General features: G+C 26.0%; 8 protein-coding genes across 15 annotated transcripts; 5 read left to right on the forward strand and 3 right to left on the reverse strand.

Annotated features, from left to right (window-relative positions):
- Nucleotides 1-552: 552 nt before the first annotated feature.
- LOC132919868 (adipokinetic hormone/corazonin-related peptide receptor variant I-like) lies at nucleotides 553-85896 on the forward strand. Of its 3 annotated transcripts, none has more exons than XM_060981764.1 (8): nucleotides 553-942; nucleotides 24760-25319; nucleotides 26772-26920; nucleotides 30901-31006; nucleotides 31362-31575; nucleotides 32795-32918; nucleotides 51795-51939; nucleotides 85499-85896. In XM_060981764.1, exons 2-8 carry the CDS (start codon nucleotides 25005-25007, stop codon nucleotides 85715-85717), a joined length of 1272 nt encoding a protein of 423 aa, XP_060837747.1. In that variant the 5' UTR covers nucleotides 553-942; nucleotides 24760-25004; the 3' UTR covers nucleotides 85718-85896. The 3 variants fall into 3 exon arrangements, with proteins under 3 accessions (XP_060837747.1, XP_060837749.1, XP_060837748.1); XM_060981766.1 differs by lacking the exon at nucleotides 85499-85896 and adding an exon at nucleotides 53715-55379 and having other exon boundaries at nucleotides 554-942; XM_060981765.1 differs by lacking the exon at nucleotides 553-942 and adding an exon at nucleotides 15091-15514.
- Nucleotides 85897-89377: 3481 nt separating this feature from the next.
- Nucleotides 89378-94243, forward strand: LOC132919869 (odorant receptor 4-like). Its single transcript, XM_060981767.1, has 2 exons — nucleotides 89378-90012; nucleotides 93013-94243. The coding sequence occupies exons 1-2, from the start codon at nucleotides 89476-89478 to the stop codon at nucleotides 93676-93678; spliced, it is 1203 nt and encodes a 400-aa protein (XP_060837750.1). The 5' UTR covers nucleotides 89378-89475; the 3' UTR covers nucleotides 93679-94243.
- Nucleotides 94244-106027: 11784 nt separating this feature from the next.
- Nucleotides 106028-113828, forward strand: LOC132921387 (ionotropic receptor 75a-like). Its single transcript, XM_060984387.1, has 9 exons — nucleotides 106028-106191; nucleotides 106267-106439; nucleotides 109322-109645; nucleotides 111542-111708; nucleotides 111870-112040; nucleotides 112188-112405; nucleotides 112770-112981; nucleotides 113113-113384; nucleotides 113472-113828. The coding sequence occupies exons 1-9, from the start codon at nucleotides 106029-106031 to the stop codon at nucleotides 113719-113721; spliced, it is 1950 nt and encodes a 649-aa protein (XP_060840370.1). The 5' UTR covers nucleotide 106028; the 3' UTR covers nucleotides 113722-113828.
- A 2483-nt stretch (nucleotides 113829-116311) lies between these two features.
- LOC132921720 (DNA repair protein RAD50) lies at nucleotides 116312-126437 on the reverse strand. Its single transcript, XM_060984892.1, has 22 exons — nucleotides 126204-126437; nucleotides 124318-124545; nucleotides 124099-124230; nucleotides 123617-123732; nucleotides 123443-123555; nucleotides 121977-122319; nucleotides 121458-121654; nucleotides 121151-121395; nucleotides 120947-121086; nucleotides 120745-120870; nucleotides 120586-120679; nucleotides 120291-120500; nucleotides 119597-119734; nucleotides 119366-119517; nucleotides 118719-119295; nucleotides 118450-118656; nucleotides 117590-117763; nucleotides 117199-117523; nucleotides 117032-117120; nucleotides 116833-116966; nucleotides 116632-116760; nucleotides 116312-116539 (listed from the first exon to the last, which is right to left on the reverse strand). Exons 2-22 carry the CDS (start codon nucleotides 124540-124542, stop codon nucleotides 116494-116496), a joined length of 3912 nt encoding a protein of 1303 aa, XP_060840875.1. The 5' UTR covers nucleotides 124543-124545; nucleotides 126204-126437; the 3' UTR covers nucleotides 116312-116493.
- Nucleotides 126438-129632: 3195 nt separating this feature from the next.
- LOC132921176 (testis-expressed protein 2) lies at nucleotides 129633-140625 on the reverse strand. Of its 5 annotated transcripts, none has more exons than XM_060984044.1 (16): nucleotides 140418-140625; nucleotides 140092-140178; nucleotides 139749-139956; nucleotides 139343-139694; nucleotides 138925-139110; nucleotides 138591-138829; nucleotides 138384-138529; nucleotides 137556-137677; nucleotides 137028-137381; nucleotides 136507-136662; nucleotides 136202-136419; nucleotides 135194-135505; nucleotides 132976-133099; nucleotides 132782-132905; nucleotides 130102-130288; nucleotides 129633-130024 (listed from the first exon to the last, which is right to left on the reverse strand). In XM_060984044.1, the coding sequence occupies exons 1-14, from the start codon at nucleotides 140452-140454 to the stop codon at nucleotides 132843-132845; spliced, it is 2604 nt and encodes an 867-aa protein (XP_060840027.1). In that variant the 5' UTR covers nucleotides 140455-140625; the 3' UTR covers nucleotides 129633-130024; nucleotides 130102-130288; nucleotides 132782-132842. The 5 variants fall into 5 exon arrangements, with proteins under 5 accessions (XP_060840027.1, XP_060840025.1, XP_060840026.1 ...); XM_060984042.1 differs by having other exon boundaries at nucleotides 130342-132905; XM_060984043.1 differs by having other exon boundaries at nucleotides 129633-129769; nucleotides 129841-130024; nucleotides 130102-132905.
- Nucleotides 140626-150130: 9505 nt separating this feature from the next.
- Nucleotides 150131-186679, reverse strand: LOC132920231 (uncharacterized). 2 transcript variants are annotated; one of them, XM_060982458.1, is made up of 4 exons: nucleotides 186374-186679; nucleotides 165748-165940; nucleotides 161235-162430; nucleotides 150131-153621 (listed from the first exon to the last, which is right to left on the reverse strand). In XM_060982458.1, the coding sequence occupies exons 2-4, from the start codon at nucleotides 165863-165865 to the stop codon at nucleotides 152785-152787; spliced, it is 2151 nt and encodes a 716-aa protein (XP_060838441.1). In that variant the 5' UTR covers nucleotides 165866-165940; nucleotides 186374-186679; the 3' UTR covers nucleotides 150131-152784. The 2 variants fall into 2 exon arrangements, with proteins under 2 accessions (XP_060838441.1, XP_060838442.1); XM_060982459.1 differs by lacking the exon at nucleotides 186374-186679 and adding an exon at nucleotides 185555-186317.
- Nucleotides 186680-207284: 20605 nt separating this feature from the next.
- Nucleotides 207285-218962, forward strand: LOC132921069 (facilitated trehalose transporter Tret1-like). Its single transcript, XM_060983899.1, has 2 exons — nucleotides 207285-207614; nucleotides 216855-218962. The coding sequence occupies exons 1-2, from the start codon at nucleotides 207551-207553 to the stop codon at nucleotides 218342-218344; spliced, it is 1554 nt and encodes a 517-aa protein (XP_060839882.1). The 5' UTR covers nucleotides 207285-207550; the 3' UTR covers nucleotides 218345-218962.
- A 12826-nt stretch (nucleotides 218963-231788) lies between these two features.
- Nucleotides 231789-233253, forward strand: LOC132922429 (uracil phosphoribosyltransferase homolog). The gene is made up of 5 exons (XM_060985941.1): nucleotides 231789-232119; nucleotides 232181-232373; nucleotides 232434-232578; nucleotides 232640-232770; nucleotides 232850-233253. The coding sequence occupies exons 1-5, from the start codon at nucleotides 232001-232003 to the stop codon at nucleotides 232922-232924; spliced, it is 663 nt and encodes a 220-aa protein (XP_060841924.1). The 5' UTR covers nucleotides 231789-232000; the 3' UTR covers nucleotides 232925-233253.
- The last annotated feature ends 211 nt before the right edge of the window (nucleotides 233254-233464 follow it).

Consider the following 233464-nt stretch of genomic DNA (forward strand, 5'->3'; position numbering starts at 1 on the left):
GCATTTACGACGATCGCCGATCAGCTGTGACTGTATAGGTATATACTGCAGCTATATACATTATAATATATACTTATTTTATACTTATATAATGTATACATTTTTTTTTTTATGTCAACGTGCCTATATATTTCGCGCGCGTCCCTTCTACGACGAGCGTCGTAGGTATACTTACTGCAAATTTATGAAAATCTTATTCATACACAGATATTCACTATATCCAGACGACATCCATGACAAATAATAAGTACAGTGCGGAATCCGTCCACCCGCGGGGCACACGGTATTGTTGTTGTTGTTGTTATTATTATTATTATTATTATTACCGTATAGCGCCGCGTATAATATGTAATATGTATATTATGTTTTTTACTATTACTATTTTTTTTTTTTTTTGTATAAATTATTATGCGATATCGAGTTGACCCGAACCCGGTTCGTCCGCGTGACCTCCAAATCAGACTGCAGCGGCCGTGGCGGCGGCAATAGCGGTAGCGATGGCGGCAACAGGCCGCGCCGGGAGATTGATATATAGTAATAATAATAATAACATTATTTTTCGTGTGGTCAGTTTCCCAGACGTCGTCGTGCGTGTACGCAACTACGCGCGTACGTACGTGTTGTACTGCCGTCTAACACGTATAGTATTGTCCGCTGTCGTCTTCGAAAGTTCCTCCGCGGCTCCACCCCTCCTCGGCGACTACCCCTCAAACAGTAATCGTAATAATAATAATAATATCGACTGTTACTATTGTATCGCGGACAGTGTGCGTGTGCGTGTATGTGTTATTGGTTGTATTGCAGTGGTGCGCGTTTAGTAATTTTTTTTTAAAATTTTTTTGTAATTTTATGTATATACGTACATAGAGGACAATTTTTTTTTACTCGCGAAACAATCAGTTCTTGCAGTCCAACTAGTCGCCATCCTTGACCGTAACACAGGTATACTATTGTCCGTCTATTTAATTCACCCATCATAATTTTAATTGTTAATAGCATATAATATACCGACTCGCGAGCACTACTATTTTCTGCCCGAAGTTGTATAACATTCTACTGCAGCGACTTTGAAACGGACTAGAATGTATAGCATATAGAAATAACGTATCAAAGGTTAAAAGCATCTATTTTTTACTCGCATTTATTGCAATTGTTTATGAAAAACATGTCCGACGAATATAAGTCTATAAAACTTTGTGCCAGCTGAGGTTTATTAAATTTCAACAATGATGTGCATCATCTATTTAACTTGTCTTAGAACTACACTGACGTACCAAATAATAAGACGACGGCATCATATTAGGTTTGTATATGCAAATATAAATAAGTTATTATACAGTTTGTGTATAATATATCGCAGTATTTAATGGTATACCACTATACCTATATGTATAAATGCATCATATGTTACGAATTATTTCAGAGTTGTAAGGTTAAATTTTAATTCAGTCTTGTATATTGTTTTATCAACATTTTTTTATATACGCACGTGTTGGTGTCTTCAGTACAGTGTTTTTGTCATAGTAAATTTTTAAATAAATAATAAAATATTTTCAATTTAGATCTTTTTTAGTTTCATAAATTGAAACTTTTAAAGAGATAATTTAATCGTATATTATATAGTATATATGTAATGTTTTATGTAGTGACGTTTCTTTTAATTAGTTTGTGTTATTTATACTAACTTTAAATATTATCATGATAACTAAAAAAAAAAATGAATATTTATAAAAATAATTGATTAATATCTGTTCGGTACATCTAAAATTAATAAACCACCTGTTATAACTTATTATAATGGCTATTATATTTGAATATAATATATTGTATCCAACTATTAAATGTAATACATAATATTATTACGATATGCCTACATGATATAGAATATAAATGGGTTGATACACACAGTGGTAGATTTAAGATTGAAATGATAGCTGGTAAAATCATAAGATGGGTTTCGTACAAAATTTACCCACGACTCGTGACATTCTTACCTTTTACAAAAACTTTTCGTTGTAATGTAACATATCTCCGTCACCGTTGGCATTTAAACATTTTTCAACTAAATGACTGTTAAATCCACCGCTATTTGTATATTTATAAGAATCTTCTTCTTTTTTTTTTAAATACACGTCAAAATGTATGGAATAATATTTTACGAATAAAACATTACAAAGATTATTTCATCATTTAAAATAGTTAACACGTGACAATATGCACACGCTGCATAATGTAATAATGATGAATTGTATACGATCGAATAATATTACTATGCTACTATAGTTATTATACGTATTACATGAATATGATTATACAGTATAGAACAATACTATAATGTTAAATTGTCTATAATTTTAAGTAACTTGAATTTTTCACGTTAGGGATATTCAATAATTATTGCTATCCAATAGAGTTTTTAAATTTTATTAAAGATTGCAGGGAATTAAGAAGTTATTACATTGTATTATCAATATTAATCGTAATTCGTGTTGTTGTTTTAAATATATTAATGCATAGAATAGTTGTTTAGTAAGCTTGTAAACATTATATCGATCAATATTATTTTAATATACCTTGTTATTATTATTTTTTTTTTAAATTTAATTATTTGCATAGCTAACGGTTTGTAATTTCCAACTTGTACATGTTTAATTACTGAATATTAACAAAATTATAAATAACTAATAACTATAATAATTCAAATAACAACAATTTATTAACTTGGGTATTTAACACACCTAATTAAATTATGTTTATGCTACGAATAAAATAACTATTAATTATGATATTGAGAAACGAGTTCCTAAATAATTCAAACGATAGCAAAAGTTTTTTAATTTAATAATATTTCATTATCTAATAATTTATTTGGGATGAGTACCACTTAAATGTGCTATACATACATGAATAATAATTTTTATTTAATTTTAACTTTATTTATAACATTAAATAAAATTGTATTATTAATATTTTGAAAAAAATGATTAATCAAGAATATGTAATTTATAGATAATTGACATTGAAATACAGTAAAAAAACTTTACAATTGATAATTGATGATTAAAAAATGAGAGTGATGAAAATCTTTGTTAATATTTTATCATTTTTAGATCATTTATACAATTTATACTTACCTCTAATTTACATTTTAGATCAAATTAATGATTATTCATAAGCACACAAAGGAATGCGGATATATGATTTAGATGGGCTACAATAAGTGATATTACGTGTATATTTTAAATCTCGAATTCAAAGATATAAAATTATAAAATAATATTATGTAACTTTTTATGCACTGTTACCAGCCCTCCATCTAAGAAAAAAATATCATTAAGTTGTAAAACCATTATACTGCTGTTAGATTAATTTCTTTATGACTTATTATTATATAAAATTAAACCTACAAGTTAAATTATTGATATAATCTGAATTTTCTGATTTGCACAAAGATACGCTTAAACTATAGTTGTGAGTTAACGTAAAACTTATATAATCAATAAGTAAATGTTATTGTTGTTGCAAAAATATACGTATGTAGGTGTGCATTTCTTTTTAAAATGTTCTGTCATATACTTGTTAGGTAGTTGTTTCTAGAGCTATTTAAATTATTATCCAGGAAAATATTGGTTATAACTTATAATAATTAATTCACATATACCACTATAACATGTGATTTTTATTTATATGTTAAAACCAGTTAAGTATAGTTAAACATTTGAAATTATTACTATAGCATATTAGCATCAGAACTAGTTTTTATGTTAATTTTTGTACATGAAAAAATTAATTGATACATATTATTCAGGTAGAAGATTAAAGGATATTAACGACAAAGATTATTTTTATCTTGTTGATATAATTCTAATACTTTTTTTTACTTAGTAAAAACTTAAAGCTCAGGACTTGGGTTATATTCTATTTAAATTATTTAATTACAAGCATTATGTGCATTTATAATTTTTTTATTTTAATAGGCTAAACTGTATTTTAAGTTATATTTACTTTTACCTTTTTTCTGAAAATATTCCGTATCAGTACAATTGCATACAATTTTATGTATTATTATTTACGTGATAATATATATTCCAATATTTAACTATTCATACTTATTTTGTGGGGATTAAATTTAAATTAGCTATATTATAGCTTTAAATAAAAATAAATAAATATATATTTATAATTATTTAAACTCATATATATATATTTATAATTAAATATTTAAATATTATAAAAGAAACAACGAAATTGAATATAGTATAAATAAATGTTAATGAAAATAATTTATCGTATATACTATACGTCTATATAGTCTATATACGTAACTTTAATCGAAATGAAAGTCAACACGGATGTTTTGTAATAAGAAAGACATTTTGGATGAATATAATACTGTTTAGTGATTCAACGTTGTAACACAATTAAATAAAAATAAATAAAAAGTGTACAAAAAAGAACGCTTTGAGTCAGATTGAGCCACTATCTTTTTAAATACCAACTGTTGACAATAAAAATTAACTTTATACAATATGTTTTATAATTAAATAGGAAAAGGAAGTCCAACAAAAAATAAACGCATTTTGTTATTATGGAACATGATGATTTTAGCTCTCAATAGATCAGGCACAATACTTTTCAGTTTATGGTTACATATTCGGACCATAAAAACGAGGTTAAAATAGTAATAATAATAAAAAAAAAATTTTTTCAAGAATAAATAATTTAGGTAATGTTAGTGTCTATATATCAACTTAAAAAAAAAAAAATATTCGTTATCGTATTACACTTGTGTTAATCATAATACCGGACTCAGCAAACTCAGCGAACTCAGATCACTAAAAAATAATTTATTTGTTGATTCTGCTTCTATTTAAAATAAACTCATTATTATTTGTGTTAATAAGCATATACAATGGCGCAGGTAATATAATATTGTTTTTAATGACCTTTACGTGTCACCAGTTAGCAGTAAATAGTAATAGATAGGTAACAATAGTCGGAAACCGGAAGGAAAGCTTAGTAGGCGCGTTGTTGAGAAAAAAATGTCTGCTGTAATTTATAATCTATGAACGATTTTTGTTTATACTTTTAAAATATATTCAGCTATTTTATTTTTGCAATATGTATTTAAATAGTTTTAATAAATCAAATAAATTTTTAGTGTATAGAATCTATACTATAGATATATTTAAACGAGTTGAACTGGTTCTGTAGAAGTGGCCTTCCAATATAAAATATTTGTCTATCAAAGAACCATTGTAATTGTTTATCTATTTAACTATTTCAATATGTTACCTATATTTTTAAATCTATTTAATGACAAGTTTATCTATCAAGTTTAATTTGGGTAACAAATTTTTTCTTTTTATATAGAAAGTTTCTTGTAGAAGTTACTTAAAAATAGTAATGATTTGATTTTTATTGTTGATATAAAAAATCTAACAACTAAATGTGGTTATAATTGAATTAAATTTTGAATTTTAACCTTTTATAAAATTAATTTTAATATTTAACAGTAAGTAAGAACAATACTACCAAATCCCTTGACAGACAATAGATTATAACTAAAAGAAATGTATACTTAAACACAATTAATCATCTTAAATTATAAATAATTATAAATAATATAACAAAACACTGATAGTGTTCTAATTAAATATTAAAACATATTATACATACTATAAAATCCATTATGTTTTTCATAGGATGTGAATTATCAAAATACCTATAATTTATTATTTGTTTATTAGAAATTTTATTATTTATTTTAAATACGTAAACTCTGAAACATGTTTTTACAATAAACAAATGTACTGTAAATATATTATGTAAATACATTGAAATTGTATTATGAAAATTTTGAATTGAAATTCATAAACATTATTCAATTTTTCTGAACTCTAAGTTTTTATTTTGAAAGATGAATATTCTATGCATAATGGCATTTAATCTTCTTTTATCATTTAAATAATTCATATTTTGGCATACGTTTTTATAGCTAAATAAACTACAAGTCTTTTAATGCGTTTTTCAATAGCTCGATAATTGAACTTTGCTCTACCATCTTACGCGTTATCAATCATTTTAGTACACATGTACGCCCACAGTTTCATTCCCGTTCTGCTTTATGCCTATTATCATACTTTTAATTAAAGCACAATCTACAAAGATTGTTATTTATTTATGGTATTTGATTTTGTTGCGTATTACATACCTAGTGAATATCATGCAAGACAGGAAACGAATAATTTTCTTTTTACTATAATAGCGGTTTTGGTATCGATTTATTTTGTTTGTATCAGTTTATTGAATGTCTCCTTGAACTATTTATAATGAGCTAATTTAGTTTTTTACTTTAGCAATGAGAAACGACATTTGCTTGTGATTCCTACCTATATTAGAATATAATACTAGAGTAACTATATTAGACTATAATAGTATCATTTATAAGAAAGTAAATGCAGTTTTTTTATAGTTGCATATTTTTTTAAATATTTAGATTTAGATACATCTATATAATGGGTAGCTTAAATTAATATCTCGTTAGTATTATCATTTATCAAAATGCATAGGTAGATTTTATTCTTAACTAAGATTATACATGATGTAGGTATGTTATAAAAATATATAAAATTAGATTATTATAAAATAAAAAGTAAATATAATAATTAGGTAAATAATAAAACATTTTATTCTTATTATTTAACTATCTATATTTTTGATAATATTATGTACAATGTACATAAATAGTATAATTTACATACTTTTATATGATGCAATCCATTACTCACCAATCATTATCATTATAATAAATAATAACACTGTAAAGAACAACAACTATTTATTAAATTACCTAGTTAATATTGTAAAATTATATGTATTGTTATTTGTTACTAAATAGGTACTAGGCATTTTATATAAGAATATAAGATAACTCATCGAACACCAAAATACATTTTTGTAGGTATATGAAAGTATGAAAAAGGTGCACCTATCGTAGGCGTAAATTGAGGGAGGGGCTTACATACATTCTTTAAAAGTTTTTCAAGAAATGTATGGTTATTTATTATAAAAAATTATAAAATGTAAAACATAATTCCTATTCATAGCCGATAGGAATGTGTTATGTGAACATTTAAGCTTTATGTATGAATTTTGTATTGTAAATTTGTAATAAAATTAAAATGATTGAGCTATACGTTAATATTTTTTAATGACAACGATAAAAAGTTATGTATTATTCGCCGTTAAATAAATAATTTTGAAGTTTTTATATAAAATTATAAAATTTATATGTAGGGGGTGCGGGGGTCGAAGCCTTTCGCGAGCCTGTCCTATGTTTATAATTTTAGCCCCCCCTTCTAACAAGGAAAATGTATGCTTATGGCACCTATTAGTTATAGGTTATTATACGTAATTTTAAAATCCAAGAGGTTCAGGGGTAGTAAGTACTATAAATTAGTAACTTATAAAATAGTTCGATAATTTCAATATTTTTTATCCACGTCAATACGTTACACACTTAGGTACATGTTACATTGTATGTTATAATACAAAACTAGGTTAAGTACATTTGAATACAAAGTATCTATTCTTATATTAAAATAAAATTGTAAAATGTATACTCTAAGCTTGGTACTTTGATAACTGTTTAGAAATTTCATTATTTAAACTATAATACATTGTTTTATGAGTTCTGAATTTGAAGGATAAATAATTATTGACAAATGAAGATATTTATTTTTATTCGTGTATTTAAACTATATAGAAAAATAACAGTACAATAATAATAGCTACTTATAAATGGTTAAACATTTTTAATTTTTAAGTTTAAAAATAATAATTCAAATGCTTAATATTATTACCTAACTAGCGTACCAGATAAGTTGTTAAAACCATTGCTCACTCTACATTAATCACTCTTGAAGCTTAGTTTATCCAAAATAAATATTTTATACTTTGCTTTAACTAAGACGAAATTTACTGCATAAATCTACAGAAAGTATAAATATTCATGGGTTGTCTTATCTTTGTTTTACGGAGAAAAAAAAATAGATTGTTAAATAAGTACTGCAGATGTTTTTGAATCAGAATTTATTTTCTACATTGTCCACGATAAATATTAATTTTAGTTTGATTTTGTGTTATAATTTATTATTTTTTTGGACAATGGTAATTCACGCCATTTCAGAACTTAAAATTTGTGCTACCTTTTTTTTTTTTTCATGTTTGAACCGATGGCGTCGTGGGAACTGCTTTCGCATTACTTCCACTGCGTCGAAAAGAAAAATTTGTGCTACCTACAAGTGGATAAAGTTCCTTAATATGTATTTTTCAACTTTCCTCTATTTAAATAATAAACCATGCCATTTTTACCATATTAAAATGGTAATTTTTAGGACCATAACTCATAAGTAATGGTGGGGTAAATTTTGCATTGTTTATCGTGTTTATTTGCCATAGAAGTAAAATATATTTTCGTAGTTCTTGTTTATACACCACTACAACACTAAAATACTTAAATGTTTTAAATAGTATATAATACTTGAAAAATAAATTGATTTGTCTCTTATAATTTTGATTATTTTTCTAATGTTGTAATTTGTATTCATTGCAAGATATCTAACGTAAGTTCAAGGCGTAAAGTGTTCTTTTATGTAATCATGATTTAGTTAGATGCATAAACCAATCTAAAGTGTAGGACTAGATTAGATTAGGTTAACCACAACTCTCAACTAATTCATATTACCTGAAATTGAAAATTTTAAGTAACTATGCTAAATAATATTATACAACATTTTAAATGTTGTTACCTATATGTAGTTTGATTACAATTTGATGATATATATTCAGGGCGTGGTTAACATATTATATAATTAGTAATTATTAATTACTATTGAGTACAATTTGTGATATTAGAAATGTCCATTTTCATGCTGTTGATAATTTATAAATTATAAAATATTTTTTTATATAAAATGCTTTTTTTTATCAATAATATAATTATATATAATTTACCATGATTTTTTTTTAAATTTTACTATAAAATATCACATATATTTATTAAACATATTTTTTTTTTACTTTGTGACAGGATAGATTTTTATTTTTTTTATTTAAGAATAGTAACAGGTAAATACATGAATTATATTTAAATAATAATGATGAATTTACAACTAAATTAATCTATTTAATCCTAATTTTTAAAGGAATGAAAAACATTTTTTGTTGATAATTCTGCTCCAAAAGTTTCAATAAGTCGTTGGATAATTTATGGGTGATTGTAAACTACGCTAGAATACCGTTTAAAAGGTAATGAAAAGGTTTAATACAGCTACTACAGTTTTATTTTGTTATCTGTAATGGGTAATGGAAACTCCGCCAGTGTTAAGGCCTTCCCATATTGACATCTGTTGCGATGACGTAGGTTGTCATTTCTAAAGTTGATATGTACAACTTAACATGATATCTTAATCAAATAACCTTAAAAATTAAAAAAAAATAATTAAAGGATAGTGTGAAAAATTTAATGATTATTACGATTATTTATTATGATTATTTAACGTAATACACATTACAATGTGTCATTGATTTGTTCAGACAATTATTATTTTTATTTTTAAGTTTTGTATTTTTATTATTTGTTGGTATATATTATGCGCATACCTAGTTATTATTTAATGTGAAATATTATTATTATATTAATATATTATAGGTTTTATTAATTTTAAACTGTTACCTGTTTTTCTTTTCTGCCGGAATTTACATGAACTCAATTTTACCTGTTTTTTTTTCTGGCAGAGTTATTTACACTAAAAAAAGGTATTATTGTGGCGGAGTTTACTTGCGCCCAGTTTTTATTCTTAATTTATAAGTCATTGTAATATACGGTGATTATTATCAGTTTGATTGGAAAGGGAATGTCACATGTCGCATATAATAAAGGTTCTTGAGAGACTTAAAGTGTATAAAAAGTTGATATAAGTACTCACAACGATTGGATGATTAACGAATGTATAGTGATTATTTAATTCGCACAAAACATGAACTATTTATTATACACTATTGTATAACACTGAAATTTACGGTCCATTCAAATTTTTAAAGGTAATTTTACATATAAAATGCAATTTTTAAATATAATAGAATATAAGAGAATATTTTAGTTATTTATAGTCGCTACAAACACATTTACATAATTTTTGACTTGAATTTGAATAAATTATGTAATATGTGAAACGATTTTGTCAAAAATTAATTAAAGTTTAATGTTTACCTTACCGTATTACTAATTTTCGATTAGTTATAGAAATATGTTATAAAATATCCTTAGAAATAGAAACTCATTACTGTGTCGGCTAATCAGAATAGTTTTTTATATACCTATCGAATTATCATTGGATTCAAAATTAACACATCTCTCACAGTAACTATAGTGACTTCCTTACTACTCATGTGACGCGGTATACTCGAAAATGAATTCTCCGACTTACTACAGTACCAGGTTACATGTAGGGAAACATGGGAAACATATAGGCAGGGCCGTCGCGATCAAAATAATAAAGAAAGTGAGATGCATGTGTCAACTCAAAAAAAATTTTCTCGCTTCACTCGACAACTATTTGTTACCTACACATTACATATATATAGTAGTCAGTAAATATATTTTAAACAATATTACAAATTCGTAAATATTTTACTATGTTCTCCACTTTACTATCTCTTATATATTGTATATATTTTGATAATATCTTCACAAGTATACTACAATAAAATATTTTCAATAACAAAATGTATAACACTGTTGTATATTTACAAAACTATTATAATTTGCCATTTGGTAACATAATATAATATTGCTTTTATTAAATGGTTGAGAAAATAAAGTAAATAATGGTTGAATAGAATAAATATATGATTTTTAATTTTCATTTGTTAGTTTCAACAGAGTATCGAGAACCATTTAAAATTATTTTCTATAAAATAGATGCATTGTGAATTCAGCTTTAGTTGTGACATTAGAATTATATCGTTTAGGAGCTAATCTTTTACGATGATGTTATATTTAACAAATATTAAATAATAATTTAAAAAATAGGTAACTGGTTTTAATTAAAACTTAACTATTTGAACATAAGTTAAATTTAATTAAAATAATAATTGAACTTAAAATTTAATTTTTCTATTTGAAAAATCAAAATTCAAATGTTTTAAATTATTTAACAAACTATATTTTAGTACTTAAATTGTATTATAGAATTTGTGTTAGACAGTTGGTAATCGGAAAATTAACATATATACCTTCATCATTATTATAAATTACAGTATACCTATTAATAAATTATTATGCCGTCATATTTGTACTTTGTAGTATTTACAAAATTATTTATAAATTGTATAAAAAAAAATTATAATTTGGCAAGTGCCAACTCAAATACTTAATGTATCAATATGCCAACTGACATATTCATATTGTACACTTGCGGAGGACACCCCCTAAAACCCCCCTCTGGGACGGCCCTGGATATAGGGAACATGTATCTATTTAATGATTCACTAAAATTTAATGAACCAATCTATCAATCACTAGCCACTAAAACATGTTTAAGGGACCATTAACTCACTAATGATTCATTAAAGTTTAGTGATGCAACATACTTAGTATGATGGGTTCCTATCAGGTGTTCCTACTTACTATTCGTAGTTTATTTTTATTTTAAGGAATTCCGTTACATAAAATTCAATTTACATGGTTGAAATGGTGTATAAATGTGTTTTGGTCGATCTTGAAGCTAGTGATTCAGAATAAATCTCTAGGGTCCTTAATATCGACTTGGGGCTGATCCCCAGGGTCTTTACTATCTAGACTCGATTGTTGACATATTTGTGGCACAGGTCATTTAGTATCAGAGCTCCATTGTAGAGTATCTCTACTTTAGAATATTAACATATAGGTATTATTTTATTTTATTTATCATGAATAACTATACGAAAATCAAGATATATGATTAAATTGTAATAGTATACATATTACATAAACATTATTATTATCATTTTTATTTATACTGTAAATATATAATACTTAAATATGATGATATTATTAACATAAAAATACGGTTGAAAATAAAAATTGTATTTAAATTATTATTTATTTATATTGATAAAAGGCAAGGTTAGCGTGTGTGATGTAAACGATTTATAACTAAGTCTATTGCACTCATAGTTCTGAAATTATAATACAATCCCATACTCAAGGATATGCACCTCGAAACCAATATTTTGAATTTCGTATTTCAAAAAGAGGGTTCATACAGAAATTAATTGGTTCACAAACAAAAAGTTGTTTATTTGTATAGGATTGCCGTGGTTTACATAACATAAAATAGTTATTATATAATGATATTTATAATTTTAAACCCATATTTCGTATTTGCTCAAATCTTCCTAATTTAATGTGTTCAAAATATGTGTAGTTTAAGTTAACGGAGTTTAAGGCAGGGTAAATCCACAGGTATTATTTGATTTGTCGCGTAAACGCTGTACAAGATCAGTTATAATTACTAAATATATCTATTATATAACAAGGCCTAGCACGAATGACCCTTAACAAATCTACAGTTTACGATCGATTTTAATAAAATTGTCGTTGATAAATCTAACTAGTTCCGTAATGTCATAGGCTACTTTTTACTTTTCCACACATAAATGTTGAATAATAATATAATTGACTAACGAAGAATTACTATTATTTTTTTTTATTATCTATTTTTTTGTCATTAGTTAGGTACAGGAAATAAAATAGTTATTAAAATTGTATATAATTTTAGACTTATAATTTATATTTGGTCTTAATAATCTAAATAACTGTGTTAAAAATCTGTGCAGTTTAAAAACGGGTAAATTTACGGACATTTAATTTGTCGCAGTCAACGCCGTGTAGGCGATTAACTAGTATAAAACATTATCATAGTATTGTTATTATTTATTTTTACATTTTATTTATTAGTATTACATGTTATCGTTATTACTAAAATATTTAGTACTGGTATACTATGATGTGTGTCCTTCAGTTATCTAGGTAATTCAAATCACTCGTCTAGTGATTTTGTTTTTATAATCACAACAGTTCTAAGAAGTTTAACTAAATACGACCTTTTATCAACGGTTATCATTTTATTTGAAAAACCGAAACATATCGTTTCAATATGTACAACGTATAGCTATAGTTTTATAATGATACACAATTATTTTGGTAGAAAAAATAATTATTCCATTTTTTAAAAAAGTATTTTTATATAATTATTTTTATTCAATAACCAAGTCATAAAGTAATATTATATTATTCGTATAATATTTTATTTTCATATTTTAATTCATCTAAATGAAAATAAGTATTGTAATTGTATTTTTTTGTTTTTCAATATGTATATTGATTAAACAAATTTAAATGTGTCATATCAAAAGAGTAAACTCAATCAATTATTCAGTTTAATTGATAAGATGTTTATCGAGCGGGCTGATTAAAGTCATCAACAGAAATAGTTTTATGTATAGTAATTAGTGGAGTAATTACTAAAGTAAATTTATTAATCACACGGTTGGTTAGGGTGGGGGTGTTGTAAAGCATACTCCGGGTCTTCTGAATGTTTATAATCCAATTATTTTGTATTCACATTAATCATTATGTATGTAGGTATAACCCCTATTTACCAGAATTCATAAATTATTTATCATTTAACAAAAATAAAGTGAGATGTATAAGTATTATTATTTTTAGATTAAGCTGTACAGCTACAGTTGGTAACTTAAATTTTCGATATTCTTAAATGAACAAAAAACATAGAAATATTAATTTGATAATCATAATGCACAACTGAAACTTATATATAATTTAAAAGCTACGGATATACGAGTATAATCATATCGAGAACTTAAGAATTTTATTAAATTGATAAGTATTAAGTATTTATAAATTGTTGAATAGTTATAGAGTATTATTTTATTTTTGTTACGTATACTTTTTACTTTAACATTATTTTTTTATGGAAACCGAAATCGTATTACCTATAAAAAACTGCGTCACAATTTTAGGAATGACAAATTTAATATTGAAAGGTTTGAAACTATACAAGTAGAATGTAGTATGGATATCATTAACCGACAACTGTATTCAACATGATACATAAAACTATATAGTATATATATATATTATACTGGCAGATCGTTTTCCCTGTCAAATCAATTACTGGTGGATTTACCCATTCTTAATCTCCGTTAAATGTAAACTACACTGCAGATTTTAACACAGTTATTTGGGTTGTTTCAACTAAATAGAAAATAAAGGTTTGAAATTATTTTCAATGATAATAACTATTTTATTTTATGTAACCTGCAATGGCAACTCTACCAAGGAAAAAATATTTGATTTTCGTGACCCAACAAATCCTTTAAGATCTGTTAGTAATTGTATATAGTTTACAATAGCTATTGGAATGTTTGCGTTATCATTCGAATTATTCATCAATTTAAAATTAAATAAAAGTAAAAACTTAAGCTTTAAATGGCTTACTTTAAGAGTCTTTACAAATAATAAACAAAGCAACTCTTATTTTTATAAAATTTACGGTAAAATCGTAATATTTTTATCTACGTGCCATCGCAATAATATAATTGATAATCGGTATACTTATAGAATATAGCTTACAACAAACGCGTATAAAATATATTTAAAAAAATATTGGTGGGTATGATAGGTATTAGGTATATAGTAGAACGCATATTTATTATTTGATATTAAACGTTGAATGTTTTACGGACTTATATTGCAGTTAAATATTCCTCCGATTGTAAATTATAATATACGACGCGTGTAATGTGTACGTGTGTATTATGTAGGTAGGTGTTGGTTTATGCCGCGCGGCAATTTAATAATGCGAATACGAAAAGAAAACAGACGATACCGCGAGCGATTAAACTCGTCGGCTGACGGATAATTTATTGCAGTGCCGGCGCGGGAGGAGAATAATATTATAAATATTCAATAGACCTGATAAAAAAAAAAAAAAAATAAAAATAAAACTAAACCACCGAATTTATATGATATTATATAACGTCGTGGACAGGCGTGCGGTACACGTATTCGTCGAGTAAGCTTCGCGGCAAACGCATGTGCAAGACAAACGGCCGCCGCCGAATCCCCGATAGTGTGCCTCTCTCTATTGGCAGCTTGATAACAGAACCGTCGGGGTACTTAAATGGAAACAGCGTCTCGAGCGAATCATCGTTCCGTTCCGCGCGCGAGTCCGTCGCTCACTCGCGCGAATTGATCGCGAGAAAAACAGCCTATCCGACCGTAAAGTATAATAACATTATCATAGGTGTATTGTATTATTATTGTTTGGAATAAAAAAAAAAAAATTAAATAATTACCGCGGCACTCGGGGAGAACGGCCGCCGGACGACGCTCGGAAAATTAATCGTATAATTACCTATTATGCGGTCGCTTTCCCGAAAGGTAGGTGGTGTATAGCGCTAATAATATAGGTACTATTAATGATATATTATACCTACCTATTATTTGCTCCATCCGTGAAAATGCGGAGATGAAAAAATATGTCCTTAAAATATATGTAACTATTTTTTAAATTGTTTTTTAGCCACTTTAAATTTCGCGTGTTAAACCGGGCCCCGAGATTTTTAAATTATATAGGTACATAATAGGTATATAAATTATGGTATTTGTAAGCTGGATGCAAATTATTTATGGTAAGAGCTATGTGAAATTATCCGGCGAGCGTAAGCCTACGTCGGGATTGATTACACTATATTATTTATATTATTTTATTAAATCTTATATAATACAACAAATACTGTGTTAGATAATAAGCACCTATATATATATGTTTTTTGTTTCAAAATAATAGCGATGTAGTCATTAAAGTACCAGCATATTAACCAATGACCTATTCGTCACATACATAAATAGCTAAGTAATATAAAAACATCGTATTATTTCCTGTTAATGAAATAAAGTATTATGTTTCTATCTATCTATATGAATAAAAGGCAATGTTTGTGTAAGCGATCCACCGCTAAGTCTTTCGCATTCATGGTTCTGAAATTAAGTATTTAAGATAATACTATACCTTAGGATGTGTACATCGAAGCCAACTATTTAAATTTTACATTTTAAAGACGGGCTCACGTAGGGATTTGTTGATTCAGGAAAAATTAATATATTTTTGTTTGCATATGGTTGCTGTTTGTTAGGTAGATAAAATAAAATAGTTATTATAATTGGATATAATTTAAGACCAGTATTTTACGTATGTATTTTGTCAAAACCACCCAAATTACCGTGTTAAAGATATGTTTAGCTTATATGTAACTAAACTCCGTTAGACAGGGTAAATCCACTGGCATTAATTAATTTGTCACGGGCAACGTTGTACAGGATCAGCGCTAGTTGTTTATATTATATAATACTATGTGTAAATTCCTTAACTTTTTATTAATATCATTTTTAATTAGTGTTATTTGATTTTAAAATCAATGGTTTTATACATTTTAATAGAATGAGTAAACTATTTTAATCATTATTGACAAAATGATAATAGATAATAAAACAAATAAAGAAAATATCTAAAATTTCAAAACTAGCCCGGTGGGTGTATTTAGTACACTCTAATATAGCTTTAGTAGTACCAATGTGTTTATTGTTTTTCTATATTATACGTACACAACAATGTATATATTATACATAATATTATACAACTGGGGTTTTATTTATAAAGTTTTCCCGCTTAGTCATCTTAATATGACTAAAAAGAAAATACACGTTTAAATATTAACAAAAATGATCAATCATTTTTATCAAAATAATGTTATTCATATAAATTTTTATAGGATTATGATTTGATGATATAATTTTAAAACAATTGTAAAATGTATGTACAATCTACAGTTAACTTCAAAATATACGAGTTAGTACCTGAGATGTAAAAATATATTATAGTATTATAGGTATAATTTAATATCGTTATAGGTCAATGTTTTGTAAATAAAATTATTATAAATATTAATATTATTATGTTTAAAGAATAAAACTAAATTAACTATATCTATTATTATTATTATTATTTAATAAACGAGTAATGTATTAAACATTAATTAAAAAACTGAAAATAATATGTGTTTGTTGTATTTATTTGTTTTTAATCGATATAAGATATTAGTATCTTCTAAGTTACCTATTATAGTAATTATGATTTATTGTTCAAACTTTAATATTGAAATTTTTTGAAATTTATTAATTTATTATACTTCAACTTTTCATTGTTATTTTATTTAAATAATAGTAATATATTTTTTTAGTTATTATTAATTAGTTTTTAAATATTACATCCCTAATATGCGTGCAAGAAAAATATTTATTATTTATTAAATTACCGGGTACAAGTAAAGTCTATGATTTTTAAAGGAGTTAAAAAGTTCTATAAACAAATTGTTGGTTCTGTATCATTGGTTAAAAATTCGACTAAATATATTATAATATAATTTTTTTATCTACTAAATTAGTTAGGTGTATATTATACATATTATGTCAATACTGTACTATTAACTAGTGAGTATAAATTTACATATCATTGGATAGAATATTTCACTTATGTTTTTATTGAAAAAATATTTAAATTATTCTTTAAAAATGATAGGTGTTATTTTTTTACTAATCTACAAATATAAAAAATACATTTTTTTGTTGATAATTTATTTTTGAGCAAGTTTAAAAAAATATTGTATTTAAAATTTGATAGAGTATTTAAGCGTTTAAAAAAAAATTCTTTGTTCAATGTGTCGGTATTATTTTTGTAACATGTACTATAATACGCAGTTGAATAAATTATCAAATAAAGTTCAAAATTAAAATAACAATAATTGCATGTCAAGTTACTGTTTCAAAATTTGAAGTCAATGAATTATTTAATGGATCAGTCTAAAAGGGATCTGACTGGACCTTTGTAATGAGAATAATGTTCATTCAGTTGAAAATTCCATGTATGAAAATTTGATTAAACTGATTGACAGAGCTAACTACAAATTGAAGGCCTTACTCAACAATAAGGCGATTTCATATTTTGAAAAAATTAGGCTGTTTTCTGAAAAAAAAATAAAAGTAAAATTCTACGTAATTCATTAGTACAACAAACGTAATATAATATCACAGATTATTTTTAATTGAATTGTTGGTAAAAGTGTACTTGTCCAAAAAATTTGAATGAAACAAATATTGCTGTGGAAACAGCTCTTGACCTTATTTTGATATAAATATTTTCCAATACTTCGTAATTTTGTACGCTTGATAAAAACTGAATTTATTTTCGATTTCATTTATTTTATCTCGATCAGTATTATAATATTTAGTTTTTGGTATGGTATTTTGAATTAATTATAATAATATAGGTAGCTGAAATTCGATTTGTTTCCAAAATAGTATTTTGGATTCATCGAGTAAACATTTCAATTTATAAAACCTGTGATACGGCCTTCAAAAAAACTAGATGTATTGAATATTTTTCATGATATCGGTATCGTATTAATTTATCGATATCATTAGTAAAACTTTTAAGATAACGTTTTATGAATTTTAAATTGTTCGAATAATATACAGTTATGCTTTATAATACATCATTATAGTCATAAGTAAATTTCAAATATGTTTGACAACATTACATGTTTTGTTACTTAAAATTATTTTAAGTACTTACTATTTTTCAGAAAAAAGTATGATATTAGGTACCTAAGTAAATAATTTTTAGTTGGATAAACTATGTTTGGAATTTATATGAATTTTAATTTACTTATATATATATTACAAGAATTTAATTTTACCTAAGGGACTATTTAAAAAGTTTTAAATTATAAAATATGATATTTGTATACTTTCACGAAAGTGCCTATTATTATAATTTAGTTTTTAGATATTATTTTGAAACAGACCATGTAGGTAACTATACATAGAGTAAACAAAATGTGCAACTATGTAATAGTTTGTTACTTATACAATTCCAAAGTGTTTAACCTAACTTTGTTGACTTTTATAATCATACAATCTACCATGTTTAGTTATTTAAATTTACCTAACATATAAAAAAAAATATTGTATTGAAAGTAGTTTGATATTTCTAAAAATAAAATTATGAAATACAATATTGTGACGAATGACTAAAAATTTATATTTCGTATAATTTGATTTATATTTTATACGTTATAAAATAATATATTCTTTTATAAATTATACTCCGATAGAATAAGAACATTTTATATTATTTTTACAAGTAAATAACACCAAGAACTTTTAGCAAATGGCTTCATATTTTTTAAAAAACAATTTTTTGTTTATTTATAATAACAACAATAAAAAAAACAAAATCATAAATATATTAATAATAAATTACTGATTTATACATTCTTAAATCAAATATATTATTTTACACGAGCAGTTTTAGTTGGTTGTAATATTACATATAGTCAAAATCTTAAAACCAAGTACTTACTTACAATTGATAGATATAGATACCACTAAATTATACAATGCGTTCATCAAAATTCAGAATATATTAATGAATTATTAGTTGTATTTTGAATTTGAACGCGATAATATTAATTTATTTGATAAAAATTTCTAAGTGAAGTTGAAGTTTTGCTCACCAAGAATTTTCAAAACTTCACAGAGTAATAGCTAATTATTTGTTATCAAATGTAAAGAAAATTAATATAAAGTTCTTTAGTACCACGAAACTATATGAAATATTTGATTCATTATTTTAATATTAAAATTAATTATTTAAAAACTAAAACATTATATTATAATATACCGAGGGAAATTGTTTTTTGTTTTATCATAAAACTAAAGCACGAAATCGCAATATTTTTCAATTATGTATATATTAAACTTTACATTTAAAACACACATGATACATTTATAAAAATATATTATAATTATGTGTACGATATTAAACGTTATCTCAAACATAGCAAGCCCCATTTCAAAATTAAATGCCTATAAATTGTTTTGTTTTTTTTTATCATAGCTTTAACACCTACCTTCTTCTCTCGACAACCTCTATTTTAAATTCATAATTGTTATTTGTACAATTTTAAATCAATTTTTATTTCGTTGCAATAGAAACGATATATTTACCGTACAATAATAATTCTTATACAGTTGTACAGATGTACCTAATAGAAAAAATATAACCTATAAATAATACTTATATTAAAACCAATATCATTAGTTAATATTTATTTTTATATTGAAGATTAGGCTTTTTATATATACAAGCTGGTTTATTTTCAATACATGGAACGACGCCACAAAGGCTGAACATCACAAGAGGTTACTAAATTAACGGCAGACTTACAATTTGGCGCCTATTAAGTCAAATCTTCTTTCGAATTATGTTATCCTTGATGTAGGCAATTGGTTTATATTATGTTTATTTGCGAACAAAATTTAGCGAGCAAACTGATTCATATTATATGTATAAAAATCGGGTTCACACAATTTTGGGACACACACATTGTATATATTACTGTATATTCTTGTATATACACAAGAAAATTATCAATGACATTATCATTTTGTATAGATTTTGCACATACGGAACATAAATATAATTTACATCTAAAATATTAATAATTATATAAATGTATAGCATATAAATTAGGTAAATATGGCTTAAAGGTTAGATAGGTAAATTAAAAAAAAATTGTGATTAGCCGTGAGTAAATAAAAAATTTAAATTATGTTAAAAGTAAATGATGAAAACGATCGAATTAAAATTTATTAAGATTTTTATGGGTATATAACTTTAGTTATTTAATTTTATTATTTTATACGAAATTTTAAATAGGTGTTGTATTTAAGAATGGAGTTTTGTATTAGTTACAATAACTTTTCGAACACCTGTTAATTTTGTCAGTGGGATAATTAAATAAATTCTTTTAATTTAATTAATTAATCGGAATCGTATAATATAATATTGTCTCATAGATAAAAAATATTATATGCAATTGTTTGCTCAGTTTAAACCCAGTTTATTTGTTGACATTGAATTAAAATATTCAACAATTTTTATGTCACAGTTAAATTTGATAATTCAATTTTTTCACTAAATACATGATTTCTTTAAAAACTTAACATCGTTTTAACGGTGGCTTAATTAATCAAGTTCACACGGAATTTATTTTCTCTGTGTCCGTATTTTTCTCACTTATCTCTCTCTTACTCTCTAACTGTGCTTTTCAACTTGATAGATTTTATTCACGTGTCTGCACCAGAGAATACTTTTTCATCTTTATTGTTATATTGAAATCTAAGGTGTTTTGTAGACGTCTCTAAGGTAGAAATTTTATGATTTGTTCCTAGTATAGTTGATGATGATAATTCAGCCTAACCATATGAAAAAAGAATAGCATTGTTATTTATTTCTTGGTTAATATAATATAGTAGGTAGCTACTTATGAGCTATATTCTTTGTGTACTGCTTAATTAATGTGTGACATTATATATCTGGAGTGCTAATATAATTAAACATTTTCTTGAGAGAGGCACAGTTAAGTGTATTAATTATTAAAAAATCTTTTGAAGTGGTAAAAGTAAACCAACTAAACTCAAAATAGAAATAAAATCATTCTATAGTGCTTTGAAGTTATTAACATTTTTTTGACAGAGACTTATTAACAGAATCATTGTTCACAATTTTCCGAATGTTCATGTCCTTATCTCTTGAATACACACGCGTTCGACAATAGGTTTTGTGACGGGTAGAGGGCTGAAATCTGTTGGTGAAGATATATGTCTTCAGGGAGAAATAATATCCATTGGGAGAAACAAACGATTTAATTTATTTTTGCTCGGCTTAGGAAACAAAGAAGATGACGAAGATGTCAATACGTTCCATTTTGACATGTTATTACATATACCATTGACATATTGTTTTAAATATAACATTATAGCATAATTATTTTGTCTGAAATATCACACGATGCCAACTTCTGAAAATGTTAACAGGTGCCATACGTATGTACCTATACAATACGACGGTCGACATAGAACTGAGTGTAGGTATTACATATATTAATTATATCTTTGTAAAGAATAAAATAGGCAGTGTTAAACACACTACAGATAGAGTATGTTTTAATATTATATGCTTTATAATATCCTTTATAACTTTGTCATATAGTTATTAAAAATAAATCGCATACTTGTATGCTGTATAGCATAAAGGTAATATGCTCTTTCCGTTAATGTTAAGATCAATACTAATACAAATTTATTTACAATTTTTTATCCTTTATTTTTTGATTTATTGTTGTAATTAATATTATTTCTTGCATGTGTTTAACATTATTTGTACACATTTATAATAATAATGCTCCAACATTAGTTTCTATTTTACTTATTTGAGTATTGGGCAGAGAGATTGCTATAGAAATAGAATTACTATTATATATATATAAAAAAATATATATATACAACTATTATTAAACTTAGTATAAACTATGCTTTTGATTTATTAAATTATTATATTATTATGAAACAGAAATATACAAATGTGCTAAATTATAAGGTAGGTAGGTAGTGGGTTGTATGTGTATGACAAATTATAATATTATATCATTCATTGTTTGAAGAAATTATGATACTATTTAGTTTTGATTTACTTTTAATTATCTACTATAATATACTCATTGTATAAACATTTAAAATTAAAACTATGCATTTATTTTTTTATTTTAGTAATACCACTGACCATTTTTTTTAAAAATAACCAGCTGCAGTGGCCATCAGAATAAGAGATTTACATTTTATATGTATTTATATTATATGAATTATTTAAAAATTGATTTAATGTAGTTAACAAATGCACATATCAAATTCTGTAAACGACTTATGGATAGTTATACGATATAAAAATTTGTCCAGTAAATTGGCGCTAACAATGAATTTTAAATAGTAACGGGGATAGAGTACGGTTCTTACTTAATTGAGCGATTTGGCCTGTGATTCTGAAAGTAAAGAATTTTCTCTTTCTTATTACTGACTTATGATAATGTATAACTGTAGTAGGTATTATGTATATGCTCTACTTAATAGCTTATGTATTGATATTAAAACAACTTGAATATATATTGTGACACAAACATTTCCAAAATTATTGAAATTAATAATTAGTATCTACCAACATTTTATCTATACGTTTTATGCTCACTGAGGAAAATAAAATAATACCATATGTTTGCGATAAGACATTTGTTTTAAAAGGGCTACATTACGTTATAAAGTATATATTATCGCACATAACTAATCATTAATGTTGTGACATTTTTCTGTTCTTCAAACGTAAAAATTGTCTGTAGAACTACCTGTTAATGGAAATTTTTCAGTATTTGATCATTGTAATGAATTGGATTGAATGTTACAAACAATAATAGATGGAAGTGAGAAATTAGAAAATTGAAATGCTTACTAACTAAATTATCGCATTGTAACTTACTCGATAAATGTGGCATAAATTATAACAAATTAAATAGTTTTTTAAAGATAAAGTCGTTAATACCAGTTTATCAAGCCGACTTATTTTGATTGGACATGCAATTGGAGCAAATTAAAATTGAATTTTCGTGATGATTTATTGTATTTCCATTAACAGACGGTGGATCATTAATTTTAAAAGAATTGTGAAACACGCTGTTGGATTTGTAATAGTAAACGAGAGTATATTTTTTTTCTTGTAACTGAAGTTGACGAATTTCGATTTTGCTTGTAAGTAAAACATTACAGACGTTTTTTTGTGTTTATATTGACAGAACTTAGTTGGTAATAATTAAAGCAATACTGTAGACTGTAGAGAAATAAAGATTATAAAGAAAATTAGCTTTTTGATAAATTATTATAATATATTGCGAAGTTAATGCAACAGAAAAATGTTCAACGAGTATAAATTATAAAAGGATTTATAACTCTGTTTTCAAATGTAGTAAAAAGATTTAAATTTTAAATTGTAAAATCAATGTTATTTTCATTATGCTAAAATATGATTCGTTAAAATATTTTTGGATAATTTTTGATTTTTAATTTGCAAATAAATCATACAAGTTTAGTTTCTAGAAATAATATAGTATTGTTTATATATATTATTTAATATTATTAGTTCGTGCATCGTTTGTACATAATAATTTATTACTATATAATTATATAAATTAAATAAAACGTTAAGACGATGCTTATAATATTTATGATATTATAATATAAGTGCATTAGTGCATACCAATTTTGATATTTTCATATTAAATTCATATTTTTATCTTTTACATGTATTAAATTTCACGGATATTCGTAATTCAGAAGTTTGATAATAACCAATATTTTACGACATACTAATAGGGTAAAAAATTTTATAGATATTAGACACCATCGAAAAATGTAAGTGGCACAATATCGTATTTGATGTCTAACTCGTTGGATATTCGTATACATTTAAACACTTTGTCAAAAACGTGTTTTTGTTCAACTATGTAAATATTTTTTCAAACTAAGCTTTAAACTAATTTTCATCATTGTCATTTGTCAACGTCGTCTAACCAAGATTTATGGATATTTGGGAGAATACATGTTATATCATTAGAACATGTGTTTATATTATATTGTTATTCAAGTATAATTAACGAGAAATCGTAATCTATATTTTACAGATAATGGATTGAACGCAGTGAACTAATTTTGTGGAACATTCAATGACGACAGTTGAGGTCTGTTAGTGTGTACGCGTGCGCGCGCGTATGTGTGTGTGTCGTTTGTTCGTGTCGCGTGTGTAGAATCAGTTTGGACGTGATCCCTACGCTCGGGAGCAACATTATACCGTCGCCGATTGCAGCTGCCAGCGTCGCCACTGCGATCACTGTCGCCACTGTCGCAACCGCCGTCACCGACGTTTGCCATGGAAGTGATGGACTCGGACGCAAACACCGTGTTGCACTCGGTCACCAAGGGCGTGCACGCCGGTCCGCCACCTGTGGTCACCTGGCCTGGCATGGACAACGTGACGAACGCGTCCATGTTCGACGAGTCGAATCTCCCGTATGACATGAAATTCAACGAGGGCCACGTGGTCGCCATAGTCACTTACAGTATACTCATGGTCGTCTCGGCCATAGGCAACATCACGGTGCTGACGATCATCCTGAAACGCAGGCGCAAGGCTGGCACGAGGATACACGCGATGCTCATGCACCTGGCCATCGCCGATTTGTTGGTAAGACACCGCTAGCAATCCATCGGTAATCCGCGGGTTTTTTTGTTTCCGTTATATTATTTTAAGCCTTTAAGGTATTAAAATCTACTCTCCCACTCGCCTTTCACAGAATTCGTAAGAAGTTTAATTACTTATTAAAACGCTGTTTTATCATTTATTTTAATTTTAAAGGTTGCATGTTATCGAGAGAGTAACATTTAAATTTATTGTTTGACAAAATTAACCAAAATTATACGATAAGAATATTGACACAATTCCTTAAGCTTAATACGTTTAAAATACATGTTATTTATTAATGAGAAGAACTTGAAATACTATTGACTAACAAGAGTTTGGTATACTCATGTGGATATTTAAAATTATCAACCATCTGTTTTATTTGTCTTACAGTTAAATATAAGACTATAAATTATAATACCCAGAAGAAAATCTTTTCCTTATTGAAAAGATAGTTTTTCATCACCCAAAAATCAAGAAGAATTGTTACATATTACATAATATCCACATTTACGTAATATTGTGAATTGTGATTATGCATAATATTTATGTATTGAGAATATATTTTGTAGAAATAAAATGTTGAAAGTAAATTCTATATAATAAAATAAATTTTTAATACATTTCTATGACAATAATTTCAAGCAGAATTAATCTAATAATAAAATATCGAAATAAGTATTTAGTTGATCAAGAGATTATTTTTATATTTAACTACATAGTTAAGTAATTCAAAATAATAATATTTATACTGCATAAAAAAACATATTCGTTTTTAAATATTTCGGAGTGCATTTATTTTAAAACTTGTAATAAAATATTATGTAATACTATTTACACTGAATTATGTCCGTGTTATCATAATGTTTAACATTAAAAGTACTGTATAACATTCTCATAAATAACCATAAGTACTTAATTAATTCGTAAATTTATAATAAAATAATAAACATTTAGACAATTGATAATATTATTCAAATATGTATATAATTATTAAAATTAATTCAATTAATTCTTGTTACCATGAAAAAAAATTATTTTGTAAAATACATTTATATTTGCTTTTTTGCTTTTTGAATTATTATAAATTAATATAACAAACTATAAAATAATGGCCAAAACTAAATAAATCATACATAACTCAATATAAATATTAAATATATAAACTATTAAGATATATGATAAAAAAGTACAAAATATAGGTTTTATTTATTAAAAATAAATCATATATAATATATTATATTTGTTTAATATTTTTGTATTTCATTTGCACTCATGGCGAAATTATTATAGTATAACAAATAATTGAAATTTATTTTATGTAGTTTTAATTACAAAATACTATTCTTTATACTTTTTTTATACACATACTTGTTCATTTTTATAATGTATAATGTGTTTAAAAAATATAATTAAAATAATTTGTATGCATGTTTTATTTTTTTTTATTTTTAGGTAACTTTCTTGATGATGCCATTGGAAATAACGTGGGCATGGACTGTGCAATGGGTTCTCGGTGATCCACTTTGCCGTATCATGTCATTTTTCCGAATATTTGGATTGTATCTTTCCAGTTTCATATTGATTTGTATCAGCGTTGATAGGTATGTAGCTTTTTTTAGTTTCAATACGTTTATACTTTGTTGTAGTTAGACATGTCTAATAGTACTAAGCATAATAGTACTCGAGTTAAATATTGCAATATATGTTTATTATATTTCATGTTCTTGGGTCTTAAACTATACAATTTATTTAGTATGTGTACAATACACGGTAAGGAAATTCTAAAGCTAACTCCGAAGCATATAAGTTATGCACATCTCATAAAAGATTAATATACTTCAAATTTAAAAAAATTGTTTAATTGTCCAAAAAAATAATATTAGAATACATGCATCGGAATGTACGGACCATAAGTTAGATAATAAGCCCAGTCTCAGTCTAGTACTTCAAAGCCATGTCTTAAAATTTTCTTAAGATTAGGTTGATGAAAAATTGTATATTTGGATATTCCATTCGCATTTTAAATGTTTTCAAAAGTTATGTTATTATTAATGCCATTATGATTAATGCAATGTGCGTTCATCATCAATAACAGTTATCTGATTCAATACCACCACTTTCTTCTTTGAAGTTTAATATAAAAACAGAAATCTATTATGAAGTCTTTCTTGACTTCATTTTTCATTTTCAAGTGGCCACTGTTTTAAGCAGAAATTTCAAATATTTTTGTTTCTTTGATTTCATAAATTATGTTATTATAATTATGAAACAAAAAATAAATATTTATTTTGAAGCAATTTTTAAAAAAAATACCTAAGAACATTTTATTAACAAAACAATAAACATTTCATTATTTACTTATTTATTTTGTAAATTTAATGGACGAAAGTTAAAGGGAAAATATGATTAAAAACAATTGACAATAATTAAAAAGAACTAAACAATGATAGGTTAATAATACAAAATTATAATTATTTACTTGTATACAAGTACATATGGATCTCTACTATTAAATAATTTAGTCTCTAGATGTTTATAATTACATATTAACTATATTTATAATACATTTAAATAGTTTAAAAAATGTGTATATATTTAATATACTCATTAAATATTGTATCTTAAAAACATTATATTTGTTGTTTTTCTTTAAATTATATTATAAATCATAGTGAAGATAAATTTTGAATATTCCATATTGTTTTGTTCGCTTTTAAATTAATATTTATAAATATTATTTTCTAATATTAAATTATATAATACTGTTGAATGTATATTTTTTATTTAATTATTAATATAATTAGTATATTATATTATTATCTACAAATAGTAAACAATCAATAATACAATTATTACTAATTATCCTAAAATGTTGCAAATCACAATTTTTGTTGTTAAATAATTGCGTAGATTAAATAATGCCTTTTTATCTAGTTTTATTTATTACGCCTGCATCTGAGTTCCGTCCCAAATATAATAGAGATGGGTAAGTGGATAACACTCTGCTGTACATTAAGTGTCGAGTGGTTACTGTAATGGATGTGTTAAATTTGAATTCAATGATATATCATTGTCTACGAAAAACAATTTTGAGCGCAGACGGTTTATCAGCCTATATCACTAAGTACGTTTCATGATAATAAATTATGTTTTTTTTGATATTGATTTTAAAATATTTTACTTTATTATTAGTAATAGGTTCATTTTTTTTTATAAAGAATTAAAAAACAATATCAATTACTAGAAATGTATTCAAAAATAATGTAAAGTTTGCATAAAAATCGGTCAGAATATAAGATGACAAAATGTATTAAATTGTATATAATATAATAAAGTTTTGATAATTAGGTAGGTATGTACAGGTATTTAAAATATTTAATAAAGACAATAGAAAAACAGTTTTTACATCAGGAAAAAAAATTAATTGTTTTCAAAAAATAAACCACAGCACGTTATAAAAATGAATAAAATAATTTAAAGCATCAAAAATCCAATAATAAATTAAAAGGATAATTGATGATATTTGTAAAAAACAGCAAAAATATATTCATAAAGAACTTTCTAATCATGGTATTAAGACTATTACATACTGATTTTTTTTATTTATTCATAATTATTAATTACTATGAATTTATGAATATTTTTATAAATGATTAAATTATGAATTTATGAATATTTTTATAAATGATTAAATTATGAACATGTATACTAATATTTTATTTAACCAACTTTTTATTAGAGACAGGACTAGTATATTTATACATTTTTTTTTTTTTAATCAGGATGGAATTAATAAAAAAAAGGTTCTTGGGATGGAACTTGGATGCCATTAAAAAAATGTACTAGTGCGTATAATTAGAAAGAGTTTTGACCACATCGATTTGTAAATATTTATTGACAGGCTTTTTTTTATCATTTATGTAATACCATTTAAAATATGACAGTCAATCAATAATTATAAATGATCACTTTTTAATTTTTATTAATTACAGTACTTTAAGTAGGTATAAAACATAAATTATGAGTTTATTAACCAAGCTAGTTTCGGATCTTCCATGGAAGTATTAATATTGGAGTTAATAGGTGTGAGGAATTAGACACGTTACATATATCTTTAACTGTCATTTAAGTGGCATCTAAAACATTGCATACTATTAGTTTTAAAATTAAATTTTATAGGTTTATTATAAACATTGTAGAGTAAATATTTTTTTCGTTTATGTTTTATTATAATTTAAGGTTTATATTTAAGCTATACATTTAATACGTTGTAGTTAATAACATTTAAGGGCGCCGATTTATAATATATACTTTTGTAACCTGCCTGAACCCCTAATAACATAGTTATCTTCTTTATAGTAATCATTCAATTAGTTATTAAAATATAATCTTAAGTATATGTATATATTTTTTGGCTTCAATAAAAATTACGGACATGATAAAGTAATGAAAACCATACAATATAATATGCATTAAACAGTAGGCATCAATTATTTATATAGAATACCTATATAACAAATTGTAAAGAGCATGCATTTAAAATAAAAATTCAGTAGGAACTCTAAGTAAATAATTTCAATACTATATCGTTCATTAACTGAGAAAATATATACATTTTTGAGGGAAATGTAAAATAAAACAAAATATCATCATTATATTATGAATTTTGAAATTAATTAACCTAATGACTCGTCGATTTAGTTATTAAATATTTTATTTAAAAAATACGAGTCCCTTGATGGAGTGTTTTATTTTGAACGACTTCAATCAAGTGTTGACACAAATATTAATACTGTTATAACTTATAAGTATCACATATACAAATTTCATATTCCAGAATTGGCTAGAGAAATAAATAAGTATTATGATGTAGAAGAACAATTAAAAATAGATAAATTGTCCATGCCTATACCAATCATGGGCGGATCTTATATTTTAATATAATTAATATGATGGGAAAATAAAAGTTAACAACCATAAAGCACCCAATGATTTTTTAATTAAAGAATCACGAAGTGATTAAGTATCAAGATATGTTAATTATAAATAAAACTTTACTGAAAAAAATACCGACACATTATATTGAACAACGTATAATTGAAATTGCACTACATTTTAAAACTATAGTCATGTCAGTGTATTCGACACCAGTCAATGATTTTATAGCTCTACAAATATTAATACCATCAAGAAATTATAAAGTATTGAAGTAATAAATTGTATAAAATAAATCAGTAATTAATAAATTATGATAAAAATAAACACCGGAAATAACATCTAGAGCTTCGGAAATATTGTTATACAAAAATTATAAATTGTTAAACAGTGAATTTCAATTCAAATCATACAAAACTTATATTTCTTTTCTGACCTAAATAAAAAAATAATTAATTGGAGAAATAACTAGTTGAAAAACTTTAATGTACTGAATGAAATTTAACGTTTTAAATTTAAACATGGCGAACAAAGAAAATAATTATTAACTAATGCGTTTAGTAATGTATTATTTTTTGTATCCGTAGAAATTATTATTTAGTAATTAATATTCTAATCCGTATTGTATTTTTAATATAATTTTTAGGTACTTGGCTGTTTTGCAGCCAATGCGTTTATATCAGATGGATCGCAGGGGAAAGTTAATGATTGCAGTGGCTTGGATTGCATCAGTTGTCTGTAGCTTACCGCAGGTAATTGTCGTTTAATAATTAGGTTATCGATAACGCACACGTTTGTTCATATAATTGACGTATACTTCCAATTTCCATGTATTTGTAAATATGGTATAATTTATTACATTATTTGATTTGTTGTTTAAATAGTTTTAAACAAAACGTTAATTAGTGAAAACTATTATAAATGTAAATGGACTGGGGGTTGAGAATGTTTTATTTTATTTTATATATATGAGTTAAATTCACATAATATTATCACTGATAAAATAATTGTCTACATTTATCAGATAATCTCCCGTTGAACTATGAACAAACGTTGAACATTTAACTCATTAACCAGATCAAAATGTTTGCTTTATTTACACCGTAGACTTACATATTTCACGTGGAACGACACCCTAATGCCACATGGTACGAACAGTGCGTCACTTATAACGCTTTTTCGTCCAAATTGCACGAGCTGGCTTACTTATATTTCGGCATGTTCATGATGTACTGGTTGCCTCTAATCGTTATACTATTCTGCTACGCTTCCATCATCATTGAAATATATAGAAGGTCCAGGGAATCGATTTGCGGTCAAGGTAAGTTATAGGAATAATTATAAGACACTAGTTTTGAGAGAGGTGTTTACTGGTTTTACAATAAAAGTGGATACAAATGGGTCATAATTTAAAAAAACAACATTTTTACAGTTTTTATTATGTGCCACTTTTTTATAGTTTATTTTATACATGGCATTTGAACACAAATAAGATTTATTTGAGAGTGTTTTTTGAAAACATCGATGGTTTCAAAATAATTTAAGAAATGCGAATAATTAATTCTAAACAAATATTGAACTTTTTAAAAATCATTAAATTTCTTATCCCTTTGTGTTTGTTAAATTTAAAGACATTCTTCTCAGTGGCCCATTCAGCTCCAATTATGTGTTCACATTATTTTTTTTCAAAACTTGTTATTTATAAGATTTCCGACATTTGAGCGAAAGATAATTTTTTTAGTATTACTAAGGAATTAAACATCTTATTGTATTATTTTGATTTATGATCATTTATAGTATAAATTATTCGTTTTCTGGATTTTTATTTCAGATAGTGAGCTTGTAAAATATTAAATTGAAACTTTGTACTACAGTAAAGTGTTATTAATCTAGTATAAAATTGTTTAGATAAATAAATAATAATATATAAGGGTAATTTCTCTTAAACTATTTGAAATATTCCTTATAAATGCATAAGAGTAGGTTATAAATTTAACTATAGATTATGCAAATACGGGAATTTAAATGCAAGTTTTAGTTTGTATCCTTGATAAAAAAATATAAAAAATAAGTACCTATTTTGTTTTACAATAGAACCAAATATATTGTAGATTCTTAAATTCTTGCCATAAGTTTTATTCTATATTATAATTTGTATAAACATACAAAAAATATTGGAGGTACTTTACATATATTTGATTGTTGAAGTTTTGTAGTTTGGGATAGTAAAAAAAAAAAAAAGGTTTCTAAATGAAGGAAATGCATATAACCATACAAATACAAAACAAAAATCAAATAAATTTCAGCCAGAATAGGTATATTTTATAAAGTTATGGGCAATGTGTATATATTTGTGTTGTATTATTTTTCCGGGTGAGATGGTTAAAATGGGAAAAAAGCAACATTATTCAGTTAAATTGAATCAATTTATAAATAATTTTTAACATAATTTCATCGGATTAATTTATGTAATATATATTTCTATAATCAATGATAACATACTTAAGTATTTATATTTTTTAATATCATTAATTTTGTAGGTACAGATAATGTACGCCGTCTGGGATTTTTAGGACGTGCCAAAAGTAGAACATTAAAGATGACAATCATTATTGTAATAGTGTTTGTTGTTTGTTGGACTCCCTACTACATTATGGCTATTTGGTAAGTGTTTTTTTAAAAAATTAATTTGGAAATCATATTATTTTTTTTCGTTATTAAAATAATAACGGTGATATTGTTTTAAAAACCAATTCCCGTTAAACATTTAGCGAATTTAGTTTATAATTGTTTATTGAAAAATGTATCAAAAAATTATTACGATTAACGTTTTTTATTTGTTTATTTGTTTTGAGTAAGTTCCAACGTTATGCATAATCAACTATCACTACCTGTCAAATAAAAATAATGCTGTATTCGTGTATGGTAGTGGTTTTAATACCATCGTTGATCGATACGAGTTAATAGCCTTATGTATAAATTCAATTGAATACATTACTGTATATTTGCATTAGTTTATACCTAATCATAATTTACATAGAATCGTCATGACTGTTTTATGATGAAAGAACATTTAATTGATTGGATTATTTAGAATATTATACATTAATATTATAGAGTACAAAATATATACATCAAAATAAACACCATTTCACATTCTTATATTTTTAATTTAGTGATTGATGGACATATTATTTATGTCTATAATAGGTCTTCGTTAAAAAAATAACTACTTATAAAATTAGTACAACATTTGGTTATATTCATTATCTAGATAAGACACGCTTAGAATAATATAAGTTGAATGTTGACACAGAGTAAACTAAGTGTTTATGTTAACATAAAATTATATGTATATACTATATTGCATAAAAAATTGTATCAAGTTCGATAAAAACAACAAGTCATCTCGAAAAGTAAACAAAAAAAAAATATTTGCATAATCTTAATATCAATTTAAGTTAAACTTAAAATAAAAATCAATATCATTTTGTACTTGATGTTGTAATAGTGTAATACATATTTTTATGTGAATTCAATAAAACATATGTTTAAAATAATTATTCATACGACGAATAAAAAAATGATTAAAAAAGTCTTATTAGTTTTCCATTGAAAATTTTCAATAATTAACTATTAATTTATATTTTGTTATAAATTATTATGTAATTATAATAAAATTATGGTGAATTTTTTTTAATTAAATTTGAAGTGAAAATGTTGATGTTATTCGTAAATTCATAAAAATTTAAAATTATTTGATTATTAAAAATATATAATATTTTTGATTTTTATAACTATAGTTTAAAAATGTGATGCATTGCTTATAGTTATAGGCACTTATAGCACTAAAAAACTAAAAAGTACATTTTTATCACTCTAATATGCACTTAAGAATACCAAAATAAGCCTAATAAATTGGAAAATATGCAAATTCAAATTTCAACAATTTTTTTTTTATTTTAACTTTTTTTTACAAATTAACTTTTAGATTTTTTAAATTTTACAAGTTTTTTTTATAAAATATGGTTGTAGGACTTACATTATTATTTTATACAATTAAACAAAATTTTAAGGTGGCACATTCAAAATATTGTCAAAATTATCTCTATAAATAAGGTTCCCCCTATTGTAGGTTTTTGGTAAATAAGTACTTTGCTCGACACAAACAATTTAAATATAATTGTTGTAAATAAATTAATAACAGAATGTAATGATTTTAAGTGAATTCATTTTTTTTACTTTAACAATTATATTAAAGAATTAGATGTTTTTTTATATTTTCAAATTTGAATGATCTATGGTTATTTGACAATAGAGTCTTTTATGCTAAGAATGACCGTTTAACATCAACGGACGTCATGGGTACTTAAAAATGCTAAGTCGCTACAATTTAAATTTTCAGTAAAACTATGTAAAATTCTGAATGTTTCTTCACCAATTAGAACTTTTGATATTTTTATTAACATAAAGAGACCACGATTTTTTTCCAGTACATGATTGGATTTATTTTGAATAGCTTTTCCATTGAAATCACATATTGTTTCAGAGATTTTTGATATCTTTAACTATTTTAATTGAATCTGATAATGGTACATGTTACTGTTATAATTTTTCAATTGCCGAGGTTAATTTGTCAATGTTTGACTTAATATATTATAATATGTTATAGTCTAATCTAGGTTTTATGATGTAGTTTTAAGTATATTTAATATTAACTGTATAGTTTCTATTTAAAATAAAAATACAATATAATATTCCGAAATTTTCATAATAATAAATTACCACGTTAATTCAACTTTCCCTACGAGTGAGAATTGGCTTCGGAATTAAGGTTAGGTTTGGCGCTTCCATTTTAAAAACAAGTTAACGGCTTGTCTAAAGTGCTTTTCTAAAGATATTTTTACACTTGAAATAACTTTATGTACTGCGTGAAATTTACTTCTTACTTTTTTTGCAACCCTATGCAGTCTATGTACAACACATGTTACGTGAATTATTTTCGAGTAAAGATACTTTTTTGTACTTATCCTGATTTAACAATATAAGGCGTGGAATCAAATAAAAATAAAAGTACATTGCCATGTTGGATACCAGTTTTACCATGATAAACTAACCGATCTCTCAAAAAGTTTGTTGAAAATTGTGGAATGGTTAGCTTTTTTTAATTCATCTGAATTGTGTAAGTAAAAAATGTTGATTATATAATTTTCATCAAGAATTTTAACTATTACATTTGCAATGTAATAACCTTCCGCATCGGTAGTTTTATTGATACTGATCCAATTTTTTTGTCTTTAATTGTTTTCCTAAATTTATCCACGGTCTCGTTGTAAATATCGTCTAAATATCCTTTTCACATAAATATTCACTAAGAATTTAATTTGTTATATATATTTCTATGTTTTGAATTTTCTAATTTGTTTAAAAATATGTTAGCGGAAATAAAAGTCTCACACAAATTTTTGTTAAATTAAGATTTTCTAATAATATTACTTGTCGCTGTCAATAACTGTTGTTGTTTCCGATTGAATTGATATTGATAACCGGTGAGGCCTTTGATTGATAAGTTTGTCACTTTTTACATGTGACACGTAAACTTTTGTCGGAATTAACTTTACTTTCGCAAATTTTACAAAATAGTACGTTTTTATCAATTTAACAAATATTGGAACCAAATTCATTAGAATGAGTAAGGAGCCGATTCATTAAACTTTGTTTTACTTTAGGCATTTTTTAAATCTATATAAAAATACCAGAGTATAGTCGTATAGGTAACACACTAGTTCACGATCAAACGCACATGCAACACATTTCAATTACGGAGGAAAACTAAAATCAAATCATTGTGTATGTTCACAATGCGATGATAACGCTATGACCAACATTAATACAACGAATTCGATAATTGCAGTACGTCTGACATATTTCAAAAATAACCAAATTATTGGGAACGAACGGAATTGTCAGGTGTGATCGACGATAACAACCGAATATTTTATTTTAAAATCTAAATGCATTTTTGTTTTTGTTCGCATAATCGTATTTGTATGATTTGATCTAAAATCTCTTATTTTAATACAATTTTGTAAAATCTCTTTTTATACATAAAAATACCTATAAATAGCACTTAAAACTCTTAGTTAGAAAAATATCACTAAAAACCGTAACTATGCAGAAATTGGCAAAATAAAATTTCGTATACATAGGAAGTTGAAACAAATTTGTATCCCACATTGAACATTCTAAGGTTTACCAAAAATAAATGCTTTTTATAGAACTTCTGAGCCCTGTTTATAGCTTATAAGTAGTTCTCACTAAATTTAAAAATTTAAAAACTATATTATCACAATTTTTTTCATACACATTTGAAGTTCAAAAATAAAGGATTTTAAATTTTACGTATATTATTATACTTAATGTACACAATTAAATTAACTGTATGCTATTACCTATAATAAATATAAAATTTTTAAAAATTACCTTGGGTATTACTATATTTAAAATAAATTACTACGACAGCAGTATTTCAATATCTATCTATTTATCTTTCTATATAAATATAATAAAATATACATATTGTGTTATATAGGCTGACATATCGTCCTACTTTAAAATTGTTTTTCATAATATGCAATGATATATCACATCCACCTATTAAATGATGAGGTACTCTCACATGTACTGTAAAGCAATGGTTACTTATTTCTTTTAGAAATGAATTTAATAATCTTATTTAAACCAAACATATTACTTTAAAATGAAACATAATTTTATAAGAATTACAATAGTTCCTAGCAGTGGTTTATTATTAGACTTGATATAGTTTGATAACTGAAATAAAAAAATAAGATTTTCTACTTTGATATTTAAGTGATAGGGAATGTTCAGTTCATGTACATCTAATTTAATATAATATAAGCTAAACTAAGTGAACCGTTCAAAAACATTTTATATAGCGGTAAAGTATTACTGATTGCTTATATTATAAAACTCTATCATTTATATCTGTGCGGATCTAATAAAATCTATTTAGTTATTATGGTTTAAAAATATTATTTTCAATTAATTAATAGTAGGCGCATTTATGGGAAGATGCAGATATTAGTATTCAAAGAACTGTTTTACGGTTTAATTATTGTTTATGTTATCATATGTGTAGTCATTTTGCATACACAATGCGCCGTCTTACGCAATGTGGTTCTATAGAATACTAAAATTAATTTGGTATTAGACAATAATGTATCTTCTATAAGGTATTTATTCTATTTCTGGACAGGTTAAAATGAATGAAATTATATTCAAGGATCACGTCTGTCTATTTATATTGATTAAATTAAATATGTAGGAGTACCCATGCAAACAAGCTTATTTTACGGTACATATTGTATTAATTTTATTAACAAAAATAAGAAAATATAGATATTATGGTTTTTTATTCAAATATTATTAATAGTTCGATATTCTGCCATGTTTGTAATCAATAAAATTATTTATGAATCACTGAACTAAACACTTGGTACCTAATATACGCGTATGGCGATATTTTATAGTTCACATAACATCATGAAAATTATATATAAGTATGAGCTACCATTTTTTTTCATAAGTAAATAAATAACAATATCTATGTTACTCCCGAATCAGTAAATCGCTCATTGAAAAAAATGTAGTTTATCCATATTGCTTTTATTTAGTTTATTTCGCAATCACGGTCCGAAAGAAAAACGTTACCTCTCAATATAAATTCAAAATATTTGCTTATATTTTACAAATATATTTAAATATACATTTAAAAATAAATGTAAATCGAGCATTAAATTGTACTAAATATTTAAATATACATGTTTTCATAAAATTTAAGGTTAAGTATTTGTGAGACAATTGTTCGAGAATACGAGAAAAAATAATAAGTCTACATATCATAATCAATTTGATTATTTTTTATTTTACCATTCTAAATGATACACTAACACAACCTACTATTTAACTGTTCTATTTATTTTATAATAATTATTATGAAAAAGACAGTTATTTTTCAAATTATTTATAAAAAATATAGATTGCAAAAGGGTGTTTAACACATAATGCTGCTAAATGTAGTTTGTAGTTTAAATTTAGATTTATCTTTTATTTTATTAAATCAAAATTATACATTATAAAAATACCTATAAATAGCACATTTAAAAAACTAATTAACGTTTTAATTTTGAACTTCAACCAATGTTTTGTTTTAGAAACATAATTAATAATTTAAATGGAACTAATTTAATTAATACATGAAAAATGTTTTGTTTAAATAAGTACCTATTTAAATCAGAGAGATTTGAAAGTGTTAAATAAATAATGATTATCATTAACATTATTCAGTGAACATAAAAAATAATTAGCACCAAAACATGTAATATGACGTATGGGAATTGCTGTCCTATAACGAACCGTAAATATAATTTACGATTAATAATATTAAATTACTCTTGAAACTAAATTATTATAAGTTGTTTTCCAAAATTATTTAATACGTAATATTATATACTATTCTCATACCTGTATCGATTTTTGTTTTCAAGATAATATAAAATAATTTTATTTTTTATCATTTGTCAAACCTTTTGTTAGTAAGACTGTAAATAATTATGAATAATACAAAGTAATATAATATGTACTTATTTACTAGGTACGGATTAGTATACAATATATCAAAAATTAAATGAATGTTTTTATTCGTTTTATGATTTTAAAACATGGAATAAAGGTATTTAATTTATCAATATAGAACGTTATGTAGAAGTCCATTTTATAAAAATATCATTTTAATTTTTAACTATCTATTTAATGTTAGCTTATGCATAATATTAAATTAACTATAACGATTACCACTGCGTCTTTATTTCAGTTGAAACAAATGATTTTTTTGAATATTTTCTTCCGTAATTTTACATATAATATAATAATGATTTATTTGAATACATATAATTTTTTAATTTTCCGTTATAGAAAAATGGGAATAAATAAATTATTTTATTTTATTTTTATCTGATGTTGGTGAATAATTAATCAAATTCCATCTTTATATTTGTATGTATACTGAGGCGAGTGAAAAACCTATTCTTTTAAATAATATACGAAAATATGAATTTTGGGCGAATTCAAATGACAACACACGTACTTATAAATGGAATAATATGAATAATATGGTATAGGAATGTTCATGTGGTTGACGGCACAAAAAAGTTATGGATAAAAAATAATCCCAATAAAAAACTTTTCTTAACGGTGTTTGCTCGCTAGTAAATCTATTCAGTAAGTTCAACGAACACATGCATAAACGACGTGATAATCAAAAAGTACTTTTCTATATGATTATAATACAATTTAGGTTTACACGTATGTTGTCAATTTTAAACATATAAATATATATTTTTTAATTTTATTCATATTGTAAGGTTTAAAGTTATAAATAGTTAAACGATTTATTTCATTGGAAAGGCGACTGAAAATATTTCAAATATTTAAAACCTAATTGTTTATTTTTCCTGACTATTTCATCTGATATTTCAAAGAAAATATATAATTTCTAATATCTTGAAAAATTTAAAAATATTCAGACATTTGTTTGACAGTTGCGAGATGTCGAGTGCAATTTTATATTACAATATAATATCTTATTCGAAACGTTTTGGTTATCTGAAGATAAAGTTAATAACTTTACCATACATACCATACATTTTTATTATTTTATATTATTACGATACTGTTGACATTTTTGAGAACGGTATTAAAATAAAATTTCTTTTTTAAATGCAAGTAAGTTTTTGCGTTTTTTTTTTAAATTATAAAATAACTCAACAACTTTCATGTAATATCTTTGGGATTTTGAAACTTTATTTACAAAGTAGATAAGTTTTTTTTCGAATTTCTCATAGTTACCTAGAATATTGCGTAACTTAGAAAAATAACAGTAAACTTAATTATAAATTCGTTCATAATACTTTACTATTAGTATGTACAATGTACCTAGCTGTCCTAGCTATTTTATTACAAAATGTATAGTTTTATCACTGTTTTTAACATATTATCATTAATTATTTTTATGCTAAATGAGTTTCATTCAGAATGATTTATCACATAACGATGTCTATATAGCTTAATAATATATAATTATTTATAATATTTGCGAGTTAATATAAAATAACTAGGTACTTTACATAACTTAGTTCCTTTACAATCACTGGAAATTGAAGATGTACTTAACAAGTCTGACTAAATATTTGACTTGAAAACTATTTCTTAAATTCTTAAATACCTACTCAAAAATTTATCTTTAATTAGAATATTAAATTGGATAATAAATACATTTAAAACGTTTAAAAGTAACATGAATTTAAGAAAATTACAATTTATTATATAAGCTTATTCGATATTAAATACACTTTATGATTTTTCCATACATATTTAATTTTGTTAATATTTATTTTTTTTATTTTAATTATTTCCAAAAGCATTATTTTTCATCTGTTTTGATTTTAATTTCTAAAGTATGAATAATTTTTGTATATCTCAATCAGAATGTAATTTATAATTAAAAATTATATTAAATTATATTAAAAATGATTTTAATAAAAAGTGCTTATTTTAGTATTTGTTTGTCGAATATTTATCTTTCATTTATCTAGCTATTATTGCGTTTTCTATTTAAGTATAATATTTTTGTTAAGGATATAATTCCTACATAATTAAATAATATTTAATTATTCACGGGCATGATCTCTGGTGTCTGATATGTTAAATCAGTGACATATAGATACCAAATGCGAGATTAAAAAAAGATTTTTATGTTACATTTTATAAATCACTGAGTTTTAGAGTTCAATTTAACATTTATATAAATAAGAAGTAAATATATTACATCTTTTTTACCGTTGACTTGGTAGCAGTAAAGGGAGCAAGCGATGAAACAAGATTACTTTTTCATAAATATTTATGGTGGGTTGAAAGACTATTATTAAAAATGTATTAAATTATTATTAAAAATAAAAAGTTAGGTGTTGGGGACTTCTTAATGATACAGAACAAATGTAAGATGAGTCTTTGATCTGTTTTTAAGCATACACTTATATCATAATATAAGATAAAAGCCGCAATAGTGGTTCACGCCATTACACTAACAAACAAATTACCCTAAATTAAATTTATATTATTGTCAACTTAGTCTATCTCAAGAGTTATAATTTCATAAAGCTCATATTTTAATGCCATGAGCTGTCACGTACTACAAACAGCGGTAAACGAGAGTATAATATATATTATAGCCTTATCGTTTGTGGATTGGAGCCATTATATTATCTATAATCTGTTGGATTTATATAAACAACAATGATAAATCATAATGTGAGATTTTTTAGCTATGGCATGAATTTTTCTTGTGGGTACCTACCTACGCAGTGTTGCGTTACTGATATGGTCTGATGAAAATACAATTTGAATTAGCATGCGGTACGAAAATACGATTTCAAAATAATTACAATATGCTTACAATTTCCTTCAGTCGTATTGCATACAAATCACGGGTTCTGCGCGTCATTGAATAATTTCGTTTCACTAGTATAGATGGGTTGGCCCACCGGGAAATATCCTTATGTTCTCGTGGGTATAAAGTACTAGGTCCGATTACGAGAGAAAAACCATATACATTTTTAACGTGATATCATATTATAATATTATTTTATTGCTTTCTTTGAGTTTCTATATGACGCACCTGAAATTGTTTCTCACGCCCTTACTTATCTACTCAGTATATTTTGTTATGATAAAATTCAAACGAATAACGAAAAGCGACAGCCGTTATGTGATCTGTACAGATTACGGTGGAACCTCTATTTAAATGAATTTGAAGGATTTTTTAAAAAAAAAATAGTTAAATAAAAATTTGTTTTAAAACTAATAATACTTTTTTCATTTAAAAAACTCAGCTGTTAATGTTCTAAATGTATATAAATAATAATTTATACAATATTTATGTATAATAATGGTAATAAATTAATAAAAATAAACCATTTAAAATCATATTAGGTACATGTAAATTATAATTTTTTTATTCTTTGTTGTCGAAGAACTTTCTGGTATCTTGTTAACACCTTTTGTTCCATTCTGATTATAAAAATGCTCGCACTTATTCCGATTGACGAGTGGACACTTATATACATAATAAAATGTAATACTACATTAATTATTAATTTATTTTTAGGGAAATAACAAAAAATTATTTCGTTAAATAGAAACGTTTGAATGAAAATGGTTCTATAAAATATTTGATTGTATAAAGAATTTCGTTAAAAAGAGGTTTTACTGTATATAATTTGATTGTTCAAATCTCATTTACCTGGCCTCGCACGTTGTGAATAAAAGTATAAAGCATTGTTACTATACTTGTATAGTGTATATTATTGACTAATAAGTATATATATAATAGAAGCCGCTTATTAGGAACACGGATAGTTGATACAATCGCGTTATTGAAACAAAACGTCTAGGGAGCATCAATAGAGCAGTATGTTAAAACATCGAAAATCAATCGGATTATTGAAACAATACATCGGTTATTTGAAACAATAAGGGCCAAGGTACAACTATATTATACTACTACGGTTAGGTTATCTTATCTTTACTATTATCGTTTTAGTTTAGCTTTGGCGTGTATACGTAAAGGCACGTATTTAGTTTTTCGTTTTAATAACAATGTCTAAATACCGAGGTTTAAGTTCGGGATAGAAGTGCGACTTGTTAAAGTCATACGATATGTTTCAAAAATTGGTTTACATTTTGTCCGCAGCTCGATTAAATGTCTTTCATCCCACATCGAATTTGATTTTCGAGGATCGAAACCAACATTAGAAAATGAAAGTAGTAGTCGGAAAATCAAATACTCGACACAAAAAAACAGACATCGATAGATACATATTTTAAATAACATAAACAATAATTCATTTTTTTTTATAGTAAATAAAACCAATAACTTATTATAATTAATCAGTTAATTGACATATTACATCTTGGTCTAAAAATGTTCCTAATAAGCGGATTCTACTGTATTATGTATAAATTATGGCTAACGTAATCAATCAAAAGTATCAGTTGTAGTCTATCCATAAAACATTCTACAAGTTTCAATAAAATATAAATTTGTTTTTGAAATTGATATACTTATGTCATATAATATTAAAATACTATGTAATTATTTGAAGATATCTTTTTAGAAAAAAATACCTTAAATAATTTTAAAATATGGGATGTAATAAAATGATTGAAGAAAATTATTTATCAATATTTTTCACAGTTTTTAAAATAAAATAACATATTATTATATTTTAAAGATTTTTTCCTTCTTATACTTTAAGTATTTCTAAGCTAATAGATTGGAATTTAATTATCTGTTTAAACTTATAACTTAAAAAAAATTAATAAATTTGAAAATATTCATATGTGATGCACCCAAATCCAAATTTTTTTGCCTGAGCAATAGCTAGGTACCATAGGCTAAAAAAAGGTAAAGAACCACAGCTACTCGTATATATGTACAGTGTACACACAACACGTTTTTTTTTTTATCATTAGTTAAAATAAAAGAACATTAACAATATGATCTTTTTTTTAGACACAATATTTGATTGTAATGGTTTATTGCACATTACAACATATATACAGCATATATTTATAAGTGGCGTAAAAGTATATTGTTTTCGGACATGAAACATCGATGACCGATAAAGGTCGTTAGTCACTCGAATCATAATTTATTATGTTGATGTATAATTATTATATGTGATAAGATAAGTGAAATAAGAAGGAACTGAGCTTACGCACTTGCTTAGTTCGTCTATTACTGCAAAAGTGTCTCGTGATGTTGGTAATATTATACTATTAATAATGCGATATAATAGTACGAGACGACGTGTGCTCGGGTGATAATGTTTCAAATGCGTTTGTCCACGAGTTGCTCGTGTTATATTCGTGGCATTACGAAGAAAACATCGTAATAACATATTATTAATATTATTACTATTATTGTTGTTCTTGTCGTTATCATATTATTTTAACGTCGCGCTGAATGGTTTTTACGATTTCCGCGCCCTTCCACCCGACGCGAAACGTCAACGTGGACCAATAACCCTGCTGGCTCTCGTCCATTTCCTTAATTTCCACTCCCCTATTCCCATCTTTGAATCGATCTTTGCTCCAAAGATACACGTGGTAGTTCACCTTTCGCGAAAGACTGTTTCATATTATAATAGTCGTTTTGTCTCAACGATTGCTCGAAACACGCGTAATATAGAGCACGTACAAGTATAATATATTATATTGTATTTTTTTTTTATGATGTGACGTGACGTGCAGTAAGGAAAAGTACATGTTTTATGTGTGGTTTTTATACATTAATATGATCATTTTTGTGTTTTTTTTTTTTTTTTTATAAAAATCATTTTTGTGTTGAAAACGAGCTATATTCATCATATTATTAGAGAAACAACAAACTTAATATAAAATAATACACGGATGTCGTTAAATTTAATGCGTACACTTTTTTACGGTGTTAAGTAAAAAAAAAAAAATGTTGCTACATAGATACCGTGAATTAACTCGATTTGGCCAGAGATTGTAAAACATCAAAAACAAGAGAATCGTTAATTTCATCAAACAGTGAATTTATTACGTTATTGATTTTTTTTTTTTATAGGTATATTAATTTTTCAACTGGGTGATTAGGTGTTTATGTTAATCGTCAATAAATAATATGTCAATATAATCGATTCATTACAAACAAATTTTGAACCTAACGACCATAATATAATTTGTTATTAATGCATAGTATGTCAAATCGTTAATTAATTAACAATCAGCATGTAAAATTATAGAAGTACCTTGCGAATAGCCCGAAAATGCGAAAACTTAAAACTCAGGTTTTCTGAGACTTAATCGTTCCTAATAATATAGATGATTATAAATTATAATGCATATCAATTTGTAAAATGTTTATATATGGTCATATTATAATAATATATTAATGAATCTCCAATAAATTGAAAGATATCCATTTAGTTTTTGGTCTTTGAAATTGGATGAACGGTAAATACCACAATGAAATATAATGTATAATATAATGTTTTTATAGTAGATAATATGTCTACGTACACGAAAACGTTTCAAAAAAATTTAAAGTTATTCTACAGCAATTTAAAATTCCAAAGATTCATAGGCACATTTTATTTATAGTTATTTAAAGTTCAAATTTTGATAAAATCGGATATTTAAACGAAAATTAACGATATTTTCTAATATTTTAGTTATTTTTTAGTTATTAAAAAACTTAATCGGAGAGACTTGAAACTTTTGGCCGTTACATATTATATTATTTTCTAAAATAAGAAACATTTAAAATATTTAGACTAAAATTAGTCCATTTTATCTGTACAGCGATTTCAGCGAAGTCGGTTGATACTACGCTACACATTTGTTTTCATTTCATTTATAAACACACCCATTACTGTCACTTACGTAATAACGAGATAGTTTAATATTTGATTTTGGTACGGCTTTTATGGGTTATAAATACACTTAGTGCGAAACTTTATAACCGCGGCTAAAGATACATATTATATATTGTGTATTACATGAGCATACTCATATGGCTGTATTACAATTATATAATCTACATCCACGCTTAAAACCAATAATAACAAATAAAGGGACATCGTTAACCCTAATAGGTATGCCTGTAGGGTACACTAATAATTAGAGCAATATAAATTGGTCTACGTAGATAGTAATAATATGATCAAATAAATGCGATTGAGATACATCATTTAGAGAAGAACGTATATGAGATTTGTTAAACATATATATATATATATATATACTCGTATATATATTAAAATAAAACCCTCTCTAATCTAACGACACCGTTAATGACAAATAACTAATATGTAATAAATAATAATGTTAATATTATATTTATATGTATACTTTTTTTTCTCGTGGTATCGCTTCATGGGGTTAAACGGTTTGCACAATACGTACGCCTAATGTTTATGTATACTGAAATAATAATCATTAAAAAGGCACACTTAACCTAGATTTTACATACTTAGGCTGTATAAATTAATATAAATTATATAACAATAATATTAATATTAATAATAATAATAATTTTTTTACTATGAAAATAAATTATAATTTCAAAAAGTGTTTTGTTTATATACGTTAGGTGACGCCAAAGCGGTGAAAATTAATTTTTAGATAAGTTAATATATACAAATATAAACCTGTATACAAATTATAAATATATAATAATTGTGATTAATAGTAACAAGTAAAATATTTCTTTCAAAGACGCTTATTATATCATTTTTAATATATAACATAAATCTATTAAAGATTTTTTATTTATATATTTTATTTTTCATTAAAAAGCGCAATTACAATTTTATACATTAATGTTTGTACATTAAGTAATTTTTATAAAAGTTTAAAATAACGGAAAATTACAGAGTAGAAAGGTACGCAGTAGTACCATATCCGACTAAAGATTTATTGAAATAATCAATATTTTGTACAGAGTTACTGGTGGACCAATATTGACACAATATTGTTGGTAAATATTAAACATATACTCTGTTTTGGTATGTTTTGTATAAAAGGGATTTAAAGTTTGATAGCTCATTGGGTTGATTTCAAACTGTATGTTTTTTTCGTATTTAATGAAAATCTAACAGATTTCAGTATTGTATACAAACATTTAAATTTAATTTGCAAAAATCGCTATTCTAATGTTTATGCATTAAAATAATAGATCGTAGATCGAGAACGAAGAGCTCTATAAACATAACATCGAATGCTTAGAAATTTAATTAAATTATTTTGGACTATAATTATATATATATATATCTTTTTTGTCTTTTTTACTAGAAAACGTAACACGGAAACTTCTTTTCTTTGGTATATTATTATTATTTATATGGTATGCGAGCTTAAACCATTCAATATTTATTTTTCTACGCACGTTTTGTTAACAAGATCATTGCATTAAGAATGACAGCTATTTCCTGTCTGACATTTGAAATAATACTCGATTTTCATTCTTAACGAGAGATAATAATAGTAACCACCAGATTCAATAATGTCGTACGACGTCCTCTATCACATAAGCGTGCAATTTCTGAAAGGTACAGATGACAAATTCCGATGTGGTTATTTCGCAGTTGTCTAATGTTGTTGTTTTCAAGGATTTTTTTATGAGTACATGAAAATAGGTACCTCTATAATAACATTAATAAATATAGTTTACACTTTTGACAACGATCGCGCGTTCAATAAATTGCTACCCCGTGGAGAGTGATGATGTTGGTAAGTAGGATAATGCCCAGTGGGGGCACCTTTTCTTAACTCAACCCTCTAATCAATTTGTTTTTGTTTTTATTTTTATTGACACGGCCTTGTTAACGAAGTATTTTTTACGGTTACAACATTCACCTCGTTTATAATATAAAAATTTACTTTAAAAACAAAAGTTTGTGTTCCAAGAGTTGACTTTAATCTAAATTTAAACGATGAATCAATGTGGCTTATTACACATTTATTAAACTGAAAATCAATTATAATGTAAATACCGTCCTTAATAAAAATGCCAACAATGGCAATTAAAATCATGTCAATAAACGAATATCAACTAATAATTGTGTATTTTAATATTGATGTTAAGCTAATATAAAACATTGCAATCTGGTCATAAATAACTTAAAAACATTCTAGGCTATGGAACTTTGCTCATTAAATATTTAGTTATTCTTTTCGTCCAAAATGTTTTTGTTATGCTAAAATATTTTTTATATGAATTAAAATAACTTATCAGTCATAACAATTTGGACGAAAAAAATAACTTTAAACATTATGTTTACATTATATATCAACTATCTAAATACTAGTGGCTAATGGCTATGTTCATCAATTATATTACAAATTACAAATAGAAATTAGAAATTTATTGTAATAAAATATGATACTTAAAATAAATTATTTTTTAAAGACTTGATACTATAATTTATTTAATATTAATGCACTATATAAACGTGTCTACATAAAAATAAGAATGCCATTTAGATTGATAATTATTTCAAAACAAATTATACACTTTCAACGCCGATGACGCGTATACGCGTCAACAGGGTTTATTCCACTGGGCCAGTGACGCGTTTACGCGTCAGTAACATGTACGTTTGTATCCGCCATAATTTTATCGATTTTATTTTAATAAACTCTGAAATGTACACTGGCTGAAGACAATAAACTCTAAATTTAAATCTATAATTGGTTTGAGTTTTCTTTATTTTTAGATTCGCGTTATCGAATCATCGCGTCACGGTATGAACAACGTGGCGTTGCGGTATAACCTACGAAATCATGGGCGGCGTTGAAAGTGTTCATTTAATTATTGAAAAATTACACATAGTCACATGATGTTCATAAATGTTTAAATATTATAGTATACCAATATAATAGATGAATTCCAATTTACAGATTACCTGTGCTGTAACATTTAATAAAAAAAATATATGAGATACACATTTCATTCAAAACATTTAAATTATCTACATGGATTTATTTTTTCATATAACATTATATATGTATGTATATATATTTTTAAAAAATGATAAATTTCGAGTATTAGATCGAAAAATAATATTTGTGATATTCTGATATTTTAATGTATAAGGTATCAAATTTAAACATATATTATACATTTTTTACTTAAATTCGTCATAATTTTTTTTATGCAGTTAATTAATTATGTTTTTTTAGATGTAAATAGGTATTTTGTTTAAATTAATTTTTTAAATCGAATCATATTATTTAGTGGTATTTACCAAGCAATAAGTAAAATTTTGAATTTATTTTATTATTATTTTTTTTTTTACAACTACAACTACTAAGATTTACAAAATTATAAATTTATCTTACAAAATAATAATTATTTTTCTTACTGAAGTGTAAATCTAATAATATGTTTGAATAATGTTGCACGTGTTAACTTTATTGAATAAGGAAATGATCTTCTTTGATTTATTCTTTTGTGTGTTCAAGGATTTGGTTAAGCTGTTTGGAATTTTTAGATTAGATTTGACTTTTGTATTAAGTATTTTCTGCATAATATCGAATATATTGGAATTTTTAGTGTATATTTTATTATATTTTTTGAGTGCATAAGTGATAAATGCATATATATGTCATAGATTTTCAGTGAATTCAATTCACAGTTTTGGTGGTAAACTTAAAATATAAGAAAAAAAAATATATAAAAACGATACAGACATACAGTTAATACTATAGTTATATGTAGTTTTACATCGAATCGTGATCAATGTATTACAGTACTTATCTAAATAATGGTATCTGTAATAGTATTAATAATAGAAATTTCAAAAATTTAAAAAAAAAAAAAATGTTTATCTATGGCATATACGACATGCTATTTATTTTAAATTTGATTTTGCCAAGACCAAATGATGTGCGCTATAAATTACATCAAGAACATTGTGTTTTTATAATAAATGTTGCTTTACACACTGTAGTAACTTGTACATATAGTTATAAGAGCTTTATGTACTTTTACTATACATCGTTTCTTTAGTCATTGGCTTGTGGCTTGTATGTTTATAAATATTTATCAAATCATTATCGTCAGTACGGTGTAACTCTGATGAAGTATGGACAATAGTATTTGTCATTAGTATTTGTCATTTGATGACGTATGGATAATGTAGTTTACACACTGCAATCCAGCAATACAATACAAAAAGAGAATTGAAAATAAAAATGTAAAAGCAAGTCAAACTCAAATTCAGTAATAAATATTAAATAATAATAGTTGTTGAGTACGAAAACGGATTGTAATTATAAATTTATAATTTATCAGTTACTTTGTACAGTTATAGAATTTGACAATTTAATTGTTATTATAAACACCTGCAGTAATATTATTCAAAGATTCTTTCAAATTTAAACACGTATTTTCTAGAAAAGTATTATATTTTTATAACAAAATTTAAAATCATAAAAAACAATTTTTTTTTTAACCAGAATAAATATGAAATTGCGTATAATCCATGTTTTACTCGTACTTATAACTAATTAAATTTTAATTCGAAATTCGATTTTTACTTTGAAATTCTCAGTAAGATACATTGCTATATATTCACAACTTAATACTTTTTCTGAAAAATGAGTGTTTACCTTCAAAAGAATTACCTTGTATTATATTGAATTACCTTTTGTACACATTTTGTGTATGATAAGGCAAAATAAAAAAAATAAATAACGAATGTTTTTACGAATTCCACATATTTTTTTAGATTAATTCAATATTTTTAAATATTATCTTGGAAAATTATTTCAAAGATGTTCAGAAAATAAGATTTTGTATTGTGATTAACACTTCAGTTCTAACGGAAGTCAATATACTCTACAGAAAAGAAAACAGCACATACTTAATTGTTTTTTCTTCATCTGTATTCATAGCTTTGCTAAGTCTTGTAAACCAAGATTTGTGCTTGGCATCCTTAAAATTCAAAAATCCTGTCTAACTTCAACTATTTTTTTTTTTTTTTTGATTTTATAACTTAAAATTATTTAACTATGTTTATGTGATATAAAAAAATCTACTTATGGATACTTTATTGATATTAATTTTTTTTTTTTTTATTAATGTAGGTGTAATATTAAATAATTTTATTTGACTTCCTTTTAAACTCCTTTGTATTATTATAAAAACAAGATTAACCTTTATTTATTTATAACGGAGATTTACTTTAGAAGCGAATATTAGAAAAATATACAAATTATTTTTATTATTATATTTTAAAAATAAAACTCTTGATTAAATCTTATTTAAATTTCTTCTTTGATGTTAGTACAACATAAATAATACACCTACCGTTATCTTTGAACTCCTATCACAAACATATTGACATATTTACAATTTTACAGGACATTTTTATTAAGTCATCACTAATATAGAAAATTAAAGATTCGTTATCATTCTACTAACAAAAGCCGTTGTCATATCGTTATAATTATATGAAAATTCACTAAAAATAACACAGTGTTGATTGTTTTAAATTTATCGTTCTAATTATCAAATAATTATAACTTATTATACAGCATATTATATTTATGAATGAAAAATAAGTTTAAGTATATTTTTAAGCCAGTATTATGTGTGATAATTTGAATTTGAAGTGTTATTTAATGACTATATTGAATTATTGTGTTATACTGAGTTCAAAATGTGTTTTGAAAATTTGAGAACGAGTAAAGGATTTTTATTAAAGATCCATCGTCAGTTGGTAAAAACAGATTTTAAACTCGAAAGCAAATGTTATTGTATTATTGATTAATGCGTACCTTTTTTTTTTAAATTATCTGCAATAAATATTATTATTAATTTTTATGTTTTTAATAATTGGTCGCACGACGGTTTTTGTTGCACAGGTACTGGACAGACCACAAGTCCGCACAGATGGTCGATCAGAAGGTACAGCACGCGCTCTTCATGTTTGCGTGTACCAATTCGTGTATGAACCCGATCGTATACGGAGCGTTCAATATACGTACCAGGAGGACGCTGGTGACCCAGGTGAGACCCAGTGCCAGTTTGGCGTCCACCGCATGCACCACTGAAATACGACTGCCTGCGCTTTCCATATCGGTTCGCCGGGTCGAATGACAATAATAATAATAATAATTAATAAGTAACGACTAATAACATTCCCTTGGCCGTCCATTTAACTGTCGGTCATTGTTCACATAATATTACAGTAATGTACAAAGACGTTCATAAAAAATTATTACACACACACACACCTTACAGCTATCCGTGTTATCGGTATCACGTCTTTATACTTGTACGAGTTTTCGCATGCATTATTGTTAGAAATTAAAATTAATATTACGTGTTCTCCTTTTACCATTTGTGGTGCATATTCGTAATGACCCAGCGTGCCATAGTATGATATAAGTAAAAGCCAATAAACCAATGATCTAGCTTATCCTGTATAGTTAAGTTATGGAAAAGTGTATAAATATTAAATATGCACTACAACAAACAGTATAATAAGATTGAAATTTTGTATTTTTATTTTTTATTCTATTAAATTCGTGGTTAATTATAATATTATACTTTTATATACTCGATACGTACAAATTCAATATATTATTATAACATATACGCGATTTTCCGTTTTCTACGACTAACTCGCACTCGTATCTATAGTATCTTACACCTATAATACATAATAATAAATGTGAAATTCATTTTTTTTAACGACAACTGTTTTAGTAACGTGAGGAGGCATCAAGCAACATTAAACATTAACAAATATTTCACCGAAATTCTTCAATAAAACTAAATTATGAGGAATAATATCTTAAAAAAATGTATGTTGTATAATATCATTATTTTTGGAATTTTTGAACCGATTACTTTACATTTCTTTCGGGATAAGAATACGATATAGTATGTGGTACTGGATCTCTCTCTTTCTCTACTATCAATCGATATCTTTATAGGTCTATATTATAGTATAAACATTATCGTAATATTTATTAATAATAATATTGGCAGTAGGACATTTTTTATTCATTGTGTCAATATAAATATATTTATAAGTACATATTTTTCGTATTTTTTTTTTTTTAGTTCAATCTTTTAGATTTAACAGAAATTAAGTTAATTTTATTTACGATTTATTTTCTTTTAAATTGAATCAAAGAAATTCATAAAATATTTCAAATCTAAAAATATGTTTAGGTGTATTATAATTCATATAATTCATATTTATTTTAGGTATGTAAAATTAAATACAATCTTTTAAAGCTTTTTTTTATTAATAGTTACCTATGTTAAAAAGTTTACTTATGAACTAAAACAGTTAGTGTTTAAATAGTTATTGGCATCTTCACAATTAGATAATTTTAAGTAATAACTAATAAAATATGCTATTCAAGCTATGATCATAAATCGATTTCCTTATTGAAAATATATAACTAATCAATCAAATTGACTATAAATAACTTTACATATTACAGTTTAGCCTTATTTAATTAACATAGTATAGTATGTGTTGTTTCGTTCTGTTAACCATTAAAAAAAAATTAATATCAAAATATTATACATATTTGAACTAACGATTGAATAACATTTAAATTACGCTAATATAATACTATGTTTTATATTTAATTATAAATTGCAAATACCTTCGTGTTTATCTATTGACTAACTTAATTGTTTATTTATTTACTCATTACTTTTTAAAAATTATACTTTGAACATTAAGAAAGAAATCGTTAGTTCAACTTTTTTTTAAATCATATATTATAGTAATATTTTGCTGTTATTATATATTGCACTAGGCCACAATTTCTAAAACTTCTACTGAAACCAGATTGTTGGACTTTTGAAGCCCGCCAGATGGACGGTGATGATATATATACATTTAAACTTTAATTTTTAATTTTAACCACATTTTAATAAAATATCTAGTTGTAAAACAATTTCGGTCATAATTATTATTTATTAATTATTTTAATTGGAAACACATGTAATACCAATAACATGCGCAAAAATAAATGATTTTTTAATTATGTTATATCCCATCTTTACGATAGGTACCTATGTATAAACAAGTGAACTATTTACATGTACGAGTTAATATAATATTAAACTCGATATTTGCGAACTTTTTCGGCAATAGTTACCCATACACATATATTATATATTATAATTATATAATATATAATTATTATATGTATAGATATTTAAATTTTATAACTGATACTAGTCATCTAGGTAAATATTATATGTGTACCTTTAACATATTTCATGTATCACACACATCTAAAACTTATCTACCACAGTTGAAAATTAATTAAAAAAATAAAGGAAACTAAATATTTCTTCAACATTTTTGTTTTATACAATCGCACTAGCCACAATGAGAGGGTGATTTAATTTTGTAACCACTTTTTAATACCATTCGTAATAATCGTGATTTATTATTGAATTCATTAAATTATTATCAGAACTAATGATAGAACGCCTAAGGGCATATTGAAATGTAACGATCATAATTCTGAGAAATGGCTTTTTAGATTAAATATAGCAATAAAATACAATTTGGATGGTGAGAGCACGCTGGTAGAATTGCTTTAAAGACAATCAAACAAGTAAAAAAATAACAACACACTTTTTATTGAAAAATTCAGCTCATAGCACATTAGATTGATTTGCTTCATGCCATAATTTTTCAGCTTATTTTTAAGTACATTATAATATAATAATTTAAAATCAAAATTGATACCTTTTTAGTTGTGGTAATTTTGTTCTAGATGTGTAATAATAATATATATTTTTTTAAATCAGTCAGCACAGTGGTTTTTGGGGATATCCTAATGATTTAATGTTATTAAACTAAGTAGATAGCACAATACAACTATTTCATTCCAATTTCTTTCTATTCATTTCTATTAATTTATCGCGTTTCCCCTTATCACCGTAAATTACTGTGCGCAGTCCTTCCAATAACATGTGAATAATTTTTGTAAGAGTATTTTTGTTGCTGTACTGATCAATGATGATGGCAAATAGGACAGAAATAGTTTTGTAGTTTAGCGCTTGCTTCTATGATCTAATGTAATTTATTTAATTTGATTGCATTGGCTTGATAGATATTAATGCATTTTTTTTTTTATTATTATTATTATTAAATTTTAAATAGAACATTGCATGTTTTTATTCTTAACTGTACAGATAATATTAATAATGTAAGTTAATTTTTCAAAGCATATGATTTTTAATAAAAATATTATTTATTTATAATTTGTGTTAACTAATTAAATATAATGAACATAATAGTATATTACATATAGATTGAACATAATTTGTGTTTATATAAGAGTTAAGTTGTAAGTTTTATAATTATTAGTGTTTCTATTGTGAATACACAATACAGATAAATTTATCACTAATTATTAGAATATGATTAATATTTATTAAATTTGCAATTATTATAATTAATATTAATGGCTTATTTTATTTAAATCAATGTCATTTAAACATGAAATATTTACAATTTATCCTAAATGCTTAGAATCGAAATAATTCTAATCATTGTTAATGTTTTGGTGTTTGGTAATTTTAAGATTATCCAAAAACCTAGCGTGTTCGTAGAATAATTACAAGTTCTTGATCTATGTTTAAAATTAACTTGATACTGTGTTAAACGGAAAACTTTACAAAAATATATTTTATTGGTCTTAGTGGTTTCAACTTTTAAAGTGTAATATTATATCATAATAACTTGACCTATTTTTTTCTTTTATTTAATATTATATATTAAATATAATTTAAAATATTAAATGTTTATATATATATATATATATTGGCATCAAAACCTTAAACTTAAACAAAACACCATCTGCATATTATAATGTACCTTAATATTATAAATCATAACTCATATTAAGCTAGTTTGCTTTAATGCTTTGTTTTATATTATTAGCCGTGTAGGTACCTACTTATAGTTTTATCGTTTTAATACTACCGAAAATGTTTATATTTTAATATTTTAAATTAATGTTTAAAACAACGATATGAATTGATGTTTGAAATGTGCTTAGTACAAAATATGAATTATATTTTAGTGAAGTTTTATATTCTATGGAATATTATGTCATTGTTAATTTGACAATTAGTTAGCTTATTAAAATTCTGATTGTTGATATTTTTTACTATCTTTAAAGACAATATTTTCAAATAATTTGATCTCTTATACTATTTATGAGTGTACTTTGATGGTAACATATTTTTTTAAATTAAAATCATCCTATTTTTCTGTAAAAATAAGCAGAAGATTTCTATGTTTTTAAATATTTAGTTGTATAAATAAAAATCGGATATTGGATCGAGTTGTTTCTAAATGATTAAAATTTGAATAAACTTACTCAGAAATAATGTAGGTTATGATGTTTTAAAAACTATGGTAATTATTATCAATATATTAGTAATTTATAATTGGTTTAATTTGTCTGAGTATAATTATACTTTGTAAATAAAATGTAATGAAAAACTACAGACAATATTGTTTTAAATTTAAATTATAATGAATCAATATTTTTTAAAAAATCAGCTGTTTAATAGCTTACAGTAAAAAAATTTAATTCTCTTTCAAAAATAGTAATTATATCCCCACAGAACAGCATGCTTATTGAATGAACTGTAATTAGGAATCGAGAGGCCCAGTGTAAATATAAAGTGCGGGAGTTAAAATTATAGATTAATACTGACAAAATAATAGAAAAATAATTAAATTTATTAGTACAATTTGTACAGACTTATAATTAAAATGTCAATAATTATTTGTTTAAATATATAAAAATATTATAATAAATTATCCATTTATAGACATAACAAATACTTCACTTATAATCATAAAATATAATTTGATTATGATAACGTATAATCGTTGTATTGTCAATGCTTGTTGAATTTATCAATTATCGAATTTTAAGTTAAAATAATTATACAAGGTTTCCGGTAGACTTAAGTTGATGTTTTGATTTTGTAGCGTGCATTGATTTAAAATGTTGAATATTTTGATTAATATATAATTATTTTAAATAGTGACAATGTTAAATTTAATAATTACAAAAATTTACAATATAATATATACGTATAAGAAATAACTTAAGAATTATTATCAAATGATTTTTATATAGACAAAAGTCTGCAAGTCTATCTTATAAGTCATAATAAGTGGTTATGTTAGAAATTGATAACATAATTGGGAGATGGTAAGCTGCGACAAAATTACATCTTTTCTAAAAGCCGATATGTAAACTGCGGCAAAAAAAAAATTAACATTATAAAATCGGCGAAAAAATCGATTAGATACATTATACAAGCTGTGGCAGTTAATTTTACATATATAATATTTTTATTATTATTAAATAACTACTTATTTTTTAACTATATTTAAATTTAAAATTGTTTAGCACCATTAATTGTTTGCCGTTTTGGCTAGACATGTTTATAAGTTCCATATCAACTAAAGTATTAATAATAACACATAGGTACATATGAAACATGTAAATTATATAAATATCTATATATTTTATCATATTGGTGTTTACATAGTTTCTATATATATTATGTATATAAAATAAATTGCCACATTTTGTATAATGTATCTTATCGTTTTTTTTGCAGATTGTATAATGTTAATTTTTTTCCGGCAGTTTACATATTATCCACTTTTAGAAAAGGTGTAATTTTATCACAGCTTACATACAGTCTCTGATCCATCATTACCTATCATTAATAATTTAATACATAATCAAACCGACAGTTTTCTAAAATTATTTTATTTAAAGTTAAAACAACTCAAAATCAATAACTAAACTTAAATGAATGAATAAAAAACTATTTTTTTTTAATAAAATACGGTTCATTTGATATTAAAGATATACGATATCTAAAAATATGTTGTTTTTGTATATTTTAAAAAATAAAGACATTTAAAAACAATAATCATACATGTCTATCAATAGTGAATATAGAACTAAAAATACTTAAAAACGTAAAAAAACGAAACTATTTATATATATAAACTATAACAAATATTTGAGATTATATAAAAATATATGGTTATTCATTTTTAAATAACCTACTTTACAAGCCTTCAACGGAGTTTGCCACGAAAGCTTACAATTCAAACTTAAAAAGTTTCTCCTATCTTCTTTATTCTTATTAATTAAATGATACTTAACTGATAGACACTTTCAAGTCCAATATAATATATCAACATCGGGAATTGCTAAAATTAAAGTTGGTGTTCCACCAGGCGGTATAATATCCTCCATCCTCTTTAATATTTATGGAGCTGACCAACCTACCACGCAACAAACTATCGTGGTTGATTATGCTGACGAAAACGTCATATTAATCTATAAATGAGGATTCTTTAGCTACCTCATCAAATTTACAAATTCATCTTGATCACCTGCCTGAGTGGTATGAAAAACGGCGAGTTGATAACCAAAAAAATCTATATCATACAACGTTCAAACTCAAACAAAGAATATACCCAAACATCACCCTAAATAACTTACCAATTCTACATCCGACACAGTTAGATACTTAACCTAAATAATCAGGGGCGGTGCTATACTAAGGCCAAGGTGGATAAGTGCACACCAACATTTAATTTTTTCTCCTCCATTGCTGCCCTATAATTTAATGTTAAAAATATGTAAGTAAATAAAGAAATCGTATATAATTATTAATATATAAAATAGTAATAAATTAATTTAAAGAGTTTTTAGACTTCAATTATATTATTTTAAGTTTGACTGTTATATTTAATTAAATATGCTTTTTTTGCATATTTAGAAGCAAATATACTTCATGGTGTTAATACTAACGGTACACTTTCTAAAATCTCATATATTAAATAATAAAAAGTTATGTATTGTTACATACAAATAAAAGAAAATAGGAAATTTGAAGTTTTACTGTAATACATTTGTAATAATAATAAACTTGGTATATTTTTTGATTATTTATTTAGAAATATTACATATTATACCTAAAATATTTTTAGCAATACTTTCCTGAAAATATGGTATAAACAAATTAATGGGTGATCGAGTAGTTATAGATGAATGTCCCACCAGAAAAAAATTTTGCCCGGTATCGCCCCCCCCCCCCCCACAATAAAAAATATCTGGCGCCGCCACTGTAAATAACCCACCTTCGAGCCAAAAGCCTAACTTTAAATAATCATATACGGCTCAGACCCTTTTTAATTAGAAATAAATGCTCCACTCTAAACACCAAACTACTAATCTATAAAGCTCTACTCATACCAATTTGGATGTATGGACTTCAACTATGGGGCGTGAAAAAAAAGTCTAATACTAATAGAGTTCAAATGTTCCACGCTATATCTCTCTAATTTAACTCTTCTTAATGATTTCGATATGTGAAGAATAGAAGAGGAAGCGCATATCTTTTACACACGCTTCCATAAGCAACTCCAAATGTATTCTAACCCTTCCATAAAAGTCCTTTCCATCTTACACTTTCAGGTAATCCTAATCGCAGATTAAAAAGGAAATGGTGCAGAGACCTTTTGCAAAACTTTAATATCAAATGCTTCTAAAAAGAAAAAAAATTATAATTCATAAATAAAAAACTAATCAATTAGCCAAGAGTCACTAATGTGTGGCTACTTAAATCATACCGTTCGTGTTATATATCACTCTCATAATATAAACTTATTGTGCTGATTTTGTATAGAATGACAGAATGTTTATGTTGAATAAAAAATAAAAAATGATTTTAGCAAAAACTAAATATTCCCGTTATTATTTTTTCCGTTTATTTTGAAAATTACTGAGCTTGTTACTTTTGATACTCTTAAATAGAAACACTAAATCCAATTCGTTACCGGAAATTGACCTTCAATATTGATGCGATGATTTTACTTGTGTAAGAAATGTCATCAAACATAATAAAATTGTCACTGTAAAACGAAGACAATAATAGCTCCGTACATAATCACTTCAGTAGCTCTTATTATGTCTTATATTATAATATAAATTTAAATACACAAAAATATAGTCGTTTCAATTGAAATATATGTATCGTTGCGTATATAGTCTTCACCGCAACTTTTGACGAGTATATTATACTGTATTGCACTGCAGGTATTTATTATATTAAATACATTATATTTTAATGTTGAAACTCTAAATATTATTTTTTATTTTTTATTAAATTATTTATATAATTATCACAATACGTTAGTATATGTTGAAAAAAACGTAAGTTTATAGTCGCTTTATGTGGCTCAATTATATTTCAATTATTTCATAGTAATCCCCCGGTGACCAGAGACGACATATATACGTATTATGCCCTAACATTTTATACTTGCGCCTTTTAACTTAGTCATCCGACTTGAAAGCTTTTCTTCAAGCTTATGCCGGGTTGATAAACAATCACTAAACATTTAATGAATCAATAGTGAGCTAATACAGTAGTGCTCAAACATAATTTAGTAACCTGTAATTGATCCATTAAACTTTATTAAACCATAGAATTAATCAATTTTTCATGGAACTTGGCATTAGTATTTTGAGAAATTTATTAAAAAAATTACAACGGATATGTTCTACTACAGGCATATAATGTGACAATTATGCAATATCTTTGACCTGATAAAACGTGAAAGGGCAAAAAATATAGATAATAATATATTTCTTTTTTGTTTAGAATCTAATAAAATACTTATAAATGTATATGACTAAATTCAAATTGTCAATTCAAATGTGATAAGTATTAATTTTATTTTGATAGGTAAGTCGTGTTAAAACTACTCAAAAATATATATATTGTTTTATAAACAAATTTTTAAGACTTTAAAGTTTTTAAACTTTAAAAATTGAGTTTAGTATAGACGTTTAGCTATGGTGCCTGAATAAAATGAACGAGAAACAGGTAATAATTTACTATCCTAAAAAGTAAAAATAAATATATTTTTGATCTAAAGTAAGTGCATATGTATATAACTTTATTTTATAATTATATTACATATTATAATGTTTCTTCAAAATGTATTATATGTTAAACATAGATTTATTGGACATTATAATTTAATTTAATTTTCCATGGTCACCTCTTGCCATGTATAATAAAATTCAGTAAACAATATGCACTGCACATATTGCACATAAAATATGTGCTTGAAATAAATGTAAGTAAATAAATGTAACTATTATAGAGGTATTGTATAACTTATTTTTTGTACTTAACAACATTTAATATACTGCTTAGACTCGTGCTTTTTACTCTCCTCAAAATTAATTTCTTAGTCTACATAATGTATAAAAACTATGATTTACTCAAAGATAATAGATTTAGAGCTTAGCATGATACTCTAATTATAAAAAATTGCCATGACACTAAATAATGTACAATTTACTTTTAGTAATTTTTTCTGAAAGTATTACATTATTTATACTATTAATATTCAATTATTCATATTATTATCATTTAATTATTAAAATAATTAATATTTAATATTTTATAAACTTATATCACTCAGAATTTAACGATATCTTTTTGTAAATTCCGTAAATCAATAAATATTGATAATATCTTAGAATAAAACAAAAAGGTCGTTGCGTATAGAAAATTTATAATAATTATCATCGTTATTTATATTGTGTAACTAAGTAATTTCGTCCAACTTTAAACTTAAAATGTCTATAAAAAATAATTGCATTTATATATAATTTTAGATTTTATAGTTTTAGTATAAGCTACTTATAATAAATCTTGTATTGAATTGCCAAAACTTAAATATAAAAAGAAAAGTTTTCATGAATTTATAACTATAAAATAATTTGCCATTTTTGCGATTTTGGAAAATTTCAAGGTAAAAATTTATGATCCCTATAAACAGCTCAAAAAAGGTTAAATTTATCTTTAAATCCTAGATTCAATTTTCTACCAGTAACCTCCCTTATTTTAAAAATCAAAGCTTTTTAACTGTCTCAAAAGGTGATAACAAACAGAAAAAAAACACACACATCATTGTAGAGAATCAATACTTCATTGCTCTGCTCAGAATCTAAAATCTATGAACAAAATTATGTGTCAATTTTAACTTACTTATTTATAGATACTTACTTACTACTGATTTAGAAGTGAAAATGTTTATTTACTTCTTTGTTTCTTTTCACACCGGGCAGTTGTCTATGTTTATTATTTCAGTCTATTTATGTACCGACCTAGGGCTTACATTAAGTCGGGATCGAGTATGAAGTGATTGCAAGTGATCGCGTCAGCGTTCGTGGAAGAAAAAAAAATTAGACCAAAATTGTTATGTCAAGTGTAGGTCATAGATAAAAAAAAAAAATCTTTATGGACGGGTCATCGGCCGATCTTATCACGAGAGAATTAACTGCGATTATTATGTTAGGGTACGACTTTATTTTATCTATACGAATGAACAATAAAGCTGTATTATAAATAAAATAATACATGTGTTGTGACTCTGTGCAATTTCGAGCGTAGCTCGGTTTATAATAACGAATATACAACAAATTCCGAATAACGATCTACCGATTTACGCGCTAAATATATTCTTAGCGGTGGAGGTGTATATTATTATATCACTGACACTATAATGACTTTAAAACCACAATAAAATTGTATTCAAACACATAGCATTATGCGAATGCCCCGAAGAGAGTCATCTTCTAGGCACTCGGAATAACGACGCATGCATATATTGTAATATGTATATGCACGGAATAGGTGAGTAAAATGACCCAAAACTACAATGTTCTAGTTCTGTCATTTCGTGTTCCCTAAAAAATGCCACACGCCTGCAAAAGACTAATACTATATTTATACTTGTGCCTCAAATTACCATAGAATATATAATATAGTTTTTATAATATCACTACCGTCGCGAACCATATATTATTATTATCATTGATTATAAATAAATAATAATAATAATATATCACTAGTCATTTACTAGGTAATGTTCGGGTTATCGTGAATTTGTCTGTATTGAACAGTATCGAGTTATATTATTTATCTTCTTATTATTATTATTTATTGCTTGTTGTTGGACGTTAATATTCCGAGTATACTTACCTCTGGCGCACTCGATCACCGATTGCTAATAATATTATGTAATAAATAATAATAATCACGATTCCCTACCACTATCCAATCAATTATTCAAACTTAAACTCCCCTTAAACATATCCGCTATAAAAAAAAATTTTAATCATTAATATTTATCTGTGTGTATTTGCGTGATAATGATAATAATTATAATATTATTGGTAGGTACTGTTGTGTATATCCTCAAGACTACCAAAAGTCAAAACCTATTCATATAATAGTGTATACGATTCATTTAGTTTAATATTTAAATTCAATCCCGTATGACAGATAATATGAACTAAATATTACAGCTTAATTGGTCCATATATTACAACGCTATACGGATGACGTGTCCCGACTATGAACGGGTAAAGAGATAAAAATGTGAACGATAACACTTGTTAGCTATTACTTAATTATTATTCTATGCATTTAATATCAAAGACCTAACCTAACATAAAATACATACAACTATAAAATAACGAATTATATATTATGTAAAGTTATTAAAATACGAGTCTCTATAAATGATAATAATATATCTATTTAAATGTTAAGAATACCAGTGGACATGTACTCATGTATTTTTGTTTGGTGCGTATTTACCAAGAAATAATCATGTTTAAAGCTAAGTTTATTCATATAAAACCATTTGAATTACTTATTAAAATATTCTTATCGTTTTTTACCAACTTGATCTTTAAAAGTAATAATTAATTTAAATTGATTTATCCAACTATATTAATGGATGTTGAGATGAATTTTGCACATTGAATGTAGCTACGTACCTATTGAATAATAATTATTCATTTTCTTGGAAACTACTAGATTGTACTGGGTATCTAATTAAAATGTTTGGCAAACGCTTGGAAGAATATTGTATTTTCGGAAAATTACTTAAAAGTGTTCACATTGAAAAATAATTAGATGTATAAATATTTGAAAATGAATTGTGCATTCACATTTATCACTTATTTCGTTTGTAGATTGAATTATTATATATAAATGAAAACCATTATTATACTGGTAAATGCACAATTTTTAATTTTTAATTTATATTTGCATTGTCAAACATTAACAACTATTAGTATATTTTGATTTTAAAATATTTATAGCATGTTTACCGTCTGATGTTGATACAGGTTAAATACGAATAAGCAGAATTTTAGATATATTGTACGCAGTAGTAACTTTGTTACTTATCAATATAATAAAGATAAACAAAAAGATATTCAAAATTCAATAAATGATTGCTACGAGCCATCTAGTATTTAATATACTCAAATTAATTGATTTTAAACCTCTGAAAGTTCAATCTAAACAAATTTATAAATCACAGGGCTGTATATTTTTTTGACAGCTTAATGAAATTATACACTGCAAGTACTTGCATTTTACTCCTGTAATTGATTGTGTATGATCACACATATTTTGATGTGAATGGAACATTGTAGTAAAATAACAATTTAAACGTATGGTTAAACGATTTTATTATTATATACAATACCTAGTAAACAGTCAATACGAGTAGTCGTCCAAGTCAATTTATAAAATACAATATTATGTTAGTGTGCCACATAAACTACTTTGGATTAAATTTTTTTATAGTGTACAAATCATACGTATTTGTATAAATAAAGTATAAGATGTTTGCATTATTAAAATAAAAATAAAATTATTAAAAATTATAATGGTAAAATATAAAACGGAAACAATTGTTTTCATATTTTCATTCAAATTTCATTTGATATATTATATATTGTATAAACGCATAGTTTCAACTGAACAACAGTGCACTCGATTTTAATTTAAAAGCTGTTGATGTATAATTGAAAAAAAAAACGATAAACCAATTGGTTAAAAAATTAACACAATATCTATGTCACTTATTATTACACGCAGTATAAACAACCGTCTTAATGTTTGGAAAGTTTTTGAACAATCAAGTTAACAGTTATTAGCCATGCACGTAAGACATCGCGTCCCAAGCCTAATGGATTTACAAGTGCATAGAACCAACAGTTTTAAATTGTTGTAAATATGTGTCATAAAATACTTTTTCTTAACCGGGCTCAAGTTAAATATTTCTTAAAAAGAAAAACAATTGGGATTCTTTTATGACTGATTGGTTGTAACACGTATAACATTTTTGAATAAACAATTGTTATTGTTTTCCAGCTTTTTAGAAAAAAAAATGTTCCCCTCAAAATGTCGTTTTCAAAGTATGTCTCAAAAACCTGTGACCTCAAGCTTATAATATTATCATTTAATTGTATTAACGTTGACATTCTGATAAATATGATATTTTTATTTTCAGTTAAATTTCATATTTTTTAAGAACAAAATTTAATAATCCCAGAGCTTCAATAAAGTATTTTTCACAAGATGCGAGATAATAATATAATGTTTGATGTGTTCTAAGAATGGTAAAAATAAAGTGGTGTTCATTGAGGTGAATTAAAAACCAAGAATCAAAGATTCTTTTGATATGTACTCTGTGGACGGAAGAATTAATTTTGTTTAGTTTCAATATCCCAAATACTCGTGTAATGAATCAATTATTTTTCGTATGAGATTAGGCTATGTTAAATATTTTACCATGGACAATACTAGATTTTGGTGGATACACGGAACGTAACTATAACTAAAAAATATATAGGCACAAAATTAATTTTTTTTATTCTTGAATTTGCACGCTATTACGTTATTAACTATACATAAATATTGATTAAGCTACAAATGACATAAAATATATAAAAACACAAAAAAATAACTACATATGAATATTAAATATTAAAAATAATATCAACAGTGTACAATAAGGTATATGTTTGATGGACAGAAATTCATTAGGTATGCCGATGGAAGATATGACATATGAAACCATATAATAAATTGTACCTACATTATATTCACAAATAATTCAATTTATAAGAAAAAATTCATATAATATTAACAATAAATTATGATTGATAAAAAATAATTAATAGTTAAAAATATAGGTATTTAATACAAAGATATTCCCAAGTCGATTTATACAAAATATGATACTAATTAATAACTGTTTTGTAAGATTTTATATTATAGTTGTTATATAAATATATTGGAAATAATATTTCATTTTATATTTTATTTATAATTATTTATTAGACCATATCACAAAATATAGAGTTTGAAGATCAATTTTTTTGAATAACTAACAGCATATTATTATTCACTTGATGTATTATTAGTTATATATTTAAAAAAAATATGTATTAAAAACATTTTAATTACGGAAAAAAAATGATTATATATGTTTTGTAAATAACACTTGGTGAATAATAATAATATAGTCTCAAAATCAATGCAAGGGCGGGCTTGTAAAAAATGCGCACTTAATCAAGTTTATAGTTTACACTTTATAGTTCGATTCATTTTAATGGACCTATCACGTACGGGTCGAATTAATGTTTAAGGGTCTTACATTAAACATACTAAAACGATCCAAACGGATGTTTGTGCAAACATAAATACAATTGAATTGTGTGTCAGACTGATAGACCGAAATCCTTTGAAGTTGGCAGTATGATTTAATTGTGGGGAGCGAGCTCACATTTCTTAGTTGGAGTTTCCTGTCCGCTCCCTGTTGTCGGTTTTAACTTTATTGGAAGACCCTTTTGCTAATTTGTTATGGATATCGATTTGTCACCCATTATAAGAAAAAAAAATATGATGATCGGGTTTATTTATTGGCAATAATATTCATGGACATATAATCAATAAATAATATTAGTCATCGAACAAGTATAATTAAAGCAATAATATTGTCGTATAATACTAAAGAAAGTCATGATATTTATTATTAATGACAAGAAGTTATTAAGTATTTAATCAAAATTAAATTTTTAAAAAAATTTGTAGCTATGTTTATGTTTAAATTATTTCAATTTAATACAAAAAAATAATAATAATTAAAATAAACACTATTTAAATGGTTACAACATCAAACTAGAAAATGTCAACAGAATTAACATTATTATTGCAACTAACAGTTACACAACGTTAATAGTGATCACAATTTTCAATTACTATAACATATAGAAACAAGTAAAGATTTAAATCGATATATTCTTGATTTTAGTATAATATATAGTTATAATATATTAACACCTGTGTTAATGTATTTTCGTTTTTATGTTTGTATAGCTAAATTATTTTATTTTGTTTTAAAATTATAATTATTTTTTATAATTCTTAAAATAATACACTTATACATATATAAGTTATAACTAATTAATATTAATGTTTAATTAAAATCTAATATTACTTATTATTACTGTTTTATCCAATTAATCCGTAAAAACATCCGAAATACGTGAAAAACATTATAGTAGAGGACGTGTGGTTTCCTCCGGTTGGTATAAATTCATGTCTTCTGATATTACTCACATGTTCCTTGGTTTCTTAAATTTATATCTCCTTAGATACCTATTTTGAAATAGTAGCCGTAACGGGCTTAGTTTCAGACATAACCGATTATCAGCTCATTACTCTTATTTAGGGCTTAACTCTTCTACTGTACTGTCTTGGGTTGATGGTAGTGCTTGTGATGTCTAACAAAATGTACTTTTACAATTCCCGGCTTTGTCTCAATCCAGCTAGGGCAATGTTTCTTAACCTTTGTATTATGGCAACACACTAATAAAATTTTTCATACTTTGTGATACACGATAAAAAAAATAAATAAGAATAATGATTAATGGGTAATATTAAATATTTATAATTAATTGATAATGTAAACATAAAAAGAGCATACAAACAAAGTGAGGTACGGCGCATGTTTTCAGTATAAAGTATAAAATATATACTGTACACTGTTTAAATATCGATAAACTAACGTTTATCAATTAGAATGACGATAATGATGAAATGTATTTAATGCTGATAGCTGATAATCTATTTTTATTCGTGATAGAAATTATATCAATTACGAAATACCTATTAATTTTTGTAAATAGTGTCAACAATGTTCGTACATTTTATAGTGTCATTGAATATTAGTACATCCCGCGACACGTTTGGACTTACCTGGCGACATACTGGATGAGAAACACTGAGCTAGGGACTCACTATTTTTATTACCGCCCTACACATGGCCGTAGACTCGAACAGTGGTCTTAACTTAATCTTCTTTTATCTTTAATAAAATTCAAGTATGTTATAAAACATCTTGTCCCTTCGTGTGAAATTTGAATAAAGGTTTAATAACTGGACGAGCATTTTATGTAACTTGTAAAAGACAAATTTAAACAAAGAAAGCGAAACAATAACATAATATTATATCCAAGCATAATTCTTATTTTAAAAAAATATTATTTTATATTCATTAATTACTAATAATTATTTTTAAAAATAAAGAGGTTGAATTAATAATTTATGTTTATTATGAGTTTTTTAATATAATATTTTTAAATGTTTATATTCATAAAGTTTTTGCTGTATTAATGTTGTTGAAGCTTTTATTTTAGGTAAAATTACAATATTACAAAAAAAAAAAAACTTATAAATTAATTATGTTCAAATTCTAAAAAACAAACTTCAAAACTATTAAAATTCCAATTTTTTATATGGTATATAATGACGGCTAGCAAACGAGATAGTAAGCTTTTTAAACAAAATATTAATTAAAATACTTTAATTATTTTATTATTTTCTCTCTATCTGTTTGATTATTTAATAACTTCGTAGAATTTCTTTTTATTTCATCAATATAAATATTTTACTATATAATGATTTAGTAACGAAACATGTATTTATGTCATTAAATCATTTTCAGTTAAATAATAATAATAATATAAATTATGTATTTTGACTTTAATACTTTATGAACATTTTGATTTCATTTGATCGAAAAATATGCATATCGAACTCTTTTACTTATCAAATGCACATTTAAAAGACATTTTTTGACTATTTCATGTTGTAAGTAACGAATATTGACATACCAAAATTGGTGTCATAAGATAATAAAATAAAGTTCTAACCAAATGTAATAGTGGTTATTATATTTTCAAGTCCCTACTTATAAATCACCATTTACTTTATTTCACATAAAAAGCGGCTAATGTTTACCAATCAAAAATCAAATAATTGTTATACATAATAAAAACACTAATAATTTATTGCGAATCACTAATTCGATATCGTTAAACTAATCTGTACCTACCATTTGAATAACGAACATGAATAGGATTTTATTGTTTTAAGCCATATTGTGTAGTGCATAATCTATCTAACTGGCATTATTGCTGAGCCAACAACATAATGTTCAATAATACTGTATTAATAATTTATATATTACTTTACGATGAACGAGTACAAACTGAGAAACAACAATAGTTGAGTACCTATTTTTATTTATAAATATTAAATAATATATTAATTACTTTTCTAACTTCCATATGTCTTCGGAAATTGATCAGTGCTCTTATTTAAAGTAACAAAGAGTCGTAAAGAATTATGGTAAAACATGCTAGGTTAAAAACCCGTATATTTAGTGCAAATCTGTTTATTGGAATTATTATATATCTACTTATTATAATAGCATCGATTATAGAATAGATGTCCATATAGTTTATTCTATAAACAATGATTATATAGTTATTATTAATTATTAATTATAACAGTATAAACTATAGGTAACCGTAACTATATATAACCATAACGTTTCTCAATATATCAGAAATTCATTTATATATAGGTAGGCAAGTAAAAACTATGTATTATATATTTATATATATTTTTAACTAATATTAATCATAGTTATATGGTTGTGTAATTTGACTAACTGAATATTTGTTCAAAATTATGTGTAAAAAATATAAACCATAGTATATTTATCCATTAAAAATAATTAAAGATAATTGAAACACATGACACGATATAAATATAATTGTTCATTTTAAATTGTCTTTGAGTAATTGATTCAACAGGAAGTTTTCTGTTTACGTGTAAATAAATACATATATATGTTTTTAAATAAAATAATATTATATTCTGATTATTTGTAAAACATTGAACATTTGAATATGATATTACAGTATAGAATTTATTAATTAACCCAAGCATATAGTTTTCAATACACTAATACCATATTATTCAGAACGTATATATGCGTCGAGCAACGTAATGGATGCTTTTAATGAGATTCAGTTTTTTAAATACTTATTTTCTCTGAATTATGAATTTCAAATTATAATAACTTTTTATGTATAAAAAAAAAACAGTATATTAAATTGCACAGAAAATATTCTATGAGGATTTCGATATACTTTCGATTTATTTAGTTATTAATAAATAATATTAGTAAGGTTCTTATTTTTACTATGGTATTTTATTATACACTTTTACTTGAATAAAGATACCTTTTATTTTTATTTACGGTTTTTTATTTTAAACTTTCGTAATATATTTACAATATTATTTATTATCTTCAATAAACAAACAAAGATAAATGGTTTAACAAACGTCCAAACGTGTATTTATTAAATAGTAGATACATACGCGTTTACGTTTAAAATCAATTTATTGTCAAGTTCAAACTCTTTTTAGAAAAATTTGCTTATTCCCAAACAATTTAAATATTAAATAAATTAATAACCTAAATTTATGATTGTAATTTATAATTTATATTTAATAAAATTTACAATTTTTTTTTTTAAGATAATTTGGAATAATAATAAATACTAATTCTAATTTAATTTTTATTATTTTTACAAAATTAAAACACAATTTATAAGTAAATCTGATGGTGCAAATTTATCTCGTTTAAGTAGTTAGGACTTTTGTAAAAGCTGGATATTATACAGAGTTTTAATTATTTGGTTAGTTCCATGTATCATCTTTTGAAATCTAATATTCAGTATGCATGTACGTATATTTACGTTAAATTTCAAAACGTTTATATATTTAAATTTTATATAATTATGAACCACATTTTAACAAAATATTAATTAATAAAAATACTATACCACATAGACAAAAAATATTTCACCATATCTTTTGATTAAGATCCAATCGAGTATAATATTTTGATGTTTCATAACTCTTATGTTTTTTATAAAAAGTGTTTTGATATGAAATAATGATTTTTTTTAATTCTTAATGTAATAAATCTATTTCTTCTTAAATGTAAGAATAAATAATTTTATTACAAAGTTTATTTTCTTGAATACATTTTAATTTAGTGTTTTATATTTTACATCATTTTGTTTTCCTTTAAAAACCACAATCTTATAGGTTTAAATATTATAATATCATTCATGTTTGATGTTTTGATTAGAATTCTAATAATTCTAATAGAAGATTTTTATTTTTTATAACCTCTACCTAAAATTTTTAAATTTAAATAAATTGTAAAGTTGACACAAACAAACAACTCAAATGTGGGTGTATTTATTTGAGAATGAATTAAGAGGACAACTATTGAGTTTAAATCTAGATTAAACTAAAAAAAAATTTGATTTTACTATTTGCGAATAATAAGATTAATACGAGAATAATTTTTTTTTATATTTACATTCAAAATATAACAAGATTTCAATACGAGTTAATATACTTTAATATCGAGAAGGATTTGACTATGTGGATATAGGGTTTTTTGTTTCAATGCAAAACACATGTATTTTTTAAAGTAGTATTTTGTTCATATTTTATTAAAAATAAATGCAATCATGTGGAAGTTCTTTGAAGCCTGTCGTGTTATTTTTGGCGCAGATCGCAGATATTTGGTAGACCGCTTGTGCACTCAACTGTTGGGTGGTTTTTGCTTTACCGCACAACGCGCTTTTGTTAATTATACGCAACGGTTGTCACCTATAAATATATCTTCAGTCTATAGGTACACTAGCCGCAGTTACTATTATAGATACGTAATTGAACAACGAGTATGAAGACGAACATAATATACTACGAGTACCGGAACTTTGTGTTTGCGATTTAAATGCCGACCGTATCACAGAAATATAACTAAATTATTATTATATCACTATTTATTTATTTTTATTTTTTAAACACAAATTGTTTAATCAAATTTTCTCATGTAATTTAGAAAAATACTGTTTTCAGAAAACTTAACCAATTTTTAGGAAAAAAACTTCAACGAAACTGTGGTAATAATTATGATATTATTATTATGTCGTAGGACACTAACATTCATAGATTAATGAACACATTAAGCTATACGTCTTTAAAGATAAAATATATAATTGATTTATTGATTTGATTATTTGTACAGTATAAATAATGTTGAATTTTTGAAAATTTAATATAAGGTTCCTCGTAAGATGTTATTAGTCGAGATAATAAAAATAAAAGTTGATCCTTAAATCCGCAATAGTTTTTCTCGAGCATAAAAGTTGAAATTAAAAATCGGACGAAATTACACGTTTAAACGAAGAATAACGATATAAGATATTTTGTTATAATTCAAAAACATTATTCGCGAGGACTTAAAACTTTAACGTATATACAATTACATTTTCAAATAACCTTAAATAATATTTTTGAATTATAATAAAATAACTAAAAAAGCCATTTTTTGTTTAAATAACTAATTTCATTCAAGTTAAAACTTCAATCGCTTACAAAAAAATAATTTTTATGTATATTTAATTAATATCTATTAGTAATAAAATATTATCATTACTTAAAATTAAAAAATTAAAAATTTCAAATGCATTTAAAATATTTTAAATAATCTAAATAATAAATTGTATTAAGTATCTATGATAAATCTTACATTAAGTAAAAGTGGAACAATGTACAGTTCCTACAGTAAATATTTTTAGATAATAACAAAATAATAAAAATCGGCTGAAGAAAAATAGTTTTTATACTTATTTATACATAAAAAATGATTATAATTTTACATGCAATTTTTTTTTTAGTTACCAATAAATAAATTTATAAAAAATCTTGTGTTCAAAACCTTAAGTGATAAAGTTAACATTTTATGTATTTTATAATAATTGTTATTTGCAAACAAAAATTTATCGTATATAAATCGGAAAAAAAACATAGATAAATAACCTAAAAAGAGCCTAAGTATGTTAAAAACTATATCATGCCTTTTAAATGCTAATAATATGAACTTTTGCAGAAATTTACGATAAAAAAAAAAATCGATTTTATATAAATCTAATTTTTCAAAATTCCCATTTCTCCCATAATTTTTATTTTTCTTCATTATTTTGAAAAGTCCTGAAAATATGCACTTTTGAGACCTATCAAAGTTACCTAATAAATCTAATACGCTCCACAAATCAACCTGAAAAAAAAACATACCTATACCATTGTAAAATCAATACATTTATGGCGCTCCGCTTAAAATCTAAAAAAAAAAATTATATGTTTATTATAAAAAATTATTGCTAAAAAAAATATCAAATAAATATCATGATTTCCAAATATTCTTATGATAAATTAATAATGAGTCATTACTTTTCTTATAATTTTTATTATAAAAAAAGTCGAAAATCAATTTTTCTGTTTAATGATTGCACAGGGGTCTAACTTTTTCTCTATAAATTAAATAATTCTTTAATAATTTTTAACTATGTTTTGTTTATTTATTATTGAATAAAATTAATTAACATAGATAATTGTTAAATAAATATTATTTATTATAAATTACTTATTATATTATGTACTAAGTACTTATATCATATTATGCAATTCATAAAATAAACATACACTGTATCTGTAAATATTTAATTAATATAATTTAATTAAGTATAAAAGATAAAAAATGATAGGTACACGTGAATAGGGAAATTTGTTAGGATCAAAAGAAATATATTTTTAGATATTAATAAAATATATTATAAATTGTTTTATCTCATATAAATTTAAAGTAAAAATCATATTATTTAATAATATATGATTTATATTTTAATTTGTTTAATTAATTATTTAAATATTGAATAAAATCAGGTAACCGTCTAAAAATTGAATTGAATTAATTTATAATTTAATATTTTTGCTTGAAAATTATTTGATTAAAAGTCTATTGTGCTATACATTGAAAAATTGAAAAGAAAATTTACATCTTATATTCTTAATAATTTTTGAATCTTATTATACACATTTATTTTATACTTGATGGTTGATTTGATCATCTTTATATTTCATTCATTTTATTTTATTTTACTTTATATTAACTATAGTTAAACTATTGAATGTATTTTTATTTCAAGGTACAGGTACTTGTGAAAAAGTTAGGTGAATGTCGATTTCAATTTCCCTATAAAAGAAATAATACATTAATTCTATATTACTCTATACAATTGCGTATACGTGTCCTACATGGTTAAATTTTTATGCAGAGAAAAAAAGTAAACCAAATAATCTTAAAGTTTATAAAATACAACTTTTAATTAATTTTAACTTATTAACGAATGCATGGAACCCAAGTATACTAACAGATTATACACGGAAATTATAGTATTAAACTGATAAAAAAATTCTAACTAGAGAGATTGTAAAGAAGAATACAATTTAAATCCAATTACAATGAAGGAATTAAAATACTATACGGGCAGTAATTAGAATTAATATTTGTTTATGCAAAAACAATTATCAAGCTAAATGCCCTACATATTATTTAATATAATATGGTAAAGTTATTAAAATATAGGGATGACTTCAATTATATATAATAAAATATATTAAAAATACATTATAAAGTAAAACAATAATTTGTAGAACTACAGTAGGTAATTTAATATTACTTGACAATTTTTTATAAGCTTTTGCATCATGACATTCAATTTGATGTACTAACAATAACTAAATATTAACTATACAACAACGAGTTATTGTAGAATATTGTAGAACAATAAATTGATTCAATCATTGTTAATTTCAAAGTGTAACAATGGACTTTTTGATTAATCTTGTATAAGATACAATTACCCTGGTTTAAGTTTGAGATTATGGAAACGATTTCCATGTGTATGTCACAAACAACATAATAAAGTTAACTAATTTACTGAATCTACTGATTACTACTGCTATTGAATTATATTTTACTTATCATATTTTAATTTCGATGATAATTTTTAGGAAAATAAACAAACCAGTAATTTAACAAATATCATTAACCGTTGACAACATTTAATACGAATAATTATAATACCATAATAACAGTAAAACAAAATAAATAAATCATTATTCATTAAATATAATGTAAACTTGTATTATAAGGTTTAATTTTAATTATTACAATTATTACAATCAAATTGATAAACAAAAGAATTCTGATTGTAATTTTACAATTCACATTTAAAAAGTATTTAGTTGGATACTGCAGTGTCACAACTTACTATCATGTGTGCAAGGTGTTCACCGCTCACTGGTTTTCAAGTTTTAATGGACCCATCTTTTTTTTAAATTTTATACTTTTATAGTTCATTTTAAGTATTCATTTAAGTATCTACCTAGTGTCAATTTACTGTGTCTTTATTAATTTGAGAATGGAATATTATTATCCAATATCCATAATAATAGTTATTGAAATTAGTTGATAGCTGGTTTTTTTTTTTAAGAAGCAAAAGTATTCAAATGATAAACTTGTGTTAGCGAGATTACCTAGCTATACATTTTTAATTTTAAACTGCGATTATTTTCAATATTATGGTTAATGTTACACTCACATTAATACTATATATTGATGTATTAAATATAAAATTGTTCTTATTATCATGATAATATGATAATTGAAAAAAAACAAAACAGAAGTATAAATACATTTAATTTTTAATTATTAATATTAGGCCAAACAGTTTTAAAATAAAAAAATTATTATCTTTATCTTTATATTAAATTCATGATTTTTAATAGTTTTTAGTAGCTAGAAAGATTGTAAAAAAATAGTGTTTGTCCTTTAATACTTCCCTTATTACAGGCAATAGGTGGGTAAGTTCTCACGGGATACTAAACACAAAATATTTTAGTTACAAATTATTAAAATATAAAATATGTGATATAAATCTATTTTCATAATTTATGATAGACGGACTTAAGGTGTTTTCATTTTGTGAATTAAAGATTCTTAAAGTTTAAGATAACTTTGAAACTTTTTAATTACTTAATTTCCAAATAAAAAAATAAAGTCACTTTTTAACTTTTTAATAAAAAAAATCGTATATCATATATTTATAGTTAAGAAGTTAATTAATAAAATAATGATATTGACATGGTGGTAGTTGGTTAAATACTCCTTATTATACTCTTACACACGGGTCTCCAAACATGTTGTTCCAGCACTGTTGGATAGGTATAATGAATTATTAATTTAGATTTATGAAAATATATCTATATAATCTATATATTATTAAAATCATGTTTAATAATCAGTGATGATTTCAAGTATCAACAATTAATAGACAATTAATAGTTTTTTGAATTTTTTCAACTTTGAGGAATAATGTGTTGTTAAAAGGTAACAGATATTAAGGTGTTTTCTTAGGATTATATTAAACTTCCTTAAATATTATTATTTATAAAAAAAAAAAACTTGTCATTGTAAAATTAATAGTTTCTCGTATAACCTTCAATAATAAGTAAGTAAAATATAAGTAACTATATTAATTATATAGATATGACTTACTAGGTTATTGAATCTTTGTCTTGTGTCTCAAAGCGTATGATACAGTTTTTTATCGGTATATTTTAATATTATTAAGAAATAAATTCTATGTCACAAAAATAATTATTAAACATTTTATAAATTAATAGTCTACTAATGGTCAAATATGACTTGACGATTTATGATTGGTTCATTACATTTTAGTGAATTATTAAATTAATCAATTTATATGCAACCTGGCATTAATATATGTATTTAAAGTTTTTTTGCGGATGAAGACGAGATAATCAGGAACCGAATACACATTAAAGTCGGTAATATTATTGGATTAGATATATCCAAGATATCCGATCAATAAGCCAAACTATTAGAGTTTATCACCGTCAAATTGTACTGTATATATAAATCAACATCACACATATGGCGTACTTTTATAGTACAGCAAAACCAGGGCAAAAATAATTTCAAGGCTCAATGCAAAAATTATTATGGATCCTAACAGCATAAATATCTATTTTTAGTATCTTTAAAATATTTACCTTTTACTTTTCCGATTAAATGATTCAGAATTAACTGAAGAATACTAGAAGAAGAACTAGAAGAAGAATTGTTTATCATTTGGTGAAATTAGAAAAAATATTAAAAACTTTGAATTGCGCCAACATAAAGACACAACAGCAAGTACGATATAGCATGTCTGACAATCTAGAATTAATGGAAGAGTGACCGTCTGGGAACGAGGACATTTTGACGCGGCTATTCGAGTATAAAAACGTTTTAATTACGTAATTCTTTTACATTTATATTACGAAAATATAAAAGACGTAACAATATCATTTTATCTGGATAGGAATATAATCCGATGCTATTAAAATCAATAAAAATCACTTCCATACTAATAAACTTCTACGATAATTATTATTCTTGTTAATCGAAAGCACCATGGTTTGATTTACTTTTACATAGTTATTTATTATAATACATTACAAAAAAGTAATTTATAATATTTTATAATATTATAAGCAACCTATGAAATAAGTAAAATGTTTCTATTTCAACATACTAAATATTTACAACGTAAAATAAGATCTTGATCAATACCTGTTTATTGAAAATAGTTGTATTTATGATATATATATTTGATAAGCCAAGTCCCGCACACTTAGAAAAATTTAGTGGTCAGTTTTATTCAAGGATTTACAGTTTAGAAGTACTGAAACACATTAATAAAACCACTCATGATTCGAAGGCTGGAACAAACAGCGGTTGCCATTAAATGTTTGAAAAATAGAGCGGAACCATGGAATCAACATTAACTGATTTAACTGTATTCAGTGAATTAATTACTAAATTATTAGAAGCGGCTAAAGTAATACTACTATAATATTAAATAAATTATTAATTATATAATATTATATTGTTATTTATATGCACGTAAGTGTATTAAAAAGGAACGGATCAGTCCGAGACCTTCCAGTCACGCCTTTCTCGGGCTTCGCTTACCATGTTTTGGTGATTGACAAGGTCTTATTGAATTTTAGGATGCAACACTGTCAAGTTTATCATTGAAAAAAGTAATACGACAAAAACGAAATGAAATTCCAAAGGAAATACCACTTTAGAAATACCAGACTTTATTTCAAAGTGTACACACGTTTAGCTTCAGGTAATACTGCAGAGGTATATTTTTTACTGGACGATAGTGAATCAGATGAGAATTTTATTTTAATATTTGGAAGAAAATTGTTAAAAAATTGTATACAGTTCAAAAGTTTAGTATTTAAGAAGATCGTTTAAATTTATTCAGCTATTTTCTATACCTGGTTTTGTAATATACTTACTGAAGCGTTGAGACCTGTATATGGCTATGAATCGTTGTTCAAAAACTTATCAGAGAATAATTACTAGATTGGTTTTAAAAACAATTAAGTAAGACAATTAAAAATCAAAGAAAGCGTCGATTACCTCTAATTTCACTAAATACTGGGAACGTGTATCATTGAGCCTTAAATAAAAAAAATAACTAAACCAATAATCATGCTGGAATACCGGAGTGGTCTATAGAAGAATTAACGTAGAGATAAGTGTTAATCAACAAATTTTGTGGTGTTTTATAACGTATCTTCAGAAAGTAAAATCAAGTAGAAACTATGTATTATAATGAAATAGAATGAAGAAATAGCGCTATTAGAATTAAAAATAGAAATTAATGTGGTTTAGGAGATTTAAAAAGTTGTTTAAAATTATGCGGAAAACTTTGTCATTTTTGAAAGAGACAGCCCAAAATATTTCTTTACAGTCATTTGAAAGCCCGATTTTGAGAAAAAATATGAAGCCTTAGGCCCACCAGGAACGGTCCTGCTTAAAATATAATTAATCACTTTCCTTGTTTTTAATGGTGGACATTAATGAGTTAAAAAGTTAAGTTACGTTTATAACTCATCAGAATTGCGTTTTTTTAAAGTAACATTTGAACTTAAATTTTTTTACGTTTCGATTGAATTTATTTAATTTAAGCACGACAATTAGCTATAATTACGTGGTAACATGTCACACGTTTTGACGGCAGAGTATATAATATGTATCATTTGATGAATAAAAATATATTGAAGAGTCGCCATTTCGCAGAGATCGGGAGTCCGGGACGTATATGAAATTTTTGTGCTTATTAACCGGATATCGTTTTCGGTTCACGAGCAGGCATCGTCCGTAAGGTAAATAATAAAAAAAACATATTTCCGATTCACGGCTCAAGATTAAGTCGATGTGTTCGGACGAAATTAAGAAATTGCTTTATGATAATGAAATGCCCGACGGCATAAAACCTTCACCGACATTAACAAACAAAAGGTCACCTCGCGATAAAACATCAATCACAAACGGATATCGAGAAGATACAATTATATGTGTATTTATATACATTTCGTCGGCGCGCAGAGTAGTCACCGTCATTTATAACGCCGGAAAACCTATGTCTGCCATATTATGGTGTCGCTTCAACAGCACAATGCGATTTGCCCGAACGACCATCTCGCACCCGTGTCGTCGCACACATACGCGTGTATGGTAGTCGTGAGGAAAAAAACAAACGTATACACAAATATACGTTTATATTTATCGTGCCGGCATGACGGACAGCAACGACGTAATTAATAATGAGGTTACACAATATAATTGTTATAATACGGGGAATACTGGCCGCGGCGGCGGTGGCGGTAATTTAAAACAATATCGTAGGGTACGTTACAAATGCAAACAGCAATGTGCACTTTGCGACGTCCCGCGTGCGCACTGCCGTGACGGAATTTTTCGCTCCTCCTTCGTGTAGTTAAAGCGACGTAGGAAAAGAAAGTAAAGAGATAGCGCGCACGCGAGACAGAGAGAGAGAGAGAGAGTGAGAGAGAGAAATAGAGCGAACCCTAAAAGTTCGATTAACTTAATAACTGGCCGAAATTCTCAATATAAAATGTTATTGTGTTGGTTATTGCGGGGACACAGTGGCTAGGAGAGTAGCGGAGTGGGGCATTTGTGTAAGCGCAGGTAGGTACGGTGTTATTGTCGATAGGCGGATAACTTGGCCGGCGGGGCGAGAAACGCTATCGAACTAATGTCACAAATAATACAATATATTAATATGTTTGTTATATTTTATAAAATATCGCACCCAACTCTATTCGTCTCGAACTGCTGTTACATTTCAAGTCACCTTTGGACCTTTGTATCGCGTACACGTAGTCGTTTTGTTTTACAAAGTAAGTGAACCACCGAACATGAACAACTTGAGTATTTCCAACCTACTGATTAAACTTGAACAGCAGTTTATATCGAATAGTAATCAATTGCTAAACAATTCAACATTATTAACATATTATAAACACCTGGAGGGTGTCTGAGCACTCTGAGCATTTGAAATGTGTAGATTGTAGATTTTATTGTTTTTGATAAAACGTATTCAAGTTTACGTATACATAATTTGTGTATTTAAATTGTGTAAATTTTCATTTACTGTTAAATTTTGTAAATATGCAGCACGCCACGTTGCCACTACAACTTTTATTTCAACTGAACAAGTCAACAAACAAAAATAATTAACTTAGCGTAAAACTGCTCAAATTATAACAGTAAATTAGATGTTCCTAATTTGCTTGTGTAAAAGTTCATGTTAATCCAAACGATGTGCTTGTTTTAAAGGTGTAACACGAAATATAACGACCGTTGTCACAGCTCATTTTTCTGTTTAAAATACTATAAACAAATATAAATTAAAACATCTAGGTATACGTATATATTATCTTCGTAATATTTATTTAAATATTATTTTTTAAGACTTAAATATTTACGAATACTAAAATATTGAATAGGTGTTAATTATTTTTATACATAGTGATTCATTAAGTATGATTATTCCATTTATTTTTTCAATAATATAGTTATTCAACATTTTGGAATTTTTAAATATTATACTTTTAAATTCTTCAGATTATTTTTTATTAATTAATAATAATCAATCAACATTTATAATTTACAAAAAAGGTCCAATTATAATAAATACTAGATCCTATATAATTAACCTATTTTGCATTTTTGTAAAACTATTTTTAAGGACGACCTATCCTTAGTATAACAATTTTAATAACTGAGAATATACTCGATCAAATTTTAATTCTGAAACGTCAACATTTTCAAATAAATTATTTACTAAATAATTAGTGTTAAAAGTAAAAAGAGTGTTCTCATTTGCTAAACAAAAGTTCGTATTGTCACAAGATACTCAATAAGAAGTTAAAAAAAAAATTAAGAATTAGAAAACATAGCTTTTGAGTATAATATTTAATATTGTAAGTATCAGAATTCAAATAAATGTATTACTAATGGAAAGAAATAAAGTCATGCTTAGTGAATCACCCAGATTAAGATATATTTAAATGATTAATTCAACTTAAATATACGATATATGTGTACATTAGTTTGTATAGTATCAAAACAAATAAATAAATAATAGTAAATATGTAATAATATGTAAAATAAATTACGATGTGTACGGTAAATGTTTTATCTAAAAATTAATTATCTCATTGTGAATGAATTACACGATGTTAAATTGGTGAAACTATTCTATGGAGTGTGAAAAAGTCATTTCCATTTCATGAAAATATCAATTTCACCAAGTTTCTATGGCATATAGGTACATACTTTTATCGATTTTGCTTATTGTATATTGACATACAATATATAGCTTGGTATAACTGATCTTTAATTAAGCTAAGTTCTCTTGTTCTGTTTATCTTGTTGTAACTTGAACAGTTTACATTTTTAGTTAAAAAAAAGAAAAATAACTTTTAACTTTTTTGTTTCTATATTGACTGAACTTAATGACTAAAAAATAAATAACTAATGTGACTTTGTGTTTTTAACATAACGCGTATTAGAGTATGGTAACTATTTTATTCGTAAATTATTTATAAAATAATTGTAAATAATATAATATAAGCGTGTATTTTTTTTTTTTATATATATAATTATATGAATTGTATTGCTAATGGAAATTTAATTTAGCCGTTTATTCCTAAGTACGGGTTTTTTAATACCCAATTTAACCATTTTGGATCTTTTTAAAGATGAATGTTCAAATTCTTAAGATTTTAAATAGCATTGTTATTCATAAAGCGTTTAAATTTTAACATGTGCGTTAAGTACAGAAGTCCTAAATCAGGACTAAAATATGCATTAGTAGTTTTATTACTTGGCTGTGTCTAAATATTCCAAATCATATTCAAATGATATTATATATAAATATATTTTTTAATACGAAATGACTAATGACCAAACCAATAAATGTCTTTTTTTAATTACTTGTTATTATTTATTTTTGTTAGTTCTTTGATATATTACCAAATTTGAAACTAATTTTTACTTTTAGTTAATTTATTGCAGATCAAAAATAAAATACAATTTAAACATAACTGATATAATAAAAAATAAGTAATAATCAAATATACCTACTTTTATTTTTGTTATTATTTTTTTTTTTATTAAGAAAACATTTTTATAACTGCAATATATAATATATTATGCTTTAAAACTGGCGAAGAGCTAAAATAGGCTAAAAATAAATATAAAATAATAATATTCAGATATTCAAAACTATGGTAAATAAAAATAGTATTAATAATATCCAGTAAGTGAAATGCTTTTTATCTTTAAATATTATTATACTTTTGAAAAAAAGAAATGTAAAATTCTATATTATACCAATTGGAAATTACTGACGAAAAGTGATTAAGTGTTTTGTGTAGCCATCCGCCGTATAAATGTACGTATCATATTCCAGTATTCCACTAACAAAAAAAACTATAATAATATAAAATCAATAAATGCTGTTAATATGTATATTGAATACAATTTTAACTTTAATTTAATGAGCAGTATCAATTTTAGGTACTAGAATATGGTTTAATCCACATAATTTATATAAATTAATAATTATTATGATTTTAGTTTTCATAAAAAAGTAATTAATTTTAAATAATATATATATTTTTTTATATTGCATACTTAAAATGTTATATATTTTATATATTATTAATTAGGTATTATTTTTTTTTTTGAAGTTTGTAAGACTGGTTATAATAATTATTTGTTAGGTATATCTGATTTTATTTGTAATACATAGTTCTTCAACTAGTAAATACATATTATAAATAAATATTTTGACACATAACAATATTATTGTCATACATGATGGTTTGGCACGTTATTAATAAATTAAATATTTATGTTCCATGTGTGTTTATTCAATATACATAATTGTTATTTAATTAAATGACACATTTAACGTGATATCGTTACTACAAATCCATAAAATAAAATAAATATTATAAACCATAATATACCTACTGTGAATTTCAAACATATTGACATCTATGTCCGGAATTATTAAATGTGTTGAAAAATATCACTCAAGTTTTTTTACCGTTATAGGAAACTTTATTGGAATGTATTACTTCTATAACAGTTATTCAGTGTTTGGAAAATTAGGTGGGATACAACAAGTTAAATAATAATTGTATAGATTATAATTTTTGAAGTGAAACAATAATGCTGTGTATTTCATGTGCCAAATAGTATATACTTATGATACACAGACATATGTATATTATAATTATTTTAAATTGCTAAATCTCAAATTGTAGGCTTTGATAGAATTGAATTAGTTTATAAGTTATAAACATCACGTCGCTTAATTATCCATTATATAAATGTAGTTTGTTAACCTATTTTTTAATATATTTGTATTTATAATTTATTTGATACAGTTTTACTTCAATACCTACCGCATTCTTTGCATTTTATTGGACAAGGTAGCAGTCCATATATTCGCAAGTACATAAATATCCTATAGTTAAAAATAAACTATAAAATTATTTTGAAAAGTTTATCTACTATACCAATCAGAGTAACTCGGTATAATACACCACACACAACACTAAATCAACGAAACTGTTGTAAACTAAAATAGCATTTCTATAGCATTAACACTACGATAAATATAAAGATAAAATGTGTTTTACTTGGAGAGATAAATATAAAATGTATAAAATTATTTAAAACACCTAATAAATAATACGATAGTCATAATTATGCGGATATCCCAGCCATAGCCTGTATATAGCAAAACACAAAACATTGGTAGACCGGGGCTAGTTGTCACATGGGTTGGTTGTCACAAAGTTAATAACTTTGAAACTCTATGGTATTTTAGATTTATGTTCGTTATATGGACTATACACAATGAATATATTCATTTTTATCTCGGCTATGAGCTGATTGCAGTCGTGTGACACATTTTAAGACGAAAAAGTGAAAATTACGTTTGTGAGTAATTTTTTTTTTCCGTAAATATTTTTAATGTTTTCTATTTATATATTACAGTTAAATTTATAATTATTAATTTGACAAATAACTAGCGCATTAAGTATTATTAACGTACATTTTAATTTAAAAAGCTAATTTATTATCAAATAGTAGATTAGAATTTATTGTCACAAATTAGGAAAGAATTGTTGTCAAATTTAACATTGAAAAATTGAAGTTTAATTTTAATGTTTACTATTTCAGCGGTACTTAACCTTTGTGTAATGGTGACCCAAGATATTTACCAAATTTTTCATACGACCTTTTTATAAATAATGTTCAATGGTGGTTTAAATTTTAGCCGACCCATTTAAAATTATTGGCGACCCAAAATTGTGTGGCGACCCTATGGTTAAGAACCACTGTACTATTTTATATATCTGGGACAATTGACTCAGATTATGTAACAACAAACCCCGAAGCAGAGAGGTTGTTACAAATTCCATAGTTTTAAAAAAATTTTAAAAATATGTTCTAACTTAATATTAGTGTTTGATTTTTTTTTTTAATATATTCTCAAGATAATATTTTAAATAATATGATAAACAGCACTTAAGAAAAAAAGCCTGTTTCCTCTAATCATGTTTATATTTAGATAACTAATACGCAAAATGGTTATAGACTGCATGTTAGGAGAATATTTAATTTCGCTGTTAAGGTATGGTAAGATTTTAAACTCAAATTAAGTTAATTTTACAGCTAATTCATGCACTTTGCTATAAATCCATTACTTTAGTAAAAGTGGTACTATAATATATGCATTCCTAACCGAAAAAAATTAATTATTTACGTATTATTATCCTCGTGTGGTTATAATTTCAAAACATGAATTACCTTTACAAATTACAATAGTTTTAAAATTAAAATAAAAATTTAACATTTATATGCTTGTTTACGTTTGTACAGGGTGTTGGAGAATCTGTAGCTTCGGTGAGAGTGGTCACATGGCACAAATTGACTGTGCGATCAAAAACAAATCGCAAATCTACTATTGGTAATAAATCAGCATTATTCAAATCTATTCAGAATGGTAATACGGATGGTGACATTCTGGTCAACGAGAACGTTACAGTTGCCACGACGTTGTGTAATGATAATAGCGACATTAACGACAAGAATATTTAAAGGCAAAAAAGTGATAGAACAAGCAAGTTGTAATATTATTATTCTTTTCAAAATATCAATTTGTATATTTTATAAAAATGTACATTGTACATGATAATCTGGTACAATTTGTGAACTTATTAAAATTCACTGATTACCTATTGTTCATAGATACCATATTATTCCATTCAAAAGCAACAAGAAAAATTAATAAATAAACTATTTGTGAGAATATCATCTTGGTCGTAAATATAGGTACTGTTTACGGTTACTATATTTTAAATCATGTTAGGTATACAATAATATTTATTCATTTTGAATATCTATAAACACAATACCTATTAATTGTATAAATAATTATACAATTTTATCATAATATAGTTGGTAAAAATATAGTTTATACAATTTAATGTCACATATATATATATATATATACTTTTTTGAATTATTATTATAATAATAAGTAAAATGTTCTTGACAAAATATTGATTTTTGTGTTTGACTAAGTATTTTGTTACGAAACCATTAAAGTTACAAAAACGTTTCTTTTTTTTGTGAATATAAAATAAATAAAAATTATATTATGTTAAACAAGTAATTTATAATTAATCTCCATGAGATAGTTAAAATTTAAATAATGTTGGTGTTATTTTTTATGATCAATGATCATTATACATATAAAAACAATTGTATACGCGATGAATGTAAATTGTAATATATTTTATTGTTAAATATAGTGAAAATTCAAATAATATAGTAAACGTACATTGAAGTTGATTTACAATATTAAAATCAGTTAGTATTATAATAACGTGTTTGGTATAGTGATGATGTATTTTATTTTGTAGACTCTCCATTCACATATTATTGTGTAGTATTTAGTTGTTTAGTAATTACTAATTACAAATAAGTATAGGTACGAGTATTACAGCTAGGGAGATACCAATACGATGTTTATGATATGATTGTCTGTTAGCTAATTATCATTAAATGTTATTATTTTAGATTTATCTGATTGTAAAATTATAGATTATAATATTTAGCTTGAAAATTATGGAAAATAAATTCACAAAAATTATTGGTTTAAAATATTTTAGTTGTATTTATTTATTATATTTATATTGAACCTATATTAATAAATATTAATAAAATGCAATATTTTTGTGTGCGTGCGTGCGTGCGTGCGTGCGTGCGTGCGTGCGTGTGTGTGTGTGTGTGTGTGTGTGTGTGTGTGTGTGTGTGTGTGTGTGTGTGTGTGTGTGTGTGTGTGTGTGTGTTAAGGATTACACATGTAACGCTATGGTGGATCAGCTATACTTAATAAATATATCTACTATACAGTGTGATTCTTTTATCATTAAACACTCATTATTTCAAAAAGTGTTAACTTTTTTCAATTTTTTTTTTTTCAAAATTTTTAGTTTCATGCTTTTCTAAAACTATAAAAATGTTTTAATATAAGTTATATTTAATAGTGAAAGCACTATCGACTTTTGATTTTCAAATGGTAACCTATATTTAATATGTCATACAATAGTAGAGCTATTTATTTTTCATTTAACTGTCCGTGAGTTATGGCAACTCAAATTTATGTGGTTTAAGGTTTTTAGGTGTTCGTCCTACAGATTATTACGATTGTGAGGTTGATAGTGGTTTCACTATTGAATAAAAGAATGAAAAAATAAAAACTCGTGCAGTATGAGAAAATCATGAAACAAAATATTTTGAAAAAATAATTGTAAAAAGTCAACTTTACGAAATAATGAGTGTAAAATGATAAAAGGATCATCCTGTATAACATAAAAGGCCTAAAACAAATGCCCTATAATATAAATTCAGTGTTTGTGCGATTTTCATAAAATATTCTTCAATAGATTCAGCTAGATCCATAATGTCACAGGCTACTCTTTATTTTTCAACATATATAAATATTGAATATAGCTGACTTACGAAAAACTATTTTTTTTTGTTAATTTATATATTGTAACTGATTTTATACATTGGTTACTGTAAAGAAAATAGTTATTGTGGTTGGATATAATTTTAGACAAATATTATAAATTTGGTCGAAACAACAAATAATAACTGTTAATCTTTGGAAGTATAATTTGTCTCCGACGACACCGGGTAGGATTATCTAATGTAAAATAATAGCAAAATGTAATGCTTTTTTTGTACCTACTCGTTTTATTATTAATTTTGTTTTCGGTAATTACACAAAACATGGAAATAAAACATTTTGCCATTGATGAAAAAAAGTTTTTCATAGTTGTTATTTGTTCAAATTAATAATTTATATATAACATTATGTCCTTGCGACAGCGACACAAATCGTGTCGCATGTTTATATGGGTCTTATTATTTACAATAGGTGTAAGAATAAAATATAGTTTTTGACACACCAAATATTCGATTTGAACGATTTTCTACGTAACGGTTTACGGGATATTATGTGCGTGATACAGTACAAACATTAAAAGACAAACAACTAAGACAAATAATACTTGTGGATGTATATTATTATAGATACATGAAGAATATTTTCTGGATGACCGTAGTCGATATAGTACGGCATGGACGTATGATTATATTTTATAATGACCAACAGAAAATATATAGGATATTATAACTCACATCGTCACGGAATTCGGTAGGTGTCCAGACAAACGTTTACACGGTCAACTAACTGAGCTCGTTTCGCCCACAGTGCGATTTGTATAAGGTGAATATTTGCGAACTGGTGAAGTAAGTATTGAAATACTGTTTTTGTAATTTTCAATACATTTTGAAAAAAAAATGTTTGAATTATACTCGAAATATATACTTATTTTATTATATTAAAAATACAAAAATATTAAATAAAAAAAATCATAAGTTAAATCAATTGCATAAGGTACTATGTCAAAAAAGAAAAAAAAATACAAATAAAACCTTTGCTGTTGGAAATTTAGAACATACGCAATTTTGTAACTACACCTCAGTTTTACATTCGAAACTAAATGTTCATAATAATATTATGCTATAGCTAGGTTTTAAATCTTAAGATTTGTACTGTAGAAGTGTTCTCCAAAACTATTCTTACTAAAATATATATATATATCGATTTTGTGATTTTGTGAAAGTGAACAACATATACAATCTTGTTCCATTGATGTAGATACTCAAACTTACTTTTATGCTAAATCCTTTGGGAAATATCCGTCAATATTGGATGCTGTCTCCAGTCTCCACTCAATTAAAATAAAATATTTATATTATGTATACTAAAAAAAATTCTTACCTCGAAAAATGTTAGTCTTGAATAGTTTTCACGGACAAGTAAATATTAAAAACTTTTGTTTTTTTTTTAAAAATATTTGATCTAGGAATTCCTAATGTGAAAATCCTATTCATCGTCTCATTATTTTCATTCTTCACATTTGCTTATTGTACCATTTATTGTATAGATTGTGAATTTTCATAAAACAAACGACATTAAAAAAAAAAAAACTGTATTAGTACCTATTGAAATTTAACAATACATTTCAAAAGTATATTTGAAAATTATAGGTATTTTTATGTATTATATATTAGCAATATAGCGTTTAACATTATATTATGTCACGATACATCAGGAAATGTATGTAATGTACATTGTAAATATTAAAATAATATATGCATATATATTACAGGTATCTGGTATTCAAACTCAATATCACGACTAAACATAGACGTATAATATTATATTACCTACTTAATATTTATTGCGTGGTTGGCCGTTCGTTGGCGCGATAGACGTGATGCAGCAACCCGAGCGTTTCGTTCTGACGCCGTTTCAAAAGTTTTGCATCAGATGGAGCGTGCTTTTTGACTCGTCCTCGGACCGCCTGTCCAGGATTGAAACGGTGCTCAGGTCCGTTCAATTTTCGACGATAATGATCACGTCAGGGATGACCATGACTTCGGTGCTGATCGCCGACAACAAAAAAGCGCTCGAATCATTCACGTACTTCGTGATATGCGTGTTCATGTTGGCCATCATCACGTTCGCCATCCGGACGAAACGTTTTAACCGCACCATGCTGCTAATGGTCGTCAACGAGTTCCCCAGCTACGAAAGGCCCATGCCGGATGAGCTCAAGCGCAAGATGTCGGCAATACGCACGTCGTACGGCGAATTCACAATGAAGGTAATGGCCTCGTATCTCACACTGGTCTTGTTCGAAATACCGGCCACGGCTATGGTGCCGCTGACAGCCGCCAGTCTCACCGACGTTAAGTTAGGTTCACAGAGCACGCAAATGGTGGTCCTATGGTTCCCGGGTGACACGAGTCAGGTAAATCTACTGCAAACATAAATTGTTACATATTTTTTATTCATTATTGTTTGCATATAAAAAGTATTTAAGTATTTAGTATGAATCATAACACAATTAGGTTAAAATTAGGTAATCCATTAGTATTTTTAAGGACCCCTAATTCATTGACTTAAATCTATAAATGAGTTTATATTCTAAAGTTTTTATTTTTTACAAAAACAATGTTGGGTAAATTAAGGTATTAATATCATCAAATACTTACCCATACGATGTTAAACTCGGACAAATACAATTTAATTTAGGGGAATATAAATTATTTTTATTTAGATTAAGATATACCAATGGCATAGGTGTTTAAAACAAATAATATTAAATTGTATGTAGTTTTGCCAAAAATTATCAACGAACTATTTAGGTTTTTCTATGCTTGACAATTAACTTGAATATCAAATAATAATAAAGTCAGAATTCCTTAATTTATGGATGAAATATTTAAAAAATACATTTAGCCATCATTTAAATAGTAGTAAATAAAATGTTCCAAAAACAGTTCGGCCAAGTGTATTATACTGGTTGAACATAGTAAGTTGTCGAGTTTTACATAATATATTTTTTTCATTTTGTATCAAATATCAATATCTAATACTAATACTAATATAGTACATTTTACCGTAAAAAATTTAAAAATAAATAATATATGATTGATTCATTAGTCATTACTAACTTTTTTTCTTATTATAAATATTCTAATTTCTGTTTTTTTTATATATATATAAATTCACCTAACGTTTTTCATAGATTATGTGATAGTTATTAAATCTAAAACGTAAAAATTTTAAATTTCAGGCTAAACTAAATACCATACCGTTTATACTTACACCGTTACACCTCAAAACTTATCGATGCGAAAATCATAAAATATAATACAATAAATACGCTTTTACTGTTATACGTAATTTAATTACAGTTTTATAAAGAAATAGAGTTTATCATAAAAACAAAGCGTTTTTACAATTTTTATGTTTACTAGTCTGCACTTAAACAATACTCTTCGTTAGGTACTAGGGTATAATATTTTAATTTTATTTACAACATTATTCGTTTTTAATAAATAAATACAATAAATAATCTTTTATGCATAATCCTACAATTTAACTATCTTAAATCTTAATTTTTAACTTTCAATAATTGCAATGTAATACAGTAGATTGAATTAATATAGTCCTGCGAAAATATTTATATTTTAAAATATTATTATATGATGTAAAAAATATAATAATATTTTTTAATAGTTACAAGTACCCACGAGACCACGAATAATATTCTTGAATTACAAAAAAAACTAAAGTCGTCATGCTTTGTTCAAATATCTAATTTCGTCTAAATTTGATCTAAAAACGTCTTTAAAAAAATCATCTTTTTAATATTATTAAATTACAGGGTGAACTACTTATGATAAACTTGTGTTTAATTTTCAATTCTTATCAAAAAAATTGAACAGTTTATACATTATTTCGACGAAATTCAATACAATTAAATATTCAAAAGCTTATAAATAAAAACTGTTTATGTATCTTTAATGTTTTTAAATAGCTGTAATAAAACTTTAGAGAAACTTTGTATTAAAATTTCAAGCTCTTTAACAAAGTGAACATTTTTTTTATTGACATTAATATAAAATACTAAAAAAATTTAAAAATTTAAAAATGTATTAATATCTCAAAAAGAGACACAATTATACAATGAGTAGAAAATACTAACAAACATTTAGTGAACATATTAAGCGTCTTCAGACTAAAGTTTTCTTGTTGAAAAACAAACAAAAAATCGATTTTGTAGAATCCTGATTTTGAGTAAATATTACGGTTTCTTTTTTTCCCCGATTATTTTGAAACATATAAGAAAATATTACTTTTTCTCCAAAAGTACCAAATAGATCTCATTTACAACTAGAAAGCTTCCCCTAAGTTCAAAACACTGAAAGATGATGCCAGACAGAAAAAAAACACACACATCATTGAAAAATCAATATATTCATTACATTGTCCAGTCAAAAAAAAAAAAGAAAAATACCTATAACATACGAATATACGCAACACCAGTTTTCGTCAAAATACTTATTTTTGTTAGTTTGCTGTAATTCACAAAGGAAAAAACAAATAGACTAGACAATTTCGTTGAATATTTTAGTATCTTCTGTACATAAAATAATCAAAAATATTTACTTTTTTGAGATTCTATTATTTGAGACTTTTATTAATTGTTTGTTTGTTTTTTTTTTTTTGATTTACGTCAATTCAATTTTATTTCAAGATTCATTGTATATTGACCTTACACCAATTAAAAAAATAATTTGTCATCGTTAAGCCACGTTTTTTTCAGCATTTCAAAACAAAATGTTGGTGTCATTGGTTTATATTTGTCCATTGTTCTATTTTCTAAAATATTAACAGTGGAAACTTGAAACAGTCCTTTTTTTATACACAGGTATACATAAACAATAAAATATCTTTTTCTATAGACTTTATATATACATATAATATAGAATATATTATGCATTATATTTATATATTGTGTGTTATTTTTGAAATAAGGCTATTGTTTTTATTTAAATTAATCTTTTAAAGATATTTGAAAAGTTAATAACAAAATTCAAAGCATTCACAAAGGTTTTGATATTTTTTTTCTTAATTTATTTAAAAGTACAAATATTGATTTGATAGTTTTCATAAATGTATTATTTTCGCTTCAGTTGTAAATATTTATAAACAATATCATTTAAAGTATATACTTACGTATTTCATGATGAAAGGTGATTATATCATTTTTATTTTTATTTTCAATAGTTTTATGATTACTTAAATTGAATATCAGTTTATCATTCTCAGACTTCGGTCTTCGGGTATAACAGCAAAGTGATGTGGATGCAATATTTCTTTTGAATACGGCATACCTACCAATAGTATCGATTTTTCAATTACCCGCCTCACAATACGTATAATATCATACATTTTGCAGATCGGGATGTATGCGGTTTCGTTTGTGATACAGTTTTTGATCGTCATGACCGTAAAGTTCATCATAACCGGCATCATGTGTTCGTTTACGTTTTTCGTCAGCCAAATGATATCCGAGTTCCAGATATTGTCCGCCTACATCGAACACGCGGTCGAGATCGTCGAGTACGATCAGTCCACCGACAAGACCACCGAACAGAAGCTCTTGGATCACGTGAAGAGCTGCGTGATGCTTCACCACCGGCTGATTGACTTCAAAGACCAGCTGAATGAGAGTTACGGGTACATCATACTGCTGGAGCTCATGTTCAGCACGCTCTACTTCTGTCTGTCGGCGTTCAACATGATATTCGTGGGCAACCGGTTCGTTATAGCCAAAGGTCTGCTGACGCTCTCCAACTACCTGTCCGAGCTGTTCATATTCTGCATGTACGGCAGCATGGTCGAGGACGCACACGTGGGCTTACTAAGGGCCTCGTACTCGGCGGCGTGGTACGCGCAGCCCGTGCGCTTCCGCCGGTCACTGATGATGGTCATGTCCAGGACGCAAACGTCGTTGCAGTTGACCATCGGCAAGGTGTTCATAGCCAACTTGCCACTGTTCTTGTCCGTGCTCAAGGTCTCCTATTCGGGCGTCAACGCGCTCAGGGCGGCAAACGCCAAGTAAAGTCGTTAGCTATACTGTTATTATATCGCAGAGTTGGGGAAAGGCCAACATACACACACACGCACACATAAATATTTCCGACAAAAATCGGTTTTACATTTTTATTTTTTATCCTCTCTTTACATATACGCTATATTTTACGCATTAGAACTCTGTTCATTAGATTGAATAATCTTATTTTCGTATCTCCAGCTAGTATAGAGGTTTACGCATTGAAGACAGCTGGTGATTTAAATAAGGAAAATTATAGTGTTAAAACTTTTATTTATGACCCAAGATCACATAAAATGGCAACGTCATACCCACATCATATATGCAATGCTCCACAGAATATAAAATATACGATAATACCGAGCAACCGTGTGTACCTACTACCTATATAACTTTTTGGCATATCGGTTTAAAATGTATGTCGACGCACATCACTGCATATTTAACGACCAAAAAAATACGTGTGTATGCGAACGATTAGAAAACAAAATATTTGGCGAGGAAAGAGTTTAAATATTATATCATTTTGCTCTTATTATTAGAACATAGTGAAAGAATAATCGTTATCATTCTCAATTTGAAAAATGCAATTTACCATAATTTATTATCTTAACGTACGGTAATATTTTGAGTGAGAACTTTTTGGTTTCGATTTAATTTTATTTGAATATTCTTCAACTTTCAAGTGTAGGTTTATATTATAGTAAATATTATATTCAATACACCCGCAATCTAATTCAGATGACATCGATATATTATCATTATTATGCATATCATCTTACTGCACTTATTGTGAGACGAGACAAACAAAATTAATGAAAAAATGAGAATTACAAATTTATTTATTTATTTTTTTATCAATGGTATTAACATAATATATATTATTTTATGATTTTACAAATAATGTGAAATATAATTGTAACATGATACTAAATAAAATTAATGTAATAAAATTCAATAATACGGTTTAGATGTGTTATGAGATGTTATAATGAAAATCAGCGGTGAACGTCAGGGCAATACGGTTGTATATATTTTATGAGTTTTGTGGAGTTAACCATAAAACGTAAACAAAGTATTGTTATAAGACAAGAATATTTTGGTGCCACACCGGAACACCATACAAATTACACAACTCGTCGATTATACAATTAAAATTTTTTTTTATTTCTACAATACTTATACTAAATCAAAATTTTATTAAATACTGATAATTTATTATTCTTAATCATACTCAGAGGATAATATAATCTATAGACCAAGGGGGCCAAACTTTTTATGATAAAACTCTACTAAAGTTAAAGAAAATATGTGTATATCAAAGACAGGAAAAACTTTTGTCAGCAGTCCACGGGATTTATTAGGTTACTAAATGTATAATAATACATTTTAACTAGTGGGGATCGACTTTTAAATCATATGGAATCGAACGATCGATCACGATCGACTGTTTGAGCAACCTCTGCTATAGACTATAGTTGCATATTATATAATATTATACATTATTAACAATTCCTAAAAAAAAGATAAATATTGAATGCCGAATAATAAATCCTCAATTCAAAGATGTATATTAATAAAAATTTAATAAGTTCGACAATAGCAAGCAAGATACAATTTTATAAATGATTTTTTTTAACTTTCCATCATATTATACTATTACAGTATTACATCATTTATTTATAAATTAAATATTTACAATATAAGTATATTTGTTGTTTGATGTTAGGTTGATTGTAAACAGATAAAGAGATCTTCCACTGAAGTCGCATAGGACTGACATTTCTACAACTAATTTTTAATATTTATAAATAAAAATAAGAATATAGTTAAATGTTAGACCTTAAACACATACACATGTTATCATAGAACACAATAACGATTGGACATGAAAACATTAATACATTATTTAATCTTCTTAAAAGTATAAGAACCCTTTTGTAAAATAAAACTTCTTACATTACTGACTAATAGTGAGAGTTACCATGAACTTTTAAAAAAGCACTTAGGACAATGCCTTTTGACCATATAATAGCTCTAAATTTGCAATTCGCATAGTCGTAATAATAAATTAGGATAAGTTTTTTACTGGGTTATATTTTCAACAAAGTGAAAAAAACCTCAATGTTAGGTGCTAATACAGAATAGTACTTTTTTTTGAATAATATAGTAGCCATAATAACTAATAGTCAATATGTATATCGTATATGTAATAAAAAAAATAAATTGACAAAAGCTTAGACAAATAGTATTATTTATTGAAATAAATTTATCTTGGTATTTTACGAAATATAAAATGTTCACATTGTTTTTATTAGTCCACATATTACTTACATAATATTTGATAAAAAAAAAATAATTTTGATTTTATATAAATTGCATAAAATCATAAGGAATTTTAATTCTGAGCGGAGCGATGAATGTACCTATTAATTTTATCAAGATGTGTTTTATTTTTATTATTTGTATATGAGTATACGATAAGGAGACGATAAAATGCTTCGATTTTCAAAAAAGGGGATGGTTTTGGATAATAAATAGCACCTAGCTTATATTTTAAACAGGTCAAACTTAAAAATTCACAATACTTATTTTTAAAATTGGGAAAAACAAACAAAAAAATTAAGGAAAAACGATAATTTTTACACAAATAAAATTGAGTTTCTGATGTAACTCAAAAACGAATAACTGTAGATACTTAAGATAATCACCAAATGTTTATATTAGCGTTTTTTTTTATTTACGATAAAATTTACAAAATATTTTGATTATTTTTGAGCTATTAATAGGCATAATAAATTTTAATTTTTTTTAGTTTTTTTCTTTAGATGTGGAGTAACATATAAAACCAAACTTCCCATAAGTTTTTGATTTATTAATTAAAAAATATCAAAAATCTATATTCTTAATATTTTTTTATAACTATTTGAAGTCAAGTAAATTTGTAAATTATTTTCTAGTTGGAAATTCATACAAATTTTTGTTTTATATTTAAGAACTAAGATTATGAAGTTTAATACAGGTTCTTTATTAGTTTTTCAAACTATATATGAAAAATAAATTCTACCAAAAACCAAATTAATTTTTTATTAACATTTTAAGTTTAAATGTTTACGACATTCGTTATTCACCCGTAAAATAATTATTTCTCCTAAAACAATTTTCGATATTTTATTGTATTAAAAAAAAAAACAACAACAATCGATACATAGTTAAAATATTCACAAAATGTTTATATTATCTTTCTCATTTTTCCATACATTTTTATACTTTTTTAACTCTTTTTAAGTTATTTATTTATTTTTATTTATTTATCATAGGTATGAGACATTTTATTTTTATTTTTAGTTTTGTGCTATTAATGTCGATAAAAAAATATCCGATGGGTCAAAATTCTTAAAAAAATGAATACAAGATTCCACAAAAGTTATTTTTTTATTTGTATAAAAATATTAAAAACACGTAGGCATATTTTTTTATATAGGTATGCATTTTAAGTTTTAATTTTGACGATTGTCTTGTAGTTAAAAATGCATAAAAACTTTTTCTTTTGTATCTAAATTTTGAAAATTGTATACAAAATTGACATAAGTAGTTCACAGTAAAACTATAAAATCTAAAAATATATAATGGTAGTTATTTTTCATAGACGTTTTAAATTTAAATTTAGATGAAATCACTTATTTAAACGATAAATAACGATACATTCATTATTTTGTTGTTATAAAAACATTATTCGTGGTAACTTTTATGTATTTTATTTTATTATGAATTTTACAATACGGAATAATTTTTTTTTATTGATTTTAAAATATTATCTATTTGTAAGAACTATAAATCTATTTTTACTGTTTTATGGTATTTAAAGAAAGATGTCATTACATTTTGAAATTGTGTTATAAAAGTTAATATAATATATTATATTTATATATTATGATAATATTTATAATAATTTAAATACTAATAATATAATAAATGCAATATTTTCGGAAAAAATTATATCAACCTATTATAATAGTAAAATTAAAATAAATGACTTTAATACCTATATCAAAAAAAGTATCACAAAATATACTGAGTGATTTAGACTACCACGCCATCTCCGCTCAGAATCGTTTTTTTGTGTATAATAATATAATGATATATCGTTTAATTCAAATTGAAGACACCCGCTATAATAGTGACCCACTCGATACCTATTGTACAGCAGAACGATACCCATTTTTTAAATATATTTAAGTAAATCACATTTCTGGTAGAATGATGTTATGTACTTTAAGTTTATACCTATTTAAAACTGTAAATTTAATAATGAACTAACGAACAATAAATGTTTACAAATATTCAACTTTTATGCTAGTGGTAAGTTTGAAATAGGTTACCTAAACAGTTTAATTTGATTCAGTGATTTGGATTCTGTCATTCATGTTATAAGTCAACAAACATTAAATAAACAATAACATTTACGGATTCAGTTTCCTTTCTTTTAAGAATGATTTTTTACAATATTTTGGATAACGTTGGGAAAAAGCTTATGGATGATATTATGTATAAGATAAAAGAGATTTGTTTGATTTTAAAATTGAAATTGTGTTAAATTCTCTCTACAATGTGTGGAAATAGGAAAGTTTCAGTGTAGCGTTAAAAAGGTGTGTTAAAAATAGTAGATATTGCTTTTTTGGTAGATTTTTAAAATAAAATTGATTATTATATGTCATTTTCAGTGTTATTTTGTCAAGTATTTTTTTATTAAAAATATTATTCCTGAATGTGTTGTATACTTAGCCGGGTAGAACGTAGAACATTAGGAAGAAGTAGGTTTATTAAGTTGTCTAGAAAAAGGATAAAAAATTTAAATTTTAATTAACTTTTTTTCAGAAAGATATATATTTTTTTTTAACGTGAGTACAAAATTAATGTGTATTATCAGTTTAAAGTACAATATTTATACTTAATATAATAAAGCTGAAAAGTTTGTTTGTTTGTTTGTTTGTTTGAACACGTTAATCTCTGGAACTACCAGCAGGATTTTAAAAGTTATTTTCGCATTTGATAGTCCAGTTCTTGAAGAAGGTTATATGCTATTTAACAACTCCGTATAACCCTTAGGAGTCGATTAAAAAGAAATAAATCTGAAAAAACGAAATAATAACGTTGATATACGATACGACGTGGTTGGTTGGGGCCAACAATGTCCACATTGTGAGTTAATGATGAAATAAGTTTTAAAAAGTCCTATTATAAAATGTGGTATTTTTTTTATGAGCATCGAAGTGTAATGGGACAGCTTTAAAGTTTAAAGTTATAAAAGGCAAGCCGTGTCGTATGTGAATAACGAATTGAACAACGTTTGAATTACATAAAAGCCGTCATTTTACTGGGAAACGAAATGCAAGATAATAGGTAGTATTTAAACAAAATATATTTTTATCAAAATCTAAATTGTATACATGTTTAATGAGTATGAATTGTTTTTAAAAACGTGTACTAAAGTAACAAATTATGCATTTTTTGTACTATATTACAATATTTAAATAAATAATAAAAAAACGTCCTAGATAAAGTATAAATTAAAGATGTATCAATCTATATTAATCTTAAGAAATTATTTTCATTCTATGCTTCATTTTCTGATTAATACGAATTATATTTTATTTTTAAGATATAGTTATAGAAAAAAATATACACCGTAAGGTTATTATTTCTTAATACATAACGTTGTTTTAAAAATCAAAAGATTGACTATTGATAGACTTTCTTTACAATATGCGTATATTAGCATTTTTTAATTTAAATAATTTACATAATATAGATAACATATTATTGTTAAAAAATGTAACACTGATAACATAGATTGATGTTGGCCACCCAGTGGTCTACCGGTTCCTATAATATCTGCAGTATTCAACGTATATTCTTTAAATAGTTTTTTCTTAGATTGTTTGTTCTGAAAATTTTTAATAATATACTAATACTAATACTGGTAATTATTCCTGGTTTCATAAATGTGGCGTCTGCCATTTGTTAATATAGTTAAGATTTCCTTAAAATGTTGTGTTTGCATTTTGATTTACTATATAATTAGTAACTGTTAGTGCCTTAGTTTTAACTTTTAATATGAAGTATGGACCGTCGAAAAAGGCTAAGTGGCGCTTGTTAAAAAAAAACAGTACTCGTTGAAAAATAAAAACTTACCTGCTTTTATAAATAGTTGTATGAAAATTCAAGACAGGTTTAAATCTTCAACATTAACATCTGAAGGTAAAATATTATTTTTTTTTTTATTTTTTTCATTAAATATGTGTGGGTATATAGGTATTATATTTCAAAACTAGTCACTTTCTTTTTGATTAACTAAAAGTTCGGTACTTACAATACATACAGTTTAAAATTAATTTGAAAATCTCATTTAAAATCGAATATAAAAATGAAAGATTAAATATACTGGCAATCCTAAATGTTGAAAATGGTATGACTATAAAACTTGACTATATAAATGTTATTATTGTTACCTATTAATATACTTTGATGCCAAACAAGTTCTTAAAAAATTCTAAATATTTTATTATATTTCATTATCATCAATTGTCATTGTCGATTAATATTTAAAAAAAATGATATTTTTCGGGAATGGAGTAAAAGCGGAAAAATTATGTTGCCCTAGTATGCAATTTTTTTAAGTTTGCTCCTGATTGTAAATTATTTTTATCATTTTGCGAAAGCCAAATGGTGGTTCGAGGATTTTTTTACATTACGCGTGGCTTATAAATACGTATATATACTTACGTTTTCTATGCGTAGAATATCCATAAATACATAAAAACTGCATATATGTTATGTAGTATCATTTTTCCTAACGACGGTCTTTATCAATGTATAATGGAACGATGAGAGGAAGGTTAGGACTGTAGATTTCCTTTCACGTTTTTCTCATCAGACTTGCTGTGTATGTTTAACATCCGACATATTGAGTTATCACCAATATATTTTAAACTAATACTTAGAAACAATAGAACATAAAATAGACAAAATACGCACAAAAAGTCAACAATATAATAATGCAGTATACATAAGATATGTTAAATATGCGAAAAAAATACCCTACCTCCAAAAAAATGTATAAATATGTTTCTTATTATTTATTAATATTGTAGTTTTGTTCGTATATTACTATAATATTGGTAATAGTTTTATTTAATATAGAAAAAAGAATAACCTGATGGAAAATTGCAGTTTCCAGTTTGAGATGTTATTTTATTATTGAACTGAAAAAATACTATCGGAATCTAAATAGTATTAATACAAATATATTTTCAATATTTATGGAGTTATATATTAAAATACGTAAGTCATAAAATAAAAATATTAATTTTTTTTAGAAAACACAAAATATTTACTTTTTGAACAACAGTGAAAAACTATGCAGTTTTCTGTAGAATTGACAAAATATGCATTTTAAACTTATCATTGTATATAAAAAATGGATATTTAGTTTGGTCTGCTACAAATTAAAAACATATAGAACAATATGTAACTCCTAGTGTCTAAAACTTCGGAGTCATAATTGTAACAATATAATCAACGGAGTTTCTGTTACCATTGTTGTTACATTTTTTATATTTTAAAACAAAATGTTCATAAAACATGATGCTGAAAAGAAATTTTATCTACGGATGATATATTTTTAAAACGTTAATATTTTTTTTTATTTAAATGACTAAGATTAATTTTAAAATGTATGATCTCGTTTACTATCATAATCTAACCTACTATTTTCTAAGTATTTATTTATTACATTTTATATTAAAATCGGCGGTTAGCTGAATTTATATTTTAAATGCCTATATTTTATTTAATGAATTTTTAGTACCTATAACTATCACGAACCATAATATCTAGTCCAATAGTGTATATAAATTTGAACTTATTAGATGCATCAAAACTTTAATATTCATTTGAAATTCTAATTAGTTTACACTTAAATTTAAATTCAAATTTTGAATATTTTAAAATATTCATTTGGTTTAGGTAAACTCTTTCGTTACCTATATTACATTCAAAAAATTTAATTAAAGTTTATGTTTGTTTGAATTAGTATTTTTTTTTTTTAAGTGAAACTTCTTTACCGAGTGTATAAGAAAAATATTTAGTCACGTGACCGACTATAATTGGCGCAAACGCTCGAATTTACGCCTGAATATGACGTCCTAACATACCCAAAGACTCTTCATTTTTTATGATAACTCTGAAAATAATAATTAGGATTTGTATGATTGTCGTACCTGTATTAATATACTTCTTCCATGGAACCATTTCTTAGGAAAAGTCACTTTTAAATAAAGTAGACTTATCCTTGGAAAAAAAATTTGGTTATTGTAAGTACTAATAGTATTTGGATAGTTAGTGCAATAAATATTTCAGTTGTGTCAAACAATGTGTTACTAAAATGAATTAGTTGAACAATAATTTTATAGTCAAACCAACTGACTTCATATAGTTATTGCAACTATATAAACTAGTATTTCAAATATATATAAACATATGAAATGATTGATGTACAAATATTAAACAGTTATAGCAACCATAACCCTGGCGCAACTTACTGTCCCGCCTAATTCAAAAGTTAGTAAAATGTCATATGATAAAAATTTGATTTAAATACAATTAAAAACGTATAGGCACATCGGATACCTTTTTCACATTACTCATGCGATAACTAGTTCAAAGAAGGATAGTTTGCATATTCCGTGAACAGGTAACTCGTAATTAAAGTAAGTACCTAAATGGCATATAATTAACTTGCACTTATATAGTTTCAATTAAACGATAGTCGCGAAGAAGAGTTAATCGTTTACATGTGCGGATTGTGTGATCTCGAATAATCTAAAGTACACGCTATTAAATCGAATTTCATGATTTTACATTATTCCCAATAATCGTGGTTTTTGGGTTTGTATAAATATATTATATGTTACATATATGACGTGTTTAAAAAAATTCCAGGACATAGCTGCATTATTATTACTTATAATTATTCTTGTTCTAAGTTTACAATATTGTCGTCGTCATTCGTTTGCGACCTGTGTCTTCATCTGCATCTACTTTTGTGATCTGATGTATAATTTGTATTTTTATCGTCTATAAGTATTAGTATTTTTAATCACTGTTATCAATTTAATTAATATGTTTTCTGATTATTATTATACCTGATGGCTAATGCTTATATTACTATCATGGTGCATACTGCGGTTTATAAAGATGAAATAGATTTACCTTTAGTAAATATAATATTATATTAATATTGGTAAAATGATATCTGCTATATAGATATCTATAATCTGTATTACTTATAAGTTATAATACTAGTAAGTAGTACTTACTTTATTCATAGTGGATAGTTAGTAACAAAGTTGCAGATAAACAAGTTAAATTATTTATCCTTTCCCCAGACATACGATTTATAGACATCTCATTGTAAACCAATAAATACATTTTGAAATAAAAAAAACCCTCTTCTTATTGCAAAATATATGGAGCAGTCAACCAACCGATCATAAGATGAAATAAAAACCTAAAAATCAGCGTGGAAAATGAAAAAAAAATCAAGTTAAAATTGAACATTCTAAACTCTGTTGGACAAAAGCAACCCTACCAAATGTCAATCTATCATTCCTTTCAACTACCTACCCTTAAAATCAAACATATATTTAATGAGGATATAAATATCACAGAGAAAAACATAAATAAGTCATATTATTGCTGAGAATTTAGGTCCAAACTCGACCAATGAATGGAGTAACAATGTACCATTCAATTCTTCAGGCAAACACAAATACTAGATTATCTATATACTTATATCAATAAATTATTATTTTTTATTTTATATAGTGTCTCGAAAATAACGTTGGATTTAAAACTGCTATAGTTCAAATTTATTTATGTAAAAATAACAAAAAAAACATATTGTCTTCAGAAGAGATTGAGGTTCACGCAAGAAAAATAATATCGGGCATATGCTGCCCCCCCCCTACTATAGCCCTATGATATTTCATATCTCTAAGATTCAACAAATTGCGTGGTTTGTTCTAGTAAACACCTGACTTGGTTTATTCCCTATAGGAAAAAATCACACAGTGTCAAATCGCAAGATCAAGGTTTGGTATTTAGACGTGTTCTCTACGAACTTGATAGAACAATATGTAATTGGTTGATCTTATTTAGTGATCGCGTGTAGGGCTAGTATGGGGGGGGGGCATATACCCGATATTGTTCTTCATGTTTAAACTCTTCTGAAGAGAATGATATGTTTTTTAATTTTTTTGTTATTTTTACATAAATAAATTTGTTCTATATCAGTTTCAAATCTGGCATTATTTTTTAGACACCCTTATATCATCTATATTATTATCTTGTCATAAAAAAAACAAATCTTTTTATAAGATTCATATTGTATAAAATATCTATATCTAAGGTATATCATTTGAACACTACGTGTTGATATCCTAAATATTTCAATTTGTTAAATATCGTGTATGTATATATTATATACATTTATATAATACTCGTATAAGAGTGCTAATGGCTCAGTCGCTGGAGTGAATTTTTTTTATAATCAATAATGATGTAAAAAAAAATACATTGTTAAATATTTATTTAGGCTAATGGATATTCAATAGTATTGAATTATACAACTAACAAATTTAAATAATCTAATAATATTATACTTATATTATTTAAAGTAACACATTTTACATAATTTTAGTTCATTTATTACATACATTCCTCAATGTTTGTTGAAAACTTTTTTTACTTTTAAAATTAATATTTATAAAAAAAAAAAAATTGAATTTATACGTTGAAAACAAAGTTGGATTTATTTAGTTATTTAAATACACTATTCAAACATTTTATTCAGTTGTTTAATACTTATTTCATAAACTAATACAGTAACCGAAATGAATAGCTGCATTTTTGATAATGAAACTTAAATATAAAATGAATAATCAATATTTACCCAATTTCACTGTCGTTTATGTGAAAAGTATTCAAACAAAAACCTACCCTTTGTAAAATATCAAAAGGAATGTAAAATGTACAATGGTAAAATACCAAAACATATAAACTGTAAATAAATGTTAAAATAATATTATTTATAGTGTATGAGTTATCCACTTTTATTTGATAACTATTTGTTCTTTTATTTCAGGTCAAAACATTTAGTATTTTGGTGTATATTTTTTCTATATTACAATCATATATCAATTTAGAAATTAAAACTATTCAAAATAAAATAATATAAGTTAATGTAACCATACTGCGTGTATGATACTAATTTAAGAGGTGCTAAAGAGATTTTTTTAAATATTATTTTGACAAAAAATGTATTAAAAACATATAGAATTAGAAACGCTTTAATGTATTTTCATGAACATTTTTATTTATCTCACGTCAGTAAAACTTTAGGTTGTCAAAAAATAGGTAGATACAAGCATTTCATATTTTGAAAAATATTCTCAGGTATAATTATTGTTCTATGTTTATTCTAAAATCTACAAGTCATTTTATCAAAATATTGAGAAAACGTATTTTTTAAAATCTTCAATTTAACTTAATAATCTTAAATTTCCAAGAATGATTATTTAAATGAAAATTAAATAATATGTATTATTGTCGTAACGCTTAGTATTATATTTTATTTTAATCTGCTATAAATATTAAATAACATAATATGTTGTCCCAAAGTTATACTCTTTTTACTTTTAGAAGCATCAACAGTATATTTACAAATTATTGTAATCAATAATTATTATTATATAGATATTATTACATTATAAATTACAACCAGTTTTTATGATTAATAATAATTTATAAACAGGTATACTTGTATTTTTTTTAATCATATTATAAACTAGGCACATTAATAATGTTTTGATTTAAAAATCACCCATTTATTTCAATTTGAAATTATATGTCTGAATATTTCATTGAGATTTACCATAAAATATTATAATAAAAAAATATTAATAAATTGTAATATTCACAATTAATATTCATTAATTAATTACATAAATTATGTTTTGACGTAAAAGTTGCCCACTTATTTCAATTTGACATTTCACTTTTGAATATTTTATTGAAATTTTCCATAAAATATAAAAAAAAATACATAGAAATGTTCATTAAAAATCTCTTTGATGTAATTTTCATAACAATCCTGTCAAAAGTAATTGTATAATATCACCCAAATTATATTTATACAATTTCGTTAAGTACGTTTAATGTATATGTATGTATGTATATAAAAAATACGTTTCCCTAAAACTTTTCAGAGCAGATAATATGCAAACAGTGTTGAAAACATGCATTACATAAATGTAGTATTGTTGTTTTTAGCCACGTCATGTATAATATCTGCAAGTCAAACTGACAATAATTTCGATGCAAAATATAAATTAATGGAACAATTTTTAACGACCAAAAATCTAGACACTGCTATTTTGTACACGTGTTGGTCACTGCCAGGTAATAAATAATATTTATTTGGTTATTATAATATATTGTTATAATTATCGTAGTTGATTTTCTGTCATACATTAGATCGAATAAAACATATGGAAAAATTCAATGAAAAAAAAATAGCGGTCTCATACCGCAATAAAGAAGATTTTTATGGAAATTTGAAATTGGATGAATTGTTCACAATAACACTGTACTCTCCTTTGCTAGGAATAATCGTCGATTGGTCATGTAATGATGACTTATTATTTAAGGTATAATTAATATATATTTATTTTTATAGAAATATGGAATAAAAATACTAAAAATAAAAATATGTTATTTCCGTGAACTAATAATACCTTAAGATAATACCAATACAAATTGTTTATAGTACCATAATTATATGTATAGTATATACTATATATGTATGTATTTCAACAGCCATAAAGCTTCAGTGACTTTTATTTTTATAATAGCGTAGGTATTTGGAGATATTTTTTTTTTGGTATCTAGCCAAAATAATGAAAAATAGATAGCGAAAGGAAAAATAGCAAATTAAAAATATCGAAAAAAGATTTAACAAAAATGAATTATAGCGAGAAAAAATATATTGAATGAATGGGAAAAACTATAAATAATAATATAACCATATTTCTTGTAACTATATTTTTTATTGTTTATTCTTTGAGAAGATAATGGGCTACACTGAACATGTTCACGGGGAGGGATCCGAATATTACCAGATATCAGTTAATTATAGTAATACGAGTACTTAAATGGTTAAGTGATAACTAGGGAACGGATTTAAATACTCTAAAAAACGAGAAAAATGCCTTAGAAACTACGATTTAATGCACCCATACCAGAAATTTTTTTTATAAATGCACTTAAAAAAATGCTTTTAAAATTATTTTTAACACTGAAAAAATTTGTTTAATTATATAAATATTTATTCTTAGGCATTAATTATTCGTACCATTCGTATCATTTTTTAATTCTCCAATCTTCTTTTTATCCTGAAAATTATTTCTAAAAAATTAATATACAATTTAAATAGATAGTAATTAGATACATTTATTATACTTTTACCTTGTGTTTCATAATAACACTGTATAATCAGGTATTGCTTAATTTTTATCAAATTTTATCAATTCCGATATATAAAAATGAATTTAAAATATAAAAATGTACTAAAAATGTAAAGTAAAAATGTAAAATAAAAGTTATATTTTTTTTTTTTTTTTGTATGAAATGAATTTTGTGCTTGGAAAGCAATGTTTTTGGAAATTTAGAAAAAATTGCTTTTTGCATTTAAATCCGTTCCCTACAATACTTTATTAAATTTATATTGGAATATTATATAATGTATAATGCAATATGTATTAACTATTTAAGGAGATATCACATCTGACATTATGGAAATTGATATGTTGAGCATTATTTAAAATATATTAAACAGGAAAATTTCTTTGTCAAGCAAAAAAACGTTATTAAAAAATGTATTAAAATGTATATAAATATAAATATAAAAAAATCACTCTTCGTCTGATAATGCTAATGATAATACAAATTATTTAACCTAACAATGTAAAATTTGTAATTTGTTTCTATAAAATATACAAAAATAAGTTTAAAAAAAATGTTCGACTGAAAGCGATTTATTTTATTATGTAGCACAAAATCACAGTATTCTTCAAAAACTGTAACTTATATTTCATAGCATCTTTCACAGGAAGATTACACAGTTTTTGACCTTCAATTTGTGATTCATCAAAAATATTTACCATATAATATACTATATACACATATTATAATATTTACACAGATGACTTTGTGTAAACTTATGATTTTTTCAAACTTTTTCATAAAAACTGAAATAATTGTTTTGAGTAATAAAAAAACATAATTGTTTAAATAAATTTATTTATTAATATCTATTGTTTTCCCTCGTAAAAAAGTGATGTACAATGTACATATATTACATTTTTTAAGAAATACTACACGGTAAAATTAATGTCTTTGAGGTGACATTCCCGCTTGAACTTTTAAAATCCCCTTATAAAAAGGTGTTGTGAACATACAAATATATGCACTACTCCTTTTGTGAATAAAAATAATATAAACAAATTACATTTCACTGTTTTGAATTTCGTAACAATATAAACGTGGCTTTTATTATTTTCGCTCTTTTCTCATTCACTATTTTTTTTTCACCATTACGTCCTTGAATCCTTTTTTTTAATGTAGGTAAATTTATAAAATCATTAAAAATTTAAAAGGAAAATAAAGTAAATCTTAGAATTTTAAATACTATTTCAATTCATTAGCTTCATGTAAAACGTTTATAAAACAGTTATATTCGAACAAGTTAATTTTTAAACAACTATACATATTTTTAGAGAAAACTTTTTAAGAAAATTTTTAAAGAACTGTAGTTATATAAAGACATTTAAAATTTTTAATTTTTTTAGTTTTATTTTTATAAATTTTATTGATAAAAAATGCATTCAAAAAATGTTAAATTTAAAATAAGATAATTTTTTATATAGATGTGTAATATTTAAAATTCTAGGTGCAATTTATTTGTATAGGCATTTTAAGTTAAAATTTGTCAATTCATCAAAATCTCGAAAATTTGCTAATGGTTTTGCAGTTAAAAATTATAAAATGTGTAATATTTTTAAGTAACGTTTGAAATAAGTTTCTCGTCTGTAGTTAATATTCATATCTAATATTTGAAAATTGCATACAAGGTTTTCAAAATTAAAGTTTAACGTTATAAGATATTCATGCACAAAATGATAATATATCATTAAACATTTTTATATTTTAATAATAATCAAAATTTTAATTTCTTGTATAACTTTTTCTTGTTTTTTTCTTTCAGTTAAACAGACTTATATTACGCATTTTATATTACAATGTTTTTTGATTAGACATATTTTTATTTACAATTAATAATAATTAAATTTAGTTATTGTTTATCAATAAATCAAATATTATGAATGTTCCTTCAATTATTTTAAATATTTTTATAAAAATATGTTCAATATAACTATTAAAATGAATAAAATGTAGCTACCTACTTAATAAAGTTACTAGTTTAAAAAATCGTTTAAAATAAATATTAAATATTGAAATTGTTTATGTTAAGTTTTCAGAAAGTTGGTTATGGAATTCAAGTTATCATTGGCTTATGGTGATGAGTAAAAAATCAAATAATAACATTCAAAGTTTTTTAACATCAAAAAATATAAACCTCACTATCACTAGTGAAATTTTATTAGCATATCCTAATGTGATGGATGACATTATTACTAATTGGCATATTTTTGACATTTATCGTACAGCTTTCGAACCAAGAGGAAAACTAATGATTGATGTTGTAAATAAAACTTTTGGTATATGGGGGAACCGATTATGGAAATTTGATAAAAGATCAAATTTACAAAATTTAACGTTAAATGTTGTTACTATAGTAAGTATGGCTTTAAATTTAAAAATAATTGCCTATTTTTACTTAATGAAGTTATAACTTATACAATATACTTGTACGAGAAATGAGAATATAAAAAATATTTTGTGTAATAGTTCAAATAATGTATACATCTTTTCCAGGAAAGAATACATTTAAATGTTTTATTTAAAATAACATTTATATATATTACAAATAGAATAAATATAAAATAATAAAATATTAAAATTATCGGATGAAATTAGAATAAGAAAAAAGTGAAAATAGTACTGTGAAATTACTGTCATAATATAATTATGAGCTAATTTTAGCGTGATTAAAAGGTTCGTAAGATATGTTAAGAGATATTTAACTTTAGTCGCCCAACGACGATATACCTAATAAATCCAGGTACAATTTCTACCACTGTAGATCTCTGTATTGATATTATATAATTTAATCATTTAATTTTATTAAATAAGAAATTGTTTTGTGGTTAAAATAAAATAATAATATTTTTGAGAGTAGTATAGTTTTAGATTTTTAAGATAGGTAACACATTACCATAACATAATGAATTTCAAAACTTATTAATAATCCTGGATCCAATTTTTATATAATAGAGTCAAGAAATAAGTTTTTTAGACTTCTTACGTTGGTCCAGAGTACCAGACTAGAGTAGGTACTAGACGATAAATTATTAGTAAACGAGTTATATGAATACTGAATAACATATTATTATAATTAATTTATGTTGCTAGTTACCAGTTAGCTAGTTATATACATAGAAATGTAATAACTGAAGTCTATATAATGCTATTATATGTCTAAGAAAAGTGATTATGGTACTTAAGTGCAAAGTGCCAAAGTGTTTTGATAATCTTAATTAATGTGTAAACTATCGTGACTAGAATTCTCGTAAAAAAAGACAGCAACTTTCTAAAAAAAAAATTAATATCTCATTTACACTTTCCACATTATGTTACGTTATACATTTAGAGAGCTTGAGCGAAAAACAATGTTGAGAATTAATATATACCTACTGAATATTTAATGATTAATTTCCACTTTTTTAATCAGTCAATAACTCATGTGGATTTTAAACTGTTGTAAATATTATTTATATTAATGTGTACCTACTACCTATATAGTATCTACTATTTTAATACGTTGATTGAATATCTTATTATTATAATATTGTAATAAAATGTGAATATTCAGGTACAATTTGGCTTAATATAAACAAACTATGTAATTATAATTTATAATGTAGCCATCAAAAAGAAACAAAAACGTTAGGTACGAAATTTTTATTTTATTATTATTTTGTTACCCTGAAAATAATATAATCCTAACTTACTGTTAATGTAAAGTAGGTACATTTTTCTCAACGAAATTAATGAAAGATGTAAAGTTATTTATAATATTACTACAGCACTTGAGTAAATTAATAAATTAATAAATATATACTATATTACTATACTAAAGTGTACAAAATAATGTGATTTTATAAATTGTACAATTTTAGAAAAAAAAAAATGATATACAATTTAATTAAATTAGATCGTATGCGGAGGCGTGCACGCTAGTCGGTGTATATTATAGGGTGGGTTGCTTAGTCTGTAAAATCGTGCGCTGCTAGCAGAATTTAAGTGGTTGAAAAAATTGTTTGTTAAATGTTCGAGAAACTTAATTATTGTGGTTATCTGAAAATATTTGTGAACAGCCGCAATACACACAAATCATGAAACGTTTGATATTATCCTCAAAACTTTTGATTGAAAAACTTGGATTTTGTTTATGTGCATTTTAGCAAAATTATCACAAATAGAACTGCATGTATTAATAATGGGTGTAAATTTTTCTTGTAAAGCATGAGTGAAAATCTTAAGATAATAAAGTTATATAATAATATTTTAGGGCAACCCATACGGTGCCTTGGCTAAGAAAAATGGCACGGATATTAAACCAACTAGTGAAGAACTGGTTAAATATTTAAAGACGTTTAATTTGGATCGCTTGAACTCCGTGCAAAAATTTAGCTTTGCCATAATGTATCCGTTGACGAGAATTTTACTAAATATGACGTAAAGTATTAGTACAGATATCATAATATTATGTATCCTATTATGTACTCCTCTAACCTATAATATATTGCATGTTTGCATGTATAGTATCTACAAAAATATCTTTCCTATGCATAACTGTGTATAGTACTGTACATAATATGTATATTATGTCATACTAGATTGAAAATTCAAACGACGAATTCGTGGGGTTACAAGGTTAATAACAAATGGGACGGAATAGTTGGAATGTTGATGTCCGGAGAAGCCGATTTTTCTATAAGCTTAAATGCGTTGAGGTCTGAAAGATATGATGTCGTCGATTACTCTGCTATTTCCACTTGGAAACATTTGTATGCAAAGTTACTAAACATTTTAATTAGTTTAGGATAAAATAAAAACATTAAATGTTAATTTATACGCTTTAAACTGAATTTAATAATATTGGCAATTGAATTGCTAATATGTTTTTTCTTTATTGAAAATAACTTGTTTCTCAGACCTTGTTTCATCTTCCGTCATCCACGATCGTCTACAGCGTCAACGAACATATTCTTGCGTCCGTTCGAAACAACAGTTTGGTTATCGATAATATGTATAGTGATATTGTCTGGACTTGTTTATTGTACAATCATGCATTATGAATCGAGTCAAACGTTCTCGTTGAGAGTGTTAAGTGACATCGTCCTCTTAAAGATCGGCACGTTATGTCAACAAGGTAGGTATATAATAATGTTCTTAGTGCCTACCTCCCTATTACAATTTATCATATTATTCTGTTCTTTTATCTATGAGTCTATGACTAATAACAGGCATGTATATAAACAAAATTTTCGAGGGGGCGGGGGCAAAATTTAGCAATACAAATTGTGCCGCAACATAATAAAACAATTTTTTCCTCGTAACTCGAAAATATTTTAGAGGGGTTGAACCTCCCTCCCCACTGTATACGTGCCTGATTACTAATAATGTCGATGTATTATATTGCCCGTTGCGCATATACGTAAAAGTGTATCACATTTTATGTAATCGAAATGTATTTTTAAGGTATGTTGTTTAATACGGATACGTTTTGTTTTTAGGCACTGTCATGGAACCTACGAAATTCAGCAATAGGCTAATTGTCCTTTTAATGTTTGTGTTCAGTTTGGTTACGTATCAGTTTTATTCATCGAGTATTGTCTCCGGGCTATTGCGCCCGACAGTAATGAATATCGATTCGGTTCAAAAACTTGAAGAAAGCGGATTAGACGTTGGCGTTGAAGATTTCAATATTGTTATTAAATTAATTGAAGTACGCTAAATCATAATAAATTGTACATTTGCATGTACACTCTATTGTGGTCTTGTATTGAAATGTACATTAATTATGTTGTGTATAATATACCTATTTAATATCATTATGTTGAATGCGTATGTGTAAAGGTATTCGGGGAAATTAATCCGTTTTTGAAAAAAATTATCGACAATAAAATTAAACCAAAATCAGAGTATCTATTAGCTAAAGATGGAGTAAAAAAAATTAAAAAAGGTCACTATGCGTTTTTCACCGATCCGGCGACCAGTTATTGGTTAATAAACGACATTTTCACCGAGAAGGAAAAATGCGATTTATCGGAATTGCCACTCCACAGACGTGAAACTACTGGTTACTTAGTTCAGAAAAATTCTCCATACAGAAAATTAATTAACTATGCGTAATATTATATTATTCAGTTATTGTGAAGGATATTTCAACAACGAACGATAAACAAAATTATCAACTTATGTACATTATTTTTCAGAAATGTTATTTTATTGGAAACTGGACTTGTGCAAAGAGAACTCAGTATATGGCATGCTGAAAAACCAAAATGCACCGCTGGGAAAACTACAACCGAAGAATCTTTAGTTAGCGTAGAAATTAAAGACATAGCATCACTCATAGCTTTTCTGATTATCGGGTATATTGGTTCTTTCACAATTCTAGTACTGGAAATAATTGTACATCGCCATAAAACAACAATTACAGCTTTTTTAATAAAAAATAACTGAAATACCTATTCATCTAAAATATAAAAATCGCTTTTTAAGTGTCAATTTTACGTATACTATATAGTATATACGTTTATAATTATTATGTAACCTTTATTTTTTTTTTAATGTCACAGGCAAGTGTGAACTATAAGAAATAAGTTTACATAAAACAACATAATTATTTATTATTTTGATTCTAATCTTTAGAAATTATGTTTACTATAACATATTTATTTAATATCAAATGTAAGAACATTTAATAGGTACTAGGTATTTGTGAGTTATAGATTAATTGTTATTTTTCTAAATTTATTTTAACATTTTCTTAATTTTGTCTTTCATATTTAATTATATAGCATATACAATTATTTTTACTATTATATTACTGTGTTTAGTACTGGTATGCTGGTTTTTAAATGTACTTGCGCTTTTGTACATAATATTTATTATAATTTTTTAAACATACACACCTCCTTTTCGTGACTTTACAAGATATATTTAGGTAGGTACACGCGGTACACATAATAAATTATAATATGTTAAAGAAAATGGACAAACGAAGTAAACTGCTATAAATGTGGCCCTCACGCTTATAAATTATATTCTGTGTTATTTTAATAAAAATAGTTTTACGCATAATATAATCAATGTGTTTTGTAATTATTGTAAAATCGCCAAATTTTCAAACGTTTTTAAAAGTTTGATAACTTAAACCACTATGTTTTAATAATTTATTGAAAAAAACATAAGCAATAAATATTCACCTAAAACCTTAGGTATTCGATCCAATAAAAAATTACTAAGCTGAAGCTAAAACTTCCAGTGCTTTTTTTTTGTCAAGAAAGTTTTTTTTTTTATTTCCATGCACATTGATACCAGTCTTTTTTGTATTGCACGTGAAAATGGTGGAATATTAAAAATGTCAAATTTCACTGTACTTCCTACTAGCTGTCAGTCAGTACCAGAGTATACAAGGTTATCGAATGACGATATCGGATATAAATATAATATTAAATTATGATTGAAATTTCTTTGAATAATTATAATCGTAAACCTCACGATATCTGTCACTAATATAATATAATATAATATGTTTAATGTTTATACGTATTATATAGTTAATAAATAATAATACAAAAACCGTGTACTACTACAGTACTACGGTACGGATAATAATATGACATAGGTAATACGATTAATTTAATTATTGACATCGAACTATTTCATGAAACATCCGAGTAGGATAATATTAGTAACCAATAGCCTCACGGGATACGGGATAACCCATAAGTACTAAGCTTCACACTTTGGTCTGGCATTACGTTTGTTTTACATGTTTTTCCTCCACTTATTTGAAAAATCTGATTTCTGAAATTGAGACCTTTTAACCTAAGACCTAACGCAAATCTAAGCAATTAACTAAGCTTGAGTACTTACATAGCATAAATAAATATTCATACTTGAATACATAATTAAAAAAAATTAAATTAAATCACAAATTCACCTTTTTCTAGATATTGATACCTTATTTTTAAAGAATTTTTGTAGTGAACACAGTAATAAGGGCATAGCCAAGGGGGGGGGGGGGGGGGGGGTCAGGATTCAGATCCCCCCCCCCGAAATTTTTTCTTGAAATAAGATTAAATGGGTTTAAATGCCTATTATATTTAAAACTTGTATAATAGGTATAACATATTTATACCCTAAGCCCTCCCCCCAAATATTTTTCTGGCTACGGTCTTGCACGGTAAATGTAGCCTTTTTTAATGTTGTATATAAATAAGTAATGATTCTACAGCTACAGCCCTACAGTAATCGTAATATATAATTGTTGAAGTGGTTTGAAATAATTGACACAAGCTAGGAGTTTCTGTCTACACGACTAACTACATTTTCCAAGACCTTTTTGACATCTACAATCAAGTCAATCAACCTTCTTCCAATTTCAATAAATGTTGGTTTTGAGCTGTATTCCAAGAAGCAAGGTCGTCAAACATCTCGCTTAAGTCATTGTCTAGGCTATTTGAGTCTCAGTCTCCTCATCCTGTTAAATGCGCATTTAATTCATTCACCACTATGATCAGGAATTGCATCTGAATTCTGGAGAGGTGTCCAGATTGTGGCTATAAACTGTTAAAAACCCGTTGCATACAGCGTGCAGTGTGGCTTTATCATACATAGAACGACATTGAATGTTAAACATTTAATGACATTTCTATCTATAATTTAATCTGCAAATGTTTGTAAAATTGACGAATTTTTTAAAATTCTAGCTTCAGACGTCTATAAAAAAACATTGAAAATTTACGATTAGATTTAATTTTAATTTCACTAACATCTTGAAAAAAATTTGGTATGATAGTTATAGAAAAAAAAATGTCTATAAATATCTCAAAGATTCAAAATATTTTTAAAATTGCATCACATAAAAAAAAATATTATATTAACATTTGGTAATAATCTCAAGTATTTAAAATTATTCGTTTTAGAACTACAGCAAGTTTAGCAGACATAACAGTTAGCCATATACATTTCTATCGCCACACGCAGAAGACAGTATCTGAGATAACACTTATAAGAGACAAAAAAATCAAAACTCACCATAATGTACATGGAATATTAAAACTATATTATATATTATTATACAAAAGAATGGAATAATTCCAATATTATTATAAAAATGTTGTACCTATAAATTAATTATAACTAAAAAATTGTGTTTAATTATTAAAAAAAAAATGAATAACATAATAAACATAACATTATCTTAAGTCTAATTTTCTCATCAACTTAGGGTAACAATTTTATATCTTGTTCACACACAATTGACATTCCTCTACAAAAAAAAAAAAAAATTTTAATTTAATTAAAAACTTCAAAAATTGTATATACAATTGATATGCTTAAAATTTACAAAAATAGACTTACTCATTACTTCTTTTCACCTCATAATAAGTATCAACCATATCTCTGGCAGATAATTTACGTAAAAAATTAGAATCATGAGTAATGATGAGTAATTGGAATGATTTTTGAGCGCTGCGACGTGTTATAATTCTTTATAAAAAATTATATTATTTATATTTTTATTATAACATATAATACTATATTTATTTTTATTTAACATACTCTGATAATGATTCAGCTAAGCTTTGAATATTAGATTCATCTAAATTTGTAGTAGGCTCATCTAGTGCAAGTATACCACAATTTTTACTGAAAGTTTCTGCTAATGCCATTCTTACAATTAAGCATGCCAAAACCTAATAAATATATAAAAAAAAAAAATCAGACAAATATTAAAAATAAAAAATATGTTCACTTATACTTTTTGGCCTGCACTACATCTCCCTCGCATATCCAATTCAACATCATTTTTAATCTGTACGACTCTATAATTAAAGGTTCTTCTCTTAACTAGACAATAAATATACTCAGTTTATAAAAAAATTTTCAAAATAATAATTAATAAATATTATTTAAATATATCATTACGTGTATCTGTTTGTATTGGTTTATCATCAGAAGATGTTCTTATTTGAATATAGTCAATGTCATTACCAGTATAAATATCTCTCCATAATTTTTTAATAATAGTATTAATACTTTGCATCCTTTCTTTATGAAACCGATTCATAGCCCATTCAAGAGCCTTGTTATACTTCATCAAATCTTTTTCAACGCGGCTTAATATTTCTAACTGCACTTTTTCGTGTAAATATATGTCTTCAGAATTTTTGAAATGAATAGCTTTCAACTCTTCTGTGATTTGCCTGATGATATTCTCCAGTTCTTGTTTTCTACCAAGAGATTTATTTTTCTAAAAAAATAATAGATGAGATGTTTGTCGTTGTCGATCATTCAATAGAAAACTGAATAATATTACCTCAACTAATAAACTTTCAGCTTTTTTTCTGTTAACCAATTTTTCACTGATCAAACTGCTTACATCCATAGTTCCAACATCTTCATGAAGTTTTTTTATTTTAGATAAACATTCAATTTCTTCTTTTGATTTTAGTCTTAATTTTTTGTTATTCTCCAAGTCTATTTTTTTAACCTAAAAAGAATAATTTTTAGTAAATTAATGAAACATTTTTTAATTTTAATTATTAAATACTATTTAAAATATGATAAAAAATTAATTGACATTATGATATATTATTGAAATGAAAAAAAAGTTTAAAATAATACTGGCAAATGTTAATCATGTACAACATTAGAAATGAATAAACAATAAATAAATTTATCGATTTAACTATAAGATAATAGTTTAACTTAAGCATATTAGCATGATAGAAATTAAATGTGCAGTGTAACCATTGTCATCAATTAATTGACTGCATAGACGATAATAAATACACACATTACATTATATTATGTGTTATATTCAATATTATTTCAAATACATTGGTTAATAATGCAGAAAAAAAAATTATAATTTTTTAGTAAATATTAACTATGTAAAATATGTGTATGAAAATCAATGAAATATAAATATTTTTTCTAAAATTAACAAAATATGCATTTTCAATTTTTAAACTCATCATTGTATAGCTCAGATTTCTTATTTAGTCTTCTATAAATCAAGAGCATACACAACAATAAGCAACTCTTATAACTTTAAAGCCCTAATTATATATATTGAATTGTCGTCAAAATATGGGTAATAACTTTTATAATATAGTAAATAATTTTCAGTATTTTTAATTTATGTTTAATGATAATATTAAAAATAAAACTTACCTCTTGATTGGCATTATATTCATTTATGGAATCAATTTGTTTTTGTAAAATTTTCTGTTCTTCAATATAATTCATTTTTTTTTTAGTGAGATCATCCAATAATTTATTTGTTTCCTTAATGCGCAGAGTCCATTCTTTTTTTTCATAATTATCAATTGAAGATTGCAAATTATTTATTTCTTGAATTTTTTTTTCAAGAATGATTATCTGAAAATGTTTAAATTATTATAATGAGAAAGTTTGATAACTTATGATAGGGACACAATTACTTCTCTTCTATTATTTTCAATTTGTCTGCTTTGTTGTTTTTTAGTTTGCTCAAAAGTATTTATACATGAATTCAACTTTTCTTGTATTGGTTCTATCGTTTCTCTGGCATTGTCCAATTCTAAACTTAATGTTGCTTCTAGATTCTGTAAATCTTTTAATTTATCTATTACACTCTTTTCATCTTGCATTTTACTTTTTATATTTAATTCATCACTAGTTATTTTATTTTGTTGTGTTTGTAATTTGTGTAAGGTTTCAGTATATTCATTTAATGCATGCTGTTTTTTTTCCAAAACATTGCAAATTTCATTTATAGTATTTTTTAAAGCGTTCTTTTCAGAAATTGTTTCTTGAAGATTTCTAATAGAACCAGATTCACTCATTTTTGTTGTTAAACGCTGCTCTTCTTTTAAATATCGTTTAACATCATTATCAAAACTATCAATCATTACTACATCAGATTGAATATTCTTTGCATTTGTTTCATTAGTTTCTAGTTTTCCATTTTCATCTGATAATTTAGTAAGTTCATCACGACATTTTCTCAAGTTATTACTAATAATTTCAAGTTCATTTCTAAGAAAAAAAAATTTAATTGTAAAATGTGTAAATATAATATAAAGAATATTAAATTAAATAGATTTACTGAAGTTTAGGTATTTCTGTTTGTTTCAAAACTGATATTCGAGTATAAGTAGGTCTTAATTGTTGAAGTTTTGATTGCTTTTCCAAATGTATTTCTAATTGTGTAGTTGTCATTTCTAATTCACTTGGAATTTTATGTACTCTCATATTTAACTGTAATGACAAGTTAATATTAATAAGTAAGTACACTTTAGACATCAGTCTTAAGAAGAGTTATAATTTTAAAACTAACATCATTAATCAGTTCAGTCACTTCATCAACAGAACTAAAACATCGATGACATAATGGACAATTAGGATCCTGAGCTTCCAAATTTTTTATGTACCGCCTAAAAAGATGACCAGAAGTTGATACAGAACCTTTTTGAGCCTATAAAAATAAAAATAAATATATTTTAAAATGTAACTGTTAAAATTAAAAACCAAATTAAAAATTAGTTATAACAAAACAAGCAGGTCATTTAACCATTTTATTTACCTGGGAGTAATGCAGTGTTAAAATATTTAATGAGGGGAACGTCGTTAGTTTTTTGACCAACATATTAGATAATACTCATTTAATGCTGAAAAGTTAGCTTATTAAAATATTTGGTTAAATCATATACATATTAATATATACTACACACGTGAGACTGAGGATCATCCCAAAGTTAAGCCCTACTAGCAAATAAATAATAGAAATTAAAATATTTTATACAAAAACCACATAAAACAGATAACATACATATGTATAAAACATATTGGGAATAACCAATAACCAATTTTGTTGATATTAGATAATAACTAAAGTCAAAAAAGACTAACGACACTTCTCTCGGTAAATGATCGCAATAAAAAATAAAAACTAATTGTTAATTAATGAATTCAGGTTTTAAATATAGCTTTAAACAATATAATATATCAATTAACAAATAAATTATACTTACTTGCAATTCTTCTACTTTTTCATTGACTTCTTTTAATATTGTTTCATATTCTTGACCTTGACACATATCACTTAGAGCATTCTCATCATTGGAAAGATCTATTTGTTTTGTACGCAATTTTTCTTTAGTGTGGTTATAATTTGCTTCTAATGTAGTTAACTGTTTTTGTTTTTCTGCTATACTTTTCCGATTGCATCTGATTGTCTCAGACTAAAATTTTAAAATAATTGTATTTAGTAAATGTTTTTAATTTATTTAGTTATAAATATAATATTTACTAATATAAAACACTTACTAATTTATCTAAAAATGATGTAAACTCAAATTTGAGTTTTTCCTGTGGTATAAACCCAAGTAAATCTTTTAACACACTGTTAACTTTGTTTTTACTAAACAATAACAAAATATATTTATAATTAATTTAATCTTTTAATCATTAAATACTTCAACTTACAGTATTTTGAGTTTATTCTCTATTCCAGTCTTATTCAATAGAACAGTATCAAGTTCTGCTTGTACAACACTTAATAGCTGCAACTTTTGTACTTCTTTTTCTATAATTTCAAATTGTATATTTTGTCTAAAAATATTAAAGTAGATAAATAAAAATTATGGTTACTTCAATAAGAATATTAAATATTATTAAACATATTTACTCATGTTTTTCTGCTTTTTTTTTATTTATTTCTGTTTTAACATCATCAATATTGAAAGATTCCTTGAGCCTATCTAATTTTGTTTCAATATCAAGTTTTGATTCTTGTAAAGCTGATAACTTTTCAGCTGAATGTCTTACCTTAATATTAAACATTAATCATCAAGATAATATGATTTAAAATTTACAAAACAAATGTAATTACTTGTTCAATATTTTTTTTAAACTTTTGAATTTCAGAAGTATTTTCCAAAATTTGTTTTTCTTTGATTTTAATTTCTTGATCTAGTTTTGCTTTTTCTACTCTCATTGAATCAATATTTGATTGCAATTTAGTTTCAATTTCTCTGTGTTCTTTTTGTGTAGATTCTAATTTATCATTCATAGAAATTAGACTTTTTGAAAGATTACTTATCACTTGTGAACGATTGAATTCTGTTAAGTCTGGCACTACACATACATGAATTTTAGTAAAAAATTAATTTTAAACTACAAAATAACTCAATATTCACCATTAATCTGCATTGCATTGCCTAATTCAATTATTTTTACATTTTGTTTTTGTACATTATTTTGGTTTTGTTTTTCTTCACTTTGATATCTTCCTAAATTAACTTGTTCTTTGCTTATATTTTCTTGAACTTTATTCTCATTGGTAATTGCATCATTTTTTAAACAAATAAGATTAGTTTTTTCTTTTTCTTTTTGACTGTACAAAAATAACATAAATAATTAGAAGTAATATCTTCAATGTATTGTAAATAATATAATACTAATTTAGGAATATGTGTTATAATTAGTTAGTAAATAATATTGAAATTTGTAATTAAAACAAAAAACTAAAAATTAACAAATAAAGTATGATGACATTAGTTGTAATATTTACTTAATACATATTTTATTTTAACTACACCTATAAATAGTTTCATTATTTTAATATTTAATTTAAAATATTTTTTTTAAAGTTCCACATAAGCCCAAGATTATTGAATCACTTCTTATCCAATAAATAAATATTTTAATTAACTTACAGCAAATTTTTATTAAAATTTTCTAATGCTTCATCAAGATCTGAGTCATTTTCTTTAAACTCTAGCTTGATCAATAATTTCAATTCCTTCTTAGCTAATTGAATAGAGTTCAAAGTTCCTTCAGCAGTTAATAATTTATTTTTTAAAGAAGAAAAATGTTCTTCTTTATACAAAATTTCTTTATATATCTCATCTAATGGCTCTATTTCTTTTTCTATATTGTTCATTTTTTGTTGCAATTCATCTAAACAACATTTTTTATTTTCAAGTGTAGCCCTTTTGTTACGTGCTTCTTCTCGATATGTCCAATAATGTTGTATATTATTATTGGTTGCCCTTTTATCTAAAAACATTTAATTATAAATATTAAATAGTTTCTATAATAGCATAATTTTGAAGTATAAACCAACAATCATACAGATTATTCAATAATAAACTACATGAATACAAAAGAGGAGTACAAATTGTGAAAACTATTTATGATAGCTACTACATTAGTAGTATTTTTTATGTATTATATGTAAAACAGTGATAAAAAACCTTGGTAAAAATGTGGCATACTCAAAGTTAATATAACAATGAATTCAAATATTAGTCTTATTCACCTGGCTAAAGGGTGCCTTAAATATTTATTCAATATTAAGGAGGGGGACCATAACTAAAATGTGCACTTCATTCATTTATGAGTATCACATAAACATTCAAATTTTTTTTAAACTAGTAAAACAAAGTATGATTAACTTAACACATTATGCATACCACTCAAATATGTTTTTATATTTCCATGTACACAACTACACAATTGATAAGTAATAAGTACAGTAAAACCTCGATAAGACGGAATCGCTTGGGACCATGCAATTTTTCTGTGTTAACAGGGTTTCTGTTTTACCAAAGTTCTGTCTTATCAAGGTTTCACTATATTTTCAAAACTTAATATTTTAATCAGGCACGTATATAGGGGGGGGGGGTCAAACCTCAAATTGCGCCTATGGGTAAACCTAATTCTTTGCATACTGTTTTTCATATCAGATATTTTTATCTTATTTATTTTGTCTAACATTATCGAATTATTGTCATTTGACAATACTACAGAATACGAACTGACAACTGTAATTCGAAATGTATTCTGCAATAATCAACGTATTATAAAAACATATTCATTTTATATAATATTGTTTGTGTTGGTTACTTTACAATCCTAACCTAAGTGCCAAAGTTCAAAATTATTAGTAATTACCATCACTTAGAAAATGGATTGACATATCATTGCTACTTATTGTTTTTCCAATAACGAATAAATTGTCTATTTTTTCATAAAAAATCATAAAATATATTGTATACATAATATTGTAGTTAATTTTTTTCCATCATTAATGTTTTAATTTTATAATTTTATAATAAATAAAAACCTAGCTGTAATAATCAAAAATTATTTTGCATAATTTGTGCTTTTTATATCTCACCTCCAGCAATACCCTTTATTTCTGTTTGAATTTGTTTAATGCATTTGTCATATTTTCCAACATCAAATATTGAATCAAATTTTTCTTTTACTTTCTTATCTTCATCTAAAGGCCTGTGAAAAAATGTTTAGTTTTTAATTGTTTATGCATTAACGGCAACAATTTTAAACATACCAACTAGAGTCCTCTTGATGACAAAAAACAACATCTTTTAAAATAGATTTTGAAACACCTAAATAAGTACACATAACATCATCAAGATCTGCACATTTGTGTGAAGTACTCTGACCCTAGATTTGTATGTAACATAAATAATCAATGTTAAAAATATATAGAGAATACAAACATCTTTATATTTATTTTTAATTTAAAAGCAATAGTTATTGACCATTTTTCAAAAAAAAAAAATCATCAATGTTTGTTTATTAATTTGGGAAATTAGATGGTATTTTAAGGTATATAAACATAGGTTCTCCCTAATTACTTCAAGAATAATTTATATTTACATATATTGTTCAATTTTTAATCAATAAGAATGCTTTATAAAAAATAAAAATACTCCCCTTCCAAAAAAATATATTATTATTTTTTAATATTTCTTATTAACTAGGTACTATAAAACAAGCATTGTTATTTTTTTTTTTTTATTTACTCACTTTTCTAGAAATTGTTTGATCGAGCGATTTTGTAGTGACAGTTGTTAACTTTTGAGTTGATTCCAAAGTCTTAGAAACTACCACACGAGTATCTTTAGTATCATGAAATGATAGTTTTACATTGCCTTTAACCTAAAACACACATAAATACAATGGTATTGTTAAAAAAATTATAGTAAGAAATAAAAATGAAATTCAAAAAATATATATGGTAATTACAGTTTGATGATCTGATAGTTTAGGATCCCAAACAAAACCACCTTGTTTTGTATTTCTTGGTAGATCTGAACATGTGATATATTTTAGACACTCAATTATAGTAGTTTTTCCACAACCATTTTGCCCTAAGATCAAAGTCAAGGGTCTTTGGAATTTTAAAGTTTGTTTTTCATCTGGATGATAACTTCTAATACCTTGAATTGATATTGATTCTAATGTAGACATTTTCTAAAAATAAAAACATTTTCATTTTTATTATAAATTGAATATGGTTTTTTTTCAATATTTTATATCAACATAAATAAAAAAATTCCAAAATCACAAATAATAAAATCTATTTTTTATAACTTGTTATGAAATTAAAATATAAAATATATGGAAATAATATTCTAATTTTATTTGATAATCAAAGTTAATTAACAATCTAATGTTTAAAATAATAAAACTAAAAAATTGTTCAATTCTAAATGAATTGTTTATTTATGAGTGATATGTTACAATTTTTTAGATAATGACTATAAAAACTAAAAACATGATCTGAGGCTATAGACAGATAGTTTAGATTTGAAATAATTCAAAATTGTATGTCAGTAGATCATTATACATGGCAATTCAAAAATGTACTTATTGTTTATTGCTAGAGCAGTTTTTATTATTTCTCATAAGTTTTATTTTTTTAAGCTTAACCCTATACATAAATAATCAATTTAAATCATAATTTTTAAACTAAATACAAATAAATCTCATGCTGTGTACATGGAAAACATTGCGAGTAATTTAGAAATAATTAATTTTACTATATACGGAAAATTATGGAATATAAAAAACTCAGTTTTTCATGCCTATTATATGTTGGTAGCTTAATATAATATTTTAGTGGTAAGGTATTTAGGTTAGTGGATAAACAATTTTTAAAAATTGTATGGGTTAGTATAATTTAGTTCAGTTTCACTGTAATTATGATTCAATTTTAATATCAAAGTCAGCATAATGTTCCATAACCTTATGAAATTACAATATTATCCATAAGCGTGCACATGGGAAAGGCAAAGAGGCACCTGCCTCCCCTGCAAGGTTTTCAACCCCCGAGGTTTGCCATCAAAGTATTTAATAATTTTTAAAAAATATGCATTATGCAAATAAAATACTAAAATAATGTTGTACTATTATATATAACTTTATATTTTCTAATAAGACAGCTTCAGAAATGATTATCGGTTTGTTTTATGAAAATAATAGCTGCATAACAGTGCCAAATATATAGCGTAACCTCAAACCATCTAATTACTCAACTTGATAATGCGATTTAAACATCTGAAAATGTTTATTATATTTTTTTATTTAAAAAAAGGCCAAACAGAACTGTAATATTTTTTATGTTTTAACCTGTAAAAATTGATATACATATGCCTAATATGATTGAATATAACCATATCCGTGATAGGTATACCTAATTATAATTTCAAAAATCATTGTCTAAGGCTGGAAAAAACCCAGGAGCTCCAATCTACGGCAGTATTGTCTCCACTACGAATCCTGCACACGCTTATAGTCTATAGAGCTATAGTTAATAAAACCTCTTTACATTTAAGTTATTATATAATACATATAAAATAATATATGTGTAAAAATGTAAAACATACGTTAAAATTTTATAAAAATGTGAATCTAAGGAAATATCGTACTCAAAAAAATTAATGGTTCTCATTTATAACTTATACAAAACCATTGAAATAATTTATTGATGGAAAATATTGTACAAGTTATTTAAATTAGGATGCTGGTAGAATTAAAATTGAACTAGACTAAATATAGATCAATAACAAACAAAATTAAACATAATTTCAAAAGTTACAAATCTCACATTAATTATGTTATATACTCACTACATAACAGTTTTCCAGAGAAAAGGTACAAATCTAACATCTACAATGAATTAGATTACAATGTAAAATCAGAGAACGGAGAACAGAGGTAATCCACTAGGCACTAGTCAGTTAGTAGTCACTAATCAATGACTACTCAGTACTCAGTTGTAGTTGTAGTCAAATACTGTATACGATATAGTATTTGCTATAATACATTACTCAAACGATTCAACATTCAAATCTCAGTTGCTTTGAAGTCTGAAATCATGTGTGTGAAGATAATGCCGGCAAAACTATACAGGTTATTGAGTACCTATACCATGGTTGTTACGACTGTTAAGAAACTATATTGGTCGATGTCCAAGGTACAGATTTCTATATAGGCCCTATGATTGGTCTATACATTTGGAGCGAAAATTTAAATTATTACAGACTTATTATTTATTTAATATGGTATAGAAATATAGAATTTTCAATTTTGATACTCGTGTCTTGTAATATACTAATATGATAACATACAGTTTGATATTTAACATTTTAACTACATTTCATAGCAATGGCATAATTAACTATTAAGGAGGTCTAGTGAGATGAGGACAGATCCTTTCCAGAGCCTTATTTTACTAATATATTTTTTTTTAAAGTTCCTCACAAGAAGTTAATACTTAAACCAAAAAATCTAAAAAAAATATATAAGTATAATATTGATTCATTCATATATATTAATAAGTACATTTTGTAAAAATATGTTTTCTGCATAATATATATATTACAGGCAAAAGTCGAAATCGACCAATCAGGTAAAACTCAAGAATATATTTTTATGATTCAATATTTCATTATTAAAAATTTTTAATTCTTAAAATTAACAATATACCTATTACCTATAATAGCTAGGTATCATAATAGTTTTATTATTAATTACCAGTATTCAAATTCAATCATGTTTAATTATATTTGATGAATGATATCTATATTTAAGAGTACCTACGCGTATATAAACGTATAGTACGCTACAGTTTTATTAAGGTTGATCACAACTATGTTTGGAGCATTCCTCACGGTAATGCAAAGTTTTATATATTATATAAAATATAAATTGTGTTTTACTACCTACAATAATATTTTTTGTTTATTCCTAGCTGTTATTGTATTAATTTTAATTTATAGATTACACACTTTTGTCTTTTATTAATAATATTATTGACTTTTATTTGCTAAATAAATTATCTATGTAATATAAATTATTATTATTATTATTAAATTATTTACATGTGTATTAATAATTTGTTTTTAGATACAATACGCCAACACGAAAGGGTTCAATGTTTTTTAATATTTATGATAGAGAAATTTAAGATGTAATTCAAAATAAATATATGTATAAATTATGTATAGTGTATACATTCAAAATAAAAAAACACATAATATCATCATTGTAGTTACAATATAAAATTAGACATCTTAAAAATAATAGCTATAAATTTATTAAACATCATACAAATTACAACTTTATACAATTCAATAGTTTCGAAAATTAAAATATTGATACTATATATAATAATTATAGTAAGTAACTATAGTAACGTCTTGTTATAAATTATAACTTATAATACAAATAAAATTTATTTTTGAATAACTATTCATATAGGTAGCTAAGTCTAAAATTTTCTGTATACAGTCAACGCATTTTACTCAATATATTTAATTGAATTTCTTCTAATTTATTCTACGAGCTTTAAACTAGTTAATATTATGATTTCAAGATATAGTATCATTGTTCTAAGACATTTCGACACTGTTATTGCTGCTACAGTCGATCGTCAATTATCCGATCTTTATAAATAAGTAAGGTTCTAATTCTAATAAAACACATTCAATATAACTTAAACATTTTAGATTCTGAACGGAGTGATGAATGTATTGATTTTACAATGATGTATGTTTTTTTTTTGTGTCTGTCATCACGTTTTGGAGTAGAAATAATGCTCTGACTTTAACTTCAGGCCCTCTTGGAAAATTAATGTAGTTGGTACTTTGGGGGAGGGGGGTCAAAGGTAAAAAATTTCCAGTAGTTTTCAAAAGCGTCAGGAAAAACCCTAAAAAAGTAACGGAAAAATAGGAATTTTTACGCATAATCAGTTTTTGACAAAATCGATTTGAGGGTACTCAAACCTTCATCATTTTCTAAAGCGATGGAAAATCATTATACATTTACTTTGTTAATACTCTATTTATTATAATAATCAAATAGGTACATTATTAAATATAATAAATTATATGCTAGGATTGTTGCAGGGTGTGATACTATGGTGGCTATCAGTAGACGGGGTGGTGGTCGGGTTGTCGGTGGTGCTTGAGGTGCGCTGGTCGACTGTCCACCGTGTCAGCAGAAATATTAAAACGGCCAGCAGTTTGCCACTGGGTCGTAGCTTGTGTCCCTTTTGAAGATTGCTGTGCGGTCTTCCCAGCCACGCATGTAGGGGCACGCTACCGGGTTCCGGCGTAGCTGCAGGGTTACTGTCAGCTGCCGTACTCGTGCTGCTGCTGTCGTCGCCTCTGTGCTTGCAGTTAAGATCAGCGATCAGAAACTGTCTCCGGTCTAACAGTTCCGACTGTTCCTAAGTTTTCTGTAGCATGAAGGTCGGTGGCTTGTTTGGTTAGGTCTTGTGCGCTGGCGTCGTACGTTTATTATCTATTAATAGATATTTTTTCGAATTTACTTGGAGAACCACGATATTGAACCTATTGTGCAAGGTGTCTATACTCTATAACCAACATAAACTAAATTATTGAAATTCAAAAACTTTAGGTTAAAGCGTAAAGCGTGAACATTGCCGTTTAACCGTCAGAAATGACTGAACAAAAATTCAAAATCGTATTTTGTTTGAAAATTTATAATATTATAATTGTGTTGGACCATGCTGTTTAACATTTCGTAGTTACAACATTTTGTAGCGAGATTCAAAAAAATATATATATATATATATATATATTAAGGTTTGATAAATAATTAATTAAATTTTATTTTAATTAATTTGTCAATATTTCTTGTATTTTTATTTCAATAAATAAAAAAAATACTGTGGTTATAAGACTATTTTTCTATTTATATTTTATTTAGTTCATATTTTTAAGTCTATACCTATCCAGTGGCGCAAATAGTAAAAATATTTAGAGGGGGTTCAAGCCCCAAGGAATTTTTTTTTTAATTATAATATGTTAGTACAATGTACATTAGTACATATTTTTTAGGTACGTATTTCTTCAATTCTGACTTAAGTAGTTTTAAGTATCATACATAGAACATATATTTAACATATTAAGTATTAATATTATAGTAATACAAATTTATATCTTTATAAATAAACCGATTTATTACATTAAAAAAAAAAAAATAATAATAATAATAATAATTTGTAGTTAAATAAGTAACACAATTGAACATAATATATAAATAAATAGGTAGGTATATATTTTAATGTAATTGTATACGTCTTTCAGTTTTTTCAAAAATATTTAAAATGTCTTCATTATTGATACTAATGTCATTTTCTATATTACTAAATCTATCTTGATTCATACTGCAAGTACGTAACCATGTTTTAATACGTAGCATAGTAGAAAATGATTTCTCACAGGTTGCTGTACTTACTGGAAGAGTAATAGCTACTTGAAACATTTTGAAAATACTTTACCATCGTATAATGCCAAATGCTGTTTAATTTGCTTTAAACTAAGTTTTCACCCAAAATATTTCTTAAAAATATGGCATTTTTATCTATACTGTATAGTGTAAATCCTCGATTTTTATTGACAAATTTTTTCTTAGGATACTCCTTATGAAACATATTTTAAAATCTTATTTATAATATTTATATACCTACGTATTAATTGTAATTAAAAATCTACCTACCTTTAACATTGGTTGACGAGGTTCTGTACTTAAATTTCCCAAATCAAGTTCATCATCTATATGCACATCACAGATAATATTATTATCCGTTGTATTTTCTTATTTTTTTTCATAGTTTTCATCTGCAAATGTACTTGAAGTCAAAGACGTAAGTTCCGGCACATTTAGTCGATCACAAGATTTTTACCTAAAGTAAATAAAATTTAAATTAAATCGATATAGGTAGTAGGTAGTAGGTACTTAATAACACGTCAACTCCAACACGATACACGAAAACGAATGCGGAAATCGGAATGATCAATGAAGTAATGATAAATGAAATGAACTGGTCTATTCGTTTGAAGCTATTTATAAAATAGTCTTGTTTTTCCCAATATTTGACCTACGAGACTTGTCAGTTGTCGGACACTCGGACGTCGCCGTCGCTATCGTTTTATTTTTATCCGTTTATCGGTAATACCTTACTATTCGTAATTTTTTTGATTATAACTATACAATTATTTAGACATCATAAGATATTATATAATACTAGTATTATACTTCTACTGTCTATACAGTCGTCCTAAGAAAAAACGACTAAAATAGTCTATTATAGTAATATTGTTTATTGTAATATTATTTTAGTTAATAAAAAAAATTTTCTTATTGGTGTAAGGAAAAAATATCTAATTACAGAGTAAAAAAATTTTACTAAGATTAATACACATATTATAATTTTTGAGGGGGCTTTGAGTAATTTTTTTTTTTTGGGAGAGGGGGTCTAAGCCTCCCAAAGTCCCTCCACTGTACCTATCTATTTTTTATTTTACTTAATTTGATGTATTACACAAAAAGTATAAAATAATATTAATGCATATGGTTATGATAAATAAGGTACACTTAGTTATAATTTTAGACAAAGAATATCAGCATCCGACAAAATACAATGTAGACAGATTTTATACAGTGCCCTGCCGTGGGGCGTATGCAAGTTTAGGAACCCGTTCGAGATCTTCAGTTCGTATTTACTATTTTATTTATTATTATAGTTTAATTATATTGTTTGTGTATAGATACACTTACGATATCTTTTAGAAAAATTTAAGAAAAATATTATGAATATGAACTGAAAGTCTAAAAATCTTGAACGGGTCTCTTAAATTTCATTCACCGCACGACGAGGCACTGTAAAATCCGTCTACACTGTTTTTTGTCAGATACTGATATTCTTTACCTGAAACTATAATCAATAGTATATATCATAACTATTTTCATAAACATTGTACAATCGGTTTTATATGATACACTGAATTCATAAATAAAAAATGTGAAAGTTATATATTTATTATCAATGTAATGGTAGTATGTGACATGTATGTCAAATCAAAATGTTCATGCCTATTTGAATGTTTTTAATATATCCAGATGTCGAAATATGAATTAAATTTTAAATAACCAATCACATGAATTTGTAGATCGTTCACTACTACTTCACATTTCTGCTCATGTGAGACTGACAGACTGCGGATCAATATAAAATATATAAACAGGGTGTCCCGTGAGGATTTACCCATTGAAATATCTCCTGAAATAATGGAGATGTCATAATTCTGTTTTTTTTAATAAGATTTACAGGGACAAGAGCTACAAATATTTCTTGGTTTAATTTATTTTTATGTTTTGGTAAAAAAGTTTAAAAAAATATGTTTTTTTATTTAATTATTTTCAAAAAAAATTGAAGATAGTAATTTTGTAGAGTTCATTTTTCTGTAAATATTGACATTTCAACATTTTAATTTCATTAATCTCCTGATTTTTAATATTTTTTCTAATTTCGAAAAAAACTGTGAATTATTTAATATGGTTATTGATTATGGTCTTTGCATCAAACATGGGGCTTGCGTGCTCATATGAATGGCAAACGTTTTTAGTCTTTATGGATTTAAACTTTTGTGTAGTGAAATTTATAATAATAAATAATAATAATACATATATTTACAGTAATATTTTTTGTATTTTAACATAATTTAATTAATAATTAATAATCACAGAGCTGATTTTTGACTCAAAGTATATAGACGTGCTTAAATAAATAATAATATTTTAATACAAAATACACCTTGTGAATAAAAAAAAAAAGTGTGCAATGAAATATTATAAAAGTTATAAATACTAAAATTATTCAATAATAATGAATGCATTATAATCATTAGTATAAATATAATAATATAAATAATAAATTAATAAATATCATGTAATAAACAAATTTGAAAAATAATTGTGTTGTTTTGTGTTTATTATAGGTATCTTTGATTTTAACATTCAAAATAAAACAACACACATTCTTAAAAATCTTAAAATAGAAATAGTATAGAGTAAACAGTAGGTAATTCGATTAGATATTACAGCCTTTTGGATATAGGATTTTTATCCTTTTGTTAAATATGTGCATTTCTCGCTAATCGAACTACTTTCATTAAAAAATCTTACAAAATAAATTAACAATAGGTACTTTAACAGCCAAATACTATTTAAACATTGGAAGAAGTTATAAACTAAAATAAAAACATATTAAAATGAAACATATTGGCAAAACTAAAACATTATCACAGTCATATTTTTTTAGTATATTTTTTTAATCATTGGTAACGAATGCTTACATCCACATTATAATCATATATATATTTTTTAAGAAACTTACAATTACTTTTTTCTTATTAATTAAACCCTCTGTATAATCCTTTAATATTTAAGGTTTAAAATTAATATTCACTATTCATCAATGGTATAGAAAAATCAATCATATTTGGTAGAACAATAACTTTCTGTTAACATAAAATACATACATAGATATAAATTTATATTCTAAAATGTATAAACAATAAATAGACTTACTTCAAATTCTTTAATTAAAATATTATGTAAAGCTTTAGTAAGAACATCCATGAGTGGAACATTAGTATCATTTACTTTTGGCTTAGCTTCAAAGTTTATCTGTGGACTTCCTTTGAAAGAAACCCTAAGTAAATGAAAAAAAGGAAATGTATAATTTATTAACTAAGCTATCAAATATTAAAATTAAACAATGCCATTAGTAATTAGTAATTATTATTAAAGTTATATTCATAATTAATGATATATAAGAAATGTTTTTCTAGTGATGGTTATATTCATTAATTGCATTAATTGTTATAGTAATCGCCTAATGATAAATCTTTTGGTACTTATTATAATGACTAATAAGTAAATATCAAATAGTTTAATAAATAAACTAACATTTTTATTTTAATACAATTTACTAGAATAATGAAATATTTGCTGCATCTATACATACAGTAATGGTATATCACACAGGCCGAAATTTGCGGCTCTTTCGATCTTAAGTTATGGCTCTCTAGGTCCATATGCGAAAATAGTTATTTTATTATCAAAAAAATATATACTATATATATATATATATATATTTATATATGTTACGGTTAATGATGTTAACTGTAAATGTCGTTGTTCCCGGTAAATTACGTAATTTACCTAAAAATTGGTAAATGTTGTAAATGTAGACATTCCCCGGTTATTGACGTCAATCCTCAGTTTAATTGGAGAATGATGTTCAATACATTTATAGAAAGAATTGTATTGAATTTTAAAAAAATAGTTTTGACTTAAAAATGTTGAGATTGACTAATGAAAAATTTTCAAAGCTCAAAGTCGGTACAACTGTTTGTGTCCCAATACCAGATGTTGATAGAGCTCGAGATTCTCTGCATAATTTACTTGCTGTTATTATTTTGTGTGAAGATTACATGTATAAATTGTGTAGGACAATTTTAATTTAATAATATTTATTTAATTTTAAATAAAATAAGTACCTGGATGTTTGAACCAGGTACAGAATATGGTGTGTTGAAACATAAATAAACAAGAGCTCAAATTTCCCCATACAAAGAAAACTTTCTAGAACTAGATGAAGCTATGAAAAAAAATTAAAGATAGGGAAATAACATTACACGAAGCTGCTGGACAATAAATAGCTGGTAATCAAAAGACTTCAATCGATGCAATTGCAAAACTAGTTGTGTCACTAAAAAATGTGCTTACAATGCAGCAGAAATGTTGTACAGTTCAAAATGTCATGGTAACCAAAACTGTACAAATAAATAATTTGTAATAATATGCACCTATTTTATTCATTTCAATTAACCTAACCTTTCATTAACTTCATTGAAATCAAAAATGAATCACTCGCCAACAATAAATCATTATTTAATAGTATCTATATTAAAACAATCAAGTGTATTATTTGAGATTTATCTTCATTTACCACAAGTTTTAAAGATGTACATTTGAATTTAAAATATGTGTTTTTACAACATTTACCTACATAATTGAATCATGTTGGTTAATGACTTCATTGGCCGGGGAATGACGACATTTACCAATTTTCGTCTTTCACCGTAACATATATATTATTTTACATTATATTTTTGTTGCTTTTAAGAATATGAAATATCTGCACAGGCCATCATAATCAACTAAAATTAAGTGTGTACAATACATATACGAAACCCATATTTTTATATTAATATGAACTACAAGAGAATTGTTATTTAATAAATTATCTATAACAATATTATTTTGTGTATAAATTTATTTAATTTAAATCAAAAATCAATTATGTATAAGAAAATACTAAAATATTAAGTACATTTTTAATGGATCTTTAAAAATTGGGAAATTATGTTTATTGTAACTTTTGGCACTGCTGTCTCATAAGGTTGCCGACCCCTGGTATATTATAATCTATAATATTTAATATAATACCCATTAGTCACTATTTATATACAATTAATGAGTGATAATCATTAGAAAGATAAAGTTAGTTACTTTAATTATTTTTTGAATACTAATAGTAAAATATTTCAGTCAATAGTAGAATTTAAATAATTGTAATTCTATTAAAAATCTACAAATTAACAAGCTAAGAATAATATTGAAAGTAGCTTATAAGTATAATAATCAAATAAATAACCCTTGCTATTAGCAAGTAAAATTTAACTATTATAGTTTTGACCATTTTTCTACTATTTAAAATTGTATTTAATTGATAATTTACCAAACACGATCGGTGGGCGGTGGAGGCAAATTGATTATAAGTGTCCCAACTATTTGTTTCACATCGATAACAAGAGTTAGTTCCTTCTTAGCAACATTTTCAAAAACTTTTCTAACAAATTTCAGTTCAAGAAAACCAGAAGAGCAATTTTCCATAAACCTTGTGATACGGCTTCCTTGTGGTGGAGGTGGATCATTTAAGGACTGCTGTTCAAACAATCTTTCTGCAAAATTAACATCCTCTCGTGTATGGCCTTCGTCATTTGATGTCTCACCACTATCTTCTTGATTAGAATCATACACAGCACTTCTTCTAAAATTTTTTTCAAATTATACAACATATGAAATGTACCAATAAACTATAAAAATAGTTAATACTAAAATAATGAAAGTAAAAATGATACTATCAAATTAAAATAGTAACTAGTAATTATAATACCTAAAGAATAATAAAATTATGACACTCAATTATCTCAATTTATATTTATTGTTATCATTATTTAATAACAATAGGAAGATAATTATATACATTTTTAGAAACAGAAACCATATTAACAAAGCTAACAGATAATGCTAATTAATTTCTGATAAATTAAAAAAAATAAATAAAAATGAGATGCTGAATAGACGAATAGTAATCATTTAATAAGTAGAAAGAATTATAATTATTAGAAATGAGAATAATAATGATAACTCGTGAAAGACTTATTTCATCAAATCTACTTTAAAAATATTTATTATTATTAAATATATTTTTTTGAAACTATGCTGTATAGTTGTTTTTAATATGGACATAAGAAATGCAAGAGTATGCAAGATGTAGCATCTTAACAACATAAGATGTAAGATCAAAATAATAAGATACTACTTTTCTTTTATGGTAAATGGAGATTTACATTTACCTATATTTTGTAGCTATCAGATGTTTAGTTTAAATAATTAGAAATTTCTATAATCAACTAAAACGTTAAAAATAATAAAAAAGTAATTAATTAAAACTTCTTTATACACTTCTTCTTTTTGTTGTCGAGTTTCTTCTTTTTTTAATTTCATAAGGTTAAGTTTAGTATCAACTGATGCTTGAAATGATCCATTATAAGAAATGTCAACTTCAAACCATATTCCTCGATGATCTATCCAAGGTTTTGATACACTGCGTATAGAAGGAATCTCACCCTTTCCAAAACATAAGCTCCGAATCACAAGCATATCCATTACTTTTGGTAACTATATGTAAAAAAAAAAAAACCACTAATTATATAAAAAAAAATATTAGTTTGTGGTGATCATTATTCTTAAATGAGTTTAATTTACCCTTATAGCATTTAACTTTCTTTGAAATTTGTCAGCAATCATTTCAAGTATTATAGGATTTTGTAAGTAATCAAAACATACACGGCCCAAAAGCATATTTAACCATAAATACTGTTGATCATCAGAAATTTCATTAATTTGAGCAGCAATCAAATTCTAAAAACATTTATATAGTTTAAATATGTAAACAAGGTTAGGATAAAAAAAATAAAATTAATTAATATAAAAATACAGTAAATCCCACAACGGTATTGCAGAAAAATGATCACACAAAAATAAAATAAATTATTATTAATACTAATTAGTAATTACAGTATACTCTAAATTTTTTTTTAACCAATCTTTGTTTCAATTAATTTACTGTATTTATGAAAATAGGGTGTTAGTGAGTGAAACCCCCTTAAATTTTGAATATAGTTTTTACCATAAATTATCATTGTCCATTGATTACAAGTACCAATATTATTTTGTAAATATAATAACATGTATATTATATTTTATAATATCTACTATTTTAATACCTCTTTTTTTTTTTGATCAGTCAATACTGGATAATTAGATAATTCGTAAACATTAAATAGATAACCAAGATAAGCTTTGATAAATTTGTTGTGTTCTTCTACATTTTGCTTTTTCTTATTGGTCAATTCATCAGCAGCTACCACATCAAATGCAGAAGAAAGATTTAATCGGTGAAACCATAATTCCTTTTCTGGGTCATTTCTAGCAAATAAATATATTTTATCGGAATCAGTTTTCCATTCACCATCTACTTCATTTTCTTCTTCAAAGTCATTTGATTTATCAGCATTTTTTGATGTACATGGCGCTGATTCATTTATTTTACGGTCATTTTTGGAATCAGTTTGGTTCACCTATAATTAAGTTATTAATTACTATTTATTGAATTTATTCTCCAGTAATACATTTTAAATCATATAATTAATTTTTAATAAATCATCATATTCAGATTTATTTAAAAATTAGTTTTTGTTAAAAATAAATTTATTTTAATTTGTATACAATAAAAAAATTTTTTTTATCCTTACATCAGTCTTTAATTTTTTCTTTTCATTTTGCTTATTTTCAGAATAATTAGCTTCATTTTTAAAGTCATAATCATCTTTCATATCTGATATGCCACATTCCAACATTTCCTCGTAATATGACTCTACAATGAATATAATACAAAAAACAAAATAAAAAAAATTATGTAAATGAGTATTGCTATGTTGTATATTAGGTGTCAATATTGGGATACTATTATGCATCATGGATATATTAAATTTGAATTCAATGATCTATCATTGTATCCGAAAGACAATTCTGAGCGGAGATGATCTGTCAGTCTATAAAACAAGCTATACTTAAGATATATTTTTTTAATAAGCATAACTATTCATTTTAATTAGAATTTAAAGTATCTACAAGTTACATCAAGACAAAAAACAGATTTGTGAAAAAATTACTATTTATCTTCAATTTTTTTCAGTTATAAAAAAGTATTGAGAATTTTTTACTTTTGACCCACTTAAGTTTTAACTAGATCCTCTTTACTACTAGAATTTTCCACTTTCATTATTGAAAATCAAAGTATTTATACTGCTCCAAAAGTTGATGAGTGAGAGAAAAATGCACATTATTGCTAAATTAATACATTCATCGCTCTGCTTAGAATCTAATATTCTCTTGTTTTGTTTTTTTTTTTACTCAAAAAATACTTTACTTAAGATACTTCAGTAGTTTAATATTATTTATTATTTAATTAAAAATAACTCTATAATCTTAATAAACATATTACATAATTTTTTGTTAAATTTAACTACAATATTGTATTAATGTATTAAAAATTATTATTAATGATTAAAATATATTACGAGCTTGTAATGACGGTGTAACATAATCTTTACACATCCACTCATCTGGTCCTTGAATAAATTTTCTAAATTTTAATGAGCGTCTAACACCAATTAATGAATCTGAGTTTAATTCTATACAAATAGGGTATTTTTTACTCCATTTTCTAAAAAAAAAAATACAATTATTTTCCAAAATATTTAATATATATTATAAATACTACATACCTTTTATTTACTAAATTTTGAGGTAATAAAGTAATTTTACATTTTGACAACTTGTACATGCACTCTTTAACAAACAATAATTTAGGTTTGGTTTCATTGTATAAAGATCTTTTAGGAACTTTATAATATGGATAAGACATAATAAGTATTGATCCTTTTAATCTAACATACACAGAAATTGTAAGTGAAAGTCGATAAGTTTCTGGGCGATAATCATAGAGAAATTGGTTCATCCATCCCTAAGTAATAATAGTAAACAATTTAATTTTAGTATATTTTAAAAACTTCAATCACAAATTAAAGTAAATGAATTTTGAATTTTTTTCATAATTACTTTAAACAACATCAAGCGTGGATCAAGATCATATAAACCTTTCAATGATCGTATAATAGTAGCTTCATTATCAGGAATATAATCTAAATTAGGTAGGAACTGATTTTTTCTAAAATCTTCAGTTGTAAACATTTCTAAGACATGTCTAAACTTAAATGCAATAAGACTACCAAGCATAAAAGTATTCTGAAAAATAAAAATAGCAAAGTATGTAAAATGTCTGGAGCATTGATTCTCTATAAAAATGATGACAACAAATTAAATAATTGTAATTAAAAATACACAACCTTGTATTCTCATTTATGTACATTTCTGAATATATCATTGTTTTTGGACAGAAATTATATAAATAACTATAAGGTGGATTTGGTTAACATTTGATTTGTTTCTTCATAATTATTTATTTCACTATACTTACTATATATATTGGAATAAATTTGTAGCTAACATAACATCCAGTTATACCAAACAAAATAAATATAATATATTTCATTTTATCTTTTGGTTTTAGAAGTTCATTTTCTGAGCAATCATATTTAATTACTTCTGGTGTATTTGATTTCAGCTCTAAGTCTTCTAAAGCGTCTTTTGCTGTCTCTACATTATCTACTGGTGTGTTTTTTTCTGTCATTTTTGTGTATCTGCGGCGAATACCAAACAAATGTCTATCAATAACATTATAATGAATTTGTTCTTCTTCTTCTGCTTCATCAATTTCATTAGATATTATAGAAACAGAATCATCATCTTGGCCAGAGTCATCAGTTTTCCTAACAATAAATAATATTATATATGTTTTAAATATAAAATAAAAATATCATTACTTTGACGCCATGCTTAAATCACCACCACTATCGCTCCTCCACAATCCTTCTTTAATATCTGATAGAAAACTATCAAGGCGCTTAATAGTTGTATCACAAGGTGAATATTCAGCATCTAAGCTAGTTGATCTTTTTAATCCAAATAAACCTAAATATTGAGAATTTCCAAAGGATTGTTCAGGTGTTTTTAATTGTTCATCAGTTGACCCTAATATAAATAAACAATAGTCAAAATACATAGTTTATGTTATACTGAATAGACAAAAAATAATCATTTTTAAAAAGTATATTAAAATTTGTTTAAATAATTTTGTTTACTATATCACTATGCAAGTTTAAATACCTGTTGATTGTATTTTTGTGGGAGTAGTACACAATCCTTCTACCTCTTCATCTTCTGCATTAAATCGTACCGAAAACGACATTTTCTCTAAGTTCAAAAATCACATAAATTATTTTGGAAAAACTAAAAAATTGAATGAAGCTTTAATATATGTATAGCTAAAATAAAGTAATATTATTTTGTGTACACTTAATATGTCACACACACATTATACATGTGCATAAAATATCAATGTATTTGAAAATTAAAACAATACAATTGTACGACCTTCTACAATGGAATTATGGATAATCGCTGTTACGCCAAAACAAACAATAGGTACTTACCCTTTCCCACAGTTCTTCGAGTTTTTGACAACTCCATGAAATACAACGAACGCGTTACTACATAAGGAACTTCAATAAATGGCTTTATCAACTCAAAATGTTTGATTAAGTCATCGTGAAAATTATAAAAATCATTAAATATTATAATTAGTTTTAATTTATAAAAATACAGATACTAAAAAAAGTTTCAAATCACTTATAAAAATGTATCTTATCATCATAGATCAATCGATAGACGTTGTTTTTTATCACTGATATCATTCTTATCAGTTAAGACATCAAATAACTTTCAAGTCATAGATAATATAGGTATAAACATCATTTTTAGTATTTTTTACTGATTTTTGATTTATTTAAAGTATTTTTTTTTATGTTCTATTGAGATATAAAATCCAAACTAGTGATGACTAATATTGAAGAAATAGTTTATGATTTCCTATTATTTCAAGCCAATATTTTTATCACTATTGTTACCAATATTGATCATGTTGTTAGTCATTTTGATTTATAACTTAGTCACTTAGAGTTCATTTTTACCTCATAATACTGTCGTAGAAATATAGAATGATGAGTGATGATCATTGTAGATATGTGATTAAAAACTTAAAACTGTTGACCGTGGAATGTGGAGAAGTGATAAAGATTTTCCCATGAAATTTATACAAACGATGTTTGTTTCAGCTTATGGCTTAAGTAATAAATGATATGACAATCTAATTAGTTATTTTACATTAATTGTGTAATTATAGAATAATAAATATAGTTTGATAACACATTTTACTTTTTTTCATTGTATAATGTATAATGTATATGGTACCAAACACCAGTGGTGAATCAATTTTTTTCTGTATAGCAGCGGTGCATTCCTCCATTGAATAATCTTTGATTTTGTTAATCTAGTTTCCACCATTATATTTTCATCTCCTAATTTCTCGCATACCTATTCCAGCCAACATACATTCTATAAATTGTCTGCTTTTGTTTCATGTTTTAAAATTTTAAGTGTTTTATATTCATTTCGAATATAACCTTAATTTTTGTCTGTATTTATTTACATCATGAATGGTCAATATGTCAACTACAGAGAAGTTAATGTTTAACATTACTCATGGCATTGAACCAATTATTATAAAATTCTGGATATATCATCACTTATAAAAACCTTTGTGGTAATGTTCTTATATTGCCAGTTTTGTCTTTAACTTTTGTGAAAAATGTGGTTCATTTTTTTGTGTCTTCTTTTTGAAACAAAAGCAATAAAGAACTCCGTAGCCCGTAGGTATCATGAAAGACATCTATTACAACGTCTACAACCTATAGTGTAGTTAAAAAGAAGTTATATTCTGCGAATACCTTTTTTTCTTTTTTCTTCGGTATAACCGACGACGCCACGGATTCTGCGAGTACCTATCATTAGTAGATTAGCCTACACTATTTTTTTTATAATACAATTTTCGTATCGTTTCTAATCGAGATTTTGTAACAATAATCAAAAATATATCATCATTCTCTAATAAATAATAATAAGTTATTGAATTTTCTTATTCAGATAAATTGTTTACATTTTCAATCCATTTGAGCACAAACGTTGTCTAAAGAATGAGCTTTACCCTCAACTAAATTTAAATTTCATTCAAGTTTTAACGTTCGTAAATTCCTGTTCGAACAGTAGTAGTGGTACATAACATTATAATACTGAGCACATTATTTCTAATATCGTCCAAAATGTTTGAAAAATTAACTTTTTTTGAGATTTTTCCTAGATAAAAAAAAGATTAGGTAGGTAATAAAAGTAGTGAATACTTTTTTAATTTTTTAAACAAGGTTTTTGTATTAGACAAATTAGTTTTTCATAAAAGTTGTATTTAATTACAGCGGAACCTCAATAACTCTAACCTCTATAAGTCGAATTTTCGATAACTCGAATTTTTTTTCCAGTTATCAATGTTCTACTTCCACTGCATTATTATTATTATCATTTACCTACCTACTTTTATCTTTTGACTTTTAAAAACTAAAAATTAATTAGTGCTTAGTAGTAAAATACTAGGTGTTTAGGTAGATATTCAAATTACCTTAAGTTATCTTTAGAAAAAATATTTATGTTCCAAATTAATAATCTTATTAGTGACATCCATACAGGGAAAGATCCATTCCAAGTGAATAAGGCAGTGATTAATAATTGTTTTATAAAAGAATTGTAATGAAAGGTTTAAAAAATAATATAACACACCACCAGGTTAATTATACCAAATAATAATAATTTTTTTTTTTAACAAGTTAACATTTTAATATTTATTCTAATTAATAATTATTCACAAGAACTTGAAGCTATTACGTACATTATTATATTTTATGTATTATGTAAGAAGTAAGAACACAATATGGCATTTCAAAATATTTAAAATAATTTCAAGGTAGGTATTTTACTATTGTTTATTGCCTATTATTCATACCGTGTTACTAATATTTATTGGTAAAATAAAATATTACGTATTATATTATAAATAACAACATAAATATATTATGATAAAATTAACCTAGTTATATATAGACGCTGACTGAACGTCTCCGCTTAGTATCTTAGTTATGATGTAATGTCTCAATGATAGCGATAAATTCAAATTTAACACATCACAGTGACCTATTCAATAACGAGGTATACTCCAACCATACAGAGCAACTACTTTTTTTTCATTTTTTTTTATTACTTAGTAGTTTTAAAAATATTTTTAATTTGTTAGTAAAAATAAGCTTGAAAATTCAATAGGTTGACCAATACCAAATATATTATAAAATATTTTTATAGCAATTTAAAAAAAAAATAGAAAAAAATCATATTTTTACAAAATTCATCAAAATTGTATTTATTTATTTGATACAGGATTAAGTTAATTTATTTGAAATTGAGAAAAAGTACAGTGTTAGGTCAAAAAATTGTTTTTTCTTTGTTATTTTTTTTTTTTTTGAGCGACATTGATGTTAAGATTTTGATGACGTTGCAGGATACTCAAACGTGTAATAACAATTTATTCTCATTTCTCAATTAATTAATTTTGTTATTATTCAAAATATATTGATCATAGAAACTTGAAACAGTCCTTTTATTACTTATTTCTGTAATGAATGTAATGTCGTAGTCTTGTATAATAATCGTTGGTCACACACTGTAATCACACTGATTTGGTACATTGTACATTTAAAAACTAGGTAGTGACCTGTAGTCTTAAATTAATATTTTATAATAAGACTTGTATACCTATAATTGAATTTTACGTTCTTAGTTCTTATAGAGTACAGCCAATATAGGCATTACAGCATACGTGTTATATATATTTTATCGAGTGTTAATTTATTTATCTAAATATATTTTTAAATTATATAAACGAGGTATAAGATATTACATAATGGTGAAGAGTTAATGTGGCTTATGTAAAGATAAAATATTTAGTCTTTAATTTTGAATAATTAAAGTAGTTTTGGATTATGATTAAAGTCTTGAAGAGTATTTTTTTTTAATGTTACAAATAGTCATTCCTAAAAAAAAGAATGTTACGACCACAATTCTACAAAGAATGTTGTACTGATATTAGCTAATATTTTCGGTAAACATTCCATTGTTCAATTCAACGACAAATCGAAAATGTCCCTTCGGTGTACAATAGTAAAGTTTTTCTAATATACTCGTATATATAATATATATGAGTTTATAGTGATATATTATATGTGTGTACGTATCGCATGTATGTGGTCTCTTAACGCGAAATGAGTGTCAAAAGTTTAGTAGCTCATAAAGCAGAAAAACGAGATTTTATACAAAATTAATCTTTTAGATAGGTACTTTACATGTCGAATGTCGAACCTAACCTAGAGATAATTTTCCTCACTGTTGATATACTACAGCCATCAATATATCAGTATTATTTATTAAGTGGATGTAGGTACCCACTTTTAGTTGTACGGCGTACACTATTCAACGTGCAACGCAGTAATATATAACTGTCTAAATGACAGAAATAGGGCAAGCACTAAGCGTACTGACTACTGACGTTTATAATGAAGGGTCTTTTATATAATCATAGGTACTTATATAGCCTATAGGTCTCGTATCAATTTTAACGTTGCCTCATTTAGCCATTTGTCTCATCATAGTTGTTATTTGTTTTTGATTTGTATAGAAAGAATACGATTAAAATATTATTAGAATTTAGAATTTAGATAATAGATGTTATATGTTATTATCAATAACAAACTATGCGGGAAAAATATGAAGATATACTCATACTAGGTATATAATATGATATTTTTATAAATTTAAATCTAAGTTTTGTGGCAAAAATAATTCACATATAGCCATATAGGTACGTAATGCAATTTGTAAAATTTAATTTTGAAAAACAGAGGAGTACGGAGTATGGACGTCTAGTTGTTAGACGTCACAAAATCCATTTATCGGGTAAATCTTGTCCCAGGATTGTTTTTATACATATCGACTGTAAAGGTTCTATTTTTTTTATAAACACAATATTTTCTGTTGCTTTTTACAGGCTTAAAATCTGTTTTCAAGTCTGTTTTCGGCATTCTTATAAACTGTATTCCTTAACTTATAATTTACATAATTAGATTTCTCATAGAAATTTAGTTACCTTGACGATATTTTGATTAGTGGAAATATTATATTATATAGTAAAATATAGACGTAAATTATGTCAACGACTTGAATAATTGAATATTACTAAGGCTGGGATTTTGATTTGATGTCAATTTTTTTCTTGATGTTCTAACACGTAGGTTCAAAAATAAAATATGTGTTTCAGGTGATACTGATTATTTTAATGTAGTTTTTATTTTGCATTTTTAACAAATTAAACTTTAAATGATGATTATAACAGCAAGTTATAGAATAAATAAATTAAAATCATTTTTAACGCATTTTTTTTAAAAATTTTAATGAATTTTTGAATTTTTTTAAGAGCATTTCTTATTATAATTTAGAGCATTAAAATCCCAGCCTTAATTATTATATACGTGCATGTCAACCTCGGCAACTCCACCCTTACGGAAAATTGTTTTTACAATTATTTAGTATACAAAAAAAAAATTAGTGCAACTCATTTAAAAATATGCATGCATTTGTTTTAAGGGTAAATGATAGATTTCCAAGTATAGGATCATCAATACGTGTCTGTCTTCCAAGTTCCAACCCCAATCGTATCTTTTCACCTTAAATCACATTTTTTTTGTTATTTACACAACGCAAATACTTAGCGCGTAATTGGCACACATTTGCACGACCTCTCCTGAAATCCTATATTACTTCTTCACCTATAAAATAAAAATATACATTGGACAGATGGGGTATTAATAAAATAATACTAATTATTCTATCTGTTATCTGTTTTCTTTTTTTTTTCTCTCTTAAAAACCTAATCTATAAGAAATAATTTAATGTATTGTATTGTTCATAATAAGTATGTAATCACCTAAAATCAAATTGTAAATTTACATATTATATATTATATAAAATAGTTAACTTTATACCTTCGACACAAGCTATGCTTACGGAAGGTATATAATTTTTTATTCAATAAAAAATAAAAAATATTCAATATTATTTAAAAAAAAATAAATTGCGAAAGATTATATTAGAAATATACATGTAAATCCTTTATCCTTAAAAAAATTATAAAATCCCGAGTCTATATAGGACGTAATGGTATATCTGACCTGAACTGTCTTCAAATTGTGAAATGTGTTCTTGCTAAAAAAATCGTATAGTAAAACACTCATTCTTCGTTGGAGACATAAATGTTTCTAAATTTACTCTAATATTAAAGCTAACATCACAAAATGTTTTCTGCTGAACGCAAATTTGTTACGATGTATGTTAATAAGACAGAGACAACACATGGTGTCCTCTTATAAACTAAGAAAGTAAAGTAAATTAAGAGGACTCCATGTGTTGTCTCTGTCTTATTAACATACATCGTAACAAATTTGCGTTCAGCAGAAAATATTTTGTGATGTTAGCTTTAATATTAGAGTAAATTTACCTATTATAAAATGTAAAGGTAAGAATATTATCTAAAAAATTACATATGATTTTATTGATATTATCATTTTAAAGTGAGTTATGAACATTTTAAAGTTATATCTTACATAGCTCACTTTAAAATTATAATATCAATAAAATCATATGTAATTTTTTAGATAATGTTCTTAGCTTTTAATTGGATAATAGGTAAATTTACTCTAATATTAAAACTAACATCACAAAATGTGTTTTGCTGAACGCAAATTTGTTATGATGTACGTTAATAAGACAGAGACAGCACATGCGGGTATGGCGTCCTATCAAAACAGGAAAAGACTAATATTAGCTTACGAGTATACATTGACATTTTACAGAATTAACATTTTTTTTTTTAGAAAACTTTCACATAATACTAACCTCATTCAAATAATTGACGTCGAATGCTACTTTGCGTGCAATGTATTATTATGAAATGTATATTTAGTTATGTATGTTATTTCTAAGTATATTATTTTTATTATTCGTTGATTTATAAATTTATTTTTTATACATGAAATTACAATTTTATAGCAATTAAGACATACGTTTTTGAAAAAGTAAATATTTTTTTATTTGTTTGTGTATAACACTACATTATACTATTTGTTAAAAAATATATTAACCTATCTATATAATATACCTACCTACATATAATGTTCCTTTGATTATTATTCTTAATTATAGTAATATTATAGTACATAGTGAAAACTCCAAAAACATTTTCCTTGGGCGTCGTAATTATATTTTATTCTCAGAGGTAGACGTATGAACTTATATGATATGCCGGATTTTTGTTAGCAGTTTTGTCTAACTGTTTAACGCGTGTACAACAAAACTATGCAAATAATTTCGTTTCGAATACGCTACAATAATGACTATATAGGTATAGTAGTTTTGAGTGAGCGCGTAAGATAATCCGCAAACTCTTCGCTTATAATATAATATATAGGTATATATAGGTTAATAAACTTACTTTATATCTATATCATAGACGTTTTTTTGTGCAAACTAGTTTTTATTATATATTATTCTGGTTGCTGTGTATTCACATACTTACACGTCGTTAGATAATGTTTTATTCGAGAACAATTTCATTATAATTTTTATACCATTCGTTTTGCAAGACTATCATTATCAGAATAATTATCATATTTGATACTATATTGAATTTATTATGTTCATCAACTATTATTGCAGTCGATTTTTGCGGAAAAAGTTTAAGCCTTGGGTGACCCATCAAAGTCAATCAGTACTTTTTTCTAGAATATTTATCAAATTTCAAAATTTTTTATAGAATATAATTGCGTTCTGATAATGACAATATAACTAGATTTATACAATATTGAATTTACAAATCATTTTGACTGTATTTGAATTGAACACCTAAACAGAATTTTGAAATTTGATTTTTTGTCATCATAAAATTTGCATCTTAATATTATTCACAAAGTTCATCATTTTTCTATGATGTTGAAATTAACTTTTAATAATAATAAATAAATTTATGTATAAACTATATGGTTAATGTCATTACTTGTATAACCTAACCTAAAAATTCATGTGTATTTAAGATGAATACAATTTACGGGGCTGTCGAGAATTCAGTCGATAGTGCTTATGACATGAGCACATTTTTTTACACTTTATGTAATAACTAAACTAAAAGACAAATTATTAAATGCATATTGTATAATAAATGCAAATAGCTATATGTTATAGTTTAGCATAATAGTCTCGATGCAATATTTTAAAATATTATATGTAAATTTTGAGAGCAGGCCTTTAGAGCAGGGATGGCAAACCAGTCGATCGCGAGATAAATTTGAGTCGATCGCGACACCTTTTCCCATTTTCATAAAATTTTGAATTTTTTTCAGAAAATAATTAAAATATTTTTTATTTTTATGAATTTGTATATTTTTGTATATCCCAGAAATATAAAAAATATATTTAGAAAAAAGCAATAAATAACTATGAAAAACGAGATTATACACAGATATCGAATAAAAGAACTGTAACACACATTGACAACCTTTTTTTTTTGGTCGATCGCGACAACCTAGAAAATTTCGGAGATCGATCGCAAGTCTATTAAAGTTGGCCATCCCTGCTTTAGAGTATAGGTAGGTACATGTAAAGTAAATATAATTAAATAAATATTAGAATTTAAATCCAAGTATATATTATATAGTATACATACAATGCTTGCTTTATATTTAAAAAACTTTTAGAATAAAGTATTTAAAATACGGGATAAAATAAACTGGTTTGATACTTGATTAAAGTTTATGGCGTCTAAAGACACTTGGCCTGTGAATCAATACGTTTTTGCCGTTACAGTAGGTATATGTTGAATCTAAATTTATTGTAACCATACAATGAAATTGTCGACGTAAATTAAATATTCCTGTCGGGGGTAATGTTCTTTTACAGAATTTAATTTTATAATAGAATCTTGGAAATGTATGATATATTAAAGTATTTGAAACTATTTTAAAAACTTGAGTGTATTTGTATTTAAAAATACATTTATAAAGTATCTGTATAGAACTACAGTTTTAGTTTTCTCCAATGCGTTGATGTGTAGGTAAGGTATATTTAATATATAAATATATACTTAATATTATCATATAAATTAAATTATATTAAGTTAATAGGTATATAATATTCAGAATAATGATATTTTTATTGTGACCTTATGGGATGCATATAATAAGTTTGTACTCATTTTATTTTTTAATATCTATGTAAATAAATGTCCATGTGTATTGTCATTTTCATGAGCCAATAGGCGATCTGTTTTGGTATTAATAACAATACATCCCATACTTTTATGTACCCATGCTCTCTTTGTATGGTTATTATGCATCCCATGTTATAACATAAAATTACTGAGAAACAAAGGTTTGCACACAACAAAATGCTATTATGTTACCTTGACAGTTTCACGAGTCGTTTGTGCACATTCTCATCTTACATATTTTGCTAACTTGGGTATGACCTTTTCCTTTGTGTAAACGATTACCTAAACTCTAAAGCACAGACTCTAATATACACATAGATATATGTTTATAGAGTACCTACCACCTATCTACTTATCAACTATATATTATTATCTATGATGTAGGTAGTAGGTACACAACGAAATTACATTTTTAAAGTTTCTACAGCCAACATTATATTATTATAATAAGTTCTAAATTAGAATTATAAAGGATAGTTGTACAAAATAAATATATACAATCATTTCAGATACCTATATGTTGCATAATACAATACCTTTGTCCATTTGTTTCTTAATTACATAAGTATTTGTTTAAATCTACTTACTTTATATATACATGGGATGTTTGAATGTTTCACAAATCACTACAATACAAGTTGTGCTCCGTTGAGTGATGTTTTCCATTTTGTGAAGCATATTATGTCGATCTGGCTAATATTATCAAACAATTTATAATTTTTAAACGTAGGTTCGACGTGTGTAGACAATTGAACAATTAAATTGTAAATATTATATTAATTAATAAGTTAATAATAGTAGGTACTCGTCACAACAAATATGGTTTTATAAATTATATAATTTTATGTAATTTATAGTGACTGTATAATAATTATACACATTTGGTAGAAAGACAAATTAATATTAATATCGATTTTATTGATTATATAGTAGTCAAACACATTTATGATTAATCTGCGTGGAAAAAACCACAACTAACTATGTATAATGTTTACATAAAATTTATAAATTTAAAATATAATTAACTAATAAAATTTAAAAATTAAAACAACGTGGTTGATAGAAACATTCATAATAATCGTTTACATCGTCCAGGAATATAATAATTTTTATGTTTAAAACTAACTACAATTATGCTTAGCTCATGGCCAAAACAGTTTAATAATTAATATACTCTATATGAATAGAAATTATTAAAATTATAGACTTAATTATACAACAAAAAGAAGGAGGAAGACATTTACAATATTTTATGGTAGGAATCGTCTACTGATCTAATTCATAAGATGAAAAAAAATATAATTAAAAAAAAAATTATCTTTACGTATAAGACGTATAAATTCTTAATACGTTTCTAACTACAAATTACAATAATGTATAAATACATTTTTATACATTGTATATATTCACTAATAAACATATAATTGTATTTAGTGTTTATAGGGTGATAAATTAAATCACATTTACAACACGCAAACCTTTGAATAAAAATATAGAAGTATTCTTACACATATTATGAAAATTGAGTAATCGACTGTATGCTATATTATATTTATGTTATTTAATAACGCACAGACACAAATATTTCTTTTATTTTATACTACATGACCGAAATGGTAATTAATACAACAATAATATCGTTATTAATGATTACCATGAATATTTTTTGATTTTAATTAACCATGGATAGTGAAGGTATAGTTAAATAGTTATGGTAACTATTATTTTCTTGTCAAATACACATAGGTACCTATATATAGATGCATATTATTATTTAAACTGTAAACTATTAAAATATTATTTAGTATATTACTAACTTTAAGGGAATGTTTTAGTAGATAGGTAGTAAGTAATATTGTTTGCTCTATTGCTTCTATTAAACGGTGTTGGCTATGTTTTATATGCATCGATTTCATTTTACAAGTTATATATTGTATATATATATAAAAAAAAAAAAAAATCCATCGTACTTTTTTTAATAGGTACAGTCGATAATTACGAAATATAGCACATTATTAAATATAGATTATATTAATATTATTATTAATTAATTTTACTACTAGATAATATGAGTTCATCACACACCATACAGTAAAGAAACCAAGTCGGTAAATAATACTAAGTATAATAATATGGTTTATAATGGTATTTGGCTTATCACTAATTATTTTCTTTTTAAAAAAAAAACGCCAATATAATATCATAGCATTACACGAAAACTCTCTACGTACCGTTAATTGTACAGCCTAACGAATGTTACATTATAATAATAGTACTTATAATATTACGACGCATTTATTTTGTCTGACTTATTTTTTACGTAAACTTAATTTAATAGGACAAGACGATAATATTATTACAACAATAGTACGCGAAACGTACAGTCTATGTCTTAACAACGAGAACAAAACCGACCAACTTTGTCGTAGGTATACATTATTATCAAATAAGCTGCGGCATAGTTAATTTAATGTGTGTTATCGGAGTAATAACCATAAATGGGTTGCTAAAAAGTAGGTAAAAGTCGACACGAATCTAACACTAGTCGTTTAACTTAATATGTACACATTATAACCTACAGGTATACACGAATATTATAGACCATCGGTGTATATAATATTATTATATAATGATCGTAATAAAATGAAGTAAGTACAAGTACATATAGTACTACCGTATAGATAAATATATACATTTGTGTTGTGCATATATAATATGTAATAATAACCTTCATTAAACGGAAAAAAAAATCCACCTACAAATGATCGATATCGTACGAAAAACAATATAATATTTAAATTACGATGAGTATTTATTATAATATATTTTTTACGCTTTGTCTTAGGTGCGTTTTTCTCTTTTTTTTTTTTCAGTGACTCGTGACTCTACCAATAATTATAGCGATAATAATAAAAATAATCACGAAAATATGAATATAACATTAACATAATATTATTATTATGTTTATGCGAAGACGTACGACAATAAAACACATTATGCGCGTTTGCTTATATACGTATTATAGGAGTGTTGTTAAATTACACTCGTGCGGATAACGGGTATTTAGTGCGTCTGCATATTAAACAATATTACATAATATATACGCGGGTAAGTACTATATAAACAACGTGAATGATAATATTATTATTCTGTTAAAATATAATATTATATTATATTGTCCCCTAACGTTTTTCTCGCGTATGTGTCGCGCGTGTGTGTGTGTGTTTAAGAATCAAAAACGGCTAACATCTAACCTTTTTTTTTTTTATGTATACATTTTTAATAAACATATTATTATTTTTTTTATGTTTAGTACATATTTTTTTGGTAAACAGCAGCAGCAGCAGAAGTAGAGAGAATAGATAGATAGATAGAGAGAGAGAGAGAGTGAGAGCGTGTGTAAAAACGAGTATACTTCGGTTACCACGGTTTATGTCCGGTTGGTTATCAGTTTATCATTTATCCGACCGACATTCTGAGAACGCCCTTGTAGCACACACGCGTGTTGAAATACTCTGATGTTGCTCCTCGTGATATCGGGTACGATGCGCTCAGGGTTGCCGGTCGTCCGCGACCACCGACGGTTGTGACGGCGACACCGCTGGCAACGGAGGTGGCGACGTCGCCGTCGTGGCCGTCGTATTTTCGGCGGCGGCCACCGGTTGCACGGCGGGCAGCAACAGACACGACTGCTTACATCCCAATATGCGCAGCTTGTTGTCCCGACTGAGACGCGGACTCTGCGCGTGGTGCACGGCGGCCGCGCACTGTCCGTCGCGCAACGGCCGGTGACGATGCAGATGTTGGCCGCGGCCACCGTCGACGCCCGTGCCGCCCGCAACACCGGCGCCGGTGTCGTCGCCGTCAACGCCGCTGTACTGCTGTAGCATGTCCGTGAACGTCTTGTTCTTGGGCGGGACCGTCCGCCGCAGCGTGGGCGTGCGTATCCTGTCCAGGCTGTCGTCGGGCACGAAACTGGCGTCGTCCAACCACGAGCCGGACAGCTGCTGCTGTTGGCTCTGCTCGAACTCGCCCGAGTAGATGACGTTCACCGTTCCGCCGCCGGACGTATCGTCATCGGCCAGCGACGACGCTCCGAAGTCGCATCCGTTGGCGCCGCACTCGTCCGTCATCCGGCGGTGGCGGTGCTGGTGTTCCGGCCAGAACGACGGGTGCCGGAACTTGCGGGTCCACGGCCACTGGACCGGGTGTTTGCGCACGTACTTGTACAGCGTCAACAACAAGAACCCGAGCACGACGACAAAGCACAGCGGGCCCACCGTCGCGTATATGAAGAAGTCGATGTCCGCGTGCCGGTCACTCACCACGGCCGTCGCCTCCTCCATCGATTGTGGCTTTTGCGATTTCAGTGACATGAATTTCTCCACCTGCAGGAAGCGAAAAAAGAAAACAATCATCGTCATTGTCATCGTAACATATTATGAGAATAGACATTAATCATCATTATTATGAATGTGATTATAATATATTATGTACGGTAATTGTGCTCTTTTTAATATGTCAAGCACACGCCTATAGACAGATTAAGTATATTATGTCACATACAACCACTAAGCCATATTTATAATTGCATTTGGTCAACAATTGCTTAGTAAATATAAAGCACGAGAAGACATCTATAATTAAAAGTTAATGTCAGTGATTTGCCTTTAAAAAAAGGCGACAATATATTATCAATCATGTCGTACTATATATTTGTGATTTGTGATATTAGATTTCTCTCATTAGTCTACAAACACATGTGGTTTTGAAAAAAAAATAGATAATACATACGATTTAATTTTTGTTTTGACCAAGTTATAACGTTTAGTATAAGCTATAAGGGCTTATTTAAAATTCAAGTTCGAGTAGGAATTTTTATTTATTTTTCCAACAGTATCTAAACTGTTAAGTTGATATTTGGAAAAATCATAATAATGTATATTATTTAAGTGTATTCACCTAAAAGCAAAACTTAATCGGCTTAACACTTTTACACCGTCGCCATATACTTAGAATTTATAATACATAATAGCTGTTGTTCTTTGTATAATGTACCATATTATATGACGTGTACTACATCTAAGTATAAACCGTAAATAGGTATTGTTGTATTATAGGATTTGTGAGATTTTTAAATCATTATGTATTTATTTTCAATGGTCTTCTTTTTCTTATTCGTTTTTGTTTAAATAATAAAAACATTACAAAACAGTTAATATTTTTTTGTTTAAAAATATAAAATTTTTATATTAATTCCGTACATGTTTATAAGATTTAACTTTGAATAGTAAATAAAGTTTAAGAACCATATTTCTAGTTCACTATTGTAAGTATATTAATTGTATGGAGTATAAACCTATAGAAGTAGGGGATAATAGATAACATTATAATCGCTGTACACAAGCATTTTCAAAGATTAAAGTTTCAGGATTAAAAAAAGAATATTTGAATTTAAAAAATCTTTCTAACGTAATTATACTGGTAATATTATAGTAATACCTATTGTTCTCAGAAATATTTAAAATAATTTTAAACATTCTATAAATGTAGGTAAATATTACATTTATTTACTATGACGTAAAGCTACAATGCACTACTAACGAAGTACGATTTGTAATTTGTATTAATATTATTATTTGATATTTTGATACACGTCCATTCAAATTAGAAGACCAATTAATCAACTATTATATGATATCGATAATAATATTATAATTCATCTGAATATTTAAAAAATTTAAACGTATTATAATATTTAATTTGAAACAATAATTACATTATAAGGTTTTAAATTAATTTATATTTTTAATCTCTATCCGCTTTATTTTTTAATATCCGGTAGGGTTCCATTTTGTATAAGAACTTCTGTTTTGCAAATTTAATTATTTACAACATTATAATTTGTTAGTAAGTAGATATAAGAACTTTTACAAATTAATCTCATATCTTTTTCAGAAAATGCAATTTGCACGATTCTATTTATTCAGACGAATATTCCACGAACGAAAATCGTGTATTTTGTGTATGAAATTGTGAATAACATGAATATCCAGCGATTAGGATATTCATATTAACACGAAAATATTTTTTAATATAAAATTATTTCGGTCGACTGAAAGTAGTTTGTCGTTTAAGAGTTTTATATTAATAAAAATTATTTTTACCTTCGGCTTACATTACATAAATATTAGAATATTAGATTGAATAACATTATATTTGTTCAAAATACCTATGCTATATTTACGAAATCATATTTTAACGACGTATTGAAATTTGCAACTTTAAGAGTTTAAACGATACAAATGTTTTACAATATAACTCTGTAAATTACTGAAACCCTACAGATTGAATACATTATGCATTTTTTATTCGAGTTTAATAGGCTAAAATGTAATGTATTTTGAGTATACGATATAAATATAATAAATATCTAAGTAATTAAAAATATCTCTCTTAGGTCCATAGAAATTTCAAAAATTAGAATTTGAATAAATTCATCACTGAAAGAAAAAATGGGAATGAGAATGCTGAACGAATCTTTCTTTGTATTTTTTATTAATATTGTAGTTGGTGTGGGGAAAACAAAAATTAACGATAATAGAATAAATGATTTTTCCGTGAAGTTTTTGTCGTCCCGTTGCAGCAGTTCTTATTCGATTTCCATCAAGCACACGCTCGGCACGCATTAGCAGCGGCACGATGGCGGTCTTTATATCAATTTGCCGTCTGTCTCTCTCCGTTTCTCATTCACTCTCTCTTTCTCTAACTCACTATGGTCCTCTTGTTTTTGTCAGCAACATCAGTGCCAGTGACATGAAGTATGATCCCGGTATGGCGGGCGCCAGTGACACGACGAAATAATGCGTTTCCACATTAAGGGTGGAGATGGACCGTTTTGTAAAGTAGGTCGCCCGCGTCGGTTGATTTCAAATAACTCTGCGAGAGCATTAATTTGTCGTGCGAGGGACGGACGTGTATATTTTATATATATATATACACACACACACATGGTTAATATATATATATATATATATATATTATATATAAGTAGAGCACTCGACAAATTCTAGTCTCTTTTAACCATCGTACGAATACTCGTATACGTATACAGTATACCTATGTCACAGAACGACTGTTGTAATACGTCCATACAATATTAATAGTCCATTTTTGGATGAAATAGGAATATTTGATTTTTTTTTGTCTGTGTGTCAGTGAAACCAATAGGTTTGACACTTAATTAATCCCTAAAAAACAGAAATCAAAATACTTCATTTTATATAAAATAAATTAAGCATATTTTCGTTGATCATATTATTAACACTGTTAGAAAAAATTTCTTAATTTTTTTTAGAAAAGCAGTTTTAGTTTCGTGTAACTTTTTAAAAACTATACTACTTGAAGGCATGAAAAATTATGAGTCTATTTTATTGTTATTATAAGTCTTCTAAAAAAGAGCAAGTTTTTTTTTATAATGTTGGTGCAAATAATTTTGCAGTCTGATGCATAATATTAAGTATAATTGTTTGAATGTAGAAATGTTGTTCTATTTCTAATTTTATTATCGAGTTATCATTTATCAGTCATTTTTGATATAAATCAAACCAGTACTAGGGAAATCATTCAGTATGAAATACGGCTGGTTGGCGACGGCGAATGAATAGGAAGGTGTAAAATCGAGAAGAGATGATAGTAAAATTGGGGTACGGGCCGTCGTCTAACGGTCACTGTGTAATAAAAACTAACCCCCTTTGGTTTTGTCATCTTAATAATAATAATAATAATAATAATATTAAATATATTCATAATCGTGGTTGAGTTTTGATAAATTATTATAGTTGTACTTGATAATGTTTTATTATAATCTAAATAACCAAGAATTAAAAAAAACAATTTAGGAAGAGCGCATTTTCTCGTTCCCTTTGGTCCGACACTGAACGTTTTATAATATATATACGTATAATATAGCTTATCGTAGTCGTTACGCAATAATTAAAATACATATAAATTATTTATACGTATATATTATATATTACCACCTATACATGTATAAATAATACGGTCCCAGTTGAAGGGAACATTTATTTAATAGTCAAGATTTTATTTTTTTTAATTAGAAATGCGACAAACGAATTACGGAGAGTGTATTTTTGTTTCTGAACACTCGACCAGCGAAATATTATGGACCTATTATAGAGCGCACTGATAAAATATGAAAATATTTAAATACACTGCTACGGATAAAATATTATAAAATATAGTAGACTGTGTGCAGTAGTGTGTACTCGAAAAGAAAATTCTGCGAACAATATTAATATCAGTGTATAATATGCTTGGGACGCTTTTATGTTTTTTTTAGTATAGAACTATAATGCGCATTTTAATTTTACGCTGTCTACTCCATAAAACCTTTGTGGGTTAATTATTATTTATACGTTTATGTATAATATATATATAGACTTGTTGACTGCTTTTAATTTCACTCCATTTTTTTATTTTTAATAGAGAACGATGATGATAACGCGATGGTAAATAACGTATTTGCATATGGCACATGCGTGTATAATATATTAATTTTGTACACAGTTTAATAATTTTAGGTATGTCGTATTTGTTTGAATATCGTAATTAAACACTAAAAACATTTAATACGTATACGGTCAGTTTTGTTGTTGTTATATAAGGTCTGTAGTTTAAATGAAATATTACGATTTTAAATTTGGTTATAATTATAACAATGTGATATTTTTCTTCTCATAAAAATGAAATACGAATTTAAACTACTTAATTAGGTATCAACATTAATCTACAAGATGTTTGAAATTCTAAAATAATGATATCTAACGTGTGTCGTAGAATGACAATATTTTTGTTTAGAATTGTAGTTTTTTTTATTATGATTAAAAATAACTATGTCAGACAGGGCGATGCCGTAAACGAACAGTATTGATCAGAAAGTCTACAGCGAGTCGTTTAACCAAACGTACACATAACTTATATATTATTAACCGCGTTTTCGAGTCGGCGGCAGACTTTAATTCGGTAAAATAATTAGTTAGCGGTGAAGCGTATTGCTCGATGATTATAGGTACACCGGTACACATGTAAAAAATAAAATCAATACAGTCTCACGATACCGTAGAAATAGTTTTATAATTTCAATCAGTTTTATTTATAATTCGAATGTAATCGTATAACTTGTGCAGGTCACTACTGCGTAAGCGCAATCTAATGTAGTGTTTATAATATTTCAACGTATTATTTAATATATATATTTATGTTATATACAGGGTGTCCTGTATAGAAAAGTTAACAAATATATTTTTTTATTTAATGATTTTCAAAAAACTGCGAGTTATTTAATACAATAGTGGTATCATTGTATCAAACATGTAGCCCGCGTGCAATATTTTTTTTAAACTACAAAAAATATTAAATCTGGAGATAAATGAAATAAAAATGTTGAAACCTCAATATTTTCAGAAAAATGAACTATACAAAATGGCTATCTTCAATTTTTTTGAAAACAATTAAATAAAAATTATATTTTTTAACTTTTTTACCAAAAAAATAAAAATATGAAATATTTGTAATTCTTGTCCCCGTGAATCTTATTAAAAAACCAGAATTATCATATCTCCATTATTTCAGGAGATATCGCAATGGGTAAATCCTCAGGGGACACCCTGTATTACTACACAGCGAGTACTTACTCAACATTTCAATTAAAAAACAATTTTAGCAGTGTGCACGCGATTTACTTAAACCTTATATAAATATTGTGAGACGTTAATGGCACTCGGCTGCAGCAATAGTCGACGATGTAAATAATTTTATGCGATCGCTGTTAACTTTTTTAATTGCGACAGCAAAATTATTATTATTATTATTATTATATAATAAAATTGAATTCAAACGTGTAGTAGTATTTCAAGTGAAGCTGCAGATAATAAAAATAATAATGAATATGAATACCTCCCAGCTATAGAGTAAGTCACACAATAAACACAATCAATTCATGTTGGGCACATTTGGTGTAGTCACACGGGAAATTTGTCTAATGGGCGTAGGTACCTTACCATAAAACCAATCATTATGCTGGTAAATTATTGTCGCGTTGACTCGTATAGGCACATTTCACAAACCATACTAATGATAAGCAATAGCAGTTCCTATTTTGTCTTTTGATTGATATGATTTATAAAACTACACACACTATTAGTGGTAATAACAAAGACGGGGTGTACATATTTACTGGCCTTTGTGTACCTAACCTATCGGTGAAAAATAGTGTATATATAATAATATATAATAATTATTTTTAATATATTAGAAATCAATGACAACAAAATAAATCAAGACAAATAATTAATAACTTTTTCAAACTGTAATTGCTCGTAATTCTATATAAGTCCCAAATACTACTTCGCTTACATTAAAACGTCTGTATTATATTTAATGGAAAGCACTTTAGATATTTTTTTTAATTTCATAGGCGTTTCGGTATGAGCATAAAATTTTATTCTGAATGAATAATATATTACTGACCACTGTTGCGAAAAGTATTTTTAGTACAGAGCTAGCATTAACGATCTTTGTAATCATTTATGAATACTTGTATTATTCATAGTAACGCAACGGCCGACATAAAAATAACACAATAAATTATTTTACTTTGAATTTTATTATGACAAAATCGTATTCAGTTGAATCGAACGTGTTCACTATATTTATCGTAAATATAATTTTCTGCCTATATAGAACAATCATGGTCGATCGACATTCTACATCAACTGGATAATTTTATCGAAATTAAACAATTCTACTATATAGAACATATTTTAATATTTTAAATATTTAACTATTTGCTAAACCTACCTAAAATTTAGTATTTTTTCTTTTAGTTGGTGGAAGAAGACGATAGCAAATCAAATATACTATTTAATTTCATTAAAAACAACTATTTTTTATCGCTATATTTTTTTTAACTGTTTAACTTTATTTTAGTGACAATATGCATTTTTTTTCTTTAAAAAAATAAAATTTTGAACGAGTAGCTTATGAGGTGTAAGTATTAGTCCGAAATTTGATAGATGTATCAAAGAACTCCAATAAATATTCTGCTTTGGGATAAGGAATTAAAAATATATGTTCTCATCATTCAAAAGAATTGAAATTTATAACAATCAAAATTTTGTATTTTATTTCCAAACATTTTGATCTATTATTATAACTTAAAATTACGCAAAAGAACTATTTTTAAAAACATTGGTGTTTTTTTAAATAATGACTGTCTTACGTTACACGGATCACACCGTATAATATTCGTAATTTTACGATGCAGTGTTCAATAATACTTAATGAACATTCTAAAAATGTTTCACTTTATAATAAATAGACTGTACACGAATTGCATACATAAAAAGAAAACTATAGTCGCCACTACTAATTACGTCCGCTGTTTACTGTTTTCGCACAACACGTCCTAGTTGTATCCTCAGCAGCTTGTCTGTGTTGTTTCGAAACTGTGTTTACAAGAATTACTATTACATTCATTTTCGTTCGGTGATACGAGTAGACTAGTAAAAATTTGTGACTTATCGATTATCGATATCCTATCTGTTAGTACAATTTATTGATAGAAATTAATTTAGCTCATGTTGACATATCAGTTTTATTAACATTACGATGTTCACGCGGCAATCATTTTTTAAACGTACACTACCTAAGTACCTACGTAATATTTTTAAATTTCTACTTTGTGACATAATGAAAAGATCATGAAATAATTAATACATAATATTTTTAACCCCACCGTTTGTAAAAATGATGGTCCCCAGTTTCTAAAAGTATGGAAAAGGAAAATCACAGATGCAACTCGGATGTGTCGTTGAGCAATCACGGACGCGGCTCTGACAAAATATTACCATTTTTGGACGTGATTCAAAGGCGCCGAATAACTTGTATAATTAGCATTATTTATTACTGTTCTACTAACCCGATATTCTTCTCCGGACAGTTCCATCAACGTGGCGTTGGTTTCGACCAGGTTGTGCAGCGGGTCATCATCCTCGACCACCCGATCGGATATGGCCGCGGCGGTCTTGTCGGAGGCCGACGGTGACCAGGACGAGAACGAGGAAGACGCGACGGCGGCCACGGCGGCTACGGACGCTGCCGACGAGGCCCGTTCGGAGACAGGCACCACGCTGACGTTGACCATGAGACGCGGAGGGACGACCAACACGCGGTTGATCTTGACCTCGTCGTATTCCAGCGACAGCCTGGCCGCGAGGTTCAGCTTGAGATATTTGGCGAAATCGGTGCGTCGCATCTGTGCTACGGTCGAGTTGCCGGACAACAGTAACACGAACCACCGGCTGGGCGTGTTCTGATCGGCGGCCAATACAGACGACGACGACGACGAGTCGCTTCCATTGCTTTCGGCTTCGGCATCACCCGTGGGTCCCTGAGACCGCATGGCGTCTTCCAGAACGCGTTCCTGTTCCTCACTCGCTTCGTCCCATCGCTCGAACAGGCTTTTGTTGCCAGCCACGACGGCTACCGTCACCGCTTTGGACGAGGGCGCCGCGCCGGGTCCCACTTCCGCATCGCCGTTGGTCACCGGTCCCCTTTCCTTCTCTCCCATGCCATTCTTGACCATATATTTGGTGGACACTGTAAAGTATCCCTTGTTAGCGGCCGCGGCAGGCGTGGCCGGATCGTCTTTGTGGTTGAACCAGCTCTTTAGCATGTTGGCCACAAGGTTTTTGTTGTTCAGGTCCCGACCGTAATCGCCACCGCCGACCGACTCTCCGGACGACTGCGACGACGACGGTTGGTCCGTGCTGGTCTGAACGACGTCCGCCCACGATTCCAGTGGTCTGATAGTGGTGGCCGGTTCCGGTTTGGTGGCCATCACCGACGCGTTGCGTCCGTCCGCCGGCAAAGTAGCCACTGCAGCCGTCTGCACGTTCCAAACGGTTTCGGCGGCCGCAGCCGCGGTCGTGGACGTGACAGACGCCTCCGCCGGTGAGGTGCTGGTGCTGCCGTTGGTAACGTCAGTCAAGTTGCCGCTCAAGAACGCCCCTTGTAGCGTGCTGGGCGTCGGTTCTTTTAACGGGTTTGTCGCTTCATTTCTCGACGGTAATGTCACTTTATCCTCGACCGCCACTCCGATGGCCACAGCGTTCACTGTAAACAGAAAACGAGCCTTTGATTATGAAATATGCTATCACAATCACGGCCTCGCAGTCCTATATTACGTATATAACATACTATTATACCAACGTGCTTACGTTAATCATAAATGTAAAAAAATGCATTTCAGTGGCAGATCTAAAATGTATTAAATAGGGAGGGGACAAACTGCTAATATAAAATACATACAAATTATAATATTGTACTATTTTCATACATCAAATTTTTTTTAGTAATTCATATTACGTCGTATTGATATAAGATTACTAAAATAAATCAAAGACCACAAAAAAAAAGTCCAAGTAAAGGCGAACCATACGAAGTCCATCCGATATAACTTGGTTCAAGTGATTCAGAACTCCAAACTATATTTGTAAAGTGATTTTTTTTTAGAACAATCAATAAAAAATGTAAAATGAATTTTTTTTAGTTATTTATTTATTATTTTTATATACACTCTACAAAAATGTTATCACGGTTTATGGCGTAATTTAAAATTTAGTTTTTCAAATAATTTTTTATTATTTTAAAAATATTATAAGTTATAATTAATTTTATTGAATATATATTTATATACAAATCATCTATCCATTTATATGTGTTAGGATTTCCTTTTTTTTCGTGGCCTGTAGGTTATATAATAGTAGTATTTTTTTAAGAAATTTGATTCCCCGTTAAAAGTTTAAAAACTGGTCTGTGAAAAATAATAAATCATACGCGTAACAGAGCAATGTTATTATTCAATGTCAAAAAAATATTTATTTTCATATAATTATGATTTCCCATCAATGATTTTATAAAATATAAATGCTTTTGGTATAATAATATTTGATCCGTATAGTCAGTAATAATTGCTTTATACAGATTTAAATTGGAAAATTAAATTTAAAATATATATAGTAGATGAGCTATGTTTTTTTTCTCGATATGATACTGTTACTATATTCCTATTTGTTAAATTGTATAAAACAATAATGCTCATCAGTGGTGATGCTATATGAAAATATTATTTACAGTTGAGTGCCGAGTGTGTTTATTATTATAAATAATATGCGTATGAAATTAATCAAGTCATCAACAAAATAATAGTTTACAGTGTTTACACTATTACCATTAATATTTTGTTAAATATTGAGTACAGTCGTATGCTTAATTCACTTAACAATTAATTATAATTTTTGATCTGTATTATTAGTAACCCTGACCAGTGATAGAAGATAATATTATACACTTTATAAGTGCATAATTTTTTTAATGTATAAAATGTATATTTTATTGTTATCTGGATTGTGATGACGAGATGATATTATTATTATCTGAGACTGTGAGCAAATATAAAATATATTTCAACTTTTAAGTGAAAGATTCTGGTTATAGTTATGGAGTTTTGTAAGTTTTGTTTCTTTTGTTGGTTTTAAAATTTAAATTGAAATAAATTATTATTATTCACTTGAATGAACATTACTGTTGACAATCGTCTATATTATGTTTAAACTTCTTTCTATTTACTTTTATTTTTTCATATTATTGTACTTCTTAGAGTTTTCTCTATAAAAATATGATTTGAGTAAACTATGAACAGATAATAATATATTTCCAGTCTCGGCAGTTTAAATTTATTTTATTTTTTTTTAGTAATTTTAATGTAATAATATATTTTAGAAAACTAACTGTCGCTTACAATTCTTTCTGTTTTCACACACTTTAAATAACGAGAACTTTTGTAACTTTGGTTCATTTTCAGAATATTAACGACACTTTTTAAAGCATTTCAGAATATTTAAAAAATTGAATTTTCTCTAGAATACGTGTTTTCAAAAGTTTCTGTAACGCTTTTACAAAAGTTTATTCAAAGATTTTTAATAATGTGATGGTATATTTTTAGGAAACAAAAAGTTGTTTTAATTAATTTTTAATTTAAGTTGAGTTCTTGTGGACATGTTAAATTATATTTGGATAAGAAAAAAATAAAAAAAACACATAAAATACTTAGGTATTTTAAATTTACCAGACACTTATTTCTATACCCAGGTTATTATCATCAGTTTCAAGATTTATACATATCATAATCATAGATAAATTCTTCTCTTACATAAAATAATTTTTAAACGACGCCATTATTTAATAAGGTTATGTTAAATAAACCCTAAACTTCACTTTAAATCTTTATTCATAAATAATTATTTACCATTACTCGTACACGATTGTCTAATTGGATAACCGAGAATGTGCTCGAACAAATCTAATCATTTGATCTATAACTGTGATTTGTCAATGGATTTTTTTAAAATTTTTATGTTAAAATAATATTATTTATTTGTGTGTTTTTCTTGTACCTTCTCCAATATTAAAATTAGTTTCTAGAATTTGTTTATACCTAATGATGATGACGCAAATTTTGTTTTTTTTTTTCATTTTAGGTTTTAAACGAGCTATGGGATATATTGATTTTATAAAAGAAAGTGTTTATTTTTTATTTTTTAAAGTACCTATACTATCACTTTCTATATAGTGGCTTTAAAAGTTCATGTAGTCCAATCAATAAATTGAAAATTGAACATAGATAGTACTTTAGTTTTTTGAGAGGTAATTTCTCAATACCTTTTTTTAGCAAGTATACTGAAAATCCGAGACTATATACTCATTGTAACCATAAGAGAAACCACAAAAAACAGCATTTACGATACATTCTTTTTTTTCTCACAGAAAAATCGATTTTGTTTATTTTCCTACAATTTGGAAAATAATAATCCTTCCTGAGAGATAAAATGTTCACAAATTATTAACAATATATAAATAAATTAGTGATATAATTTTTAAATCTGTTTTTTCAACTTTACCGTGCAACTATTATATTGTTAATTTTTATTATTTAAATTGTTCTTTGTATAATTATATTATGCTTTTCTAAAGAGACTTTTTATGAATTTAAAGTTTGTTTCATAATAGCAGCCTCTTTATTTTACTATGAGATAAATAAACACTTAATAAAACATTGATGTATGTATGTGGTTATGGTTTTCTGATGAAATGTTTAAAATTATTACGTACATATTATGAACAATTCGCAAAATAATGCATCCTTTAGATAACCGGTAGAACGTGTGTTGGATAAATTACGATAATTATTATTCGACCTCATATTATATAATATTATATTGATTAAATATTATATGGTGCACTGACACGAGTACCACATTGCAGTACATGTGCGTATGAGCAGTATAATACACGATGAAATTTGCATAATGTATACCATGAACCATAGATTAAATGTTTGTATTAAACGTAATGCAATTTTGAATACGAACCAAGGGCTGCGGAATCAATGGATATCATCAGTTGTGCACAAATGAAATACATCACGACGCCAGTGTGATAAAATGATTTCTGGCGAGTACGTATCTGGAAGCATTTGGTTCCCTCCATTTTTATAAATTATTTTTTGTATTGTATTGCTTCTTTGTTCCGCGTTGTCTTGTATCGTTCTCGCTTACGTTACATCTAAAACAATATACACATACATGAAACAATCGTTAAATATTGCATAATCGGTCTAGAAGAAAATAATTTTAGAATGTGTAATAGGTACTATACATATTTTGTAGGCATATATTTTAAAGTGGGTATACCTATTTGTCAATAATGGAAAATAGTTTCTAAATTCCCGATGATTTTCGTACGATGTGGTATGTAATCTTAAAATATATAGGTTATATGTATGAATGACAACTATTAATAACTTAACATTTTTATACTGTTTTTATAATATGTTGATACGATTAATAATTATATATGTTGGTACCTATCTATTATTTTTTTTGAATATAACGTACGTTAATCGTGATTTTCAATAAATTATTATTTAAAATGATTCAATATCTACTAAATTCATGGCATGCAATCATTGTCATATCATGGCCATAATAAGAAATTTAACGCTTAGGGACAACAAAAATAATCACCCAATTATAGAAAAAAAAAATTTTAATTTTAAAAATCAATTTTTATAATAAAATATAATCTAATATGTCTTAAAAAAGAGAAATATAATAATTAAATTTTCTTCCTGTGTGTTGACTAAGAAAAATTCTCAATTATAATATTATAATTAATGTTGGAGATTAGATCACGGTTAATACTACAAAGGCATTTTCGTTAACGATAATGTGTATTATAGGATGATAAAAAATTTAAAAAATATAATATTAACTGTAGGAAATAAGTAAATATAGTTAAGAGGATTAAAACAACGTAAATTTAAAAACAAAATAGCCATATGAGAAAATAGCCCCTATTACTCCTTTTAAATACGGCTTTGATTATATACCTACTCTAATTTTCAATCAGTATAATATTAAATATTTTCTATAAAAACTACAAATTCCCAGAAAAATAAAATACATTATTGCCTCGGAATTTTCCAATCATATAATATTAAATTTTATATCTCGTAATCAGTATTATATACTTATAATGGTAAAATATTAGTTATTAATAATTATATGCATATAAATAAGAAAAAAAATGTTCCTAATCACATCGGATACACTGTTTTTCTATTAGGTCACCCCCTTTAAAACAGTATTTTTTACTGATAGCTATAGTTAATAACGATGACCTAAATAAAAAGTCAATAATTTATGACTTGACTTTATCATTTTAGATAGTCTAAGTATTTTTTTTCTATTATTTTAATAGTACGGGGTGAGGAGGCTAAGCTAATATATTTTTAAAAAGACATTATGTTCGACATGAAATGGTCATCGAATAAATGGTCATGTTTGACGTCATTATATATTTTATAGTATAATAATATCCTTGCCGTCTATAAGTTGGTAGAGTTAAGCTACACATTGCGTGTTTTCTAAGATACGATATGGTCAATATACTCAATATTATTTCTGGTGAGAATACGTTTGCAATAATAAATCACTATTTCTTGTTTATGGCCATAAATGGACATACGGATACGGTTTCTGTGTATATAATATATATATGGTCGATCTTTTGTTATATTTCCAAAGCACACACACCCGCGTACGATAAAAGATAAATAGTCATCTCTTTTATTTCCTGCGCGCGAACGCGTATCCATTATCACACAAAATGCTTTTACTTTCGATCTTGGAGGTATACAAAGAAATATAATTCATTTTCGTATTCTGGACAAAGAGTGATACATCACATGAATACATCCTAGTTGAAAGCTGTTCAGAAATAAAAGTTGAATACTGTTGTTTAAATTTATTCAATTATATGTGAACGTTTAAATTAAAATTTTTACATTTTCTTCACGTTTTTAAAATAATAAAAACTTGATTATTTTATCGAATCACTATAATTTTAATTTTAATGGGTAATTCTTATTTACTTATAATTTGTACATTACAAAACTTTGTACAAACTTATCCAATATATTTGTTTAAATAATTAAACATTTTTATTTGGAATATTGAAGATTATATTGAGTATAACATATCTATGTTTATATAGTGACTTATTATAGGTCATTTTAAGGCAACGTAGTTAAACATTTCAGATTATAATTATATGACAAGACAATTTTAAGTTAAATTTAAGATTTTATCAATCATAATTAATAATTGATTTGATTTTAAGCAAGTTATGTACTTCAAGGTTAACATAATTTAATATTATTTATATTTTTTGTGGATTATTAATAAAAACAGTTAATTTATAATTGCTTGAAAATAAATCAATCATAAATTTAAAACGCTTGGATTACATAAATACCTGTTATAAAAAAAAGTTTCACCAAGTAACCATTAAGTTCACTATAAGTACAACCATAAAAGTTTCTTGACTCTTTTCGTAATTAATAAATTGAAAAGTTCACATGTAAAACTGAAAGTTTTACTCATTGATCCTGTAATTATATTATACTTGTAATGAATTAATATTTAAAACTAATATGAAAATACAAATTTATTTAGATTATCATTTTAGATTGTTTTTTATCTTATATTTTATCTTATAATTATCTAATAAAATAATATATAACTGTTATGACAGAATATGCTCAAAGCTGTTTCCGATTTTAATACTTTATATCAGACTTATTTTTTAGAAATATTAAATTTTGACTTTTAACTTTATTCTTAATGCCTTATGCTAAAACTAAATAAATGTGTTTAATTATATTATAGACTGTAATTATCATTTGAAGAGGAGGTTATATACCTAACCTGGTTTTATTTACCATTAATTTTGATAAGCGATGAAAATAAAATGTAATTAGTGATAGTTATACCGTATAAATTGGATTTAAAAATATGAATATTACTATCATAATTACCTGCGATGTAATAAAAAATACATTAAATATTACATTAAAATATAGATTGTTAAATATATTGGTAGTGTCAATACACTAATTTTGTATACTTAATTCAAAATCATATTATGGCCATAAAAATATATTTTTTTTCTTCTGTGTAGTATGTCTATACAATATATAATATTAGATATAGATATTACACTGTTGATATTTGTGATGTGAATCGATATAATACATTAATATCAAATGGTATATTTTACATGTTGTATAGAATTGTTTTATGCAAAAAAACACACAAGTACCTATTATAATTTATTTTTGTTAAAATAAGATCGTTAATCTTTTATTTTGGTTATTTTTTAAGTCATTAAATATTTTTATTCCTTGTTAATTTGAAGTAATATTACCCATCTAAACATTTACTAAACATAAAACTCCCAGTATTTTATTTTTTTATTGTTGTTAATGCATTTGCATTGGAATGAGTAATGTTAATGTAATTTGCGTAATTTTTAATAATATTTTAATCTACCGTAAATAAATCGTGTATGTAATACTATGGTTTACTACAATAAATATTAATAATACTTTATAGTTTAATACACACTACGGTTATGTGTGGTAGTATGGTACAAAGTTATTTTAGGTATAATACAAACAATATATTATATAATATGTATATCGTTTTTTTTTTTTTTTTTTTTACATCACTAGTTGGTGTATACATTAATAAGTTCGTAAATAAAACGTGTATACAATCGGTATTTTAGCTTGTGCTCAACCACGCGCGAGCCCACATCTCGCAGGTGGGGTTAATATTATGATTTATAATAATATACAACGTACAACCTGTACATAACAACTACACGTCATGGCAGCATTGACGTGCTTTGAAGAATGTGACTTACTTGTAACGCTGTACAGCCAGGATAATATATTATCACGGAGTCAACGTTTTTGAATTTCATTGTTATCCACTGATGTGTTACATTAAAACAATATTTAAAGCTAATGAATATTATTATTTTTTAACGGTCGGATACCTATATATTATATTTTATATGCATATGCGCGCCGTACGTATAGTTTAATAGTGGTAATACACTGTGTACGATAATAATATTAATATATAACCATTCTCACTATATTACATTTTGTGGCGGGGCAACTGTATAGGTATTATACTTTGTCATCATAACTCTATTATTCCGACAGAGAATATAATATTATTATATTATTATGGCAAGCGTTATATGAGTTAGTTAATCACCGAACGTGTTTAGATATTTGTAAATTCTGCAATATATTATAATATGCGCCGCGTGCCCGAATGTGTAACGCGCTTATTCGCGACGATGATTCCATTTTCGCATAATTTATTTTATCTCTTAAATGTGTTTTTTTGCCATTATTACTTTTATTTATTTGTTTATTATTATTTTATTTTTTTGCTTAGTGTCGTCATTTTGAAACGTGTGTAGACATAACAATAAACAACAACATAACCGAAGAAAGCGAGCATTGTGTTTAAAATATTAACGAGGATATGCATAACGTTTTTAAGCATACATTTCGGTTGTAAACTAACACTTATATCAAAACATTATATTATTATGTAGTTTAATTTCCATAGCTGTTAAAATATTGTCTGTAATCTTTACGAGCAAGTGCATTATAAAATTATAAAAACGATTGCACCCTATAGACGAAAATGTGTTAAATTCGGTGTTTCAATCTCGTTTCAGACATTTTCTTTAAATACCGAATGATTTTCCTGACTATAATACAAAAAAGAATTGATTACGATCAATAAGAAAAAATAAGCTCTATAGTTAAATCTATTTTATTTTAGTAAGTATTAGTACATGATAAAATTATTGTATGATTATGTGACATGTGTTCAAATTTTGTTCTTTGAGTGAGTTATAAAACAATATTTAGAGAAATGTGTTGAAGTTTAATCATTTGTACTTGATTCGTTGAAAGAAAAACTGCGAATAAGCAACTTTGCATAAGTCTAATAAATATATGCTAAATTTCAAACTTTATATAAACACATTTACACAATAATACAGTGGTTGATAATTACTTGATATCTAAATAATAATATCAACCTACTGCGATCTAACTCAATATCCAGAGCGTTAAATGTTTACTATTACGAACTTATGGTGCTCTAAACACAGTTAACATGCACGTAGTTAGTTACGTTCAAATTCATTTTAAGTGATTAAACGAACGAACCCGAAGTCATGAACATTTTAATATAATGCACTATATGCCTGTTGTAATGTATAATTACGCTCATGATTTATACACAAATTAATTGAAACAGTTCAACTGTTATAATATGTATATGAAGTTAGCTGAATGTTTTCAAACTCTAAAATATGAAACAATATTATAATATAACGTGTGGGATTTTGTTAATAGGCAGCGGAGGAAAATTATTCGCGGACGTCGCAGCTCACAAAGTCGGAACCTCACTCATACTTTTAATGATATGTACCTAATTAAAAAAGTATACCATCTTAATGTTTTATTCATGCACATCGAATACGTCGGTATGAATCTAGTACGTGTCTGTCGCGCCGTTTGTATAATATAATAACACATATAAATATATAATATTACACGCGCCGCGGTAACACGCATAGAAATTCGTGCATTTAGCACGCACAGCTCATAATACTACTACTACTACTACTACTACTACTACTACTAATAATAATAATAATAATAATGATTATATTATATATTAGTTTAAAATAATATATAGACGCACAATAATACTCGGCGACTGACGAGTCACTTTATACCACATAATAATGTGGTGTACGTTACACACTATATAATATGTACACGGGATCTATTAAACGAATTTATGTATTTAATAGTGTTGTATATACCTGCCCCCGTTACACCGTATAAACATATTCTACAGGCATACTGCTTCCATTGTTTTGTATTAATTTGTTGAACTATATTATATATTATAACGCGAATGTCAATGACGGCAGTGTGAGCGCAGAGTGCGAGGTGTGTGTGTGTGTGCGTGTGTGTGCGGGCGTGCAGTGTGCACAGGTATAGGTCGATTAAAACCCATACGGTCGGTTGGACTCGAGTGCGTGCCGCCCGGAGAGCGACGTGGGAGCACACCTAATAATAATAATATATAATATTGTGCATGGTGCTGCTGCTGCCGTGAGCACCAGATAATAATCCCAGCGAAAATGCGAATTACTTCGTTACTATGGGGACCGTCAAAATCGATAGGAACATGTTTTACGGCACATTGCGTCCGTATATCATTATTACTACACATAATTTTATATATCTATAGAATATGTATTTTTTATTATAAATCAGCAGATGTAATTGAAAATTATATATAATATGGAACGACCGACTAGTGCTGCGAGGTGTATACTGGCGTGACGAAGGTAATATAATATAACGTCGACGGATGATCGCAACGAGACGTGCCGCCGTGTAGCTGCATCTGTAGGTGGCATACGCTGCACGTGAAATATTCGCTATACTCCGAAACAGATAGAAATTAAAAACAATTTTACATCATACTTTTATATTATATTACTAGACTAAGTTCAAAAAAATTGTCTTGTATAAATTTAAATATTAAATTACTATTTTTATATTTGCGTTTCGGGTGAGGGAGGTTTAGCTACTTTTTTTAATGACGATATGCCATATTGTTTTTAATTTCATTTTCTGAAAAAGAAAATTTTTATGAAAATGCCGGTGTTTAAAATATATACGAATATTAAACTCGTTTTATTAACCTATAAAGATTTTAAGCTTATAAACTAATGGATAACAAAAGATCTTATTGCGGCACGTCTTCACATCTCTTCAATGATGTTAAATTGTTTTCGCAAAAATACAACTCTACTAAGACCTTTTTTTTCTAAAAATAAAAACTACCGAGATAATGGTAGCGTTCTGTGTTTGAAGAATGGCTCTGTACATAGATGTCTATCGAAAAAACTCCATGCAGCTTTTTTCCAACGCTCAGTAATCTCGTATATAAAAGTCTGCCGTTGGTCACTGTTGCCGATTAGGTACATTAACAGTTTTTTTTTCAATAATGTAATAATAATAAATAAAAACATTATTACAGCTAGTATCAAACTAGCAACTTTTGACAATCGGTATTCGTCTGGCGTATCGCGCGTTCGAAAATATTATTATACTCGTGCTAACACGCGCGTCTCGTGCATATAGCCAGCAACCGTCGTCTGTTGAATAACAATCGAGTTCGTTGAAACTTTGCAGCGATGGATTTCTGTAATATATATTGCCCATTATTATTATTATTATAATTTATCATTACTATTATTATGCGACGTGTAACTAGTCGTCGATCCAATTGATTGTCTGAAAATATGTCGGAGCCTAACCGTGAATAAATATAAATGTCGAGCAATAATACTATAATTGGATTCGGAGAAAAGAATCAAGGCTTTTTTTTAACGATTTATATCATGAATAAATTAAAATTGAAGTTACATTATTTTAATAATTATGATAGTTAATGTCTATATATATATATATATATATATTAGAAGATATACACATCACAGTGCCATTTTATCTCAACGAAAATTCCACGTACTGGTCGATCTGCCATTGGCCCGTGTAGAATTTTGAGTATACACCACTGAATATTATAATTAACTTTGTCATTTATATTAGTGCGAACACTGATATAAACTAATGAGTATTGTAGTCATTTTACTGCGGGTAGTCTTCTGCGTCATATAAAACGCATAAAGAATAATAATAATAATAATAGCAGAAAACGAGTCCGTGTATAGTATAACGTTATTAAGCGATTTCTGTTTTAATTTACAAATAAAATGTAACTCAACTATAGAAATTGGTCCCTCGCGATTTGTTTTCCAATTATCAACACACTTTGATTTTTAATTAACTTTTTTGAAAAGAAAAATATATATATCCGTTACGATTTACGAACAACGACAAAAACTATATTATTGTTATGATCGCATTTTTTTAAACTGTCAATTATATTTTGAATTAGGAAAAAAACTTAAACACGAAATATAATTAATATATTTTTAGCGTGTGACAGAAAACTGATAGATTTATTAACTATGTGGATCAATATGATATAATAAAGGTCATATATTCTTTAAAATGGCCAAGAAATATTTAATTTAGACTATTTTGAGTACAATAAAATCACACAGCATACATCCATCTAAACAATTTTTTTATCATAAGATAATGTATAAATAAAATGTATATATATATATTATATAAATTATATTATGCATGTATCAATTATTAATATATTATAAGCATTATATTATTTGTACAATTATTCAGTCAGTAAAATATTATTTTAAATTAAAATAATATTAATATGAATTTTAAGTAAATTTTTTTAAAACGTTTTTGTTAAAATCGAAAGATATGAAATTAGTTAATCATGTAAAGATATTGCAACTTATCAAATGCTATTGTACCTACTATTATATTATTATAAAGTAAAACACATTTTGTAACACGGCGATATGTATAGGCAATTTAGGTACATATAAAACTAATATTGTCTATTAAGTACAAGGTACTAATAAAAATATATTATGTAATATTCAATTAAACTTAAATGTATACAATATATTTCACACTCATATCCATTTTCATTCACACCGAGAGTCCAATAAAGTGAAAGGTGGCTAAAAATATTATTAATCTATATATAGTTATAGTTGAAATATATCTTTTAATAATACAGGTAAGTAAATTATAATAAACGCATTTATTAATAAAAACCTGTAACTGTTGTATCAAATAATTTCTATTATTAATTTAATTTGTTTTTTAGAATGTAGTTGCTATAGAGTTAAAAAAAGTACAAATATAAAAGAAACCTAATATTCAATTCACTCCAATATCATGCTTGAATTGTTTATAATTTGATCAAAGCTTGTAAATAATATCTATAAATATGTATGGAAGTACATATATAAAAAAAAAAAACATGACAGAATAAATTGAGTGTACCCCATGGTATATTTTATTTTATTTTTTTATATATATTTTTTATAAATACATGAATGTATATGTGTATATGTGTATATTTTTTTTACAGAAACATTGGTATTATATGTTATATTGCATTTCACAAAAGTTATACTAAGATAAATTTGACTGCTACCATTTTAATGTTGTGATATGTGTTTGCAACTAATCAAACGTGATTATTAAAAAAAAAAAAAAACCAAACAGTTTAAGCATATTTGATATATTATCCACAGCTGGTTTTTTTTAATAGGACTATTTGCATGAAAAGTAAACCATTAATCTTTCCCCATGGAAAATATCAATATTTAATTTAATAAAGTAGAATGATGGTGGTATTTAATAGCTGGAAATTACTTTCCTCACTGAGTAAATGCAATCTAGTAAATCCTTGGTCATTATACATAGTATCAATAATACATAAAACAGTGTTATAATTATCACGCGTATTCTTTCGATTTGCTGTTACATTATCATTTATACTCTAAGGAAAATAAAAAATTACTATTCTACAAATTTTAAATCTAATTATTAACACTTTTATTATCGCATTAATTAATTTTTCATTGTATATATATTTTTTTATTTTCTGAGAAACAAAATCAGTGTAAAAACTACTATCGCTGATTGATTTATTATTGTCTCAACGATGGCTTAATGAGTGTAAGAACACATCAAATGTTTTTTCTGTATCTGAGGTCTTAGTTAATAATAAAATCCGATAAGAACTTTGTGTGCCGATAATTCAATTTGCAGTTTAAAATATAATTGTTTTTTCATTCCCCTCAAACCATGCAATAAGTAACTAGCGTTGTTAAAGATTCTACATATTATTATGTTGAACGCATAATTTCTATGCAATTTCGTAGTCGTCGTTGTCGTTGTTGTTGCTGCTATTTATTCGTTGAGCAGATAACAGATGTACACAGATGTAACAGCAATATACGCAAATGTAATACTTGTGTTAAGTTTGTTGTGATGTTTGTTTTAGTTTGAGTACAAATTTCATTATATATCATGTTTTGCATACGAGGTCGATAGATACGATACAGTCAGTTCATTTTTATAACTATATATGTTTATTCTATTTTGAAAAGATAAATTTTATAGTTCTTGCCACTTCTTGAGAAGTTTCGTAAACAAACAAATGAAAATTCTGTCTTATTCTATTACCGTTTTTAGAATCAATATAGAAAAATAAGTAATTTAAGAGTAAACATTTTTTAAATATTTATATGATTATTATTTTCGTGTTTTTATAAATTATATTATTTTTCTTCTTGATTTAAAAAATCCCGAGATTAAATTTTTAAGTTTATTTAATAATTTATGTTATATTCACACATTTGAATTCCTTGATTTTATAATAATCTTAATTTTAGGATTATTTTAAAAATAGCAACAATTTTTAATTATTAATACATACATTTAATCTGTTTGGTAAATATTAAGTTGTTTGAGAGTTATTTGTATATGTCCAAAACATTTTGTTAATATGTTAATTTTTGTTCCAACTGTATCTTATTGTTATATAATTCTTCGTGTTGTATTTATTATTATATTTATATAAATAAATTTAAATTCAGCGATAAAATCTTTTCTATTAGTAAATTGTTGTCATAGTATAATTACATTGTATCTTTTTTAAATAGTAGTAAAATGAATTATAACTATAACGAAAAACCTAACCTATATTAATCACTTTTAGTAAATTTAATTTATAATTAACTTTATTATTGTCATTTTTTTTATAATAATATTAAAATTAACTAATAGATACTTATTAATTTTAAATTAGCATCCATATTAACATATTGTAATTTTAGAAAAACCTACAATGATCAACACACTGCTTCCTTTTTTTAAACACTGAAGTTCAGCCATGTTTTAAATTATATTACATTTTATTTTTAAATTGATTAATCTACCATCTTGATATTGTATTTTATATTTTGATTTAATTTACCCAAAGTGTATCGAAATTGTATAAGTGAATGGTTTTTGTATAATTGTTTTTATAATGCTTAAAGTAACAATATCAGAGTACTATGTAAATAATAATGTCCCTAGGGATTGCAGATTGTATTTTTTTCTTTAAATTCAATTGTTACTGTTATTATAGTAAGGGAAGATATTAGTGGTATTTCTTGTCACTGGTAAGACGGGTTGACATATTTCGAAGGCATGCTTCCATTTATGTGGATTGCAACTTGTGTTTAAGTTTTCATTTAGAAAATGAAAATTACGTCTTGTTGTCTTGTCAGAAAATAAAATAGTTTCAGTATATACAGAGTGTTTCACCAAGAATGCTCACTCGGTTCTTTTCTCTAATAGTTTAGTTATTCAAAATTTGATTTTTGAAATTTTTAAATTTACTTAAAGACTATCTTTTCAAAGACTTGATTAGATTTATTTAGACACTTTGAAAAATTAAATACTCTTTTGGGCTATTAATAAAGGAATGTTCTGTGGCGTTACAAATTTCAGTTTTTCAATTTAAAATCACCCTTTTACATTTTGATTAGTTTAAATGGGCATTTTAATAATAAATAAGTATCTTATATAGTTATTAAACATTATGTACAAAGGATATTTTTATTTACTTTTTATATTTACAAAAAAAAAAAATGAGATAAGCTACTCGATAGAACAGGAAGGATATGTATTTTTTGATTTTTTATTAATTATTTTTTTAATTTTTAAACATATAATTAATCTATTAACATTTTATACGTTCTTAATAATTATATAAATCAGCGGTTCCCAAACTTTTTAGTTTTGCAGACCACCAATTGTATAAAAAAAATCTTTGAGGCTCACTAATGAGTAATGACTAATAGCTATAATAATAAAACGTATATATATAATATATATAATAATATTAAAAAAAAACAACTAATAAAAATATCTAAAAATATTATTTTAAATATAAACTTTAGTAATATTAATATTATATGGTCTACGGCATAGTTCCTCGCTGCCGGTGGCCCACTCACTTGTGGACCGCGGCCCATGGGCTGGGAACCGCTGATCTAAATAATGACTAATAAAAGCACGATTCAACAAATTATTATTATGAATACATTTACGTATTTTTTAATTCTATAAATAACCATATAGTGGGGCTATTATCAAGGACTAGAAATCAAGACTTTTCAGATTTATGAAACTGCAATATTAAAGAAAAACAGGTACCTAAGCGTGTTAGAGCAGGTGATTCACTCTGTATATAAGAAGATCAATTTAAATGTTTATGCTTATTATTTCTTAGTTTTAACTATTTTGAATATATTTTTTTTACATTATTTGATTTCTTTTCATGAATATTTTTGAGAAAAAACTACTTTAATTTTTACAATTATGGTTTTTTTTAAGTTTTTACTTTTTAGAATAATAATGTATACATTCAATTTCATATTTCATAGCAAGCAAGGTATTTTTCGAAGTATTTGAGTTCATTCAAATTGAGTTTTCAAATTAATTAGAAATAAGTATATTCAAATTGAAATGAGTAGGTACTGAATAATAGCACAGTCACGCAAAATATTGGTCCACTCCGTTCATAAAAACTTAGCATACTAATAATCAGTAAATAACTTATTCAACATTTGATTTTCTTCATTGAAGTACTTAGAAATATATTCTACTACGGAGTATGAAATTAAAATTGCATATTACCATTAAAAAACTAAAAAAAAATCTTAACAATAAAAATTGTTAAGATATAATTTTCATCCGAGTGTAATATGCAGTGATGGAAATAGATAACTAAAAAAATTACCTAGATAATATAAGATGATTGTAGCAAATAATTATCAAGATAAAAATAAAGATAATAATGTATTAAAATAAACATATAGATAATTACTAATTTTTAATGATAATTATTTGTATTGTTTTTGTATAGCTTTATGATGGAATAAAAGGTGATTGTATAATATTTATGATACAAATATATAAAGGAATTATTATAATTAATTAATACAACATTTTTCAAACTTTGAGAACGTATCACGAACACATTCAATCAGAATCTTTTTACAAATGTGACGCTGTTTATCGCATCACTACGTTTATATTTATCATTTATAATTATTCAAGTGTACAAGATAATACGGCACTAACCTTCTCCGAGTTTGGTAAAGTAAGACAAATTTCCAGTATCTATATTATCTGCAGTCCATCTGTATATATTATATTATGTTATCTTTATATTTACATTTGCACTTCCCAATTTGCTCTTTGAAATTTACTGTACGTTATATACTTTTCACACAGTTTATAATGTGTAGTGTGTACCTTAAATTATCTGAAGATATAATATAAGGTACTTATGATAAGTACGTGATTTTTATTATAGCATATAATCGCAAAATAAAATTGGTATCTTAATAATACGAAAAAAAATATGATATACATATAGTATATACGTCATGTACTCATGCGTATATTATATTATTAAGTAGGCAAAAACTCCCCATGTATAATTTATTAGAATGACCACTGAAGCACACCTCCAGATAATTCAACACTTAAGTACATGTGGAAATGTTTACTTATATTTTAATAAAAAAAAATCATGAATAATATATACCATACTTGGTTTTAGTTTTGAAAATTCTTCATAGTTATCTAAGTAATTGCTGGTTCATAAACATTTATTTTAAATCTCAATGGTTATATTTTAATACGATTATTTTATTCCAAGTGTTCTCATTCCAGAGAAGATATTTTAACTAAACTTTATTTAATGTTAGTTTCTCAGCATTACATTGTATACAAATATGCAAAGTTTTTTAGGAGATGTCTTTTAAATTTTAATGCTTCTTTCGGCAAGTTGTTGTATATAGGTACAAGTGTTAAGAGTAATTTTAAGTCACTAATTTATTTTCTCAATTATATTTCTCATATATTTTATTTTTTAACTAATGTTTACAATTAAATTAATTATTATAATCAAGTTAAATAATTCTATGAAGTAAAATTCTTATAAAACATAATTTTTAAAATTTGATTCAATCAGTAGGCCATTTATCTTTGATTGTGTTTAATAAAAATTATATTAAATTAATATTTATAATTTTATAACATTATAACATAACATCTTACACAGCCTGTAACAAAGTTACCTACTAATATAACATTTTTATATAGCTAATCCATTATAGTTGGCCAATAGAGATGATTGAAAAATAGACTGTAGAAAATTTAAATTCTTTGTTTTGCTTAATGTTTATATTGTCTATATTAATTTGTATTGATATTATAATTAATAATAAATTCTTTGGGAATAGTTCATTTTAAAAAAAAAATTCATGAAAAAAAAATAAAAAATGAGATATTTTAGGGAAATATTCTGTATTATATAGTGTGCAAACACAGTCTTAGTATAAGTTTACTTGTAATTTATTTTGCCGTATGCTTGAATTTATTTACTCCCTACTTACAAACTTTTATTTTAATTTGTTCAAAAGAAACACACTGTGTTGAGAAATTTTTCTTATACTTTGTATTGATTCAAATTGTTAATATAATAATATAAATATTTCTAAGTAATAATATTTCTGACGTTCAAAGTTTTAAGCGGTCGACACCACGCTCTTTTGAATTTCTATTGGCATAACAAGTGTGGACTCATTGTAAAGTTTTTTTTAAATGAACACGGGTTCTACAGCGTATCATTGATATCCATACATGAATATTGTTATATAAACTTTATTCGTATAATGTCCATTGCGTTCGTCAAAACGCAAATAGAAGCATATATATATATGTATGGGATTTCCGTCCGAAATATGTTAGCACAAAAGCTCGAGAATAGTGAACATGCGGATGGTGCATAAATCCTGTAGCCCATTATTATGACATGGTCATGCGATAAAAAGGTTCTGGAGATATTATTTATTCAGAAAATAATTGGTTATATTATAATATAACATGTGTGGTATTCTGCGGACAATACGCATTGTTGGCAAAATCGTTGACTCAGGGTCATAGAGCCGTTTTAACGCAATAGGCACTGGGCATACAATACATCCCTTATTCTCTGGGTTCAAATAATTTTGGTTTTCCTCTCATTCTTCTCATCCGATCTCGCGTTCATTTATCATGGAGGTAGATAAGCTTCTCTCCTCTTTTTTTTATGTGAATCTATGAATCTGTGTCATGTGTCACGTGTTAACGTTTCATATATTATTTTGTTTATCATCGCTTTCATCTTTCCTATAAAACGATTTGTTATTTTACTACATAATAGTTACTGTTATTAGAAGGTAATAACGCGAATTCATTTTTGTTAATAACCTGTGGGAGGTAATCAGTCTAGCGCTCGTGTCTTATTTCTATTTTACAATCACTATTAATTATTTTTTTTTCTAATATAGTATCTATTAATATCGTCCTGCTAATGTCATAAAAGTATGTCAATCAATAACATGAATTACAAATAATAATAATAAGACATAATTTTATAATAGTTTAAATGTTTTGATATGTCAATATAACCGAACAATCAATTATAATATTTTAATATACGTTGTGTATGCAATCAAATATGTACGTACATATTTGAAATATTAGCTTCGTCTTGTTATTAACAACGTACATCCACGTCATATAATAATATGTTTTATCAACATGAATGTAATATCACGTGTGAGTATAAGACTTAGTGGTAAATAGGTATATCTTAACACGCGGGTTCGTTATGATTATTTTTCTTATATTATGAAGACCAATTATACACTATGACCATTGACTTGATATATTGTTATTATTTTAATAAATAATTCGAATTATCCATGCTTAAACACAATGTAGTTGTACATACTACATGATTGCCGTATACCCTAGATTAAAAATAAATAATATTACATCCTTGTCTCGATATTTAATATATAAAGGTAATAAAGAATTTTTTATGGAAAAGGCTTAATAATGTACTTATAGTTATAAGGGACAGTAACGTTAAGTCACTTTAGAGCTATTTCAGAACGCTTTATTATATTATATCCTAATATCCGTTTTACGAAAGTTATAACGTAGGTAAGTCACTATGAGCTTTTGGTAATATGTGGCGTTGGGGGATTTACTATACCCTTCCTTTACAAGTACTGAGCTTAGTCAAGGGATAAAAGAAAATATTACTGTACTCGGATGGTTGCGTATTCACGGAAAAATACGCATCCGCTTTATTTATTATTTACAGTTTTCATTGTTTCGTAATTTGTTAGTTATAAGACGAATATAATAAACGTTTAACTTAACACTTATTAAATGCATTTATTTATAATTAATTACTACAAAATTTAAGATTATGTAGATTTTATACAAACTTGATGAATCGGGTGCAAATAGTAATACACACACTTAAAGACATAATATACACGAGTAATAGTCTTAAGAGTAGTTTATTTATCTTTTAATTTTAATTGTGTATTTTCCATTTATCTGAGTTAATTTAACACGATTCTGTATTGTAGTGATTTAATATTTCTGTATACATTCCCACGATATCGATATTAATTTTGTTTATCTATATTATATAAATATCAACTATCAACTTTATATTATGGTGAATATCATTATTTTGTATACTTTAGTGGGTCGTTATCGTGCTTGCAATATTGGAACAGAGCCAAATACATATTATAAACCAAGTTGCAGAATGTTGTACTCGTGACAGGTCTGTATTAGTTTTTACGGTCCCGTTAAAAAATTAGTTGCGATGTCGTTGACATGCAACTGGATGTTGCTTCATAAATTTAAAAATTTTACTGGCTGAAAATCACCTCAGGACTGTTATTTATCGTTATACTATCCCGGGAGAATTTTCCCGCGTTAGAATAATTTATGCGGTTCCGTGTAATTTTTCTCCCTCCATTTTAGGAAATGTTACATATTTCACTAAACAGCAGCTGATTCAAAAAAAAGATCAGAAAAACTGAACACTGAACTCTAACCCTTGTGAAAAATGAGATCCGGTCAAACAGATTTAGTGCATATTTGTACAAATATTATACATTTTTTTTAATTTACATTTCGTGTACAACGTCAAATAATACTAATAAATAATGGTTCACATGGAAAAGAGTAATGTATTGTAAAATCATTTTGAAATGATTAGTTCTATAAAAAATATGTTATTTGTCGAAGAGTAATATTAACAAAAATTAAAACTTTTCCATTATAATTTATTTTGATCATTCATTGTTTGTGCGTAATCAGTTAACATTTCATAAACTTTGTTATAGAACACTTTTTTTCATATAAACAAAAGTTTAGTATAAAAATAACAAAAACAATGAAATTTAGTTGAGATGTTGTTTAAATCAATATTATACATATTATTTTCTACATTTCTTTAAATGCGATAAAATTATATTTTTTGTTGGTTAATCGTATTTTATATACTTCGATAAAACAAAATAATAAATGCATATCATTTAAATTTATCATATCTATAATTTAGGCTTGTATTATAATACTCGGTAGTTATTCAATTTTATATACTTTTATTTTTTTTTAAATTTAAACAAATACATTAGAATATCAAAGAGTTAAACCATAATGATGTCGTTTACTATATGATTTCTGGTTATCGTTTTGAAGGCTTTATATAGTATAAACTGCATAAAAATAACGAAAATGTGATATGCCTGCCTATAAGTTATGATCTGTTTAATAAATAGAAGGCGCATTTAAATATTATTATGAATTATGGAGCAGTATTTTGGTGAGGTCGTTATAGACAAGGCTTGGTTTTGTTGTTCCGGTATGAGTTTTGCACTTGTCAGCCTAAATGCATTAAATTTATATCACAATTTAAAATTACTCATATTGATAAATTATTATTTAATACACTGACGTAAGAAATAAAAAAAATTAAGATTTAAAATTATTCAAACTACAAAAAGTTTATTATCTGTATAATACACAACAAATTTACCATTGTACTTTTTTTTCGTAATTTCTTAATAAAGTTTTAAGAAATAATATTTGACAATAATCGTATCAACAATAATAATAAATACAAATATTTTTATTAAAATATAAAATATATATGTAAAATCAAAAATGAATAATTCACTTTTTATTAATAAAAATATTAATGTTTTATATATTTATTTTATTTTAATGTTATCAATGATAATTTATGTTTATTTTTATTTTTATTTCTTAATTATTCTACTTGGATTGATTATCAATTATTTAGGTAGTCTTATTTGTCTATGTAAAATAAATAAAAATATAGTGAAATATTCTGTAGTAATAGATAATGGACAAACATTTAAAATTAAAGAGAAACAGCGAGAAAAAAATATGAGAAGCATTAAAATGATAAATAGTTTGGTAAGAAAAACATAGAGAAACGATAAGTAACAAGAAGTTAAATAACTTTTATGGTGACCAAACAAGAATGAGAAAGAAATTAAGGTTTCCTGTTAGGTACTATAAAGACAAATATAGAATCTGATACATAAATAATATATTAATAATATACATATTATATTCTATATTATATTGTATATATCTACTTTGATTTGTTTATTTTTCATACGTGTTTTTAATATTTTCATTTTTTGTCATTAATTCAGATTAATATTAAACATATATCTTTGCAAACAAGTACAATACAATGATAATTTAGTTAAACTCACTAAACTCTCCTATCGTAAAAAATACAAACTTTCAGCATAAGCAGAAATAATTTTACAATTTTATAAGCCTCACAAAAAATAAAACATCAAAGATCGTTTCAAACTAAATTAAAAAGTTTATAAATTTACACAATATTAACATTATAAAATATTTGTCATTACAATGGTAATTGAAAAACAACGGAAATGTGCTATACTGTACTTTGTACCTAATTTTAGCCCTGTTCATTCGGATTAAATGTCTATAATAGTATACATTTTTAGATTTGATTATTAAGTAGGTATTTATGTCTAAGAACGATTATTATGTATTTTATAAGTTATTAAAATGTATATGTAGATTTTAATCGCCTCGGTTGGCAATTTAACCAAAATTTTGGATATCATATTACATAAACGTTTAGATTATATACGAGCAGGCTCGTAAACCATAACGATGACATAAACGTAGCATAATGGTATATAAAAACTACGTTGATATAATATTATCAGCTAGCAATTTCCTCGAAAAATTCCATCGGACGTCACTCTTGTTATCGGATGTATTTAATTATCGTCATTAAACCGAGTCCGTACAACTATATACAATATAATGGTATACAATAACTAATAATAATAATAATAATTATGTATTATTCGTGTGAGATATCGTATTTTGTGGTATAATATCGTAACTAGTGGAGGCGAATCGGAATGCAATCGAGTAAATAACGGACCGAAACGGAAAAAAAAATTATAACTTTAACCCGAGACCGCAGACACCCGGTGAGCACGTTACACAGTCGCGTGGGACGTCATCCGATCGTTTGAATTTTTATAATTTTATACCTATCGCAATGATATCATAATTATTATAATATTATGGTGTAAGCGATTTACACGCGAGTACCTACACGACTCGACCGATCCACGGCCAGTGCGGCTACCCACTGCGGCGGCACTGCCAGATCGTATATATTATACATATAATTATATATGATATATATTGTTGTGATTTCAGTGCACTGGTGCACGTGGAGTTAGCTATCATAATGCTATATAATGTATGTTGTAACGATTAAATATATAAATAAATCAGTAACTCACTTTAGTCCATTGACATTAATGGCCATACATATACTATTGGTTTATGTTCGTGTATAATATATAAGCTTTCCTTGATGTGACAACAGTAATTATTTACATCCATCCCCTTCGAGAGAAAGAGAGAGCACATGCAGTTTCAGCACTCGGCAATCTACAGTCCGGACGCCGCTGATACCTTATCACCGTAGGCGAGATTTGACGCGCGGGTACCCATGTCCTACGTGAATGACCACGCGAATGCAGTTGCGATAACGCGACAACCGACCGCTACCGTCGCGGCCGATAAAGACGACCGACAGCGACGAACAAACGGTGCCAACCGATTTAGTACAATATCGTCATCGGCGTACACGAATTATAAATTAAATATCGTATACCGTATTCCGATAACGCGGTATAGAGGTACAGGAGGACATCGCAAGTGAAATATCCCGTCAAAGACGTTCCATTATAAGATATATATTTTATATTAATACGTGCAGAGCATGATAAATAAGCGAGTTTTCACGAAGTCTTCGAGACCGTTTACAACTGTGTTTTGATGTGCGTGCGTATAATAAATCCGCCAAAGCCAAAATGTACAACTCGTATAGGTACCTCGTCCCCCGCAAAGGGTCCCAAAACCACTAAAACACGTTTTAATGAATCGCTATAATAGTTGGTACTTATAGTAAACCGTTTGGTTTATGTGCCTCCGCAAAAACTCGCTTATCAACGTATACGGATAACAATGACGAGAGAAAATTACTACGAAATTATTGTGACAAAAAAAAAAAAAACGATATTGTGTAGATCGCGGTGATGGAGTTCGGCTCTTACCTTACGCGACCGCTGTGCCGTACAGTAGGCTGTCGATGACGACTGCTCCGGGGGGGTGCTAGTGAATCTCGTGCTGCTGCTGCGCTGCGTGTGTCGAGCGCGATCGCCGGGAACACTCTCCGGTCGGTTGTCCGGCGGGGTACGGAATATATGATATACGGATCGGAGGCGCCAGCGACGGTGGCGACTACGACGGCGGCGACGGCGACGATGACGACGACGACGATGGTGGCGGCAGTGGCGGCGGTGACGACGACGACGTCGGTGGCGGCGTTGGCGATGGCGACGACGACGCCGGCCCGATTCCTTCAGCCCCGCAGAGAGAGAGTTCGATATTACCGGGTGCGGTTGTACCTGCGCAAACGGGCGGACCGGCGGCGGCGCGGGCCCTTCGCCGCAACCACCAACGCCGCCGCCGGAGTCTCCCGCTCGACCCTCTCGCCACCACACAGGGCGGTCGGAAAATCGATCGTACCGCCGCCGCCGCCGCCACCACGTGCTAACTGCAGCAGACCGTTTCCCGCAGATTACGAAGAATTCGCCGCCGGACATGTACGAAACGGCCGAGCGATAATAATTGATCGTTATTACGCTGGCTGATGTTCGTTGCGCATAAAAATCGTAAATCTTCGTGCGTCAGCTCGCTTGGTGCATCTTCAGAAAAACGTAAACAAATCGTCGTTGGATAGCACTCGCAACATAGCTTACGTTGCTAGCTGCCGCAGACCTAGAAATCTGAAACGAGGGGATGGATTGGGGAGGGGGGATGATGTCTGTACACAACTAAAATTATAGATAATACTATTTGATAACAATATATAAACGATTTTACATGTTTTAAATTTATGGAATTTAAGACGTATAAAATTATATAAATAAATACATAATAATATACAGCATTCCCAAAGTGAAGTGGGCTGAATTCCCTTAGCCATCCGCGCCTCTATCTGGACGCGATTGCAGCTTGTTGCAGTATATATAGATCCGACGTGATTTTCATCCCTAAGCTCAGCCCCGTCCCCGCACCATCGCAATAATTATACAATTACATTTCACGCCAAATACGGCGGCAACAAGTCATACACCATAATGATTATGTGATTATAGCTTAGAATAGTATTATATGAACTAATAACACGATTCGGAGCACCTATATATACGGCATACGCGTGTATAACAACAATAACGTCAATATTATAGTTATGCGATCGTGTACCGCAGCATCAACCCCAACGCGACCATCCTGTAATATGCATATGTTTCGTCTTTTGCCCGATTCTCGTGTACCCTTCGATCTATTAAGATATAATAATATTCCCGAGTGTGTGCACGTCATCGTAGCGGGCGACCCGTGACGCGACTATGATCATATTTCAACTGCGTATAGTGTGGCGGCAGAGGAAGAGAAACCAAATACACTGAACAGAGGGAGGAAATAAAAACTATTTCTCTCCGCTATTCTTCCTGGTAAATTGCTTTTCCGGACCGGATCGCTGCCGCCGCGCCGTTTACGTGTTTCACCGCAGACGAGACTTTAAATAAAATGAGATGGAGAAAAACCTCGTTGACAATAACGGAAAACGAGATAAGATTCGGATGGGTATAATATTTATTATGTATTATTTGTCTGTCTACATACGATTTATTGACAGCTTCTCGCACGCGTTTCGATGTATACGTAATTTAATTGAAACGATTTTATAACAATGTAATAATAAACATAAGACGCATGTATCAAACGATCGCGATAAGGAAAAATGTACCACCTGGGAATATATGTATTAGATTCGTGTCGCACGATTAGATTTATGTTTATACGTGTCCCGCGACGGAAATCACGTACAGTAGTTGTAAATTGTAAATTATGATACACATATTATACACATAATATTAAAATATTGTGATAATGCCTAAACTTTCGAAGTAAACATCGGTTTGACGAGGTGTCGAGGTCTATAATAAGTTATAATAATTATGTATATCTAATAATATATAGTATACTATACAGATGACGCATTACAACTAGAATTATAAATAACATATTTGCAGGTATTGTTCTTCAATTTTAGATTATATTTCGTTCGTGTTGCAATAAAGTATATATTAACTCAAAACCTTATTATACTATAAATGCAAATATCTTATGTTTGCTGAAACTACTTATTTGCTTTCGATAGCTTGTTGACAGTCAAAGTTTTATAGACACTGAATATCAAACTTATAACTAGTAGTAGCCAGTGATTCCAATAATATCATATTCAAACGGACGCTGTTATACTATAAAGTATAAGGTATTATATATGAAAAAGTTATTATGCATTTGTATAATCTATGTTCGTATTAACTGATTTTTTGATACACTTTACCAGAAAGTTCAAATTAAATATTAAAATGAAATAAATAATAAACAAATAAATCATCACTACTGAATGTTGCACTCATTACTAAAAATTAAAAATACAACAAAAGAGAGGTTTTTTTAGTAGGTAACATTTTTTGGTCTATCGTTTTTGGTAGGTATTCAAAAATAGTAATGTACTTCTAGAAAACCAAAATTGAACCTACGTTCACGTATCGAACCTAATTGTACGTTTAAGTTTAAATTGGTAATTTTGGTAGTTTTCTTTAAAATGTGAAAAAACTATATGCAGTCAAGCATTCGTTTTAATATTGAATTTTTTACTCAAAAACCAAGGGACGTGAAACAATGGCCGTGTATCAACTAACATGTATCCTTATTCTTTATGACTTTGCTTCAAATTTAGTTTAATTAGTTTACAAATCGATTAATTTATTTACATTTTTTTTATTATTATTAAACTTTGAACATTAATTATTAGTCTCGATAGTTACTATACATTTACTAGTTATAAGTTATTGTATATACATAGTTCTATGCATTGTAAATTACCATACAGGATTCTTGATTATTATTCATATTATTATATACTAAAATTTAATAACCATAGAACTATTCGTTCGAATTTTAATTTTAATTCACCAAATCTTTGAAAAAATTGTTTACTTAATAATTTACAATAAATTAGTAGTTCTAATTTAAAAAAAAAATCACCACAGCAAACCACTCCTTAAATGGTATAAAATATCTATTGAAGTATTTAAAAATATTGTCTTTAAGTACATTTAAAAATTCAAAAATCAGAATTTGACTAAAAATTTATTGTTAAGGACTAAAAGGAGATGTACTTGCTAAATGCTTGTTGAATCATTTAATATAAAAAGCTTATTTAGATAAAACTCAAACTAATTCTATTAAATTTTCATATTCTTTACTTTTAGTTAAAGAATTTACCATTGTTTATAATTGAATATAAAATTAAAAAGTTAAAAGTAATTTTATCTATAGTTTCTTTAGAACTTTTTATCGTGTTACTTTGAACATTTACTTTGCATTATTTGTTTATTTGGTTCAATTTTTTTTATGTTGATAAGAAATTCCCAGTTATACATACCTTCTAAAAGTTCTCTATAGGGATTCGTGACCTATAAAAGATTAAAAACAATATAAGAGCCGTTGTTTATGATGTATTAAAATTTTTTATCACATTTATTATAGTATAAAAGCTTAAAACGTAAAGTTGATAATAGTTTTTACGCATTTTATTAGCTGAGTAATAATATTTTTTTTAGAATTTAGTATATATTTTTCCATTTCTAAATTATTTTAATACCCATATTATTAATATAATTTCATATTTTAAGAATCAATTTATAATAGTTTAACTTATTTAAATATTTAAGATTTTAAATTATTGGCATAAAGGATTTTTACTTAACTTATTTAAAAATCAAAGAAATTTAAATCTAATTAGTCTTTAGTATAATTAATATATTTAAGATTTTTTTTAAGACAAAATTAATTAACTATATTTTTATTGAGGTCATGTATTTTAGTAAAGTAAGGAAAATGAGTATAGTTAAAATAATTGTATAAGTTCATGCTTTTAAACATAGATACACGGGAAATAATTAAAGAAAACTTTTAAATATACCTACATAAAAAATAAACAGTTTAATTGAAATAATTGTAATAATTGTACCCCAAATATAAAAAATAGCCATTATAAACACAGATTGTAAATTCAATGCCTATTTTTATTTAGTCATATTCTTTGAGAAAAGTATAAGTGTTAATTTTATTTTATATTATTCTGTTTTTGTGTTTTAAATATTAACTATTTATTGTTACCTTGAAATTGATGGCATTTCGCATATTTATCTTATGAGTCAATTCTTTTTTTTGTTCTCTATGCCTAATATAATACATAAAAATATGTATTCAGGAATTGAAGATTAGTTGGTTAAAAACAATAAATATCGATAACATATTTTGCTGTTTTCGATTTATATTAAATTTAATTGTAAATTGAGATCATATTAATACAACTAGAAAATACTGAATCCACTAAATTAGATATTTATGAATTAATGACTAATAATTTTTAATATATACAATAAATGTATAATGTATATATTAAATTAACAGTCCAAATTATTGACATAATATATTATATTTTTTTTTTTTTTTTTTTTTTTTTATTATTATTAGCTATTAGTATACAACTATGACAGCTCGACTATTATATATATTATATTATTATGTACATTTAACGTATTATCTAAACAATACATATCTCATATCGTCCCATCAATAATAAATACTAATCTTGTATATAATTAGAATACGTTTAAACTTTAAATTAATTATTAAAGTTCTATAACATTAGCTTGTATTTCGCTTATATAATATTAAATAATATATAATATATTGTATATAAACTATATAACGTTTAAAATAAACTAATTAGAATTTTAACATTTCACTGTGTAAAATAAGTAGTAACTAAGTTGTATTAATACAAACATTTATTATTATCTACCATCAACACTACTTTGTTATTTAAATTCAATGTTACACGTCATAGATATACGTAATAACATTATCAAAACTCATAATGAAATAATTTATGACGAAACGCGAATACAACATGTAGCAAAATAGTATAATATTATAATATTTTGTTAAAATGTAAGCGACTTTATAACAGTTAATTCGGGTATTACGCGTCACTTGCGGACTATGTTATGTGGGTTTTTGAATTTATGATTTTTAAGGGTTTTATACAGTGTTGGGGGTTAATTTGGGTGCAAAGCCTTGAATGAAACAAAACAAATTAATTAAAAACAGGCATGTGCCACGCTGTTGATATTAATCATAAATTTAAAGTGGGCATTAACTATTATATATTACGATAAGCCAGAACAAATGAGATAGATTATGTTTAAGTATATTTTATAAATTAATAATTTTTATGGTTTCAATTGTCACTAATGTCACGTTCAAAAACAAATAAAATCTTAATTTAAGAATTGTGAACTTACGTTTTTAGTTTTTACTGCATTTTTATATTGTAAGTTTATAACAATAGATATTCTGATATTGCATAACATTAAACCAATAATGGACTTCTTATTGTCCTATAAAATAATTCATAATTGATTTTATTTTTTTAACATCAAAATATAATCATAATAATGCCTTTATTCTATATCAAAATATAAACATAAAGACTTATATTATAATCATTCATTGCAAAATCTAACCCAAAATCAAAGCTTTTATGCGAATGGATTGAGTTCTAGTACCTATCTAGCAAAAATAATTATAATAGCAATAACCAAATAAAGGTGTTAATTTAGGTACTTTAAAACATCAAAGTTAAATTAATAATGACATAAATATATGGGAATACTAATATAATTTCTAATTTTAATACATAAATGTTTTAAATTATAGTTACTATAAATATTTTTTATATCCCTTTGAAATTATGAAGTAATTAATTTTAATATTATAATTATATAACAAAGAAAAGCCATTATAAATTGGACTTTTGGATCCAAAAACGGTAGAACAAAAAGGAATATTGATATTAAAATTTTTCTTTAACCTAGTAGGTACTATAGTTATGTTGTATAACTTGTATACACTAATCTTTAATATTAACTTTATACATGTTAACTAAATAAAACGTATAAATAGATCACGATAATTATAAACATTAAGTTTCTTATAAAGTGTGTTTGTAAGATATAAACTTTGCTTGAACAAAATAAGTTTAATTAAATTATTAATAGTTACAGTTTATACTTTAATATGAATATTGTAAGCATCACTAAATACTATAGAATCATATGAAAAAATAAATTGAGCTAAAACTAAATATACGGGTATTTGTATTTAAAATATGACAAAAAATTTAAATTTAAAAAAATAATAGTTTTCTTACAAAGCTATTTACATAATAAATGAGTCTATAATATGTGATAAAAATCACACCAAGATATTTAGCGCCGTTCACTTTACTTAAAATTATACAGTTATACACAGAGTCTTAAGTATATTTAGTTAAATATATATAAGTACATAGAAAAAATCCAAAAAGTATATTTCATTTTATTATTATTAAATATAATATAATTAGATTTATTAACATTAAGCTGTAAATTGTTTTTATTAAACCAAACTTTAATTTTACTTTATCATCACTCATCAGTATAACAGTATAATTCTGAATCCAAACTTAAATTTAAAAAAAACATTTAGGTGTATAAAAAAATATATAAGACTAAGAACTGTGTTCTGAGGAACTGAAAAAGTATTTATGTAATTCTCGCTATATTGATTATCAAATATAATTGTCTATGGTTTATTAGAAATAAATGCATTTAATAAGAGTAATGTTTTTTTTCTCTTATGACAAAGTAAAATGGCTTTCTAAGGAGTACGTCATAATTTATAAATAGAAAGCTTTTTTGAAGTCTAAAAATATGCCTAGAACCTTAAACTTATTGTCAAGATTATTATATATAAAATGTGATTTTTTTACTAAAAGATCAATATTTGACATATTTAAACGTAAACCAAACTGATAACAATTATTTAAAAATGTATGTTTATTGAAAAAATGCATTAGTCTAAATTTTAGGCATTTTTCAAAAACTAATATTAATGTGATAAATATGGATGTGACAAAAAATTTGTAGTTAAAATATATGTTAGGCATTAATGTATTGGATTCAAATGGTTTTTATTTTAAATTAATTTATTAGCATAAAGTTGTTATCACTTTTTACTCATCTTATATTTTTAAAAGACAACGAACTTAAATTTTTTGTTCTATTATAGTATTATCAAATTTTAAGATTTGCAGTATTGTCTATGTTTTGTTGGAAGTATTTTTCCGGTACTTTAATTTTAATGCAAATTAAATGTGTATAAAGTATTTAAAAAATACTCTTAAATACTCAATATACAAATACTTATGATAAATTACAGGCAATATTACTACCTCTAAATTTTATAATAAATCAATCCTCTAAAATAATAAAACTAACGAAACTAAACATGAACTGCTAATCGTAAATTTGATATGATACCATTGATACCTATGTAAAACAGATACATCAAATGCGGTTATGACGTTCTCTAATAAACCCAATAAATTATTTATAAATATATGTAATAGGTACATTGTGCATTATATTTTAAAGCTATTATAATATGATTAATATTTTTCTATTGATATGAATGTAGGCATTGCGCACACATATCTACCAAGATAAAAATGTAACGAAATATTAAAAACTATAATTAAACTCGAGATTAAATGTTATAATTGTATAAAAGTATATTTAATTTACAATGGTATTTTTTAAATTTTTTTTTTTAGGTATTTTTGAACAGATAAATCAACGTGGAAATATGTTTATGTACGATATTTAATTGTTTTATAAATCAATCTGTGTCATTAATGGTTTTTTAATGTAAAATAATGTATCGAAGTCCTCTAATATAAATTGTATAATTCTTGTAAAAATACAAATAAAAAATATTGTTTATTACAATTTTGTATTATATGTTTATAATATGTAAACCTATACTATAATGTATTTTTATGTAAGGATTTATTAATATACAGAGTATTCAGGATATTTCCGTAAAATAAGTGTCTACCAATAAAACATTTAAAACTTTAATTATTTATAAATAAGTGGTACATATAAATCAAAACTAATGCATAGGTAATATATGTTTTAAATTTAAATTAAAGTTTATATACCAATATACCTGTATTAACATGAACACATATTATTGCATTTGATATTTAATAAACATTTTTTTTTTGTTTAATACATTTTATTTAAAAATTCTATTATGCATTTATATTACAAACACATTGTACAGGAATTATTGCACTGTAAAAATAGAATACCTAAATTTTAAATCCAATTAAAAAAAATTTTAAATTCACTAAATAAGTGACAGTTGAATAGAAATATTTGTTTCAATAAATTTAATGATAATTGATTATCAACACATTTTCTAAAATTAGTAAAATTACTAAATAAAACATTTAAAACCGTATTACCTATTATATTAAATCCAAAAATATATTTGAGTTTTTGAAATATGAATTAAATATGAAATAATGTTTATTTATATACTATGAACACATAGGTAATTAAAATAAAAATTGTCCATACAAATTAAAAACTAATACAACTAATGTATGTAAGCAAAATATAATTTTTTTAAACGTTAAGCAAGAAAGAAATTTCCTTTTTAAAGTATCAAATTAAAGAAGTAATTTTTAAGGTTATTTATTATTTATTATTTATGGAGTAGATGTATTATGTTTATTTTTGAATAAAAATTATTAAAATTTACATTATTAAAAAACATATGAAATCATTTCGCTATATAGAAGGTAAAGTAGGTTTTAAAAGTACTTCGTCATTAAGATCACTGCAGTAATCTATGTGTTGTAATTTTTGATGTAAAGATAAATCATTTGCAAAAGAAAAAAATGCCGAGCGGAGACGTTTGACCTTAATTTCTAAATTCTATGGACATTTTATAATTTATTTTTTATGATTGTTAGTAAAAGATGACAGGTGTAGTATGTTGAAAAAATATTTATACAAAATATCACATTTAAAAGGACGCTACAGTGCTACACCCGCATGTGTTGTCTCTGTCTTACTAACGTACATCATAGCAAATTTGCGTTCAGCAGAACACATTTTGTGATTTTAGCTTTAATATTAGAGTAAATTTATCTATTATAAAATTTAAAGTTAAGAATATTATCTAAAAAATTACCTATGATATTATTGATATTATCATTTTAAAATGAGTTATAGCTATGTAAAATATTACAACTTTAAAAGGTTCATTACTCACTTTAAAATAATTATATCAATAAAACAATATGAAATGTCTTGAATAATATTTTTAGCTTTAAATTTAATTATAGGTAAATTTACTCAAATATTAAAACTAACATAAAATGCGTTCTATTGAACGTAAATTTACTATGATGTACGTTAGTAAGACAGAGACAACACATGCGTTTGTAGCGTCCTCTTGATAAGGTATAAGAATGATTATAATAGTTTATTGTTTATCATATGATAAATTATTGTTATTAACTTATAAAGCAATACGTATACCGATGAGCTGCAAAATTTCAGTGTGATAAAAGTTAGGCCTTAGGCCATAATATAATAAATATTTTTAAAATATCATTGTATAATATATTATACTATAATTCAAACAAAAAGTTTCAAGTCTATACAATTAATATTTTTCGATTTACAGTATCTAAACATAAAATAAAATAATAAATCATTATAAGAATAACATAACTTTTGAACAAAATATCAAATTCTATCAAAATTTAAAATTTAAACACTTATAAAAAAATCGTGCCTATGTATTTTCTATGTTTTAAATCTGCTTTAAATACAGCATTTTAGAGTTATATTTTCTAACCTTTTGAGTTAAAAGAAAATACTAAATAGTTTATAAAGAGTCAAAATATAATGAAAATACCAATAACCAAAAGAAAAAATTGAAACTATGTAACTGCTCAAAAAAGTGATAAAAAGTACACATCTTTATAAACCTAACACATTTATTGATTCACTCATAATCTTAAATTACAAATAATTAATTAATCTATTTATACATTTTTCGAAAGAATCAAATTTAAAATTCCAACAATATTTATAAAACCTCTATCTTATCAGTGACATGACTTTTTTCTTGGGAGTAAATGAACTTTAAAACACTGCGATTAACGTGTATTTTTCAGCGAATCAAAGCTTCTTATTCTGAACTACCAAGTACCAACATTTTAAAATACATGTGGCCTCGATTAAATCATCACGCTTAAACACTGTAGTCTAGTCATGAATTAATAAAAATTATTTTTCTTATATCATACCTAGTAAAATATTAATATTTACAGCTAATAAAACGTTCTCCGATAGTATTAATGTATTATAATCATAAATTTAAAAATTATGATAACATATGTAACTTGGTGATTATATTTGATATAATATATACTTATCTATACATGACAATTAAAAAAAATATATACTCAATACACAGAAATGTGTCATCTGCAAATATTTGTCAGATTTAAACACTACAGCAATTTTAGTTAAAATCATCTTGTATAATCGTTGAGTATTAACTGTTTAAAAGAAATGACTATTATTTAACTGCACATATCCTTTAAAATATTGCAGAGTGATTTAGGGTTTAGTGTTAATGTATATTTTCAGGGTTAGGTGTAGTATTTTCAAATGATTATCAGTTACATGATTTAAAATAACATGGAAATGTAACCTATTACAATGTATGTTACTTCTATACAATTTTATCTTATATTATATTATAATATTTAGCTATTTATTTATATTTAATGAACAACATTTAATTTTTTTTTTGTGTGTTATGCTATTATGCATTAAATTATATTTAATACATGTATTAAAGTATTAAACAACATTTCATCTAATACATTTTTAGGATAAACTATTTTAAAATAATACTTAAAATTAATAGTATTTGGAAAAAGTATAGAATAACTGTAAAAATATATGAATACTTTTACAAATATAATTCACAATATTGCTAAATATGTATATCAAAACTCTTATTAATCAAATGTATTGTAGATTATAACACAATAATAGATAATATATATTAAATCTAACATTTATTTTTATTTTGAAATACGTATTGTGTCTTAGTTATGATTACTTTTTGTAACTTATAATAATTTAATATTAATGTTACATATAATTACATGACTGTAACTTGTAATAAATTTCTCTAAATAAAAATAAAAGTAACTAATACCTTGTGATAAAAGATAAGAATGTAAAATTAGAGTAACTTTTATCCAATTAGTAGTTACAATATATACTGTAGTCTGTAACATGTCCAACACTGTATATAATATTATAGATTTTAAGCAAGGCGATAAACTTACTTTACAATGATATTGTGTATTTTTTATCAAATCTGTTTTTTGCCTTTTAAAGTTGTAAAGTAATAAAAGTCAATCCTAAACTATAAGGGTTGATTTTCAGACTTCAGTGATTTAAAAATGCATAAATGTTTTCAAAATAAACAGGAAAAAGTCTTAAAAACCGATAATTCGATCAACAAATAAATAACCATATAATGTACGAGTATATACTTAAGATTTTTAACAATTTTTTTGTTTTTCCATTCTGTTTATAGATATTTGAAATCATCGATTTTTCAAATGTATTATTCATCAAAATACATAAAAATTTAAAACGTTCCTCACTGGTTGTTTTTAATATTCTTACAGCATATCAAAAATACATAATCACAATTTTTACTTATAAACTTTTCTTACTAATATTAAAAACATAATATGACCCCTACACGTACATTTTTATAGTCAATTGAAATTGAAATTATAATGAAATCAAAAAAAATTCGTAAAATTACAATTGCTCATCAAACAAATTGTATTATTTTGTTGCAATTCAAAACATATTTCTTAGTAATTTACAACATTTCATTGGGTGTTAATAAAATTATCATATTCTATACACAATAAAAATTTGAAACTATTCGAACTAATTTTAAGCTGTTTATATAGGCATTTGAAATTTTTTAATTTTTTTTTTTTAATATTGATAAAAATTTTCATGCTGTCAATATTGCTTATAAATAATATGTTAAAAATAATAATACAACTATTATTATCTAATATATAAAATATTTTTACAAAAATCAGTTCAATACACCTTATTCATTCTCTGCTCAGATTCATTATTAGTGAATTTATCATTGAATTAAAACTAAAGTGATCTGTTGAATAGCAAGGTACACAAATCTACTTTACAAGGGAATTACTTCTCCAAGTTTATTTATTTTTTGTTAATTTTAATGTCAAAATCACTTAAAGTGTTTAACAAAAATGTACTTGTATTGTCGATAATGATGTATTTCATATTCGCAGAACGAACTTAGTTTAGGTTGGGTGTTAAATCGATGTATTGACCTATAAACAGCTTAAATGTTTCTAAATTATATGAGTGTTTAAAATAACCGTAAAAACTAAGAAATGATAAATTTCGGTCATTGCATTGCAATATTTATATCAATACAGCTAATATATAGGATGGTAAACTTTTAGATTGTGAAACTTTTTTAATATATCCCTTTAAAGACTAGAATTGATAACCTCTTTTGCGTTATTCCGCACGAGTCTTTCAAGGTTTAAAAATGTATATTAGGCAGTTATTTCATTTGATTTTTATTTTATTACAAAATTGATTAAATTCAATTTTTAAGATTTTGTTGCTGTCAATATCAATAATCATCAAAACTTAAGCCACAAGACACAAGACAGTGTAGACAGTTTAAAAATCGAGTGACCTAACACAGCTAGTGTACCTAAGTATTTTTGAGGTTGATGAATCTTATTATAATGAAATCAACTTTATAATAAATTAAAAACTAAGAAAATGAACACTCGATATAATAAACACTTTAAAAGTTTTAACACCACTCGACAAAGAGAGATGATAAAAAAAGTTTAATCATTTAAAAATTGATCACCCTGTACAAACAAACATCATAATATATGCATTCAATTGTCACATATAAAATGATAATATAAATTGATTGCAGTACAGGTATGCTATAAAAACCTATGTAAAAGCATATTATAGCGATAAAATACTAATTTATAATCACGTACCTACCATAATACAATAACTTTTACGCCAGAATTAATTGTTATCTCGTTCATATATAGTTGCATAGCAAAATTAATTTTTATAGCACATAAGAACAATTTTTTCAAGAATAAACCAAATATTATCTTTCGTGAAATTTAATATTAATAATTGTATTTTATACATGGTTGTTTCACTCATACAAAATAAAATGTACTAGTGTAGTTGGGTATATCTAACGAAAACAAAATCACAATATAAATGCGATGTCACATATTTTGCTCATATTATATTGGTCCAACAGAGTTATGTCAATTAATATTATAGTTATAGAGCACTGGATTATAACATTCTGTAAACAATTTAGAGTTGAATTATAATTGTAATTATTATCTAATGAACGAATAAAAATTAAATAATCAAGTGTAAAAACAAAATAAGTGAACTTATTATAATAAACATGTATGTTTTCATTTGTCGGAATGTATGACGAGTAGTAATAACAGTTGAGCTAAAAGTAATTCCCATACATTGCATTTTGTATGATCACAAAAATTTAGAGATAGTACAGATATATGTATTATAAATATACAATGTATATTAAATTATTAAATTTATTACATTTCATTTTATATGTATTATTCTTTTTTAAATTTAAAAACAAAAAGTGTATATTATGTATTTGCACATCAGATTTTCATATTATTGTTTTTCAAGTTTGATATCAAAGGCTTATAACTAAGACCCTAGGCGTTTTCTCATTGTCCTGAATTTAAATATAATATAAAGTCGTTGCGATATTCTTTACTTAATTATACTATTGTATCATATACTGTGGTCTAAGATATTCCTTCTTTTTATTCATATTATTAATAAAAAATATTAAAAAAAGTCTCTATGTTATGATTCAACAATAATACAGTATATTAACTCAACATAATATCAAGGCTTTTTTCATGTTTATCTACTTTGAATGTATAACAAATAGTAATCAGATTGTAATAGTAATCAATTAAATAATGATATGATAGTAGTAATATCTTTGTAGTAATATCTTTGTTACTACATTGTATTCTCAAATATTTTGTTTGATTTTGTTTGAATGTTATCTTCATACAGTAATTTATGTTTATAATATGATTCACGTAGAACGGAGATAATATTATTTTTAAAGGACTATATTCAACCAAGGGCATACGCCTTTATTCAATACATAGCAATATTGTAAGTCTGTAAATATGTTTATACTCAATAGTGATTTGAGTTTTAGTACATAACTAAAACTGTACAACAAAACTGTTTAAAATTCAAACTAATATTTGAAATTTTGAATACCTACATATAGTATATTTGCGTTTTAAGACTAGAAATTAATAAAAAAAAAATTCAAATTAATACTCAAGGTATAAAATTGGTCAAAAGTATTAAAAATATATAACAAGATACCAAAAAAAAAAAAATGTATTTTGTTTATGAATAAAAATTCTATTTCAATACTCATAGACGTAATCTGTGGGCAAGAGTGACTGCATATATTGTTATAGTATAGGTGCAAACATATCAATTTTCTCATTATTTTAAGTTCTAATTCATTCAATATTACAATTTTTACCAACATTATATTTGAGCTTGAATATTATTTTTCTGAATTCGTTTTGATTAATTATTAATTTGTTATTAAAGTTTTTATATTGTAATAGGTACAGATTATATGGATTGGATAGTAAAGAGGTTGGGTATTGGAACAACTAGCTGCTGTGAACCGGCTATACTTTCCCGTTCAAGCAACTTCGGTCCTCTGTGTATAAGCTGCGGGTCTTCTCCCTAGATATTTATTCGAATTATTGACAATTAATTTTTCTTGTCTAATTTAAGTAGTTGTTCAGTCTAGGTTCATAGGTACACTTAAATATTTATTATTAGAATATCGATTTTGGATAGTATCGACTTGTTATATTTTCATTAGTTTTTAATTTTGAAATTCTATAAATCTTCAAATACTGCTGCTATATAATATTTAAATATATAGATTTATTTATTATTAGTAAATTATTCAAGGGATAGAATATCCTCTCCAATATATTTTTGGACACAAAAATGTTAATTATATTTCGTCACACCCCTCCCCCTACAGGAAAACATTTCTGAATCAAGTTCTGCTACTAATACATCCTCACAGTATAAAACAAAATTATATTAAAACTATATATAATATATTCATATACTTGAATATTTACTATTATATTCACTATTGTCCACTGATATGTACCAATAATAATATGAAACAATTTTGAAATTAAGTTTTCAAGTAAAAATTTGTTATCACGTATATTAAATCAAGAGATATTAGTAATAAGTAATAATATAATATAGTAAACTGTTGAACGACAAAACATTTCTTATATAATAATATTAACAATGGCTACGTCTCAAAGTTTATGAATGTGCTCTACTAATCTGCTATCTAAGCCGTGGGAAATATATGCATAAACAATGTCCAGGAAAACTAATTTATATTGACAATATATGCTTTTTTCAAAGATTTAAAGTCCAAACATTATTATAGTCTTTTAGATAATATATGTCAAATAAAAATAAAATAAATCATACCGATTATTTCAGTAAACAAAGTATATTGTCAGTGGTGCTCTTTATAGATTTATTTTTTTTTCTATTATTATAACAATGAATACAAATAACAAACAAAAATCAATTTTTTAACTCAGAATACCTTTAAATCTGATATAACTAAAAACATAACGTACGAAATCGTACCTAAAACCTATAAATTATATTAAAATATTCTAACTTATTATTCTAGTAGCAGAATTAATATTTTTGACACATAAATGGATACAGAAAACCCTTAATGTATTAAAAATCAACATTTATTTAGATAGCAAATTTACAAATTATAATACGTTATTGTTTTGTTTGTTTTCGGGGAGTTAAAAACATTATTAGTAAGTATTTATCATTTTATATAGAAAAAAGTAGACACAGAAATAAATTTATAATGAAATGTGTACATATTTATTTTTTAAACTTTCTAACAGAATAATATAAAACTTTTTAAATAAAATATATATTTTAAACTTTTTTTTATATTAACTATTAGCTGTTGCTTGAAGTAATATAATCGAGTTTTATCAAAAAAAAAAAAAAAACTGTTTAAAAACAAACAATCAAAAAAGGTGAAAATATTTATATAAAACTGAAGGGTAAAGATTTTTATCATCGCAGTTGAATATAATTATTATATTATATATTTTATTGTTATTAGGTTTTTCATTTCAAATAACAATAATTTACATAGGTAGATAATATTATTTATAGTCTTGTAATCACTTATCCATAATCATTATAAGTGTTTAAAACAAGTTTTATGATAAGTACCTTAATACTACAGAAATCTACAATAAATTGAGAAAAAGTGGAAATTTAATATGTTGTACTTAATGTATGGTAATGGACTATTTATCTCTGGGTACCCTATTTCTATATACACCACGCAATAAAAATGTGAACGTATTATAAATAAACGTTAAGTATAAACTTGCACATAAGAGCACTACAATTTAATATACAAAGGAAATACATAGGTAGGTATGCAAATCAAGTATATTTGAACTGCAAAAAAGTTTTAGCTTAAATGCATTTAATTTAATTAACTCAGCTGTTGAAATATAATGGAAAATTACACATTTGACGTCAAATTTATATAAATTAATAAATTAAAAACATCATGGTTTTATAACGACAATTACTAATAAGTATAATAATAAATTAATGCTGTATTTTGAACGCCTATATATAACAATATAATGCTTCCATGGAAACCAGTACTTCCACTTGAGGCTTTTAATTAGGTATTATATTATCACAATAGAATAATTTTATTAATTTTGAGTTTGAATGCAATTATGATTCTAAAGTTTTCTGATTTGATTTAATTGACTTAAGCAATTCAATTTTCAAAAGCAGATTTATAATATTACTATTATATTGTACTCATTACCCAAGGTTTTCACAGCCTATATACCCATCCTCATTAATAAATTTAAATTCTATGGAATATAATACATAAAGTGTACATCTGCAAATACAATATACATAATACTATAATACTATATACAAATAAAAATAATAAGATATTTATAAACCTATTTAACTACCTACCTACATATACAAACTTTATAATATAAGAAATATAGAAATTTAGTTTATATTTGTTTCTAATTTAATCGGTTGCTAGAAACGTTAGCGAACATTAATTTGTGTAATGGTTAAAATAAAGTCCATACAATTTACAATAATTTAAAATGGATGACGTATTTTCTTCACTTTGATATAAATAATGATTTCGTGTTTTCATATTATGATATCTTCACCAAAATACTAACTGTAAATACCGTTCGACAAAATTGTATTTAATAAAATCAAAAAAGTATTCAAATAGAAGTTAGTTACGTGGAAAATAAATAATAATATATTACATTATAATATTTAATGGAAGAGAAAACATTAAAAAACTTCACGTTCACCTTTTTATAAATATTTGTTTTATTATTTGTAAATTGTATACAATTGAAAAGTGTAGGCTATAAACTAGAAATATATATTTTAATGCTCATTTTTACCAAAACTTTTCCGTAGTAATAATAAATGGCCAATTTCATTTTTAGTATACTTATAAAGGTAGGAGTGTAAATTTAATTCTCAAAAATATCAACAAAAAAAAATGTTTTAAATTACTATTTTTAGTGCATATTATTTTAAACAAACCTAAAAAGATCTATTAAATGGGTTTAAAATTGACTTGACATAATGACATAAACTGTTAAAACGGTTCGAAGTTTTAAAGTTCCACACTCACTTATAATATTTGTAGGTATTAAAAATTAGAATTAAACATATTGGATTTGTATTTGACAGTCATGTCAGATGTCAAGTTTTATTTATAATTCTACAACATCCGGTGATTACTAATTAAAATATTTTATATTATCATCTACAATAATATATATATATTGTATATTAAATGAAAGATGAAAAACTAAAATGTCATATCAAATAATTTTTATGATGGTTTGGTCGTATTTTTCTAAAATGATTAATTTTTAATTACATTGTGCACGCATAGGCAATGTGCACGTAAAAAACAAGAAATTAATATTTTATAAAACGCTTGAGTTCTTGAACAATTTAATTTAAAAATAAAAGATATTGAAAAATACATACTGTTTAAAAAAAAAATAAGACGAATTGTTTTACAAGAATCATCTCAATATTATACTAAATAGTAACTATAAAACTAGTTAAAACAAAATGTATTATTGCAGTATAGCATGATTGAAATTAGATTTAACGTTAGTATGATTTTAATGTCACTACTTCCTATCTTATCTTATCTTATCAGTAGGGTTATATGATTCATATACATTGGTATAGTTTTATAAATCGTATACCTGACCATCTGGGCAAAAGGGTTAAAGAGGCTAAGAAACAAATACAGTCCTTCTAAAATCTTTGCTTGTATAAAGTTTTATATGTGTAAAAAAATATAACAGATTGTAACTACCTCATAGGCTAGTATAATGTTTATCTCGATAAATCAAATACATAAAATATAGCCATAGTAAATTAGCTGTTGGATATTGATTTTTTTCATGAAATTTCAAAGCATATACTACGCACTTTGTTTAGTAACTAATGACAAAGTTCTTTTTCTGACATCGTCTTGTCACTTTTTTTTTTAATAAAATCAATCAGGAATGTAAAATTTTGATAATTACATTATGTTATTATTTTAACATTTTACCCATTGGATGGATGGGGTCGTTAAACTTAGATACCTAATATTCATAATTTATGTTTAATTCGCCTAATTTATGCACATTCCGATTATTTACAAACTCTCTACTGCAGTCTTATAAAAAAAAAATAAAAGAATAATAAATTAAGATTCGACTTAACACGTAATGTTGTATATATTTTTTTATAGATACCAATTTGATTTTTAAATTCCATTATAAATACATATTTGGCTCAGATACTAAAGTTTTGGTTATTCTACGCTATTTTAATTTATTCTATTGTCAATACATATTACTTAAAAAATGTCCATGTACAAATTTAAAATTTTTTAGTCGTATTATTCTGTACATTAATATATATTCCAATTCAAATTAAAATCTTGAAAAATGTATGGTAAAAAGTGCTATGTACACTACAACATCATAGTTGTAGATATGTAAGAATTGTCATCAATAAATGGTACATTTGTATACAATATTGATCATGATCGAAAAATGATTCCTAATGAAGATAATTTATTACCACAAATATAACTCATTTTTTAAAAGATGGCATGTAAGGAAAAAAATACATTTTATGATTTTTATTACATACAAAATAATGTACTACATACAAATAGTTATCTTGAAGTAATGTCACAGTTCAATTCTTACTGAAATTCTAAAAACTATATGTTATCAATAATAATGATTATAAATATAAAATAAATTGACGTATTTAATATGTTTTCTTAAAAGCTACTTAGTTAATAATCTATGGTATAAAAAAAAAAAAAATAGAAACTCCATATTTTGTTCAATCATTTTTATTTTATTTCATAATCATAGATATTAGCTACTAAACCTACAAAACAGTATATACAATATTGTATACAAGTTTTAAGTAGTGTTTGTTATTAATTATTTAAAAATAGTTATTAGGTAGGTATATACATTAACATTATATAATTATATAATACATATTATAATCATTTAATAAATAATAATATATTATTAAATCATAATTAAATAATAATTACTCGTATACAATAAATAATAGCGACTTTATATAACTAAAATTGTACACATGTAATTCTGTATAAAATCATTTAAATTATTTATTTATACGGCATTTAAATACTCGTCTAGTTTAAATCGATATTGTAAAATTATTTTTTTTTCAGCTTCCCGTGCCATAAATCATAATTGAAAATAATGAATCCGATTTATCTGAATGAACTTTATAATATTATAAACCCTTAATGATCTTAACCTTCAAATTAGTTAGGATGTGGAAGGTCGTGATTATTATTTCATTTATTAAAAACGCAGATAGGATCGAAAAAAAAGATGTTTGTGAAATTTAAATCTAATAATAAAATTATTATCCAACATAATGGCATGATAAGAAATTACAATGTATATTTAAAAATAACTGTCAACGTTTTCAAAAATTGATTAATTTTAATAGTTTGCGTCTGCAAATTTTACTCATCAAACGATCAAACTGTTTCAATATTAGTAATTTATTCAACAACATTAATAATACATGATTTTTGATCTTATTATTGTTTAGAATTGTTCAGTAACTGTAAAAAATATTATAAACATTTGTCAATCAATAAGATGTATTTAAATGTACCTAATAATAAGTATAATTTGCTTTAAATAAGCCATTTCTAGTTTTTTTTAATTTTGGTCATAAGTGAGTTTACGATATTTCTTTCATTTTATTAAACTAAATTATACAATTTTGAAATCATCGTAAAAAATTCCAACCACAATATAAGTTTGAAAATTTTTTTAAGTACAAATGTCCTCGTAGAAGAGTATAATGATAAATATAAAAAAAAAATCTACTCCGACGACCAATTAGGGCACGCTGTAGTCATCATCAACGAAGATGTTGTTTAACGATGTATTTATTATCAATGTTATTATTGAATACGCATAACATAATGCGATTAAGTGACCGAGTTCACTGTTTTTTGGCGTCTCACACCATAACGTTAAGGTACGGGTATTTAGTTTTAGTCTGCTGCTGCTGAGAGTGCTGCACGCAGTCTCGTTACGAAAAAAAACGCGCAAACACATTATATATAAGGTACATTACCTAAGTTTACAACTTTAAACGTTTCGTTAACGTCCGCAAACGCGCATCGGGTTTTTCAATACTTTTTTAATTTTTTAATTTTTAATTTTTATTAAAATAGTTTTCAATCGATACTTTTCAAATACATTTTAAACAAATAAACTAACTAAAATAACTAAACGTTTCAAAATGCACAATTTTATAGGAAGCAAATTTAAGGCCAACTGTAGACAATTATTCGCAGCAATTTCAGGTTTGTTTTTATACTATATAGGTACACATTAATAATTGTTAGTACCTATGTTATTACATATTAAATGTATTTTTTTCTTAATTTAATTTAATTTGAAATACTTATATTATAAATATTATATAATTAGTAAATTTTAAAACATTTTAACTATTTGTCCTGTACATTTTTCTAAACAAATAATAGAACGTAATGTTTATATTATATATAATACACACACACACACACACACACACACACACGCATACTCATACACGAGGAATATAAATAACCATGTTAAAATCATTTTTAAAACTTAAAAAGGCTTTGGAGTATATTTACCGGAAGTATTTAATTAAAATAACTATTTTACCATTTAACTTCAAGAATAAAAACAATTTTAAATATGCCTTTGTATTTATTTATTCTAAAACAATATTTAAATATAAAATATAAAACTAAACAATATTGAATATTTTTTGAATTTCAAATCATTTAAGTTAAACGTTTAATTTAATCTTTTATTTAATTTTATTTCGAAACAGGACATACATTATCCTCTTGTATTTAAGTTTACATATAATGTACACAGTATGTGTAAATCATCTTATCTATTCCATAGTTCATTGGGTTCATATTAAAATAATTGAATCTTATCATAATTTATATGATTTTATTTATGATCTATAACGATATATGATGATTTATTAACGTTATTTTACAATATTCATAGTTTTTATGCATATAGTATATTTTGTTGAAAACAGTAGGATATTTATAAGTTACTACCTATTTACTAAGTATAATGAATTTAAATGATTTTAAGCAGAACGATGGAACTAGGGATCACTACATGTTTTTCTTTTCATTTTGGCGGAAAACCTTTGTCCTTTTTAGTAGGTTTTTAAAGTGGTTCAATAATTTCATTAACATGTCTATAGATTAAGAACTGAACACAGATGGTAACGTGTCATAATAACTCAAAAAGCTGTTGGTTTTTTAAATTGCCTGTCAGTTATCAAAAACATATTGTTTATATTATTGTTATTATCACAGCCGTAATGTCTTCTCGATTATCGAGACCACCTACCTCCTACGTATTTTTATTTGTCAAGACTATACTTTCGGTAAGGTAACGAATACGCAGCACATGCACAATGTACGCTGCAACTACGCATCGGTCACTATATATACCTATATTAACGTGTCGGCATAGAACGGATGGAGATAGATTTAATTTGTACCGGGTCATCGTTTTGTTTAAATCAACATTAAACATTAATTATACATTTATTACACAATAATTCACGTGTGTGTATATATCAACACCGAACACACACATAAACACATACACCATTAACATTATTGGTTAATACAGTATAAAATACAAATGCGTCGTACATAATACATTTTTAAACGTCAACTATAATACGGTAACGTATATATTATAGTGACGAATTAAAAACGATCAACGCTGTTCAGAATCTCGCGCGCGACTGTATTTATTATTTTTTTTTTCTGATAACGATGACCAATATTTGTAGACTACACATGTATAAATACCGAGTAGAGTAATTTCGTTATCCGGTCTGATGAGTATATTGAACTAATCAGACTGCTATTATAATATTAAAACTAAACGAGGTATCTGATATAATTATGTTCGCTAAAATCAAATCGGTTACACGAATTATTATTATTATTATCATGCATAATATACAATATAAATGCGTTGGAATTGACAATAAATTACAATTATGTAGCTGCGCTAAAATTGCTGAATATAGCGTTGTCAGATTTTCGATGGCTTATTGCGGGACGTTTCTGCAGGTCGACCGTCGAGGGACCGTCGACCGAGGTCGAGTTCTCGGGTTAGGTCGTAAAAAACGGTCGTCGAAAAGCGTCGTTCCGATAAAACGCATATAATATGTATAGATACACACAATATATAGCGGAGTGGCAAACGTTATGATGTTAAAGGTGGTGTACATTATATACCTTACCTATACGGTATAAATTACGCGCGAGTCGTTCGTACACATATAAACGTGTACGAGAGAAGGTATGTGCTGCGGTCGATTTGCGTTTGAGATAATGTTTAAATTTATATAAAAAAAATTACGCCGTATCGTACGTACGACCGACATCGTATATAAATTACGCGGCGGCCCGAGGACAGGAAAATAGAAATTATTGTAGTGTATCGCAGTTGCACGCGCATACGTACACGCATAAAATACGTTCAGATGCCTACGTAGGAACGCACACTGCAGTGCTCGGCAACTAAACAACACACGTCGCGCGTGTCAGTATATAGCACCGTAAATTTCAAAACGAATCGCATAGCATGCACCTTGCACACGAGCGTTTCCAGCGCAGTCCACATCACCTCCTCGTCGTCCCCTCCCGCCCCCCCCCCCCCAGACGGCGACGACACAACCTCTGCCCACCCGCGACAACACCCTCCCCCGTAACCGCCGTTTAACACACCGGGGCGATATGATATACGCGCGATTTGCGATTATGAAAATATCGTACTCGCTGTAACGATATATTAATAATCGTTCGGTATATGTAGGTATGTATCTCTATATATCACATAGGTATATAGACTACGTTATAATATTATTTGCACATATTTTACATGCTATTTATATATATATTATTATACCTACACATTCTGACGTTAATCGCGGACGTCGGATTAAATCGTATATACGGCACCAATTACTATGTATATAATTGTTATTATGATAGTACTCTGTATCGTTTCAATACGACTATAATAATGTAGCTGATGGCATGTATATAATATGTATATACACATTATTTTTGTACACATTATTACCGTTCGTTCATTATTAACGAATTACGTCTGCAGTTGCACGTGATCGGTAAGCACGTAATGTATAATATAATATATACATATATGTATTCAATTTTTAATTTGTAATATCATACACGTAATTCATGATTATTTTTCACCCGTCAATAGCGCCGAGCTAAACGAAATCCCGCCGAACGGTAACCCAATTAAATAAATAGAATTTTATAAAAAAAAATAGGTAATAAAATTAGCACGAGATATAGATGACTGCGTACACGATAATGTTTTGATAATGCTTATACATGTAGGTATAATAATAGGTATACCTATGTTTAATGATGTATATAAATATAGTGGTTATGCAACTTGGATACGCGTTTCGAGTTAAAGTGGTCAATTATAATTTATTAATACTCAGCAAAAGTAAAAGATGATAAACCATAAATAGTAATTACTGGAAATCTATAAAACATCGTTCAATTCGTTCTATGTACACAGGCATGATAAGTATTATATAAAAACATATTTTCGCGACTCGTCTCATTTGCCATAGACATTATGAATCCATAATATAATATGAGTTGTATATGATTTTATCATTCAATTCATACGCCTTGGTATAATATGACCATAGTCATATATATATCGTGTATCTGTCGGGGCTAAAAATAAACAGACTTTAGCAATCGATGAAAATCTCGAGTTTCCGAAATCATAAGACTCCGATCTAATTAACAACGAATGAAGAAAATCATCAAAAATTACTGTTTTTCTAACGTGCTTATTGGTTATTTTCAATATCGAGTAATTTACTATCTTCTACTCGAAAACAACACTCATTGTTCACGTCATTGGCTGAGATCAATATGTAAATCGTCTGCCGCTCGTAAAATCTATAATATAGGTATATACAGTCAGTCTATACCTCCGTATCAATATTCAATACCATTAATATTTGTATATAATATGACTGCCCAGTCCTAGTAATCGCGTGATCTCTTTCCTTCAAGTCTGATTTATTTAATACTGTAAAGGAAAATAAACAAATTACCAATAATTCGATAACTTAATAGGTACCTATCTCCTAGATTCTTCTAGAGTCTATAGTAGAAGAAACACACAAGCAAACTCTGTAATGGTAAGTTTTTAGTTTTTTTCGTGCCTATACCCCATATGCCCGTTATACTATTGATTTTATAATAAACTATTATAAAATCAATGGTTATACGTAAGTGTTAATACGTGAATAATTTAAGACTAGACATTTATCAACAAGTTCATTGGCGTCTTGCATCGATCTGCAGTATATGTATACAAACTCTATAACTCAACGTAAGTCACGAACCGTATATAGACATAAAATACAAGAATATCATCACAGATAATGCAGTGTGAACACTGTACCTATACCTCTTCTACACCTGGTTTATGTCGTGTAATTCTCAATTATTGATTGATCGATTTTTTTCTTTATATAATAATTATATGATTATGACGGTATTTTTGGTATACCGTCAATACCAGAATACCGGTATTTTAGTAATCTGTATTTGTACCACGTTTAACGGTATCTAAATCGTAAAAAAAACATTATTTATTGGAGTAAATAATAATAATAATAATAATGGCAACCAATAACACGTGGATAACTATATGTACACAATTAAGTAAAGAAATATTTGAGCATAAGATGTGCGCATCAAAAAACTGGTGGTACCTATTACCAGAGTCTGGTTTGCCTCATGCGGCAATATTCAATTGTACATACAGTAGAATCCGCTTATTTGGGACACCGCATAAAGGGGACAACCGCTTTATAGGGACCGATTGCATAGTGAATGTATCGGTTTATTAGTTATTCGGTTAATCGGTTAATCGGGACAGTCGGATAATGGTGACAAATAGGTCACTGCCCAATGTGTCCCAATTAAGCGGATTCTACTGCTTAATATTATATAATATAATATTATGTATACAACGATCGCGAGCTTTAGTGCTACGAAAGAGACTTCATTGGGGAATTAAAATTAGAGGTGGACATTTGAATACTTTCATAGTTTCGCCCCGTGGTTTGAAATACCCTCGATCCCACCGCAATTGCAAGCTATAATTTATTATTATATTATACTATCGTAGATATTGATATGTGAGTATACGTACTAGTACATGTGGTGGAAAACGGTGTAGGTTTTAGGTTTTATAGCCGATGAGGACGGTAGAAAACACTAAACATAATATTAAATTTGAACATTCTGCACCACCAATCACCATAACCGTGATACCACGCACACCGCAAATTCGATTGAAATAATACCGTACGCTATTAATTTTATACCTCATCCTTAATAATATTATACCACATATTGTACCAGGAACGGATCCAGGAGGGGACTAGTGGCCCCCCCCCCAGACATATTTTTTCTCAAATTGTTTTATGCGTATTTCTACAGATCCTGATATTACTCTATTTCAAATCACATAATATGTCTGATAATATAATATACGTATCATTCTGGGGTGCACAATAACTAAGATAGTACTATCTTAGTTCATAGTGGACAGTGCTTTCAATATTGTAATTTTAAATAACAAATATAAACAAAATTTAAACTTATTTTCACATTGTCGCTTTATATATTAAATAATCAATAATTTATTTATTATGTACCTACTATTATGACAACATTTTTAAGTTATGAATAAAGTAAGTTTCTATATTATATTATAATTGTATTTTTGATGTAAAACAATTGTTATCTCCCTCCAGATCTTTGCTCTGGATTCGTGCCTGTATTGTACTAGCGCATGTATAACTTTTTTTTCTAATTGAATTTTGTAAAAACTGATATTAACAGGCGTGTTTAATATTTTTGATTTTTAAGTTATTATGTATTTTATCTTAAATTATTCATCTCTACACCACGATGTCTATATGTTATAATAAACACTTAAGTATCTAGCTACGATGTATAAAAAATATGCGAAAAATTGATTTGATTATAAAACAAACTATTTGTTAACATTTGTTTAGCTATTAACGGAAACGAACACGGATAAACACTATTTATATGTATAATGTATATATATATATATATATATTATAGGGAAAATATTAAAAATGTGAATATTCTTGTAAAATAAAATTACTCTGTTTACTATATTACAATAGGTAGGTAAATAATATCTGTATAAAACCGAATGGATGTAACTGAACGCTTCAATAGATATGTTATTGTTGTATAATACATGGTTACTATGGGTATTAACCATTAGACTAGACGTCTTAGACCTAAAATAATTTTTAAAAAAAATTGTCATACGAACTTATCCGGGTCCGGGTTGTTTGATCGCACGTAGAAAAAGCTTTTTTAGCGCATTTGATATATAAAACATAAATACCGATAGCCTGAGCACAATAATTATGTGTACAATTGTAAAATATTATATAAAATATAATAAATAAAATGCTTTACTATTATTATACCATTTTTTCCGTTAGAAACATAGAGACGGATGGGAAATGTTTGTCACAATACTGCCACCTAGTCCAAAAAAATTATTATAGCTATGTATAATTGTAAGAATAGTAGACTTACAAGTTACAATGTACCTACATTGGATGGAGTGCCATTTTTACCAGTGTTAACTTATCATGCAGAGGGGTTTGAAGCTCACCCTGTATATAAGTATATAAATCAAGTTACATTACGGTATATAGTACAGAATATAATATGACTAAGTCATCAAATCAATAATTGATTATTATTTTTTTTATTTCTACTATTTTAAGAACTTACTCGACGTGCATATTCTAACCATCGCAGCTGCCTGCGCAAAACGCTGTAAAGTTTATTCATACCGTTTAAAATTTTAACTAGACACAATCAATTACATTTAATATGACACGTTTTTTTTTTTTTTTTGTCTACGTTAAACGACCACATTAATACTCTACGTTACTGCGGCCTACCTACCTACCTACCTGCTACACCATGCCCACCTACCAAAAGATTATACAATTAAATAGTTTTTCAGCAGCTGTTTTACGATAAGTGAAATAAATTACATGATATATTACACAGTGTATGACATAACTAAATGTTTAAAAAAAAACATAGGTAATTGTTATTATTACTCAGTGAACGTGTTAAAAAAAAAGAAAAAAAAACTAACAACATATTGTGTGTACCTAAATATAATTTATATTTTACACGGTTTATGATATTCTTATTATTTTCCATTTAGTGTTATTATTAAATATAAAATATTTACACTTATCATGAAATTCGATTACAGACAATTTAGTAGAAGAGATTTTAACCAAAAATAAATTAAACAATCGAAAATAAACAAAATGTTTACACATTTTTTCTTATCAATACAAATTCGAATAAATGGATTATTTACCTACATACTGCAATTTAATATTCAAATGAAACTATTATTACATTTTATTGTAGTCATTTCAGAATTATTTCTGAGTATTTTTTACCATAGCTCCCAGTTATTTTAAAATGTATTTATTTATTTTTGTAATTGTTATTTAAATACATTTTTTAATCCAAAACTTATAAATCTATGGTTAAATTACTAGGCAGTTGGGACGTACCTATTAAGAAATTTAATTTTACTTAGGTATAATTATAAAGGTAATAATTCTTTGATATAAACCTTGTTTAATATCAAAAAATATTCTTAAATTTATTTTAAAGCTGAAAGCAATTCTAAATATGTCAAACATCTGTTATAACTTGAAACTGTATAAACTTTTTATCTTTTCTTTAATTTAAAATTTTAATAAAGTGTTAATGAATAAATAAATAATATATTCGTATATTTAATATATTTTTATATAAATAATATTGAACTTAAGATAAGGTATATTATTCGTAACAATTTTAAAGGAAGAAAGCAGTGATATACATTTTAAAAACCTATTTTTATTTTTATTACTTTATAGATTATTCTTATCTATTATATTTATATCTCCAAACTTTAAGTAATCATTATTAATGAACATTTATTAATCAATAATATTATATTATATGGACGTGGAATAGATAATTTATAATACATAATGTAGACTTCCACTCGAAAATCGAGAGCCTAAATTGTTTTAAAAATAAAGGAGTAAAATATGACAATTATTTCCAAATATATCTAGTAGTAATGTCTATTTTGTTGATAGAAAAATTACCCTATATGACAACTAGTATTCACGTTCGTCCGTTAAGAACGCAATCCCAAAAACGTGGAAATTCTAAATTATTAAATGCTATGCATTACTACATTGTAGTTGAAATATAATTAGTATTTTGATAAGATGTTACGGAATTCATTATCATCACATATTTGTCAATCAGTTTAAAATAAAAAACCTAAGGTATAATATTTTGTAATATTCAGTTATTAAGAAGAAATGTTGATATTTTTTACCTGCGAAATAATAATATTATATTTTACGTATATTTTACCCATATTTATATATATATAGTTTCATATCATACTAAATTTTTGAAATTGTGTCAACAAATAACCTCTTTGCCTATAATATTTTTCATTAACAATTGAAATTATAAATACTTCAGTATAATAACGTTAAAGTATAAAGCAATATTTTAAATCGGTAGCCATTATATAAACACTCTTAACCTTTAATAGTGTCATAACTTATTATACCACGTTAAAAAAATACCACCCCTCTTTACTATAAATAGTTAAGTAAATTATTTTTTTTAGATTCTTTGATGTATATAAATTGAAATTTTAATGAACAGTATCAGAGCTATTAAACATTATATGTTAAGGGTAATAAAGAATAATCCTTAATAATGGATGTTAATAATGAATAAACCTTTTATTTTTTACTTATTACCATGGACTAAATTTATTTATAAAGCTTAATAACTGAGAAATAACTCGTTTAAAACGTGATTTTGTAGACATCGAGATTTTCAAAAAAATAATTAGCTTAACAATTTACAGTGAAAAATACCTAATAATAATTCTCATTTGAAAAAAACTTGTAATGCCACAATCTCCAACAACCATAATTTGATTCAAATAATCAATGTATAATTAAACGAAAATTACATGGAGGAAAGGGGGTAAGTATGCTTGCATACTTTGTAAATCACCACAGTGTATCTATATTAAACTCCTATATAGAAACACAGGACAGTTTTGTTGATGTTGAATGTGTTCAAAACTCAAGTTAAATATAACTATTAACCACACATTAACATGCTACATAGGTAAACGTAATATTTAATTTATGCAATAAGAATATTAATATAATATCGTTTTAATGTCATGACGCGCTTGATCCGGTCGTAAATTGATGGTCATACTTATTACGAGCGACCAACTACAGGAAACAATAATCAACGGTGTTAATAACAATAAATTATGTGATTATTATTTTATTAATGTTCCAGTGAATCTCGTCACGTTTTCGTTTGGAGTCTACACGGGATGGTCCTCGACGGTTGCGCCGATGCTCAAAGACCCAAAGCAGACTCCACTCGACCACGTAATGACGGACAACTCGATTTCTTGGGCCTGCAGTTGGGGCATGCTCAGCGCCATACTGGGCACATTCTTCTGGGGCATGTTGGCGGACAACTTCGGCCGGAAGGCCACTGGTTTCCTGACCATGTTACCGTACCTGATCAGCTGGATCATCCTGCTGGTGGTCAAAACAGAGACGGCTCTGATGGTGTCACGGTTTTTGGGCGGCCTGGGGGCCAGCGGGGCGGCCATAAACTGTCCTATGTTCGTAGGAGAGGTGAGTGATGAGGCCATGAAGGCCGGTCTAGGTTCGCTGTTCATACTCATGTACAACATCGGCGTGCTGTACGTATACGTGTTCGGCGTGATGGTCGATTACACCTACCTGAACGTGGCCTGTCTGGCCATCAGCTTGCTGTTCATGGTGGTGTGGATGTACGTGCCCGAGTCACCGATATTCCTCATCCAAAAGAAGCGGATGGACGAGGCGAGACGGTCGCTCATGTGGTTTAGGGGTAAGGACAACGACAAAGAGGTGAGCGAGGAGATAGACTCGTTGATGCGGCACAGCGACCAGACGAATAAGGCCACGCTGGCCGACTACAAGAAACGCGGCACGGTCAAGGCGCTGCTCATCGGCCTGGTGTTCCAGGCGGGCACGCAGTTCAGCGGAATAAACATCATACTCATGTACACGGTGGACATATTCCAGAACAGCGGCAGCAACATGTCCCCGCACTCGTGCACTATACTGGTGGGCGTGGTGCAAGTAATCGGGTCCGCGGTCGCGACGTTAACGGTGCACAGGGCCGGCCGCAAGTTCTTCCTTATGGTCACGTACGGAATCACCGCCCTGGCACTGATCACCATCGGGTCGTGTTTCTACGTCAACAAGGTGGACCCGTCCATCAACACCGGCATACTGCCCGTGTTTAGCCTTTCGGTGCACGTGATCGCATTCTCGCTGGGCCTGGGCATGGTGCCGTACATCATCTACACCGAGGTGTTCCCGGCCAACGTGCGCAACATATGCATGTCCATGCTGATGTTCTTCAACAACGTGCTGGGCTTCGCCATTATCAAGGCGTACCCGTCTTTGTCGGAAGCGTTGCACATATCCGGCTGCTTCTGGATGTTCGGCGCCGTGTGCCTAGCCGTCGTGCCGTACACGTACCTGTTCGTGCCCGAGACCAAGGACAAGACGTACGACGAGATCCGCCGCGAGTTGCTGCTGTGGTTCCCGGACAGGCGGCACAAGGACAAGGCGGCGGCTGTGGACAAGGAGGCCGCTGTGGACCAGGCGGACGGCGGCGCAGGCAACGTGGTCGTGGTCGAAGCCAACGAGATGAAAGTCTGCATGGGCAAGGACCAGAGTTGCTTCACGACACCCCAATGCGCAGGCGACAACGTCAAATAATAACAGACACATGGGGTTATACGTTCCTGTGCGTGTACACTGCTGCGGCACGTATACACGAGTAAAGGCCACTACTATATTATTATTGTTATAATTATTATGTAGTGTCTAATATCTGTGAATAAAACTGATTTACTCGGGGGGAGAGTGGGAAAATGTAAAAAAAATCTAGTAGAAAAACCTACTTTTTTTGTATTTTTTTGTATTTTTACGCCACCAAGTTCGTTTTTTATATATTTATTTGCATCATTTTTTATGACAACCGTAGGGTTTTGTATATTTTGTGTCTGTATGTGTTGTGGTAAATTAATAATTCGAATTAACATATTGTAACAAGTATAACAAGTATTATGAATAATTTAAGTATAATTATAATTTTAAATACCTATATATCTTAATTTTAAGTTTTAAAATAATATTAATAATTGTTATAACGATATTTTATGCACAGAATTCATATGCTTAGACAACAAATACGATAAGGTGACAATCACTTGTTTGTCTAATCACAGTTTTGTATTTAGACTTAATGTGTATTATAAACCAATTTATATTTATAAATATTTTTTATATTATACTAAATCTCATTAAAAGTAAATATAATTTTAAAACTCTGGAGTTGTTGTGACATTATTTAATTATTTATAAATTAACCCTATATTGTACAGCGTTGCAAGCAGATTAATTATGTAATTGTTTTAATATACTACGAGCGGGTGAATAATTTTGTTTGCAGTAAACAATTAAACTAAACTAATATGCAAAAAATGTTTGTTTCAAATCTCTATCATGCAAACCTTTCTGTAATAACTATAACCATAACAATACTTTAAAATTTTATACCAGTAGCACCTGCAGTTTTTTTTTAAATTATATAATTGCAAATCTCAATGTTAATTATATTATTTTATTTTACTCTATCACGTTAGTACCACTCTACCTAATAACTATTGAGTAATTTAATAATAAATTGTATTGCTTATTAGTCGTTAGCCATCAATATTGTAATAGCATACAAGAATCAGACTTCGAACATACTAATATTAAAATCATTTAAAAAAGCTCTGGATACTATATTATAATGTGTCAAATGAACATTATTTAAGCTGATTATATATTAATATTTCATTTATAAAGTATAAATAATATTGCTATAATTCAATTATCACAAAATTATTAAAATTTAAAAACATACTAAAAAAATGCATATAATATTGAAATTTTTAAAATAAACCAGAAGTTTAAAAACCGTTTTTTTTTTTATTAATTTCAAAACCTGATTAAATACGAATATATATTTTATTGTTATACTACAATATCATACAAACTAATTATATAATATTATTTAAATGGATTGCACTTTGTAAACTTACTTAGTAGATAATTCTTGCTAAACTTACTAACACTGCAGTAATTGAATCACATCTGCTTCAGCGAAGCCTACCTATACCACACACCAGTCGCCAGCTGTGATCCACCCACGATCATTCATAACCGGAATTATGTCCAGCTTTTTATCATTTATCAATTATACCTTCATTGTAATATTGTACATGTATATTATACGACATTCCTGTTCCGGAGACTCAATTAAATTGTTTATGTGATATCACTGTAAAAAAATATAACAAATTAAACGTTACCCTTTTCTTAAGACCAAAAATTGTCTCTATACTTGGATAATTGATCAAGGTGAAAATAATAAATATAAATGACTTAGCTAGCTAATGGTTGTTTAAATGTTTAATAAAAGGTCTAGATACAATTTCGTTCCCGTGCAAAGATATATCCGTGTATTTAACCTAACCATTGATTAAAATATATACGTCGTACCTATACTCAAACAATGGACTAACATTTTTTTAACTGTACATGGTAATATTTGTTTCCTTAATAATTAATAATTTATATTGAATACTTATTTTTTAGCGTTATAGTATAATAGAATAAACTCTACAAAATTGTTAGACTTGTACTAAACGTCGACAAATATAAACATTAAATGCATTATATTTGTTAGTAAAAAAACTTAAAATACCAGTAATAACGATTATCCTCAATATTATAATTATTATAACTTATTAATTATTATAAATTAATAATTTTGTTTTTGTTTAATAAAATAATTAATACTTAGTAACTGAAAATTAGTAATATAACTATATAGTTTATTTGATTATATTATACATGTAATCTATCGTCTATATAATGATTATGCATTCATATAATTTATATATTATGCGAGTATTTGACTGTATAGTGTATAGGAACGAATCCAATTATGTAGTTAGGTACTCCCTACTTAAATTTTAAAGCACCACTTAACAATTTTAATTGAACACAATTCTTAGTTGATACACTATAATAATTAATATTGTTTCATAAATAATTATTTCAATGAATTTAAAAATGGACCAAAGTACTTAAATGGTAATATTAGAATATAAGACGAAATTTTATCCTTCTGTTCACCAAATAAACGATATAATATATTAATTATTAAATGATACTGTATTTGATATGAGAAATACATAAAATATACAATATAATAAAATATATGAATATTATTTTAAGTTCATATATATTTTACTCTGGTATATATATTTGCGTTCTTTTTCAAATATTTTAATACATTTTTTTTCTACAGTAAATGAAACTATAAATACTTTTTTCAAAAAGTATTACATATATTATGTAAAATACTACGAAAGTACGAAATGTATTCTTTAAAAGTTATTATATAAGTTCAATATATACTTATTATTTTTTTTATATGTACGGATCTTTCAAATCGTACGTTGTATATACCTATATTATATAAACGTTGGTGATTTAAATGTAATCGCAATACTGTAGGAATCAAACGTGTATGCTGCAGGTATGCTCTTCACCATTTCCGTAACAAATATTATACGATTCAGACCTTAACTCATAAAAGCAGCTCAGATGTAATATACCTAGCCACATACAATATCGTTATTATGATTTTATATGTAAAACTGGTGAGTGGGTTAAGGGTTAAAACTATATCGTACCGTAGTTATAGTAAAAACGCTATTTTTGAATGGCACTCGCAAAACGGAAAATTATTCGGAACACCATATATATTATAGGCAACTGCAGATATACCTCGCTCATATTGGTAGAAAAACATCGTAATATATTATTATCATTACGGATGTATGAGCAATTTATCGTTGATGTATGTATGTGCACTACGAAGCACTCGGGTTAACACCCACCGATTGCAAAATAGGCGTATATGTCGAGGTAGAGAGAAAATCGGCGAATACACTTACATACCACCACCACCACCACCAGTCTCTAATTTTATACTGCAGATTTATAATCGACTGTAATTTACTTAAAATGTTTTTCCTTTAAAGTTGTTTTAGTAAGCATTATATATTCTTAATTTCAGAAAGTATTTCTATCTAAAAAATCCTAACTTAACCCTTGCAGCATTCTGCAGTGAACTGTTTGACTTATTTGACTTTGTTTGAGAAAAAAATGTTTGGTTTTTGTACATTTACACAAACCGCAATACGTACTAGTTTAAATTAATTACATTTCTTATGGATAATTAATATGCACTTCACTAGACTATAGTTTGTTCCAAACAGTATTTAAATATTATAATATACACATTTATAGTAGGTTTATATATATATATATATATGTTTCGGTAAAATAGGGGGCCGTGGCTATATGACTGGGGGGCCTTGAAATATTTATTTAATATAAAATATTTTTGATTATTTAATTATTATATAAATATTATTATATTATATAATTTACATTTTAATAATTTATTTGTGTGAAATAGTGCATGTAAATTTAGTATATCATTAAGAAAAAATAATTAATGATTCTGATTGAGAGGGGCCTTGACAGTTTTACATTAAATTTAGGGGGCTCTATAACAAAAAAGGTTAAGAAGCACTGACGGCACTGTTATAATATACGCATTTATAGTAGGTATATAAATACATATGTTTCGGTAAAATACGAATACCGGTAAATCTTAGGTTTTACTGACTGCAATCGAAAAATGTCCGAATTTCGGACAAAAAATAGTTTGGTCAAACTCCGAATGATTTCTGTAGTTTGGACTTTTACAAAGAAGATTTAGTTAATCTTGGATAAACAATTAGCATTGGTAAAAGTCTGAAATTTTTTACCAATTATGTGTTATTAATAATTATTATTATTATTATTTAAGTATACTAAGTACTTTATTAGATTCTCCCTACTCTCCTTAGATAGGTACACATTTATATTATTATTAATTATTATATATTATATATTGTATTTTACTATTGTATCTATAATACCTAATATATTCGAATTTAGAATAAATTTATTATTAAATATTATGATTATTACATTAATAATTTATTTATTTGTGCAGGCTTAGTTACTGTAGCATCTTAAATTACACAATACATTTTTTAATCGGCACATCTATTAATTATATATATTTTTTTTAAGCAATCGCACCTTATCAATCCTTATCCACCAGTCAAAGACAGTTGTGATATTACTTGACGAATAGCAATTATATTGTTTGGAATTATTGCCGATTCTAAAAATTTTTAATTTTTAATTTATAAAACGAATACTGCTCGTAAAATTATTTTCAATAGGTTTAGATTTCAATTTATTATCTATCTTATTAACCTGTTCTGTATCTTAAACTAAATTTTATGTATACGACACATTGTTTTGTAGGAACAACTTTTATCACATAGGTAGGTACATTTTTGGCTAATTATTTATTGATTGTATAAGTAGGTACCCGTGTATTGTGCAATGTCTTTCATTATCATGATTTGTATTAATGTCGAAACAAAAATTCCCAAAGTCGACCGAAATATAATAATTCGTGATAATAATATACAAGTAAATACAATATATTATAATAAATAATAATTAATTATAATATAAATGTGTATCTATCTAATATACTAGTAGGGACACTAGAGAGGAGCTAACAAAATACTTGGTATACTTAAATAATAATTAATATTATTAAACACATAATTGATAAACAATTTCAGACTTTTACCAACACTAGTTGTTTATCCTAAGATTAACCAAATCTTGTTTGTAAAATTCCGAACTACAGAAATCATTCGAAGTTTGACCAAACTATTTTGTGTATCCTAAGTTTTACCAATATTCGTACTTTTACCGTAACATATACCTACACATTATTGCAATAATATATTATACACTCGAAAGGTCATAAATATTGATAGCCACTAGATGAACTTTCTGTTTCATATAAGTATGCGAATCTAACAATAAAAATGCGTATGTACTTGTATAGTTGTATATATGTCACAAGGTTTAAACTTCAAAGTATAGATATGCTTGTAAATCTATAAACAAGATACGGCACAAGTTAAAAACAATATAAAAGTTTTGTTTTTAGACCACTGCTAGAATTACTTTTATTTATAATATTATAAATACCAATATACGTAGATGTATAGAGAACGCGATATAAAATCAATTTATCATTAGTCCTGAGTATTTATCCAGATGTCTCAAACTATTTTACTACAATTAAATTTAAAAATTATCTTAAATATTAAAATAATTCCAACCACGCACTTGAGAGTTGAGATTACTCAAAATCGGTATTTTATATATTATATTAAATAAATTTATTATCAAAGTTAATACGTTTAGAGGAGTAATATTTATATCATGTAATTTCATGGAAAAATAATATATAAAAAAAAGTAATTTTGCGGGTACGTTTCAAAAACTATTTAATATTAATTGTCTAATACCTATAAATAAATGAAAAAAAAAACAAAAATACTTTAAAAATTATATCATAACTTGAAAACTTTAATTTAAAATTTAAATATTTGGTGATAAATTCAAGTATTTACTATCTACGGCAATGTTCTCAAAATGAAGGTGGCAATTACATTCTTATACATATTTTTTATAATATAAAATATCTAATATTAGATTACAATAAAATATATACAGTGAAGCGTCAATTTTCTGTATGTCAATTAATATACTACAGACTTTAAAAATATATATATATTTATTTTATATTTTAGAATTTTAAATTTAAATTAATTATATCACATACTTTTAACAATACATATTTATTTATTTTATCGTATGATATCCACACTTTATACACATCAGCACATTAGTTTTATTTTAACTATATAAAACATTTAAATCCATGTTCATGTTCATAGTATATTTTTATTCATTATTTGATTATCAGTACAAAATCGATTATCCGCACCCCTCTCTATCAAAATTGATGTAGATAATCAACGTTCCACTGTAGGTATATAAAACAATTTTATGTTTAAATTCGAGTATAAATTTAAATAAATAAGATACAGTGTTTTTTGTATAACTTTATTTTACATTCGAATTTAGTTTTATCATTGATCATAATTATCAGTGACAATTACAATAGTGTATAGAATATAGATACCAGAGGCGTGCTACCGCGACACTGTGACGAAATTTATCGCTAAAACACCAATCAACACTGAAAAAAAGATCATTACTATGTTGTAAATCGCTAAAATTTAAACATATACCTACCAAAATGCATTGTAACTACCTTGTAAAGTTTGGGAAGCTCCAATCTACGCTATTTTGAATATTATAATAAAAGAAAAAAATCGATTTGATCGAAAACTTGTTTCGTATTCCCATTTTTCCGTAATGGCTTACTGAAGGGATTAGTCTTTCTCAATTATTTTGAAAAGTATAGTGAATCAAACACACCAAAGTAAAAACTAGATACTATTTTCTACTAAAGTTCATTCTTTTCTGCTATTTTGTCTTAGGAAAAAAAATACACAATTCATAATAAAATCATTAGTTTGACCATTTTTTTTAGTCCAACTCAAATAAATTCATGAAATGTTTAATAGATTTAAAGTTTTTCATCAAAAACCTGGTATCTGGCCTTAACATCAGTTTGGTGTAGTATACTAAAAGGATTGAATTTTTCGTGTTTGTACTTTTGTAGTCAAAATATGTATTATAAATATTTAACAAATATACAAAGTTAATAAAAAGTCAATAATTTGTATTCATCCTAAGCAATTTTTTGAATTTACTGACTAAATTGTGTAAAAAGACAACAACAAAAAACTTACTTAAGTATATAAATCATCCCCTAATAGTAATCACCAATGTATCAATAATATAACATGTGCATTCTATATCTGTTATATAATTCTTTATAGCATTTTTCTCAAATACATGCATGCAGATACGAAAACGAATAAATAATACATATCCTGGATTTTGTTATGGTTAGATAAAACGAGGTATAATATAGGTAGGTACACACTATAATATTGTATGATTTATTCTCTGCAAATTCACATAACATTTTGGTTTTACACGTCAGAATTTTACATAAATAGGATGTACCTTTTTTATCATCATTGAAAGGGTAGGTACCTATAACCACAGTGTCCTCATATAAGTTAACTGCAAACGATGTTTTTATTTTGGCAGTGTGTCAGATTTTTGTAATCTGTATCACTGCCAATATTTTCTATTTATCTGATGGCTGTCAAATATATATTAAACATTATAATATATTACATTTATCTTGAAAAAAAATTAAGTATGAAATGATTTTTATATTTATGAATTTCATTTTTACACTCTAATACATACCTACAATCAGTTCATAAATTAAATTAACACCTGAAAAAATACATAAAGTTACTAAAATAATTTATCTGTTTTATAACAAAACATAACTTAATAACTCAATTTAAAATGATACGTATAATATTAAATATAAATTACACCCAAGTGTCACTATACTTTTCTATACGAAAACCCTTAAATGTATATTAAAAAGGAAATCATCTGTACTTGAAAATAAATAGCTTAAACTAAAATACGAGTATATGGATTCTATAGCTTCGTTTGATTTAATGATTTATTATTATTAAGAATTTTAATACCATTGTCTTTTTTAAATTCTATAAAATATATATATAAGCAATTCACATCAAAACAAAAAGAAAAGCTTTAAATCGTACACTTCTTCAATTGCGTTCCCTATTAAAATCCGAACTATCACTGCAAAAAAAAAATATTTATATACAAACTACTCATCCTCTCTTTGGCCACTCACTTATGGAATCCAATTTTGGGGAGTATCCAAAAACTCAAATATAAAAATAATACAATCCTTCCATTCAATATCCCTCAGAACAATAACCTATGTTCTAGCTGTGGTATGTTAGTAATCGAACCCTCCTTAATGATTTCAACATGATGGACATTCCCATTATAGCATATAAATTCTACAAACGATTCCATATAATTAGCTACATAATCATTTAAATCTTCTCTAGATCTATCTGATACAATCCGTTGACTGAAAAGAATATGATCCAGAGATCGTTTTACATATATTACTTAAATTTATATAAAAAAAAAATCAATTATCGAACTCAGTTTTAGTTAATGTATTAATGCTATTATATACCCATGTATATATTATTTATAGTGATATCAATGGATATTTTCTATACTCATTATGTCTCCCTTATTTCTTTTTTTCTTTCTTCGTAAAGTGTACTTATTATATTATTTATTATAGATATTAAATATATGTAAATATTTTATTTTAAAACTAATAATTTTCTTGCTGTCTAAAATATAAAACAATTAATTAGAATTAATAAATTTAATTTGTACTTATATATTATTATTGATAATCCTTTATAACTATATAAGAAAAAATCGTACCAGAAGTAAAAGGGTAAGTCACTTTGCTGGTATAATATTCCCAGATGGCTACGCACATTAGGAAACTAATAGTTTAATGGGGCTTAATTTCGACGTAGCATTATGTAATGGTATCATTTAAGATCCAGCTCCGACCTGAGTCCTCTAACCTTTAATTATAATTTATTAAACGGCATTATAGTTGCACTTAAATACTCGTATTATCTTTGAATTGTTTATTTCCATACAACTTTTAGTGTTTTTTAATAACACCCATCAACTATCGGTTTATGCGAACATTTAAATCCACCCTTCTTTCATGTACATGCTATTGAAAGGCTTACTAGTTACCAGCACTTTTTTAGTTTCTTACTTACAGTCTACAGTAATGAATTTTACATATTATAAAGTAGCATGAAGATATTTATGAAGGTAAATAATTAAAAAAAAAAAAAATTGATATAGAATTGAACAAAAACATTGTATTACTGCAATTTCCCAAAAAATCTCAATGTAATTAATAATTATTACTCACACCTCTCTTTTAATATTAGTACTACAAATAAAAAAAATGTTCTTATTTTAAGATTAAAGAAATAAAATATGTAAGTTTTCTTAAACTTTGGTTTACGTTTATAATCATCACAATATCTTTCTAGTATAAAATACTAAATTAGAGTGTAGGTCATATAATTATTATATTCAAATCATAACTCGTAATAACAACATAATATTATATTCGTTTATGACATTTTTAAAATACTTAATAAGTATGAGGTACTTACCTTATGTTTAAAATATTATTATATATTTATATACAGACATACAAACAATCCCACGGAGATTTAATATATTTATAACGTAGTTAGAATGATGAAAATTATCCACAGTACTTATTCCACAAATCTAAATTAGACATTTAGACGGTAAATCCTCGGGGGACTGAAACGTATTTAGTTCTTAGGTTATAATGTAATATTATTTTATTTTTGAATAAATCTAATTTATGTTAACTAAACATAAATACTTAAAAAAAAATACTAAATTTCGTTTAGTTAAATAAAATATTGTACTATCTGTTTAACAAACATTAAAATTCAACATCACCAAAACAATATTTAATTGGCTGTAAACAAAATTCACTTTAAAGTAGATACTTAGAGTCATATAGTAAACGATATTTAATTATTCAATAACATCAACTGCTTAGTGCTTCACTCAAAATATAACTTTAATTCTAAACATCATAAACATAACTTATGTTACATAAGATACATAATACATACCATACCATACATTTAATAAATGTAAGTACCTACCTACCTACTTATTATATGGCACAATTAAATTATCATTGTATAAAAGGAAAACCTAATTCAGTTATAGATACTATTTGTAAGATAATAAGTATTTATACAAAACGTGATAAATGTAGAGTTCAGTTTTTACTAAAACAGGATAAATTAATTACTTACGAGAATAATTTAATGTATAATGTATAAATAAGAAATCTATAATCAAGTCAAAATAGGTAGATTAGTAATGATTGTGCCAATGCAGTAGCTAAACAATTTAATACGATCTTAAAATAGTCTATTTAAAGATTTTTTTTTTTTATTGAAAATAAAAACCGCGTCAGCGCTGGCTATTGGTTTGATAGTGACTTAAATTTTAATACGTAATATTTTAGATACATACAAAATAAACTTGACTTAAGGATGGTTCATATTTTTCGTTTTTTAATTAAATAAATAGATTGTGAATAATTGCAGTTGTATCCGGACTGAGAATTTCGTATTGATGTATGGAACAGCGAACAGAGGGGTTTCCATTCGATATCAAAATGCTATATGCCTATAATTTCTCTATTTTATACCATAGCCACAACCTTATGACTATTGACTATACAACAAATACTACAAGACACCACTATAATGAACTAATTAAGTGATCAAGTACATCTGGCTTCAAATTTTCAGCCGAGAAAACCAAACTCATAATATTCAACAACAAAAATAAAAATAAAATTTCAATCAGCATAGATAAACATGTAATCAAAAACAACAAAAATATTAAAATTCTTGGTATAATATTAGATCAAAAATGTTCCTGGATACCTCATATTCTATACCTAAAACAATTATAAAAACTTTATCTGATATTACCTTATGGGGAGCTCATTCCTCCGTACTTATCAAGTCCAGAAAGCACTCATCTAGTTCAAACTTGATTATGGATCACTCTTATTCCCTTCGGAAAATCAATGTCACCTAAAAATGCTCGAAATTCTATTAATTCTATAGAAATTCAAAAATCAACAATAATCTTTTATTCGAAGTATTTATTGGAAAAATGCTATGTTTTATGAATTATAACAAAATAAAAAATATTTAACTCAAATAAGTATATTGTAAATATTATAATATTATTTTTTAATATTTATTAAATACCTTCTTCAGCTGTATAAACCGACTTCTCCCGTGAAAAAATGAAATATTATAAAATATGGCACTATCTCGGTTTTAGTGTAAATCTCAGTTTGCAGGAAATCGACTTTGTGATTTATAATTTGACCGAGATAGACAATACGCATGTGGCTTAAAAAAACATTCAATCATTTTTACTCGTCCAAAAACCAAAAAATATCTTCACTCCGCTCGGTGTCTATGAAATGAAGAAATACACATCACCATTATAAAATCAATATAATATGATCATTGGTCCGCTATGAATCTAATATAATATGTTGTATAATTATATAACTGTATTATAATAATATAACAAACGGGAGAGTACATAATACAGCCATACTCAAGTCGGTATACGGTATACGACCAGTGACCAATGACCTGCAGTGGTATGTAATGTACCATGTACCTTCTGTATGTGCAATGTGGTCACAACTGAACACATATTGTGTAGGTTGTAAATTATAATTTATAGTCCCCGAAACATGGAATATTACATACCTTGAACGACTGAACCTATACCTGTATATCAATTAATTAATTACCAAATTAATATGCATGTATCTATGCTGTATACGCTCAACGCTGCACAGTATATTTTATAATGCAGAGTATCTATACATGCAAATAATAGTTATTTATACATATCTATTGACATATTGTACTGTACAGTGATTCGATTGATGGTGGTGCCGTGGTATAGGAAGGGTGTGCAAGGGAAGGGCTCATCATATATTAAAAAAAAAATTTGTGTTAATACAATTATTAATATTTTACTATAAATGGGAGAGCGACTAAACCTAACGCGTGAATTGTTTTACATAAAAATAAATATGAATTAAAATTTTTGTGAATGAATAAATTGAAAAATTTAATAAATTTTATGATTTTTAATTTTTTTTGTTTTTAGACCAGTAAATGTATTTGTTAAAACGAATTAGTTTTTTCGTTCTTATAGTCACGCTGGTAGCCCTCTCCTTCCGTCCAACGATCTCTCTCTTGCCGAACACTTCATTATTAAAAGATAAAAGTAAATACTTATTAGTTATTAGTTTATTACCTATATTATACAGGGTGCGGCAATCAATCCCGACGGTTTTTAACAAGAACTGGTTGACAGGGCTAAAGTGGTAGAGATTTCGGGAATGTTCTTATCGCTTTTAAATACCCGGAATTTAGTAATCATGAAGCATTGGTCGAGTGAACAGCGTGCGTTCGTGGTAAAAGCGTATTACAAAAAAAAAAATGATAGTTTCGTAGGCGCTCAACGTGCGTTTTGCCGACAATGGGTAAAAAACTTTGAAACCATAGCTAACACGACTCAAAACAGAAGTGGTAGTAAAAAAACTAGTCGGATTCAAAAAAATGTAGAGCGGGTGAGACAAGCAGTAAGGAGAAGTCCCCGAAAGTCAGCCAGGCGTCACAGCAAAGAACTTGGCCTAGTGATCGGACTGTAAAATAACATAAAATTCCACTTGTGTAGTTTTTATTTGTTTGGCGAAAAATTAATAAAAAAAAATTTTTTCTATTTTTTTTAAATTTTTTTAAATCGTCGGATTTGACTGCCGCACCCTGTAGTTATATGTATTTTGAATAAAAGCGTTAATATTTTTTATTAATCCGGTTTGCCTCAAAATATATCATAATCATATAATAAAATTTCTTTTTAGGCTAAATGTAATAAGCGAATAACATAAATTACATTTCTAATTTCATATTATATATATTATATAATATATGTACCTAACATGTCTATGTGTTATAACATTTATAACTAATATGTATACTAACATAAAATAGAAATATATTGTTTAAAAATCTAGTGGTTTTTTGAAACGAAACTCCCCACGAGTCTGTGTATAAATAATGTTGCACTTGGAACTCAGTTTTAAATCGTTGGATCGAGTTCCTTACTTAATTTGTCTAATGACTGACTGCAGACTGAGGAAAGTTAAAAAATAAAAATGATTCATACCACACAATATGTTTTTATGTAATCATTAATCAATTATCAATATAAATACATAATTATTATAAAAATGTAGGTATGCACATTTTTAAGACATAAGTAATATGTTCTAACTTACTGATAAATTGATAAATAATATTGGTAAATTGGTTGATGATATCACATTTTTTAAATTTGGCGCTCATTGCGTTTGCATTATCATCGTCTATCTATTTACTAAAAGTGAGCCTTTTTGTAGGTTATGTATCAAAGGCAAGACAATCAAATATCAATATTCTATTATTCAAAAACTATTAGTTAAAGTATTATTAGTTTTTATTTTTTAGTTATTACACTAAAGCTTCGTAGGTAACTGGTAAACGTATTAATTATTAAGTACACGGTAATACGGTATTGAATCGTATATTATTTATTATTTATTTTTTACCAAGTTTGCATTTTGTGATCAGTTTTTGACTAATCATGTCCGCTCAATGTGAGAAAGTAAACTCTACTAGTCCAGCCTACGAGTTTGGTCCTAAATTAAAGCTGTTGCGCTCCAATGACCAGGTCCGAGAACTGCAGACCATACTTAGAGACAAGTAAGTTTGTGGTATCCGATACGAATGCATTTATGAAACTAAGCGTTCGTACGGTCCACAGAAACACAAGTCGAACGGATTTCAAATTTTATGCTGACCGTCTTATTCGTCTAGTCATTGAGGAAAGCTTAAACCAGTTACCATTTGATACTTGTATGGTTATGACACCTACTGGTAATTACTACAAAGGTACCAAATACCAAAGAGGTAACTGTGGTGTCAGTATTGTACGTAGTGGGGAGGCTATGGAACAAGTAAGAATTTCATAATACTTTAACAACCTATTTGAAATGTATCATTGTTTGATTGTTAAGGGTCTACGAGACTGTTGTCGATCGATACGCATTGGTAAAATATTGGTAGAATCAGATTCAGATACTCATGAAGCCCGTGTGGTATATGCAAAATTTCCTCATGATATAGCTGATAGGAAAGTTTTATTAATGTATCCAATAATGAGTAAGTAATGCATTGATGAAAAATTACCCAGACAATACACACAATAATACATTGTTTTTAGGTACTGGTAATACTGTTATTAAAGCAGTAAATGTATTAAAGGAACATCGGGTGGCTGAAGACAATATAATTCTATCAAACTTATTTACTACACCTATTGCTGCTCAAACTATAACCACAGCATTCCCATTGGTTTGTTTTATTTTCAAATAACCTTTATAAATCTTCGACTCAATATTTATTAAATTATTTTTATGACTTTTATGCTTAGATGACCATACTAACATCAGAACTTTATCACATCGCGCCCAATCATTTTGGCCAAAAATATTTTGGTACTGATTAAATATGTTATTTAATTTATTATTAATATTTGCACAACATTACATTTTTGGTAAGTAAGACTTTTACCATGCAAATTACAATGTGACCAATTTAAACAGACTTAATTATATATTTTTTTTTCAACAATTTTTTCCTATCGGTCAATTTTAATCATAAGATACAATTTACAACATCTTATAACTTTATTTCGACAATTTTTGTTATTGTTATTACATAGATAGGTAATTAATTATAATTTTGTTCTAAGAACTTTTATATTTCGACTGAAATGTATTCAATATAAAGCTGTTTATTTACAGTATTAAATTTGAATAAATGATTTAATTTTAAGTTTTTATAAATTATCCTTTAAATAAAATGGGTAGGTAAAAAATAAACAATCAGTTATAAACAGTTTTTAATTATTTTGATACATTTTATATAACTTATATTTTAAATTTATAAGAATCAACATTGCGATGGGTTGTGTATTTTGTAATGAAAATTTGTCTCTATAAAGGTACATGAACTATTTTAATTTATTCATCTATTCTAAAACATA

This window comes from Rhopalosiphum padi, chromosome 2 (assembly GCF_020882245.1).
Source record: "Rhopalosiphum padi isolate XX-2018 chromosome 2, ASM2088224v1, whole genome shotgun sequence".
Lineage (NCBI taxonomy): Eukaryota > Metazoa > Arthropoda > Insecta > Hemiptera > Aphididae > Rhopalosiphum > Rhopalosiphum padi.

Coding starts and splice junctions, on each gene's coding strand:
- LOC132919868 (XM_060981764.1), top strand. CDS start 25,005: ATGGAAGTGATGGACTCGGACGCAAACACCGTGTTGCACTCGGTCACC. Junction 31,576..32,794: donor GGAATCGATTTGCGGTCAAG/GTAAGTTATAGG, acceptor TTAATTTTGTAG/GTACAGATAATGTACGCCGT. Junction 51,940..85,498: donor GGAGGACGCTGGTGACCCAG/GTGAGACCCAGT, acceptor ACGTTTGTACAG/GGTGTTGGAGAATCTGTAGC.
- LOC132921176 (XM_060984044.1), bottom strand. CDS start 140,454: ATGGAGTTGTCAAAAACTCGAAGAACTGTGGGAAAGG. Junction 139,111..139,342: donor AATTTATTCCAATATATATA/GTAAGTATAGTG, acceptor TTTATTTTTCAG/AATACTTTTATGCTTGGTAG. Junction 136,663..137,027: donor CTGATCAAAAAAAAAAAGAG/GTATTAAAATAG, acceptor AAATGTTTTTAG/AATTTGATTGCTGCTCAAAT.
- LOC132922429 (XM_060985941.1), top strand. CDS start 232,001: ATGTCCGCTCAATGTGAGAAAGTAAACTCTACTAGTCCAGCCTACGAG. Junction 232,374..232,433: donor GTGGGGAGGCTATGGAACAA/GTAAGAATTTCA, acceptor TTGATTGTTAAG/GGTCTACGAGACTGTTGTCG. Junction 232,579..232,639: donor ATTAATGTATCCAATAATGA/GTAAGTAATGCA, acceptor CATTGTTTTTAG/GTACTGGTAATACTGTTATT.
- LOC132921387 (XM_060984387.1), top strand. CDS start 106,029: ATGCATTACATAAATGTAGTATTGTTGTTTTTAGCCACGTCATGTATA. Junction 106,192..106,266: donor CACGTGTTGGTCACTGCCAG/GTAATAAATAAT, acceptor GTCATACATTAG/ATCGAATAAAACATATGGAA. Junction 112,406..112,769: donor CGGCACGTTATGTCAACAAG/GTAGGTATATAA, acceptor TTTTGTTTTTAG/GCACTGTCATGGAACCTACG.
- LOC132921069 (XM_060983899.1), top strand. CDS start 207,551: ATGCACAATTTTATAGGAAGCAAATTTAAGGCCAACTGTAGACAATTA. Junction 207,615..216,854: donor ATTATTCGCAGCAATTTCAG/GTTTGTTTTTAT, acceptor TTAATGTTCCAG/TGAATCTCGTCACGTTTTCG.
- LOC132921720 (XM_060984892.1), bottom strand. CDS start 124,542: ATGTCTACATTAGAATCAATATCAATTCAAGGTATTAGAAGTTATCAT. Junction 120,871..120,946: donor AAAAAAGCAGAAAAACATGA/GTAAATATGTTT, acceptor TAATATTTTTAG/ACAAAATATACAATTTGAAA. Junction 118,657..118,718: donor TTGAAAATAATAGAAGAGAA/GTAATTGTGTCC, acceptor AAACATTTTCAG/ATAATCATTCTTGAAAAAAA.
- LOC132919869 (XM_060981767.1), top strand. CDS start 89,476: ATGCAGCAACCCGAGCGTTTCGTTCTGACGCCGTTTCAAAAGTTTTGC. Junction 90,013..93,012: donor TCCCGGGTGACACGAGTCAG/GTAAATCTACTG, acceptor TACATTTTGCAG/ATCGGGATGTATGCGGTTTC.
- LOC132920231 (XM_060982458.1), bottom strand. CDS start 165,865: ATGGAGGGAACCAAATGCTTCCAGATACGTACTCGCCAGAAATCATTT. Junction 162,431..165,747: donor CATTGATTCCGCAGCCCTTG/GTTCGTATTCAA, acceptor TTCTGTTTACAG/TGAACGCTGTGGCCATCGGA. Junction 153,622..161,234: donor TGTCCGGAGAAGAATATCGG/GTTAGTAGAACA, acceptor CGCTTCCTGCAG/GTGGAGAAATTCATGTCACT.